Below are 225508 nucleotides of genomic sequence, written 5' to 3'. Positions count from 1 at the left end.
TTATTTTTTAATTTCTGCTTTTTATTTTTCTTTCTTTCCTCTTTTTCTTCTTCTTCCTTTCCTTCTTCTTTCTTTCCCTTAACTTCTCTTTTTCCTTTGTTTTTTCTTTCTCCCTATTTCCTTCTTTTCTTATTTTTTCTTTTCATTTTTAATTCTTTTCGTTTATCTTACATTTTCCTTCTTTCCTTCCGTCTTTCTTACGTATCACGAAGGGGACCAAGTCTTTGATCCAAACAAATTATATTGTGTTGATGACACATAGCATAGGCTCATATATGGTTGACTATTATAGAAAACTGATCACATATAATGATAGAAGATCGAGACACAGGAATGGGTATGTTTGATCTGGCATAATGATGATTCATTAAAATTATGGGATATGCGTACGCGCCTGGTCCACAAAGTATGGAAATAAAATATTTACAAATTAAAAAAAAAAAACGTTTACAAGTGTTTTTGATATAGACGTACATAATAATACTTTGATAAGTATGTTTTAACTTAAATAGGGATGGTATAACAAAATTGTGGGGTCTACGTTCGTGCCTGGCCTCCATGGAATGGAAATAGGGACAAACTTTAATAAAGACTTTTCATATCTATCTGCGTAAGCATACTTTGATAATTGTTTCAGTTTGAAGAAATATGGTATAATAAAATTATGGGGTGTTCGTTCGCGCCTGACCTCCATAGAATGGAAATATGTCAAAGTTTAACAAGGTTTTTAAATATAGATCCACAGAATGTTGTGATAAGTGTTTCAGTGTGAACAGGTATGGTATAATAAATTATGGGGTTTATCTATTTCATTTTTACTTTCATCATATTTTGTTTTGATTTTGATACCCCCAAATTCGAAGCTATCTCTTTATAACCCTTCCTTTTCATAACCTATCATACTTTCATAAATCAGAGTCCATTTTCTGTAGGCTGTTTTTGAACCCAGTCAACGACGGGTACTTTTGCTAGTATATATATATATATATATATATATATATATATATATATATATATAACGGCTAAATACAGACCAAAACGCATAATGAATTTAAAAAATATAAAATGAAAATAAAGGTTAGCTTGTAGCAACCCCCCCTAATGAACTATACTCTCTGGCGGATCAATGCTTCCCTGTAAGTTCTTCGGCCATAGACTGGCCAATCGACAGGCAGGGCGCATTGATCCTGCTGTCCCCAAAAAGAGTGCAGGGGACATCCAACAGTCAGCACAGAGCCGCGTGCAAAGACACACCTTCCTCTCCTCCTCTACCAGCACCGACAGTCCGCCGTGGACCTGACTCAAGAACTTCGAGCTCCACCACTATTATCCCGTGGAATAAAGACTTGCAAAGGTTCAATGTTAAAAGGAGTTTGTCGTTTTTTATCGAGGGTTCTATAAGATAAAAGATTAGCTGGGGTACAACTACCCCACTAAAAATGGTGACCCCGACGTGATTCACCTCGACCACTAGTTCCAATGACTCATCGTAGAGTTGTTTTTGACACCCTACACAATCTGGCCCACCCCGGATGCGAAGCCACAGTGAAGCTGATTACAGCTAGATTTTTCTGGCCAAATATGAGGTGTGATATCACTGCCTGGACACGTTCCTGTGTATCCTGCCAAAAGTCAAAGGTCCACAAGCATATCCGTGCACCCCTAGGAACATTCAGCACCCCAGACGCTTGGTTTAGCCATGTTCACATAGATCTGGTTGGACCATGGCCGGTCAGTCAGGGATTTACTTATCTCCTGACCTGCATAGACCGTTTCACACGGTGGCCCGAGGAGGCCATTCCTCTCACAGACATTTCGGCTGAGTCCGTAGCGCGAGCCCTTATATCAGGCTGGATATGGATATCGCGTTACGGAGTTCCCACCACTGTAACCACGGATCGTGGTGCATAGTTTGAATCCCACCTATTCCAGGAACTTTCCAGAATTCTAGGGATCCAACGTATTCGCACGACAAGCTATCACCCAGCTTCGAACGGGATGATAGAGCGCTTCCATCGCCAATTAAAAGCTGCACTACGTGCTTATCCTGACCAACAGAGATGGAACGAATACGTACCTGTTGTTCTCTTAGGCTGTCGTGCTGCCATTAAAGAGGACCTGGGATACTCTCCAGCCGAACTAGTTTATGGTGCACCTCTATCATTGCCAGGTCAAATGCTGAGCCCGACAGAGTCTGCACAAATGGATTCAGCTCTGTACGTTGACAGACTGCGAGCTTATTTCAATAAGCTCCCACCTATGCATACTAGGGAACAGACCATAAAATCTTTGGTCCCAAAGGACATTTCGTCTTGGACTCACGTTTTCCTTAGGAAGGACTCTGTGAAAGCCCCTCTTACTCCACCTTATACCGGTCCTTATCGCGTGCTTTCACGTACTAACAAACTTTTCACCATAGACATCAGTGGTAAAAAAGAAACTGTCTCTATTGACAGAATAAAAAAAGCCTTTCTGGACACGAAAACGCAAGAGCCACACATTCTCCCTACATACATGCATCATCAACATACACCTGAAGCAAGTACTCCCAATGCAGACAACTACGTTACTACCACGCGTAGTGGTCGTAGAGTGCATTGGCCAAAGAAGTTGTGCAAGACTGTATATATATAAAAAAAAAAAAAAAAAATTTTTTTTTTTCCTCACACAAAAATTTTTTTGCACAAAGACATTTTCTTCTTTTATAAAAAAATAAAATAAAATCCTTTTTCTTCATCCTCAGCATGAAAACCCAGCTTTTCACTGAAAAGCAAGAACATTTTCTCATAAAAAAAAAAACAAACTTTTGTGAACATTTTTTTTTTCTCTCTTAACAACTGCTACATTTCTTCTTTATCGGCTTTCCGCCTAAGCAGGGGGTGATGTAGCAACCCCCCCTAATGAACTATACTCTCTGGTGGATCAATGCTTCCCTGTAAGTTCTTCGGCCATAGACTGGCCAATCGACAGGCAGGGCGCATTGATCCTGCTGTCCCCAAAAAGAGTGCAAGGGACATCCAACAGTCAGCACAGAGCCACGAGCGAAGACACACCTTCCTCTCCTCCTCTCCCAGCACCGACAGTCCGCCGTGGACTTGACTCAAGAACTTCGAGCTCCACCACTATTATCCCATGGAATAAAGACTTGCAAAGGTTTAATGTTAAAAGGAGTTTGTCATTTTTTATCGAGGGTTCTATAAGATAAAAGATTAGCTGGGGTATAACTACCCCACTAAAAGCTAACCAGGTTTCGTTCCTCACTTATCAAAGCTAAATCGAAGAAAATACGTTTAAAACAAACAAAAAAAAGTCATGAATATGGCAGGGGTAGGAACCCCCCCCCCCAGAAATAAACGAGAGAAAAATTACATAGAGACTAAATTAAGTCGTAGAAGATTTTCTTTTTGCTTGCAAAGAGAAGGTCTCAAAGACTTAATAAAAAGAGTCTCTAAAATTTTCAAATGATAAGGAGAGTGCGACTTACTCAAGATCGTAAACATGTCAGCACTGAAATTCGTGGCATACGCATGGTTATTTATAAGATGATCGCAAATCGTAGAACCATACGTATTACTCAGAACATCCAAGGGTGAAAAATTTGCATAACGAATCTTTGAAGACACATGCTGTTTCAAACGAAAATCTAATCTTTGCGATGTTCACCCAACATAGTGCGCACTGCAACAACATTTAAATAAATAAATAATAGAATTATTATGGTGGTGGTGGTGGGGGGGGAGAACATCTTTGCGAATAGACGGCAACATAAGCCTAGTTGAAAAAAACAACACGCGGGTTCGATGCAAAATAACACCGTTGCACAGACAAAGAAATTTGCTTAGCAAATCGGTCACTGATGTTACCTAGCCAAGATAGACGTAGGTACACAGGATATCTATTAGCTGTAATTTCTTTGGGTTTATGAAAATTGGAAACTTTCTTATTGATAGTAGTTTCAACAATATCCAAGAGGTAACCATTATTACAAAGGGTCTCGGTGATAAATTTGAGTTTGTCATCCAAATTAACTTCAGAACAAATCAGCAAGGCCCTATGTGCTAAAGTAACAACGAGACGAATGCGGATGCTTTTTTGTATCCCTTCATCCAGCCCTTAAGTTTACGGTAGACAAGGAAACGAATTCTACTCTTCCGTTTTTGGATGTTTTTGTGTCCAAGACATCTTGTGTTTTCTTATTTCTGTTTATCGTAAACCAACTTTTACGGGTCTCTATACGCGTTGGGACTCTTTTTGCCCTATAAACCAATAATATAATTTAATCAAAACATAGAGCCTTGATTGGTCCCCCATTGCCACATCACCCCCCCCCAAGAGTGAAACCAAATAGCCAAGTAGTCAAGGAGGAAGGGAAGACAGAGGAGTGAGCACTGACCAGACTTCCACAGTATAAGTGCGAAGAGAACTGGGACCTTGGGGAGGCTTATTGCCACTCAAATTCCAGTAAAGACCAATGGCTACTGCCAACAAGAAATCAATGGCAAGCAGCTGTTGCGATAATGCAAATTTATTTGCAAATGGTATCGAAAGAGGTGGAGAGTACTGGAAATCTGGGGAGACTTGTTGTCACTCAGCTTCCAGGAAGCACCACAGGCTGTATTCAATGAGATCTTTGATAACCTGTGTGAAAGTTCCTTGTGAGCCCATAACAAAAGTAATGATGATGATGATGATGATGATGATGGTAAATAATTTTTTATGACTGAAATAAGAATAAATCTTAGTTTATTGCATCAGCATGTTGCAAATTGGTGCAAGAAATGGTTTCTTTCTGTTAAGACTCCTCTATTGTCATATAATTACAAACGTGGATTTTTTTTCTTGAGGAGAAATCAATTCTGAAATATTTTTTGCTTTTCTCGTCAAATTTTTCTTCAAGTCCATCAGATCCATTACTTTTTCGGCATCTCATAAAGTTGGTTCATTGCCGCTCCAAACACTTTTTTTTTTTTTTTTTTTTTACATTGGTGTCACCACTTATCAAGGCCCAGAGGCCACTCAAGTATAAGGGTTAATAGGTATACATTAGTCATTGTGATTTTAGCATAGTAAACAGTGGGAATTTTGTAACTTGGATTACTTAGGGGGACGATTCAATTAGAACTTGTTCACATTGGACTTTTTCTTTTTTTTTTTTTTCATAGGTATCAACACATTATCAAGGCCAAGAGGCCACTCAAGGATAAGGGTTAAAGAGTGTACAGTAGAAATTGGACAATATAATAATCATTAGTAATGAAAATTTGTTAAATTTGATAACTTATATGGAACGGCTCATCAAGAACTTATTTACGTTAGACTTGAAGACAACCATATTGTAGTCAGCCGGAAAGCAGGAAAACGGAAGACAATTTCACAGGCGTGCAGTTCTAATAAAAAATCTTTGTTCATGGAATCTACGTTTAGGTTTAGGCACAGATAAAGAGTGGGGGGAATTATTGATAGTGTTTACAGCTAGACGAGTGTTTCTTGTGAAAGTTTTGCGAGGGGGGACCATAGATTGAAGCTCAGTCGAACACTTTCCATGAAAATAACGATACATCAGAGACAGACTCGCAACATCTCTTCTGTTCTCACGCCTAATGCAATTCTCTATCTCCACAAATCTAGCATCAGACCATGTAGTAAGAATTATTCTCATATTTAGTCTAATGAAGTTGTCCCATTTGAGGGTTTTTGATAAAGTTCAGATGCATATCTGTAATTTGATTAGCTCTTTCTTCTTTATACTCTCTCTCTCTCTCTCTCTCTCTCTCTCACACACACAGACGTAATGTTGTTAGTCTCTGTCTTTTCTGTAAGTACTGTGTTATGTTCTCTTCAGAATAGTTTGATTTATTTCCTGCTTCCTTTGTTCCAGCTTATTAGTCTAGTGGCTGTTAATAATTCACTGTTCCGATAACTCTGTAGCAATCACGATGCCCGACCAGAATAAATGTCCAGCAGGAACATTTCACAGCAATTACTGCTTTGAAACGTCCACACATATGAAAAACGCTTAGGAACATGACAATGTGATGCGACCACTGCACACATAAAAGAAAAGGAACCATGTTAGGCTCCCTTGCGTATGAATACAGTAAACAGGCTGGAACGTTTGAGAAATTCGGTATAAAAAGATATATATAAAGCTTAACCTGCCAAAATTTAAACAGTCCAGGATGCAGTTCCACATGTAACCATCACCGCTGTCTGTAGTTATCACATACGCTGGCGCTGGACTCTGTCTATTTAGGCATAAAACAGCATCGCCAAGAATGCTACAGAACAGTCACAGTTTTCTCTTCAAATTCTCAAGTGCAACACGTGTTGGAAGAAACTCTGTCTGCGGGAGATGTCATGACTTTACGTACGATGCAGACGGACCAATACCCACCATGAAAATTCACCACATTCAGAACTCAAATCTCCTTTTAAACATTCATATTTCAAACCACTGTTCTTACAATATGAATACACACACACGCGCGCGCGCGTCACATTAACTCCAAGTCCTCGTGCGGTACTCTTATCATAAAAATCAATAATTTCAAGCCTCGTGCCATACTCACAAAATCCTCACTTCAGTAATCCTTCATTTATGAACATTCAACACAAGAAAACACTTATGTTGGAACAATTTAAATTAATATTCCTAACACGTAAATAAATGTTTTTTTTTATTTTCTGTTAATGCAGTGATCTCGAGTTTTTAGTTGAGTGTCGTTTTTTATTGAATTTATTATTTTTTTTTTATCGTGGAATATAACTTGGTAACCCTTTCTATAGGTTGACGACCGCGTTTACTTTATCTTTAACGGTCCCGAAAATCGATCCTATAAAATTGGTGACTTCGTCGTGAATTCGAAAGCACATCCTATAGATTGCATCCTATAACTCATCATAATATGTTTCTATTTCAGTAGTTTCTTTCCCAAAACTGCAGGCTTGTGAAATTTTTTTGTCTGCTGTTTTTCTTCAAGACTAAGGTCACTAGCTATCTCCTGTCTTTGCGTTAACCACCTTTCGTACGTTTTAACTAATTTCATCGGGTGACTACCTGCATTGATGGGAACAATTGCCATAAAGAAAAAACATGCAAGGGAAATAACTCAATAAATTTTTCTAAAATGAATAAATTATCTCCCTTACACGAAAGGAAACTCTATTGACCTTCAATCGCTTCAAAGTCACTTATGAAAATGACGTTTTCTTCGATTAAATTAAGTTTAAATATTCAATTATCTTTAAGTTTCTTTACTCCGTGTTGACAAAGACTTTTGTGCGGAACTTTTGGTTGAAAAATGAACTGAGTTTTTTCATTTTTTTTTTTTATCTAATTGTATTTATTAAAATAAGCAAATAAAAAAAAATGGGTTATCAAAAAATATAGTAATAATGAACTCGGTGAGGTCTGAAAAGGACACTTTTAAAACAGGAGTAAAAGAGGCAGTTGCTTGGCACTCGTAGCACCTACCCACCCCGCACGTCCCTGCAAACACACAACCCCATTACATTATCGTCTGTCAATCTACATAAACTTTATTCATTGAAATATTCCCAATCCATTTCACTCAAGTATTGTACTAATATAGCAAAAGAACATTAACTCTTATAAACAACTTTCAACGAATTATAATTTATTGAAATGAGCAGAGAAGTTTTGAATACGATTTTCTTAACCTCTGAAATTTACTTAATCAATCCAGCCTTTTTCTAATGTCTCAGCTAATGAACCTCCTTGTTTTGACATGAACTCTGAAAATATTCATGCACATTCTGAGTTCCTATTGCTGTAAACTTCCATTTTAAACATATATAAAATCTCTATTTTGTGGCTATATTCCTTCTTAACTCATTTTTTTTTCTTTTGTTTACCGTATGACAATGTCTCTCGTTTGGCTCACATTTGAATTTAAAACTTGCCAACCTTTTTCACTGAAACTATTTCTCAGAATCCAGCTCCCCCCCTCCCCCCAATACTTTTCCCATTACAAAACACTCTAAAGTAAAACCGGGCTTGTATTACTGTACACACAGATTCGAAAAAGTTGTCAAACAAAAATATATATATATAACAAATAAATGTTACCAAAGGCAAGATAAGTTACTTTTCTACCTAACTGGATATGGTTTTAGTGTTTTTATTTAATGTAACATGTTTATTCAGCTCGAAAAACATAGTGTTTATCGATGTATTGGAAAATTAAAAATGGCGGCCGACTCTCTCTTTGACACGGTAAGTTTGGGAAAAGGAGTTAAAAATAAAAACTACACAAAATACTGTTAGAAACTTACTCAATATATGTTACTGTGACATAGGCTGACATATATTCGGTGGGTTTCTTTGACAGACATACTGCCTACCATCACTGCCAAGCCTATTAAACTTGCTTTCGTTACTAAAAATCACTTTCGACCAATATGAAGAGTCATGATCTTTATTGCATCTGACGAAGTTCAGACAGCGCTTTTTGTTCTTTACAGAAATCATTGGCTTGCGTCTTACAACAGTCTTGCAAATTAAATTCCTTCCATCTGTTCTTAACTGTAGAAAGAGAACACTTTTTAACAAGATTACACTGTTATTGGATTTGGGGAGCCGTTTCAAATCTGTTTCTGCAGATTTTAACTCTAGGACGACCAGATTAAGATTCATCATGAACACTGCTGGTGCTTTAGTGCTTTTGCACAGTTATTCGTAGTTTTCTCATCACATTTCAATCTCGATCGGATAAACCAGAAAGGTGGAGATTAATGAGCTCCTGGTGATCATTAAGAAAGTGGAGGCATATGGACTAAATGTTACGTTGTATAAATATGTATATGGAACAACAGCAATTACGATTATTGATGCTTTGTTGTTAAAAGGTGAATATTTTAAGCTGGTGTTTAAGCCCATTTGTTGCTGTGAAGTTTCTTTTTGCCTTCTCAATTTGAAGTTAATATTTTAAATTGACGTGAATACTAGGATACTTACATTAAAAATCAAATATGAACAGATAAAATTATAGAGGAATAAAAGGCAAATCGAATGAGGTATAAGTTGTATAAACAGTTACATTAAATTTAGCTTAAATTTGTGGTTTTTGAAAAAATGACAAGTGCGGACTTTCTTTTTGATATCACTGTATATATATATATATATATATATATATATATATGTAAAATACACTATATAAATAAATGTAGCTGGTTATTTATTTATTTTTTTTTTTGTTTAGAGGCTATGTGTGTATGAAGATAATTAAGGTTAAATTGGTGTCAACCAAAATGTGTCCTTTTTGTTTTTCTTGTCGGCTGCAATCTGCTGGGTCCGTAAAATATAGTAGACAAACGGTGAGGTAGTTACCAACTTGAAATAACAGTAAAGTCTTGGGGCAGTTTATTGCGAGCTGCACCAACCAGACACTAGCTGATAATGATAGATTAATTTTACATATTACATTCAGTATTAAAAATAACCTAAGAGTTCAATTGTACCAAGAAAAAAAATAAAAAATAAAATCACTGATTTCCTTGAGCTTTGTAGGTCAACAACCTGACCGCCTTACCCCCACCCCTCACCACTATTATAAATGGATTCAATTTCCTCATTCTTTTTATACTTGTTGAATAACAAAAGTAGTTTTCGCATAATATACACGTTATCTGTTTACAGTTCAGTTTTTGTTGTAGTTAGCAAATGTCAGAAACGTTTCAAATTGAATTCATGACACAATGTAAATAATCCTTTTTCTCCATTTTTCCAGTTTCCTTAATCGCATTGTGAATTCCTGCAAATTGTCTCACTGTTAAATGACTTTTTTTATGCAAATATGATAAATTTCATATGGTTTGTTTCCTTTAATGAATTAACCTGCAAAATTTATTGTATATTTTGCATGCAAACCTCTTCCCTCTGATGAGAAGAATTGCATTCTTCGAAACTCCATGGAATAAGGTTTTTCTTGTTTTATTTGTATTCCTTGTCGAATAATTAAAATTTTGTATACCTTCCTTACAGGTTTATAAAGTTTTTTTTTTTTAAATTTGAATAACCAGATTTTTATTTTTTTTTTTATTACCGTTTTATCTGTTTGGTTACATGTTTCGGATGTTGGATCGAAACATATGTAACCAAACAGATAAAACGGTAATAAAAAAAATAAAACACATATTTGCTCTGTAATAGTATTGAGCACTCTCTTCAGGTTTTTACTAATTACCAGTTTTACCAAATATATATATATATATATATATATATATATATGTACATACACACACACACACACATATATATATATATATATGTATGTATTAGTGCTAGGACGATTCCAATTCCAATATAAATCTCTAAATATTTAACTATAAAATTGGTATTTTACCGTAAAAGCACATGTCAAACGTGCATATATTTTCTCAATCGTAAAAACTCTTTGAGGGAGGGGATCTAAACATTTTAGTTTTACTGGTAGCTTAAAATCAATAAATATTATTTTATTTTATTATTACCACCAGCAGTGGAAGATTTTTCTTAAATCAAAATCAAATAAAAAATAAAAGGAATCAGTTTTGGCATCGAAAATAGGCACACATTTTCCCGATTCCGATACCCCCAAAAGTTCCAAATTTTCGATTTATTTTATTTTATATTTTTTTTAATTCAATTTTCACCCCAAACAAGGCACAGTGCCACTTTGAAGTAGGGAACTACTATCGAGGACATAAGTTGCAGGGGCATTATGAAGGGAGATGAGTAGCAAGATGTTTGTTCACATTACACTTGAACTTCTGCATGTCAGTACAGTTGGGAAAGCAGAAACCCGGAAGGGAGTTTCAAAGTCTAGCAGTTCTGGGGAAGAAACTATTGGAGTAGAAGACCTCCTTACACCTAGGGATCTCTACTGAGAAGAGGTGGGATTTAGCTGCTTGTCAGGGGTGTTCACGTTGAGGGGGTAGTAGTTTGTCAGAGTATTCACCATTAAAGTACTTGTAGAACAGGCAGAGGGATGCAATATTTCGTCAATAGGACAGAGGCTGAAGCCTAGATGACAGTTCAGGACCTATCAGGTTGGCGACTCTTTTGAACACTGTCAAGAAGTGAGACAAGTAGCAGATGCACCAGCCCAGATATGACAACAGTACTCCATACATGGGTGAATGGTGGCCTTATAGAGGTACAGGATACTTTCAGGTGTAAGTAGTTTTCTAGCACGGTAGAAAGAGCCTACCTTCTTTGAAGCAGCCTTGGCAATGCGATCAATGTAATTGTTCCAACTCATGTTTCCTGTGAACGTTAGGCTGAGGAGTTTAAAAGAAGTACTTCCAGATAATGACTCTTTGGCCATTGCTATTGGTGGTAGAAAAGGTTTCTTGTAATTATTGAAGGAAACAAGTTTAGTGTTGGCAGTATTGAATGTGACCATCCATTTTTGTCTCCATTCCACTACAGATTGGAGGTCTTGCTCTAGTGTTTCTGCCATTTCTTTAGTTATGTGTTCATTTGTTTTCCTGTTATGCCTATTATAGAGCGTGGTGTCATCAGCATATATACCCATCTCACAGACAATATTGTCAAGGAGGTCATTTATGAATATTAGGAATAATAAAGGTCCAAAGATAGACCCCTGAAGTACTCCCGCATTTATATCATATTGTTTAGATGTATGACCGTCGAGGACAACCTGGATTTTTCTCTTACTTAAGGATTTAATTACATTATGTATTCTTCCAGTGATACCATATGGTCTAATTTTCCTTAGATCATCGTGCCATACCCTGTCAAAAGCCTTAGATATATCTAGTGCTACCGCTCTACCTTTCCCTGCTTTGTCCAGTGAATGGTATATACATTCAAAGATTACAGTTAGGATATCTACTGTGGAAGGGGCTTGCCTAAATCAATATTGTTGCTTGGTCAGAAGTTTAGCAGCTGTAAACTTGGTTAATTATGGACTCAAATATTTTGGCGAAAAGTGGAAGGCGGCTAATGGGTGATAATTTAATGGGTCAGTTTTTTCACCAGAATTCTTGGAAACTGGTACCACACAAGCAGTTTTCCAGTAGTCAGCAAAGCTAGATTCATTAAGGCATTTGTTGTAAAGTTTGGAGAGAACTGGAGCAATCTCAACAGAGGATTTTTTTTAATAGCACAGCTGGGATGAGATCAGGGCCAACATGCTTTTGAAGTGTCAAGATTTTTTATGATAGCATGCACCTTAGAAGGGTTGACTTTCAGATTGTCTAGTGTGACGTCTGCCCGCAAAGGAAAGTCAGGGAGGGACGGGTCCAGTGTGGAGCTGGAGGAAAAGCGACTGGCAAGCATTTGTGGCGATTAGAGAAGCAAAGTAAATGAATAGAAATTGTAATCTAGATGGTAATGAGATGTCAATCATAAGTGTGTGAATAAAGGTTGCATTGGAAATGTGACTGTGGTTCTTTTGATAATTTCAAGTTTGAGAAGAAATTGAAAATATAAACATTTGTTGGTCAGGTTAGAAAAACAATTTTAAGAATTATGATCATTGATCGAGAGAAAATTGAGCAAAAGTTGAAAATGTTCTGCCGGTTGCCTACAATCTAACTAATATAAATAGGTCTTGAAATTTTAACTAATACTAGACTACCCGTGACCCGTCGGGTCAATATGTTCTATTAGCTTTGGAATTAATGTACAAGCATGACATTTGTGACGTAAAGAAAATAGTTTTTTTGTGACATAACGGAAACATTTCTATGAAAGTATATTAAAATGAAAAAAAGAATATAGATAGATTTCTGAGTCGTTATGTTTATAGTTGTTTATTTTTGAGAAAAAAAAAAAAACCCCAGAAAACTTTCAGCTATTGAATTATAAGTGATTTGCCATACTTATAGGTAAATGTGCACTGAACAGATACCACAATACTTAAAGTTAAATTCAAATTTTGATCTTTTAATTTAAACGCGAAAATATAAAAAAAAACATTTGAGGTTATGTTGGTAGTGTAGAAGAAAATAATAATTTCTAAATAATGTTAATATTTCAGTGCGCAGGTCAAATTCTGTAAAAGTAGCGATTTGTGTTTATTTGTTTATGCTGTTATGGGTTTATGTTTATGTACGCATGCGCAACCGGAAGTTGTAAACTGGATGCGGGTTACAACACCCATTACAAGGTCACTTGAGTTTTATAATTATATAGATAGATAAATAGGTCTTGAAATTTTAACTAACATAAATAGGTCTTGAAATTTTACAGAAGGTTCAAAAACATCAGTACAGTGTTTCAAATCCGATATAAGGAAACCAGTTTATGATCGAAAAATATTGGATTCTCTTCAGCCTCTCTTTTTGTCTCTTGTGTATGCAAGCCTTTAGGCACTTACTACGAACATTTAAGCAGTTCTTACTTGGCTTGTTTATAGTCTTTATAAAATTTCTCCAAATTACGAAGGGAGTACTGCATCAAGACTGAAGAGAATCTAATAGTTTTCAACCATAAACTGGTCCCCTTATATTTGATTTGAAACTGATAGTATTAATGTTTTTCTGACATTCTATATAATCTTAAAGATAAATATTATGCTCTTACATGGAATTTTTTCTTTTTGTGAGAAAGAACCCCAGCAAAGTGCTTGATTATCAAGCACTTTGCTGGGGTTCTTTCTCACAAACACCACACAGAAATATGTGTATATAAGAACAAAGAATTAATAAAGCATGTTAAAACACTTTAAGAAGGATTTTGCTTGCAAAGTATTTAATGAAACTACATTATATATATATATATATATATATATATATATATATAGCCACCTGAGGAGCTGTGAAACAGCACTGTATGTGGATGATATATATATATATATATATGCTGACTGTACAAACAGAATGTCAACATTCTGACAATAAAATTTGAGCCATGAAAGATTTTTTTTTTCTTTTCTTATTTTTCATCTTTGCTAAAGGAAAAGTTTTCTAACAGACTTACATTTTGGCACGAAGAAAGCAACAGGGCATAACGCAACAAGCACAAAAGAAAAGTGACAGACATGTTGAGCGATGTTTCATAGAGTGAAAAATAGTGAAAGTGTTTTTTTTCTTTAAATAGAATCAAAATTCATTTATTTGCAAGTCAAAAATTCAACAACCAAATACAAAAAAATAAAAAGAATCAAATTATAAAATAATTCAAATATTTATTGACCTAAAAACAATTGCTTTTATGCACAGCAGGTAAGATTTCAGTAAACTTTTCTCTACAGAAAAAAGTTAACGGGGAAGGGAAGAAGAGAGAGGGATGCATCGTAAATTAGATGGAAATCATTTCTTTTATTATTTAAACCTAACACGGAAAGAAAAACTAAAAAGTGCAAAGAAAAATTGTTCGAGTTAAGTTTATTTTACTAAGTCTGGTGTACATTGTACAACTGTACAGTTCCTTCCCTAACCCCTTCGGATATCAGATTCCAAGGGAGCAATAATCGACTGCCACAAACAACACCGAGATGGACCAGGGTAGAACGTGAAGATTTAAATAATTTTCATGAACTTGCACAAAAAAAAAAAAAAAAAAAAAAAAAAAAAGAAAAGTCGACGCCTCCATGATAACCTCGAACATGATCAATCGATGTAGACAGAAAAAACTAAATGTTGTAGCAGTTGAAAATTGCCAAGGAAGGAATGCTCTCTTCAAAAATGGCGGCTAAAGGATTAACATCTGCACCGCTGTGCAAACAACAAAAAAAAAAAAAAAAAAAAAAAGAGAGAAAAGAAAAATGGCTGCTACTCTCATGCTGTTAGACCCATCTTCTTTTTCAAGCTTTCAGGCATTTCTGGTGGGGGTGGTCGGGGAAGTCGGAAAACAACTTTCACAGTGTCATAGATGAACCACTGTAGAGCGGTCAGCGTACCAATCATGACAATCCTCGGACCAAGACCTTTCCACAAGCCTACAATAAAAAAAAAAAAAAAAAAAAAAGAAGAAAATCAGAAAAGATTTTTGAAAAGCTTTAGGAAAAAAGTGTTTGTATATGTTCAGGGCCTGTGATGCAGTGGATAGAGGCGTTGAATCTCTACAGTTCCAGATGAGCATTGTCTGGAGATTGTGGTTTCAATCCTACCCAAAGCAGGTCAGAGGACGAGTTGGCTGAAACGTGGTGAGGCAACAACAATTATGAAGATGAGGATAACAGAGTCCACAAATAAATCTTCATTAACATTTTGCCGTTTTTTTTCTTCACATTAGTCATCTTAAGAAAAATGAGGAGTTTGTGAATATGCAAACAATTTTTGCTATTATGGTTCTGAATTTTTTAAATAAGGATTGATTATAATTTGAGATTATTCGGACAACTGTTTTTATCTTGAGTGCTATTTTTATAATGTTTCAGTTGATATAACCTCCAACCTTCAAGTTTATCTTGTTGAACTCGGAACCTACTCCAAATTCTGAACGGAACCCTTTATAAAGTCCACATAGGTTGCCATGCTCTCCATTCAGTGCTGAGTTACACTTTTATGGAGATTGAAGGTTCAATCCTCACTGTGGACTGTGTGTGTGCGTGTATATATATATATATATATATATATATAAGTGAAATTGTCTGTGCGTGTGCACATTTCCCTACCAAATTACTCTGTCAATTTTAAGTCTACAGACTTGGGATTTAACATAAAAGGTATCGAGATTTGGGAAAATCTTTAATTGGTTTTCAACCAAAAATTTGACTGTTAAGATGACACAGTTCAATGATTTGACCTTTGAAAACTCTACCAAAATCCTCAGCCAATTTTGGGTCTAAACACTTGAAGTTTTAGATGTAGGTTACTTGGACATGGATCAAACTTTAATTTGATTGGAGCTCAAAATAGTAAATGTTAAGGGTCAAAGTAAAAAAAGAAAATTGAACTTTGTGGTCTCTACCAAATTACTCAGCCAATTTTTGGTCTAAACATTTGAAATTTTACATAAAGGGTATTCAAACATGCAGCAAGCTTTTTAATCAGTTTTTGGGTGAAAATTTGTCTGCCAAAAAGTCAAAGTTGTAAGAGTTGTTGATCTTTGCAGACTCTACAAAACTCTGTCAATTTTGGGTCTACACATTTGAAATTTTAGATGTAGGTTACCTGGACAGGAGTCAAACTTTTCAATGTATATATATGAAGTTATGAATAGTACATAGGGTCCAAGCTGAACTGCTAGTAATAAGAATAAAATTGTAAATTACTAGCTGGTCATGGCTGACTAAATTAGAGCATGCTACTCCCATGGATTCAGTTTCAAATTCTGTGCAGAGTCACGAATTCAACAAGATACACTTGAAGAAGGTCAGAAATTACATTGGTCGAAACATTGTAAAAATTACACTGAAGATCAAAACAAGAAATCTTTGGTTTTCTTTAATTTATTGCTACTATATATATATATATATATATATATATATATATATATATATATATATATATATAATTACTTTTGGAACGTTAATTTATTGCTACTATATATATATATAATTACTTTTGGAACGTTCTCATATACTTATATATATATATATGAGAACGTTCCAAAAGTAATTCCTCCCTTTTTTTTTTTTATTCAGTCCAAATAAATCAGAAGAGATTACAAATTGCATTGTTATGGCGGCTGAACTTATGCATTCATAACCTGAAAGTTTCATTTCTCTGTTGCAGATCTTGACGTTGCAAGACTCAATCCGTATGAAAGCAGCCAGTCATGGACATGTGTCAGAAGCAGAGACGTGTCATTGAAAATGGTGGTGACTATGTAGAAAAATACATTCTGGAGCAGAAGAGGTTGCTTGTTTTTAAATGTAGCACTCTCATCTTTTTAGCGCTTCAACTTATTGGAGTTAAAAGGGGGGAAAAAAAAAAAAAAAAAAAAAAAGACAACACTTTTGGAATGACTCCTGAACATTCAATGTATCCAGGACTGATTGGCTAACAAATATTTATTCAACTTGGATTTTATTTGGAAATTCAGAACAGATATATCTGTAAAGACATAAATAAATAAAAGGGGGAAGTGGCACTAATACTATGCAGGTTTAACTGGCTTCCTTCAAAGGAGGAAGTTCTCTGGAAGTATGACATTCACAAGTATTTTACTTCTATAGTATCATTATTATTATACTGAAATAAAGATATTCATTGTGCTATCTAATTTTCATATGTGCTTGTGGTGTGTACAGAAGACATATGTAAATTAGATGGTGGTGATAAGAGTCACTTTTTCTCAGAGACATTAAGAAATATTAGCGTGTGAGGTGTAAGAGAAATGTATAGATAATTAAAAGAAAAATGATTTGTTTGGTTGAGAACAAACTTTAATTCATTAGGACAATTAAAACAAATTTATTATCAAACAACTCAACACCAAAACTAAAATATATTTTAGAAAGTATATTGGGGAGGGGATCATTAAGTAATATGCACTGATCAAACTACATTTAACAACGGTAAGTCAATGGTCATCAGTACACCTTGATGGAAGGAGGAAAAACAAAATGGAAAAACCATCAGACGCTGATGAATTGTGTTTGTTTTTTATCAGCCACAGATGGCTGTTTCAATACTATGAAACTGCTGGTTTGTCTTTGGAATATGTATGTATAGTTTTTAAATAAATATTTGTATTTTAGCTCTCACATTTGCGATCGAGCACTTTATTTGATTTCTTTTCATCGTATTCTGACACACACACACCATATATATATATATATATATATATATATATGAGAGAGAGAGAAAGACAGACAGAGAGAGATATTAATGAAGGAATACCAAAAAAAAATTATTTGCATATTTATGGATGTTTCATGTTAGAATTTAGTGTGCGTGTGTGTGTGTGATAACTGAGAAATTATTGGTGCAAAAATGATGTGAAACAATTAGAAGTCAACAAAGCTGATTGCAATCATTTTTAAATATTATCGCACTGTTGCAGCATTTCATACAACGAAAAGTTAAGAAAAAAATAAAAATACGCACCCATGAAACCAAGTTCTTTGACAATATCACCCATTGATTGGCCTTTGGCTTGATTTAATTTAGAGACAAGGGTGTCAGCTGGATGAGAGACAATAGCGCAGAAAACACCGGCTAGAAAGAAAGAAAAAGAACATTAGAGAAAGAAAAACAAAATCTAACAAAAAAAAATCACATTTTTGAAGATATTCAATACTGGATAATTTTGCAATGGACAATTTATGTACTATACTTTTGGGACATTTTAATCAAATTTGTAGTCACTTATTTTAATAAAAATTAATCTAGAAGTTAACTTTGTTCAACTTGAAGGTTTTATCAATGAAACCGACAAGTCTTATAGAAACCAAAACTGCCAAATTTTTTAGAAAAATATAAAACTGTATTATTTGTAGAAATATTATTCAAACGGTTTCAATTAAACCTATCTCCTGCATTCTTTAATATCATGGTTAAACCTAAAGATTTCAACAAATTTGTATTGGTTGCTTTTCTTGGAACATCTGATTTGAATCTTATATTCTGTCAATGTCTTATTTTATCCAAGTGACAAAATATGACACACATGACCAGAAAATTGATGAAAATAAAAACTGAATTACAGATTCTGATGGACTATTCCTGACATCACTTCTGGTAACCAGTTTCTGTTATCAAACTAGTCTAGACCCGAGACTCAGAGTGCGTTCTAACCTTACTTTGTCCTTCCAGCTGAGCAGATTCCCACTCAGCCAATGTTTCTGTATTTTCAATATATATTTCATTTCACCATTTTGAAGCCTTCTTGTTCTTCCTTCAACATTAAAGCACAACAATTACAAGATTTATTAATCCACCAAATATTCAAACAAGAAATCAAAATAAAGAATAATCCATAATCTATTTCTACCAACATCCTGTTTGTTAATTGCTCTATCTAGTATACCATTTTGCTTTGTATCTTGCTTCTAAATTTTATATAAACAAAACAAAATAGAACTGAAACATTTTAAAGAGAAAATCTAAAATATTCAGTTGACAAACATGCAATATTTCTTAATAAAAATCAAAACTTACCAATGTAACCAGCAGCGAATGTGACAACTAATTGTTCGGGTTTGGAACATTCTGATCTTGGTTTTGGTACAACGTGCTTGTACAAGAGTTCTACAGTTCGCTCAAAGCAAGCAAACTTCATCATAGTGTAGGGGATCTGTCGACCCCATAATGGAACAATACCTTTGTAGAATCTGAAAGAAAAAAATTTAGAATTTAAGCAAAATGAAAGCGGATTAAGAAAACAAAAAATACGGATAAATTTTGATAAAAGCAATAAAAGTGTAAGGTTAAATTTTGTACACTTCTATTTGTCATGTTGATTTTTTCTTTACCTCCTGCCAGCACAGTTTTTAATCACACGTGAAGAAATGTCATGGCAGGATTCAAAACTTGCACAAAAGTAGGAGTACATTTTGAAATGAAGAAACTTATGCATATGTTCGTACAAAAATTAACTGTTCTGATCCTAAAAGAAGTTTTAAATTTATTGCAAAAATCTTTTATAATGGACCTAGCAAATCAACACAGTAGGGGGGGGGGCCAATTTTTCAGCAGCCACACATTACATAAGGACATCTGCTACTACTCTTACAAAATGAAAAAGGGAAGTTCCTGTTGTAGTAAGAACAAATCTTGTTAAGCAGATGCATCATTGAGTGTGTGACAGAACTTTGGTAATTGTAGTTTTTTTTTTCAAAATTTAAATAAAATTGGTGTAAAATAGATGATAAATAGATATTTTTAAATATCATGACACTCAGAACATTTTGAAGTTAAAATCAAAGTATTATTACGTAGTCATAAGAAGACGTTGAAATAATTTTGCTGTCTTGTGCAAAAAATTCATGGCAACATCCCATAAGACTATTTTGTGAAAATCATTCTTGTAGCATATTTACATATTTCATGTTTTTCTTCAGATTGCATGCATAATACTAAATAGATTTTAATTTGAAATGGTTCCTCATTGTAATAATAAATTTTATTGCCTATGCACATTGTTTTATCATCGATGTTTTCAATTTCCAAAATTTTGCCAAAACCAGATGCACATCATGGTATCAAGGTGGTTAGCAAAAAGAGCTCTTATAATCTTTCCATATGGCCTTAAAGCTTATAGATGACATGTTCTTGCCAGGCAACACATGCACATCAAAAGGGACTAGATCAAACAGGAAGGTAAAGTAACCATCTGAAAAATATTCATCAACATGTACATTCACAATCAAAAGCATAGTTTGGCTCATCTGAAACCAGCCGACAAAATTTTGTTTCAGATCTCGAAGAATTAGACATAAACAAGAAGTTGTGAGTCATCAATTTACAGCTAGTTAAAGAGAGAGACTATCAAAAAGATGTGCAAGTTCTGAGGGAGTGGATGGAATAGCAACCAGACCATCAAATTTAATTTCTGCAAAATCAGATTTTATTTCACCTCAATTATGTATTTTGTTTTTCTTCCTGATCCACCTTTACCATGGTGCAAAGCATAAACTATAGTCGTCAAAGCATTTGAAGATTTGATCCTCATTGGAAATTTCATTATTTTGGTCACAGAATAGATTAAAGAAAAAAAAAACAAAAAAAAAAAAAACCTGCATTTTATCTTCATTTCATTATTCAGGATTTCATTTATATTTGAAAATCCTGAAACTTTTTTTATTGAATGTATTGATTCAATCTGTGCACAAAGAAATTCATATTTTTTTCACAAGAAATTTCTGGATTTTATAAAACTGCATTGCAAAAGTATTGTTGCATTAAAGCCTTTTCTTTGATTTATCCATCAGTCAAGACCTCTGCCACAAGGATTTGCTCCAAGCTCTATTGATGAGGAATGAACTTACGCATTGAAGCCTTCTTCCTTCATCATTTTGGGAACGCACTCTCTTAAAGTGTTTGCGTAACCGGGTGTTGTTTGGATCTTGACTTTGGCTGCTTCCATCGGACACAAAAGAATATCCGCAAAGAACTCAGCGGATGCACTAGCTGCGAGATAAAGCGAAGTTCGCCACAAATAAGTGTTTTCCTACAAAAGAAAAACAAATTTATGACAATAAAATGTTTATAGCAAAAAAATACTGAAAATCTGGCATCAAATAAAAGAAATTTAAAAAACTGAAATTATAAAAACATTTTCTGAAAAATATTTACAAACAGGGAATATGTCCATTTATTGAATGTTAGGATTTTCAACTAACTTTTTATTTTCCCTCTTGTACCATATTGAGTTTACTTCAGAGAAGTTCAAGGACAAGACATGGTTATGGGAGGTCAATGATGAATGCAAATCTGCAGATGTGAAAAACAGTTTTGATTGGTATTCACGACAAACAGCAACAAATGTGACGAAAGCTCTTCCCCAAATCAATCAATCAAATTGCAAATCAACCAACTCTAGCTTTGGCATGACATTAAGAGAATCTTTTCCAACCAACCTAAATCAAGAATTGAGAACTATTTTTTTTTTTTCATGACTAGCAGATCTCAGTCTACTTCAAGAAAGTTATTTCCAAGCTAACTCTCCCACCTACCAGGGACTTTCAAATCTTGATGGCATCACTTCAACATTCAAAATGGCCATACAATCTTTGTCCATTAGTGGCATCAATGGCCACAAGACCAAGCTGTTCCAGCAAATCTTGCTACCATAGTTCTTTTCGCTTCACATTGCAAATCTGTCTAATCATTACACCCGTCGTTGCATTGTAAGCCTGCTTTGGCCGAAAGCCCTGTCTCATTTGCATGAGACATTGCAATATAAAGACAGAAACTATAAGTACAGTTACACTGAAGAGAATAGTGGTAGCAAGCAGTTTTGACTGTTTAATGATCAATTATTCAGAACGCAGAAACTGAGTGCATGTCCCCTAAATAACAAGAGGAAGCTACTACATACATAAAGAAAAAAAATCTAAAATTATGCTATGACTATATTCATCCGCATTATTTTAAATTTTAAATTAACCAAACAGTTAAAGCAAATATGATGACAATCATTTTCATAGGAGAAAACAATTTAAAGACAATCTCATAAATTCAGCCACTCAGAAGTGTGAGAATGAAAAAAAAAAAAAAAGCGTAACCACTTAAAACAACCATCCTTCTTTAAGTGTTTTTATCATACGCATTAAGCAAAGTAAATCAATTTTGCATAAAAGGTTTAGAACAGATAAGTATTTTGAAATTTAAAATAATATTGCACTTTTTAGACTAATTGATTGTTATATACACAGTATTATATTTGTGCATTACAATTGTATATGAAAAACAAAACACTATCATAATTACACGCCATGTTGAAATTAGTAAAAAAATTTTTTAAATTAAAATAACGATTGAATAAAAAAAATTTATCAAATGCACATTTCTGAATTTTTGAGATGAGGATTGGTTATTCATATTATTTGGATTCATCGGACTACTGTTCTCATCTTGAGTGTCATTTTCAGGTTTTTGGATTGCAGTCCTAAGTAATTCGCAATTGTATTTTTCGGTCGCCTACACTGAGGATTGAACCTTCAACCTTTAGGAGAAGGTCACTTTTTACAATTGATTTTTCCAAGTACTCTAACCACTGCAACATGGGTCCTTGCAGACAATTCTAGTACAAACTTTAGGAGCCATAAACCTATTTTTTACTAATTATTACTATATATTATTATTTAATTTGTATTAGAATTGTCTGCAAGGACCCGTGGTGCAGTGGTTACAGAACTTGGAAAAATCTATTGTAAAAACCGATTCTCCTGAAGGTTAAAGGTTCAATCCTCAGTGTCGGTGACCAAAAATTACAATTGCGAATTACTTAGGACCTCTATCCAGTCATGGCTGATGGAACAGGAGCACGCTACCCCTGTGAAGTAAAAGGGTTTCGCTCAAAATTTCATCCAAATTCCCGAGTTCGACGAGATACACCTAAAGAAGGCTGGAGGTTACATCAACCGAAATGTTGAATCCAAATAATACGAATTATTAAATGAAGTTTTGACTGTTTTGTCTATTGGAACCAATTCTGTATGACAAGCTGACTTATCTCCCTTGTTTTCAATTAACTTTGGTTTCAAATTAGAAAATGACGGATCGAGAATAGTGTTATTGATTTTCTATCATTTTCTTTATAATTGTTGGAATTTTTATTAATTTCAACATGACACACACAAGTTTGTTTTTTTTTTTTTACTTAAAATACATTTAAATTTACTTTGATATCTAATTATAATATACAAGCATGATAGCATTTTAGCAGAGGTAAACCTTTCAGAAGTTGAACGAATTGAGCTACAAACTTCCTCATCTGTCATACTCTCCAGACCTCTTGGCCACTGACGAACAGTTTTTCAAGCATCTTAACAACTTTCTGCATGAGAAATGCTTAAAAAAACTTGAGCGATATCAAAAACATCTTCAGCCACTTCATCACGAGAAGATACACTTGTTTTGCATTGGCAAAATGTATTCATTCTGATGATGCTTATTTCAATCAATAAATTTTTGTTTAACCCTTATTCTTGAGTCGCCTCCGGGCCTTGATAAGTGGGGACTCATTCGTGTAAAAGTTATGTTCATCTGAATTTAAAAATTGCAAGAACTTTGTCAACCTTATATATATATATATATATATATATAAATAAATAATTTTTTTGCAATTATAGTTCACCTTTTATTTATGCCAATCCTTTAATTTATGAAGTTCGATGTAATTACAGAGCATATAAAACAAAAACCAAAAGTCTAATATATTCTAAATTTCAAGATATTGACCGTCTTCCCATTTATTCCTCTAAGTTGACATGCACAATTCTTGACAGCACCGGTTTTGTTGAACAAAAAATTATTACATAAATCAATGAATTTATGTTGCCCTTAACTTAAGAAAAAGCGTTTATTTTATTTTCTTTAAAAATTGATAGGTGCTTTTATTTCTGATAAGTTAAGGGCAAAATTAATTCGTTGATTGATATAATTAAATGAATGATTTTGTGCTATAAAACAGGTGCTGTCAAGAATTGTGCATGTTAATTTAAAGGAATAAATGGTAAGATTTTTTTTTTTTTTTTTTTTTTTTTAAAATAGTCACCACTTATCAAGGCCCGGAAGCCACTTTAGGATAAGGGTTATTGCGTGTTCAGTAATCAATGGGATAGTATTGGAGATTTGATAAAGTGTCTTACTTAAGGGGGCGATTAATCAGGAATTTGTTTATGTTGGACTTGAAGACAACCAAGTTGTAGTCAGGTGGGAAACAGGCAAACAGAAGAGAGTTCCACAGGCATGCAGTTCTAGAAAAGAAGCTTTGTTCATGGAATCTACATTTTGATTTTGGCATAGATAAAGAGTGGGGAAAATTATTGACAGTGGTTTCAGCAAGACGGGTTTTATCGTGAAAGATTGGCGAGGAGGGGGGGACCAGAGATTGGAGCTCAGACGAGCACTTGCCATGGATTGGTTGGTTGTTTTTGCTTTACGGCATATCAACCCTTTTCAGGTTATTTAATGCCAAATCCAGTTATTTTGAAGAAAATTTTTTTAATAAAATATACTTTTTTTTTTTTTTTTTTTTTTAAATTGGTTTCTATTTAACCCATAGTTGGGACCCTAACAGGTACTACCACTCTGGGTCAGAGTGGACCTGGGAGCAATGGCAATTAAGGGGTGACTCCACACACCCCAAAGCAAGCTGGGGCCTCACCATCGGATATAGTTTAAGGACATATCCAGGACCCACTTGCCATGGAAGTAACAATAAAACAAAGACAGGCTTGCAACGTCTCTTCTGTGGGAGAGAGGTTGCAGGGAAGAGAAAAGGGCATCTGCCACTAAGTCTACTTTGTACTCTGTCAAGGCAGGATAGGCTGTTTTTAGCAGCTTCTGCCCAGATGTGGCAGCAGTACTCAATCCTTGGACATACTTGGCTTTTATATAGATAGAGAATTGCATCAGTAGTGAGATATCTTCTGGAGCGGTAGAAGGATCCCACCATATTTCCAGCGACCTTGGCAACAGACTTGATGTACGTGTTCCATTTCAGATCAGAAGTAAAGGTCAAGCCCAGAAGCTTGTCAAAACATGGAGCCTCCCCAAGATGAGAGCCATCCATTTCAATTGATGCCAGATGGGGATCAGAGCGTTGATGATGTAAAGATAAGAGCTTGTTTTTAGATGCATTAAAGGTAACCAGCCACATCTTCCCCGACTGTACCATGCGTTCAAGATCAGAGGAGAGAGAATCAGAGAGAACTTTGTCATTTACGGCCTTTGATGTGTTGCCATAGATGGTCATGTCATCAGCATAGATGTCAACGAATGATTAAAGTATGTGTTTTGGGAGATCATTGATGTAGATCAGGAAGAGAGTTAGGCCCAGAATGGACCCCTGAGAGACTCCAGTATTAATATCGTGGGCTTCTGATTTCTGCCCATCAACCACTACACTTATGCGCCTATCAGAGAAAAATGATTTAATAATTGAGAAAACATTTCCAGTGATACCGTAGCTGGAAATCTTGTGAAGTAGGCTCTTATGCCATCCCTTATCGAAGGCCTTCGATATGTCAAGAGCAATTGCCCTAGAAAGGAAGCCTTTGTCAAGAGATTCACTAATCCTAGGAGATAACCGTTAGCACATCTACTGTAGATCTAGCAGAACGGAAACCATATTGCATGTCACTAAGAAGGTTATTTCTGCTGAGGTGGTGGGCTACTTCTTTATTTAATATGGATTCCAGCAACTTACTCATGTCACACAGGAGACTTATTGATCTGTACTGAGAGGGAGATGACTTATCACCTGAATTCTTAAATACAGGGCATACTTTGATTGAGATTGTTGGACTGACTTCCTCATCTTGGTTGTAAGAGTCACAACGTTTCGGACGTTTTGCCCTCCGGCCTTCATCAGGTGTTTTGTATAAACTGAGGACCCGTTTGTTAGGAGTCTCGAACCCAACCTTTTATTATTATTACGGGGGTACCGTGTTCGGACTCCAGCTAGGCTCTGGGACATAGTTGTTGATTCTGTTTTTTGAATGTTACTTTTTCACTGCCTTCGTTCAGGATTGAACTCAGCACCTTTGGGTAACTGTAAACTTTGATACAACCTCTAGGACCACTTGGCCATATGTCACTATTCTCAGTTGGTTTTTGTTAATGTTAAACCTATGTTGTTATTCAAGGTTTTCTCTCTCTATCAGAGGTGTCCAAATTGCATTCAGCTCTATGCTTGGTTTGCTCAGTAGGTTGTTATTTCCGAGCATGTGAGCTGTTTCTTTAAGTTTTCTCACTTTCCAGTCTGTTTATTATTTTTACTTCATCCCATAGGGGGCGATGGTCCCCCCTCTCCATCCAGACATGGTTGGCTTTACCCGATTTTTCCATCTCCCCTTTAGTTACCGTTTTTCAGTGTTCTTCCACCCTTACTTTAAGGGAGCGGCATGTTTCACCCTTGTAAACCTTTCTGCAACTGCATGGGATGGAGTATATGCAGTTCTTGGTCATGTTCTCCTCCATGCGAGGCTCCACTCGTACCAGGTGTCGTCTGAGTGTTGACTCGCTTTTGAATACCGCCCTGATGTTGTAGGGGGCACATATTCTCTGAATCTTTTCGGAGATGCCTCGTATCTATGGTAGGCAGACCGTTGGAGGTATTTGGGTTTCATTCTCCTCTCTTAACTATTAACACCTCTGGTGGATAGTATGCTATCGGGGTAGTTGTTGCAACGGAGGGTATTCTTCAACCTGACCATTTCTTGGTGGTATGTAATGGTGTCGCTACTTATTGTCTCTGCTCTATGTTGTAAGCAACGTGCGATTCCATGTTTGATACTGTATGGGTGATGGGAGTTGAAGTTAAGGTATTGTCCGGTGAAGGTAGGCTTGCAATATACAGATGTCTTAAACCCATGCTCTGTGCGTGATATGAGTATATCAAGGAAAGCCAGTTGGTTATCTTTTTCTGTCTCCATTGTGAACTGTATCGATGGTCTTATTGAGTTCATATGGTCTAGGAGAGCCTGAATGTCTTCCTGATGGGGCCAGAGTATGAAGGTGTCATCAACGTATCTTAGCCACATGGTTGGCTTTAAGGGAGCTGAACCTAAGGCCATGTCTTCGAAGTATTCCATGTATATGTTCGCCATCACTGGTGATAATGGCAAGCACATAGCTAGCCCCTCCTCTTGTCGATATAGGTCAGTATCCATTCTGAAGTAGGTTGTTTCTATGCAGAATGTCAGCATTTCCATTAAGTATCTTAGCCACATGTCAGCATTTCCATTAAGTATCTTAGCCACATGGTTGGCTTTAAGGGAGCTGAACCTAAGGCCATGTCTTCGAAGTATTCCATGTATATGTTCGCCATCACTGGTGATAATGGCAAGCACATAGCTAGCCCCTCCTCTTGTCGATATAGGTCAGTATCCATTCTGAAGTAGGTTGTTTCTATGCAGAATGTCAGCATTTCCATTAAGTTTGGCAATGGTACACATGTGCACTCTTCTATGGAGAGGTCCGCAGCTAGTTTGTCTTGTCTTGAATTACTGCTAGTGCCTCACTAGTTGGGACTTTAGTGAACAGGCTAACCACATCTAGGCTTACCATTTGGTTTGTACTGATGGGTGCTCCCTTGATCAGTTCCGTGAAGTGGGCAGAATTCTCTACATGTGTTGCTGACTTGCCTGCTAATGGGTTTATTATATCCACAAGGTACCTGCTCAGTGGGTGGCATGCTGAGCCTCGGCAGCTCACTATGGGTCTGAGTGGAATACCGTCTTTGTGTATCTGGGGGGGACCGTACATATGTGGTAGCTTACTGTAATGCTGGACCAGCTGTCTATATCTCATCGGAGCGACGTGTTCCTTGTTTTTGGTAAGGATTTGTAACAGCTTTCTTTTGGTTTTCAAAGTTGGGTCCTTCTTTATTTTACTGTAGCTACCATCTGCGATTAAGCCTGCCATTTTTTCAGAGTACTCAGACATGTCCATCACCACAGTAGCATCGCCTTTGTCTGATGGCAGAATTATTATACTGCTGTCACTCTGTAGGGTTCTTATAGCCAGCCTATCTTCCCGAGAGCATCCACCATTAAAATACTTGTAGAACAGGCAGATGGATGCAACATTTCGCTGATGGGACAGAAGTTGAAGCCTAGATAACAGTTCAAGACCTATCAGATTGGCAATTTTCTAGAGACTAGTAGCAGATGCACCAGCCCAAATGTGACAATACTCTATACATTAGTGAATGGTGGCCTTGTAGAGGTAGAGGATACTTTCAGGTGCAAGTAACTTTCTAGCATGGTAGAGAGAGCCTACCTTCCTCACAGCAGCCCTGGCAATGTTCTCAATGTATCTGTTATCCAACTCATATTCCCTGTGAACGATAAGTCGAGGAGTTTGAAAGAAGTACTTTCAGGTAATGTATATTTAGCCACAGCTATTGGTGGTAGAGAAGGTTTCTTGTAATTATTGAAGGTAACAAGCTTAGTCTTGGCAGCATTGAATGTGACCATCCATTTTTGTCCCCATCTCACTACAGATTGGAGGTTTTCCTTAAGTGTTTCTTCCATTTCCTTAGATATGTGCTCATTCGTTTTCCCCTCGTGCCTCTTATAGAGCATGGGATCATCACCAAACATACCCATCTCAGAGACAATTTATCAGGGAGGTCATTTATGAATATTAGGAATAATAAAGATCCTGGGGTATATCCGCATTTATATTATATTGTTTGGATGTACGATCGTTGAGGACAACCTGGATCCTTCTCTTATGATCTGATTTTCCTGAGAAGACCATCATGCCATACACTGTGAATAGCCTTAGATATATCCTCCCCTGTTTTATGGTATATACGTTCTGAGATTACAGTTAGGATATCTGCTGTGAAATGGGCTTGTAAAAAAAAAAAAAAAAAAAAAAAGAAAAAGGTATCTGCTTACCTCACCGATCATATTACTGTAAGTGGTTTTAAAAACTTCATAAAAACCAAACTTTCCGAGTCCTTGCATAGAATAACCTATAAACGTGGGAGCCCATCCTTTCGCTAAGCCACGAACGCCACCTTCAGCTACGGTAACTTTAAAACCATTAACTATGTTTCCGTATTTGGCAGGGTCAACCTGGATTCTACATTTTACCAAATCAAGAGGGACAACGGCCGTGTGCGTTATGCCACAGCTCAAAATACCACCAAAACCGCACAAAGCATAATATTTGCCAGAACCAAACTCGCAGCTGTATTGTTCTGAAAAGAAAAGAAAAGATTAAAGCATTACTTTTTTAAAAAGTTTTTCAAAAGAGAAATGAACAGAGGCACTACATTATAATACAATGGGGGGAGGGGGGGGGGTTTGAACAATAACACTGTGAAATGTGACCACATGAAGTTAAATCTTCTATATATATATAAAAGTGAAAATGTATGTATGTATGTGTGTATATATGTGTGTGACCATTTCGTGTAGGTCTCGCAAAGGCTTCTTTCGTACACGCTCACGGAGTTGTTATGATCGCTTAGAACTGTTTATATAGCCCCTAGATAATAATATTTAGGATTTGGGAATGCGGGGTCGCCTCTACATTTATTTACGTCGACTTTTATGAGATTTGCGCTATTTCGCTCTGTCCCCTGTTTGTCCTGCTTTTTAGTATAAACTAGCAGGTGTTTGTAGGTGTGTGTGGAAACTCCGGGGGGGGGGGGGGGGGGGGGTAAAAAAAAAAAAAAAAAAGTAAGTATGAGGATCGAACCCGAACCCTTGAGGCAAAGTTTAAATTAAAGTGTGAAAAAAAAAAAAAAAATGCAACGTTAACCGCGAGATGCTAACGGAAACATGTTTGAATTTATTTAATTACTTGGATTTGCCAGGTGCCCGTTTTAATGAGTTAATGAGGTCAAGTTTGACTGCGGGATTTTTATTTTCCCAAGATGTTATACAAAAAAGACTAACTCACATGCGGCGAGCGACAAATGTTGAATATTCATCTTCTCGAAATCGAGCGAATTAAATAGTGAGGCGAGTTTCGTTGTTAACTGCGAGATATTACGATTTATATGTGATATAAAAAGTTGTGAGCCGACCGACCGCTTCTCTGAAAAAAGCCTTTTGTAGACATACAGAAAAAGCGAACACACATACATGCATTTTCGCTTTTATATTTATAGATAAAGTGAAACTAAATTCAAACGGACGTGTTCTCGGCATCGCGCTGGGAAACGTCCAGAAGCAATCACCTTTGATCAATGTGGGGCCAAACTCCTATTCAATCTGGACAATGGGGAGCTGATTTCCCCTTCCCCAACATCTGTTGGGGGAAAAAACCAGTCAAAGTTGGGTAAACAAACCCAAGTTGACTTCTATTTGACCTCATTAATTAGGTCAAATAGAAGCAGCAGAGTTAACTTTTATTGCGGCCACCTGTCAAGACTTAAAATAAATTCAAACGTGTTTCCGTTGTATGTTGCGGTGGCCCAGTGGGTAACGTCACACGTTTTTTTTCTTTTTTTTACACTTTAATTTCCAACTTTGCCTCAAGGGTTCGGGTTCGATCCTCATAGTCACCTACCAAAACTTTTTATTTTATTTAGAGATCATTTTTTTTATTTTCTTGTCTTATATAAAAAAAAACATACGCAACAATTAATTTTTATGATTAAATAAATCAATTTGTTTCCTCCTTTCAAATGTCTAAAAGGCCTTTGAAATAATAGAATAAAATGCGAACAGATATTGTCCAGTTTTCATTGCAGTTTACACCAATAATAACACTGTTAAAATATGGAGCAACCATCTCCCCTCCACCAGGTCAGGTCCTTTATATGGATGATTGTGAATAACCATTAGGCAGTCCCAAACCAACTTGCAGTTTATTCTAGACAGTAGTGTGGGACTCCTAGACAGACATGTCTCATGCTTATTGCATAACAGGGGTTTCCAACCAGTGGGTTATGATCCCTTGGCAGGGGAACATGTAGCCTTGTTAAAAGTAATTTGGGATAACATTAATTTATTTCATCAATTACATTTTTCAAGCTATTACAATTTTTTTTGTTTAGGTGCAAAAAAAAAAAAAAAAAAAAAAAAAAAACTTGGTTCAATGACATTAGGTGATATTATGGGCGCATGTATACTTGCCATGAGAAAATGTGCCTGCACGAATGCGTTTGTCTGAAACTGTATTGCTGCTGAATTACAACACCAGGCATCTCATTAGCTGGATTGGATAGTTTTTCACACCTATATTATATTATTTTAAGAAATAAACACTTTTTATGAATTCAGATTAAATTAGTGTGCTTTAATTTCGTAGTAATTAAATTTTTTTTTTTTTTTTTTTAAAGATGTTTCTTTCCCTGTCACTCACAGAAAATAAAAAAATGAAACTACTGATAAGTCATAAGTAGGGGGTCGAATGGATTTCAAGCTTTCAGGTAAGGGGTCATGAGTGTCAAAAGGTTGGGAACTCCTGTTGTAAAAAGGAAACAACTTGGGTGTGTGTTAGGCAAAGAAAACAAGGCCGATAGCCATTAGTCACGTGCTCTCATGTAATGAATGAATGCGTGAATGTAGGATTGACATGAAATTCTTAAAGATAAACTAAAATGACCGAAAAATGGGCTGAAATGACTTAAATAAATAAAAAGTAAATGACTTAGAATGACTTTAATGAACTTAAGGATGAATTGAATGATCTTAAGAATGACTTGAATGCTTAAAAAATAACTGGAATCCTTCAAAAACAATTTGAATGATATGGAGAGTGACTTGAATGGCTTTGAGACTGACTGGTTGTAAAGTGGGTAATCATTTTACATTAAATTAATACAGAAAAGTGATCCCCCACTTTATATCACAATAAGTACAGCATGTAGTAAGAACAGATACTACACTTCGATCTTGGCCAAAAGGCCAAGAAAAGCTTAAAAAGCTAAGAACAGCATCTATTAATAGACCTTTGATCTTAACCAAAAAGGCCAAGCACAAAAGTGTTACGGACAGACAAAGTGGCTTATAGAGCCGCTTGCACACAACAAAAAACTGACTGGAGTGAACACTTGACTTTTGTTGGTAACAGAAGTCGTATCTGGATATAAAAAAAAATTCTGATTGGTAACAGGTTGGCATTAGGAAAGGCATCAAAAACCATGCTTCAATTCTAACTATGCTTTTCGACACAAAATCAAGGTCATTTTTTTAAAAAAGAATTTCTAGCATCAATGTTATATTGCTTTCAACATAAATATAAAATCTATCACTTGAAAAGCTCTAATATGAATAAAATTAATGAAATATCAACATTTTTGACTAAAAGAGGATTTTCTCTAATAAATTGTTAAATCTATTCAATCGATTTTAATTCATTTCACCAAAAAAGTGCATAGAAATTTCATGATTAAAAAAGCTTGAATTTTATCAATTTACATTTTTGATTACATTTCATTACATCCTCCTCCCCAATGTGCGTAATTTTTCACACTCCTCTCTAAATTACACATAATCCTTAAGTAGGTATGCGCTTATAAACAGACAGGTGGTTGCGACTGAATGCAAAGACAGTTTTATTTTCAATTATATATAATGATGGAAGATATTAACTTTAGTTCTTTTTTCTAGTTCTTATTCACTCTAAAGAAGGCATTGTGTCACAAGCGGCTACTACTTGGGATGATGCCTACAGGGATACTATGTAGGGAGTTGAGCATCAAGATGTCTGTTCACATTACATTTAAATTGCTGCATGTTAGTAGAGCCAGAGAAACAAGAAGGTAATTCCAAAGTCTAGCAGTTTGAAAGAAAAAAAACTTAGTTAACATCTTGTTCATAAAGATAGCAGTACATTTTTCTGTCTAGTTTACATTTCAGCATTTCCTATTTTATATTTGCTGTAAGTTAGTGTTTTTAATATCTTTATTTAAAACCTGTTTTAGTATAAAAAAAATTGTTTGGCAATAATGCAAAACCCATGACAAAATTCTATTTCACCTTGGACAATTTAGTTGACTAAAATAGAAAATAAATCTTTATAAAGTTGAGCCAATTACCACACAAACAGTTAATTTAAAATACAAAATTTATATTCAAAATAGAACTTGTTAAAAACATCCCTCGTGGAATGTGAGGACTAAAGAATAAGCTTAAATTAAAAACATGGTCTCTGAGATGGAAATATCAGCCAAGCAGCGTGGCACCGCCACTCATTTGAACAATTCTACAAACCGTTGCTCCTAGTTCTTCTCGTACTGGATGTGATAGCTGTGGTCACAGCCAACATTTCACATGTGTCGATTGGAAGGATAAAACAGGGATTGGAAAGGTTTCTTATAATTGTTAACTGAAAGGAATTTGGTTTTGGTAGAATTAATTTTTACCAGCTTTTGTCCCCTTTCTATTACCGACTGGTGGTTATTCTTTCAAGGATTCATTAATTGTTTGGGATATGCGTGATTTATTTGTATGTTTAGGATAATGTGCTGCATGATCATAAAATATACACATCTCAGACATGATTGAATCAGGAAAGTCATTTATGAAAATCAGCGATAAAGGTTCAAGAAGCGACCACCACAGTACACCCATATTATTGTGAGGTTTTGATTTATGGGCATCAAGAATCACCTGCATCCTTCTTTAAGCTAACAAAGACTTCATTATTAATCTATATAATATTCTGCTGGCTCCTTTCTTAGTCTGTCAGATTAGGGTTAGAAAAAGGTCAAACTGCTTAAAAAAAAAAGCTAATCTGGCAACCCTAGACAACAACACGAGTGATTTACCTTTGATGTAACCTCATTTTCGAATATCATAATACAAATATGATTGTGGTAATCGTGTGAGAAAACAACTCTCAATTTCGATGTGCAGTGTTTGTTCATTGAAGAAAGAAGACAGCAAAAAGATTCACATAAAATAAAAGAACATTTGAAAGAAACAAGGAAAAAAAAAGACAAAAAAACAAAAAAAAACAAACATTGCCACAGATGTGCTGGACTAAATTAAAGATTGTCTCTTACAATGTAATTTATTTGTATTGAACTATGTAGCACAATATTATTTTCTGAGTATCAGTAACTATTAATTTATCTCATTTGGGCGAGTTCTATATTTAAAATACAATGGATCCTATTTTCATGTATTTTCTGTCCAAAAAACTAACGTTTTGTGCTATCCATAAATATATCAGTTTTCTCAAACCATATTTGTTGATTAAATATTTTTCTCATTCCGTGGAATTTCCAGGGGTCCTGCTAAATATAAAATATTTATCCAGTAATATCATACAAGGTTTCCTGATAATACCTTATGCCAGATCTTTGGATATGTGAAGCACCACCACCTTACCTCACTTGCCTTCTATTTATGGCATATGCATTCAAAGATGACTGCAGTAGAAGAGGATTATCTAAATGGATATTGTTTGTCGGAAAAAAGTTTAACATTTTGGAGGTGGCGGACTATCATAATGTTTAGCGAAGAACAAGTAGACGTTTACAACGCAATAACTTGATGTTAGGTTGTATAAGGTGTTAACTTTGGTCCAAATCGTCTATTCCTTATTTTTCATCCGATTTTTCTAATTACCAATACTTACAGTACATTTGTGTGAAATTTCAATAAAAAAAACCCAAAAAGTTCAGGAGTCCATAGGGAATGAACACACAAAGTTTCTTTATACAATAGTAGATAGATATAGAAAAAAAAAACAAAAAACAAAGTGATCAATTTTAATGTAGAGATAAAAAAAAAAAATGGGGTTGTTTTACAATAGACAGAGGTACAAATAATTGTCAGAAGACAAATATATATAACAAATGTTATCAAAGGCAAAATAAGTTACTCTTCTACCTAGCTGGATAAGTTTAGTGTTTTATTCGGTTCGAAAACCAAAGTGTTGAGTGCTATATGAAAACAAGAAAAAAATAGTCGTGATTTGACGTTTTTTTTCTTTTTTTTTTACACAGTGATCACCACTTATCAAGGCCTGGAAGCCACTCAGGGATAAGGGTTATTGCAAGTACATTACGTTAGTGTGGAGATTTGATGAAGTGTTTAATTAAGGGAGCGGTTCATTAGGAATTTGTTTACATTGGACTTGAAGACATCCAAGTTGTAGTCCGGAGGGAAGCAGGCAGACGGACCAGAGTTCCACAGGCGTGCTGTTCTAAGAAAGAAGCTTTGTTCATGGAATCCGCGTTTTGATTTAGGCACAGATATAGAGTGGGGGAAATTTTTCACAGTGGATTCAGCTAGACGGGTGTTTTTCGTGAAAGATTGGTGAGGGGGGACCAGAAATTGGAGTTCAGACGAGCACCTGCCATGGAAATAACGATAAAACAAGGATAGGCTCGCAACGTCTCTTCTGTGGGAGAGAGGTTGCAGGGTAGAGAAAAGGGCATCCCCCACTAAGCCACGAAGTCTATTTTGTACTCTGTCAAGGCAGGATAGGCTGTTTTTAGCAGCTCCTGTCCAGATATGGCAACAGTATTCCATCCTTGGACGTACTTGGCTTTTATATAGATAGAGAATTGCATCAGTAGTGAGATATCTTTTGGAGCGGTAGAAGGATCCCACCATCTTTCCAGCGACCTTGGCAACAGACTTGATGTACGTGTTCCATTTCAGATCAGGAGTAAAGGTCAAGCCCAGAAGCTTGTCAAAACACGGAGCCTCACCCAGACGAGAGCCATCCATCACAATTGATGCCAGATGGGGATCAGAGCGTTGATGATGTAAGGATAGGAGTTTGGTTTTGAATGCATTAAAGGTAACCAGCCACATCTTCCCCCACTGAACCATGCGCTCGAGATCAGAGGAGAGAGAATCAGAGAGAACTTTGTCATTTACAGCGTTTGATGTGTTGCCGTAGATGGTCGTGTCATCAGCATAGATGTCAACGAATGATTTAAGTATGTGTTTAGGGAGGTCATTGATGTAGATCAGGAAGAGAGTTGGGCCCAGGATTGACCCCTGAGGGGCTCCAGCATTTATATTGCAGGCCTCCGATTTTTGTCCATCTACCACTACTCTTATGAGCCTATCGGAGAGAAATGATTTAATGATTGAGAAAACATTTCCAGTTATACCGTAGCTGGAAATCTTGTGAAGTAGACCCTTATGCCATACCTTGCCGAAGGCCTTTGATATGTCAAGAGCAATTGCCCTAGAAAGGAAGCCTTTGTCAAGAGATTTACTAATTCTGTGGGATATAACCGTTAGCACATCTGTGGTAGATCTTGCAGAGCGGAAACCATATTGTGTGTCACTAAGAAGGTTGTTCCTGCTGAGGTGGTTGACTATTTCTCTATTTAATATGAATTCCAGCAACTTACTCATAACACACAGGAGACTTATTGGTCTGTACTGAGAGGGAGATGACTTATCACTTGAATTCTTAAATACAGGGCAAACTGATGAGGTCTTCCACGGAGTCGGAAAGCACTTCTCCTTAAGGCAGCGCTTAAATAGTTTCATAAGTATGGGAGCAAGTTCTGGTTGAAGCTTTTTTAACACTATAATTAGGATGCCATCAGGGCCAGTTGCTTTACTGGAATCTAGGTTCTTTATTAGCTTGGCGACCTCATGTACGGATATTTGTATGCTACCTAGCTTGTTCTGTGTTATAGGAGGAAATATGGGGAGTTGATGGCCTTCGTCGCATAGGGTACAATTAGCTGCAAAGTTCTTTGCAAATAGTTTGGCCTTGTCTAACGCTGACGAGATGACCTTTGGTCCATTGATAATGGTTGGGATAGAACGCACACTTCTGTTCAGGATCCTATTTGTTATTTGCCAAACTGGTGGGATCCAAGCCGCTGATCAGCTACCTTGGATTTAACAGACTGGGCATATAGCTCTCTTGCATTTTTTATTACTCTTTTACAGTGGTTGCTGGCAGACCTGAAAGCAGCTTTAGTCTCAGTGAATCTATTACGTTGGTAGCTATGGAAAAAGTGATTTCTGTGCGTGATAGCAGCAGCACATTCTGGGGAGAACCATGGCTGGCTGTTAGGTTTTTGTTGGGATTTTTTAGATGGTATGAATTGGTCTATGCCTACAATTAACCATTTGGTCAGATCTGATACTATAGAGGACACTTCCTTTTCAAACATGGAGTGCAGAGGTAAATCAGATATGAATGTACGGAAGCTATCCCAGTCAGCCATAGAGTATCGGTATACAGTACGGTGGAGGGGTACGTCTGGGGGGCTTCTTACATTTCGTTTTTATCTTAACTGATACGACAGAGTGGTCGGAGGATCCTAGAGGAGAATGAACGGAGCAGGGGAAGTTGAGAGAAAAAGGTCTAAGAGGCTTGCATATTGACCGGATGTATCGGGCACACGGGTGGGTTTGCGAACAATCTGAGTGAGGTCATAAGCAATGGCAAAATCATGACAAAACCTCCCCTCATCATCTGTCTTATTTGAATGGGTCAGCCATTCCACGTTATGGACGTTGAAGTCACCACAGATGTGGATGTTAGCCGAGGGATGTGAAGACAGTATGTGGTCTATTTTCTCAGATATGCTCTTAAAGATAGTAACTCCGCTGTTGTGGGGCCTATAGAGGGCAAATATAAATGCAGTGGTGTTAGCAAGTGCAACCCTGAAGCACATATAGGGTAAATTAGGATCTTCTCTAGAGATATCCCTGCCACACAGGAAGCCATCCTTAATCTAGGCACATATTCCATGCCCATGGCGATCTTGAGTGTCAGATTTAGCTGTTAAATTAGAGTATCACGTTTATACTTTTGAAGTCTCAATAATAGGTTAAAAATAACAAATAAAACGATAGTTCTAAAACCCATTCAAATGTTACCGTGACATTTTTTAAAATTATCGAGACTTGAAAAATGAAATATTTCTACCTCTTCCACCCTTTTTATATTGATGTAAAAAAAAAAAAAAAAAAAAAAAAAAAAAATCTGCCCCCCCCCATTGCAGACATTCGAGAAGGGGTGGGGGTACAAATCGATTTTTCTTAAATAATAAACATTAATTATTGCCGACAGAATTTTTTTATTATTATTTTAAACACATGAGAAATAAAAAAAAAAATAAAGTTTTAGTCTTCAATTTTTAAATATTTTTATCCAAAAAGGTTAAAAACTGGAATTTTAAGACAAAAAAAAAGACAAGGTCGTATGAGATAAAATAATTTCCTTTCCATTTGTAAAGTTTATAAAAGAAATCAAAAGACAAATGAGTTAATTGTTTTTGTCTATTGCCTCCCTACGAGGATAAAGTTAGGGAAAACCAACTCACCCTAAAAAAAAAAAAAAAAGAAATGTGGGGGGGGGGGGGGTCAGTTTGGATTGGGACAAAAATAGAAATTGCCTCCTTCTCCTTCATTGAGTGAGGACAGAAAAAAAAAAAAAAAAAAAAATGAATTATCAGAACAGCTTCAACACTTTGATCCTACCCTAAAAGTGATTATTTTTTTGTGAATGAAAGTGTTTTTTTTTTTTGTTGTTGTTTATAAGAAATAAAAACAACCCTTTTCAGTTATGTATGTTTTTAGAGTCCCAAATTTAACTTGTCATTCTTTACGTCTATATTATTTGAGGTGCCTGTTATCGATTTTTGAAATATGCCGCTTTAAGCAAAAGTACTTAATTGTCATGTCGAAAATAGTCATATATCCAAAAATTACGAAAAATCGAGTAGAAAATAGTTAAAATTAAGTTTTACACGAAATTGGGGGAAATAGCTTTTTTCCTTAGATGCTAACACCTTGAAGATCGCGAATACATGAGAATACTCATCTCCATTCTCGACACTTTAATGGTGGACTTTTAAAACCCACGCGATTAACTTTTTTTTTTTTTTTTTTTTACTAAAAACAAACAATTGATGAATTTTCGTAATTTTTGGATATACTATTATTTTCGACATGACATACGTAATATTGTTTTTGTTTAAACCGATGTGTAAAAAAAATCGATCTGGCGACTATTTTAAGAAGCACCCTATTCGATGTGTTGTTTTACGAGTATCATTCAAGATGTGAAAACAATCAGTTAACAGGATTAAATTCTTTAAGAGAACAGGTTTTGCCTATTTACACACACGAATTTAGATATATATATATATATATTAGATATTTAAATTTTATGATTTGAAAAGGTTAACTTTCAAATACAGAACTTTTGTTTGCAAACAAAGAATACAGTTTAAAAAAATATTTACTTAACCCATGAGTTTTCGAGGGGTGTGTGTTTTTAAAAACCCTTATATATATATATATATATATATATATATATATACACACACACACACACATATTAAACGCGCATAAAGTTTGCCTCCCCTCAAAGGCAAAGGTCGAGATTTAGGTGGGGGATCTCCAGCTCCCCCACAAAAAGATGGTAATAAAAAATTTGGGTACTCATGCAGCCATGCACTTATTGATCCGTGCCGAAATAACGTCGTTATTTAAAAGGCCATTCTTAACATGGGGAGGAGGGGAAGATGTTTTGTACCTTCTGTACTTTAACCTTACAATTGAATTAAAAAACCATAAAACTTTAATTAAACTTGGTAATACGATTTAAAAAATAGCGCGGATCAGTAAGTGCATTAGCACCAAAAATTTAAATCCCAGTCAAAAAGGATTTCTTCTTTTGAAAAAAAGTACACTTTGATCTAAGAAAAAAAAAAAAAAAAAAAAGACAAAAGGAACTACACTTTGATCTAAGCCCGAAGGACAGGTTGTGTGTGTGTAAATTTTATACTAAATACAAAAAAAAAAAAAATTATTTTTCAACTGATTTACATTTTTTAGGAATTTAATTTTAAAAATCAAATGAGACTTTTTTGGAAAAAGGAATTTTGGACGCTAAAAGCGTAAATAAGATAATCATTAAAATGAGGGAGGATCATTGTTATCGGTTTGAAAGTTTCGTAGTTTTATTATAAACAGTTTTACTTGGAATTTTAATTCAGCCGGGACTTATCAATATATTTAAATACAAAACTGTCGGTAAATGTGGATTTAACAATATAACAAACAAAATAAATCGATACAGAAGGAAAAGTCGTGGCCTTCATTCGACCTCCACGTGAGAGGACAAAACGAGACTCGAAATTTTTTTTTTTTTAGAATTAGAAAATGAATGAGTTTGAAAAAGAATGAAAGATTAATATGAAATATTTTTATTACCAGCGGCACTGGCTGCAGCGATGGTTCGATTCCCGTTGACGGCAAATCCTTCGTCGCATCTCGCATGGAAAGGATTGTCAAACATTTTGCCGACCATTAGTTTTTGCATCAAGGACTCGTACATGGTTGTTGTTGTAAGGTTCGTTCGACTTCTGCTGCTGAATGGAAGAAAATAAAACAAAGGTTAAGAAACCGGGCGAATACGTTTGAATGATATTCGGGTCAGATAATTCCTCAATCCGTTACGTACTAAAAGACATTCACGGGGATATTCCTAGATATGAGATTTTCAAACGGAAGAGAGAACAAGGAGAGAAGTTTCTCACTCACCTAAGTGGATTCGAGTCAAGATGGCGCTCAAGAGGAGGAGGAGGAACGTTCGGAGTAGGAGGGTGTAGTCATGTGACAGCAGCAAAGATTTTCATTGGTCACTTCCAAATTACATCATCAGTGACTTTGACGACATGAGTTACACAACCTTTGGTCTTTTACCAATTCTACGAGTGTTTTTGAGTGTGTGTGTGTGTGTGTGTGTGTATATATATATATATATATATATATATATATATATATATATATATATATGGTCACTTTTTGTTGGCGGGTGTGTGCGTGTATGTGTGACTTCCTTCCTCATAGGTTCCGAAACGGCTGAGCCTATCTTTTACAAATTTCACACAAAGCTAATTATGTCTGATAGTATTCTTAGATATGTTTTGTACAGAAATTCATCCGATAAGTATCAAAAATCGAAAAAAAATCCAATCTTAAAAACAGCCTTTCTCTCATTAGATAAAAAAGAATAATTTTTACAAGGGAATATTTTACGTTACACTGGTCAAGGGAGATAATAACATTTCAGCAAATCATTTCTTCTTAAAAAAAAATAAATTTATTATAATTTGGAAATATAGCTTAGTGGTAGAGCATTCGACTACAGGTCAAATGATCCCCTGTTCAAGCTCGAGTGTACCTCACCATTTTATTTTCATTTTTTCTTATTAATGAGTTTAATTTATGATAAAAGAAGAGGTACCATTTATAATCGCCGCAAATTATTTCTTTGTTTGCATATTTTAAAACAAAACATTAATCAGAAGTGACTTTTCCAGGGCATTCATCATCAAGCCCAAATATCAGCTGACGTGATATTGTAAACAAACACAGACGGAATTTGATGAATGACATTATCATTATTATTTTTTTGCAAATTAGTCCGCCGGGCAAATTATTCCTCGCAATATATAATAATCAACAGAGGATTGATTCTATAATAATACATATGCAATCTGCATAAATTAAAATATCATGTTTAAGTGCATTGTATGACTGGGCAATGGCAGGCTTTCAGCTAGTATATATATATATATATATATATATATATATATATATATATATATATGGATGTATATATATAGTCTTTGAAGTTTTTAACCTTTAAAACTATACAAGAAAATATATTTTTTATCATTCGTTAGAAAACCATCCAAAGTAATCCAAAAAGCAGAAATCCGTGGAATAATTTACAAATAGATACAAGGAAATGGGAACAAATATACAGCTCGACTGTCAAGGCAAGATAAGAATTTGGATCATCTTCGAATTACGCGGTTCCCTTGGATTTTACTTGTGCGAATGGAAATTTAATTAAATTTCTTGGATTCTGCATCTTTGAATTTTACCGTCATTGGAAATTTTACCCTTCACCAGACTATCCATTCACGTGAAATCACTTTTTTATTCACCCTATTCCCTCTGCTTCACTTTTTGTTATCAAGTAAGATCTAACACTATAAAGTTTACAATAGACCACTCATACAATTCCATTCCATTCTAAGATGTTATACGATACCCCATAAAATCAAAATACTTCCATCTCTCTTTACTAAACCCACTGATAATTATACATTTTTTAATTTCTACAGCAACAACCTGTTAAACCTGAAAAAATCTATTATTTACAGTTCATACACCATATGTCAGGGCTTAAACAAGAATTCATTAATAACCAATATCTCATTAAATACAGCAGACATGCCACACAAAAACTAATAAAATTGATAAAATATGTCTTCTTCAATACAAACCAAAAGAAAAACACAAACAACTGCATCTTCACGGTTTTTCAGCACACCCAACACATGCACAAAGTCACAACTAACCTTAAAAAAAACTTTCAATAACCTACAAACTAATTCTACCATGTAGTCCATCTTTAACCTTCCACCCATTAAGACAATCACACAACCACCCAACCTTGATGCCATTCTCACCCACTCACGAAAACACACAGCAATACAGTAATTACAAATGTAATAGACCACAATACCTTATATGCACACACATAAACACCTCTCTTCAACATACCAGAAACCAATATCCAGCTGAAAAAAAAACTATCAATAAGTTAACAAAATCTCATTATAATTTTTCTTTCAACTCAATAGGGCCTTTTCAAATAAGTAAGCTGTTTGAGGGTTGTCGCCCGACTGAGTAAAATTATTCTATATTTATATATATATATATATATATATATATATATATATATATATATATATATATATATATATATGTATATATATATATATATATATATGTATATTTCAAACGTATATAAGTGTATATATATATATATGGTGATTGTCACTTCTTGACAGAAGAATACCATCTTTCCCTTGCTTTATTGTTGATTATTCAATCATTTATTGTTGATTACTCAATCATTTTCATGTATTTTTGAAAATATTTTTTTTTATAATTACGTACACATATATACACTTATACACACACATATATACACTTATACACACACATATATACACTTATACACACACATATATACATGTGGAGATGTGATCAAGAATGCATCAATTCCTATTTTCTGTGCGAACGAAGGTGGCTCTTCAGACCATCCCTGCTCTTACACAGTCTGTTGCAAAGGTCACACTTAAGCTGAGATTGAGGGATACCAACTGGTGCTACTCTACTGTGGACGCTCATATGACGCTTCAGGCCTCCACTCGATTTACAGACCACAGAGCAAACAGAACATCTGTGCCCTGCAAAGTTTACCCCATCAAAGAAAGATTGATCTCCATGTGAACGCTTGTGGCTAGCCAGGCCAGCTCTGGATAAAGTCATTTTACCACATAAATCACAGGTGTGGTTCTGCATGAAATCCTCCGACAGACCTGATATATCTGACAGATTTTTCTTCCGGATATCACGCTTCATTTTTGCATGTTCATATTTTTTCTTCTCCAAACTATCACAGCGCCACTTTTTACGATCATTGGAAGCACTTTCCCAACTGAACACGTCAATACCAAGAGCTTTAAGATTATCTTTGATGTTATCCTTAAAGCGTTTCCTTGGTTTATGTTGTGGACGCTTTCCTTGTATAATTTCACCATAGAAGAGGCGCTTTGGCAATCTATTGTCATTCATCCTTGTCAGATGTCCAGCCCACCTCATCTGGTTGCGTATAATCAACTTCTCGATACAAGGTACATCAGCCCACATGAGAACATCCACATCAGATATAAAAGTGCTCCACCTGATGCCCAGAATGTGTGTCAGGAATTTCTGGTGCACTCTCTCCATGACTTTTATGTGTCTACCATAAGTTGTCCAGGCCTCAGAAGCGTAAAGCAGAGATGGTAAAATACAAGATTGATAGACACTGATCTTTGTATGAATAGTTATACCCCTGTCAGACCATACTCGCTTCTCTAAGCCACCAAAAGCCTTAGTGGCACGCTGTATCCTATAGTTGACCTTAGCATCCAGGGTTCCATCTCTGGCGAGAGTACTAACCAAATACACAAATGAGTCAACCACGGCAAGTCTCTGGTTGTTGATAAAAATATTTGGTTCCACATACAAACTACCGGGTGGAGGTGTGAACATGACCTTAGTCTTCTTAAGACTAATAGTAAGCCCAAAAGATGCACAGGCCCCCGAAAACAGATCCATGATACACTGCATATCCCTCTCACCATGGGCCACAAGATCGGCATCATCTGCATACAGCAATTCACGAACCAGGTGCTGAAAGGTCCTTGTAGAAGCATGAAAACGATGAAGATCAAAGACCCTACCTGTGGTTCTGAAACGGAAACAAACACCTAGAGAACATTCCCTAAAGGCATACGATAACATAGTTGCAAAATAAATTGAAAAAAGTGTAGGTGCAAGGATATCACCCTGCTTCACACCATTGTCAACCGATATGGGTTCCGAAAGGCATCCGTTGAAGTTCAGTCGAGCCTTCATATTAGTGTGGAGCTCCCTGAGTAATCGTAGAAATTGAGGTGGACATCCCAACTTCCCCAGAATTATCCATAGGGCACTTCTGTTCACCGTATCAAAAGCCTTAGTCAAACCAACAAAAACCTGATAAAGCGGAACGTGGTGTTCAGAACATTTCTCCTACAACTGCCGAGCAGAGAAGATCATGTCCGTGGTTCCTCTGCCCGGACGAAAGCCACTTTGGCTTTCTGGAATGACGGATGGACAAATATACTTTAACAATCTATTGAGTAGAACTCTGGAAAATACTTTGACAACTGCTTCCAACAAACTTATCCCACGATAACTTCCACAGTCGGTCCTGGGCCCCTTTCCCTTGTACAGTGATATAAGAATTGCATCAACCCAATCCTGATGGATGGGAACACCCCTCCAGACATCAGTGATAAGATGAAGAATTTCATGAACAAGTTTATCACCCCCATGTAAGAGGACTTCCACAGGAATACCATCAAGCCCTGGAGCCCTCCCAACGTTTACTTCCTTGATTGCATCTCTAATTTCATTCTCAGATGGGAACACAAACATTTCATGGATAAGCTTCTGTTGTGATAAAAATTCATTGATGACGTCCTCATCAACATTAGAGGGGTTGTCAAAGAGATCAGAATAATGCTCGGTCCAACGAAGGAGAATCTTGTTAGGATCCTTTATAAGGGCAATTCCATCACTTGAGAGTAGGGGAGATGTAGATAGTGTTTGAGGACCAAAAGCTTTTTTAAGCAAATGTTACATGCGTTTGAGGAGGTCTTTACAATCAAAAGCCATCTGGATTTGGTTGGCGAGTTTAGCCCACCACTGATTCTTCATTTGGCAGAGTCGCTTTTGGAGAATACCCTTGTTTGCTTTAAATGTCTGTCGGAGGGACTCTCGACCTCCATGAGAGGCAGACAACATCTTATGGTGCAACTCATTTTTAGCACTTAAGAGTTGAGTAATTTCAGAATCATTATCATCAAACCAATCCTGATGTTTAGATTTGCGGAAGCCAAGAACATCTACACTTATTTCATAGATTGTATTTTTAAAATGCACCCACGAACCATCAAAATCAGCAGAATTAACTACAGATCAAAGCTTTTTACGTACACTTGGATCAGCCAGCCTGGACACATCCACCCGCCTGGGAATCCCAACACCACCCAACCTACACTTCCTCCTTATGCAGACCTTCAACTTCCCGTGTACCAAAAAGTGATCTGTGCTGCATTCAGCTCCACGCATAACACGCACACTACAGACGTCTTGCAAATCTGCCTTCCTGGAAATAATGTAATCGATCAAGTAACCTTGTTTTGAACGAGGATGGGTCCAGGTAAACCTATGGACCTCTTTGTGGCTGAAGAAAGTGTTACAGATAGCAAGGTCAAACTGAGTGCAAAGATTGAGAAGATGCAGATCATTACTGTTGACCCTACCTACACCAAAACGACCGAGTGAGTCCCAGGTGTGATGATCCTTGCCAACCCTTGCATTTAGATCACCCATGAGTAAGATCTTCTCAGATAAAGGAATAGAGGAAATGGTACGACTGAGATCTCAGTAAAACGCTGTGATGGTGTCTTCATCATGACCAATGGTAGGGGCATACATAGATAAAATCGTCATATACCTACTGTGTGCAAGAGGGAAGCGCATCATCATAATTCTGTCACTTACACAGATTGGCTGTTCAATCCTCTTCACCAAATCAGAATGCACCACAAAGCCAATCCCACCCTCTCGTCTCAATCCCAATGGTTTTCCTTTCCAAAAAAAGGTGTATCCCAAGCCCACTTCCACCAACTGATCCTCACCACTCAATCGTGTTTCAGACAATGCCGTAATGTCTATGCTGTACCTATCAAGCTCTCTTCCAACAAAAGCTGTCCTACGCTCAGGTCTTTCACTATCCAGGATATCTAGCAAAGTTCTCACATTCCACATAACAACAGTCATGTTATTCCTCTCCTGATAAAATTTGGATTTTCCTTGTTTATTATTTTTCTTCAACTCTGTCTTGTTTCTCCGGCAAATATAGAGCAGCCGCCGACTGCAGGAAGCCGACCAGCTAATAAAAGAGTAGACAATTTATAGGTCACCTTTTATAGACCCTTCCCAAATTCATGGGTGAGCAGTGTATCCCTAGAAAAGGCTGTAAGGGATTTAGTCGACGATGTTAGATAAAATCACTGGCCGCCTATGTGCAGATTTGCAGCTATGCACTTCCACCTATCGCCATAGGACGTTTTTTTTCTTCGAAAGATATCTGCACATAAGGATCGCGACACAACATGCTTGTGCTACACATATTGTATCCTCTCGCACCCGACCACTGGTTGCACAGTGACAAACTGAAATAGTGAGATGACTGAGCAGTGGCATAGGGTGCATGTTTTATTATCACGGAGTTTTACTTCTCCGGCAGCTGGACATATACACACACATACACATAAGCAAGCAAACATGCATATATATCCTTAGTTCTCACAATATAGTAACCCTCCAGAACTTGAGAGGGAGGCTAACAGGTACTACACCTTGCCCAAGGGTGACCTGAAACTATGCAAGGCAGAGGCGTTCATCTCCCTGAGGTAGTAGGTTACCCACATACCCATATATATATATATATATATATATATATATATATATATATATATATATATATATATATATATACTAGCAAGTAGGAGGGGTGTCCAGCTTTTCCAGGTCATAATATTTTTTATTCATGCAGGTGTTTTATTTATTATTACAGAGCCAGTTCTCTACTGAATATTATATTGTGCCTAATATATAGTCCTGATTTCAAAAGTTTTAAAAACAAAATGACAAGTCAAAGGAGACGTGGCTGGAGTGCTAAATGTTTTGGTTCTGATTCAGCTAGAATCAGAACCAAAACATTTAGCACTCCATCCACGTCGCCTACTGATGAAGCTATCCTGATAATATTGTGTTTAAGAAGGGTATATTTGCTGATGATAAAATGCTCTATAACATGCATGAGGGAAGAACAGATGTACATAAATGTAAGACAATGGCAGATTTGTTAGAAAGTGACCTCCAGACCGTAGTGGAATGGGGCTGTAAATGGATGGTAACATTTAATACTAGTAAGACTAAGTTGTTTTCCTTTAATCCTTTACAAACGTCCTACCATTGAGGAATGGATATACTCAACTCACGTTGCCTGTAATTTATGTGAATACATGTTTCGTTCCTAAAAATCCTGTGTTCCTTCGTTTATTACCATTAAACCCCATAACAACTGGCCGCGAGGATTCGACTTTCACATGTGTTAACTTCACAAAAGAGGGAAAAAAATGAAATTCTAATTGACTTCAAAAGAACGACGGTTTTACAAGTGAAGAAGTCGACTGGCAATTATGTCTTAAAAAACAAACAAAAAAACCCATAACACATACATTATCACATTTCACACATTAATATTTGTAGATATGTTATCGCCTTTCACACACTTTTGTTTGTACTAATTTGCATATTCTTTTTAAAGAAATAAAGAAAGGGTAGAAATCAAAGGAGAGAAGGTGAAAACTAGAAATGGGGATAAAAAGAGTAGATAAGAAATACAGAAATACATATAAAAGCGGGAAAATTTTATATACAATAAGAATTAAAGGGAAAAATTTCTAAAGTATTTTGAAAAAGAAAAATCCAAACTTTATAAAATGTTCATCATGGGTTGTCCATCGGATCTGATGATGACGTTTGTGTTCTGCATCTCATCTCTGCACACGGAGGTGGCTCTGCAGCCCCAGTCTAGAGGCACATAGTCTAGAACATTGGGAGCACTGGAGGTCAGTTGTTGTGATCACCGCTGAAGCTGCTCTGTGGTGTGTAGAGGACCAGTGTATAAATACCCTAAGTCGCTACAAAATAAAATAATGAAACGAATAGAATGATGGAAAAAAAACTCAATTGCTGGATAAAATAAACATGTCGTTTATTTTATGTTGAAAATAAAAATAGTTTAGGTGTAACATGTGTTCATTCAGGCGTTGACGACTACATGTGTGGAAAAGAAAGGGATGAAGTCGAGGATGAGAAATGGCCGTCCCGCACGTAGAAAGGAAAATAGAAAGGAAGTGTTTGCCTCAGCAAAACCGTGCGTTCATGATAGCAGTCATCCACGTGGAAAAGTCTTCAAACCGAGTGTGTGCAAGAAGAAAAAGGGAAAAAATGAAGAAAAAATACATTGTGTGGTCCACAGAAGAAAGAAATTCGACATTGGAGAAAATGGACGTGTAAAGTCGAGGACGAGCATTGGCCATCTGTGGATGTCATGCGGTCAGAGGAAAAAGAAAAGTGTACATCGAGCGAGATTGACGATGGCGTGAGACTTTTAAATCGTGTCGAGATGGGGAAAAAACGCTAATAAAAACTTCTGTTAAAAAAGACAAAAATGCTGACCTGGATTTTTAATCATTTCTTTACTCTTGTTTTAACGGCAACATTACATCGGTCTGTCGGACTGTCAGTCTGTCCCTCAGTCTGTCTTGCTTGAGTTTGATAGGATTTCTCACATTAAACACACAGATGGAATAAAGTCAATGATGTGGAAGTGAAAAATAATATTAGTCGATTCCAGGCATCTCTTTCTCTGTAAAAAGCTTTGTCAATCTGTTTGTCTTAATTCAGAAATAGTATTTTTCTGCCCATCTGTTGATCTGATTAAGAGTATGACCCCCCAAAGACATGGCCGAGAAGATAAGAGTTGAGATTGGCTACAAAATGTGATAAGTGGCAGAATTTTGGTTTCAAGCATGTGACGAAGCTCTCTGGAGTCTGTCTATAAGTCATATCAATCTATCGTGCTTATATTTTAAATAACATTTCCATAACTAAGTGCACAAATTTAATGCAATCAGTGAAGAGGAGGAGGAAGAGGAGATGAAAACTCGTCTAGCTGCAGCTATTGTAAATAATGTTCCTTTCTTTCCCTGTTTGACTAAAACCAAAGTTTCTTCCCAAGAAATATCATCCTATGGAACACCATACCATGAGGATGCTTCCCAGCTGACTACAACTAGATCATTTTCAAGTTCAATTTTAACAAATGCTTATTGAACTGTGTGCTTAAATAATCAAATTTTGTTTAATCTCAACTATTGTTAACAATTCTTCGGACAAGTTCATTAATGCTTATCCTTGAGTGGCCTCTGAGCCTTGATAAGCAGTGACTTATAATTACATAAAGAATAATTAAATAGTTTATAAGATGACACATTTATGCATGTCTATAATTGACTTTGTCATTTCATTCATCTTTTTTTCTTTTGTTTCTGAATTTTTGAGATGAGGATTGATAATTCATATTATATTGCAATTATAAGGAAAAGACGAGTTGACTGGGTTCAAAAACAGCCTACAGAAAATGGACTCTGATTTATGAAAGTATGATAGGTTATGAAAAGGAATGGTTGTAAAGAGATAGCTTCGAATTTGGGGGTATCAAAACCAAAGCAAAATATGATGAAAGTAAAAATAAAATAGATAAACCCCATAATTTATTATACCATACCTGTTCACACTGAAACACTTATCACAATATTCTGTGGATCTATATTAAAAAACCTTGTTAAACTTTGTGACGTATTTCCATTCTATGGAGGTCAGGTGCGAACGAACACCCAATAATTTTATTATACCATATTTCTTCAAACTGAAACATAATTATCAAAGTATACTTACGCAGATAGATATGAAAAGTCTTTATTAAAGTTTGTGCCTATTTCCATTCTATGGAGGCGAGGCGCGAACGTAGACCCACAATTTTATTATACCATCCCTATTTAAGTTAAAACATACTTATCAAAGTATTATTATGTACATCTATATCAAAAACACTTGTAAACGTTTTTTTTTTAATTTTTAAATTTTTTATTTCCATACTTTGTGGACCAGGCGCATACGCAGACCCCACAATTTTAATGAATCATCATTATGCCAGATCAAACATACCCATTCCTGTGTCTCGATGCATCTTCTATCATTATATGTGATCAGTTTTCTATAATAGTCAACCATATAGGAGCCTATTAGTGACCAGACACACACACAGACGTTCAGCTTTATATCTATCTATCTATCTATATATATATAAAAGTGAACGTGTCTGTGTGTGTGTCTGTGTATCTGTGTATCTGTGTGTCTGTGTGTCTGTGCACATTTCCCTATGCAATAACTTTGTCAATTGTTAGTCTAAAGACTCAAAATTTGGTATCCAGGGTAATGAGATTTGGGAAAATAGATGTGATCCATTTTTGGCCAGAAATTTGGCGATTAAGGGGTCAAAGTTCAACGATTTGACCTTTGAGAACTCTACCAAACTCCTCCGACAATTTTCGGTCTACGCACTTGAAATTTTAGATATAGGTTCCTTGGACATGGATTTAACTTAATAACTTGATTTGAGCACAAAACAATGAATTTTAAGGGGTCATAATAGGGGTCAAAGTTTAAAAAAATTGACCTCTGCGGTCTCTTCCAAATTACTTAGACAATTTCTGGTCTAAATATTTGAAATTTTACATAAAGGGTATTCAGAGATAGGGCAAGCTTTTTCATCAGTTTGGGTCGAAAACTTTTAGTTACCAATATATAAATGTATGTATGTATGTCTGTTTGCATGTCTGCCTTAAACTTTCAATAGAGGCGACGGATTTTACCAAGATCAGTATCGTTTTAAAGTTCGACCTTTCATATGACAAATATCGAAAAATTGTCTAAAAACATTAATATCTTCCCCTCCAACTAGGCACTTTTCTATGGGGGGGGGGTCACTTTTTTCGCCGATATTTTTTCAAGTTATCCTCTCCTTTAGATTGTCTAGCCTTAATTTTAAAAAATGTTGCTTCCGGTTTGGCGGTGGTCGTAACAGCATAAACGTTAGGTTTTATCCCGTTCTTTTCCTCCTTTGCAGTATGGGTTCGAGCCTGCCTCCCTACTACCACTTTTTTTTTTTTTGCTCAACATACACATCCAAACACCCGGCCAACGCCGGGCTGAAATGCTAGTATATATATAAAAGTGAAAGTGTGTGTGTGTGTGTGTACATTTCCATACGCAATAACTCTGCCAATTTTAAGTCTACAGACTCGAAATTTGATATACAGGGTACTGAGATTTCGGAAAATCGATGTGATCTGATTTCGGCCAGAAATTTGGCGATTAAGGGGTCAAAGTTTCAGTTCAACGATTTTAATTTTGAGAACTCTACCAAACTCCGTTTGGTCTAAACACTTGAAATTTTAGATATAGGTTCCTTGGACATGGATCTAACTTAATAAGTTGATTTGAGCCCAAAACAATAAATATTAAGGAGTCATAATAGGGTCAAATTAAAAAAATTGACCGTTTTTTTTTTTTTTACTTTTGCTCAGCATACACCTCCAAATACCCGGACAACGCCGGGCCGAAATGCTAGTTATATATATATATATATATATATATATATATATATATATATATATATATATATATATATATATATATATATATTTGTTACCAAGTAAGATCTATGACTTACTTGTAGTTTTATTAAATACGATCCTGCATTTTGCTAAATCCTATCCTCTGAATAGAAGGAAAATATTTCTACAAAACTCTGCAGATTAAGGACTATCCACTTATTTTGTGCTTCCTTTTTAAAATTGAATATGCTTTTAACTCTTTTTCAAAGTGTTTTTTAACATGTTTTATTAACTACGTGTTCTTTATAAAGATTGTTCTTCACTTAATCGGTGTAAATTTCATATTGATTAGATAATTACCTAATTTTTCGTAAATTATTGAAGAGAGACTTTGTTAAAACAAACCTTACAACCCACCTTCATTTTGTCTTTTCCTTTTTTTCTTTTCTTTTTTATGATCCTTGTTATTTCTTAGTGATTTGTGTTATATTAATGTTTACTATTATTTACTTGCAACCTTACATTACAACTACTTAACACTCTTCGACAGAAGAGGATCAAAACTTTAACAAATAGTTTTAATACTTTAGTCTGATAACCAATGACCTATACGTAAGAGAAATACTTAAGAGAAATACTTAAGAGAAATACTTAAGATAAATATACTTCTTTTCCATTTTTTTTATCCTCCTTTTTACGTATGCTTATTTCCTTCTTTACTTTTTATTTTTTATATCATTCCAACACTACCGTGTTGGAATGATATAAAAATAAAAGTCCATATTTATTGATGTGTATTTGTAACTTGTTTTTTCTTCTGTAATATCATTAAAACACTACCGTGTTTAAATATATGGTTAAGTGGCAGCTTTAGTCATTTAGAACTGCTTTAAAGCTTCACTGCTCACCCATTTTTCGACCAAATTTCAAACAATTATTACAATTTATAGATTACCTTCTCAGCTATCTAGCGGTGCAAATAGATGCATGTGATTTGGTTGAAATAGCCCAGGCACAAAAAGGAGATGACGAAATAAAGTCATACACTAATTTAAAAGAATACTGCATGTCACGTGAAATTGGTTCTGTCCTGTGTGATACTTCAACCAAGTACCCCAGGCTGTTTGTCCCAAAAGAGCTTTGTAGGGCTGTCTTTGACAGTTTACATGGTTTAGCGCACCCTGGAACTGGAGCATCTATTAAACTGATTAAGTCTGGCCTAACTTAGATAAGACAGTCAAGCAATTCTGTGTAGAATGTGTTGTATGTCAACAGTCAAAAGTTCACAGACACACAAATTCTGCAGTCCAGGAGTTTGATTTACCATCTGCACGTTTCCAAACGGTATATATTGATATTGTTGGCCCATTACCCCTAACGTGCAATGAGTCAGATCCTTACCTCAGTCCATACAAATATTTGCTGACCTGTATCGATCGTGCAACTCACTGGATCGAAGTACAGCCAATGATCGAAATAACTGTGCAGTCGGTAGCAGAGGCATTTATCAATGCCTGGATATCTCGATTTGGAGTTCCATTGCATGTTGTAACTGACAGAGGTAGCCAATTTGAGAGCGAATTGTTTCAAGAGTTGGCCAAGGTAGCAGGTTTTTACCGATTGAGAACAACTTCGTATCATCCTCAAAGTAATGGGATGATTGAAAGAGCACATCGTACCCTTAAGGCAGCGATAATAGCGTGAAAGCGAAACCAGTGATCATACAAGGTATATGCAGCACCCCTAATGAATCAGGTTTTTCACCTTTTACCACTGTTACTGGAGCACCAATATTGATTCCTCATCAGCTGATACACAAGCAGAGAGTAGAAAAAGAAACTCCAGTTAACAACAAGTATGTTCGTAATTCATGTGAATGGATGACCCAAATCGACGTACTCAACGATGGAAAAGGATTTATCCATGGAAATGCAAAATCTTTTATACCGAAAACCTTACTTTCCTGTGAGAAAGTATGGTTAAGGGTTGATCGAGTTAGGGAACCATTAGAAGCACCGTACTCAGGTCCTTATAAAGTTTTGACTCGATCAGATAAATACTTCCAGATCGATATGAATAACGGTACTCATGCACACGTATCAATCGATAGGTTGAAACCGTTTATAGAGCCAACTAACAGTAATAGAACTAGAGTGACTGAGAAAGCATAGATAGGTACTACTAATGATAAGGATGTCAGAACAGATGATACCGATAAAGTAGAGAGTAAAATTGCTGGTGGCATGTATAAATCTAGATCAGGAAGAAAAGTGACATGGAAAAAGAAAAATGAATATTTTTTTATTTTTAAACAGAAGTAGACATAGTAGTGATTTTAAAGATATTAACTAACTCCGTTACTGGAGGGAGACTCGTGTAGTGAAGCCAAGACTACTATTTTTCCATTATATGTCTCCTTCTCTCTACTCCTCCCTTTCCCCCTTCTTTCCGTCCTTCCTTCCTTCGTCCTTTCCTCAAAAATGTGACTAGAGGTTGTAACCAATCAGGACGGAGAACAGTTCTGGCGAGAAAGACAAAAAGAGAGATACAAAAAGTGTTGGAAGCAGAAAGACGGAGACACAAGTGGTTCCAGAGTTAGGGGACATAAATGAAAATCACGAACTTTCTATAACCCAATACCACTTGTACGCTGAAATGAATATAAAACCGTTTTGTTTGGAAGTTCCTTTGTTTCTTTATTATTATTCCCAGGTCGGTTTCTACTCCCGTCTTATTAATTTCGACGACTCCCCAAAAGGGGGACCCGCCAAAATGGTGACCTACCCAACAAGAATTACATTATGATAACCGCCATAATAACATTATATAATCAGTTCAGGAGACAGACGTGTAAAATGAAGGCGAGAATGGGCTGACTGTGACCAGCGTGCAATCAGAAGAAAGAGAATCACAAGCCAGATAAAATTGACATGTGGCAGCGATAGACTTTTACGCTGGCGTCGAGACGGAAAGAAAAATGGTAATAAACCACTTGTGTTGAAAAAGAAAGAAAATCCGAGTCGGATTTCCTCATTATTTATTTATTTATTTATTTCCTTTGTTTATTTATTTTGTTTGTTTGTAACTGCGATGTTACATGAGTGTGTAAATCTTAAAAATTTGTTTAGTTCTGATGAGATAAAATCTGAACAATACAGGAATATAATTTACACTTGGCAAATCGTTCATGTGAAACAATTGACCCATTTTTAAAATTAGTCATGCATAAGCAAATCTGTCTGCTTTTTGTTTGGGGGTGAAGAGGGTGGTTATATCATTTTTACACATGGTTAAAAATTAGGATTAGGGTTCACTTGGCAGATTTTTATGGCAGATGTGATGATCCTGAACCAGGATCAAACAGTGGAAGTGGCTCTAACTTACCTCATCCCAGCCATAGAAGGGCCTGTTTTTATCTGGTATGCAATTTGAAGATTTGAGAAAGGTTTGTTACTTACTAAGCCTGATAAAGCAAAAAGGTCACGTGGTTACATTAGCCATTCATGCACCGCCAAGTGAATCCGTCGCTCATAATACTTCTTTTTTTTTTTTAAATACATTGTTTAGTTTTCTTGCACTGCAAGAACTTAGACACCATAGTCAGAAAGTGGGATTTAGTAGTCAGCGCCCCCGAGGCGGGGCACTCTAACCTGCAAAAGTGCCTGGATATCCCTGTCAATATTCCCCAGTAAGGGCACCGAAGGCAATTAGCTATAAACTAACCCCCCTCTCAAAGAAAGAAAGAAGGCAAAGCCTGAGAGGGTGGACGACCTAGAACTGCACAGAACTAAACTCCCATCACAAAACCAACAGGGACCGGATCATTACAGGAATGGTTTTATCTCTGTTAATTTTGGGCGCCCAGGATAAAAGTCCCTAGTCACAGCATCTCAAACTGCTTCTGATTAATTTCCATTCGTGGCAAAATGAAAAAACTTTTTTCAGCAACTTTTTTTTTACCATATAATCATTGTTTATCAAGGTTCAGAGGCTACTCAAGGATGAGTTAATAGGTACTGTGATGTGATAGTGGAAATTTAATAAATTCATTTCTTTTAGAAGACAGCTCATCAAGAATCTGTTTATGTTGAACTTGAAAATAACCATGTTATAGTCAATTGGGAAGCAGCTCCGTAGTAATTTGTTCTACAGATGAGTAGTTCTGCTCATAGAATTATCATTTAGTTTAGAATAATCCCCAAATTTATGTAGATTTATTGTGACAGTTTTATTAAAATGATTTATTTTAATGATTTAAATTTTTTGTCCGATTCAAACGAATATATTCGTTCAATTTATTAACTGTCGTTTGCTGTTTTGGCTGAGCGTTTCATCATATTCTTGCAGTTTACATAAGCTGCTCAAATATGCCAACACAACATCCATAAAAAAAATGGGTTATTTTCTGCATAAATATCAAATGTTTAAATTATAGATTGTGAGTCAGGATTTGAACGCTACATCATTGAACACGAATATCGGTGTTAGCAAAGATGATCACGTAATGTGTTTATTTATAAAATATGTAGCATATTGCATAGTTTTTAAAATATTTGTGAGGCATTTGTGTTCTTCATCCAGATATTCCAGACTACAAATTCTGAATCTAAAATGGAATACGTACATCAAATCTGTTGCCAAGTCCGCTGGAAAAATGGTCGGATCCTTCTATCGATCCAGTAGATATCTCACTGCTGATGCAATTCTCTATCTATATAAGAGCCAGATACGTCCAAGGATGGAGTACTGTTGCCACATATGGGCAGGAGCTGCTAGAAAAGACTTGTCCTGCCTTGATAGGGTTCAAAATAGACTTCGTGGCCTGGTGGGAGATGTCCTTTTCTCTTCGCTGCAACCTCTGTCTCACAGAAGAGATGTTGCGAGTTTGTCTCTGCTTTATCGTTATTTTCATGGAAAGTGTTCAACTGAGCTTCAATCTATGGTCCCCCCTCGCCAAACTTTCATAAGAAACACTAGACTAGCTGAAAACATTATCAATAATTTTCCCCACTCTTTATCTGTACCTAAACCTAAATATAGATTCCATGATCAAAGCTTCTTTCCTAGAACTGCACGCCTGTGGAATTGTCTTCCGTTTTCCTGCTTTCCAGCTTTCTATAATATGGTTGTCTTCAAGTCCAACGTGAACAAATTTCTGATGAGCCGTTCCACTTAAGTTAACAAATTTACCGAACTTCCATTACTATCGATTACTATATTGTCCTTTTGACTACTCTACACTCTTTAACCCTTATCCTTGAGTGGCCTATCGGCCTTGATAAGTGGTGACGTTTATGTAAAAAAAAAAAAGGAAAAAAACAATTATCATACCTGTATGTAATCATTTTCGTGTGTAGTTTTGCAGTGAACTTTGAAGGATAGTTTATTATTGGATTTTCTAATAAGTATGTCTAGAAAAGGTAATGAGTGATTGTTTTCTGTTTCATAGGTAAACTTTATGGAGAGTTTGACTTTGAAAACTTTGCGATATCTCACATATTTTTTATTAAATGCAAGTGCAAATATTTTCCAGAATAAATTAAAACAAAATATATATACACCAGACATTTCTCTCTGTTATATTACAAAACTGAGCGTATGGAAGCAAGAAAGTGACAAACGAAAAGGTTGAGTTTAAACGTTTTATTCAAAGTTAAAACGATCGTGAAACGAACTGTTGGTGTGTTAGGATAATTTGGCGGTGGCAGTGACGGCGGCGGTGGCAGCGTCGGCGGTGGTAGGAATGCTGGTCGGGTATTGATATGAACTTGGTGACAATCTAAGTTATTGTCAGGCTGAGGTTAGAGGTGGCAATGGCAGGAATGCGGCTTGTGCATTCTGGTGTCTGGAATATGTGTGCAGCAGCGGCGATGACAGGAGTGTGGCTTAGTGTTCTGGCATCTGGGATGCGGGTGCGGAGTAATCCTAATAGCAGGTGTCGCTGTGGAGAGTTGGTGACAGTGGCTCCTGCTATTGGCAGGCAAACCTCGCTGTCTGGTGTGCAGTGGTGATCTGGCTATGACTGTGGCGGCGGAAGAGGGGTAATCTTCAAGGCTTACTGTCCAGTATCATAAGTGAGATGGTGGCAGTGTGGTGATGGCAGAAGTGACGCAGTAATTTTAGTATCTGTTGTCGCTGATGAGGGGATAACGGCTGTTGGCTGGTGAGCTGTGATGATCTGGTGTCGGTGGTGGCGGAAGAGGGGTAGTCTTCAAGGCCTGCTGTCCAGTATCATGAGTGAGATGGCGATGGTGTGATGGCGGAAGCGGTGGCGTAGTAATTTTGATAGCTGGTGTCGCTGGCGAGGGGTTAACTGCTCCTGGCTGCTAACAGAGTGAGATTCACAACTTCACACACAGGGGCTGATCTGCCTGCTTGTTGAAAACGCTGTCATTTGTATTTTTTTTTTTTACACAGTGATCACCACTTATCAAGGCCCGGAAGACACTCAGGGATAAGGGTTATTGCAAGTACATTAAGTTAGTGAGGAGATTTGCTGAAGTGTTTACTTAAGGGGGCGGTTCATTAGGAATTTGTTAACATTGGACTTGAAGACATTCAGGTTGTAGTCCGGAGGGAAGCAGGCAGACGGAACAGAGTTCCACAGGCGTGCAGTTCTAAGAAAGAAGCTTTGTTCATGGAATCCGCGTTTTGATTTAGGCACAGATATAGAGTGGGGGAAATTTTTCACAGTGGATTCAGCTAGACGGGTGTTTTTCGTGAAAGATTGGCGAGGAGGGACCAGAGATTGGAGTTCAGACGAGCATCTGCCATGGAAATAACGATAAAACAAGGACAGGCTCGCAACGTCTCTTCTGTGGGAGAGAGGTTGCAGGGTAGAGAAAAGATGCAGACGTAGTTGTAGACAAAAGATGGGTTTTATCATTGATCAGTGTTTTTGCTTTTTATTTGTGTTTGATTTTGTGTTTTAATGTATTGTAGGGAGTTGTCTGTTTGGTGTTTGTATATATGTATTATATCAACTTAAAGCTAAGAAAGTTGCGAATGTATTTTAGTGGGTGTTGTACTGCTGCAGTGTTTTTTGAGATAATTATTCATGTTTATATGCTGCCGGAATTGCGTCTGCTGTGATGTTTATGTTTTGTATTTTAGTTTTTCTTTTGATGTACGGCTTCCGTTGGCACTTTTCCTCGTTGGAGTGAGGTGTGAGTTTTTTTTCTTTGTTGAAGTGCGAGTTATTCTGTTGATGTGTATGCATAAAAAAATGGGCTTTGATGTTGTGGTGTATGTTTAGTGTGTTTATTTATGTTGTATCGATGAACGTCTTTGTCTTACCATCACCATTATTATCACTGTCACTGATCCTGCTGGTTTCTGGTTTATTCATGTAAATATGGAGGGATATGCAATATAACATCTCATAAACAGATATCTTCTTTTACCTACACACACCAATCATACAATAATTTGCAACACTCTAAACAAACTAATAATTTAAATAATATAAACCGCATCATAAACTATAAGAAAACATTCAAAACAACAAAAACATCTAAAAAACAAACCAATTTCCAATGCAGGCATATACACTGTTCCGTGCCAAAATTGCCATCATATATATGTTGGTGAAACCCAACATAGATTAGAGAAAAGGCTCAATGAACATAAAAGAGATATGAGAAATAGCAAGTCTCTAAGTGTATTATTCTCTCATTCAGTGCAGCATAATCATACTTTTGACTTCAAACGAGCAAAAATACTGACATTTATTTAAAATAAATTATGACAGAGATTTCTTGAATAATCGCTTATTGCAAATTCAAGCAATTAGACAACATGAAGGTTTCTGTAATTTATCGCCATTAATAAGTAAACTCCTATTAAAAGAACATAATTTAATTTTAAACACAGGTTAAATCTCTCACACCATAGAAAATACCATCTATAATAATTATTATGTATAAGCTGTCAATAAATTGCATAATAAAAATAAACTCATCTCATTTCAGTTTCATATTCACATTTGAATTATAACGGCCATATTTATTCCAAAAAGAATGTCTATATGAGGTTAAAAAATACTACTCTCTTCATAACTCTATACACTTCTTTTGAATTTTCAATGACGTTTTTTGTTCTGAAATAGAAAAAAATCATACTTTTCACAAGAAATATATTTTCAAATTTTATTTTCTTCAATTTAATCATCCAGAAGAAGTCTTACAATGAAGACGAAACGTTGAGGGACATATAATTTGGTTTGTTCCTATTTTAGCTCTCTGTTTCGGCGGAATACTATTTCCTTTGTACTCATATATATATATATATATATATATATATATATTATTATTATTATTATTATTACTATTATTATTATTTACTATAATAATTATTAAATACCTACAGACACTAGTGGTTTCATCCTTTCGGGAATCATCAGTGCAGGGTGTCACGATTAATGCCAGTTGAGATACTCAAACCACGGCAACAGAAGTCATGTCTGGCTTCATTAGCAAGGACCTGAACCACTAGGCTATTACAAGCCGTGAGAGATACAAGTTGAAATTAAACATTTATTCTTATTAAATGCTTTTAGTGTCAGTCAGAGTGATCTTATCATTATATGACGATCTACATATATTAGCTAAGTTGACCAACTTTATTACAACTGAAAGTGCTCAATGATATATATATATATATATATATATATATATATATATATATATATATATATATAAGAGCAAATAGTTAATAAAACATGTTAAAAAACACTTTGAAAAAGAGTTAAAAACATATTTAATTTGAAAAGGAAACACTAAATAAGTGGATAGTCCTTAATCCGCAGAGTTTCGAAGAAATACTTCCCTTCTCATCAGAGGGTAGGATTTAGCAAAATGTGGGATTGGATTTTGCTTGCAAAAGTATTTGATCAAACTACAAGTAAGTCAAAGATCTTACTTGATAAAAAAAAGTGAAGCAGACGGAATAGGGTGAAAAAAAAAGTGATTTCACGTGAATGGATAGTCTGGTGAAAGGTAAAGTATCCAATGACGGTAAAATCCAAAAATGCAAATCCAAGAAAGTTAGTTAAATTTCCATTCACACAAGTAAAATCCAAGGGAATCGCGTAATTGGAAGATGGTCCAAAATAATCCAAAAGGCCGAAATCCACTGAATAATTCACAAATAGGTATAAGGAAAAGGGGAAAGAATTCCAATAATATTATTAAAAGAAAAATAAGATATGCATTAGACTCGGCTGCCAAGGCAAGGCATAATTAAGAAAAATGAGTGAAGAAGAAGAAGAGAGAAAAAATTAGTGAAGAAGAAGAGAAAAAAATTAGTGAAGAAGAAGAGAAAAAAATTGAATGGTGATTGAATTAAATATTAAATAGAAAAGCCAATGTCAAAATGACCCAGACAAGATGACGTTAAAAGGCGCCAAAATATAGAGCAAAAAAGAGGTCAACTGAAATGTAGAAGTTATTACTTAAGAAAATATCAGTAGGAGTTATTAAAAGACACCAAATGAAATAAAAAAAAAAAATTTAAGGGGAGATGATAGCCGGTATCTGCAAATTCCGGATAAAGCAAGCAAGTAAGTATGTAAGTAAAGGCATATAGTAAAATATATTATATATATATATATATATATATATATATATATATATCATTAAAAATGGATAAAATCTGACGATATGAAAATAAAATGGCGGTGGAGAGATCTAGAAGCCCAACGTTTCGCCTGTCTTATATGGGCTTTCTTAAGAGGGATGGTCAATGACTAAAGGGTTAAATGTTTAGGTCTATATATACTAATAGGGGGGAGTCTTTATATAAACATTTATATACATATTCGAAATGCCATGGTCTAACTTATCATAACAAAGTGGAAAAGTTCAATAAGTTCGATTCATTCCCAAACAAGGAAAATAGTTCCAAGATCCCATTTAAGGGAATGACCAGAGAAGTCATGAGTTCTTTAGAATAACCTTCTATAGATGAACAGGTAGGAAATCTTTCCATCAAATTCTCATTAGAGTTGTGACATAACCAAATTGAGACTGGAATTAATGGTTTCCATCAAAAATAAATTTTGTGCCTTGTGCATATAACGCTTACAAAAAAAAACTAAGTCTCTCGTGAGCCTTTTTTAAGATCGTCTGGAAATGCTTCTGGCTAGGCGAATTTCAACATCTCAGCTTTAATGTGAATTTTTAGGTGATATTGTAAAATTTGGATAACGTTGGGAAAGATGAACGTCTCACCTTTGAAGATTATTTTTGGTACTTGTTTATGCTAGTGATCTTTTAAACAAAAACATTTCAGGTATTTACCAAGGTTATGGAGTCAGATGGTAAAAGTCCGACTGACTCTGACTCCTAGAATTCCTTGGATACTGACTCCGACTCTGCCTCCTGACTCTGACTCCAACTCCTTTGATATATTCCACTCTGACTCTGCCTCCTGACTCCGACTCCAACTCCTTTGATATATTCCACTCTGACTCTGCCTCCTGACTCTGACTCCGACTCCTTTGATATATTCCACTCTGACTCTGCCTCCTGACTCCGACTCCAACTCCTTTGATATATTCCACTCTGACTCTGCCTCCTGACTCTGACTCCAACTCCTTTGATATATTCCACTCTGACTCTGCCTCCTGACTCCGACTCCGACTCCTTTGATATATTCCACTCTGACTCTGCCTCCTGACTCTGACTCCAACTCCTTTGATATATTCCACTCTGACTCTGCCTCCTGACTCTGACTCCAACTCCTTTGATATATTCCACTCTGACTCTGCCTCCTGACTCCGACTCCGACTCCTTTGATATATTCCACTCTGACTCTGCCTCCTGACTCCGACTCCAACTCCTTTGATATATTCCACTCTGACTCTGCCTCCTGACTCTGACTCCAACTCCTTTGATATATTCCACTCTGACTCTGCCTCCTGACTCCGACTCCAACTCCTTTGATATATTCCACTCTGACTCTGCCTCCTGACTCCGACTCCAACTCCTTTGATATATTCCACTCTGACTCTGCCTCCTGACTCTGACTCCGACTCCTTTGATATATTCCACTCTGACTCTGCCTCCTGACTCTGACTCCAACTCCTTTGATATATTCCACTCTGACTCTGCCTCCTGACTCCGACTCCAACTCCTTTGATATATTCCACTCTGACTCTGCCTCCTGACTCCGACTCCAACTCCTTTGATATATTCCACTCTGACTCTGCCTCCTGACTCCGACTCCAACTCCTTTGATATATTCCACTCTGACTCTGCCTCCTGACTCTGACTCCAACTCCTTTGATATATTCCACTCTGACTCTGCCTCCTGACTCTGACTCCGACTCCTTTGATATATTCCACTCTGACTCTGCCTCCTGACTCCAACTCCTTTGATATATTCCACTCTGACTCTGCCTCCTGACTCTGACTCCAACTCCTTTGATATATTCCACTCTGACTCTGCCTCCTGACTCTGACTCCAACTCCTTTGATATATTCCACTCTGACTCTGCCTCCTGACTCTGACTCCAACTCCTTTGATATATTCCACTCTGACTCTGCCTCCTGACTCTGACTCCAACTCCTTTGATATATTCCACTCTGACTCTGCCTCCTGACTCTGACTCCAACTCCTTTGATATATTCCACTCTGACTCTGCCTCCTGACTCTGACTCCGACTCCTTTGATATATTCCACTCTGACTCTGCCTCCTGACTCCAACTCCTTTGATATATTCCACTCTGACTCTGCCTCCTGACTCTGACTCCAACTCCTTTGATATATTCCACTCTGACTCTGCCTCCTGACTCTGACTCCAACTCCTTTGATATATTCCACTCTGACTCTGCCTCCTGACTCCGACTCCGACTCCTTTGATATATTCCACTCTGACTCTGCCTCCTGACTCCGACTCCAACTCCTTTGATATATTCCACTCTGACTCTGCCTCCTGACTCTGACTCCGACTCCTTTGATATATTCCACTCTGACTCTGCCTCCTGACTCCAACTCCTTTGATATATTCCACTCTGACTCTGCCTCCTGACTCTGACTCCAACTCCTTTGATATATTCCACTCTGACTCTGCCTCCTGACTCTGACTCCGACTCCTTTGATATATTCCACTCTGACTCTGCCTCCTGACTCCGACTCCAACTCCTTTGATATATTCCACTCTGACTCTGCCTCCTGACTCTGACTCCAACTCCTTTGATATATTCCACTCTGACTCTGCCTCCTGACTCCGACTCCAACTCCTTTGATATATTCCACTCTGACTCTGCCTCCTGACTCTGACTCCGACTCCTTTGATATATTCCACTCTGACTCTGCCTCCTGACTCTGACTCCGACTCCTTTGATATATTCCACTCTGACTCTGCCTCCTGACTCTGACTCCAACTCCTTTGATATATTCCACTCTGACTCTGCCTCCTGACTCTGACTCCGACTCCTTTGATATATTCCACTCTGACTCTGCCTCCTGACTCTGACTCCGACTCCTTTGATATATTCCACTCTGACTCTGCCTCCTGACTCTGACTCCGACTCCTTTGATATATTCCACTCTGACTCTGCCTCCTGACTCCGACTCCAACTCCTTTGATATATTCCACTCTGACTCTGCCTCCTGACTCTGACTCCAACTCCTTTGATATATTCCACTCTGACTCTGCCTCCTGACTCTGACTCCAACTCCTTTGATATATTCCACTCTGACTCTGCCTCCTGACTCTGACTCCGACTCCTTTGATATATTCCACTCTGACTCTGCCTCCTGACTCTGACTCCGACTCCTTTGATATATTCCACTCTGACTCTGCCTCCTGACTCTGACTCCGACTCCTTTGATATATTCCACTCTGACTCTGCCTCCTGACTCCGACTCCAACTCCTTTGATATATTCCACTCTGACTCTGCCTCCTGACTCCGACTCCAACTCCTTTGATATATTCCACTCTGACTCTGCCTCCTGACTCCGACTCCAACTCCTTTGATATATTCCACTCTGACTCTGCCTCCTGACTCTGACTCCGACTCCTTTGATATATTCCACTCTGACTCTGCCTCCTGACTCTGACTCCAACTCCTTTGATATATTTCACTCTGACTCTGCCTCCTGACTCCAACTCCTTTGATATATTCCACTCTGACTCTGCCTCCTGACTCTGACTCCGACTCCTTTGATATATTCCACTCTGACTCTGCCTACTGACTCCGACTCCGACTTGATCCCTGTGTGGAAATCTATTCTGCAGATTTATATACCAGCCTCCCACACCTATTCAGCAAGCATTTTATAAATACTTTTCATGCATATTATTTTTTATGTTTAACATTCACTTGTATGATAAATATACTCACATATACACTCAACCAACTTTATAGAATAAGTTTAGATAACAAAGGGATAAAAAAATTTACAATGAAATTTTATTATGCTATCAGTTCAAAAGAGAATACAATATTTAGGGATAGGGAAACCTCTTTAGGCTATGGCATTTCGAAGCCAAATGCTTCTTATCAGAAGAAGGGGGAGTAAAGACACATATTATACAGAGAAGAAATTTTTTAAAAGATAATATTGCCTTTATGAAAAAAGGATCAAAAGAAAAACAGGAAAAAGCTATAAAGGGCTATAGTAGCATGGCTTTGATTTAGGCCCATTTTTTTGGGGATAGGATTGTAATTCCAGCTTGACCTCAGACTAATCCAAGTGCCAAATTCCATTTGACTCAGGAACTGGATAACTTTCGGATTAAAATCTGATTGTTATTCAATGTAATCCACAGTGATCTCACTCAAAGACAGAATTTTCATTGATCCTGTGTGACATCACAACCAAAACGAAAACAGCTATCCAAACAGGATTTGCAGTGATCCGATGGACCAAAATATCCTAATGAAGTAGAAGCTTTGCAGTACAGTACAAAATATGATATATCTCCAAAAATAAAAACAAAACATACAAAAAAAAACTGCTAAATTGTGCAACTAATAAAGCCAAACAGGAAAACCATGTAAAAAAAATAAATTTATTGAACTTAAAGAGTTGGAGTCGAATAAAAAATTTCAACTTCGATCTGACTCCTAGTTCTCTTAGAAATCCGATTCCAACCCTAGCTAAAACCTCCAACTCCTTTCAACTCTGACTCTGACTCTGCAATCTTGGTATTTACATGTCATCTTGAAATTAGTATAAATTTTAAAAAATGCGAAAAATAATCAAACAGAAAAATAAGGTGCTTGTTAAGATAGAGTCGACAGGTCGATTTTTTTAATACATCGTTTTAAGCAAAAACAATATTACATACTTAATTTTCATGTCGAAAATAGTAATATATTAAAAAATTACGAAAATTCATTGAGTAGAACAACAGCTTTTGTGTTTTTAGTAAAAAACAAAAGTCCATCACTATAGTTTTAAAAAACTCCGCCATTAAAGTGGCGAAAAGGGAGATAAGTATGTTCTCTTTGCAATCTTCAAGGTGTTTACATCTAAGGAAAATACCACTTCCCCAAATTTTCCGTAAAAATTACTTTTAACTATAAATCATTTTCTACGCGATGACTTTTCGTAATTTTTGGATATATTACTATTTTCGACACAAGTAAGTACTGTTGTTTTTGCTTAAAACGAAATATTTTTTTTTTAAATCGATCTGTCGACTCTATTTTAACAAACACAAAAAATAATTACAAGTAAAAATTTAATTTACTGAATCATAGAGTTTTACCGTATGTGGAAGAATTGTGCAACCAATGTGACAAACAGGGGAGATAACCCTTAACTCAAATAAAGATCTGCGATCTTTAAACATACTGTCTAGAAACGTAATTGTGGCTGATTTTTTTTTTTAATTTAAAATACTTCCTGATCAGTTTCGAAAATTTTGGAATTTATACTAATTTCTCTACAACATATAATAATGTTTTCACAATGCGTTGGTTTAAAAGACCACTGTTGTAAACAAAGCAAAGCACCCTACTTTTATACGTGTTAACTCAATTGCTAATACAAACTGTCTTTTCAGATTGGTTGTGGCTCAATTACCCCAAATATGATAAGATATACACGATAAGATGATATTATGTAAGTGTTACGTTTGAAGAAAGTATTTTTATTGGCTTATTTTTATCATCCACGAAACGGAACAAAAACTCAGGCGGGGCATTTTATTTTGTATCACCGCCAAATTGCCATTTAGCGAACAGATTTTTCTTCTCCTAAAACATGAAACTTTTTTTTCTTCATCGACAAAAAATTCCTAAAAATTGTTTTTCTTTCATCAAATCTTTTTCTAGTTTTTCAGATAAATCATCCCAGGTTTGTGGGTCAAAATTTTCTTAACTTTTATTTTTTGTACATTTTTTTTTTAAATCAACTATTTAAAACTTTTCCGGGTTTACTGTACACATAGATTCGAAAAAGTTGTCAAAAAACAAATATATAACAAATAAATGTTATCAAAGGCAAGATAAGTTACTTTTCTACCTAACTGGATATATTTTTTTGTGTTTTTATTCAATGTAACATATTTATTCAGCTCGAAAAACATGCAGTGTTTACCGATGTATTGGACAATTCAAAATAGCGCCCAACACTCTCTTTAACATGGTAAGTTTGGGAAAAGGTGTTATAAATAATAAACTAGACAAAATACTATTTAAAAAACACCGAATATATGTCCACTTATGTCACGGTAACATATAATGAGCGAATTTCTAACAGTATTTTGTCTAGTTTATTATTTATAACATCTTTTCCTGAACTGAACGTGTTAAAGAAAGAGTCGGCCGCCATTTTGAATTTTCCAATACATCGGTAAACACTGTATGCTTTTCGAGCTGAATAAACATGTTACATTGAATAAAAACACGAAAAATATATCCAGTTTGATAGAAAAGTAACTTATCTTGCATTTGATAGCATTTATTTGTTATATATTTGTTTTTTGACAACTTTTTCGAATCTGTGTACAGTAATACAAACCCACTAAACGATTATTTGTCACATTATTTATTTATTTTGAAAAAAAGTTTTACTCTTTATGATTATTAAAAGAAAATAAGTTACTAAACATTTATTAATAATGTCTCACTTTTACAGACATTTGTTTTTAAATTTCTTTTTAAATGACGACTTTTTATCAACTTTTTTTAAATAGCATTTGCGGATGGGTAAAAAACGAAAAAAATAACTAAACCATTTACTGACAATTTCTCAGTATCTTGACTTTGATAACATTTATTTGTTAAAAATATTTGTAAAAGTGAGAAATTATCAGTAAATGGTTTAGTTATTTTTTTCGTTTTTTATCCATCCGCAAATACTATTAAAAAAAAAGTCGATAAAAGTCGTCATTTAAAAAGAAATTTAAAAACAAATGTCTGTAAAAGTGAGACATTATTAATAAATATTTCAAAATGTTTCAAAATAAATAAATAATGTGACAAATAATCGTTTAGTCATTACGACAATGTCAGTAAATAAAAAAATGTTACGTGCGCATGCGCCAGGAAGGGAACGACGCTTGTTTTTTATGCTGGTCGCCATGGAACTCAACGCCCAAGGAGTACCGTTTTTTTTGTCAGGTTAAATTCAAGCTTCACGATATCTTTTTTATTTTGGTTTTTGTTTTATTAAATTGTTAGGTGGAGGCACACTGCAGTACTGCACAGAATAGTTACAAAACACCCCCTCCCCACGTTAAGAATGGCTTTCAAAATAATAACAGTGCACAAATACTATTATTTTTGGTATTTTTTACAACCTGTCCCAGCGTAGTATAACCCCCCCCCAACCAGTCAACCACCACATGTTAATAACAGCTTTTGGAATACCCTCCCTCCCAACCTCCCCATGTTAAGAACGGCTTTCGAGGTGGGGGGTATTCCGAAAGCTGTTCTTAACATTGGGAGAGTGGGGTGTTTATAATACACTGGGGCACGTTGTAAAAATTAACCTCATTTATTTTTAATAGTTATTATTGTAAATTAATGCCCTATGCTAAATCACGTCTGCAAAAAGAAATTCTACTTTTTTAAGTGATTACGTGTAAATACTGACATAAGCAATGAGAAAATTTTCTGAAAGAAATAAAACAAATTATTTTAGAATTTAAAATGGGGAATCAGTCGCAAATTTGAAGTGAAGAAAGATGCCACCCCAGTGTTCAAACCTAAAAGTAATGTACCTTTTTCATCGATGGACGCAATCGAGAAGGAGTTGGAGAGACTTCAACAGTTAGATATCATTGAAAAAGTTGACCATACGGATTGGGCTAGCCCAACTGTATATGTGAAGAAAAAGTCTAATCAAATTGGTCTGTGCTGATTTCTCAATGGGCCTGAATGATTGTTTAAAGGACTACAATTATCCACTTCCGTCGGTAGAAGATCTATTCTGAAAAGTAAATGGAGGAAAATTTTTTTCCAAGATAGACCTCTTGGACGCATACTTGTAAATCAAGGTCAATGATGAATGGGCAAAGTACTTGTGCATTAACACACATAAGGGTATCTTCAAGCTAAAAAGGCTTCCTTTCGGCTTAAAGGTTGCTCTTGCTCTCTTCCAACAGATAATGGATACGATGCTCGCAGGGTTGGAATTTGCAATGGCATACCTTGACGATGTCTTGATAAAGAGCAGTAATTTGCAAGAGCACAAGAAGCACGCCAGAGAAGTACTTAAGAGAATGGAGGTGTTTGGTTTCAGATTGAGTCCGGAGAAATGCGATTTCTTCATGAAAAGGATCAAATACCTGGATCAAATAATTGACGAAGATGGACGAAGGCCAGATTCACAACGGACCAAAGCAATCGAAAAGATGCCTGCCCCAGATTCAGTACCAAAACTACAGTCATTTTTGGGATTGGTTCAATATTATGCGATATACATCCCTAATGTGCATAATTTGAGAACTCCTCTTAACGAGCTACTAAAAAAAGGCAGTAGATGGAATTGGACAAAGGAATGTGAATCTGCTTTCCAGAAAATTAAGAAATGTCTACTGTCAGATCTGGCATTAGCGCATTTCAATCCAGAAAAGGAGATGGTACTAACAACGGACACCAGTGATTACAGAGTTGGTGCTGCATTACTCCATAAGTATGAGAATGGAACAACAAAAGCAATCACTCATGCGTCAAGAACTTTGGTTGCAGCCCAGAAAAACTACAGCTAGATTGAAAAGGAGGCTCTCTCGATAATATTTGGAGTCAAAAAGTTTAACTGTTTTTTTCCATGGACGAAATTTCATATTACAGATGGATCATAAACTGTTAATCACGATATTTGGATCGAAGAAAGGCATCTCTACGCATACCGCAAATCGACTACAGCGATGACCTGTAACTCTCTTAAACTATCAGTTTAAGATGGAGCATGTGTCATCAAAAAAGCTAGGACATGCGGATGCACTGTCAAGGTTGATTCCAAAAAGAAATTAAAGTTTCGAAGAGACGGTAATTGCAGCTCTTAAAGATGAAAGTCAATGCTCAAATTCAATGTGCAATATGATGCGTGAATTCCCATTAATTCTAGAAGAGATTAAAAGAGAAGCTGCAAAAGACGGTTTCATAAAGAAAATGAAAAATCAAGTAGGACGGACGGAAAGAAATAAAAAGGTAGGACAAATTACACCTTTTTCCATTTGCGAAGATGTACTTATGTATGCTGATAGAATAGTAATTCCACAGGTATCACGAAGAAGAATGCTAAAGGAATTTCACACAGGTCATCCTGGCATTTCAAGGATGAACTCCCTAATTAGGGGCTATGTGTATTGGCCTGGTATTGATAAAGAGGTGGAAAACTGTCAAAGCGTGCAAAGGATGTCAGTTAGCAGCTTGAGATCCTCCAGTAAAAATGACCCTTTGGCCGAAGACGGACTTGCCCTGGTCACGTCTGCATATTGATTATGCTGGACCCCTAAATGTTTTTTTTTACTTAATTGTAGTGGACTCTTTCTCCAAATGGCTGGAGATATTCAAGATCAGACATCCAACATCAAGTGCACTTGACAAAATTTTCAGCCAAAGACCATAGTGAGTGACAATGGTACAGCATTCACAGGTTACGAATTTAAAGAATTCTGCAACTCACTGGATATACAACACATCACGACACCTATTTACCATCCTAGGTCGAATGGGTTAGCAGAGAAATTTGTGGACACGTTTAAGCGGGCATTAAAGAAAAACATGAACATTGACACAGATGAGTGAACAATACAAACATTTATAGCGATCTACAAAGTAACCCCAAATCCAAACAATGATGCAAATTCATTCCCTGCAGAACTTATGTTCTCTAGAAAAATTAGATCCATTTTCGATAGATTCCTACCGGATAAAAAGAAAGTTGCTAGAAAGGAAAACTTTAATGTAAAGTGCTAGTTTCCAGGAGATAAAGTTTATTTTAAAAATTTTCAAAATGGGAACAATCATTGGGTGGACGGTATCATTAAGAAAAGAATTGGGAACTATACTATTCAAGGCCCAAGTTTTGTCTGTAAAAGACATATTAATCAAATCCGTTCCAGAATTTCGGAAAAGACAGAGGAAATCCCAATGGAAACGTTGTGTGACACATTTGACATTCCAAAACCGGTGTGTATACATGGACCCATGAATGTTTCCCCTGAGCCTACCATACAGGGTGGACAGAATTCTTTACCGCAGGAAACTCTGACCAAAAGGAAAAGCACATGTAAAAGGAAAGTGGTTTGGCGTTTAAGCCCTAATCCTAAACGGAAGCGGTATTAAAGCTAAAATCGGGAAGATTTCAGCTTCAGGGGAGGTGTTATAAGGGACATAACTACGTATCGAACCGGATATGAAACAGTATATAAAAGAGCTACCATTTTAAGGTAGGGCGTCTTGTCTTCTTTCCAGCCTTGCGTCCTACCAGTCTCGCATCTTACACTCTACAAGTGTACTCTGGTTAACCAAGCTTCCCAGGGACGAGCGTTTAGCTCTCACCCGCTAAGTTCCTTTTTCTTTACCTTCATTCACATTTATCTAACTTTGAAAGCAAGTAGCCATTTTGTATTTGTATTATTGCAAAGTACTAATAAACCTTCTTTTTGTTACGCATTCCACTCTGCATATTTTGTCATATTATTATATACCATTGAACAGGATATAACATCATTGTTAGGTGAAAGTACAGAATACTTAACAAAACACCCTTCCTTCCCCATGTTAAGAATGGGTTTCTAAATGATAACATTATTATTTCAGCATGGTAACATAAATGCACAAGTACCTTTTTTATTTGTTATATATTTGTTTTTGTTTTTTGATCACAAAAACACAATTTTACCTTAAGTACAAGTAAGAAGTTATAAATAACATGATAACAAAAACGCATGTAGTGTGAGAAATTTCCACATTCAACCGCCATCTTTCTTTTAGGCCGCCTACAAGGTTTAGTAGCCGATCTGTCATTGGTTTAAATTTGAATGTGTCAGGTGATTTGACTTGGCGCCTTTTTTGTATCCCTGCGTTTATTTTTCAGTCTGAAAAAGAACACGAAACTGTACAGACTCAAACCAGTGGTTCCCTCACTAGGGAGACAAGACAATTCGTTCATGGGCACCAAATAGTCGGTGAACGAAGCACATATCTCTACAAGCAGAGACAACTTATTTGCTGAACATATTCAGATCCAGGATGACATTCAAGAAACTCTTTTTCATATTATCATCCGATTATTGGATCTTATCTTATTTTATCTTGAGTCCCAAGGGGCTCATATTATGCCTGATTATAGGCACCATCATTCCTGCCGTGTTCTCTATGATTTTCATGGATCCTTCCAAAGGAACAATGAACTAACATTCCAACAATAGGAATTCATACTAAAGGCTTCCTGCCTATGGTAGCAAATCAGGCCACCATTTTGCAAAAAGACTTACCAGAACCAAAGAACTTTCATTGCTGTTACATTGTGAATAAATTTTGAGTTTAAAGGTATGGCTTTTATTTGTGGAATTCCTGTACCTCTATAAGGCCACCATTCGCCCATGTATGGAGTATTGCTGCCACATCTGGGCTGGTGCATCTGCTACTAATCTCTCGCTCCTTGACAAGGTTCAAAAGAGAGTCGCAAACCTGATAGGCCCTGAACTGGCATCTAAGCTTCAGCCTCTGTCCCATCGACGAAATGTTGCATCCCTCTGCCTTTTCTACAAGTATTTTAGTGGTGAATGCTCTGATGAACTGCAATCACTTGTGCCCCCATGACGTGAGCACCCTCGACAAACCCGACAGGCTGCTAAATCCCACCCCCACACTGTAGAGATCCCTAAAAGATCTTTTTACTCCAATAGTTTCTTCCCCAGAACCGCTAGACTCTGGAATTCCATTCCAAGTCCCTGCTTCCCCAACAGTACTGACGTTCAGAAGTTCAAGTGTAACGTGAACCGACATCTTGCTGCTCAAATCCCTAAATAGTACCCCAGTAGTTGTTGCCCCTGATAGTAGCCCCCTACACCAAAGTGGCAATTTGCCTTGTTTGGGGTGAAAATGTAAAAAAAAAAAAAAAAAAAAAAAAAAAAATTCATTTGCTACTGCAGGGAGGAAATTGAGAGTGTAGGAAAGAAATTTCTTACAGTACTTAGTACATTTTGTTGTGTTTACCACTTTTAGTACTTGAAGCGTTAAAAACAACTAAATAATATTGTTTGGAAATTAAATTGGAAAAACTTAAAAATAATTTTTGTTTTAAAAGCAGAAAAAAGTTTATTATTTTTAAGAGAATACAAACAAAACTCGTTAATGCGCTGACTTTAGTCAGTTGAGCACTGGTCAGTGCATTAGCACATAGCGAGCATAAACACACGCACAGGCACTTTGTAAGCATTTTGTAAACACTGTTTTTTAAAAAATAAAAAATAATATTTCTATTATTTTTTAAACAACTTTAATAGTTTCTTTTGGAAGTATATTCCATAAAGAAAATAAACAACCCACTTTAAACTGAGAAATTACGAGTTTTTTATATTTTATTTGCAGTTTTGTGTGAGGGGTATCAAAAATTCTGACACACGTAGTGCATTGCATTAGCACATAGCTAGCCATTTTCCTCGTTAAGCGGATTTGAATTTCTATAAAAGATAACATTTTAAAGAAATTTCCGCACAATTAATAATTATCAAATATTTACATATTATACATGAAAATAATTCTGAAACCATTATCTATATGAAAATGAATGATATATGCCGATTTATCTGATCAATTTTGAAATATTCTTTGTCAACTTTGCTCGGTCGTAACTTTGCCTCCTATGGTCGTAAAAATATAAATCAAAGTCCAGTAGAGATGGACTTCTTTGTTTATATAGCCTGTAAAATTTCAGCCATATCCAATCAAATTTGACCCCATGCATGTGTATCTAAACGTAACGTATGAAATGTAAACATTGAAAAAACAGTTTCCCTTTTTATTGTCGTCATTTTTTTCTGTTTTTCATTTTTAACTTGGAGCATAAAAACATTGAACACATAAAAGAAAAATAAATTAACATTATTGGAATGCTTATTCTATTCTCTTTCCATCAATGTAATTCTTTTAAAAATTGACCTACAAATAAAAAAGATATGACTTGTTGAAGCACATTAGGTATGTAATATTGTTGATGTCCACGAAAATACAGCATATGCTTGTAATGCTAAGTATATTTTTGTGGGGAGAGTGGAGATGAATTAGTATAGGATATCTGGCTACAAATTTATTAAAAACTCGGTTTTTGTCCAGAATTCAACCTATTTAGAATTCAACCTATTTAAAATTCAAGATATTTAAAAGAACAAACACAAAAATATTTATGCTTTTCTTACCCTTCATGAAACAAAAAAATGTCTGGTTTGTTTTACAATTCACAGAGATTCGAAAAAGTGGTCAAAATTGAAATACATAACAAATAAATGTTATCAAAGGCAAGATAAGTTACTCTTCTACCTATCTGGGAAATTTTTAGTGGTTTACGTGAGAGCAAGAAAAATGGCAGCGCTCTTGACTCGTAAAATTCAAAGTTTTAAAAAGTAGTTAAAACTCAAAAAATTGCACAAAACACTATTAGAAACCCATGACATTTTTTTTTTTTTTTTACATAGACATCACCACTTATCAAGACCAAGAGGCCACTCGAGGATAAGGGTTAAAGAGTGTACAGTAGAAATTAAACAATATAGAAATCGTTAGTAATGGAAATTTGGTAAATTTGTTAACTTATATGGAGCGGCTCATCAAAAATTTGTTTACATTAGACTTGAAGACAACCATATTTTAGTCAGCTGGAAAGCAGGAAAACGGAAAACAATTCCATAGGCATGCACTGCAGTTCTAAGAAAGAAGCTTTCCCCATGAAATCGACATATATTGGGTAGGTTTCTAACAGTATTTTGTATAATTCTTTAGTTTGAACTCATTTCAAAACTTTTTACAAGTCAAGTATGCGGTCATTTTTCTTGCTCTCACATAAACGCTAAATACTGTTTTTTGAACCGATTAAACGTTTTAAAGTGAGCAAAACCACTAAAAACTTATCCAGGTAGGTAGAAGAGTAACTTGTCTTTGTTAACATTTATTTGCCATATATTTGAACTTTTTTTACAACTTTTTCAAATCTCTGTGGATTGTAAAACAATCCCAAAAATCATATTCTGAAAATCCCGTAAATGTAAAAAAGAAGATACTTTTTGTGGGTTGCAATCTATTCCACAGAGAAATCAACAACAGATAAAAAGCAAAGAACTGGGACATTGTTCTCTCTTGTTAAAAGCCAAAAAAAAAAAAAAAAAACAACAAAAAAAACAACTTATTATTTTATTTGTGGAAGCGATTGGATGTACTCTCCTTCTCTGCTTTTTGTTTTGTTTTGTTTCGTTTTGTTTTTAACAAGTCAAAAACAAAAACCAACAAATTTTTGCTTTCTTTCTTTTTTTTAATTAATCCTAATTTTCAAGGAAGGTTAAGATGAAGGTCATTTAAGAGGAGGTTATGTGTAAATTAAGTATTATTCAGTTATTGTCACCATATTGAAAATAAATAAATAAAAACGTATTGGATGAATGAATGACCTCATTTTATAGACAATTAGCAAGGCTACCCGGCATTGCCCGGGATTGAATGAGGAATCTTTGGGGAGAGATGCGGTTCAAGGATAGATTTATCAGTGGGTACTTACTTATGCAGAGAAGGTATCGTGCTGAAATAAGGTTATTTTAGAAAGCCATTCTTAGCATGGGGAGGAGAGCGTTTTGTAACTATTCTGTACTTTCACCTAACAATTTAATAAACAAGAGATACCGTAAAACTTAAATTTGACTTGATAATACTATATATAAAAAAAAGCATAGTACCTTCTCTGCATAAATATCAATCAGCGATTAGCTCAGAGGCAGTACAGGATGTTTATCTCCCACATGGTTGGGAGATGTGACACAGGATCGAGAAAGTGGTATTTGAGAAGCCAGCGCCATAGAGGAAGAGCATTCTGACCAGCCAAAAATGGCTGGCCAACCCCATCATCATTACTCAGTAGGGGCGCCTCAGGCGATTATAAACTTATCACTTCTCAAAGGATGAGAAGGCAAAGCCTGGGAGGAGGTGCCTACTAGAACTGAACAGGACACAGGACCATACACTTTGACCAACAGAGTTAATAGAATTAGTCGTCTCAACAATAGCCAAGACTCTGCCACTTTTAGGATCAAGGAATCGCCCACCTCTCTCCATCTGGAAGAGGATGTAAGATGAACGGACATCTCTCAAAATAAGCGAGTAGAAAGTGAATCTTGGATTTACTTGTAACTCTTGCTTCCCTTATTTTGTCCTTTAGTCCTCACATTCCATGTTTTGATTTTTTTTTTTTTTTAGCTCCTTACATCAAGTGGCTTCATGCCTTGTTGAGGGATTTCCATAAAACATACAAACAATAATAATAATTTTCAGTAACTTTATTGTCTTAAACCATCCTAAAGACACTCCCTGTGTTTTCCAGAAATAAATGACTATGCCTATCTTGCTCGAAACCTTGATAGGCATAATACCATTTTTATTCTTATTTTCTAACAAACGAGAGGGTGGGGGTGGGGCAACTGGCCTTGCCCGGTCGTAAAATATGCTTAAATATATTTTAATTCATACAGATTTTCATATTTATTATTAGATAGCTAATTCTCTATTGAATAATATATATATATATATATATATATATATATATATATATATATATATATATATATATATATGAACAAACAGTTAATAAAATATGTTAAAAAACAATTTGAAATGAGTTAAAAGCATTTAATCTGAAAAGGAAACACTAGATAAATGGATAGTCCTTAATCCGCAGAGTTTTGAAGAAATACTTTCCTTCTCTTCAGAGTGTAGGAATTAGCAAAATGCGGCATCTTGGATCATTTTGGTAAATTTAATTGTAATTTTTATTTTATATATATATATATATATATATATATATATATATATATATACATATATATATATATAAGGAGGTATATTTGCTAAAAAACAGGGGAAAGTGCTCAATACATTAGTAGAGCTAAATATCTTTTTATTATTTCAACCTCGGGGATTTTGCTTAAATCATAATCGGTGGGATAATTTTATTGTCTTGTCGATTGAAACAACTTGTAATGATTTAAGCAAAATCCCCGAGGTTGAAATAATAAAAACATACAGGTGCTGCCAAGAACTGTGCATGTCAACGTACTTGAAGAAATAAATTGTAAGATGGTCAACATCTTGAAATTTGGAATATAGACTTTTGTCATTTATTTTTATATACTCTGTAATTACATTGAACTTCATGAATTAAAGGATTGGTATAAATAAAAAGTGAAATATAATCGGAAAAAAAAATCATATCTCCACAAAAATATATATTTATAATACTGCGCTCTACAGATAAATTTATCTTTAGTTAACCTTTGACTAAATATTTTCGTTTACTAGCCATATAGAAAAGTTATTAGCCAAACCCATGTGATTTTTGAAATATGACCTCTTCGTTCCGTAATGAGTATGTACATCCAAGATTTTGCTTTATTTAAAAAAAAAAGAAAAAAAGTGTAATTCTAAATATACACTGAATTTTATTCTGAGACTTGAACGCGTATTTAAATTTCTTCAGATGTTTTCTTTTTAAATAAGTTTCGTTTAAAAAAAGAAAAGTATATCGTTCTATTATTCCAACTGACTACAATATGGTCATCTTCAAGTCCAGCATGAACAAGATCTTGATGAGCCATTCCCTTAAGTAATCCAATTTATCAAATTTCCACTACCAACGATTCCTACAACATTTTCCCATTCACTGCTGTACACTCATTAACCTTTATCCTCGAATGGCCCCCGGGCCTTGATAAGTGGTGACTCCGTTGTAAAAAAATACAAAAAAACAAATCTATTAATTTTGTGTGTGGTGAGTATGTTATCCAAGTGTGGCTGTTCATTGCAAAACATAAATGTATCTTTCTCTAGTAGAACATATGTGCGACAGTGGCAGGTAAATGTAAAAAGCTTAATAGTAGTCAGACGAGTTCAACATAAAGTGCAAGCAATATAAAAGAAAAAATGCAGAAAACGAACAAAAAAAGCAAAAAAACAATACAAAGGTTTTATTTATCTCCCTTTATTAGCAGAAAAATGTGACATAAGGGTTTGGAAGTGATATTGACGAGCCGGCACTCCCAAGGAGAACCACTCTGGCCTGCAAAGTATGCCTGGACAGAATTTCCAGTAGAAATGCTTCTTAGTGAGAGAAGGTAAAGCCTGGGAGAATGAACCGCCTAGAACTGCACAGGACCAGCAAAGGTAACAGGGAAAAGCCTATTTTAGAAATGGTATCGACTCTGTTGGCTTTGGTACTGGGGTGGGGGGACTCCTGTCCTTATTCAAATATGCAAAAATCATATAATTTTGGAAAAACGTTGTTAAATGCATTGCTTTGAAATCTTTACTATGATAACATCTTCAGTTTTAGTGAAATGTGAAATGTAATATGTGAGTGTTTAAAGCTAGACATAAGTCTATCTGACCATAGTGAGACATGTAAGTGTGAAAAGCCAAAAAGTTCAACATGAGCAATGATCAAAAAATAAAAGGAAGAAAGAAGTAAAGTGAGTCACCAGGGTTGGCGTGGAATGTCAAGTTTTGAAGGCAGTTTCAAATCCTACTGGTTTGTTACATTTTGTCAGTTTTTAGAATTTGGGCAAAATCTTGGGCTTGCAAAAAAAAAAAAAAAAACGTAGCTGTGTAAGCAATGCCAGAAACATCGCTCATGGAATGTGAAGATTAAAGGACAAAATAAAAAAAAATGTGAGAAGATCCACTTTCTACTTTTCCAACTGTATGTCTGTGTTAAATATACTTTGTATAATAATACACCTACAAGTCTCTTTAGATAAATTATCTTTAGTTGACCTTTGACAACTAAATATTTTCGTTTACTAGCCAAATAGAAAAGTTATTAGCCAAACCCATATGATTTTTGGAATATGACTTCTGTTACAAGAAAGGGCTGTCCCCTTTCCATGAAAATTAGAAGAATATTAGATAAGTAAAAATTAGATTAGGATAAGCCTAGAATCGAACCCTTGTAGGCAAAGTTAAGAAATGGTATGTTAGAAATTAAGTCTATTGTTCCTATTTACAATGCCTTCTCACGAGACAGAGTTAGACACCAGGGTCAATTTTTAACGTGGAGAAAAGGAGCAAAAATTGTCTCAGTCGTGAAGAATTGCTCCTCCACTGAGAAAGAATAAGAAATTGAAGTGCAGCATCTGAAGAAAAGATACTACACTTTGATCTTGGCCCGAAGGCCAAGAACGTAGGAAAATCTGAATATTAAATATGTCAGTAAAAGAATGAACAATGCAAATTAAATTATATCGTTTAAAAATAGGTTAGTTTAGAATTGAGGATCTTTTGTTGTTAAAAGTGTGTTGGACAAACATATGTAAAGCCACATGAAAATTAGTCACGTTTGAAAAACACACTTCTGATGTCATAGACAAACGAAGATTCTCAATATAGGATCTAAGGGTTAGAGTGAGAAGAGTCGAGTTGAGGAGAAGTCAGTCAGCAAGAGAGCCAGTCAGTTGGTCAGCAATCCCTTGGAAGCTGAGGGAGAACATTTAGACTATGTAGATACAAGTGAATTTCTGATGTTCATCGACTGGTCAATCAGATGAATAAAGAAGTCATCATTATTTGTAACTGTTGTCTTGTGTCATCCTTCGTCACGAAAAAGGTAAATGTGTTTATCATCTTATATAATGAACATTGTGTAAACCCTTCCAAGTATTATGTGTCCTCCCCGCCACCATCATAAGTGGAGTATGTCCTTCTCCTCTAATATGTGTTAAAAGAACTGTAATATAAATGTCTTCTCTCCCTCATCATCACTATCGTTATGTCTGTATTACATGAGTCCGATTATATATGTGCCCCAATATAAACTCCCTGTCATCTCTTTTAAATATAAACCCCTACTACAACACACATCTTCATTCCGTAACGAGTATGTACATCAACAAAGATTTTCCTGTATTTTTTAAAAAAATAAGTGTAATTCTAAATATACACTGAATTTCATGCCGAGACTTGAATGTATAAATATTTAAATTTCTTTAGATGTTTTCTTTTTTAAGTGTCTTCATTTTTTTTTTTTTTTTAAAAGTTTATTGTTCTATTAAATTTTATTGTTTAAATAATTTGACTTTGTTTTATTATAAAAAAAAAAAAAAAATTTTAAAGGCATTTTTTTCACTCGGTAATGAGCTTTGGAAAACTATTGGTGAAAAAAAAACCCCACAATTGCCAAAAGATAAGTCTTTTATCATTTTTAGTCACCTCTTAAAAAAAAAAAAAAATCACTTGCAAATGCGATTGTTTTTAACTTTTTATTTTTATTTTTCTTTAGATCCGATATGGTTTCACTGGAATGGTTGGTCAGTAAGTGAATTTTATTATTTTTTTTTTTTATAGGATAGTAATCTGTTCATAAAGTAACAATTTGGTGGCCATTGTAATTTATAGATCCAAGATGGTGGCCAAATGACGACAGTTAAATAAATTTCTTGAAAAAACTAATCTACATATAAAGTTGTATTGGTTATCCACAAACTTCCCGAAATAGATTGTCATAAAAAATCAGAACTTTTTGAGGTATTGGAATCGGTATTAGAATCTGATTCGAAAAAAGTTGTATATATTTACAATGCCAAAAACGTTTATTTTTACTCATTTTATTTGTTTGTTTTTTGTTTCAAACGTGATTTTCCATGATTTGTATTAATGTTGGAATGATAATTATTAATTGATTTGAAACTACCAAAAGTGGATTTTTACATTTTATGGATTTTATGGCAAGCCCCCCCCCTCCAAAACAAAAACAATTTTCTATTTAGATTTTTAAAAGAATTAGAATCTGTAATTGTATCAAAATTGGGAAGTTAGAACAGGATCTGTAATTACAATTGTAATTGTATTGGAATCAGGAAAAACATTGGAATCGTCCCATCACTAAACCATATATATTCTAAAACTACATGACCCAGAATTTTGATAAAAAAAAACTAAGCTTCATTTCTTTAACAATTATAAGAAACCTTCTCAACCACGGATTGCCATGGGTTAATAACACCCTACCTGAGAGTTCATCATTCAAATTCCTCTAAGGTTTTTCTTGAGCTTATTGATTAACCAAAGTCAAAGGGAGAAAGGTCTGGACTATAAGGATGGTGAGGAACTGTCTTAATGCCCATGTCGTCTTTCTTTCTGATCTTCTCTGAGCATTTTTAGAACAAACTTTGCACAAATCTTCCGCATCTTCAGTTCCTTGCGAATAATTGTGTGTACAGTTCCCACACTGACATCAAACTGTGCACTTATTGTCTCTATAGACACACGACAGTCCTTATTCATGAAATTCTTTATTTGGTCAATCAACTCTGATGTTCTGATTTCCTTACTCCTCCCACTCCTCTCATCGTCCCTCACAGAATCCCTGCCTTCCGTGAATCTCTTATGCCACTCAAAAACTGGTGCTATATTTATGCAAGATGGTCCAAAAGCAGTCTGAAGCATTCCATACGTTTCTATGGCATTTTTTCCAAGTTTAAAATAGAATTTTATTACATATTGACTTCTAAAATGTACTCACGTCCAGATTGCATTTTTGAAATGCACCAGCTATGACACAATTGCTGTTGAACCTGAAATCATAAAAACTGGTCAGTCGTCTCATAAGATGTACAACAACAACTGAATTTTCAATTTTAAATGTATGTACAAAAAAAGCCTGGAAACTTATTTAAGGCACTTTGTATATTGATAAAAATGAAATATTTTATTTATAACATTTGCGACCCGTGGGTGTCACGTGTCGTCTTTGGTCACAATTACTAAAAAAAATGTCTATCCTACTCTTAACTAGAAAGAGTTCACCACAATACGATATTTACTTGAGAGACCATCCTACTTAGTATTTCCCCAAATAGTTGAAAAATTTTATTGTTCATAAATATAGATATATACAATAATTTCAGTGAAAGTTTATTTAGTTTGAAGGTTGAAGCTGATTTCTTAAGCCATCCAACACATGCTAGTATGTAAAAGAGACATTGAACTGGTGGTAGTGGTGTTGGTGGTCATGGTTTTATTGGCATTGGGACATAAATTGCAGGAATATATAGGGAGTTGAGTAGCAAGATTTCTGTTTGCATTACACTTGAACTTCTGCATGTCAGTACAATCAGGGAAGCAGGAATTCGAAATGGAATTCTAAAGTCTAGCAGTTCTGGGGAAGAAACTATTAGAGTAGAAAGCTTTCTGGAATCTGGAGATCTTTACTGTGTAGGGGTGGGATTTTGCTGCTTCTCGGGTTTGTTGAGGTTATTTACATAGAGGGAGTACAAGGGTTTGTAGTACGTCGAAGCACCTACCATTAAAATACTTGTAAAACAGGCAGAAGGATGCAACATTTCATCAATGGTACAGAGGTTGACACCTAGCTGACAGTTCGGAATCTATCAGGTTGGCGATTCTCTTTTGAACCCTGTTTAGAAGTGAGAGACTAGTAGCAGATACACCAGCCCAAGTGTGACACCAATACTCCATACATGGGCAAATGGTGGCCTTGTAGAGGTACAGGATGCTATTAAGAATTCTTTCTAGAAGGATATTGGGTGCTTATGGAAGGGACCACGTGAAGGTTGCCAACATCCCTAAGTGAATATTTTTGAAATTCAATATTTTGATTTTCGAATTTCATTATTATAATGAAGAAGCACCTCAATATTTTTTTTTTGAGACTCCTTAAATTGTAAACATTTTCTAGAAACAAAATCATGTCATGGATTTTGATCAAAATTGGATTAAGGATTCTTGATGTAAGGTTTAGTATCATTATATCTTGATGTTAATCTTTGTATGGGAACATAAAATTGGCATAAAACTGCTCTGTTTGGATAAAATAATTTTACCTGATATCATAGTTTTGTATGAAGTTTTATTAGACGTTAATGTTTTTCTTTTGTCTTTAAAACTTTTTCTTTCATTTCTTGCTTTTGCAAAGGACGCCATTGGTAAGGCTGGAAAAAGTGAGTGAAGAAACACGTAAGTTTTTTGTTTTGTTTTAAGTTTAGGAGAAAAGAAAGTGTTATTTGGCAGAAGAAATTCTTATGCATAATAAAAGAGAATAAAGCTTTTTAATTGTTTCTGAATTTTTGAGATGAGGATTGATAATTTAGATTATTTGGACTACTAATCTCATCTTGAGTATCATTCTCACGCACACACACACACACACACACACATATATATATATATATTTTTTTTTTAAATATTTTATTACATATTCATCCCAAACAAGGCACATTGCCACTTTGTTGTACGGGGCTACTATCGGGGACATAAGCATCAGGGGTACTGTGTAGGAAGTTGGGCAGCAAGATGTCGGTTCATGTTGCACTTGAACTTCTGCATGTCAGTGCAGTCGGGGAAGCAGGGACCCTAGCTGTTCTGAGGAAGAAACTACTGGAGTAGAAGGCTCTCTTGCATCTAGGGATCTCTACTATGAAGGGGTGGGATTTAGCTGCTTGTCGGGTTTGTCGGGGGTATTTACGTCATACGGGCACAAGTGCTTGCAGTTTGTCAGAGCATTCTCTGTTAAAGTACTTGTAGAACAAGTAGAGGGATGCAACATTTTGTCGATGGGACAGAGGCTGAAGTTTAGATGACAGTTCAGGACCTATCAGATTGGCAACTCTCTTTTGAACCTTGTCTAGGAGCGAGAGACTAGTGGTAGATGCACCAGCCCAAATATGACAACAATACTCCATACATGGGCGAATAGTGGCCTTATAGAGGTATAGGATACTTTCAGGCGTTAGTAGCTTTCTAGCATGTTAGAGAGAACCCACCTTCTTCGCAGCGGCCCTGGCAATGTTCTCAATGTAATTGTTCCAACTCATGTTTCCTGTGAACGTTAAGCCAAGGAGTTTAAAAGATGTACTTTCAGATAAAGAGTCATTAGCCATTGTTATTGGCGGTAGGGAAGGGTTCTTGTAATTATTGAAGGAAACAAGTTTAGTCTTGGCAGCACTGAAGGTGACCATCCATTTTTGTCCCCATTCCACTACGGATCGGAGGTCATCCTCTAGTGTTTCTGCCATTTCTTTAGATATGTGTTCATTTGTTTTCCCGTTGTGTCTGTTATAGAGTGTGGTGTCGTCAGCATACATACCCATCTCACAGACAATTTTGTCAGGGAGGTCATTTTAAAGAATATCAGAGGTCCAAGGATAGACCCCTGAGGCACTCCCACATTTATATCATATTGTTTAGATGTACGACTGTCAAAGACAACCTGGATTTTTCTCTTATCCAAGAAGGATCTAATTATTTTATGTATTCTTCCAGTGATGCCGTAGGATCTGATTTTCTTGAGAAGACCCTCATGCCATACCCTGTCAAAAGCCTTAGACCCTCCCTCACTTTGTCCAGTGACTGATATATATGTTCTGAGATTATAGTTAGGATGTCTGCTGTGGAACAGGCTTGTGTAAATCCATATTGTTGGTCAGTCAGAAGTTTAGCATCTGTAAGGTGATGGACTAGAGCTTGGTTAATTATGGTCTCAAATATTTTGGTGAAAAGTGGGAGGAGGCTAATGGGGTGATAATTTACTGGGTCAGTTCTTTCGCCAGAATTCTTGAAAACTGGCACTACAGAAGCAGTTTTCCAACAGACAGGAAAGCAAGATTCATTAAGGCATTTGTTGTAAAGTTTGGAGAGAACTGGAGCTACTTCGGCGGTGCACTTTTTTAATAGCACAGCCGGGATGAGATCAGGTCCACGTGCTTTTGCAGTGTCAAGCTTTCTTATGATAGCATGCATCTGAGCAGGGGTGATTTTCAGATCATCTAGTGTGGCATCTGTCTGCAAAGGAAAGTCAGGGAGAGGGTGGTTAGCAGAGTCCAGTGTGAAGTTGGAAGCAAACCGTCTGGCAAGCAAGTTAGCCTTCTCAGTTGCTGAGCAAACAACCTCATGATTGTTGGATAGTGGGGGAATTTTTGATAGCCCATTATTTACTACACTGCTGTAGATTTTCCAGAAGTCTCGGGTTCCTAATTTCTGTGCTTTGATGCACTTTTGGGTGGTTTCAGTAAATTCCTTCTTAGCTGTCGCTATTTCTTTCTTACAGTTATTTCTGGCTTCTATGTACTTCTATCTGTTTGAACTGGACTTATGTGTGTGTGTGTGTATATATATATATATATATATACACGAAATATTCAGTGTAGCTTAATCGCCATATATATTTTATAAATTACTATATATATATATATATATATATATATATAGATTAAGAATTGAGTATATAAATGAATAAGTTTGAAAGGCTAAAAAGCAATGCATTTTTTATTTTATATAAAAAACTCTATAACAAACCATACAGATATCATATTCACCAATTGGATATATTTCATAAAAGCTGTCTACACTCAATGTGTGGCATTAATCTTCGAGACAAAGTATCCAACGCTGACCTTTTTACAAAGTGCAATATTTCTGGAATTGAGTCATTCTGCTGGTCATGTCCTGAGAATGTCTGATGACAGGATACCAAAATTTCTAATGTTGGATGGAGGGGAAAAGGAATGTGGGGCGATCATTACTGAAGTACAAAGACAAATTAAAGAGCAGTTTGTCTTCAATTGGTATCGTACACAACAGTGTTGAGAGCGACATTTCGGATCACAACGAGTGGAAATCACTTTTGAGGGTCTTTGCTGTTTTCATTTTGACAGTTTAAATCATCTGCAGGAAAAAAGGGAAAAAGCTAAACGGTCAGCAGCCATAGCATCGACCACATTACTAATTCCACACACTTGTACTACGTGTGGACTCGTTTGTAAGTTTCTTGCAGGACTTAAATATCATCTGAGGATGAAGCATAAATGTACTGAAACAATAAGTTGTTGGAACCTCATACGTCAAAAATTCAGGCTTGAGATGTTCAAAAGTAGGTATTAATGAATACAACGAGGTTGTTTGATAGTGCTCGATAACAAGAGCAAAATATTTTTTATTATTTAGTTTTTTCGTTTTTTTCTATAGCGTCGAATGGTTCTGAGTCGCCTAACGACGTCTCATTGATTGAAACAGATGGCTGTTTGTAGTGACCAAATATAACTGTTTACCTTCGAATTCCGTTTTCCTGCTTTCCGGCTGACTACAATATGGTTTTGTTCAAGTCTAAAGTAAATAAGTTCTTGATGAGCCGTTCCATATAAGTTATTAAATTTACCAAATTTTCATTACTAATGATTACTATATTGACCAACTTCTACTGTACACTCTTTAACCCTTATCCTTGAGTGGCCTCTGGGCCTTGATAATGTGGTGATGCCTTTGTAAAAAAAAAAAAAAAAAAAAAAAAAAAATAATAAAAAAAGTATATTAAACAGTGAAAAGACAGATTTTCTTGTTTAAGGAGATCTTGGTTATTAATAACTTGAGAATGAAACATTGTTATGCCTGTGTAGCATAGCTTGTACACGTCCATATAAATCTGATTAATAGTATTGATAGTTATAAGTAGTAAGATTGCACATCTAAAAACAAAAATAAATTTAAGACTTTCAAAATTTAAACTCGAATTGTCTGCAGATAAAGTATTTGGTAAAATTCAATTCTAAGTGGTCCTGGATATGACCTAAAACTATATCCGATGGTGAGGGCCCCAGCTTGCAGGCCTTAGGAAGTGTGGAGCCACCCTTTAATTGCCATTGCTCCCAGGTCCACTCTGACCCGGAGTGGTAGCACCTGTTAGGGTCCCAACTATGGGTTAAATAGATTACGACTTAAAAAACAAATATACTATATTAAAAAAATCGTTCTTCAAAATCACCAGATTCGGCATTAAATAACCTGAAAAGGGTTTATATGCCGTAAAACAAAACAACCAACCAACCAATCAATTCTAAGTGACACTCTTCTAGAGGTTGAAAGTTCAATCCTCATTGTGGGCGATATAAAAAAAATACAATTGTGAATTACTTAAGACTTCAACCAGGCCATGGCTGATGGAACGAGAGCATGCTACCCCTGTGGATTAAATAACAAGTTCCGTTTGAAATGCCATGCAGATTCCAAAGTTTAAGAGAAAGATTTCCGAGTTTGACAAGATATGTGGATTTACATATGCAAATATTTACATGTTCCTTTTCTTTTTTAAACAAAAACAGGATGCAATATTTTAGCCAAGGTTGAATTTTGCAATGGTGGAGGGTCTGTCAAAGACCGTGCTGCCCTCTATCTAATCAAAGATGCAGAAAAGAAAGGTAACTCTTTTTTGTCAATTTATCTTGTAAAATAAAACTCCTCCTCGTCATCATCAGTTTAACACCTGTTCTTTTTTTTAGAAGTTGACTTCCAACTTGACCTATCTCTGTCCAGGTCTTAATTTATCCTTCTTTCTTTCAAATGCATTCTTATCACTTCCATGTTTTTCTTTGTTTTCTCCAGCCAACTGACCTTGTCACCTCAACTATTCGACATCTACGAACCCGATTTCTCTTTTCTGCATGTCTCCCTTTACTATACAGAATTAATCAACTAATGTCATCAAATCTATGCTTGTTTTTAAGACTACATTGCATGTCCATTCTCATTATTTCTTTCCATGCAACGCATGTCCTCAACCCTCACTAGTCTGGTTTCATTTCTATACATCACATTCTATATACATGCTTGATAGACTCTTTGCTTAGTCAACACTGGTAACGCTCTGTTGCTTACTAATGACAAAAGATCCCTGTATTTACTCCATCAACACTTGACTGTTATCAGTTGGGACAGTGAACACTTCATTGTTCGTATCAGCTCCACTACAAAAACGTGGATTGATTGTGAAAATTTTGTGAAAAAATTTGTTTTTTGTAAATTTTTGCCGTTTGAATTTTTCTTAAAAAAATTAAAAAAAAAAAATGATTGTGCATTATTTTTGCTTTTTAGGTTTACTTAAACCGGGTGGAACTGTGGTTGAAGGGACTGCAGGCAACACAGGAATTGGTTTGGCCCATATCTGCCTTTCACTCGGTTACAAATGTGCTTTGTTTTTGCCGAATACTCAGTCACAAGTGAGATTCTTTGAATTTGTAATTTCTTTTTTAATTACAAGATATCGAAAATATATGTTACGAGTACATTTCTCTTAGTATGTCTCTCTCTATTTGTTCAACTTTTTCTTGTAAACTACTGGGCCGAACTAACTGAAATTTTGTGTGGATCTTTATTATGATAAAGTGCAGCAAACTAAGTTTTATGGTATCCGTTCTATACACAGTTAGGGATTTGGAAGGATTATATTTACATTCCACTTTTTATCGGAAACTACTGGGTGGATCTGACTGAAAATTTGTATGCACCTTTGTTATGAAAAGGTGCAGCGAACTGTGTATTATGGTATCTGTTTGTGCACATTTAAGGATTAATAGGGATCCATATTTAATACAAAAATGAGCACAAATTTAAGCATATTCAACAATCAATTTTGTATAATGCATTCGTTCTAAATCAACGGGCTATAACTTTTGCCCATTCTTAACAGTTAAAACGTCTGATTATTGAATGATTTTTTAACTTTAAACTGATTTATTCCATTCCAAATCTGTTTCTTAATTTTTTAGCATTTCTTTATTTTATAGGAAAAATTTGATATGCTGAAACTGATGTATGTTATTTTATAGGAAAAATTTGATATGCTGAAACTAATGTATGTTATTTTATAGGAAAAATTTGATATGCTGAAACTAATGTATGTTATTTTATAGGAAAAATTTGATATGCTGAAACTAATGTATGTTATTTTATAGGAAAAATTTGATATGCTGAAACTTCTTGGAGTTGAACTTTTCCCCGTTCCTGCTGTTGCATTGACTGACCCCAACCATTACAACCAACAAGTAAGTGATGTTGAATACTGTTGTAGTTTTGCTGTGCCCGTTACATACAAACAAGACGAAAGAAACAAATAAATCCAGGTCAGCATTTTTTTTCTCAACAAATGTTAATAAAAAATTATTTTAGCAAAGGTATCTTCCAAAATACACATCATGATTCTGAGGCCATAACTAACATAGCTATATCACATTCCTTGACATAACTTTTCGATATTCCATTCCCTGCCGCAGACAGTAACATTCCCGTCTTTCAGATTGTCAGCATCAGCATCAGCAAGCCACACTATTTCTGACAACAGATTTTTTTTTTTTTTACACAGTGATCACCACTTATCAAGGCCCGGAAGCCACTCAGGGATAAGGGTTATTGCAAGTACATTACGTTAGTGTGGAGATTTGCTGAAGTGTTTACTTAAGGGGGCGGTCCTGAGGATTGTGTAACAAATGCTCATTGCCCACTAGGAAATGCTGATCATGCTGTGATAATGATAGACATCACCCTAAACTCTCAACCCCAAGTTGAAGAGCCATTGCTCAAAACGACAAGGTACTACAATAAGGCTGACTGAGATGCCATTAGAGATCACATTAGAGATGCTCCATGGGTAAATATCTTTTCTCTTCCTGCGAAACAGTGCGCCAATGACATCACTGAATGGTTCAAAGCAGTGATTGAAGCACGTGTTCCCTCATGGAAGTTTTATAGCAAACCCCACTCTCCCCAATGGTTTACTTCTACTTGCGCAGCAGCCATTGCTCAAAGGCAGCATGCATACTGCAGATTTATCAGGCATAAGTCCAGTACAAACAGACAAAAGTTTTTTTTTTTTTTTTTAAATTTTTTTATTACATTTTCACCCCAAACAAGGCGCATTGCCACTTTGGTGTAGGGGGCTACTATCAGGGGCAGCAACTACTGGGGCACTATGTTGGGATTTAGGCAGCAAGATGTCGGTTCACGTTGCACTTGAACTTCTGCATGTCAGTACAGTTGGGGAAGCAGGAACTTGGGATGGAATTCCAGAGTCTAGCGGTTCTGGGGAAGAAACTACTGGAGTAGAAAGATCTTTTACATCTAGGGATCTTTACTGTGTGGGGGTGGGATTTAGCTGCCTGTCGGGTTTGTCGAGGGTGTCTACATCGTGGGGGCACAAGTGTCTGCAGTTTGTCAGAGCATTCACCATTAAAATACTTATAGAATAGGCAGAGGGATGCAACGTTTCGTTGATGGGACAGAAGCTGAAGCTTAGATGCTAGTTCAGGGCCTATCAGATTGGCGACTCTTTTTTTAACCTTGTCTAGGAGTGAGAGACTAGTAGCAGATGCACCTGCCCAAATGTGACAACAATACTCCATACATGGGCGAATGGTGGCCTTATAGAGGTACAGGATACTTTCAGGTGTCAGTAGTTTTCTAGCACGGTAGAGAGAGCCTACCTTTTTCGCAGTGGCCCTGGCAATGTTTTCAATATAATTGTTCCAACCCATGTTTAAAGAAGCTAGAAGTAATTATAACAAAGAAGTAGCGACAGCTGAGAGAGAGTATGTTGAAACCACTAGAAAACGCATTGAAGAACAGAAATTAGGAACTTGTGATTTCTGGAAAATCTACAACAGTCCCCTATATCAAAGTGGCACTGTGCCTTATTATCGGTGAAAATGTAATACCCCCCCCCCTAAAAAAAAAATGCCACAAATTGTTACCCAATAACATGTTTGATGTAAATATATTTATAGTCGATGGGCATGTCTGTTATTCCTGAAATAGTTTTATTTTAGTTGATACTTGGTACAACACTCTGATGTTAACCATTGAATTACGTTCTATGATCTTTTTTCTTCAGATTTTTCCAAACTGTTTCTACTGCTCCTACAATTATCAGATATGTTTGTAGCTTTGAAGGCCGATAATAATAAAAACAACACTGGTAGTGAATTAATAAAACTATGTTACAAAAGTATACATCATGATTCTGGAGCCATCACTGCCATGAATCACTACTCAATAATGTATTAGATATAATTATATTATAGTCCCTGGGTTAGTCCATTATTCCTAAAATAGGTAAGTCAGCTTACCCCCCCCCCCCATTTTTTTAAGCCTTTACTCCAAAAGAAGTCAATGTTTATCTTTTCGACATTCGCATTCTTGTGGAACTAGAGGTTTGATTATTCCAAGACACAAAGTCCATTAATTTTAATTGGTTGAAATTCACATGAGAAATTAAAAAAAATGAGTATTGGAAATATCAGCATTTTTCTTTAATGTGTTGCATTTGTAAATTTAAATAAAAATTGGTTATTTACTATTGCACTTATTTATAACAAAACAAAAACTACAGAAAAATCTTTATGATTTATGTGTCACGGAATGAAGATGTCATATTCCAAAATTGACATAAATTAATCAAGTAGTATTTTTTAATTAAGAAAATTAAATTTTATGATTTTTAGTGTTTTAAAATTTTAAATTATTTTTCATCTAAACAAAATTTCTGTAATCGAATTGAGTTGTCAGCTTGAAATTTAAAACTGTGTGTGTGTGTCCCCACGCCACATCATTTTCTCATAAAATTTGATTTTCTTGATTAAAAAAAAAAACTGCTTGATCAACTTATGTAAGTTTTGGAATATGACAACTTTGTACCATAACAAGTACGTAGATCATTAAGATTTTTCTGTATTTTTGTTTTTTTAAATAAGTTTTATATATTTTGGCCCCACAGGATAGTCGTTTAGGCCTACAGGTTGGATTTCTAGTGTTTCCATGAAACTGCAAGTATCAATGGATGATCGAACTAAAGTACAATGTTACTGAAATAGCAAATATTTTTGGAAACAGAATGTCAAACAAGTTTATGAAAATAAACATTTGAAACAAATATTTAACACAAAAGAAATTACAACAGCAAACGACTATGGAATGTAGATTAAACAAAATAAAATAGTTTTAAACAAAGTAGATTAAACAAAACAAAACAGATTAAACAAAATAGATTAAACAAAATAGTGTTAAAGCTGGTTAGAATAGTTACAGAATAACAAAAAATATTTTGATGGAAAAAGTAACACGAACAGAAACAACAATCCAGATTTTCCCAGATCGGAAAAGCAGTTAATTTAGCGGGGATCCGACTCACAATTGGGACTATTTTTACATCTGTGGAAACTCCAATAGGCACATTTTAGAAGATTTAGAAATCTAGAGATGTTGACAAATTCTGAGAAAAGTGAAAATGAACTTGTATAAAATAGAATCCTAGCATAATGGTGTTTCCTTCCATTATAGAACGTTCAAGCGAATTATCAACTGCTTGAAAAAAAGGAACAGTGGATGAAGGTATGTTTGATTATACATACCCGTTTGATATAGTATCGTTATAATATGGATTGTTAATTGCTACCAGAGACTTGGAGCTCCTCACACAGGGAGTGTAGCGAATCTTGGAGCATAAAAAAACACACATACATGATGTGAAAAAAAGGGTCCATAGAGATAAAAGTTTTACCGTTATTTCCATGGCAGGTGCTCGTCTGAACTCCAATCTCTGGTCCACCCTCGCCAATCTTTCACGAAAAACACCCGTCTAGCTGAATCCACTATGAAAAATTTCCCCCACGCTATATCTGTGCCTAAATCAAAACGCGGATTCCATGAACAAAGCTTCTTTCTTAGAACTGCACGCCTGTGGAACTCTGTTCTGTCTGCCTGCTTCCCACCTGACTACAACTTGGATGTCTTCAAGTCCAATGTTAACAAATTCCTAATGAACCGCCCCCTTAAGTAAACACTTCATCAAATCTCCACACTAACGTAATGTACTTGCAATAACCCTTATCCCTGAGTAGCTTCCAGGCCTTGATAAGTGGTGATCACTGTGTAAAAAAAAAAAAAAAAAAAACTAGTCAAAACACAGAATGTAATAATTAAGGCCCATGAAAAAAAAAGTATATTGTAAACTGATGATTTAATTAAAATAAAAAAATGATATGCCAAAAAAATCTTTGCAAAATGGGAGTCAAAATGCAACACTGAAAAACAAAAATATCTACAAACAGTAAATAATTCTTGAAATAAGAAATCCAATCAATAATAATCTATAAGAACAATAAATGACATATAAAAACTGAGAAAATACTTTGGTGCTTATACAGTATGAGGCACAGGTGAAAATTGCAGTTGTACAGATATGAAAAAAGAATTTAAAATATCATATTCCAAAATTCACGTAAATTAATCAAATAGTTTTATTTTTTAAAAAGAAAATCAAATTTTATAGCTAAACAACAATTTTGTGATGCAGTCTTTAAAACATTCAGAAATGAGAAAGGGAGATAACTAAGTAATTCAAACTTGCACAATTTTAGAAAGTCATTCTTAACATGGGGAGAGGGATACATTGGACAAACTCAAATTTGCTTAAAAATGGTTTTCTTTATAAAAAAACAATTTATGCGATTTTTGATGTACAATATTTTTCTGCCATGGAAATGTACAGATTTTTCTTTATGTTGTTTTTGTTTTTATATGGGAGGAATTTGGAACAATGCCAGATATCCACGTTCAAAATGATGCACCTGAAGAAGGTCGGAAGATACATTGGCTGAAACATCATAAAAATAAAACTCATGATTAGAATGAATTTAAAATCCTATAATTTTGTTAAATTGTAACTTTTTTAACATTCAATAATAATCCAAACTAGCGAGACCTGTGGAAATTCCACAGCGGACTTTTTCATATGTAATATATTGATGTTGGCATTCTGTGGATGTTCAGCAGAAATGGAGATGCCCTGATATTATTGTAGCTCTTTTGTTAAAACTGCAAAAATATTTATCTAAGCTAGCAGGTATGCCTGGCATAGCCCATTTGTCAAATATACACTTAAATATGATATTTTAATTCATGCAGATTTCGTATATATTATTATAGAGTTAATGTTCTATCGATTCTTATATATTTTAAAGTTGTGATTTCAAAAATAAAAAATATATCCATATGATTTGGGTGCATCAGCTTGAATTGAAAGCGAAACCAAAACTTATGAAAATATATATATATAATGTTATATATATAGTGTTATAATGGAATAAATCGGGTATGAGAGCTCAATGTGGTAAACAGAGCAATAACATAAAAATATAACACGGAAATTACATAATTGTCGATGCAATAATTTATTTCAACCTTATGGTATTTTCAAGCATCTAAACTAGACAATTACATTTTTGATACTGAAAGAAAGAAAGAAAAAATCGGGCCTCGACCGTCAAAAAACCAGAGGGAGTGGTAGTAGCAATCCACTTAATACATTTTATAGAGAGGGTGGGAGGGATTTTTTAAAAGAAAACAACAACAACAAAAAAAAAAATAAAAATAATATTATGACACTTATAAACGGCAGCTCGATGTAACCACAGATGCACACACACACACGCAACACACATACACACACCCACAACTTAAGAACAAAACCGAGTTAGCTAAACAATGGTGGTTATTAAAAAATGAGAACTGATTTCATGGTCAATCCTATGTTATTCGGATGTTCCAAACGGCTTTAGGCAGAGATGCAGTTTATGCCTCGAGGAAAAAATAAGAATCCTGAAGTACGAACACAATAATCTCCTAAACAAACAAGATGAACTGATGGCCAGATGTAGACGTAAATGTAAATTTAAAATAACCAATAACTCCAGATCCGACGAACAGATAATTCTATAATGGTAAAGACACCAAATATAACACCACTAGATTATTTACGATAAACCCTCCCACCCCACCCCACTGGCAATTATAGTGCTGTCCGGTATATACTCAATAATAACTACTTGATGATTTGTTGTCCGAAATCTAAGTTGGGTGTACTTTTTCCCGAAGTACCTGTTTTATCCAAATTACTTATAAATAAATGAGATAGCTTTAAGAAAATAATTTTTCTCTGCAGATAATACATTAGTTATTAAACTGAGTTAAGTCAAAAAGATCAAATGCTACCACTAGACATTATTAGATTTAATACAAATCAACACAAAACTGTAAAATATAATTATTTTATTTATTTATTTATGCGTGCATGAAAGTACTTTTGTGTATGGAGTGAATAAAAGTATATATTAACCGAAACTATATACGTCCTATCGAATTGGGGGCGATTAATATTGCAATTTTCTGCTTTAAATACCATAAGGTTGAAATAAATTATTGCATCGACAATTATGTAATTTCTGTGTTATATTTATATATATTTATATATATATATATATATAACTTGAGTTCCTTTAACTATAATCGAAGAAAAAACCAGAACTTATGAAGAATTCTTGGTAAAATTATTTATTACAAAAAATGGAAGGTCATAACAATTAAACAACAGTCACTCAAAATAACACATATAGATGTATTGATGGAAATGATTCTTCCATTTATTAAAAGAAAAAAAAAAAATTTTATTTGGTTCATTGTACAATGCATCGTTGCATTTCTGAAAGACGTTCATCGTTTGATGGGTTGTTTACGTTTGAAATTTAATTTTTGTTGTTAAATTGCATCAATTGTATTGATGCGGCTTCAGTATGGGCCTGTTTCTTTTATAGGCGAGACGTTACGCCGAGTCGCTTGAAAATTCTGTCTGGACTGATCAGTTTGATAATCTCGCCAACAGACTTGCTCATTTGGAAACGACGGGGCCAGAAATCTGGAGAGAAACAAGTGCGTAAAATAAATTGTTGTTGGAATCATCATCATCATCATCACCATCATCATCATCACCACCACCATCACATCATCATCATCATTATCATCATCACCAGCATCATCATCACCATCATCATCATCACCATCACCATCATCACTATCATTACTACTATCATCATCACCACCATCACCATCATCACCATCATCAGTTTAATAGTGTATATTTAGAAATTGACTTCCAAACTGATCTATTTCTTCCCAGGTGTTTATTTATCCTTCTCTCTCAAATCCATGCTTATTACTTCATCCCATATTTTCCTTGGCGTTCCCGTCCAATCAACCCTGCTACCTCGCCTGCTCTACGTCTACTAATCTGACGGACTTTCATCCATTCTTTCAACATGACCAAATCAAAGTTGTTAAAAGAAATATCAAAATGCAACAAACCATGTAAATAACATTTATTCCGCCTGAATGTTTTGTCCGTGATGATTTTAAACACCTAGATACAACATCGTCACCGTCTCCTATGATAGGCCGTTCCACTCGGCAGAAACAGAAACACTTTCTTCTGTTGAGACGAAAGCCCTTATTGTACAGCCGACCCCCATGACGGCCACAACTTTGCACTAGGGTGAAAAATAATTCATCAAAAAGATCAAATGAGAAATGTGTATATGTCGTTTGAATATTTTGTCCAAGGCAATTTTAATCCTGGATATGATGGACATCATCACGGCTTCTGGTGGATTACAAAGCAAAATCACAGACCTAGTATGTCGCCTATTTTCTAAAGAGATAAAAGCAACTATGGTACACCTTTTCCTGCATTCCATCGAAACCATGACTTGCCGCTGGATTTTAAAACTCATTGGAAGGTAGATTTAAGTTCCCTTTGATGATGTTTAAGCGAGAATCACATTATGAGGCAAATCCTGCCATGGCAGGAAATACGCATATAAACAGTTTTGTTGTTCTTACAAAAGTATAAAGTATGTTACACAAAACGAGAAAATTTATTTGGATTATTCAAACTACTGTTCTCATAAGTATATTTTCACGTTTCAGTTAATGTAACATCCAACCTTGCAAATGGACAAAGTACTTGGTCAAATTCAGTTGTAAGTTACACTCTTCTGGAGTTTGAGGGTTTAGTCTCCAGTGTCGGCAACACTCAAAAGTATAATTGTGAATTAATTAAGACTTCTATTCAGTCATGGCTGACAGAATGAGAACATGCCATATCCCGATGTTCTGTGAAAATATTGTCAATCTGTTATTTGTAACAAGAAAAACAGATTCATTGTGAATTTTATTAGAAAATTTACAACTGAGGGTTTTAGTCAGACAAAAGTCGTTAAAATATTTTTGATAAGTATTCAGTTGATCATATAAACAGAATTGAACTGGAACAAATACATTAACTTTATTGCGAAGGCTGTTGCGATGAAGGTGGGTTCCCTCTATCATGCTAGAAGATTACTCTCACCTGAGAATATCCTGGACCTCTACAAAACCACCATTCGCCCATGCATGGAGTATTGTTGTCACATCTGGGCTGGTGCATCTACCACTAGTCTCTCCCTCTTAGATAAGACCCCCCCCCAAGTCTTCAATCTAATATATCCCACTTTGTCAACTCTAACCCCTGTCCCATTGCTGCAATGTTGCATCTCTGCACCTGTTTTACAAATATTTTAGTAGAATGTATTCTGATGAACTCGTTTCACTTGTGCCCCTGGATGGACATACCTTGACAAACGTGTTTAGCAACAAAATCACACCCCCATCACTATAGAGGTCCCTAAATGCCAGAAAGCGTTCTACTTTAATATTTTCTTCCCTCAAAACAGCTAGACTTTGGAATTTTCTTCCTGTTACCTGGCTTTACTGATATGCAGAAGTTTAAATGTAATGTAAACCAACATCTTTCTCATCTCCCTTAAGCATAGTCCCAAATAATAGCCTCTTACGTTCAAGTGGCGATATGCCTTATTTGAAGTGAACATTAAAAAAAAAAAATTTATGAAAAATTGTGTATATGCGCAAAAAAAAAAAATGGTTTCATGTTTTCTTAAATGAGAAACCATTTTGGGTTAAAATCTATTTAAGATTACACATGTAATAATAAAAAAAGACAACTGCAATATGTAAATATGTTAGAATAATTGAGATTTTAACAAAAAAGCAGTGTCATGTTGCTTTTTTTTCATGTTGCCAAAAAACAAGCAAAAAACATTAAAACATTTTTTTCCATTATTGCTACATAATACTAAATTGATTTTAACTCCAAAATGTTCTTAATGTCATAATTAAAAAAAAAAAAAGAAACATATTATCGCCTATGCGCTAATTTTGTTTGAATTTTTGAAGAAATTGTTTACGTCATCAACCTGAACGTTTGCCATATTTTCTCACACATAAACTTTAGTTTTGGCTGAATTGTTTTATCATTTTTTATTTTATTTTATTTTTTTTTTAGATGGCAAAGTTGATGCTGTGACATTTTCCACTGGAACTGGAGGAACATTTTCAGGTGGGAAATTCTTAAATGTTTTCTGTTTTTCTCCTTTTAATTTTAAAATTGTTGGTCAAGTTGAAAATATGCCTAGAATTCCAAAAACATTTCATTGAATTTAATATCTTTTTGCAGCAGAAGCAGCACATATGCTGGGAGACAATCGATTACAAAGTATAACTAGTATAAAATTTAATATGAGAACCGTTAATTATGAATAATACATAATATATACAGTAATAAGTAAAAGCAATAATATGTGCATGTACATATGGTAATACATAGTAATAATAGCTGCCCAAGATCAAGGCTTGATGACCAATGCGTTTAAAAAAATGAGTGGTCTCAGCAAAGACAACAAATGCAGGTTATGCCACACAGAAGTAGAGAGTGTGAGCCACCTGATTTCTAGCTGTAAGGTTCTGCTAGGGGACGGCTATTATACAATGCGACATAATGAAGTATGCAAATATCTCCACTGGACGATCTGCAATAAGTTAAATATCGAATGTAGTAAGAAGTCATGGGAACATATACCCGAAAGAACAGTCGGAAACAAGTCATATACCATCCACTATGACTATGCAATCCCTACAGCCACATACCTAGAAAACGGAGCTATAAAACCCGACATTGTAATATGGGACAAGAAGGAGAAGGAAGCAACCTTGGTGGAAGTTAGTGTCCCGAATGATGCTGGGTTAAACAGAGCTGAGAGGGAAAAGATTACTAAATACCAGGGTCTTATGTATGACATGAAAAGAAACTGGAACCTTAAGAAGATCTCTATCATTCCAGTAATTATAGGAGCAACCGGACTTATGAAAAAGAATTTTACAAACTATCTTACAAATATACCAGGTAAACCAAGTGCAAAGGAGATTCAAACAATTGCACTTAAAGGGACGGTTAGAATCTTAAAAAGATCTCTTGGTTGGAGTGTCTAAAATAGCAGGTGTATGTTTGGCATCTGGTAGGATGCCCCATCCCTGGCTTAAACAAAATGATAAGAAAAATGAAAAAATAAGAATTAGTAATGATATAGAAATAGTGATATTTACAACTAGAAATAAAAAAATAGGTTTAAGACTCCTAAGATTCATGCTAGAACTATCCACAAGGCACAGTGGTTAGAGTATTTGGGAAAAATCAATTGTAAAAGTGATATTCTCCTGAAGGTTGAAGGTTCAATCCTCAGTGTGGGCGACTGAAAAATACAATTGTGAATTACTTAAAGCCTAATTTAACATTGCATTCACATTTTTTATGCAATAAATAAATTTTTAATCATGAAACTCGTGTAACGGAAGTTAGCGTGCAACTGATACACAAACCTCTCATTCTCTTGTTGAACCATGCATAGACCTGTATTTTGAAGACCAGTTGGGCTGACAAACCATAAGAGTAAGAAATATTGTTTTTTTGAAAGACGACTTGAAAGAACAATTTGGCGGTAAAGGCTAAAGTAAAACTGCGCTCACATTGTTGGTTAAAATTGTTGGTTAAAATTGTTGGTTAAGATTGTTGGTTAAAATTGTTGGTTAAAATTGTTGGTTAAGCTGAAAATATGATCAGCATCCCAAAACATTTCTTCTTCATTGAATTTAACATCTTTTTACTTGTCACAAAAAGGAGATGTTTTAAACTTAAAATATTTCTGACAAATTTTCATTTCATGGATAGCTTTTGGGGTTCAAGTTTCCGATCATCTGATTCCTATGTCTTAGATGGACACTCATTCAAGTCTAGCAGAGATCTTTTTATTGTAATACTAGCAGGTCACCTAGCATTGCCCAGTCATAATATATGCATAAATATGATAATAAAATTTCTGCAGAATTAGTGCTTATTCTCTATATATTATTATATTGTACCCTAAATATATAGTGATTTCAAGTTTTTTTTTTTTAAATATGACTTGGGTGCTATCAGCTGGAATCGAAACCAAAACAGTTTTCCAGCGTTATTGTTTATCATCTTAAGTCCATATGTATAGAAGAACTTTAAAAATTAACATAATTAAACATATAAATGTACAGTTGTGCACACCTATGCATGTGCAAATATATATTTAACACGTTTAGTCGACTTACTCCTACCAAGTTCCAATTTTTCAATTTTGACTCCTAGGTAGCTATTTTTACCGGTTAAAAACAAAATTGAATTTCTTCCGCAGATCCGAATCCCTTACATATGAAGTTTCAAGTCTGTAGACCAAAACTTGACAGAGTAGTTTGGTTGAGACCATTCTGCATACAGACATATGGGGGTCACTTTCATATATATATATATATATATATATATATATATATATATATATTAATCATCCACATACAGTATTGTTTCGCTGTTTCACAGCTCATCAGTGCGGCTAGACAAGCAACTACCTCAAGCTTGGATGTTATCTTGTTTTGTCCTGGTCCAAGTTTGTTGTTCGATCTAATGAGTGCTACAACAAAGCAAAACCACAATTTAAAAACAAATAAATTTTTATCTTTTGGAAATTACAAGTGACACTCGTTTACGCTTTTCATGACGGACATGAAGCATAAAACTTTTGCCTGACCAAATCAAAAACACAAAAGTCTCATTAACCCAGTCACTTGTCACTAGAACCTACCGCTCTGATGCTTAATATTTCTTCAAGGGTGAGAGTTCCATTACAGAAGCATTGAGTGCGCTTGAAAGTCAAATTACATCTGGGTTGGAGCATCTACCACTTCTTTGTTCCTCTTAGAGTTCAAGAAAAAAAGGTCTGAAACTTTTTTTTTTTTTTTTTTATTACATTTTCACCCCAAACAAGGCACATTGCCACTTTGGTGTAGGGGGCTACTATCAGGGGCAGCAACTACTGGGGCACTATGTTGGGATTTGGGCAGCAAGATGTCGGTTCACGTTACACTTGAACTTCTGCATGCCAATACAGTTAGGGAAGCAGGAACCTGGAATGGAATTCCAGAGTCTAGCAGTTCTGGGGAAGAAACTACTGGAGTAGAAAGATCTTTTACATCTAGGGATCTCTATTGTGTGGGGGTGGGATTTAGCTGCCTGTCGGGTTTGTCAAGGGTGTTCACGTTGTGGGGGCACAAGTGCTTGCAGTTCGTCAGAGCATTCACCATTAAAATACTTGTAGAACAGGCAGAGGGATGCAACGTTTCATCGATGGGACAGAGGCTGAAGCTATTGGTCAGGCTCCAACCTGTGTCTCATTATTGCAACCCTGTACCTGTTTTATGGAATGTGCTTTGATGAACTCGTAGCACTTGTTATACTTGACGTACATATTCTCGACTAATTCGACAAGCAGCAAAATCCCACCCCATTCACTGTTGAGGCCCCCAGATACTGAAAGCTTTCTACTCTAATAGTGTCATTCGCTTGAACTGCTAGATTTTGGAATTCTCTCCCTGCTTCCTGCTTCCCTGACTGTACTAACATTCAAAAGTTTAAATGTAATATGAACAGACATCTCGCTGCTCAGCTATCCTCACTTGTCTGTACGGCACAATCCTAAATAGTAGCCTTTTACATTTCAAGTGGCAATATGCCTTGTCTGGAGTGAAAATGAGTAAAAAAAAAAAAAATAACATAACATCCAAATATAAGGTGTGAGTAATTGAGCAAGATCTCATCTGATGAGGTACTTATTTTTTTTTTGTCACGCAAAGAAAAAATCCTATGATTTCATTGGACTTCAACCAGAGATATTCTTAGTTCTCTGTGTCATTTTCCTCTTCATTACGGCATGATCACATTGACATGCCGGTTCTCATTAGATTACCAAAGTTAAGCAATGTCGAGCCTGGTCGGTACGAGATGAATGATTTGTGAATATCCAGCATTGTATGTAGGAGGAAGCCAATCCATGCAAGAATTGCAAAAACCCAACGTTATCATCTCCCCCGACTGGGGACATACGTGTAACTGGGGATGCTTGTGAACTTGATATTCCCTAGACACTTCCCTCCTTTGGAGGAAGTCACTTCAACTCGCCTGGCATTAATGTTGCCAGCTGCCTTACTTCTCCCCTTGGCCAAGCATCTATCATCCGCAACGCCTGCCATTCATATGCACCATGTAAACATGCAACACAGCATCGACTTAAAATAAAATTTTTATTTTTTATATTTTTTTTTTTTTTTTTTTGGAAGAGAAAAAAAAACTTTTTTGCGTTCCTTTTTATTTCAGGCGTCTCAATTTACCTCAAAGAACAAAATCCTCAAATTCAGAGTTTTGTAGCAGATCCACCTGTGAGTGAAAATTTCATTTATTTCTAAATTTTGAAGAAGTTTTGTGAATTAAAGAAACCAATTTAAAAATAAACCCAGTTTAAAATTTTTTTTTGTTAATTTCAGGGAAGTGTCGTCTACAATTGGTTTAAACACGGAAAACTTGAACGATCTGAAGGCGAATCGATTACGGAAGGCATCGGGCAAGGTCGCATCACAGGCAATATGCAAGGCGCTCCAGTTGATGATGCATTTCATGTAACGGACAAGGAAACCATGGAAATGGTAAAATGTGAAAAAACGCATTTTTAAAAGAAAAACAAAAAATTTGACTAAAAAAAAACAAAACTGAATTCATGCACTTTCTACAAATTTGTTTTAAAATGAAATATTTGGATATTTTGCAGTACAGACAACAAAACAAAAAAAATCACCAAAAAACAAATCAAAGATAGGTTACTCTTCTACCTACCTGGATAAGTTTTCCATGTTTTAACTTATTTTAAAGCGTTTATTTACTTTGAAATATAAGAAGTGTCAAGTTTTAAGTTAGAACAAAAAAAAAAATGGCTGACATTAGATGTTCATTTGAGGACCTTTGAGAATTGCACAAAAATCGAAAATTAAACAAAATATTGGTAGAAACTAATCCAATAAATGTCATATTGTAATATACCTGCAGGGCGCATTTTGTCACAATCCTGGTTCACGGGACCAAAAATGTATCACAACCCCGGGTTGGGTTTCGTTCTACACACGGGCAAGAAAATGTGCACTAACCCTAAGTCCTGGTGGGTATACCTTTATCTAATGGTGGACCCTTCAAAATGTAACCAGATACTTGTCACTGGAACTACCACTCTGATACTCAGGGTATGGAAAATTCACATGACCCTAAGTCTGTCTGGCAATACCTTTTCTGCACTTTGGCTGGCCATTTGTTGTTAGATGCTGCGGTTTGGAGTTCCCGCAAATGCCCTGGCGAATGGCTGGTCTATCGCTTCTTTTAGTGCAATCCAATGATTCAAAACTTATTTTTTTTTTTTTATAAACAATAATTATTTAAACACACTTTGTGCAAAGGAAAGTTAATTCTTTGGGTCTTCATGATGCAGGATGTTCCAACTTAGGTTTGTTCAGACAGCTTCTTAGTCTGGAGCAAGAGCTTTTCAACTTAGTTCTTCTGAGGCGGTTTCTGGACCCTGGGCAGAAGTCCTAGGCGATGCGTACTCTTCGATGCCAGCCAGCAAATCCTCTCATTTCAAAAAAACACAATGGTTTGTTATTGAACACTAATTCCGACCACCATCTCTTTGAGATTAGCATTTTTTCCTCTGTTTGGAAATTACTCCTTTTCTCTATCTTAAACCATATTTCTCTTTAATTCTTTTTCCCTTAAAGAAACCATTATCAGCTATGCCTTTCCATCTTTCAGTTTAATTCCCGTCACCGACACTTAAAATAAAACATGTGGCTCAATGACAATTTCTTCTTAGATATCAGAGTGGACTTATCATTTCCCACATGAACTTCGCTTTGCTGAAACATTTCTTATCTGTCCACCCTATCAGCAATAAAAACATTCCAGGATCTGAAGAAAATAATGAATTTCTTAAACCTCATGTTAAACACCCCACTTAACCCTTAACCCGTAAGCAGAGTGAATTGGTGCTGCCCGGGCATGCAATATCGTTGCAATAGTGATATTTATTGGGTGGGTTTCTACCAGTATTTTGTTTCATTTTGATTTTTGAGCGATTATCAAGTGCCCTATGTGTAACTTAACTATTTAAATTAATCGAAAAAGATTTCCATGTTGATCAAGATGCAAGTTGGTCAAAAAAAAAAAAAAAAAAAAAAAAAATCGATCATCATCTCAAAAAGTTCCGAAACATTTTCTGATTTATTAAAAAATTTTTTCTAACATTGATGAAAATATTGATCTAACTTTTCAATTTTGTAGGTTTTTCGGCTTTTGGGAGAAGAAGGTTTCTTTGTTGGTGCTTCGTCAGGACTGAATGTGGCTGCTGCTGTGCAAGCTGCTAAAAAGTTGGGACCAGGACATACGATTGTCACTTGCCTCTGTGACACGGGCCAGGTAAGAAATTGGAAGATTTATAAGAAATCATGGAATTTAAACTTAATCAATAAAGTTCAAGCAAATGAGATTCACAATTTGTAGAAAAAAAAAAAAAAAAAAATTTTTTTTTTTTTTTTGTAAATTACACAAAATGATTTCAATTAAAATGTTGTAAAAGTTTTTTTTCTTTTTAGTATTTCAATTAAGAACATTATCTGTGACCTGTTGGGGCAGTATTTGTTATATTAAAAATATAATTTCATGTCCTACTTTTCAAAGTCAAAGGATCTCAGAATACATTGTGATGCCATAAACCCTTCTCTTTAATTTACATCATTTGTCTTTTTCCACTACTTTGTTTGCATTTTATTTTTCTTCTCATCATTGAAAACATTGTTAAAGTTTCAGTAATAAAAATATCTATTAGGTCTATATAAAGTGAGAACGTGTGGAGACACTTCTCAACCTATATACTCAACGAATCTTTGATCTACTGACTTGAAATTTGGTATATAGTATATTCAGACACGTGGAAAACTTTTTAATCCCATTTTCATCTGGAAAAAGGGCTGCTAAGGGGGTCAAAATTGAAAATTTGGTATTTGGAAGTCATTGAATTTTTATTTGTTCGTCAACTGTTTCACGATTGCACATGCATGGTCCTTCACATGACAGCTTTCTTATGTTAAGGATAAGTAGGTTTGAAAGTACTTTTTAAAGATCATGACGAGCTGGTCTAATGATTATCACACTTGACTCACCGTCTTTAAATTTTGGTTCCAATCTCAGCTAAAGTATGTTTTTATATTTGTTGTTTACTTACAAAAATTAACTGTTTAGAAAAGATATACTTGCATGCACGTCTCAGTTTCTTTCACTTTATTTTATTTTTTTTCAAAAGAATTTAACATTACGTATAATACCTATGGTATTTCTGTTTATAAGGATTCTGTATTAATTAAAATAATATTTATACAAGAAGGATGTTGTAGTTTGCTTGAAGCATTGTACAGTGTGAAAAGAGTTGTGTTTGAAGGCTATATCAATGCAGTTTGTAGGAAACAAAGTGGACATAAGTTTGCATATAAAAGAATAACAATATTAGAAGGAATTTTCAATAATTTTCAATTATGATTGACAAACGTAATACAATTGAAAATTCCTTCTAATATTGTTATTCTTTTATATACTAACTGTGTCCATGGTGTTTCCTACAAACTGCATTGATATAGCCTTCAAACACAACTTTCATAATATTTATGGATATATTATGACTGAACGACTTGCTAGTGTGTATATATATATATATATATTACTAAATGTGAATGTTGTTTATAGGATTACAATCTGCATTTAAATGCTTTAAATGATTGTTTTCAATCACTTTTTATATATAATTAATACATTTTGCAATTTGTCTCATCATTTTGAAAACTTGGAGATCTAACTACTTTTAGAAATGGAAAATATTGAATCAATAGTAAATATTGAATCAATAGTAAATAATAAATTCCAAACAATAAAATTAGATAGCATTAATGCAAATCAAAACCCAAGTCTTGAGATCTTCCGTCTGAAGTTTTATCAAACAAACTATTTTGACTTCTAATAAAAGCTGAAAACATTACCATAACAAAATAATTATAGCTTTAGCGTAACATCATAGATTTATGATTTTCAGGTTTCAAAACATTAATTCAAACATAAGCGATAAAAAAATAAATGAATACATAAACATGATCAATAACGTTACAAATTAATTTTTTAGTCCAAAACAACTTGTAGCGGCTATCATCCTGATCAGATTGTCGGTTTCCTCCTGAGTATGAAATACATCGTAAACCATTGCAATCCAGTTTCGATGATCCTGGGCCAAATTGCAGGAAATGGTTAGCCACTCATGATTCCAGCAACTTGCCGACTCTATATTACCACCAGGTCATCCATGGTTGTACCAGTCAGGCAGAGAAAGAACCTTGCGAATGAGCTTTCCCTGTGGTCAACAAACTGCATGTCCAAACCACAGGAGATGTCATTGAAGGATATCATTAGAAGGTGTAGGTTTAATCGTCAATGGAGAGTAGAAACTGGAACACAATCTCTTTGATAGCATTGCAGAATATTACGAAGACAGTTATTGTTGAAGATTTGCAGTTTGTGTAAATCCACTTTTCTCATGGGCCATGTCTCACATTTGCCTGATGTGTCCTCTCATGTCCAAGTGTGTATTTCCTGTTGAGATCCAAGAGATTTGTTGAGACAGAAGAATTCTGACCGTGCTGCTCCTATTCACTGCCTGATCTCATCCGCTGCCTGTCCAGATAATAGAGCCAAGATAGAGAAAGGAATCCACATTATCCAGGTGAATTCCGTCCAGCATAAGCAACTGCCTAGTCAATCATGACCTTTGTTTTGGAGACATTAATCTGCAAGCAACAGTCTACACTTGGTTGAGCACAACTTGCGCCTCCTTGAGAGTCGATCCAAACAGGATATCTGCGTAAATAAGGTCAAACATGTTCACATTTTGCCCAACTGCAATGCCTTTGTGACCTTGAAGGGATCAGTTGCATAGTTGAAAAGAGTCAGGGAGAGGTGTAACGGACGCGTCACGCGCACCACGTTGTAACGAGAACGATGTCCCGGGCCTGCGTCGTCTAGTGGTGGACCCCTCCAGCGTGACCAGACTCGTACTGGTCCCTGGAAAACATACCTCCGCTGCTCAAGGCACGTTAAACGTGCATGACCCCAAGTCCGTGTGGCAACATTGTCCTCTTCGGCCGTCACTCTGGTTTTATGTCTGCGTCTTCGTCGTCTGGCGTCAGGGCATACCTGAAATAAACTGCATCTTCACTTATGCCGGCAATCGAAAAACAAAGAAAAAACTCTGAGGTCATTTTCGGTTAAACCAAATAAAATAATTATTTGCAATCATTCTACATTTGTTTAACGTCGTGTTTTCGTTATCCGCGCTTCGTGATGCAGGTTGTATACGTGAGATTTCAGGTTAATTCTCTAGTTAAGAACAATAACTTTTTAAGTTAGTCCTTACTGAGACTTCTGCCCCTGCCTCTCACCCCAGGCGGGGCGAGAGCCGATGTGTACGCTTCGCTCGCTGACCAAAGACTGCCAAAACCCTTCTAACTCCCTTTTCGAGTAGGCGATCGTTGTTTATATCAAAAGCATCTTCCTTCCTTTTCTCCATTATCTTCTATTCCCCCCTCTTTCTTCTCTTGTGAATTTCTTTTTCTATCCCTCTATTTTCTTATACTTTTCCCTTTCTCTATTGTTTTGTGAACATATCTGTCAAACTAGCTTGGTGGTCTCTGAGTTAAAGACCCACGGGTCCCCGACTCCGAGCAGACATTTTGGAACCCAATTCTCGAGATTGTCCGAATCAATTACGTTAGTTAAAACTCATTCTCACCAGATCCAACTAGAAAAATAATCTCCTTTTTTTTTTCCGCCATTAAAACAGATATCCTGTCTCCCAAAGATCTCATAAACGCCTGTCTTAATCTTTGACACAGTATCAGCACGCCCCCCCCCCCCGGCCATAAGCATTCTTATCTTCACCTAGCTGAACGGGACACCCGGCATCGTCCGGTGTCCCGTCACATCCGCCCTCCCCTTACACCTGTCAATTAGCCATAATTGGCATATACGCGACCTGCATCAGAGGCCGGCTCCGAAATTAGTAATTCTACAGTCTAGGTCAATTAACAGCAACTAACAAAAATTGTCCATTCGGCATGCAAAAATGTTCCTGTATCAATGGTCCGGTTGGTATGCAAAAATGTTCTGCTCTAATGGTTCTGCTTATCCCGGTGTATGAGATTGTATACATGCATATATTTTTTTTTCGATTGTTAAACTCTCATTTTTTTTTTCTCTACTAGTCCTTTTAAGGTGACTAACCCATGTACATGCAAAACAGTTTCTCTTTTCTTTTCATTTTTTTTTTCCAATATTCGGTCCTTCTCTATGCCTTAATCTATGTGCATGCAACTGAGGAAAGCTAACCATGCTCAGTTCACTATCAAAAGAGGGCTCATACACCCTTTAACTACTTGTTCATTTTCTCTTTCTCATAATTCATAAAACAATCAGAAAAATATTTGCACTTTTTATATTTGTTTTTTTTCTTCCATTCTTTTTTTTCTTTTTTTTTTTTTAATAATGGCTTAGGGATTGACTGTGCTGCAACCTTGGGTTTTGTCGATAGTTGCAGCCCATGCACCCTATCCAGGTTTTGGTGGAGGGCACTCATTGGTATCCCTGCCCCGCCCAGGCGCACTGCCGTCAGTGGTTTACGGTCACCTGATTTCTCCCTACACTTAACATTGGGGAGGTCTCTTCATCATTGACCCCCACTCACATCCTTATCCAGCTATCTGCAAATTAAAAAACACTCTCCAGATTTTTTTCTCACACCTCATTGAACAAATCCTATCCACATATCCATTTTTTCTTTTTTCGTCTTCTTTTTTTTCTTTCCTTCTGACACTCCCCTTCCTTTCCCAATCTAGTCCGTCCTCAACTAAACTGTTTCTTTTTTTTCTTTTTTTCCAGAATTTCCCAAATACAATACAATACAGAATTCCCAATACAATTAATTCTTTCTCCTACGAGATCAAAAGTTTCCAGGCACACCAACCAGATACACACACCCACATACGTACATTTCTAGTGCATCGATCCAACCGACGGCAACAAAATCTTTCATCTCAATTTCTTCCCCATGGTCCCAAATATAAAACAACATAGGCGTGCCAGCTGGGGAGGGTGCATATCGTTTCTCCTAAATACCCCGGTGCAAGGAGACTAAGTTTCCTCCACAGCTAATACGTTTTCCAAACCATACTTAAACAATGTTGCACTTTCCTGTACAGCTTTCATTAAGCTCTACGATACCCAAGCTTTTTTTTTTTTATTATCTTCACTTGTCCCATAGGCATTCTCTCACTCGGAACAAGGTACAGCATCTGCCCTAACGCCACACCCAACATGCACTATTCTCATCCAGTGAAGGAGAGATCCTCCCCGACCGAGGCAATCCTGCCCTTCAGTCCCATAATTTGTCCCCGCAGCGCCATTTTGGTCAGAGACCAAGTGCAACAACTGTTTCAACGCTACACTAACAATATTCAATCCCCGTCCCGTGAAGGAGAAATCCTTCTCGACTGAGCATTTCTAAATTTCTCTTTTCCAAAACAGAACAATATCAGCACCGTTAGTTTCTTTAAGATATTCTACTCGACAGTTTAAATGATTTAACACTACCATCAATTAGATTATTACTTCTCTCACTCTCACTGGTAACAACAAACGTTTCTAGGCATCCTGTACTCACCCAGCCGTCAGCGAACAATAACTCCATGCCCCCTTTGTGAAGCATTTTCTTTTCCGCCAGGCTCCTGGTCGGCTGGTATACTGCTTCGAATACCAGGGAGGGTACTCAGCCTCGCCCTCCAACGAGGCAGAAAAAAAAAATAAAATTGACGGAGTAATTACCTTCTCCTAGTATAACACACCTGACAATCAGGTCCTTTTTCGTGTCCCATCACTGGACTTACGCCGTCTTATGCGACCAGTATATTTTCCAATAATCTCACAATATGTTTTCCTTTTCTCGTATTACATCCTCTGATGACTTTACAATTTCTTTCCCCGTTGTACACTCCTCGGTAATATGTTTTCTTGTGTTACCCTACCTGACAATCACAGGTCTCCTTTTCTTTTTTTTTCATCACTGGACTTACGCCGTCCCACGCGACCAGCACACTTTCCAACAACCTCACAATATGTTTTCTCGTGCCACATCCTTTGATCATTTTGCAAACCGTGCACTGGGTTTACATCTTCCAACCACCCGTTCCCTTCGGTACTAGGATGTCTTAAAGCCCATTTTTTTTTTCGTACGAGCAATGGAGTTCGCCGCCGAGCGACCAATAGAAACCCTTAAACACAGGACATCCCTCAATCATTAAGTTGTTTTTTTTTCTTCTTCTTAACTACAATAATAATTATTATTATTATTTTATTTTTATTTATTTATTTATTATTTTTTTTAATGACTAATTTAAGATTTGAATACCTGACTAGGGCAAGAATAGATTTTCAAAAATAAACGATTCAGGATATACATCAATCAATAAAAATAGGGTGCTACAATTCTGTTTTATTCTGTTCGCCTCTCTCCCTTCATCTGGCGCGTGTCTCATAATATATGACTTCCTCTGTTTGCTTGTCTATCTTGTTTTTTTTTTTTTTTTTTTTTTTCTACCCGTTTGATATGTTTCTAATTAGCGTCTCTTCTTTTTTTTATTTTTCCCCTTTTTTTGTTTCTTATCTTCCTTTCTTTTCCTTGACCTCTAACCGTGGCTATTCTCATCTTTGGGGTTGTCTGGTTTTTATTGCTACCCGTTTGATATGCCTCTAAATGGCGTCTCTTCTTTTTTTTTTCTTTCTTTCTTCCTCCCTTTTATTTCTTTATTTATTTATCTATCTAGGTAGCCACACCTATACACCCGTACACACGCACACGCCTGCACATACCTACATACTTGGATCAAATCTACTCCTATACGGCAGTTTAAACACTTAAAACTAAATTTCAATAATGGAATTAATTGTCAACCAATTAAATTTTTTTTCTTTCTCTTTCTTTTCTCTAGTTTTAATAAAATTCTCCCACCCACCGTCTATTTAACGGTCTTAGAATGGCATCGGTACTGCCCGACTGCTGGTTTCTCTCTCTCTCTCTCTCATATCAGTGATATGCGCGACTGTTCTTAATGCCCCAATACAACAACGTATCAACCCGTTTAAACAAATACATATTTCATTTTCACTTTTTTTCTTTGGGGGTGACAAAAAAAAAAAATCAACAATACTTTGCAATATTAAGAAAAAAAAAAAAATCTTTACAGAATACGTAACCAACGAAAAGCACCCTGACAACAGCGCCTAAAAAAAAATCTGGACGAAGCAATTGGAACCAATAAAAATCTGCCCCTACCTTTCTCGTCTGCTTCCTTTCTTTCCATATCTCCACTTCCCTGTCTTGCTGCACATTTTTTTCTGCATTCTGACGGCTATTTATGCCCTCAAAGTTCAATTTCACTCTTTCTTTTCCCTCCGGTACGTTCAATGTCAGTCTTTCTTTTCTCTTCGATAAGTTTTCTTTTCAATCGTTCTTTTTCTCCTATTTTTTTTCTTTTTTTTTCTCTAAACATTTTTCTGTGCTATTTTTCATTTCCTTTATATATTTTTTTTCAAGAGAACTGAGTTCCAAACGCTTCAAACTGTTTTCGTGGCAACTCGTTCGTGCACATTCCAGATGTGATGGTCCTAAGTCATCGGCACCACGTTGTAACGGACGCGTCACGCGCATCACGTTGTAATGGGAACGATGTCCCGGGCCTGCGTCGTCTAGTGGTGGACCCCTCCAGCGTGACCAGACTCGTACTGGTCTCTGGAAAACATACCTCCGCTGCTCAAGGCACGTTAAACGTGCATGACCCCAAGTCCGTGTGGCAACATTGTCCTCTTCGGCCGTCACTCTGGTTTTATGTCTGCGTCTTCGTCGTCTGGCGTCAGGGCATACCTGAAATAAACTGCATCTTCACTTATGCCGGCAATCGAAAAACAAAGAAAAAACTCTGAGGTCATTTTCGGTTAAACCAAATAAAATAATTATTTGCAATCATTCTACATTTGTTTAACGTCGTGTTTTCGTTATCCGCGCTTCGTGATGCAGGTTGTATACGTGAGATTTCAGGTTAATTCTCTAGTTAAGAACAATAACTTTTTAAGTTAGTCCTTACTGAGACTTCTGCCCCTGCCTCTCACCCCAGGCGGGGCGAGAGCCGATGTGTACGCTTCGCTCGCTGACCAAAGACTGCCAAAACCCTTCTAACTCCCTTTTCGAGTAGGCAATCGTTGTTTATATCAAAAGCATCTTCCTTCCTTTTCTCCATTATCTTCTATTCCCCCCTCTTTCTTCTCTTGTGAATTTCTTTTTCTATCCCTCTATTTTCTTATACTTTTCCCTTTCTCTATTGTTTTGTGAACATATCTGTCAAACTAGCTTGGTGGTCTCTGAGTTAAAGACCCACGGGTCCCCGACTCCGAGCAGACATTTTGGAACCCAATTCTCGAGATTGTCCGAATCAATTACGTTAGTTAAAACTCATTCTCACCAGATCCAACTAGAAAAATAATCTCCTTTTTTTTTTCCGCCATTAAAACAGATATCCTGTCTCCCAAAGATCTCATAAACGCCTGTCTTAATCTTTGACACAGTATCAGCACCCCCCCCCCCCCGGGCCATAAGCATTCTTATCTTCACCTAGCTGAACGGGACACCCGGCATCATCCGGTGTCCCGTCACAGAGGGCAGAGCGCTGCTGAACGCCTGAACTCACGTCAAACATGTCTAACACTTAACCGTAGGCCCATACACAGCCCTCATAGACTGATAGTAGCTTTCAACAATTCTCAACAGTTTTTCTGACATGCTTGTATAATTCGCCAGAATGAGCCTCGATGAACGGAGTCAAGTGCAGCTGCAAAGTCAACGAAGCAGAGGATTGTGGGTTGCTGAAATGCCCAACGATTTTCAAGGATGCGACGAAGGCTGAAGTTCTGATCAGCACTACACCTGCCTGTCATGAACATTTTGGAATTTATGCAGCAGGAGGAACCACAAAGGTCTTTGCCACAATATCAATGAGGCTTATTCCTCTGCCGCCCTTTTTTGAAGAATGGGAGAAGCAATGCCTCGCTCCAGTCAGAGGGGAACGTTTCAGCGTGCCAAATTGCTTTGGAAACTCAGAACCCACACAGCAAGCACCGCATTGTAGATTTCTACTACTAACAGCTTATTTGGTTTTAACTACGTGTTGGTATAAAAAATAATTTAACATACTAAAATCATAAATTTAGATTTTTATTCAGACCCATCCTTAGTTATGAGGACAGATGTTCTCTATTTTCAAAAATAAAATTTAATAAAGTAAATCATATTTATTCTGATAAAAAGGCAGATCAAATGAGTTTCACAAATTTTTGTGTTCTGAGGATTTTCATTTAAGGAGTTTGATGTTTTTTATATTACACAATTTTGTTTTTTTTTAAAGGTTTGGAATAAAAAGTTTATCTTGATGCAAAAGAAATTTGAAAGATTATAAATATAAATTTGTTTTTATAATACATTCTTTGGGAAAATTTAAAAGTAAAATTGTTTTTGTTAATTTAAATAGAAAATAGCAAATGAAAACTTTGCCATTTTTCTCTTCTGCAGCGATATTATGCGAAATTATTCAGTGAAGCAGAATTAAAAAAACGAGGTAAGTCAAATTGGTTGTGCGATTTTGAAAACAAAAAGACTTTTTTAATTGTATAACAAAAGACAAAATTAGCATTCGTTTTGATTTGATTTGTTTTTTTTTATAGGTTTATACGAATTTGTGCCTGAACGCTATCGACATTTTCTACATTCAAGAATTTAAAGACATTTTTTCTTTTAAATATTTCTACTTCAAGAGGATTTACATAAAAAAAAAAAAAAAAAAAAAAAAAAAAAAAAAAGGCAAAACTTTATTTTTTCTAAACAAGAATTTTCATGATGAATTTATACGGATTTTATATATTATATATATATATAAAAAAAACCCAAAAAACCTTTTATCAAATTATATAAATAAAAAAAATGAGGAAAAATTAAGTTTGGCATTTTTTTTCGCAAAAGCCAACATCATGTATTTGAAAGATTTAATAAAAACCTCTGAAAGAAAAAAAAAAAAATCCAAACTTCTATTATAAAACTTTCCAACTTTATTTCCAGAGAATTTTTTCGTTTTCAAAATGATTTTAATGAGAGTTTGCAGCAAATAACATTGGCATCCTGCAGCGAACGAGACGGCAATATTTGGATTTGGGTTTTTCAGGTTAAAAATGACCCCCCCCCCCCGACTCTCCTACTTCAGCAATCGAATAACTTCAGAGATGCCATGGGTGATTAGAATTTCACTTTTTTGCTTTTTCACAAAAAGAACCAAATATAAAAAAAAAACAAACAAAAAAGGTGCTGCTGCACTAAAACCTGTCCCTAAACATCAAAATTTTGGCAGAGTTGAATATTTACCCCAAAAAGGTGTTTGTGTGTGTGTGTGTGTGGGGGGGGCTGTTATATCCAATATAACTTCAATACACAAGCTTTAGCAACTCATTCAACTTGGAATGGGTCAAGTTTAGAAAAATGATGTTGAGTTGTAAAAATGACTTTCCTGTCAACCTCAAATATGAATGCACACTTCTTTGCTAAGAAAAGTTAGAACCTGACGGCGAAATGCACAGAAAAAAATTAAAAAAAGCACAAAATTCAATTCTAAAAGTTTTAATTCTATGATCTGAGTTTTCAAATATCCACAAAATGAATCCAAATCGATTTTTTTTTTTTTAGTCATCAATGTTTATATTTACAACTGATCATGAACGACTTTTTAAAAAGAAAAAGAATTTCCTTCACACCCCCCTCCCCTCCCCTTTCACTTGTTTATGATTGTCTCTTGTGAATTTTCTTCAGAGATCTTTCATGACACCCTCATCACCCCGTAATATGGCAATCTCCTCGACAGGAATTTGAATCCGCATCTCCTTCTCCATCATCAGATCAACAACATCCTGCAGTTTGTCATCACCCAGCATCACCACGGCATCCATATAAAGAGACTGCAGAGGAAGAAAAGATTGTGTCAGAATAAATAAATAACAAAAAAATTATCATTAAGAAACTGTTTGGCATGAAAAATGCTTACCTAACCCAATCACAGGGATTTTGGTTTATTTCCAGCCCCATGGACTAAATTGTTTATTTAAGGCTATTACTTACGGAAACATTACTAAGATCACTCAACCTATTTCCAGTCAAATTAAAGATTTTTATGGCAAATTTTCAAAATTTGGAGACGAGGATAATTTCTTTTTTTTTTGCTATTCTCATATCACAGATCACATTTGTACATGTTGATCCATGGCATAACTGTTGAGAACATTAGCTAACAATCTGTCTTAAGTAAAAGTCTTTTAGAAGTTAATAATAAATTCATGTGGCTGATGGAATAAGAACAACTTACCCGATTAACTAAAATTGGTTCAGGTTGAGATTTCATTGAGAATTCAACAACAAGATTCTCAAATTGCAGAATCATCACACTATTTGGTTTAACATCCATTTTATATGCAGACGTGTGTTGAGCGGTTTTTAAAAATTCACCTATCTCTGACCAGGTCTTTATTGGCCCTTTTTCTCAGGTTTTCCTTAGCAGGTGATCCAGTTCACAGGGGAAGACTATCTCAACCGTTCTACACCTAACGCAACAACAACTCGTCCATTCTTTCAACATCAAAGTCTTCTACCTCCCTATATTGTCCAGATTTGTGTGCATCAAAACTAAGCCTCTCTTTAAGACTAACATTACACATCCATCATCATATCATTTCTCTCTATGCAACACATGTCCTCAACCCCCACTGGTTTATCGAATACATCATCATACTCTGTATACAAGACACTCTTTTCTTATTCAACAGTCATAACACAACTGCTCGTTAGTAATAGCAGAAGTTATCTGAATGTTACCCCATCAATATCTATTTCCCTATTAGTGGCCTGGCAAGGTCACAGGGGAGAGACAACCAAAGCAGCAAAACTGAAGCTGCCAGCCAGGACACTATATATATACAAATATAGGCAAATTTGGGCATATTTTATTGGTTTGAAAATATAGGTTCTTTTTTTATCAATTGTCATAAAATTTTAACCATAGAATAGCATTACAATCTTCAAAAAGCCTGCAAATTTTCATGTAGTTTCGTCTCATAGAACCAAAGATATGAGCATTTCATTATTCAATTTGGCTACGAGTGTGTGTGTGTGTGTGTGTGTGTATATATATATATATATATATATATACACACACACACACACCCACCCACACTACTTTTTTTTTTGGCAATTTTATAAGTTCGAAATCTCAGCGACTATTGATAAAAATTTAACAAATGAAGGCTCGTTGGAAAGTGAATGACCGAATTGTGTAGTGGGCTATGTGACATTTGCCCTTAAGGTCACACATTAAAAGGATCATCCGTCATCCAGAGCCTATTTTTGGCACTTTTTTTACAGCCATAAAATATTTTATCATAGTCATTTGTTTTCCTAGTTTTGCATATGAATTACAAAATATCTGATATTTCTCCAAAACCTCTGGCCTTGATGGACGGGAAACTAAAACTTACTGCTATGGTTTCAACTGATCTGAAATAAAAGCAAGGTGGGAATTGATTCCAAATATTTCTCATGTGTTATATCTCCTTTCTTTGGTTTTCATACATAAAGTAAATTTCACAGTGTATAAGGATTATTTGATATTGGAGATATCCATAATTATACCCCATTTTCAAAAGTGGGGAGATATAACATATGAGAAATATTTGGAATCAAGTCTCCCCTTGCTGTCATTTGAAACCATAGCAGCAAGTTTTAGTCTCCCCTCCATCAAGGTCACAGGTTTTAGGGAATTATATATATATATATATATATACACACACACACACACGATCATGTTAACACAGGTCCTAGTTAGATCATCAAAGTCAAGCGATGTTGAGTCTGGTCAGTACCAAATGGGTAACTATTTGGGAATACCAGGTGCTGTAATTGGGAGCATGATGACATTTCCCTGCAAAAACTAACAGGTGCAAAGTTTTCCTTATATTAACAAACAAAAATAAAGAAAAGCCCTTATGATGTACATGCCAGTGACGGAACGAAAATATTGTATTTTAAAGTCACCTAAATTGATCAAGTATAAAAAAGAAAATTTTATGGCTAACCAAAGAGTGACCGTCTTGCGATGCCATTATAAAAACAGTCTAAAAGAAAAAAGAAAAAAAAAACCCCCAAAAAAACAAGTTCAAAGTTGAGAAAGTGTTGTTGTAATGCTTATGAATTCCCATTAATTGCTTAAAATCTATTGTATTTATAAATATAAAACTATTTGATCAATTTACGTGATTTTGGAAATAAAATATGTTCTTTCCATCATAGGTACGTATATCATACAGATTCTTATTTTTGTTTGTTAATATAATTTTGTTCATTTAATCAACTGAAATTCATTTAATCAACTTCCCCTGACTGAGATGTGATTAGAAACTACTTGTGAATTTAAATTTAACAGTAGGTTGCTGATGTGAAGCCTCCTTGGATGAAAATGTGGACAAAAATCTTACCTTGGCCCAAGGACATTGTTGCAAAGATCTGTAATAAATTCCAGTCGCTCTTTCCACATTCCCATTTTTATACTTGAACAAAAAGAAAAAAGGATTATTTTTTCATTTTGATTACAGATGGTTTTGGAGAATTAAAGAAAAATATTTGTAGATAAAAAGTATTAACACGCATGATTTGGTTTTTATGATAAAAAAAATGTATTACTTTTTTTATTTCGACTATTATTATCCTCATCTTCTAGTTGTTTTTCACAACGTTTTGGCCAATTATTCCTCTGGCCTTCATCAGGTTAACCGTGACCGAATGGAAGCGATGGGATAGGAATGTCGAATCCTCCAACGACATCCACAGCAATTGCTGCCTTCAATAGCTGTTGTCATCTCACCACGGTTTGGTCAATTAATCCTCTGACTGGATTTGGGTGGGATAGAAAATGAGGATAGTCCAAATAATTAAATAAAAAATAAAACAATTTACTCATCTCCAAAATAATTCCAAACTATTTCAATAAAATAACAATCGGTATGGACCTGACAATTGGAAGAACAATCGGATTTATAAGACCAAAAAATCCAAGCTTGATTGCCGTTTGGCGCCCGTGATGCAGTGGATAGAGATGGGGAATATCTACGATTCCAGGTGAACATTGTCTAGAGGTAGTGGTTTCGATCCCACCCGAAGCCGGTTAGAGGATTAGTTGACGAAACCATGGTGAGATGATAACATCTATTGAAGGCAGCAATTGCCGTGGATGTAGGTGGAAGATTCGACATTCCTATCCCGTCGCGGTTAACCTGACGAAGGCCAAAATGTCGCAAAAACAACAACTAGAAGATGAGGATGATAGTCCAAATAATTAAATAAAAAATTAGACAATTTACTCGTTTCCAAAATAATTCAATAATAAAAAAAAGTTAGCAATAAAAAGTGAGGTTTTTTTCTGATATTACGCTTACTGTCTGATGTACATTGACAACACTCATGTCTCAATTTTCAGTTCTTGACCAGAGAACTGAAAAAGGCATGACATGCAAGGTGAATTCATGTTTTGATATCAGCTCCACTTTGGCCATGGCTGTGATAATAGCGCCAAGATATTTGAAACTCAATCTCTTCCACAGCATCACTATTGAAGACGATGGGTGTTTTATCGGTTGAGGTGAAGCTAACAGCAAATAATTTTGTCTTTGAGGCATTCATTCTAAAGCTCATTAACATGATATTAACTAATAACTTAATAGGTTGATATTAACTAATAACTTAATAGGTTGATATTAACTAATAACTTAATAGGTTGATATTAACTAATAACTTAATAGGTTGATATTAACTAATAACTTAATAGGTTGATATTAACTAATAACTTAATAGGTTGATATTAACTAATAACTTAATAGGTTGATATTAACTAATAACTTAATAGGTTGATATTAACTAATAACTTAATAGGTTGATATTAACTAATAACTTAATAGGTTGATATTAACTAATAACTTAATAGGTTGATATTAACTAATAACTTAATAGGTTGATATTAACTAATAACTTAATAGGTTGATATTAACTAATAACTTAATAGGTTGATATTAACTAATAACTTAATAGGTTGATATTAACTAATAACTTAATAGGTTGATATTAACTAATAACTTAATAGGTTGATATTAACTAATAACTTAATAGGTTGATATTAACTTGATAAAATTGTGACCAATAATGACTTCAAGAAACTCTTAAGGTATTTGTTGTGATTCAGTCAATAGCGTAATTGAAAAGTATTGTTGAAAGAACACAGTCTTACCGAACGTCAGATCATATTTTGAAGGGTTCTGAAACCTTACAGTACATGCATATGCAGGATTAAACTGAAAAGTTAACCTTCCAGAGAATCTTATAGTCAACAGTCAAATGCATTAATTCAATCAAATGAAACGATCGTCTTTAATGAGAAACACAAATGATATTTCTGAGCGAAGATTTTGTCAGTCCCGCCAAAGTCTGGATGAAAACCATTTTTTTTTTTTTTTAATTGCATTTTCACTCCAAACAAGACATAATGCCACTTTGATGTGGGGGGGGGGGGGCTATAATCAGGGACTTAAATTGCAAGGATACTATGTAGGGAGTTGAACAGCAAGATGTCTGTTCACATTACACTTGAACTTCTGCATGTCAGTAGAGTCAGGAAAACAGGAACCCAGAATGGAATTCCAAAGTCTAGCAGTTCTAGTGAAGAAACTGTTAGAGTCTACTGTGAAGGGGTGGAATTTTTCTGTCTATCAGGTTTGTTGGGGGTATTTACGTCGAGGGGGTACAAGGGTTTGTAGTTCAGAACACCTACCATTAAAATACTTGTAAAACAGGCAGAGGGATGCAACATTTTGTCGATGGGACAGAGATTGAAGCTTAGATGATATGTCGGGCCCTATTGTGTTGGTTTGGCCTCGTTCAGGAGTTGCGTTAAGAAAAATCAAAGTGAAGATTTTAGTGGACACGTCAATCAGGCTGATATCGCGAAAGTTGTTGCAGAAGAATGGTACCAGTGTTGCATCACTCCGATTTCCCACAGTCTGTTGATAGTAGGCCCTAGTCTGTGCTGTGCTCAAGAGTCTATCAAACGCGTGTATGAATGATCTACCTTTATGGGATGGAGTTCTGATGGCAGCACTTCCTCTCAAACAACACTGCCTTGTGTTTCTATTGCAAAATTAACTCCCAACAAATCATCCTCACGAGGCATCTGCACTGGTTGGATCATGCCCTTCGCAGTCAACCAGAAGAGTTCATCTACCCCCTTCCTCCCAGAGGGATGTAAAAAGTAATGTGATGGACAAAACCCAACCTCGGTCCACAAATATCTACAGAGTTGTTGTCAGAACAACAAATGGCAAAAGATCACTTCAAATCATGATGGACGCAAAAATGAATGCAGCAGCAGCAGATGAATGCTGTTTCAAGTATAATTTTCAGTATACTGTAACAATGTAGAGTGGAAGGATACAGTTTCATTCAAACAAACATTCTTTGGTAAATAGTCTTTATATATAAGTACTAGCAGTTTGCCCGGTCATAAAGTACACACAAATATTATATCCATATATTAATAGGATAGCGTGTGTGTTATTTACTTCGTGTGTCACGCTTACATCTGAGTGACTGTCATTTAATTGTTATGGACTTCCATTTCTTGTAATAAATAATTTTACCAAGAATTCTTCATAAGTTTTGGTTTTGGTTTCAATGTCTCCAACAACAAATATCGAAAAATTGGCCCAAAACATTTTTGCACCGTCAACTGGGCCATTTTTTACAAAGAGTGGTCACATTTTTCGTCAACATTTTTGCAAGTCATTCAAACCTCGTGTCAATGATGTTGCATAAAAAACGTTATTTCGACCACTCGTTACGTCACAATCGTAGTGAGTGCATCGATAAGACCATTTGATTTTTTTCACCTCCTTTTCCTCCTGTGTGTTACTACTCCTATTTTTTTTTTTTTTTTTTTGCTCAACCAACCCCCTTACACACACCTTGACCCACCCAGGCAACGCTGGCCACCCATGCTAATAGGAAATAAAAACACAGAATTGTTGGCGTTTTAGCTTTCGCAAGTTGATAAAAATTTGGATGAGCCCATTTCTAGGATTTTTCTTGTTTCCACAAAGAATAAACTTTATATTTGCTTTCCACTATTCTTTCTATCTTGCAACCTGATTTGGCAGGCAATCGAGTCTGACAGTCATCGTAATCTTGTATATAATAAAGCCTGACAGTCATTGTCATTTCTTATGATAATCAGTGCTACTTGATCTCAACTCGGTGAAAAGATTTTGGAATATTTCAATTTTTGTATGAATGTAGCCTGTTTTTTTTTTCCCTGTTGGTGCTTTGGAGAAAGTTGAAAATTATGATTAAATATTAATATTTATAGTTTGGCTATTTAAATTGAATTTTTTTTTTTCATTTCCAAGATTTTCTGTTTTTTTTTTTTAAAAGGGTTTATTTTTCCATCTATTGAATGTGTCAATTTCAGAGAATTTCATTTCTCCCTTAAAAGGAAACTTTGTCCAAAGCAGTTCCATCCTTTAGATATGTTGCTAGTTACGGTCAATATGTGACTCCACAAGGTAGGAGTTGGAGTTTATATCTCAAGCCTAGATAAGAAAAAGAAAAGAAAGAAAAGATGAATGTTTATTCTTACTTCAAGAGCAATGTAGAGTCGCCAAATCAAGGGACAATTTCGGATTCCTGGCAAAGCCAATCCTCTTTCAAACAACGAGCGTAAACGATGGATGCTTGCAGAATTCACAGCCAACTGGTACCCTCCTGTGACAGAGATGAACAAAAAAAATATTACAAAATAATGAATCAAAACATATAAAGATTATAAAAAACCTTACAAAAAAATACAAAAATTAAGAAATCAGAAAAAAAAAAAATTTTTAATATAAAAATTAAAAAAAAAAAATGCGTTTCTGTATAGTAAGGATGCAGAAATAAATTCCATTAAAAAAAAAGAAAAAAAAAAAAAAAGTCTTGATTTGATGTGAAAATGAATTTTGTTTAAAAATAAAAAAAAAACTTAAAAAACAACTTTATAGAACAGTATCGATCAATTTAGAAATTGCACTTGACTAATTTTTTGGGATTGTTAATTTTTTTTATGTGAATAAAATCAGTTTTATTTGGCATCTTTCTCAAAGTCTTAAGGGTTTCAATCTTATTTTTTAGTGCATTTATTAGTGTTGAGAATCATTGGAGTTGAGAGTTATCATGACAAGGTTTTAGTTTTTACAAAATGATAAAAATTTGGTTGAGCCCATTTTTAGGATTTTTCTCATTTCTACAAAGAATAAACTTTATATTTGCTTTTTTCCACTATTCTTTCTGTTTAGCAACCTGATTTGGCAGTCAATTGAGTTCGACAGTCATCGTAATCTTGTATATAATAAACTAGGCGCAATTTCTCCTCTCTGGACGAAACTGTCGTAGGTTAACAACAACAGATGGCACATAGAAAATTATTATATTTACGTCATTAACCATTACACTATATAGCTATGGAACACATTTACATACACATTACTTCATAATATTAAAACATTACTTTTATTCCAAGGAGTGCCATGACCATCATCGTCCTAACCTACAAAGGAAGTAGCTAAAATTTCACCCTCTGTATACAGTTCTCTATGACATCATTCTATACAGAGTGCATTTATACTTTTTCTTACTTTCCTAGATGTTAGCCGTCATTACTGACTACAGATTTCCTACACAAGCGCATACTCTTACCCCTTACATTCGACACAAATAATGATTTCTCCCTTTTTAGATAAGGAGTGACTCTAGAGGGGCAACTCCAGCTTTTCTGTGAATCTGAATGTGACACCTTGTGCCACCAATGGAGGCCAAGTATCTGCTGTAGTTGTCTGATGTGAAATGACTCCAGCAGCCTGATGTGATGGCGAAATGGAACTATACTGGAGGATGGGTATGATGATTTTGTTGTACATAGCAACCTTGTATGGGTCCTGAGATTGCAGTTGGTGAACACTCAGTCATTCAGGCGGCCAAAAGCAGAAGCGGCACTGAACTTCATTGCTTAGGTCGCAGGAAAATGAGAGATTGGAGTCAAGGTATGTGAAGCTGCTAATATTCTTTTGGCAGGATTTCCATCTCGATGTTGATATGGCCAGCTTGGCGGTAGGTGTTGAAGTCTGCTGAAGGTATGGCTAGGGAATGCAGCATCATCGGCATACTGTAAGTCAAAGATGAACTCTTCAGAGGTTTTAGTCTTGGCCCGAAGATGTTTCAGGTTGAAGAGGCTGCCATCAAGACGGTACTGGACAACAACGCCATTAGAAGGTTAAAGGTCACGTTGTGAAACCTAAGTGACGGCAACTAGAAACAGCCTTGTGGTCATGTCACTAGTAAGGGTGCTGGAGGTAAACGTTTCATCTGGGCTGACGTTATCCGCCTGATAGTCAGGGACCCGAACCTTGGATTAACCACTAAAGAGGCTGTCCTATCAGCAGGTGCAAAGTACTGGGGCTGTTATATTGCCATTTGGTGAATGGATTCTGGACCATACAGTAGTTTCTGGTAGGGCCTCTCGATGCCATACTAGTGGGTAATTGTTACGGCTTTACCTTATCATGTGCTCCCAAAAAAAAAAATTCTTGTTTTTTTCTCTTACTTTCCCTCTCTGTCCTGCTCCACAAATCCCAAAACCTCAACATGACAAATCAAGAAAAAAAAAAAAACACAAATAAACCTAGAACCCCATCCTCCAATGTAGACTCCTACTACTAGGTCTCTTTCCCCAACATCAGGGGTCTACATTCCAACCTTCCAGAGGTTGAAACACAATTACAGGAGACAAAACCGGACATATTCTTTGTAAGTGAAACTGGCATAGGGCCAACCACTTCTCTAGACTAGTTCATAATTAAAGGATACTCTAACTTAACATCTAAATCTGACCCCCAAAATCGCCATGGGCATGGAATATGTGCCTACATTAAAGATAGCTTTCCATGTGGTAGGGATATCTCCAGAGAAGACCCTAATTCACCTTATATGTGCTTCCGGGTCGCACTAGCTTACACCACTGCATTTATATTTGCCCTCTATCGGCCCCACAAAAGTGGGGTTACTATCTTTAAGAGCATATATGAGAAAATTGACCACATCTTGTCTGCTCATCCTTCGACTAACATTCACATTTGTGGTGACTTCAATGTCCATAATGTGGAATGGCTGACTCACTCAAATAAAACCGATGACGAGGGGAGGTTCTGTCATGATTTTGCCACTGCCTATGACCTCACTCAGATTGTTCATGAACCCACCCGTGTGCCCGATACTACAGGTCAGTATGCAAGTCTTCTAGACCTTTTCCTCACAACATCCCCTGAGCTATGTTCATGTTCTGTTCTATCTCCTCTAGGATCCTCCGACCATTCCGTTGTAGCAGTTAAGATAAAAATGAAATGTAATAAGTCTTCAGACGTACCTCTCCACCGTACTGTATATCGATACTCTATGGATGACTGGGATAGCTTCCGTACATTCATATCTGATCTACCTCTGCATTCCATGTTTAAAAAGGATGTGTCCTATATAGTATCAGACCCGACCGAATTGTAGGCATAGACCGATTCATACCATCTAAAAAATTCCAACAAAAACCTAACAGCCAGCCATGGTTCTCCCCAGAATGCGCTGCTGCCATCGCGCACCCAAATCACTTTTTCCATAGCTAGCAATGTAATAGATGTACTGAGACTAAAGCTACCTTCAAGACTGCCAGCAACCACTGTAAAAGAGTAATAAAAAATGCAAGAGAGCTATGTGCTCAGTCTGTTAAATCCAAAGTAGCTGAGCAGCAGCTTGGCTCCCACCAGTTTTGGCAAATAACAGGATCCTGAACAGAAGTGTGCGTTCTATCCCAACCATCATCAATGGACCTGAGGTCATCTCGTCAGCATCAGACAAGGCCAAACTATTTGCCAAGAACTTTGCAGCTAATTCTACCCTATGCGACGAAGACCATCAAGTCCCCATATTTCCTCCTATAACAGACAACACGCTATGCAACATATCTGTGCGTGAGGTCGCCAAGCTAATCAAGAAGCTTGATTCCAGTAAAGCAACTGACGGCATTCCCGTTATAGTGCTGAAAAAGCTCCAACCAGAACTTGCCCCCATACTTACAAAACTGTTTAAACGTTGCCTTAAGGAGAAGCGCTTTCCAACACCCTGGAAAACCTCATCAGTATGCCCTGTATTTAAGAATTCAGGTGAAAAGTCATCTCCCTCTCAGTACAGACCAATAAGTCTCCTGTGTGACATGAGTAAGTTGTTGGAATCTATATTAAATAAAGAAATAGTCAACCACCTCAGCAGAAACAACCTTCTTAGTGATATGCAACATGGTTTCCGCTCCACAAGATTTACAGCAGATAACAGCTAACGATTATATCTCATAGGATTAGTGAATCTCTTCACAAAGGCTTCCTTTCCAGGGCAATTGCTCTTGACATATTAAAGACCTTTGATAAGGTATGGCATAAGGGCTTACTTTACAAGATTTCCAGCTACGGTATCATTGGTAATGTTTTCTCAATCATTAAATCATTTCTCTCCGATCGGTTCATAAGAGTAGTGGTTAATAGGCAGAAATCAGAGGCCCACAGTATTAATGCTGGAGTCCCTTAGGGGGTCCATCCTAGGCCCAACTCTCTTCCTGATCTACATCAATGATCTCCCAAAACACATACTTAAATCATTTGTTGACATCTATGCTGATGACACGACCATCTATGGCAACACATCAAAGGCCATAAATGACAAGGTTCTCTCTAATTCTCTCTCTTCTGATCTTGAGCACGTGGTACAGTGGGGGAAGAGGTGGCTGGTTACTTTTAATGCATCTAAAACCAAGCTCTTATCTTTACATCATCAACGCTCTGATCCCCATCTGGCATCAATTGAAATGGATGGCTCTCGTCTTGGGGAGGCTCTATGTTTTGACAAGCTTTTGGGTTTGATCTTTACTCCTGATCTGAAATGGAACACATACATCAGGTCTGTTACCACGGACGCTGGGAAAATGGTGGGATCCTTCTACCGCTCCAGAAGATATCTCACTACTGATGCAATTCTCTATCTATATAAAAGCCAAGTACGTCCAAGGATGGAGTACTGCTGCCACAAACAGCCTATCCTGCCTTGACAGAGTACAAAATAGACTTCGTAGCTTAGTAGGGGATGCCCTTTTCTCTTCCCTGCAGCCTCTCTCCCACAGAAGAGACGTCTTTGTTTTATCGCTATTTCCATGGCAAGTGCTCATCTGAGCTCCAATCTTTCACAAGAAACACCTGTCTGGCTGAAACTACTGTCAATAATTTTCCCCACTCTTTATCTGTGCCTAAATTCAAACGTAGATTCCATGAGCAGAGCTTTTTTCTCAGAAGTGCATCACTGTGGAACTCTCTTCCGCTTGCCTGTTTCCCACCTGACTAAAACTTGGATGCCTTCAAGTCCAACATAAACAAATTCCTGACAAACCACCCTCTTAAGACACTGTATCAAATCTCCAATACTAATGATTACTACAATATTATCTCATTGATTACTGTACACGCAATAACCCTTATCCCCGAGTGGTCTCCGGGCCTTGATAAGTGGTGACCCCCATGTAAAAGACTGAAGCCAAGACGCATCCCTACTTCACACCGACATTCACGGTAAAAGTGTCTGATTCTGCACCTGAGATGGTAACACAAGCACGCATGCCAGTGTGAAACTGCTTGAGGACTGATAAGAAAGTAGGAAGGCGACCAAACTGCCAGAGAATGTTCCATAACAGCTCATGGTTCACAGTATTGAACACCTTGGTTGGATCTAATAGGCCAAATAGAGCTCACGATGCTGTTCATGATATTTCTCCTAGATAAGACAAGCAACGAAAATCATATCAGTGGAAGCCACATTGTGATTCTGGGATGACAAGATTAACAGTCTCGAGAAGTCGGGTGAGCATGATCTTAGTCAATACTTTGTTGGCCAGAGAGGAGAGAGATGCTTCGGCTGTTGCCACAATCAGCGTGGTCACCCTTACGTTTGTAGACGAGGATGATGTTAGCATCCTTCCACTGCTGGGGAAGACACTTTGTTAATAAGCAATCCAGGATGAATTGATGGAGACGCAGGAGGAGGTCAATTCAGCCACACTTGAGGATCTCAGCAAGTATGTTGTCAGGACCAGTTGCCTTGTTGATTTTTAGGCTGTGAATGGCCTCCTTCACTTCTCTGATGGATGGTGGGTTGTCCAGCATGGGAATGAATGGCAGAGTGGGGAGATCATTGGTGGCATTGATCTTATTAAGCAGCTCCTATAGGTGTTCAGTCCATCTTTCTAGGATACCCCTCCTCCTCTTTGATAAGAGCACCATCCTTGCTACGCACATAGCGCGTTGCCTTATGCCATGGATCATCTTTACTGCCTCGTAAAAATTGTGAGTGTTGCTAAGATCCGCACAGCTTCTTCAGCCACCATTCATTTTCCATCCGACGCAATTCTTGCTGCACCATGGCACAGAAGGAGGAGAAATGCTTACGGAATGTAGAAGATTCCGTATTTCTAAGAAAGGCATCATGAATAGTATTTTTCTCACGTATAAGGGAACTGATGTCCCCTGCACAATCCTTGAACCAGACCTTGTGTTGCCTCTCAGAATAGCCAAGGATGCATTCTGAGGCACCATGAAGAGCAGTTGAGATTTCTTGGCATTCTGCCGTGAGGGTAGCAGTGGTCACTGTTGAGACAGCAGCGGGGGCAGGGAGGGACTCTGTAATGACATCACACAATTTGGCTGAGATTGCCGAAGCCTATAGAGAAGGTAGATCGAGTCACCGTTTTGGCTTCTGCTGACAGACAGGGAAACGTATGTTTAGCTAGAAATTTGAGTGAACCAGGCGATGATCAGTGGAGCATTCAGCACCACGCATGGCATGGGTCAAGAGCATGTCATGAAGATCACAGTGTCTAACGATGACGAAATCAAGAAGGTGTCAGTGTTAGGACTTTGGGTACATCCAGGATGTCTTGTACATGTCACGTAGCTGAAAGACGGTGTTGGTAATGATAAGATCCAGCTCTGCACAGAGGGACAAAAGTCGGAGAAAATTTCTGTTTATGTTTCTGATTCCATGTCGTTCAATGACGCCATATCTCATGGTCTCATGATTTTTGCCAACTCTGGTGGTAAAATCGCCCAGCAGAATGAACTTATCACTGCCTGGGGTGTTCCTGATGGTAGCCGTGAGATTGTCATAGAAACGGTCCTTCACGTCCTCCTCTAAGTCAAGTACGGGAGCATAAGCACTGATCAGGGTGGCATGAGAGATCATGAGACATTCATCGATGGCAGTTGGTATCTTGGGTATATGGTGAAGCAGAGATGACCAGATGGCAAAGCCGACACTGCGATGGGCATCCTCCGGGATACCTTTCCAGAAAAAGATGTAGCCCTCGCCAACCTCCTTAAGTGACCCCTCACCAGCGAACCTCGTCTCACTAAGAGCAGTGATGTCAGTGCTGAGCGGGCAAGCTCTATGGCGATTAGGGCCAGTTCTGACCTTCCAGGTAGCAACTGTCAGAGGTCGCTGTTTGCTATTCTTTATGTTTTGACTGCAAATGGGATGGGGTTGTCTACCCAGGAAATGTTGGACAGACAGTTTAAGCCACCTTTTCTAGGCTTCTCCATTTAGAAATGAGTAGTGCGGTTTCTGAATAGGACTGCTCACCATAGTAAGACCGAAGAGATTTGCTGTTCCAATCCCAAACTCTCAGCAACTATCTTGCCAGGGCCGCCTAATGTGCAGGACACAGGCAAGAGGCTTCCAGCTCTATCTGGAGCCTGCTCCCGTCACCTGTTATCCCATCATCGCAGGTCTTGGATGTAAGTGATGAAGATACCTGTGCAAAAAGAAATTATAAGTGTAAGGGGGTTACATAAGCCCCAGTCCACTATCTTGACTGCCCTCAGAGGGTTCCATTGCATGAATGAGAGCCGCAATGACTGGTTAGTTGGTTGGCTGCAGCGTCCTGCCGGAAATCCAGTCTGTCGGAAGTCCGCCTACACAAGGATGCCGCACAGGTTGTTACTATTTAGCCCATAGCTTGGTCAGCATTTCACCATCACCAGAGCATCTCCACACGCTGGTGTGCCATAATCCTGGTACGATGTGCTGCTGATCCTCCAAGGTTTCTGCCATGGATCTTATCCTTAGCCTTTGGCTCAAGAAAAGAACTAAGACTGCAAGGCAGTGGGGTGTCAGTTACTTTCTAGAGTGCTGACCGCTCACCTATAGCCAGAACTCTCATTAGGAAAATTATTTTTAACACGTAATAGTCTGCTGATAACACGTAATAAATGTTGTAAATGGATATTTTTTAAGTCTTTTCAAGTGCAACATGTGGTTCACATGATAAGGTGGCATTTTTTTGTTTCAAATATTGTTATAAATGAATATTAATTTTTTCAAGAAATCCAAACGATATAAGTTTTTTCTTAAAAAAACTAAAAAAAACGTTTGACCTTTTTTATTAAATGCAACTACATATATTTTTGTAATTAGTTTTTAATGTTTTAATATAAATTATGAGCATTTGTCAAATTTTTCAATATTTAGAAATTTCAAATACTTTTGTAATCAAAAAAATTTTTTTTTAAAAATGCAGAGAAAAAAGTTAAACAAACCTGCTTGTGCCAATTCGTCCATTTTAGTTTTGTGTTCCAATTCATTTTGTATCGCAAATAAAATTATCACAGGTGAAGCGAGGTGAGGCACGCGTAAGCAATGGTCAAAATATCTCCGCAGATTTGTCATCAGGTATGAACCCCTTTCTGCTTGGATGAGGACTTTTAGAAAATATGGCTCTGAAGGGTATAGATCCAAGGCCTTCTTCAACAGCTGTTTAAGGGAGCGCAAACTCTGCGGATGATGTTGCATGTGATACAGCGTCAACTTGACAGACATTTTCTCACAATGGATCATGATTTGCTTTTCTGAAACAAAATGAAATAAAAAAAAAATCAAGTGTCAGAGTCGGATAATTAATGAAGACATTTGGAGTCAAACATTAAAAAGAAAACTAATTTTTTTGTCTTGTCCGAAGCAGCCATAACACAAAATTAACAGGATTATAGAGAGTAATGAATTTGAAAACTGATACAGTTTGTCTATAAAACAATAAATTATATGAAAATATAAAAGATTTTTCTTAAAAATAAAAGACAAACAATGAAAATTTTTCATAACTTCACAGCAATATTTGAGTTTATTTCATGGAAAAAGAAAAAAGAAAAGCGAAAAAAGTGAAAAAGAAAAAAAAAATCTAGTTTAACATATGTCAGTATGCAAAATAGACAACAAATAATGAATACAAAATTAGTGATTGAATGATTCCAATACAATTACTGATTCTGTTCTAAATAACCAATTCTAAAAGTGCCCGAAAGAACACAATCACAGCATAAAAGGTAAACACCTGCACAACTATAGACCCACCTATCAGAAGAATTCATTAAATGGCATCGATTTAAAGTAGTTATTTAGAATTTAAAAAATAATTTTTTTTAACATATTTTACTTTCAATTATTGATTTTTGTCAGCATTTTTATTTTCATTTTTAAAGTTTTCAGAAGTAAATCAATTGCATTTTAAAAAAAAAAATGTTACTTTAGTGAATTTTTTTTAAAAAGTTTTTTTATAAACGAATTACATGTTGGTGTTATGACCTATTTTTATCAATAGTATGAGCAATGGAAAATTTAATTTAAAAAAAATAATTTTTGGAATCAGAAATTAAGTTAAAATTTTTCTGATGAGAGAGAGAGAGAGAGAGGGTGAGTGAGAAAGAGAGAGAGAGAGAGAAACAAAATGTTTACGATTTCAAATACCTGCAGGAATTTCCAGGAATGGCAGTGCCTCTTTATGAAAGCCTCCTTTATTCTTATGAAGTTGTTTACTGCATTGATCTTGGATCGACTCGAGCAACGAGAGAGCTATGGTCAATCGACTAAAGCAATATTCAAACAAAGCAAAACATTCAATAAACTCAATCAGGAAATAACTTAATGCTGTCAGGTTTTCAGCGGAAGAGTTTCGGAATTGGTCCCAGATTTGGTCTCGAATCTCGCCTAGTTTCTTTCGGGTTTTTAGCACCATAGTAGGCGAGATGGTCATCAACGCATAGTTTTTGCTGTTCAGCTTTGTGCCTTCAGCAAAGTGGATGAGGGCCCACTGCGATTTGCCCATGTTAGGGGATGGCCTATTTTCGTTACTCATCCACCAGTTGATGGCATTTGCTTCCATCCCAAGCAGAATGTCGATGTACGTGTGGTACAAGGCACAGATTCCTGCTCCTTCCCATGCGTCGTTGACGTGAAGGAGATCACCGGCTTGCATGACAAGTGCAGTTTCAACCACATTCAGAGCTTCCTCTTCCTTGCCAAGTTGCCATTCGAGTCGAGCAAAGGCATTCCAAAGAATCAGGTTGTTTCGGTTGTGACCTTCCTTCAGCAAAGATTTGGCAAATTTGTGTACATCCTTACTGGCACTTTTATCAAGGCTTCCACCTGACAAGCGAACCTCGGACAAATGATGCTGAATCCATAGCACTGTGATGGCCATCGAATCTTCACCAGTAAACACCTGAAATAATGAGTTTACATTTTTACAAATGTAGAGATATATACAAGGGAGCTAAATTTTTTTTTTTCAAAAACCTGCATTAATAAAACTGAAAGACAATCGTTTCTTGCCTCTATGTAACTTAAATTTTTTTTTTATTTATTATAAATCAATTATATATCGCATTCAAAGATTAAAAAAACACGTTTAAAACAAGAAACAGTTATAGCCTGTTGACATAGAATGAGTTCTTTTGCCAAATTGATGGTTGAATACAGTTAAATTGCTGCTAGTTTTTTTTTGATTAAATACTAATCGTTAACTGTATATTGAATGGATACAATAATACTTAGTTTGCTGCACCTTATCATAACAAAGATCCATACAAATTTTCAGTCAGATTAACCTAGTAGTTTCCAAGAAAAAGTTGGGCAAACACATTAAGAGAAATATATAAAATTAAAAAATAAACCTTAAAAAACTCCATTAAAGAAAGTTCCATTACCAAATTAAATCCACCACAATGCATTTCAGTCTATTCATAAAAAAGCGGCCATTTTAATGTCATTAATAGTTGAAGAAGGGGAGGGGGGGGCTTTAAAATTTGAAGTGACCTTGAAAACCTTTAAAATGTTGGACAAAAAGTTATTCAAACTGGCTTTAAAATTCTTTGCAAATCCTCATTTAATTAAAAAATTGAGATTATATTAAAGTGGTTGGCTTCCAAAAATAATTTTATAGAGATTAAAACATGATCTTAAAAAAGTAATTATAATCATACAGTTTGGTTCAAATATTAATCTAATGACTAAACGATAATTAAATAAATTTAACCTAAAAAAAAAAAAGTAAAATAAAAAAGACTCCTCGACAATGCCGAGTCACTACAACAAGTAAACTACACAAATACAAGATTTATTCACATTGTTTTGTTCCACATGAACTTGCTTGAAATTCTGATTTTCATATTAAAAAAAAATGTTATTCGTTGAATTATTCACCAAGTCGGGTTAGATTGAATAAAAAAAAAATGATTTTCTGTTAAAACAAAAAAAAACACTAAATATAAAAATATCGGCGCTTCTACACTATTGGGACGAGATTTTGTAGTCAATAAATGAAGTTTTCAGATAAAAAACAATGGTTTCAACCGATTTCTTTTGTCTGTTGTAACAAATTACAATGGTAGCTTCCAAATTCGAATTACATGAATATTACTGAATTATTTAAAAAAAAAAAAAATACTTTAATTGTGCTAGCAGGTGAAAAATTCCCACCAGCTTGTTTAAATCCAAACAAAAAATTGCCTCCCTTTTGAACTCTGTGTTTTACGATCGTTTTTATCAAATTCTATTTTTTTTATTTTCTTTAATAATTTTCTAGCTTATCAATCTTCATAATTTTTGGATATAATCATCTTAAAAATATGAGGAATACCATTGTTTTATGTGTTTTACGATTTCCAAAATTTTGTCCCAATAATGTAGAAGTACCAAAATATCTTTGATAAAAATGATTTATTAATTTTAGTGCAAGATAATAATGATAATAATTCTGATTTTGTTTATCAACGTCTCTCTGGAAAGGAATGATGTTCATTTCTAGAGGATTTCCCTCAATCCCGGCTCCAAACCAGGAACTTCAAAGATCAAGGGTTTTTCTAAGGATGTTGGTGGTACCTACAATTGCAGAGGTCTGAAGGCCAGCTAAAACGTCCTTCCAGACGACTTGATACTACTCGGATTATTTGTGTTTTATTATTATTAATAATAATAAAAATAATATTAATAATAATAAAAAAAAGCATGATGGTACTGATTGACACACTCCGTAATTTGTATTATTGAATTAAAAAAAACAAGTGAAGCATGCATAGTCCCTCATAATGAACGAGGCATAAAAGAATGACTAAGTTTAGCCCCAAAAGTTCCTGGGGGATGTCAAATCCTGGTGAAAATGAACAAACAGTGCAATTTTAGGCCTTAACATATGGAAATTTGAGTTCTGCGCCATGCAAAAAAGAAATAATCATCCCCCCTCCACTCCACTTAGCCTCAGAAGTCCTTAAAATATTTAATCATCCCCCCCTCCACTCCATTTAGCGTCAGAAGGCCTTAAAATATTTAAATTTGAGTTCAGCACCATGCAAAAAAGAAATAATCATCCCCCCCTCCCCTCCATTTAGCCTCAGAAGTCCCCAAGGCCTTAAAATATTTAAATTTGAGTTCAGCACCATGCAAAACTGCTAATAGATAGACATGCACAGAAAATTTTGAACAAATATGGTAAAATAGTCCCCAAAATGGAGTGTTTTTATTAGCCCTAAAAGAGCCCTTTAACCCTTATCCTCGAGTGACCTTTTGGCCCTGATAAGTGGTGATGCCTATGTAAAAAAAAAAAAAAAAAAAAGCCCCTGGGACACACCCAAGAGTTATTGCGAAGTATAGACAAACAAAATTATATAAAAATCAGTTAGTTACAACTTTTAAGAAAGTTTTATAAAAATCCAAGGCATCAATTTTTTTTTTATAAGCACAAAAGTGTCAATTTTATCTATTTTAACTTGAAAGACACCCTTAGGGGGAACAATCAGAGTTTTCCCGGAAAATCTGTGTTAATTTTTTTTTTTTACTCATATCAGGTTTAATGTTTGTGCAAAATTTCAAAGAATTATTGAATAAAGTGCAGACAGATGAACGAACAAAAGTGAATTTACAGGTCCAACCTCCTTTTGTCAGATAAAAAAAAAAAAAAAAAAGAAAAAAAAAGAAAAAAAAAAAAGATTCTTGTCCAGTAATTTTCTTTTTATAAAGACAATTATTTTAAAGCTATTAATGGGAATTCATAGGCATTACAACATAAATCTGGTAAGTATGAATTATTGAGTTATCTCCCTTTGTTTCTTCAACTATTTTTCAAAATGACATGCGAGACAGTCACTCTTCGAATACTCAAAATTTGATTTTCTTATTTAAAAATAAAACTAATTTGATCAATTTACATGAATTTTGAAATATGATATTTTTGTTTTATCTTGGGTATGCACATCGTACAGATTTTTATTTTTGTTTTTTTAATATGGGGGAATTTTGAACAAGAACAAAATTCTTAAAGAAGAAAATTTACAGATTATTTTTTTATTTTTAATTTAAATTTACCCATTTAATATTTAGATGTGGAATATAGTTAACGTTAATTAGACCGCCCTCGTTCATTTCCATTTTTGTTTTGTAGTCAGTAAAGTTTAAAAAACAAAACAAAAAAACAATGACCCTCCTTTTGTTACCTTGGTGATAGCAAAGAAGCACAGCAGATGTTAGTGTATGCAAGAATTAGGAGTGGATGGAATAAGTTCAGGAAATTTCTGCCATTACTAACCAGCAGAGCATTACTACTGTCGACCAAGGGAAGAGGCTATTAGGTAGATGTACACAATTTGACAATATATGGAGCGAAATTTGTCTAATGAAAGTTTAGGATATACGTTGCATAGGAAGAAATCATACGAGAGAATGTATAATGCGAGTCCTAAAGACAGATCTGAAGACTTCAAACAAAGATTAAAATTTGAACAGTATGGGGGGATGTGTGTAGAACATTATTTAATAATCATTGAAAAGTTTCGTTCGGTCCTAATTTAAAATTATTGAAAATAGTTTGTGTTTTTTTTTTTTTTTTAAAAAGAATTGAAAATGCTTTTTGTGCACTTTTTGTTTTTTTAAAGAATTATTGGAAACATGTTTAAAATCTTTTGAAACTATTTTGGGAATATTATGTATTTGACACGTTTTTTTTATGACATTTGAAATTTTGTTATTTTGCTTTCAATAATTTCATTCTTATATTTCATAAACATAGAAATAAAAAGCTTATTTTTAAAATACCCCCCCCCCCAACTTATCTTGATAATTTCATAAACATATTTCTTATAACATTTCAAATAAAATAACAAAATTTAAAAAATAAGTTTTTATTAAAAGTGCAAATAAAGACTAATTATTATTTTTATCTTTTTATAATTTTGTTAATTTTTATCGTACACTTTTTGATAATACCCTTTTCTTATATTTTATTTCATTAAATCTCTTCACAAAAGAAATACTGAAGAACAATAAAAGTGAAGGAACTGAGTTGCCTTGTCACTGCTTCCGGTAGCAACTGCGACAGAAGTTAGGAAGTATGTTAGCTGACTATAACAGAGTTCTTCCATTTATTAACCAGAAAATGGCCATAAGACATAATTTATGAGAAAATTATACATTGTTTTTAAAATTATATCAAACTTGAAGTTTGAGTGTGTGTAATTCAGAGGGTGTGTGTGTGTGTGTGTCTTATTTTGCTGGTTTATGTTGGTCAAGTAAATATAGAGTTGTGCGTACCTGGAGAGCTTGTTGGAAAATACAATCAATAAATTTCTTGAGCAAGTTGTGAGTTGGCTTGCTTCCACTGAGCGTCTTAATGTCAATGTTGGTAGGTGCGGTGTTGTCATATGAATGGAGGTCGTTAACGAGCGTGAGTGTCGAGAGGCAACATTGGTCGAGAAAGCTGAGCAGCAGGAGGTGTTCTTTATGTTTTTGAACGCCCAGCAAATAAAGCGAATGAATGAGCAGCATTAACGGCAGTTTTTTGTTGCGGAACGTGAATAAAACTGGAGCGATGTCATCAAAAAGCACGAGTCGGTCAAGATCCTCGCAGTCTTCGAGCGTCTCATCAGCATTCGTGTCTGGTCTCCAGGGTAAACAATGCACGGATTCACGCAAATGCTCAATTTCTAACCAAGTTTTCCATTGAGCTTTATTTTCGGAAATGATGGCCTCTTCAATTTGCTCAATTTGAACTGAAAAAAGAAAATTGGACATTAGGAAATTTGAATGACAAAAACAAAAAATCCATTAAGATGCATCCATTCAATATACGAACTTCAAAACTCAAAATTCTAGCTTTGCTATTCAGGTTTACTTGTTAAGTAAAAACATGGATAAATACTACGGAACGTAAAGGTCTGCAATACATATGAAACAAGCTAAGCATGCGAGATCTGCCTCCATGAGTGAAAAATTTACTTTCACCATGACTAAAGTTTGTGCAAAATTAAAAAAAAATCCAACGAGTTGTTATTGAGAAAAGTACAAACGAATGAATGATTTGAGAGCAATTTTACCCCTATAATTCCCGCTATGGGACCAACCAAAGTTATTCTGGAAAATCTGTTCTGGCAAAAATTTACTTTCACCATGACTAATGTTTGTGCAAAATTTTAAAAAAATCAAAGGCGTAGTTATTAAGAAAAGTGCGAACGGGAGTGAATTACTAGGTCCAATCCCTCCTTTGTATAGGGACCAAAAACTGAAATTGCTTAAAATCTCTTAATACCATACGTAGAAAGAATCTAAGAATCTTTTCGTAATTTTTTAAAATCTGATTAAAAAAAATAAGTTATGAACATTTTTGTGCCTCACATGTGATATATTCTCCCCTCATATGCATTTTGTCACATTTTTTACACAAGTTTTTTAAGAAAAATGCTACATTTTTGTTGAAACAAAAAATTAAGCAATGGAATTTGCCATATAAATGTACTTTTGTACAAGGAATCTGAATCTGACACTGAAAATTCCCAGAAATCAATAGTTTCCAAATAATCTGCAGTAAATGTAGATAAATATGCTGCAATACCATAAAAATACCAGGAACGTTACTGTCTGCGTCAGGGAATGGAATATAAAAAAGTTATGTGTAATGCTACCAGCTGTGTAGAACTAGAGAAACCAAGCCAATTACTGGTGGCCATTAAAGTCATCAAATACATGTACTTGGGCACTGGTATCTCGGGAGAGTGCTGCATCAATGCTGTCAGAGGGATGAGTGAGAATGAGTAGAGGAAATATAACACTATGTTGCAGTTTTAGTCTAAAGCACGATTGTCTGATTCTACTTTGGATTCCCTAGTCAAGGGAAAGGTGTTACGAATCTAGACACCCCATGCATGTATCTGTCTGAGTCCTTGCGGCAAAGTGGGAGATAACCAGACATGTTAAGGTAGATGGAGGAGTGTAGGTTAGTTTTAGTTAGCACTAAGATATTAAGGGGAGTTTTCTATGAGAAATGATTCTACATCATCTAAATTAGTTCTAAGACCACAGATATTTGTGAATGCAAACTTCAAGAGAGGCAAATTCATGTATGAGTGTGCATCTGGTTTGATCATTCTTTTTAGATTGAGCTGTCATTTCATTTAATAGTTTCAGTTTTAAGGTGAGAGGTGCTGGACAAAGTGGATGTGCATAGCTCCAAAAATGCAATATAAGTACACAATGTGACCTCAGGAAAGCCCATTGGAGAGGAGTGCAGGGTCCTTTTTCATGTAGGACATGGCACTACAATCATCCCAATATTATACAACTGATGATAGAGCAGCCACTCTAAGTGCTACCAAAAAGTTAATGCTCCTGTACTGTCAATCTGAATGCAGCAGCCAGACAAATTGTCAAACTGGTACCCTCACAGACAAGAGTAGCCCAGTCCAATCATACATGGCAACAAGTACTCCCAAGATGCCCAATTTTAAGGGAAGGGAATGAGGCGTAAGTGGGGGACAGCATTCATTGCCCTAGTCAGAAAACAAGGTCAAGCACTGGGTGTCTCTAACAAGTCCTTGTGATCGAACCTCTGTACCTGGCTAATAAACAAAGAGGAGGCACGAAAGCTGAGTGATAACCAGAACCTATCTACTCCTTAAGTTTAGTTTTACAAACCGATAGTTTGGGTTACTAGCTTTAGGATAAATTTAATGAAAAATAATTCACCATCTCTGTTCATTCTAGCATTTTAGGGCAGTTCATTTATTCTTCTATAGGAGATAAATCCTGTGTTTTTTTTTTAGATAATTATGTGTGGTTTCAAGGTCTGTACAAAGGGGGCATGCCACTCAGTAGTAAAATTAGAGAAAGGTTTTTATTTTGGAGGGAGGTGCAAGATTTAGAATGAGTGGTAGGATTAAAGGAGGCTTTTTTCCAGAGTAGAGGCATGTCACTCAGATTTAGGGTTAATGGTATGACATGTTCAAGAAAAGGAATTTTTAGGAGGTAGGCTTGTCACTCGAATCTAGATTTTGTGGTAGGATGATATTTTTTTATATAGTAACTTTTAAGCTTAAAAAAATATCAAAAGAATTTGCTATCTGCTCTAAAAAGGCAAGAATGGCAAAGAAATCATTTAATGCTAAAATTATGTGAAATTGATCCCCCACTCTAAATTATTTTCTTTGTTTTTGTTTTTTATACTAAGATTCAAACCGGTATCCTCACACCTGTCAGACAAGAGTAGCCCAGTCCAATCATACATGACAAAAAGCACTCCCAAGATGCCCAGTTTTAATGTAATGTCTCAAAAAAGTAGAATCTTATTCATTTCTAATTGGCAGCAGGAAAGTCATGATTAAAATTCAAAAGTTGAGCATATTTAAAAACCAGTATTTCTCAAAAGAGCCTCTATTTAAAAAAAACAATTTTAAGCTAAAGAAATATTTTTTTTGTTCAAAATAAATCTGTAAAAATAGTTTGCAAAAACTTCTTTTTTCTAAACAGCTGCTGCTGGCTAATAACATTGTGAGTGATAATAGAGTCAAGCAGTCTAATTGTTTAATTTGTTCAAAGGGGCCCAATATTTTTGAAGATAGGGTAATTAAAAACCTCTACAAAAAGAGAAAGAATTATATTTTTGATGTATAAAAAAGAGTAAAATGATTAACTTACTAGTTGGAATATTAAAAACATTTTTAAAAATTCAATACTTGTCATGTCAAACAAAGAATTTCTATTAAAAAATTCTTTTTGAATAAAAATAATTTTTTTGCATAAAACAGAAGAACAAGAATTGCAAACCTGAAGTACAAGAAGTGTCGAGAGTGCCTTGTTTATTCTGCACCCAGTGCTTCCATCCTTGGGCCCCAGGTTCCCCAAAACGGCCAACACCACTATCCCAAAAACTTTCAAACACGGCTATACAATCAGCGTGGCTGGCTTTCTCCAAAGAAGGTGGAAAGAACAGATTGAACTCCAACAAAGCCTGGAAAGATGCCACCGTCTTTTCGGTGAATCCAGCTTGCAGCAAGAAATGGCAATACTGAACAAATATGTCTGGAAAGAAAAAAAGATTTATTTGAATTAAAACAAAGACAGAACAAGTTTCCTGGCATTACCTGAGAAGAAGATACTATAAGAAAAAAAGAAAAAGCATACTTTTTTGAATAAAGAATGAATATATGTATTCCTTTTTATGAAGTGGTTAGTAGGGACCTCCATTGCTCGCCATAGAATCAATGATGTCATAATTTTGTATGTACTTTATAAAGCTGTTTACAGGCATTGTTTATTAACGGATAAATCAAAAGCATAAAATATGAATAATGGAAGTAATGTCTAATGATTAGAAAACAAATAGGAAGAATTTACTCAAAATTTTATGATTAAAACTGAACATTTCAGAAGAAATAAATTTAAATCATTTTAATAGTTGAAAAAGTTTTTTTTTATGCAATTCAACATATTACCTGTACATATTAGAAAAGTGAACTTTTCCATGTGTGTATGTGAGTGGAGCAGTCTTTACCAAAACTGTCAATTTTTAGTTTACAGACTTGAAACTTGATACATGGGGGATTCGGACTTGTGGAACAAATTCGATTTGGTTTTTAGTCAGTAAAAATAGCTGCTAACAGGTCAAAATTGCATAAGTTGACAAAATGTATATCCTCTACACATGTGCAAATATACATTTATACGTTTGTGTTGATTTTTAACGTTTTGTTAGGTCATATGGTAAATTGCAAAATATTTTGGTTTCTATTCTAGCTGATGGCACCACAGTATTTTGCTTTTACTTCTGAAATCACTACTATATATAGAGTACAATATAATAATCAATAGAGTATTGGCTCTATAATAATAAATACAAAGTCTGTATAAATTAAAACATCATATTTAAACATATTTTATGACCGGGCAACGCCAAACAACTAGCTAGTAATACATATTAAATGAGAATTTTTACAAATAAAATATTAGTGTTATCAGGTACAAAAAAATATTTGACGGAAATTTTTTTTTGAAAATTGTCTTTTACATATAAACTAGCATGGGTGCCTGGCATTGCCCAGGGTGTTTGGAGGTGTGTGTTGAGAAAAAAAAAAAATGTTAGTAGGCAAGCAGGCTCAAACCCGTGACACGAAGGCAGGAAAGAAAGTGAAAGAACCTGAACTCTTACCGCTACGCTATGACGCCACAGGAATTGAAAAGTTGTCAACTCAATGATAATTAAGTTGAGAATCAGGAGGAGTCGGTGTGGAAATGAAAGTGGCTTTTAAACCTGGCCTGGGGCCAGTCAAGCTTTCCACTTTCTCTCGTGATATCTATTTACTTCCCCAGGAGGTCGTTCCCCCGAAAAAGGGGGAACTCTAGCAGTGGCAAAATGAATAGCAATCGTCTGATACGAAGGGTTTTCCCAACATAATTGCTTTCAAGACATCCCGGCACGAAAGATTCACCTTTTTTTTAAGTAAAAGACGAACGAACATGCAAAAGGACGGAATAATGTGAATTTTATAAAAGTCGACGTAAATAAATGTAGATACCACATCCGTTCAAAATAGTAGATATTGTAATCTAGGAAGTATATAAAAAGTTGTAAAAAATAATAACGTAATACATTTATTGGTGGTTTATCGAACATCTATTTGATTTGAAAAAATTGGAGGAGGATTTGAAACAACAAATCTTATTTGCATTTCACATTAACAAAACTTTTACAACTGTAACAGAATGGATAGATTAAAAACAACCAAAAAGGATTTCAGGATACATTGTGATGTCATAATAAACCGCCTCTATTTCATCCTCTATTTTAATTATTTACAGCATTCTATTTTTTCCACCAATTCTCTTAATTTACTCTTCCTCCCAAATATTCACATATGGATATAAAGTGTGCAAGGTGTCAAGTTTCCGTAGTATATAATTTTTTTTTTTTTTTTTTACATGGTAATGATTCACCACTTGTAAAATGATGAATAAAGTGGAAAAAAAAATATTAACCCTTTATGACGTGAATTATGATGTAGGTGATTAAAAATATTTGTTAATTTTATGAAAAATATTTATCGTTAATTTTATGACCTGAATTATGATGTAGGCAATTAAAAAAATTTGTTAATTTTACAAATAAATTACAAAAGTCTGTATTCCACATTTGATGTTGACCATCTTACAATTTATTCCTTTAAGTACGTTGACATGCATAATTCTTGGCAGCACCTATTTCATAGCGCAAAATCATTCATTTAATTATTATATCAGTCAATGATTATATTCTGCTCTTAACTTCTCGCCAATCTTTCATCATAAACACCTGTCTAGCTGAAACCACTGTCAGTAATTTTCCCCACTCTTTATCTGTGCCAAAATCAAAATATAGATTCCATGAACAAAGCTTCTTTCTTAGAAGTGCACGCCTGTGGAATTCTCTTCTGTGTCCCACCTGACTACAACTTGCAGGTCTTCAAGTCCAACAAATTCCTGATGAACCGCCCCCTTAAGTAAGACACTTTATCAAATCTCCAATACTAACGATTACTACGATACTATCCCATTGATTACTGTACACGCAATAACCCTTATCCCCAAGTGACTTCCAGGCCTTGATAAGTAGTGATCTCCATGTAAAAAAAAAAAAAAAAAAAAAAAAAGAAATAGCAACTATCAATCTATTAAAGGAGAATAAAATTTAGTTGGGTATGATTACAAAATCCAAAAATTGGAAGAGAAGTTGCAATTACTTTTTATTTTTTTTTTACGCCATGTTTAATGGATTGATAGGTGCTATTTTTTCTGAGGAGTTAAGGGTAGAATAGATTCATTGATTGATATAATAATTAAATGACTAATTTTGCGCTACAAAACAGGTGCTGTCAAAAATTAATCATGTCAACGTACTTAAAGGAATAAATTGTCAGATGGTCAACATCTTGAAATTTGGAAAATAGACTTTTGTCATTTGTTATATGCTCTGTAATTATATTGAGCTTCATAAATTAAAGGATTAGTATAAATAAAAGGTGAAATATAATAGAAAAAAAAACCCCAAAAAACAAAAACAAAAAATCATATTTCCACAGGAATATATATATATATTCCTGTGGAAATATTTTTTGTTTTTTTTTGGTTTTTTTTTTCTATTATATATATATATATATATATATATATATATATATATATATATATATATATATATATAATTTTAGTTAGTTTAAAGGGTAATGATACTATAATTGTCTTCAAACTGAAAAAATTATGAAGTTCAATCGTTAAACGACAACTGATAATTTTTGCATTTTATACCCTTACCTTGATTATTATCCATAGTACTTGAAAAAAGTGTGTTTATGACAACAAACAAAAATCTCCACTCTCTGAGACAGATGACGTCATACTGAATGTAAGCAATGGACAGTTGCAATCTGGAGATATCTGACATCTACTCAGATACTGAACTAATATGTACAAGGCGTGTTTGAATCAATTCCTACTTTTTTTATGCTGTTATATTCATTTATTTACGACTGAACAAATTAGTTCAACAACAACATAAAAGGTTAATCGGATCTTTGATACTTATCAGAGGTATTCCGATACACAACCAAAGAATATCTCCAGAGTTAAAGTAAATCTGTGTCAAATTTCTAAAAAAAAAAAAAAAAAAAAAAAAAAATCGGCCCATAGGTAACAAACTCTCTTTCTCTCTCTCTCTCACACACAAACACAAACACACACACACACAAAGTAGAAACGAAAGCATGGTAGCGGCTCAGAGAACACTGTGGTTGTGTGAATGAATATCTTACAACTGACAAGCAGACAACTATGATGAAACTGTGTCTCGACAAAATACCCGTCCCCTTAGAGGGGATTGGTGTTTAGAAGGGCATCCAACCATAAAATTTTGCTTCAATCTTATATGTCATGTCAAACAAAGCAAAACTTCTAACCCTCGAACATAAGGAAGAAAAGGAAAACCGATCAGAAAGATGGATAAAAAAATTAGACTTTGCTATTTTTTTTTTTACTGATCCCCCATTTCATGCTCTAATAAGAAGAAACTGAAATTTAAAAAAAACTCTAAATTTCATTAAAATCAGATTTAAAATTTTAAGAGTGTTCTGTCTCCATAACATTTTTAGATTAGGCATATTTTTAGGGGTATAAACAGATTTGTGACCACTTCCATTGTCTTCCCAGAGAATTTTACACATACGATTTAAATTTAATCCAAAGGATATATTTGAGGTTTTAATAGGATTTCTAGAAAGTTATTTTTAATATTTATGCCACTGGCTTTTTGTTATTAAATTAAAAAAAAAAAAAAAAAATCTATATAATGATTAAGTCACGTAGAGGCGAGAAACACACGAATACACAAAGATAAGTTGTCAGAGAATGTTATTAATACAGAGATTATTAAAGATACGGATTCTCCACTCTCTGAAACAGATGGCGGCATACTGAATATAAGCAATGAACAGTTGCAATCTGGAGATATCTAGTATCTACCCAGATACTGAGCAAGGTGTGTGTGAATCAATTCTCACTTTATTTATGCCATTATATTCATTTATTTACGACTGAACAAATTAGTTCAAGCAGGTCATAAAGGGTAAAAAGGACAACTGATTAATAGAAAAAAAAAAAAGAGAAAATTAATATGGTTGTACTTACCTAACAAATGTTTATCCAAATTATTAGCGAGAGTTGAAGATGATGTCATGTTTCTTGTTTCATGGAGACACTTGAAGCACTTGTGGTAGAGTTTTGTCACTTTAGAAACGCTGAACAATGGAAGGGAACCCTGAAGGTATAACAGATAATTTTTCCAGAGGGTGAAATTAGAACTATGAGCTGACACAAGCCGTTCCCAAGACTCGAGAATACGCTGTGGCTCCCACAAGTCCTGGCACAGTTTTAATCGAGCCACTTTTAAATCAATCGAGGCTGGATTTGCATCAATCGCTTTTTCTAAAATTAAAACTTTCTTTTCTAAAACACTCTTGGCTGATTGACTTAAATTCTCTTTTTGTCCGGGAATGGTAGAATTTTCAAGAAAATTCTCCTGGAATGAAACAAACTCCAACCAGAGAGCAATGTTGTGCGGGTGAGCACGGAGTTCTGCATTATAGTAAGCCACTTTTTCTAATAATGGATGCTTAGTTTCCTCACTCGAATTGGCTGGAGGGGGAGTAGAGTTTGCAGTGCGACCCTGGAGGTAAGCCACTGTTGATTGGTCCATTATTGAATGGGGATCAATTTCACTTTGTACTGTTGGTTTTTCATTCTCATTTTGAAAATGTAAAATGTTTTTGTTAAAAAGATCCTTATTCTTTTCGGGTGGGTCACTTGACTCTATAGCTTTCACATCCTCAGCATTAACGGAAATCAATTTAAGATTCTCTTTACTGAAATATCGTTTACGAAAGTTTTTTACCACCTCCGCAGTTGAAGTTTGATTATTTAATAGGCATCGAGCATTGTCATCCGAGAGACCAAGACAAAACCGACAACACCGCGTGTATTTGGCAACGTGAAGCTTATAAAGGGAACCATATGTCCAGATGTTGGAGTCGGATTTACGGTCAATCCTAAAGGCATCTTTGATATGGAGTCCCTCAATGTCTTCAAGGAAGATTTTACCAGGAATTTCCTTCTTGTAATTAACCAAATTCCTGCAAAAAAAAAGTTTCATCATTTGAAATTAAGCAAATCAAATATCACAAATCTAATTCCTATTTTTCACATTATATATGCGGGTGTGGATTTAATACACACTCAAGGAGAAATATTTACGGCACTGATTCGTAGCCTGATGGTTAGAGCTGTCGACTGTCAACACGATGGTTGTAGGTTCGATCCACGGCTGGGGAAAGGTGTTTGTCTAGCCGCACTGATGATTTGTGATGCAACGAAACAGTACTCTATGTGGATGACAAATTAAAGCCCCCCCCCCACCCCCTCTTTGGGTTGAGCACTTTGTAAATATATTTTCACCTGACGCGTATTTAAGCAATTAAGCGAAGCCCACTGTTTGTTTGTTGAGCACTTTCTGCGACGGGCGGGCGTGGATTTAATACACACTTGAGGAGAAATATTTACGGCACTAATTCGTAGTCCGATGGTTAGAGCTGTCGACTGTCAATGCGACGTTTGTAGGTTCGATCCACGGCTCGGGAAAGGTGTTTGTCTAGCCGCACTGATGAGTTGTGATACAACGAAACAGTACTGTATGTGGATGACATATATATATATATATATATATATATATATTAGGGGTGTATGGATTAATCAGCAGGTAATTGGTAATAATCAGCCACTTTGCTGATTATTTGACAATTACTTTTCTCTTTCCTATTAAATTTAAATTATGTTATCACTACTAAGTGACTCATCAGATAGCTTTGACACATTAAAATAGTAACTGCTAATTTAACTTAACATTTAATTAAGTGTTTGGCCACGATTAGGCATTTTTGCTTTTATTAAATAAAATTACAAAAGTACAATTTCCAATTCTTAAATGAATATAAACAATTAGATAAGAAAAAAAGAAATTACAAACCAACTACAAAGTACAAATTGTAATTCTTTAAGTGAATAACTACAAGTTGAAGTTCTGCACATGCTGCTGCTGCTGCTCTATTTCCTTTTTCTGTTCTTGCTGCCTGCCTCTTCTGCTCTCATAGTTTCCCCAGTATTTAAAGTTGAATACTTTTAAGTTGTAATGTAGAAACAGTTTCTCTATTCTCATGACACAGCATGTTCCTCATAGGTTCATACACATTACCACATGTACTAAAGAGCCTCTCGCTCTCCACAGACGAAGATGGTATGCTTAAATATTTTGAAGTCAGTTTACTCAGCAGTGGTAAATTCTCCTATATCTTCTTCCACCACTGAAATGGATCATCACCTCTTGTGAGTAGTTGTAAAGCTACATAATGATCAAGTTCTTTTGTGCACTTAGGCATAATGGATTTACTTTTTTGGAGTTTAGATTGTAATTCTTGTAATTCTGTTGTAGTTGCAGTTTCCAGGTTTAACCCAGTTTCTATTTGCTCCAAGTTTTGATTTGTTACTGTCGGCTTATTTGAAGCTAATTCATCAAACAGGCTCAAAAGAGATAGTTTTACTTTGATCTTCTTGACCCTCAACAGAGCTTGAAGAAGTGTATCCTGCTGATTCTACATCATTAACATCAGTAAAAAAAGATGTAGAATCCAATTCTTAAGTGTTTTATGTCATTCTTTTGAAATTTAAAATTAAGGAAAGTAGACACACAAGATTTTATCATTTAGATCGGATGAAAATCTTGTTTCCACTGATTCATTGAATTGTTCAACAATGATAAGGATTCCACTAAAGTCAGAAATATTGTAATTAGATGAATAGCTTCTTACAGAAATAACCTCAGAGCTAAATTTGTAAGTATTATCATTGATATGGTTGAAGTTCTGTGACTTGCTTCTTTGGTGATTTCTTCAAATGGACCCAGGAACAGAATATTTTTTCAAACAAAACCCCATTGGTAAGTTGTTAAGGTAGGAATCTTATCAACAGCACATATTACAAAGGCTTTTTAATGTTATTTTCTGTATATAATATGTTGAATTCTACCATGTGGTCACATCTTGAATGAGTTTGTTTTTCCAAATTAAACTGACCTTGTATTTCAATTGATTTGCTAATAAAAACCGATTAAAGTGAGAGACTGTATTTCTGTTAGATGTAATGGTTGCCTTCACAGCCTGAGTTACAATGTATAATAGTTATTGTAATTCACATTTCCCAACACCAGCTACCATATTTGTTCCTGAATCCCACAACTTTATTGAAGACTAGTGGGGGTACCTGGCATTGCCTGGGTGTGGAGAGGTGGTGTAGTAAGGACCCCCAGTAGACAGCCTGGATGGAGAGAAATGTTAAAAAAAAATTTAAATGGGCAGACAGACTGGAACCCATAACGCGAAGAAGGAAAAGAAAGTGACCCCCCCCCCCAAAAAAAACCCTACTCTCTTAGCCATGAATGAAACAAAGTCGTGAGTGTTGAAATTAAGAGACGACGACTTGTGAAAATGTCAACGAAAAAAAAGTGACCCCTCCTTGTGAAAAACGGCAGGGTTGAGGATGAAGGAATTAATGTTTTTGGCCAATTTTTCAATATTTCTTGTCTGAGAGACTGAGCTTTGAAATGATACTGATTTTGTCATGTTGTGAGGCATCTGTCGGAAGTTTTTGCGAGACATACAAACACAAACACATTAGATTTTATACTCATTCAGAACATTGTGCAATTCTTCACTTATTCTTGCACCTGTGTGTGCACCAGGAAATGGAACAATATTAGGCACAGCTCTGAACTGTTGAAAGTCATTTGAAAGCTAATGACCTGTCAAACTCAAAAAAGGAGCATTATCTGTTGTAGCTGTCCAAATGTCTGTAGTTCATGAAATGCTAATTTCAGCGAGAGACAGTTGAATTTTTGTTTTGTAAATATACAAAAAATTATTTTGCAGTGTGTTGGAGATGCCCCTCCAGAGGATTAATGGACTATCTCATGATTCTACTTCCTCTAGTGATGTCACTTTCGGTATTGAGTACCCAGCAGTCTGAGATTGGTAAGCGACGAAGCCAGTTGTGTGCAAACGCCTCTGTTGAGGAATGGTATTCCCAACCGGACTTTGCCTGTAATTTATGTGAATACATGTTCGTTTCTAAAAATCCTGTGTTCCTTTCGTTTATTACCATTTAACCTCATAACACAGTGAAGTACTTTTTTGATGAAATGCTGTAAGTTTTGCAATAAGCCTATTTTTTTTTTTTTTTTACAGTGATCATCACTTATCAAGGCCCAGAAGCCACTCAGGGATAAGGGTTATTGCAAGTACATTACGTTAGTGTGGAGATTTGATGAAGTGTTTAATTAAGGGGGCGGTCCACCAGAAATTTGTTAACATTGGACTTGAACACATCCAAGTTGTAGTCCGGAGGGAAGCAGGCAGACGGAACAGAGTTCCACAGGCGTGCAGTTCTAAGAAAGAAGCTTTGTTCATGGAATCCGCGTTTTGATTTAGGCACAGATATAGAGTGGGGGAAATTTTTCACAGTGGATTCAGCTAGACGGGTGTTTTTCGTGAAAGATTGGCGAGGAGGGACCAGAGATTGGAGTTCAGACGAGCACCTGCCATGGAAATAACGATAAAACAAGGATAGGCTCGCAACGTCTCTTCTGTGGGAGAGAGGTTGCAGGGTAGAGAAAAGGGCATCCCCCACTAAGCCACGAAGTCTATTTTGTACTCTGTCAAGGCAGGATAGGCTGTTTTTAGCAACTCCTGCCCAGATATGGCAACAGTATTCCATCCTTGGACGTACTTGGCTTTTATATAGATAGAGAATTGCATCAGTAGTAAGATATCTTCTGGAGCGGTAGAAGGATCCCACCATCTTTCCAGCGACCTTGGCAACAGACTTGATGTACGTGTTCCATTTCAGATCAGGAGTAAAGGTCAAACCCAGAAGCTTGTCAAAACACGGGGCCTCACCCAGACGAGAGCCATCCATCACAATTGATGCCAGCTGGGGATCAGAGTGTTGATGATGTAAAGATAGGAGTTTGGTTTTGGATGCATTAAAGGTAACCAGCCACATCTTCCCCCACTGAACCACCCGCTCGATATCAGAGGAGAGTGAATAAGAGACAACTTTTTCATTTACAGCCTTTGATGTATTGCTGTAGATGGTCGTGTCATCAGCATAGATGTCAACGAATGATTTAAGTATGTGTTTAGGGAGGTCATTGATGTAGATCAGGAAGAGAGTTGGGCCCAGGATTGACCCCTAAGGGGATCCAACATTTATATTGCAGGCCTCCGATTTTTGTTCATCTACCACTACTCTTATGAGCCTATCGGAGAGAAATGATTTAATGATTGAGAAAACATTTCCAGTTATACCATAGCTGGAAATCTTGTGAAGTAGACCCTTATGCCATACCTTGTCGAAGGCCTTTGATATGTCAAGAGCAATTGCCCTAGAAAGGAAGCCTTTGTCAAGAGATTCACTAATCCTGTGGGATATAACCGTCAGCACATCTGCGGTAGATCTTGCAGAGCGGAAACCATATTGTGTGTCACTAAGAAGGTTGTTCCTGCTGAGGTGGTTGACTATTTCTCTATTTAATATGGATTCCAGCAACTTACTCATAACACACAGGAGACTTATTGGTCTGTACTGAGAGGGAGATGACTTATCATCTGAATTCTTAAATACAGGGCAAACTGATGAGGTCTTCCAGGGAGTCGGAAATCACTTCTCCTTAAGGCAGCGCTTAAATAGTTTCATAAGTATGGGAGCAAGTTCTGGTTGAAGCTTTTTTAACACTATAATTGGGATGCCATCAGGGCCAGTTGCTTTACTGGAATCTAGGTTCTTTATTAGCTTGGCGACCTCATGCACGGATATTTGTATGTTACCTAGCTTGTTCTGTGTTATAGGAGGAAATATAGGGAGTTGATGGCCTTCGTCGCATAGGGTAGAATTAGCTGCAAAGTTCTTTGCAAATAGTTTGGCCTTGTCTGACGCTGACGAGATGACCTCTAGTCCATTGATAATGGTTGGGATAGAACGCACACTTCTGTTCAGGATCCTATTTGTTATTTGCCAAAACTGGTGGGATCCAAACCGCTGATCAGCTACCTTGGATTTAACAGACTGGGCATATAGCTCTCTTGCATTTTTTATTACTCTTTTACAGTGGTTGCTGGCAGACCTGAAAGCAGCTTTAGTCTCAGTGCATCTATTACGTTGGTAGCTATGGAAAAAGTGATTTCTGTGCGCGATAGCAGCAGCACATTCTGGGGAGAACCATGGCTGGCTGTTAGGTTTTTCTTGGAATTTTTTAGATGGTATGAATTGGTCTATGCCTACAATTAACCATTCGGTCAGATCTGATACTATAGAGGACACTTCCTTTTTAAACATGGAGTGCAGAGGTAAATCAGATATGAATGTACGGAAGCTATCCCAGTCAGCCATAGAGTATCGGTATACAGTACGGTGGAGGGGTACGTCTGGGGGGGGCTTCTTACATTTCATTTTTATCTTAACTGATACGACGGAGTGGTCGGACGATCCTAGAGGAGAATGAACGGAGCATGAACATAGCTCAGGGGAAGTTGAGAGAAAAAGGTCTAAGAGGCTTGCATATTGACCGGGTGTATCGGGCACACGGGTGGGTTCGCGAACAATCTGAGTGAGGTCATAAGCAATGGCAAAACCATGACAAAACCTCCCCTCATCATCTGTCTTATTTGAATGGGTCAGCCATTCCACGTTATGGACGTTGAAGTCACCACAGATGTGGATGTTAGCCGAGGGATGTGAAGACAGTATGTGGTCTATTTTCTCATATATGCTCTTAAAGATAGTAACTCCGCTGTTGTGGGGCCTATAGAGGGCAAATATAAATGCAGTGGTGTTAGCAAGTGCAACCCTGAAGCACATATAGGGTAAATTAGGATCTTCTCTAGAGATATCCCTGCCACACGGGAAGCCATCCTTAATGTAGGCACATATTCCATGCCCATGGCGATCTTGGGTGTCAGATTTAGCTGTTAAATTAGAGTATCCGTTAATTATGAACTCATCTAGGGAAGTGGTCGGGCCTATTCCAGTTTCACTTAGAAATAATATGTCCGGTTTCGTCTCCTGTAATTGGGTTTCAACCTCTGGAAGATTGGAATGAAGACTCCTGATGTTGGAGAAGGAGACCTGGTAGTAGGGGTCTACGTTGGAAGATGGGGTTCTAGGTTTAATCAAGTTTTTATTCTGGAGATATTTCATGTTGAGGTTTTGGGATTTGTGGAATAGGTCGGCATACTTGGTTAGAGCAGTACAGAGAGGGAAAGTAAGAGAGAAAAAGACAGGAAATTTTTTTTTGTAGCACACGAAAAGGTAAAGCCATAACAATTACCCACTAGTATGGCATCGAGAGGCCCTACCAGAGACTACTGCATGGTCCAGATCCACTCACCAAATGGCAATACAGCAGTCCCAGTACTTTGCGCCTGCTGATAGGACAGCCTCCTTAGTGGTTAATCCAAGGTTCGGGTCTCTGACTATCAGGCAGATAACGTCAGCCCAGACAAAACGTTTACCTCCAGCACCCTTACTAGTGACATGGCCACAAGGACAGACAGAGACAGAAAAATTTCCGACATCTCAGACTACTGGTCACCAAGTACTACTGAACTTTAAGCAGCTTTTTCTTCACCCTTTGTCAGAAAAATCACTCATTGAATGAGGACTGAATGACAAAATAGGAGAATTTAATTTAATCCAATATCAGATGTTACAGAATATGGTTGAATATTAAAAGCAATCATTTCTCTTATCAGATAATGGATCTCTTGTGATCTATGGTCATTAATATCCCAAGCTTTTTTTTTAGCCAATACTGATTCTATAGTAGTTTGGTATTTTTCTGGAGACTTGGAATTGCTGCCACTTGTTCCTGGAATGTCTGTCTCTGAATATTCATTATGCTTCTTTTTCTTATCTGCAACTTTTGCTTCTTTGGAATGAACCTTTCTAAGATGGTTTAATATATCAACTGTAGTAAAAGTTTTTGCTGATTTGCCACCATTTGATGTGATGGTTTAACATAAATTGCAGACAGCTGTATTCTTATTCTAGGGGTTCCAAATACTATCCAAATATTTCCAGCAGAAACTGGTTTCCATAATGGTTTAATTCATTTTTTTAATGTATATTATGTATATGTCTGATATCTAATTAGTAATGTATTTCAATAAAATATACATTATCTAAACCAGAAAAATAAATATATATACATAATAGTAGCAAGAGTCCAAAAATGAGGAACAGAGAATGCTTTATTTTCGGTTCGCACATCGTTGCAATTTTCTGTACAATTCCTTGACATGAAAAATGAAAGATGAAGTAATAATTTTCTTTGACAAATGATTTAAAGTAAAAAAAAATGTTAATTCGATAAGAAAACTTTTCATATGCTTACATCTATTTACCTCAAATTCAATGCAGTTATAAAAGTCTACATGTTAACAGCGTGTTAAGCCTGTTATTTGATATTATGGTGTAGATGATGCATGTCGCTTTGATAAATTTTCACTGGCAAGCAAAAGAGAGAGTTAACTTGTCTTCGTTTACAATATAATTTAATTAATATTAATATCATTTATGACAACAAAATTTGCAATAAATCGGCATTAGAAAACCTATTAATCGTTAAATTTACTAAATTGGTACATGCGTTATATATATATATACACACACACACAGTTCATACATATTTTCAATGTGTATTTTCAAGGACTTTTTGAAGTTTTTCAAGGTCTTCTGCAGACAAAATTCAAGTTTTTCAAAACAAAATTTGAAGTTTGTTTCACAATCCACAGCAATTCAAAAAAGTGGTTAAAAAATCAAATATACAACAAATAAATGTTACCATAGCCAATAACAGTTACTTTGCAACTCACCTGCATCATATTTTGGCATTTTGAAGTAGTTTTTAATGCTTTTTATTTTATCTCATTAACTCTTTACGGCTTTTAATTTCCAACTAAACCATTTTTTTTATGCAATTTCAAAACAATGTATTACGATTTTATTTTCAATATTTAAAACGTTTTATCAATACTTAAAAAAATAATTTAATAGTATTTTAATATTTTGACACAAATTTTTATTGGACATAAAAAATATGATTTTCAAGGCATTTTCCATATTTTCAAGTATTTTTCAAAGTAATAATAGAAATAAAGCCTTTTCAAGGCTGTGTGACCGATGATATATGTCTTTGTAATTATGCTAATAGGAGTTAATCTTATAAACCAACTGTGTTTATATAATAGTGCTCACTAATAAATAGAGCTGTATGTTAGTATAAATTTAACATTTTGACTACATACGTGCAGATATATTTTGACTGTAGCCTTTTTAAAGGCAGAAACCTCGTTAGGACAATCTAACAGTGATCAATTACTTGGTTTTTAAGCTAAAAAAAAGTGTAGTACCTGTTCTGAGGCTGTACTTGGTTTATTCTGTCCTCAATCAGTGAAGAAGTCTTTCTAAACAGAGGGAATTTTTATTTTGTTTCAATCCAGAATGCCCATTATTAGAGAGCTGAATGTTCCCCACATTAAAAACTGACCTATATTTAACTTTGTGGGGAATCAAGTAAATTGAAAGAGTGAAGACGTGGCAAAAAACATTTGCAGAAAATTTTTGCCTTTAGTAAACACTTCCGTTGAATAACTGTTGTGTGTGTAGAGCTCTGAAAAAAACTTAAAAAAAATAAAAAGCAAACTGACTTACTTTGATGCATTTCCATCTCTATTTTCTATTGATTTTGAATGTTTTTTGTGTTTCTTGTGATGCTTATGCTTCTTTGATTTGTGTTTCTTCTTTACTGAATGGTTCTCCTCCTTTGTCAGCTTCCCTCCATCACCTGTAGAGAAGAACAAGTCAAGCAGTCACCCAACTTTGCTTAGAAGGGAAAAAAATAAAATAACATCCTCAAATAGAAAAAAAAAACCCCAGAAAACAAATAAAAAAAGCAAGTCTTATTCTGAGGTAAAGCTGAGGCATGGACCATTAATGTCTTTTCTCTCATCCTGTACCAATTAGCCATACTTTCTTTGCCTGTGAAAAACTTAAAGACCTTCTAGGTCAGAAAAAAGAATTCCAGCAGAGTGCTCTATTATAAGAAAAAAAAATTCTGAAAATAATAGCATATTATTTATATTTTTATTTACAGAAAGTTTACATGAGATAAGTCATCAGTACTGTCAGTTTCAAACCTGATAATAGGGGATTGTTTTAGATACCCATAGATGGAAAGTTCTTTTTCTTAGAGGGAGTAGGGGTCATTTAGGTAGTTTTGTGATAATGGGATCTAATTCAATTACTAAGTTAATTTTGGGAAAAGCATTACATTTCACATCAACATAGAAAAGGATAAATGACCTAAATATGGAGACAATTATGCAAGTAAGGTAGACCCTACCGTTTTTTTTTAAGGTAAAACATGGGTTAAAAAATCAAATCCTGAAGACCCATTTTATGTTGTGGTGGGATCATATGACAGCGTAGTCTGTGATCTAGTTGGACTTTTCTTACTAGACACCCTGAAAACAAATTCCCAGACCATTCTTTCGGGTTGTATAGAGATGATGGATTATGCCTAACACAAGACTATAATGGATGCACATTAGACAAACTTAGGAAAGATTTAGTTAAGTTTTTCAAGGAGCTAGGTTTTAAGATAATAACAAATTTATATAAAGTAGACTTCTTAGATGCAACACTAAATCTCGAGAAAAAATACATAAACCCTTCCATAAACCAAATGAAAAACTCGTATACATAAACAAAGATTCATGCCATCCATCCACAGTGTTCAAAAATATGGTAGATAGGTTAGCAAAAGAATATGAAGACTTTCTTTGAATACCAAAATGTTTGAACAGATAACAGCACATAACGATGCAGTCCATGAAAGTGGATTCAGTGAGAACATAACATTCCAACAAACTCATGATAAAAAAAAAAAAGAAAAAATAGGAGGTAAAATACAATTTGGTTCTTACTTTGGGTTAATGATAGAGCTAAGGAAAATTATGTGTGAACACCTTAAAGACTTGATATAAACAAAACAAAAACAATTTTAGAATTTAGAGTGGGGGTTAGTTTCACATAAATTTAATGTAAAATAATTCACTATTTCGAGACCATTCTAGCATTTTAGGACAGTTGACCAATTTATTTTTTTATGGGTGATAAATGATGCACTTTTTTTTTAAAAGGTAGGATTATTTTTTTTAGACACTTATATGTAGCTTACCAAGGAACTTTGTTTGGTGAAGAGCTTGTCATTAGACTTAGCGTTATTGTTAGGGCTAAAGAAGGTTTAAGAGGAGGAGGAGGAGGCTTGCCACTCATACCTAGGGTTAGAGGTAGGACTAAGGGATTTTTTTTTATAAAGAAGGCGTTTGACCCCTATATTTACGGTTATGGAGGGGGGTCATTACAAAATCTTACTGAAAACGCTGTTTTATAACATTTTTAGCACTTTATTTGCTTAAAACTCTTAAAATATATAACATACATATATAACATACATATATAACATACATATATAACATACATTATTATTTATTAATTTATTTGAAAGCACATTCATTTTCAAACAAAACGGTGGTATTTTAAGGTAATTTTGGTTTTTAAAATATAATGATTTTAGCAGAACCCCCTTGAAATTTGTAATTACCCAAAGCGTTTTATTGTCCATGTGTATTGCTACATGTTCTACAGTTAATTCATAACCCAAGAAAAAGCTGTTTAAAAGTATGGAGCGGATGCCTGAAATGTATATATAGAAGGAGAGCACTCTCTATAAACTGGGACGGTAAAAAAGACAAAACCTAAATCCGAAAAATTTTTATTTTTTAATTTTTATATTTTATTTTAAATTATTATATTGAATAGATAAAAAAAAAATTAATAATTATAAGGTTTTAGTATAGTGTACCATTCCCTTAGACTAGATAAGCACCCCCCCCCAAAAAAAAAAACAAAGACTACATCTAAATTTTTAAATAAAAATTTAATTTTGATATTGGAATTGATTTAAAATTTTTAATTGGAAGTCAATATTTATTTTAAATTTGGAGTTAATATTAAATTTAATTAATTTTAAATCAAATAAATTTGTTCAGTCTGATAGAATAGTTTTTTTTAGAATAAAATTAAAATTTATATTTGATAGGTTTCTTCAGGCTATTTAAATGAAATTTAAAATCCATCTTAAATAAGGTGGGTGAATGAAAATATAAACATATCATATAGCATATATAGAAGAATAAAATTAAATAAAAATAATAAAAATAATTATTATCAATTTGAATTAGCCTTTAGGCCTTTACAAAGATGTCTCCCTTAAACTAGCTAGAAATGGAGTTGGGATAATAACATTTCCATTTAAGACTGGAAAATTTTTAAATTAATAGATTTAAAAAAACATTTTTTCACAAGTGAGGTGGTAAATAGTTACAATATATTAGAATAAATTATAACAGATATTATAAATGAATTTTAAGGTTGTTTAAAAAAATTGAGATTTGCACAAGATCTTGTAATGTACGTGTATGTTTCCAATTCCAGTTATAAAACAGATGAGTATTGGCTGAAGAGAGCTTGATAGAGGTATCTAAAACAGTCCCCTATTATCAGGTTTGAAATCGATGGTACCGATGACTCATCTAAACTTTCTGTAAATAAAATTTTATATATAATCTGAGGTTATTGTTTTCCAAAGGTTAAGAGTGATCAATACCGAAGTAAAGCAAGGTATACTCTTTATTTGTTTTTACATAAGCAGTAATATGTTGAAGAGGTCTAGTTACTGGTAACTAGCTGACCGAAACATGCTCATGAATGTGTAGCAACATATTACTGCTTATGTAAAAACAAATAACGTGTGTGTGTGTGTGTGTGTGTATATATATATATATATATATATATATATATATATATAGCATTATATTCATTATTGTACACTAAATTCTAGGCTGGTTTGTGATAACTATCACAAGCATTTTCTTGATTTCAACTAAAATAAAGCACAAAAATAATATTTTACATAATTTGATAAATGATGAAACAAGAATGATTAAAATTTCTGAAGAATTCAGAGCCAATATTTATCCCTCTCCTATGGTGAGATAATGTGAGCTGAGCGTAATTAAAAAACAAAAAACATGGCACATCACTGAGGACTTACTCCAATTCTCCAAACATTCCAGCATAAATATTGAAATATGAACAAGATGTTATTAAAAAAAAAAAAAAAAAAAAAAAAAAAAAGATGCACTTACCTGTTTTCTGATGTTCTGTGGGTTCGACTATTTTTGATTTCTTCTCTGATGGTCCATCATCGTCATCTTCAAAACAATCTTCATCTTCACTAGAATTACTGCTACTGTCATCTTCACTTGAATCAACAGTAATGGGAACAGACACTACATTCTCACCAGGGTAGCTCCGATTTGACAACCAGCCAAGCTTCAAATCTGAAACAATGAGGGAAAGTTTTATCGAAAATCATTATAAGAAACGGAAACAAAACTTAAAAATAAAAGGATACTGATTAAATTCACAATATCGACTTTCTGAATCGTTTTGAAATGAAGATTGATAATTCGTATTATTCAGACTACTGTTCTCATCTTGAGCGATATTTGTGTAATGTTTTGGCTGATGTAACCATCTTTCAGCATCGTTTAACGCAGCTCTGGAGATGGTTTTTGTAGAACACTCCAAATTGGTCCTCCAAGCATGACGTGACTTTGGAAATCAAAGCTGCATCATCCGGCAAACTCTTTCCTTTCAAAAACAACTTCATGGATGGGAAGAAAGGGAAGTCAGAAGGTGCAAGGTCAAGAGAGTAGGGAAAATGAGAGGGAATTTCATCGCAACATGTATATTGTTGATGAAGCGTTATTTGGAGGATACCGTTGCTAATTTTATCCAGACTCTCAATTTTGATAATTTCTCTTAATTTCATCAAAAGTGAAGCATATTAGCCTTCAGTAATTGTGGTATCTTTTGCTTTTTGCCAAGAAATCTGTCACCACTTCTCTGTCCCGGTTTCAGAAGAAATAGCAACTCGATTGACAGAGCCTAATCAATGGCAGAAGGAAAATGACCAGGTCGGAGAGCCGTTTCCAAATTTTTAGATATGTTTGAATTCACAATGTCAGTATTTTACAAAGTCATTACCATAGGTTTCTTTTATTTCATCAAGTCTTCTGTGATGTACATCCATTTAAATACAAGAACCAGATCACTGCGAAACACTTAACAAGTTCCTTGTATTTGGATACATCGAACTACTGTGCTCATCTTGAGTGTGATTTTCACGTTTCGGTTGATGTAACCTTCGACCTTCTTCAGGTGTATCTTGTTGAACTCGGGATTTTTTATTCCTAGTTTTAAATATTGGGAATCGAGCGGAACTCTTTATTTACTTCATGGGGGTAGCATGCTCTTGTTCTTTCAGCCATGGATAGACGTCCTAAGTAATTTGCAATTGTATTTTTAAATCGTCCACACTGAGGATTGAATGTTCAGGAGAATATCACTTTTTTACAATTGATATTTTCCAAGTACTCTAACCACTGCGCCACGGATCCTTGCAGACAATTTTAGGAGCCTTAAACCTATTTTTATTTCTAGTTGTTAATATCACTATTTGTAACTAATTATTACTAATTATAACTAATTATTACTATATATTAATGTATATCTATCTTAAATCCTCAGTGTGAGTGACCAAAAAATACATTTGCAAATTACTTGAGACCTTTATCCACTCATGGCTGACGGAACAAGAGCATGCTATGCCCGTGAAGTAAATAAAAGGTTCCGCTCAAAATTCTGTCTAAATTCCTGAGTTCAACAGAAACATTCATGAGTTTGACATGATACACTTGAAGAAGGTTAAAGATTACATCAACTAAAACATTGTGAAAAATCGCACTCAGGATGAGAACAGTAGTCCGATGAATCCAAATAATACGAATAACCAATCCTCATCTCAAAAAATTCAGAAATGTCCTAACAAGTTCCATTTCACACTTGACTCAGTTCAAACGCTTGTAAATCAGAAACCACAGTTAGTTCAGAGCTGCAGTTTGCCACATAACCCATAGAGATTGCACATGAAAATTTTCAGTTAGATCACACAATTGGAAGTGCTTCAGGGACAGTACTTATTGAATGCACCTTGTATTAATAAGAGTACATTGTGATGTTATAATATACTCTCTCTTCCTGTTCTCTATTTGTGTTTCCAGTCTTTATTTCTCACTTCTTCCTTTTAATTACTTACATCATTCCATTTCTCTCAGTTGCCCTTTACTTTATTTGCCTATTCTTCCACCATTTAAAACATTTATGTAGCATAATAAACATTCTTAGTTTTAGTATATATATATATATATATATATATATATATATATATATATATATATATATATATATATATATGCACACACGTTTTATTTTTTATTATCGTATCTTTCTGTTAAGTTACATATTTTTTGGCCGTTTGTAGTTTCCTCAGACTTTTACAGAAAGACATTTCTGTAAAAGTCTGAGGAAGCTACAGACGGCCAAAAAACTGCCAAGTAGCTGAAACAATAATGTAACTTAACAGAAAGATACGGTAATAAAAAATAAAACGCATATTTGCTCTACAACAGTATTGAGCACTTTCTACAGTTTTTATTAATTACCATTTCCACTATATATATATATATATATATATATATATATATTAGACTATTTTTTTTTACAAAATATTAAAATTTGTTAGCTAAACAGTTTATTTCAGTCAATTCAACTTTCGACTTGAAAGAAAGAACAGAACCATTAAAAAAAAGCAGCAAAGTACAAGAAATACAAATAATATGCACACACACACACACACGCAAAAAAGGTGGTTGATAGATTGGGATCAACTCATTTAAAAAAAAAAACAAAAAAAAACACATGGTAGGATGTAAAACAGACGTGATGATTATTTCGACTGAAGTTCTCAGTAAAAAAAGAGAAATTACAATAAGGCATATAAATACAACATTGCAAATCAAAATCGTGAATTTAGTAAAGAATTGGTAACTGTATTGGAATCAGGAAAAATATTGGAATTATCCCATCACTAAAAGAAACAATTTCCTTCATAAGATGACTTCACTTCAACTAATAATGCTATGGAAACTCATTGTGGTAATCATCAAGAGATACAACTTAACTATGCAGTTTTTATTAATAGATAATATCAATTAGTTCAGAGACTTTATAAAACATGGCAGATTTACGGGACCCATCACTGAAACTGCGAATTAGTTTGCACTCATAATGGAAGCAGCCTTGGATCGACGTGCCTGGTCAGCCAGTGTTCGAGACGTGTTTTACTTGTTGGAAAGAACCGGCCTAACCAACCCAGTGTGGATGCTGCAACTATGACCATTATACAATTTTATTTGTAAATATTAAATATAATTTTGAAATATTATTGCTAAATTTTTAGCAATTTTAAATAAATTCAATAAAAATTATTTAAAGTTCTTTGTTGTGATATATATATATATATATATATATATATTTTTGCATTTTCACCCCAAACAATGCACATTGCCACTTTGTTGTAGGGGGCTACTATCAGGAACATAAGCATCAGGGATACTGTGTAGGAAGTTGGACAGCAAGATGTCGGTTCATGTTACACTTGAACTTCTGCATGTCAGTACAGTCGGGGAAGCAGGGACCCGGAAGGGAATTCCAAAGTCTAGCTGTTCTGGGGAAGAAATTACTGGAGTAGAAGGCTCTCTTGCATCTAGGGATCTCTACTGTGAAGGGGTGGGATTTAGCTGCTTGTCGGGTTTGTCGGGGGTATTTACGTCGAGGGGGCACAAGTGCTTGCAGTTCGTAAGAGCATTCACCATTAAAGTACTTGTAGAACAGGCAGAGAGATGCAACATTTCGTTGATGTGACAGAGGCTGAAGTTTAGCTGACAGTTCAGGACCTATCAGATTGGCTACTCTTTTGAACCTTGTCTAGGAGCGAGAGACTAGTGGCAGATGCACCAGCCCAAATATGACAACAATACTCCATACATGAGTGAATGGTGGTCTTATAGAGGTATAGGATACTTTCAGGCGTTAATAGCTTTCTAGCACGATAGAGAGAACCTACCTTCTTTGTAGCGGTCCTTGCGATGCTCTCAATGTAATTGTTCCAACTCATGTTTCCTGTGAACGTTAGGCCAAGGAGTTTAAAAGATGTACTTTCAGATAAAGAGTCATTGGTCATTGCTATTGGCGGTAGGCAAGGTTTGTAATTATTGAAGGAAACAAGTTTAGTCTTGGCAGCATTGAATGTGACCATCCATTTTTGTCCCCATTCCACTATGGATTGGAGGCCATTCTGTAGTGTTTCTGCCATTTCTTTAGATATGTGTTCATTTGTTTTCCTGTCGTATCTGTTATAGAGTGTGGTGTCGTCAGCATACATACCCATCTCACAGACAATTTTGTCAGGGAGGTCATTTATGAATATTAGGAATAACAGAGGTCCAAGGATAGACCCCAGAGGCACTCCCGCATTTATATCATATTGTTTAGATGTACGATTGTCAAGGGCAACCTGGATTTTTCTCTTATCTAAGAAGGATCTAATTATGTTATGCATTTTTCCAGTGATACCGTATGATCTGATTTTCCTAAGAAGAACTTCATGCCATACTCTGTCAAAAGCCTTAGATATATCTAGAGCTACCGCTCTACCCTCCCCCGCTTTGTCCAGTTAATGGTATATACGTTCTGAGATTACAGTTAGGATGTCTACTGTGGAACGGGCTTGCTTAAATCCATATTGTTGGTCATTCAGAAGTTTAGCATCTGTAAGGTGATGGACTAGAGCTTGGTTAATTATGGTCTCAAATATTTTGGCGAAAAGTGGGAGGAGGCTAATGGGGCAATAATTTACTGGGTCAGTTCTTTCGCCAGAATTCTTGAAAATTGGCACTACAGACGCAGTTTTCCAGCAGGCAGGAAAGCAAGATTCATTAAGGCATTTGTTGTAAAGTTTGGAGAGAACTGGAGATACTTCGGCGGCGCACTTTTTTAATAGCACAACCGAGATGAGATCAGGTCCACATGCTTTTGCAGTGTCAAGCTTTCTTACGATAGCATGCACCTGAGAAGGGTTGATTTTCAGATCGTCTAGTGTGGCGTCTGTCTGCAAAGGAAAGTCAGGGAGGGGGTGGTTAGCAGAGTCCAGTGTGGACTTGGAGGCAAACTGTCTGGCAAGCATGTTAGCCTTCTCAGTTGCAGAGCAAACAACCTTATGATTGTTGGATAGTGGGGGAATTGTTGATTGCCCATTATTTACTACACTGTTGTAGATTTTCGAGAAGTCTCAGGTTCCTAATTTCTGTGCTTTGATGCGCTTTTGGGTAGTTTCAGTTAATTCTCTCTTAGCTGTCGCTATTTCTTTCTTACAGTTATTTCTGGCTTCTATGTACTTCTGTCTGTTTGAACTGGACTTATGTTGGTTAAATTTGCGGTACGCATGGTACCTTTGCGCTATGGCAGCTGCCCAAGTAGAAGTGAACCATTGGGGAGAGTGGGGTTTGCTATAGAATTTGTGCGTGGAACATGTGCTTCAATTGCCGCTTTGAACCATTCAGTGGTCTCATTTGCGCAATGTTCAGCAGGAAGTGAAAAGATATTTTGCCATGGAGCGTCCTTGATGAGATCCCTGATGGCTTCCCAGTCAGCCTTTTTATAATATCTCGTTGTTTTGAGCAGTGGCTCTTGTTTTGGCTCTAGAGTTTAGGGTGATTTCAACCATTACCACTGCATGATTGGCATTCCCAAGAGGGCTGTGGGCATTCGTTACAGTCATAGGGAACTGTGGTCAGGAACAGATCTAGAAGTAATGCAGGTTTATTCTTGCTGGTCTGGGAAACGGGTTGGAAATATAACCATCTGCGATAGGGAATGAGATATAGAGAAGTTACGTGTTGTGGTACCAGCTGTGTCTGTGTAAGTAGAAAATCCAAGCCAGTTGCTGTAGTGGACATTGAAGTCACCAAATACATGCACTTGTGCGCTAGTGTCAAAGGAAAGTATCTATGCTGTGAGAGACTGTTTATTAGGGTACAGTTCTGAGTTGAGAGAGAGCGGTAGAGAAAATAAAAGTAGCTAATGTTATGTTGCATGTAAGTCTAAAGCACATAAAGGCTTGATCGTCGGATTCTAGTTTAGTTTCTCTAGTCAAGGGGAGGGTGTTTCGAATGTAGACTCCAAGCCCATGCATATGTCTGTCAGAGTCCTTACGGCAGAGTAGGAGGTATCCAGGCATGTTAAAGTAGTTAGAGGGCATGGAGTGTAGGTTAGTCTCACTTAGTGCTAAGATATCCGGGGTGTTTGTTAGGAGAAATACTTCAACATCATTTAAATTAATTCTAAGCCCACGGATGTTCGTAAATGCAAGCCTATTTTGTTACTTTATTGAACTTGTTTTCAATTATCATAAAAATTTAATTAGAAAACAATCATTAATTTAGGATTGTTTCCCATTTTTGCTAATGTAACTCTTTCAAAATGAAAACAAACATAAAAAATACTTCTGACGAGTTCAAGTGCACTCATGGCAAAATTAATTTGATATTAGAATTAAGGTAAATTAAGTCAATCCTGTAGAAAATCTAAGATATTTCTTGAGTAAAATTGTTCAATAAAATTAGCTGAAATTTACTTATAAAATTAAATCTACCAGAATTCATTTCAGTTACTTGTAACATTGCTTGAAAATTCAATAATTTTTCTTTGAACTAAAGAAAAAGATGTCTTCTGAATTGAGTTTATTATTTCCATCCATTTTTGGATAAAATATTCTATTAAGCAAACATTAATTTTAGATTGTCTCCCCTTAATGCTAGTATAACTCTTCCGAAATTGAAAACAAAAATACAACAATAATATAATGGGGAATGGGGGTGGGGGGGGAGTCTATGTTCATGTCAGATATACATAATCTTTTTAGAAATCAAACAACAGAAATGATAATATTGAGTTGCGAGTTTGGAGAGGAGGCCTTATTCCTTCCTATGAATCACCAAGTGTGACTTAAGGATTTTTAAAACCATAAATTTACAGATAACAATTTTAATAAATGTCTCGCAACTGATACTCATTGTCAACAAATTGACGCTGAATACATCCTTGACTTCATAGGTTTCCTCAATCTGCAACAACAGAGTTTAATGCTCTATTTTGTATTGAGCACTTTTAAAACAAATACTGGAAAATCTATATAATAATAATAATAATAAAAAAAATAATAAAATAACTAAATAATAAAAAATTAAGGCATTTCATGTTACCCTCTTCCTCCATTCTTTTTTTTATTTTTAAAATGAGATGCCTGATGAACAAAGATGTAATCAAAAAAAAAAAGTATTTTTAAAAATTTAATCTGATATGTCGACCATGAAATTCAAACAAAATACATTTTGTTGGTTTTCGAGCTAAGATCAAAATGTAATATCTGTTGTCCAAAAATTGTACAATAATATTATGAGGTCTGTGTTTGAACCAAACATTCATAGAATATCAAACTCCTATGAGAGTTTTAACGATATACTCCATAATCCGATTCTGAAACTACATTAGCTGGCATACTCAGCTAAATACGTTTCAGTTTGAACAAAAGTGATAAAATAATCTTGTAAGGATTTACATTCATCCTGGTCACCTGTAGATTAGAAATATTGGTACTTATGAAGTATAAGGATCAAGTTATTGTTGGAATTATCTGGGCAGTTTATGGAAAGTGCCGAACGAAAGTTTGTGATTATTTTGTTGCCCAATTTTCAGTGAAAAACATTTATGTCAGTATGAAGCTAATTCGATGAAAAATTAATTGAAAAACAAAAACAATTTTAATGAAATATCTAGTTTAAAAATATGTCTGTGTCTGTCTTCGTATTTTCAATCTCTCTTTCAAAACTAAAAGTCGCAGAGCAGCGTTAGGGGTCTCAAATAATTGGATTTTTTTTATACTATTCTTTTATGGGTCTTTAGCCAGTTAAAATAGTTTTTAAGGGGGGTCAAAAATGAAAATATAGTTATACATTTTGTACATTCATCTTAGTTTATTTTTAATCGGTTCACATGTGTGTCACGTTAGTACAGTGGTAATGTCACCAGCTTTGAATACAAGTTTTGCTTTTGGTGGTGATTCTGGCTGATGGCACCGAAATACTTTTTTTTTTAACTTTTGAAATCACGACTATAATATACGAAATATAATATACAAAATCTAGGCAAATTAAAATATATTTAAGTGTATTTTACAACCAGGCATAGCCCTTCTCCCCTCTAGTTAATTAAAAACTGAAAACAATTTTAATGAAAAATTAATTAAAAACTGAAAACAATTACAATGAAAATGAAAAATTAATTGAGAATCAAAATATTCTTGAATAATTACTGGATTATTTTTTATGAAACTTTTAGAATATTAAAATTCAACTCATGAAAAAAATTAAAAAAGAAAACATTCATTGTAAGTAAAGTTTAATGAATATCTTTTTTTAAATAAACAACTGATAAACAATTTTTTTTTATTTTCCTTATGAGTTTTTAATGATTTTTTTGTTGTTCGAATCAAGATAGATATTCGGATTTTTTATGATAAAGCAATGATAGCAAATACATGTTTTCTTTATGATCTTTGTGTTACGGTTAAGGTGCTCAGCATTTCCACACCTTCCAAATTATTTTGTAAATTGCCCAGATGATTCTGACGCTAGCATGGTTCTTATACTGCATAAATATAATATAATCTCTTAATAGTGTTATATAGTAAATTGCAAGAAGCCAAAAAAAAAAAAAAAAAAAATGGAGCTCCTAAAGATGAAGCAGTGATAAATGCAGACTTATTTTCTCTCTTGGAGAAATGTCCCCGTTATACAATTTTTGTATACATTGATTTCATCTGATTTATGTGCGTTTAGTTTTAATATCCATTATGATTGTTTTTATTTGTGTGCATATATCGATAGGAATTTCATGTCAATCAGCATTCATTTGATCTTATCTAATGTCTGTCCAATTAAAATGTTGCGAATTTATAATTTTTTTATGAATTTTTTTTGTTTAAATCAAAATAAATATTTAGGTTCTTTTTGATAGCAAACAAATGTTTTCTTTATGACTTTTTTGTATTAGGATTTAAATGCTCAGCGTTTCAACACCTTCCGGCGTTTTCTGTAAACCGCTTGGACAATTCTGACACAGTAATTATACTGCATAAGTACCAAAATATTTAAAAGCATGATAGCAATACATAACAGAAGATACAAAACGTTTAAATGTCCATGCCCCCCCCCTCTTGTATATCAATAATGTTTTAAACATTTCATGGTGGAATAGATTGGTATGCAAGATGAATTGATAAGCGCAGCAATAAAAGCAGTTGTTGGCTTGAATTCGAATAATGGCTACAAAGCACTGAATTTGTCATCTCAGTTGCACCTGCTGATGCAGCCAACAAGGAAGTGGGTGTGTGTGGGGGGGTGCTGTATAACAGCAGACACACACACACACAATTATTATGCATTAAATCTTGGCTTGCTTTTAATATGCATGGCAGAAGAGAGTTAGACTTGAGTTTGAGTCAATGAACGGAATGGTAAGAGGAGGAGGAGGAGGAGGAGGAGGAGGAGGGGGTTAAGAAAATCTGACATTATCGAAACGAGGTTGTTTGAAGAGAAGGAAGAGAGATGATCATTAAAAACAATGCGTGTTTATTACATATATTAATGCATCATCTTCATCCAAAGGCATTTGTTATCAGATGCAATAAGTACCTACCAATTTCACTATCATATTTCTGAATTTTTGAGATGAGGATTGGTTATTCGTATTATTTGGATTCATCGGACTACTGTTCTCATCTTGAGAGTGATTTTCACAACGTTTTGGTCGATGTAGCCTCCGACCTTCTTCGAGTGTATCTTGTTGAACGCCGGAATTTGGATTGGATTTTGAACAGAACTCTTTATTTACTTCATGCTCTTGTTCCATCAGCCATGACTGGATAGAGGTCTGAAGTAATTAGCAATTGTATTTTTTTTTTTTTTTTTTTTTTTTTTTTTTACATTGACCGAAACGTGAAAATCATACTGAAGATGAGAACAGTAGTCTGATAAATCCAAATCCAAATATCTCACTATCAAGAAAAATATTTTAAATGTTTGCACACATAAAAAGCATTTTAGGATTTTTTAAAATGTATTTGATTCATCGGTACGATAGTGGTACCATCGGAAAATACTGTTTTTCATAAGTTTACAAGAACACACAAACCAAAAATCGACTTTGGTCGATCAACTTTCATTTTAAGAAAAAAAAAAAAAAAAAAAAAAAAAAATCATTGAACATAATTTTTTATCCATAAATGAAAATAAAAACAATAAAAATAAAATAGGTCTCAACATTTGAAAATGATTTTAAAGCCTTTAAATTGACACATATCAATTGCTGGCTAGAATTTAATTTTATAGGTAAATTTTGTGAGAATTTTTTTTTTTTTTTTTTAATAAAAAAGGTGCCTAGCAAAAAAAAAAAAAAAAAAAAAAAAAAAAAAAAAAAAAAAAAAATCAACTGACCATTTTTTTTCTTCCATAATTGAAAAAAAAAATGTCTAGAAATATTATCAACATTTGAAAATGATTTTAAAACCTTTAAATTGACCCATATCAATTGCTGTCTGGAATTTAATTTTCTAGGTAGATTTTGTGAGAAATATTTTTTCAATACACCCTATAAACATTTTTTTAATAAAAAAGAAGGTGGCTCTTATACTTATTTACATTCCTATAAAAAGAGGTAACAATAAAATGTATAACTTTAGCATTGTTGACTGGCCACAAAAGGACATAAACATACTAAACACTAAAACAAGGAAAACGTTGACGCCGTAAAGAAACCTGTATCTGCACAGAGGAGCAGGCGTTATGAGTCTCTCAGAAATTGAGCATCAACATCATGTCACTATTCTGAGCACCGGGCAATATCTGATGAGCTCCCAAAATCCCAACCTGGAAGACTGTATATCAACATCACGAAACAAAAACCATCAAACAGTAACTTTTCCCTATGATTAGTATAGCATGAACTCGTACTTAGTCCTTTTCAACACAAACACGTTGGGTCCCTTTTTCTGTAACTCTCTAAACTTATGCACAAATGTTAGCATAAGCCATGTAGGCATCAATAGGCTCATTCGGTTTGCCGAGTCCAATACTAGGAACACCTTGGAATATTTATGTTGGACGACTAGCCCCATGCAATCAAGCCTTTTTAGAGGTTACATTTCACTTTAGAATAAGGAATTTGATTCGCCCCATACTTTCTTCTTCATTGCAACCTCTCTCTCACAGACATGATGTTGCTAATCTCAGTCTTTTCTAAAAATACTATTATGGCATGTATTCTTCAGAATTGTCTAATCTATTCCTTGCTTTGCTTCCTTTGTTCCAGCTTTCTTGACTTATTGGTCTAGAGGTCTCCATCAATTTGTTGTAATACAACTGCCTATTTCAATAGATTCTTTCCAGAATTGCAAGGTTGTAGAACTCTTTCTGTTCACCGTTTTCTTTCTACATACAACCTTGGTCTTTTCAAGACTAAGGCCAATAGGCATCTCTTGTCTTTGCAATAATCAGCTTTCATTCTTGTCAGCTCTTTACATAAAATAGATTTATGCTTTGTCTCGAGCGATTTCCATAAAAAAATAATAGCTATCCATTATTCAGCCACACCTGGATGTAAATTGACATTATATGTGGAAACCCTATTTGTCAACTCGCAAGGAGGGTTGATCGTAGGATCATCTTCACGAGGGCATTCATACTTTGGTCATGCCATGCTAAGCTGCACTGAAATCTGGTTCTATTTTGATTGCAGTGCAGACGTGATGATTCATCCGTGAGAATATAAATTCGCCAAAATCATTAATTCGAACTCCATTCACCATTTTGATTTAATCCACATCAATACGTATGTTGAAGCACAGCAACTGACTGTCCATGATTAGGACATCAACTTCCATGAAGTCCACATTATATCTATTGCCAGTGTGATGGTTCCGATACTATGGCTTGGCAACATTCACCCAGGATAGGTTGAGCTGGCACCTCCCATAGAGCATACAGCATCTCAAATGAACCCAGACCACACGCAACAGTCTATAGCTAGTTATAGAAAATCAGTCAAGAGACCACCCACAAACACTATAGACCTGTAGACCAGAGATAGGTTCGACATCAGCTTTGATAGTGTGTAACCATGCCTTCAGCTGGTCTCTTGGGCATCTTCACTAATCTTGAAATCGTTCTAGAGCTATTGCTTTATTGATGACCTCTCCTGTGTCGGGATACACAATATGACTGAACCATGGATATTATGACAATGGACGATTTTGCTGTCATTATTTCACATCATCTGCAAATTCGGAGGACAACACACAGATTCAATACCGCTGAACCTTGAATATTTAGAATCCACCAGTGCGAGACATTTACTCCCAGACGAACAACCATAGCGATTGTGTTCATGCAGTCTTCTATCACCTCCAGAGATGATCATAACGTTGACAAGATTAAACTCAACAAAAGCACAATACTGTTGTATGACTGCAACAGTCCCTGCGTAAAGATATGAACATTTATTGCCTACACGGTATCTGCCCGTCTGTATTCCAAATGGCACAATCTGTGCAAGATGCAGCATAGCCAGTATCGCAGAGACGTTTCTGGAAAGGAGATTTTTCTGGTTTTTAAATACATTCTTTGACAACAAGAGAAGGAATTCATTGACAAGCTGGCAATTCCAAATGCACCCACTGGCTGGAACAAGTGCCGAAGCGATCAGCAGTGAAGCTGATAATTGATCCCCACATTTTTCGTATTGATCATTGGAACATGGCTTACTGAGAACTTGACTAGCAATTGACATGATTCGGCCGCCTTGACACGGTGAGCTCACTTAAAGCCAGTTTAACCTACCTCAGATAAATACTGTTAAAAGTACAAGTAGAACATTGCTTTTAAAGAATCTGTGAAGAGACTAACGTTAATATCTTACTACATTCCCTTGGACACGATATAGCTCAATTTTTGTATACAGCATAATCACATTGATACACTGGTTCCTACTAAATCACAAAAGTTAAGCAATATTAAGTTTGATCAGTATCAGATGGGTGACCAATTTAGGAATACTAGGCACTGTATGTAGGGGGGGGGCATAGACACCTCCCTGCAAAGGTTGCTAAAATCTAGCAATCATCTTTCTTAACGTGGATATAGATAAAACTGGAGATCGCTTATGAATTTCATACTCCCATGACACTTCCTGCTTCGGAGAAAGCCAGTTAAACCCACATTAAAGTATCGCAATTTCATTCATTTATTTTCATTCCATCTTTTGGCAACTAAGCAATATATCTTTATAGGGGTTTACTGCTTCCTATGTTGATATTGGCAGTCGCTTTCTTTATAACTATGTGGTGACAATTGTTTTTTGTTGTTGATTTGGGTTTAGCAATCCAAACAATGTTTCCCAAAAATCAATAACTGAAAGATTTTCTTGAAAAGTAAATCATTTTACAAATGAAAATATTTAAATCATACAATCTATGCATTCACACTACTACAGTTCTCATATTTGCACAACATTTTGATTGATGCAACCTCCAACCTTCTTCAGGTATATCCTAACTCTTACATAATATAGGATATGTGTAGTAGTAAATAGTAAGATAGCACATCTAAAAACAAAAATAGGTTTAAGGCTCCCAAACTCCAGACTAGAATTGTCTGCAAGGATCAGTGGTGTAATGGATAAAGTACTTGGTAAGATTCAGTTACAAATTATGCTCTTCTTGAGGTTGAAGTTTTAATCCTGAGTGTGAGTGCCACACAAAAAATATGAAACAAGCATACTATTCTTATAGATTAAATAAAGGATTCCATTTGAAATTTTGTGCAGACTCTCAAATTCGACAATATACACCTGAAGGTCAGCGGTTACATCTGGTGAAACCATACAAAGACAAATTGTTACTGCTTAAATATTAGAGAAAAGATAATTCTGTTAAGGATAGAAAAATAAAAATAAAAAATCTTTAAATTAACAATTCTATCATTTTATATTAAGTACTCCCCTCTCCCCCGTTAAAAATTGAATACTTAACTTTATTTTGTTTCATTTTACTTCAAAGTTTCTAGAATCAAGGAACCCCTTCCTGGGGCCAATACTTGATATCTATATGAAATCCACAGATATTCAAATGTTCCATCATAGTTCTCGTTTACCAAGAAATTGAGAACATAAGTTTCCTCTGCCCAATTGAGCATTTTCATTTTTTTTACATATGGATCACCACTTATCAAGGCCTGGAGGCCACTTGGGGATAAGGTTTATTGAGTGTATAGTAGACAATGGGATAATATCATAATCGTTAGTAGTGGAAATTTGGTAAATTGGATTACTTAAGGAGGATGATTCACGAAGAATTTGTTTATGTTGGACTTGAAGATTACCAAACTGTAGTCAGCTGGAAAACAGGCAAATGGAAGAGAGTTTCACAGGCATGCAGTTCTAAGAAAGAAACTTTGTTCATGGAATTTACGTTTAGGTAGGTTATATCTTTCTTGTGATCTCTTGGTCTTACTGGATTCCAAGACAAGAATTCATTTAGTCTGGTGAAGTATCCAGCTTCGTGCTGTTACTTAAAGTAACATCACTTGGAGAAGGTGCACCATTCCTCGTAAGAGACAATGTGGGTTAGCCATATCGAGGAGATCTTATTTGGTCTGCGAATACAAAATGTGATTTTAAATATTTAGTCAGGATTTATTTCTAGGGAAAAGTATCCTCATGTCAGGTTGTTCTGACAAACCCTTTTGTACTGAGAGAACTGAGACACTCAAGGATTGTGTCTAGTAGGCATTCAAATGCATCACTATGTAAACAAAAAAGCAGCCATTTTGAAAAATGGCCTCTCATGGTCAGTTAAACAGTGAGAGTAATGTTTATTAAAATATGTTACACATAATTTTTGGTCAAAGAAAATCTTTAAATGAAATGGTTTTAGACAATGTAATGTTTTGAAATACTGACGAGCACCATCATTCGGTTTAATGTTAGATTTACATTGCGCCAGCATTTTAGAAATTGACTTCCAAACTATCCTATCTCTGCCCCAGGTGTTTATTTACCTGTCTCTCAAATTAATTTGTATCACTTCAAGGAAAACAAACATGGAAAGAAAAAAGGGACATCGCTTAACCATTCCTTTTTTTATTTTGTTCTTGTCCAGAATTCACCTTACATTTAAAAAAAAAATAAAACAAACAAAAATTAAAAAAAAATCTATATGATGTACATACCAGTGACAAAACGAAAATATCATATTCCAAAAATCATATTATTAAGTAGTTTTATTTTTAAATAAAAAAAAAGCAAAAATTTTATGAGTAGTCAAGGAGTGACTGCCTCGACCGTCATTTTGAACCCCCCCCCCAAAAAAAAACATAAAACAAAGGGAGATAACTCAATATTTCATACTAAATTTATGTTGTAATACCTACGAATATCTATTAATGACTTAAAAATGATTTTCTTTATAAAAATAAAACTACTTGATCAATTTATATGATTTTTGGAATATGATATTTTTGTTTCATTCTGAGTATATACACCATACATCCAATTTTTGATGTAAATTCTCCAGTTTAAAACAGTTTTATAGCTGTGCAGTTCGATTGTGTGCATTTGGATTCTTAATCCGGCAGAGGGATGTGATGTGTCTAGTGTGTTAGGTATAAGTTAGTGTTAAGTTCATGCTTGCATGCCTTCTCGTTTCCAGCTAACACCACTGGCTACCCTTGTGGTGAAAAGGGAGCCGCTATGCACAAGTCTTCCCTGCCAGTACATAGCTTCTCCATCATAAAGACTCCTACAGTGCCTTCATATTGGCCACACATGGTAACTGGGAGTCTTGCGGGCCTCAGGTTAAACTTGTAGATCTCGGAGTAGTAACCCACTGATGTGTGGACATGCCCTGGCATGTTACCAACCTCTACCCCACTGTCTTGTAGGTGCCTTTGCTTGGGCGAAGACTAGAGGAACCAACCCCAAAATCAAACACCACTGCCTTGTGGGCCTTATCACAGCAAAAGACTAAGATAGGGTGACTGTTTACCTCACGGAGATTCATTTTGGCCAGAAGCAATGGCTTCCTCTGTTGCCAGTCGTTGTGGGTTCGCTCCACTGGACATGAGCATTGGAGGTTCAGAGGGTGTCTATCTGATGAGCAACAGATACTGCACCTAAACTGCGCAAGCAAGTTTGGAGCCAAGGTGGGAAGTCCTGTGGTGATGAAGTGAAACCACGCCAACATCGAGGGATAAAGCACTGAGGCCCCAACTAGTCATCGTCAAGACTGACGGACTGCATGATGATGATGATGATGATGCAGTTTGATTACAATTAGTTTGGTAAAATTGCAGATTAGTTAACAGTTGAGAAATTAGATCCAAAATATAAAAACAATAATTTAGAGCGAACAAAGTAGAATTAATTATCTACTATCTATACATGTAATGTGTCAAAACTAGTTATAATTTATTTTCATCCAGATTTTTCTTTCTGTAATTATGTGTCTTATCGATACACAAAAAACATGGCAACTGAAGTAATGTTAATATTTCACTAAACTTAAGTGATTTTATGTTTTTTTTTTTTTTAAAGTCATGAGGGCTTGCACTTGGACTTAGGGTTAGAGTAAGTCATTTTAAAAAACTACTTACTATCGTTTCACCATAAATTAATAAAAGTAGGGGGTTCATCTAGCCATTTTGGTTTTGGTGTGACATGAAGCACATAAACATTGAAAACAAATTGTGAAATAAAAATATAAAAACAAAAGTTTCAACATGTCATAAGTATGCAGGTCGGTATATAGTTAAATTTATTGCATTTGATAGAAGCTTTTTTTATTTTTTTAAAATACTTTTTCTCTACTTCACTATGCTACAATTTGACCATTAATTATTATGATATGACACTACCAGGTGTTGCCTGGGTCTCTTTACTTTTAATTTTGTTTCACCCTTTTTTTCTTTAGTTAAATAAATTTTTTTAAATAGGATTTTGAATGTTAATTTTTTACAATGTTATTTGATCACTGGAATAAATTGATAGACATTTTAATAAAACTAATTTTTTTTTTTTTAATATTTTCATTACTACTTATGGGGTAGAACAATAAAATTGTTACCCTAGAAAAGACAACATGATTCCATTTCTGTTTGATGAAAACCCGATTTTCTTTTTTTGTTGCAAACCATCTACTAGTTGGCCAGCTGTGTACAAATCCCAAGAGCGATGAGCATTCTATCATGTCTGAAAGTGACACAATGTTCAACGAGCAAGATTGGAGATGTGCTGCTGTACAACTCATGCTGTATAGAGATCCAAGTTATGACAACAGGACCATTGCCAGCACCCTCAAAATGCATCGCTGGATTGCCACAGATAACAGGGACGTGCTCAGGGTGATGAAAATAAAGTTTCTGGCCACGATTATGGTCTTTGGTGTGGTTTCAAATGAAATGAGGGCTACACCATGTCACATCACATCTTTGAAGTTGGCTTGAAAGTTAACACCAAAGTGTACCTGGATATGCTTAAGTGTATGGTGATCCTCTGGTGCAATCAGGTGGCTGCTGGTAAACCCTGGGTGTGGCAGCAGGACTTGGCGCCATCCCACAAGTCCAAAAACCCAGGCTTGGCTTCAGAAGGAGCGTTACGACTTTGTACCCTTTTCTCACTGCCACCCCTCCTCCCCTGACCTGAATCCACTGGACTACTTTGTTTGGTCATGCATTGAGAACATCACTAACAGGATCTTCAACAACACCAAAGCCAACCTGATCACTGCTATCCACTGAATATATACTGAGCATATGCCAGCACTTGTGGAAAAGGCATGCTCCCAGTTCCAGATCTGCACTGAATTGTTATTCAGTTATTGAAGCTGAAGGCGGCTACATTGAATAGATGTCAGCTCTACTATATAATCAAGTTACCTGAATTGATTTTTTTTATAAGAGTTTAAAATAAAGCTGTAGTGTTTTTTTCTTTAGGACAACAACTTATCGTTCCACCCTGTATTTGTTTGGATTTAAAAAGCTTCCATGCATTCAATAAAATAAAATTTTTACTAAGAATTACAAAGCCAGAATGACTTAAAACTTTTCAGCTTTAAGGTGGTTGCCATTGAAACAATTTTATCTTTATCAATTTAGGCATTTTCCAAAATAGCTTAAAAAAAAAAAAAAAAGGTGGAAAAAAGTATATATATAACAAATAAATGGAAGGTACCTTTCTACCTATTTTGATAAGTTTTTTGTGTTTTAACTTTTTTTTTTTTTTTTACTTAAAAGTAACGTAAAGCTTGCCGCATTAGAACAAAAAACAAAATAGTCTCATTAACACCATATTTGAGCCTAAATAATTGCTCAAAAATCGAAAATTAAACAAAACATACTGATAGAAATACATCCAATAAATGTAATCATGCAAAAATATTAAATTTTTGAGCAATTATCGAGGCTCGACCATGGCTTTAATGAGAACACAATCTTGATTTTCATACGAACTTGACAGGCTTTACACTGCCTTTATTTCTAAGTAAATAAACGCTTTAAACAAAAATCTTATTCCCGTAAGTAGAAGTGTAACTTAACTTTACAAACATTTAATTGATGTATATTTATTTTTGGTTCGATCCTTTTGTTTTGTTAGCTATTCTGGAAAATGTCCTCCAATCTAATAAATTATGTGATAATATAAACTAATCATTACAGTACTGTCGAAAGTTTTTAGCGGACACACACACACACATTTTCGCTTATATATATATATATAGATAGATAGATAGATTGGATGCAGTATGTAGTAATAATTGAAAAAGTTAAAAAAAAAAAAAAAAAAAAAAAAAAAGACTCGTGCGCCACCACCGAGAATCAAAACCAAAACGTTCAGCTTATGATTTATTTTTGCCTCTGCTGCCAATGACTGGGCTATGAAGACATATGTGCTGCAAGGCTAAAAATTAAAACATGAACCAATAGCTACTACGTTATGAGTTCGTAATGCTGACGTTCGACCTTCACCTGGCAAATTTCATTTTTTTTCTAATTTTCACCGATTTTTCCAGGCTAAAACCCAAATATAAAGTTTCGCATGGATTCAAATACCTTATATATGAAGTTTCATGTCTGTAGACCAAAAACTCTAGGAGGAGTTTGGTAGGCAAAATTTGTTAAACAAAAATATATACGTATACATATATATATGGAAACAATTGTTTACTATAAACTTTTTACGCAAATATTATGCAAGTATAAATCATGTAGAATATCTGCATGAATATAATTACACGTAGTAGTTAAGTAAAGATGATCATCCCATAAGAAAACTGAAGAAACTAATAGACAATTAATTAAAATGAATGTTTAAAAGAATATGCAAATTAGCTAGATCTTTTGCTAGTGAATGCAATCCCATGACCCATATAAGAAAATTGTATTTTCTTTTTAAATAAATAGAGAAGGGAATTTTAATCTGAATCTCAATACACATGAAAAAAAAAAAAAAAACGAATTTATAGGAGTATAGATTATACTGGACCCAATAAAGAGTAATAATTTTAAATGTTAAAAAAAAAAACCGAACTAACAGAAAAAAAACTTGTGAACCAATGCCAAGAATCCAAACTAAGACGTTTAGCTTACGATTTACTTTTTCCTTTGACATTAATGCCTGAGCTTTGAAGACATGTTTGCTGCAAGGCTAAAAATTAAAACATGAACCAACAGCTATTACGTTATGCATGCATATTTGTAATGCCATTGTTCGACCATCACCTGGCAAATTCTATTTCTTTAATTTTAACACTTTTTTTTTTTTTTTTTTTTTTTTACACAGTGATCACCACTTATCAAGGCCCGGAAGCCACTCGGGGATAAGGGTTATTGCAAGTACATCACGTTAGTGTGGAGATTTGATGAAGTGTTTACTTAAGGGGGCGGTTCATTAGGAATTTGTTAACGTTGGACTTGAACACATCCAAGTTGTAGTCCGGTGGGAAGCAGGCAGACGGAACAGAGTTCCACAGGCGTGCAGTTCTAAGAAAGAAGCTTTGTTCATGGAATCCGCGTTTTGCACTGATTTTCCCCGGCTGAAACCCAAATATAAAAGTTTACATGAGTTCGAATACCCTATATTCGAAGTTTCATGTCTGTAGACCAAAAACTGACAGAGGAGTTTGGTAAGCAAAATTTTTAAAACAAAAATATATAAGCATACATAAATATACATAGAAAGAGGTTTGTTTTTGCTATAACCGTTTTACGCAATTATTAAGCAAGTATAAATGATGTAGAATATCTGCATGAATATAATTACACGTAATTGTTAAGTAAAGATGATCATCTCATAAGAAAACGGAAAAAACTAATAGGGAATTAATTAAAATGAATATTTGAAACGAATATGCAAAATAGCTAGATCTTTTGCTAGTGAATGCAATTCTAGACACTCATACATAACAAAGTTGTATTTTTTTAAATAAAAAGAAAAATGGGTTTTTAATATAAATATCAATACACAAAAAACAAAAACAAATTTATAGTATAGATTGTTTGACTATTAAATTATAAATTGAACAAAATTGTTATAAAGACTTATTTGGTTATAGTAATGTTTAAAGCTATGAAGTTCAAAATAACCCAAACTTTTTACCTGACACTTTACAGATTTTTAAATTACGACAGGTTATGATGTAATTTATTCATTTATTTCTTTTAATTATTAACAAAAGATGAGGTGCTTGTGCAATATAATCCAATTAAAAAAAATGCATGTTAGGTAAAAACACTATTATATACTTCCTTGTCATGTCAAAATTAGTAGATTTAATTTTTTTTTAATTACGAAAAATGATCAAGTAGAAAAATAATTACAGATAAAAGTAAAATTTATCGAATTATAAAGTTCGGAGTGGTAGAAGGATCCTACCATTTTTCCAGCGACCTTGGCAACTGACTTTATGTATGTGTTCCATTTCAGGTCAGGAGTAAAGGTCAAGCCCAGAAGCTTATCAAAACATGGAGCTTCCTCTAGACAAGAGCCATCCATTTCAATTGATGCCAGATGGGGATCAGAGTGTTGATGATGTAAAGATAGAAGCTAGGTTTTAGATGCATTAAAAGTAACCAGCCACCTCTTCCCCCACTGTACCATGCGCTCTAGATCAGAGGAGAGAGAATCGGAGAGAACTTTGTCATTTACGGCCTTTGATGTGGTGCCATATATAGATGATTGTGTCATCAGCATAGATGTCAACAAATGATTTAAGTATGTGTTTTGGGAGATCATTGATGTAAATCAGGAAGAGTTGGGCCAAGGATTGACCCCTGAGGGACTGCAGCATTTATATTGCAGGCCTCTGATTTTTGTCCATCGACCACTACTCTTATGAGCCTATCGGAGAGAAATGATTTAATGATTGAGAAAACATTTCCAGTTATACTGTAGCTGGAAATCTTGTGAAGTAGGCCTTTATGCCATACCTTATCAAGGCCTTTGATATGTCAAGAGCAATTGCCCTAGAAAGGAAGCCTTTGTTGAGAGATTCACTAATCCTATGAGATATAACTGTTAGCACATCTGCTGTAGATCTGACAGAATGGAAATCATATTGCATGTTACTAAGAAGGTTATTTCTGCTGAGGTGGTTGACTACTTCTCTATTTAATATGGATTCCAGCAACTTACTCATGACACATAGGAGATTTATTGGTCTGTACTGAGAGGGAGAGGACTTAACACCTAAATTCTTAAATACAAGGCATACTGATGAGGTTTTCCAGGGTGTTGGGAAGCACTTCTCCTTAAGGCAACGCTTAAACAGTTTTGTAAGTATGGGGGCAAGTTCTGGTTGAAGCTTTTTCAGCACTATAATTGGGATGCAGTGAAGGCCAGTTGTTTTACTGGAATCAAGGTTCTTGATTAGCTTGGCGACCTCATGCACAGATATTTGTATGTTGCATAGCATGTTGTTTGTTATAGGAGGAAATACGGGGAGTTGATGGCCTTGGTCGCATAGGGTAGAATTAGCTGCAAAGTTCTTGGCAAATAGTTTGGCCTTGTCTGATGCTGACGAGATGACCTCAGGTCCATTGATTTCGACAAAATATTAAAATCTACCATTTCAAAATAGAAAATGGCAGAACGCTAAAATCTGCATTTTTTTCTTATGTAAAAAAATAGCTCTAGCAGTTCATAATTTTTACATCACAAGTAAGTATGTAATAATGCTTTTTTAAAAAAAAAAAAATTTTTTTTACACTTAAAATACATTTTTTGAAATCTCATTCTTGTTGGAATTCATATTGTCTGACTCCCAAGTAAAAAAAACAAAAAAAAAACAAACTTATCTTTGAATGGGCTTCAGGCCTTGCTAAGTAGTGACCCCCTCCCCCATCCTCCAAAAAAAAAAAAAAACACTTCACTATTGCATTTCGGGAGTTACCTTAAGAGTTTTTCCTTTTTTATATGTATGCTGGGCACGCATGGTTTCATTTTCGAAAAAGCACGCCAAAATCAGTTTTCAGTTATGCTTCAACGTGAAAGGACATGTTACATTTGTCTCTAATTCAAGGGAGCTTTTCCTGCCTTCTTCCTGGAGAAAGAATTCTTGGAAACTTGTGCTTTCTGTGGATGACCCCCCCCCCCATTATGGGGAGTTTAAATTAATTGAAAACTTGTACAAAAAATTACAGGCTTGACTCAATACTATCATGGTCCTTATAACAACTTTTCAACCAATACGATAAGAATAATCGCTATTCTCCTAAATTCTTGATTACCTCAGTCAAGAAGGATAGATTACTTGGAGAAGGCTTCTATTAGTCTTGATTACATGCTAGGCACATTACTTATGCAACTATAAATTAAATCAAGAAATCCATTCAAAGGTAAGTGTTCTGGCTTGCAAATTCTGTGTCTTCAATGAGTCTTTCATCTCTCTGAATTTTTTTCAAACTGTACAAGCACCAAAGATAAAAATGGCTGACTTGTTAGGCATTTTTTTTTATAACTATAAACGACAAAATGAAAAAGTGGTCCAAAAAACAAATAAATGTTATCAAAGACAAGTTTCTAGTGTTTTAACTTATTTTAAAGCGTTTATTCAGGTAGAGTATTATGTGAGAACAAGAAAAAGAAATGGCCGACATAAAAGAGTCATTAGTAGAAATTCACCCAATAAATGTCATGGTAACATTTATTGAGTGAATTTCTACCAGTATTTCGTTTTACTTTATATTTTTAAGCGATTATAGAGATTTCACAGATGTGAATAAAAGATTTAAAATAAGTTAAACACTAAAAACTTATCCAACAAGGAACAGGAGTAACTTGCCTTTGGTAACATTTGCTAAATACTTCAGCCTCTGTCCCATCGACGAAATGTTGCATTCCCTCTGCCCGTTCTAATGGTGAATGCTTTGACGAACTACAAGCGCTTGTACTCCCTCGACATAAATACTCCCCCCCCCCGACAAATCTGACAAGCAGCTAAATCCCACCCCTACACAGCAGAGATCCTTAGGTGTAAGAAGGCCTTCTACTCTAGAACTGCTAGACTTTGGGGTTATCCTTTACGGAGATGGTCCCGACGTCCGCCTCGTTCTGAGTTTGGGGAGAGGCCGTCTGACGTAGGCGGTGTCGAGGCAGAAAATTACCTTAACCCTAAAATATGCGATATGTCACAGACATGCTTTTACAAATATTGTGAAACAAATCACAGAATTTTACAGGGTTAACTAACTACGTGGAACTATTCTAATCATGTGGACTGCTTTTTGTTTTTAAATTCTAATTATTTGAACTGTTTATTTTGTAAAATTCCAATTATTTGAACTGTTGAATTATCAAAAATTTGAAGTGTTTATTTTGTAAAATTGTAATTATTTGAAGTGTTTATTTTGTAAAATTGTAATTATTTGAAGTTTTTATTTTGTAAAATTGTAATTATTTGAACTGTTTATTTTTTTAAATTGTAATTATTTGAACTGTTTATTTTTTTAAATTGTAATTATTTGAACTGTTTATTTTTTTAAATTGTAATTATTTGAACTGTTTATTTTTTTAAATTGTAATTATTTGAACTGTTTATTTTTTTAAATTGTAATTATTTGAACTGTTTAAGAGAAAAATCCAGGTTGTCCTCGACGGTCGTACATCTAAACAATATGATATAAATGCGGGGGTGCCCCAGGGTTCTATCCTTGGACCTCTATTGTTCCTGATATTCATAAATGACCTCCCCGACAACATTGCCTCTGAGATGGGTATATATGCTGATGACACTACACTCTATGGCAGGCACGACAGGAAGACGAATGAACACATTTCTAAAGAAATGGCAGAAACACTAGAGGAAGACCTCCAATCTGTAGTGGAATGGGGACAAAAGTGGTTGGTCGCGTTCAATGCTGCCAAGACTAAACTAGTTTCATTCAATAATTAGAAGAAACCCTCTCTACCACCAATAGCAATGGCCAACGACTCTTTATCTGAGAGTCCATCTTTCAAACTCCTTGGCCTAACGTTCACAGGAAACATGAGTTGGAACAATTACATTGAAGGCATTGCCAGGGTCGCTGCAAGAAAGGTGGGCTCTCTCTACCGTGCTAGAAAACTACTAACACCTGAAAGTATCCTGTACCTCTATAAGGCCACCATTCGCCCATGTATGGAGTATTGCTGCCACATCTGGGCTGGTGCATCTGCTACTAGTCTCTCGCTCCTTGACAAGGTTCAAAAGAGAGTCGCAAACCTGATAGGCCCTGAACTGGCATCTAAGCTTCAGCCTCTGTCCCATCGACGAAATGTTGCATCCCTCTGCCTTTTCTACAAGTATTTTAGTGGTGAATGCTCTGACGAACTGCAATCACTTGTGCCCCCACGACGTGTGCACCCTCGACAAACCCGACAGGCTGCTAAATCCCATCCCCACACTGTAGAGATCCCTAGATGTAAAAGATCTTTTTACTCCAATAGTTTCTTCCCCAGAACCGCTAGACTCTGGAATTCCATCCCAGGTCCCTGCTTCCCCAACAGTACTGACGTGCAGAAGTGTAACGTGAACCGACACCTTGCTGCCCAAATCCCTACATAGTACCCCAGTAGTTGTTGCCCCTGATAGTAGCCCCCTACACCAAAGTGGCAATATCAGTTCTTGTAGTATCTGTTCTCACAGTTACTAAACTTTCCGCCACCGGGCTTTCGGGCTAGGTTAAGGTGTTTTCATACTAACCTTTGGTTAGCAAGGACCGACCCCCTCCTTTGGGGAGTCAGGACCTAAAGGACCGACTCCACATTTGTGGGAGCTTGGACCCGGAAACCGATCCCCTTTTTTGGGAGACTGGAATCTCGGGACCAACACCACTAGCTGGTAGTTGAGACCTGCTTTTGTTGTTTTTTTGCATGCGTTTTTTCTTCGTTCCGGTCTCTTCCCTCTAGAGACAGGGGATGGTCTAATTTCTCCACACTTAATTGCCTGAGCAGCACTCTGACCTGCCAGGCCCAAACTTTGTCTATCTTCGCTGCTCTCCCAGTGGATCGAGCAGACAGGGTTCTCTTTCTCGCTTCCGTTGGGGTAAGTTAGTGGGTAGGGTGACGTGGGGTAGGGCGGGTGCTTCGTTTCTGCTCCCCTCTGTGGGCAGGGATGCCTATCCCCTCTCTCTCTTAATTGCGACGCGGCACTCTGACCCGCTAGCACCCACTGCGTCTTTCTTCTCTGCTCTCCCCCCTCGCGGGGGGATCTGAGCTGCTAACCCGACATCCCCGTGAGGGGAAGTCAAAAACTCTAATTTCTTCAAAGTCCGCTCCTCCCCCTCCATTCCCCTGGGTTTTCTTTTCCCCCACTACACTTTGGTCCGCGCCAGCGGCCAGTGCAACCGCCACGATGCCAGGCAGGAGGGGTACGTCACCCCAAATGCGCAGCATCTCAACTGCGAACGACTCCCTATGTGAGGGAGCTGATGCATCTCCCGGCGAGACGGCGCCAGGAAACAAGGTAGGGCCCCGGCGCGCGGCGACCTTGGAAGAAAGCGGGAGGGTAGGGCTGCAGCCCGCGGCGACCCCCCGAAAAGCACCTGCAACCGCTCCCCACGAGGGCAACCCAGCGGAAAAAGCTGCCGTTAAGTCACTAGCTGGGGAAAGTGCAGAACCCAGCCAACCAGCTGCACCCCAGGACGGCAGAACCAAGGGAGGAAGACCGGGGAACCCATCCCCCGCTCCCCCAAAGGGCGACTCCCCAACAGAAAAGGAGGAAATCAGCACCGCGGACCAAACCGAGGCGCTGGAGGAAGACGTAATAGCCTCCATCTGCTCACTATTCGGCGGGGAAGACAGTGATTGGCCCCCCAACACTCCCCAAGAGGACCAAATACGGAAAAGGGGTGACTCTCCGGCCAGTGGTAACAAAAGCAAGCTGGAAGGAGAGACACCCTTGACAGTACCCACCAAGGCTCCAGCTGGGAACACGGCACCAGAAGGGGAGACACCTCCATCCCCCAAGGGGACAGCCACCCAGCAAAGGAAGAAAATAAGAAAGGGGAGCGGCCCGGAGAGCAAACCAAGCCAGGACGAAACAACGCCAAAGACACAATGGCCTACTTTGCCTGGTAACGGCCCCGTTCCGAAACCAAAAATGCCCATAACAATGGAGAGCCCCACAACACCAGCTACGCCCCCCAACCCGAGTCCAGCTGACACCCACCAGGATGGAGGACCGGCATGGGGCCCCAAAGAGCAGCAAGGGAAGTTGACGCCCGAAGACTACAGAGCACTCTTCGACTCCACTTACAAGGAGTATACCCAGGGGAACAACATCCAACCCCTCCCGGGTCAAGTGGAAGTTCTGGAGAAAAGAGTGCTCTCGCTGATAACTTCAGACACCAAGACAAGGGGTCTGACGGGCGTCAACAAGGACACCATGATGAACGTGTTGCTGGAGCAGAACATTCCCGCCAACTACATCTGTAGAAGGAGTTACGCACAGTGGGATGTTCTGCTCCCCACCTCCGAAGACGCAGTCAGGCTGTCCAGGACCTGCCATCAGAGCAGGAACATAAAGCTCCAACCCATCTATATGAACAAGAGGAGAGCAAATGTTTCTGCTCTAAACGTCCTCTGCTATATGGAGGCCAAACAACTGGGGGCTATCCTAAGCCAGTATGGGGATGTAGAGGAAGTCACCCTGGTCCGCGGATTAAGAAACATCATGACCGGGGACTACAAAGTACAGATGGTTCTGGACAAGGCTGGATTCTACGCCATCCCAGCCACACTCAAGTTCGGAGAGTGGACACTCTCCCTTATAGTGGAAGGGAGGAGGCCTCATTGCTGGCTGTGCACACAACAAGGGCATATGGCGAAGAACTGTCCAAAGAGGAATGGAGGGAAGAAGCCCACAAAAGCGGCGGGAACAAGCGTGACAATAAATCAAGCCGCTGCTCCCGCGCCGGCCGCAAATCCTCCAGAGGCACTGACAGGCTGGGTGACGGTCGCAAAGAAAGGCAAGATCAACAAACAGCCATCCTTGCAGACAGTCACCCAAGACCAAGAACAACCGAAGAGCGAGACGGAGAAAATGGACACACAGACACCCTCCTCCTCAAACAAGAGGAAACTACCAGAATCTGAGGAGGAGGCCGCGTCAGAGGCAGAGGAAGAGACAACAACAGTCTCTATGGCCCTGAGCGCAACAGAGATCAGGAGGGGCAGGAGGAGGAAAAGCCGCAAGACACGCGCAAACCCTCCTACCCCCACTGAGACTGAGAAGGACTCCCTCGCAACAACAACACAGGATGAGCCCCCTGTGATCCCAACACCCCAGCAACCTGAACAACCTTCCCCCTCTCCTATAAAGGCCCCAAGAAACTCTTCCCGCCCCTCATCCCGTGACAGGAGCCAAAAAGAAGAAAACGAGCAGGCTACCCCCTCCCCAAGCGCTCAGCCTCCCCATCAATCAAAAGAGGTCCCCTCCCTCACTCCCAAAGTCCGCACTGAACGGACCAAAAAGCTCCCCTTCCTGCCAGGAAGCAGGATTTGTGAAACAGACCCTCTCCAACCGGCTCCGGACCTTAAAGGACAACAGAAGGTCCGGTACAATAAACTTAAAAACTTTGAAAAAGTCGGTGGAGACCTAGTAACAGACCCCACTAAATTCAAGGACGCTCCCTTGTTGACCACTTTCGTTAGGGTCGACAAGGACGCTAGGACTGGAGGAATGTGGGCAATGATTAAGGCAGCGAAGAATGCGATCCCAGGCCAGCAGCTGGTGGATAGGGACCATCCTTCACTGACCAACATTTTCTTTAAATGTGAGGGTAGAATCCCCATGTATGTACACCCATCGCTATACAGGGCACTCAAACTAACCTTCCCCCTGGACGTGGGGGGCGTGGCCAAGGATGGATCACCTTCATCGGATTTACTTACCGGCAGCCTTGGCCAGGCCTGCCATGTCCTCACTGCCCAGGATTTCAGACCCGTCTGTGACAGTGCTTGAGGTAAGTGATCATGTCTTTGAACTTGGCTACATTGAATGTGAGGGGCATCAGGTGTCGAAGCAAGGCCTCGCGCGTTGTGAGAGAGTTGTCCCTCAAGGTAGATATCGCCGCTATCCAGGAGACCCACTTTGTTTGTGACGGGGATTGTCAGGTGCTGGTAAACGATTACGATGTCTACTCAGCATATGGCAATACCTATAGTCGTGGAATCTCCTTGCTAGTGAGTCGCACCCTGTCAGCGTCGGTGAATGTTGTTCACGCAGGCGAGGACGGGCGGGCGCTTGTTGTTGATGTTGCTGTTAATTGTAGTGTTTTTCGGATTGTTGCTGTTTATGCTCCCAATGCTGCTGTAGAGAGGGCAACCTTTTTTCGACGGTTGGAGGGCTTCTTAGTGGATCCGGAACGGTTAGTTTTAATGGGGGATTGGAATGCAATCCTTGATCCCAAAATAGATAAGGTCGGGGGGACTAGCGGGTCGGCGTGGTGTGACAGCAGTCTGTCTGACCTGATGGCCTCGTGCGATCTCGTCGACAGATTTCGTCTGGATCATCCGGGGCGGGAGATGTGGACGTGGCATCCTGTAGTGCCTTCCCATCCAAGCACTTACTTGGATCGGATGTTAGTTAGAAGAGGCGATGTAGACTTCCTATCTTGCCCCACGTTCCACTTGCTAAGACACTCGGACCATAAACTTGTTATGGCCCGTTTGAGCTTAAGTGTTAGGCCTAAACTGGCCGGATACTGGAAGTTCAACAGCACCTTGTTGGAGCTGGAGGACTACCGGTTGAAGGTCACTGAGCTAATTCAGCGGGCTTTAGTGGGGGCGGTTACAGGGAGTAAGTGGTGGGTTAGTCTCAAGGCCAAAATTAGGCGCTTCTCTGTCCAGTATAGCCAACGCCTCGCGATAGATAAGGCTAAGGCAAAGAAGCGTTTAGAGGATAAGCTGACCCGGGCGGTGGAGGGGGGGGACCCCCTAGAGTTAGCACTAGCTAAACAAGATCTCAACCGCTTGGCTAGCGAGCGGTATGAATGTCAAGTAGTTAGGGCTAGGTTAAACAAAGTTTCTAACGAGGCTGTGAATGTTGACGCTGTTGAGCGTAAGGCTGCTTTAAGGCGCGGTTCGGATGGGTACATTCGTAAAGTACATAACCTGGAAGGACACCCCTTAGTATTGACTCGGGAGATCTGCGAGGGGTTTCGGGAGCATCTATCGGTGCGCTTCACCCAACTACCCGGACTCAGGGTTGATGAGTTTGGCAGCTATTTGGCTGACTCGCCCCGCCTCACGGCGGCTCGGGCGGCTAGTTGTGATGGTCTTATTACTGAACATGAGGTCATTACTGCGTTGAAGCAGGTCGGCTATAACAAATCCCCGGGGCTTGATGGTTTACCCTACGAGTTTTACTTGAGGTTGTCGCCCATGTTGGTCCCTATTCTGAAGGATATGTTCAACCATTGGTTTGCCCAGGGTTCCATCCCTGGACAGGTGACCAAGGGTGTGATCACATTGCTGAGGAAAGGTCAACGGCATGGTGGGAGGGAAAACTTTGATGATTTTAGGCCCTTGACTCTGCTAAACACGAGTTAAAGATTTTGGCAAAGATTCTTGCGAATCGCTTGCAGGTTGTCATCACTGACTTGATCGAACCGGACCAGACTTATGCTGTGAAGGGGAGATTGATTCAAGACAATTTGCACTTGATACGCTCGATCATAGAGGGGACAGAAGACGACGCCGAAGCCGCGCTGATCAGTTTGGATCAGTCCAAGGCATTCGATAGGGTCGACCATCGGTTCCTAGGATCTGTGCTAGAGGCCGCCGGATTTAATCCGGACTTCCGCAAGTGGATCTTTGTTCTGTATCACAGGCCGACGGTAGCGGTGCAGATCAACGGTAAGCTGTCGGAGTCATTCGCTGTCTCTCGGTTGGTGCGACAGGGTTGTCCGCTGTCGCCTCTGTTGTATGTCCTGGCGTTGGAACCCCTCCTTCGCAAGTTAAGGGACGAGGCGGCTACACCAGTCCTGCGCGGAATAGCTCTCCCTGGAGGCACACGAGCCAGGGTTTCCGCGTTCGCCGATGACGTCACCGTGTTCGTGTCTTGCCTCACGGACGTTCAAGCGGTGGTCGAGGCGCTCGCTCGATACGAAGAAGTAACAGGGGCCATCTTCAACCGTAGCAAGTCTGTTGGCCTGCAGTTGGGGGCCTGGACCGGGGTAAACTCGCTTCCAGGTATTTTCAGCTGGACCGATGGACCGGTCCGCATTCTCGGTGTCTGGTTTGGACCGGGACTTCAGCTGGAAAAGAATTGGTCGGAAGTACAGTCTAAGGTCAAATCGTCAGTAAAGACTTGGATTGGAAGGAAATTGTCCTTGAAGGGTCGGGCGGAGGCGTGTGCTGCATACGTCTTTCCGCTCATCCTTTACCGTTTGTCTGTACTTCCTCTCCCTGCAGAACGACTAACCCGCTTACAAGGGCGCCTCGATTCACTTTTGTGGAACGAGGGTAAGCATTATGTCTGCAGAGAGGTCTGTGTTCAAAATCCGAGCGAGGGAGGCCTGGGTCAGCCCAGTCTCTTGTGTCATAGAAACGCCGAGAGATTGGCTTTCCTGGGTCGTTCGCTTGAAGGAGACGCTCCTTGGGTCCCTGTGGTTGAGAACTCGTTTCCCAACCTCAAACCCAACCCTTCGGTAGAAGGTCGTCGTAGACCGAAGGGGGAGTCCAAGTTCTTCTCCGAATGCCGAACCGCTCTTAGAGCTTTGCCGGGGACCAATGTCCTCGATCAGCCAAGGAAGAAACTGTATCGGGATTTAGTGGAGGGGACCGCGAAGGATCCACTTTGTAGGCGGATGGGATGGTCGATGGAGGTTGTCCGTTCTCAATGGCGTTGGGCGCCGGGACGGGAGATTCTGAATAACTCGGAATTCTCCCTGACTTGGCGACTGGTCCGAAATGCGCTGCCCCTCTTCGACGTACTTTTCCGGTATAAAGAACATACCAGCCGCTTCTGTCCGTGCTGTGACGAGCGCGAGCCCGAAACAATCGAGCACGCGTTTTTTAGTTGCAGCCGGATACAGCCCCTATTAAGGTACGTCGAGGGGGTAACAGCTCGCATCGATGCCGAGTGTCTGCTCGATCTCGACGTAGGAACTTTTGTGTACAACATGGAGCCGCCGTTCCCCAGGGAGGAAAGTTTGGTTTTCCTGGCGATCCTAGCAGTAGCGCGCATGACCATTTGGATCGCGCGCCTCAAGTTGGTCCACGAAGGGACATCTGTTCCTGATCGGGATCTGATCGTTTACTTTAAACATTTGCTTAAAGTAAAGATCAGATGCGATTGGAAGAGGTTGCCTAGAGTGGAATTTGACAAGAGGTGGGTGCACAGCACTAGTTTGTGCATCCGTCGAGGAGCCAAGTTTCAATACGTGTTCCCTCCTTAGGCATGGCATGGGCGGTGCTGGGTCCTACGGAACCCATCCCGCCTAGGTTAGCATTATAAGTTCAGTAAAGTAACTCTTGACTGGTGGTACAAATGAGATCCTGTTCCTGATTTTATTTTTTGGTATTAGAGAACCTCTGAGTCTGCCCAACCCCCCTGCTCCTCATCTTTATTTTCTGATGCCCCCGGTCATCCCCCTACTCAGAGGTCACCTTCCTACCCCCTCCATCCGTTGCTTTATTTTCTCCCACCTCCATTAAGGCGACTTCCCCAAACCCCATTAGGGATGCTCTGCTTGTTTTCGGTTCCCCGGAAAACAGTGGGGGATCTAGCCACATAGAATAGTACAGGGGGGGGGTCTTACTAACAACACATTAGTAGTTTTTTCCTTATTTTTGAAATGAACATTTTCATTAGTTTTTTCCCACTCCACGAACATTTTATGCCAATTAATTCAAGAACTCTTTCTAATGAAATCGAACTTTATTTTCTCACACACACACACACAAAAAAAAAAAAAAAAAAAAAAAATGCACACACAACATACAGAAATGAATATACAAATTGTACATAGTTAAATTTTACATTGAACGCTGGGGTTATTAGTTAGATTAGGATCCACAGAGTGATTGAGGTATTTTGGTAAATGTTGCCAGTCAAGAGTAAGACTTCAAAGTCTCATCTGTTACATAGTCAAAAAGACCCTGTACCCTCCCCCTCCCAATTTCTTGTAGGGCCTTGTGCCTAATTTTGTTGAATTGAATTTTTTGTACGTTTTTTATGTTCAATTTTTTCTTTCTCAATAAAATATATAAACAAGATCAAAGTGTAGTATCTGTTCTTCAGATGCTGCACTTCCATTTTTTGTTCTCTTTCGGTGGAGGAGAAATCCTTCACGACTGAGACAATTTTTATTTTTGTACCTTTTCTCCACGTTAAAAAACGACCCTGGTGTCTAACTCTGTCCCGTGGGGAGGCATAGTAAATAGGTACACCAAAGTGGCAATTTGCCTTGTTTGGGGTGAAAATGTAATAAAAAAATAAAAATTCTAATTATTGGAACGGGTTTTTTTCTCCTTAAGTTAACAACTGGGCACTTTATTGAAGGGGTAATTTTCTGCCTCGACACCGCCTACGTCAGACGGCCTCTCCCTGAGCTCAGAACGAGGCGGACGTTGGGACCATCTCCGTAAAGGTTATCCGACTTTGGAACTCCCTTCCGGAATCCTGCTTCCCCAACTGTACTGACATGCAGAAGTTCAAATGTAATGTAAATAAATAGACATCTTGCTGCTCATCTCCCTTCATAATATCCCTACAACTTATGTCCCCGATAGTAGCCCCCTACTTCAAAGTAGCACTGTGCCTTGTTTGGGTAAAAATTAAATAAAATAAATATATGTACTTGTTTTTGGCCACTTTTTTGTATTGTTAGAGTAAAAATGCCCGGCTTGTTTAACAATCAACTGAAATGCATTCTGGTGGATTTCGTAATTAAATAATTTTTAAATAGGATTTTAAAAAACTTATTTTACCCACTACTGCATTTTTGGTACTTATGCAGAGAAGGTACCATGCTGACATAATGATGCTATTATTTAAAAAGCCATTCATAACATGGGGAGGGTGTTTTGTAACTATTCTGTACTTTCATCTAAACAAAAAATATCGCAAAACTTGAATTTAATTTTAAAATACTATAAAAAAAGATAGCACGATAATTTCTTTACATAAGTACCCATTTTTGATTGCAATCAATAATCGATTTATATTAAATTAAAAAATAAAAAAATGAAGCAAAGGTTACGTAGAGGCGCGAAACACAGACATACGAGACGTGGTGGTCATGTAATTTTACTCAGACAGATTTACGGGTGTCGCCATGTTTAAACTATGGTAGCACAACACGCGCAACATTTTAATGACTGTGCACCGTCTGCACCGAGTGAACTAAACGTTTTCTAAGTTTTGTGCACCTTAACGTCACAAGAGATGACCGTTTTGGGCCACCGTAGATTTGATAGAGAAACTAACAACATGGCGACAATCGTAGTGTTATCATTTAAAAAATATATTTTAACATTTTACTTAATAATTACGGATTTAATGATAAAATGCACAGAGAAGAGTTTAGAATTCAATCGTTGATATGGGTTATCTTGCAATAATAGTATAAATAACAATAAATATAATATAAATAAATAAAAAATAAGTTTTTTTTTTATAATATGGCGATATGATCAGAAAAGAATTCTCATGTTTTAATTAATGTTAATAAAAATAAAAAACAATAGTAAGTAAATAAAATATTAATCAAATAAATAGTTTTTAATTTTTTGTTGGGGGATTTAAAAAAAATTTTCAACTTAAATAATAATAATAATCTATCAATAAAACTATCAGACACGATATGTGTTTGTATTTCTCGTCTCGCCGCGACTTTGATAAATGTAATTCGAATTATTATTTATCAAGTGAATATTTATTGAAATCAAAAATAAAGGAAAATTAAAACGAATATTTGTAAATTCTTAAAAAAAAAAAAAAAAAAAAAAATGTAATAATTTAAAAATGTTTTTATCTAGGTTGTTACTCCGAATGACGCCGGATTTCTTTTTTTTTTTTTTTTTTTTTTTTTACAGTGGTCACCACTTATCAAGGCCCGGAAGCCACTCAGGGATAAGGGTTATTGCAAGTACATTACTTTAGTGTGGAGATTTGATGAAGTGTTTACTTAAGGATAAATACAATAAATAAATAAATATAATAAATAATAACAGGATAAATACAATAAATAGATAATAACAGCTAAACTTGAACCAATTTTTGTTAGTATTTTTTATTTTTTTAAACAATTTTTTGTTTTTGATAAAAAATTGTTTAAAAAAAAAAAAAAAGAAAAAAAAACAAAGGTCCACGATTTTTTTTTTGTAGATTTCTTTTGTTTTTGATGAAGTTGCTTTTATTTAAAAATATATTTTTTATTATTGTATACTGACCATTCTTGGTGACATCTTTAACAGCTGTTGTTGGGATGGGTTTATTATCGTTTGATGAAGAAGAATCGGTTGTTGTCGTGGATTTTGTCGGATTCCCAAAAGTCGTGTTATTATTTGTATGAAGGGAAGATGGAGAGTCCGACTTGTTGGAATACGCAGGGAACAATGGCGACCGATTTTCAAGTAATTCTGGCTTTGGTTTGCTTCTTTTGATCGGAAACGGTACGACAGTCGGTCTTCTAATACTATTATTACTGACTATTGGCTGGCGATCTGTTGGTTGATTATTTGTAGCCGTGTGACTGGCCCTATTAGTTGTACTATAGTCGGTTGGTCGTCGCTCCGTGTCCGCCATGTTAGACACTGACAACAATCACGACGACTACGATGACAGCAAGGGACGTAACTCTTCCTCCCTCCACCTTCGTCGTTTCATCTTCCTCCTCCTCCCACAAGTAGATTTGACAAATCATCCCTTATAATAGTTACGAATGGCCTGAATGATATTATTCATTATTTATTTTATTTTTTTTATAAACTCATATTCACCCCAACCAAGGCACATTGCCACGGAGACGTAAGGGGCGAATAGGGACAATGCCTACAGGGACACTCTAAGTAGGGATTCGAGTAACGAGATATCTGTTTAAAATTTTTTTTTTTTTACCTTTTCACCACAAACAAGGCACTGCCACTTTGATGTAGAGCGCGAGAAGAAAAGGGGTCTATTTGTGTCTGCTACAGGGCTACTCTCAATGACATAATCTACAGGGGTACTATGTGGGGAGTTGGGCAGCAAGATGTCGGTTCACGTTAGACTTGAACTTCTGCATGTCAGTACAGTTGGGGAAGCAGGAACTCGGAAGGGAATTCCAAAGTCTAGCGGTTCTGGGGAAGAAACTACTGGAGTAGAAGACTCACTCGCATCTAGGGATCTCTACTTTGAAGGGGGTGGGATTTAGCTGCTTGTCGGGTTTGTCGAGGGTATTTACGTCGAGGGGGTATGAGTGTTTAGGGAATTTCCCTAATAAAATAAAATAACACAATTCTATGAACAAACGACAAATAACTTCTTCAACTTAACAAGGGAAAGGTTTATTCGCAAAGCGTACTTTAGAAAGAAAGGAAGGAAGAAAGTAGAGTCGGGTCTCCACTGCCTTACGAGGTAGTTACAGCCAGTGGCTGTCGTCAATACCTTTAGTAGGGGCAGCGAAGCGAACAGACGTCTAGCACCATCCAAGGCTGGTAGCGTAAGCGTGAGAGTTTTCTTCTGGGACCGGAAGCTGTCTGGTCCCTAGGGGTTAATTCGTATTCATGTGCAAGTCCTCAGATTGGACAGTTTAAGGCCGCATCACTCACTCAGAGGAAGCGAATGCACGAGAAGAAAAGTGGTCTATTTGTGTCTGCTACATAACCCCCTGCTTAGGCTGAAAGCCGGCAGAGAGAAAGGTAGCATAACAAATAGCAGAAAGAAAAATACAATAAGAAATGTCCGTTTCTTTAGGTTATTTTCTTGCAGAAAAAAAATGTTCTTACTTTTCTGTGAAAAGTTGGAATATTTGCACAAAACGTTCTGTTCTAAAAAGGAGAGAAGAAAAAATGTTCTTTTTTTTTTTTTTTTTTTGAAAGGAGAGAAGAAAAAATGTTCTTTTTTAACAGAAATACACTGTTTTGCATAGTCTCTTCGGCCAATGTACCCGTCGACCACTACGTGTAGTGGTCACATAATTGTTCTCACGTGGAACATTTACCTCAGGTGTATGATTATGCTGTGTGTATGTTGGAGGAATGTGTGGCTCAGGTGTTAATGTGTCCAGAAAGGCTCTTTTTACCCTATCTACCGATACTGTCTCTTTTTTACCACTAATGTCTAGGATAAAAGTTTTATCAGTGCATGAAAGCATGCAATAAGGGCCAGTGTAAGGTGGAGTTAGGGGGGCTTTTACTGCGTCCTTTCTAAGGAACACGTGAGCCCATGTCGCTATGTCCTTCGGAACAAAAGATTTAATGGTCTGTTCCCTAGGATGCATCAGCGGTAGCTTACTGAGATAAGCTCGTAGTCTGTTGACATACAGAGCTGTGTCAGTTGATATATCCTCTATCGGGGTCAGCATCTGACCTGGCAACGATAGAGGTGCTCCATAGACCAGTTCGGCTGCGGAATATCCCAGGTTCCCCTTGATTGATGCCCAACAGCCAAGAAGGATGACCGGTGTGTACTCGCTCCATCGCTGTTGGTCGGGGTAAGCATGTAATGCAGCTTTCAATTGGCGATGGAAGCGTTCTATCATCCCATTCGAAGCAGGGTGATAGCTTGTTGTCCGAATGCGAGTGATCCCGAGGATCTTGGACAGTTCCCGGAATAGGTGGGATTCGAATTGTGCACCACGATCAGTGGTGATCGTAGTGGGAACTCCGTAACGCGATATCCAGCCTGATATAAGTGCTCGCGCTACAGATTCAGCCGAAATGTCACTAAGTGGGATGGCTTCTGGCCACCGTGTGAAACGGTCTATGCAGGTCAGGAGATAAGTGAATCCCTGACTGACCGGCCATGGTCCAACCAAGTCAATGTGAACATGGCTAAACCGAGCGTCTGGGGTGCTGAATGTTCCAAGGGGTGCGCGGATATGCTCGTGCACCTTTGACTTTTGGCAGGATACACAGGAACGTGACCAAGCAGTGATGTCACGCCTCATGTTAGGCCAGAAAAATCTAGCTGTAATCAGCTTTACTGTGGCTTTGCGTCCGGGGTGTGCCATGTTGTGTAGAGTGTCGAAAACAACTCTACGGTGGATCGTTGGAACGAATGGTCGAGGTGAATCCGTTGAGGTGTCACAGATGATCTGCATGTCAGAAGTAGGCACGGGCAGATATGCGAATTTGCAAGTTGCGAATTCAGGTGATGATGGATCCAACGTGTCCAGACTTGGCTGGTCTAAGGCCATCTGTTGCAAATCGATATCCGATGGTGAGGACAGAGAATTAATGGGCAGGCGAGACAATGCGTTTGCTGCTGCGTTCTGCTCAACCGCGATATGTCGGATATCGCTAGTAAACTGCGAAACAAAGTCCAAATGACGTGTTTCGCGGGGGGAATATTTTCCGGCTTAGCACACAGTGCATATGTAAGCGGACGGTGATCAGTATAGATCACAAATTGTCGGCCCTCGAGTGAATGTTGGAAGTGTTTCACTGCGAGGTACATTGCCAGTAGTTCGCGGCCAAACGTGCTGTAACGTTGTTCGGCCGGTTTCAGCTGTTGCAAAAAGTATGCAAGAGGTTGTAACTATTGTTGGTGCTGCTATTGCAGCACTGCACCTACAGCTGTGCCCGATGCATCAACGACCAGTGAAAACTGGGCATCGGGTACAGGATGTGCCAGCAAAGATATCGTCGCTAGTTTATTTTTCACTTCAGCAAATGCTCTAAGTTGGATCTCATTAAGTGAGATCTGCTCGTTTTTCTTCTTCCTGTTACATAACAGGTCGGAAAGAGGAGCTAAGAGATCCGCACAGTGCGGGATAAAGCGTCTGTAGTAATTCAACAGACCAAGGAAGTGCCTAAGTTGGCGAAGTGAAGTGGGCGGTTGAAGGTTTTGTAGAGCCTTCACCTTTTCCGGCAACGGAGATATACCGTCTGGGCTGATAATGTGGCCCAGGAAAACTAGTGACGTAACTCCGAAAACGCATTTACCAGGGTTAATCCTCACTTCGTATTGCTGAAACCATTCAAAAAGTAGGCGGAGGTGAGTGACGTGTTCCTCAGGTGAGGCACTAGCCTCGAGAATGTCATCTATATAGTTATAGACGAAATCTAAATCACGCACTACTTCATCCATAAAGCGCTGAAAAGTACTGGCAGCGTTACGTAGGCCGAAAGGCATAGTAAGAAATTCAAACGCTCCAAATGGAGTTGTAACCGCAGTTTTGGGTATGTCGGCCGGATTCACTGGGATCTGATGGTAAGCCTTAACCAGATCTAGCTTAGAGAAGGTCTTACAACCATGCAGAGAGAAAGCAAAGTCCTGAATATGCGGGATTGGGTAACGATCAGGTACCGTCATGGCATTGAGTCGTCTATAGTCCCCAGTCGGACGCCAATCTCCATCTCGTTTTGGGACCATATGCAGAGGGGAAGCCCAAGGACTGGACAAGGGGCGTATAATTCCCAACTGTAGCATATGATTAAATTCTGCCTTCGCTGCTTTTAGTTTATCCACAGGAAGGCGACGAGGGCGTGAGAACACAGGAGCACCTGTGGTCTCAATGTGATGTTTTGTGGTGTGCGTGGGTTTGCTCACCACAAAATTTAAATTGGTTAACTCCGGGTAGGAGTGTAGCACCTCGTGGTATGGGTCATTCGCAGCGGCAATGAAAAATACCGGGCTGATAGATGGGGCATTAGATAACGAGCCAGGGACGGAAAGTTCCGTGCTAGCGTCTATCAGCCAGCGTCTGCGCATGTCGACCATTAAATTAAAATTATGCAAGAAATCCGCGCCTAGTATGGGGTACGGTAGATCTGCTACGGTGAAAACCCACGTAAAGTCTCTCCGTAAATTCAAGTCCAGAGAATGTGAAATTTGACCGTACGTGGGGATAGGCGAATGGTTCACCGCTTGCAGTGTTATTATTGACACTGGTGGCCTTTCTTTAAGTAGCCTAAGTGGCCATATGCTACAAGCAGCGCCAGTGTCTACCAAGCAACGTGCTTGAGATTTTACGTCAGTGACGAAATAGGCATGGTTATTTGCATTTTGTGGAAAGTTTGCCGTGCTCGTCTTTCCACAATTTAGTTTCCCTGGTTGTTAAAAGTGCAGGGCATTTTACAGTTCCGTGCTTCAGTGCCATAGCGACTATGATAAAAACATAGTCCCGGCATGTTTGCACGGCGACGGTGGTGCGGGGAAGATGAGCGGCTTTTGTAGCGGCGTCTGGGTGAGTGTGACCTGCCCATATTGAGCTTGATCACCTCTCTAGTGAGGCGTTCGATGGCCGTTAGTATAGCCACCGATGTAGCATCCTGTCTCAAATTTGCGGTGCCCGCGGGTACCTCAGCAGGCTGTTGTGGAATCGCCGCGGTGATAGGCCCCCTCACAAAGTCCATGACCTCGTCCGCCGATGCTGCTACTACATCGACGGTGTGTTTTTCTAACATTGGCGCAAGTATGGCCTTTACCTGCGCCGGCAACCTTGAGAAAAAGAGCTGCTTAATTAAGGCACTGTCAGGAGGGACGTCCTCTGCCAGTTCCCTCATTCTATGGAGTAGTTCCGTCAGCCTGAGGTCACCTAAGTGCTCGTCATGGACCAGCGTTTGAAAACGCTTTTCCGCCGACACGGACGTCCGTAGTAGCACCTCCCGTCTTATGCTATCATAAGTGGAGTTTAACGGGGTGTCCGTTATTAAGTCCTTGACCGCAGGAGTCAATGACGCGGGGAAGGCACTGAATAAAATGTGCAGCTTCGTCTGCTCTGACACGTTGTTCGCCACAAAATAAGACTCGAGTTGAGCAAACCAAACCCGAACGTCACCGGCGAAGGCAGGCAACGTTGTCATCGTCACTACCGAAAGTAGATACAAAATATTTAAAAAATATATATATAATCTATCCGAAATCTGAAAGGACGCCGAATATGGACCACGTGGAGAAGAAAGGAGAAATATGGAGAAAATCTTTAAACAGAGACAATACAAAAAAAAAAAAAAAAAATTTAACAGGCTAACGGGGGAGGAGATGAAAGATACAAAATTACCATGAAATAAAGCTAAAAAAAGAAACTATGTAAGGAAGAGCCGTGAAAAAAAAATGTGGATAATATGGGTTTTTCTTTTTTTTTTTTTTGTAAATGTGTGTGAACCTGGAGATAAATGAACTCTTTAAGTACTTACATTTTGGCCGAAGAGTGCTAATGTGGAAAAACTTTGTGAAAGTTCTTTTTTTTTTTTTTTTATTTGTGTTGAGTTTTTTCTTATGCGCGGTGCGCGTTAACACGGCAGAAATGTTCAAGGTAGAAAAAAGATAGCATTAGAATCAGTTCAAGCTTGGTATAAGAATTTTTCGAACACCAAGAAAGTGTCACCTCTTTTTGTAGGTTGGCGTTTTTTTATGTGTAGCCGTTGTGAAAGAAAAAGGTGTTTTTTCTTTGTTTTGTTTTGTTTCAAGGAAACATATCCGGTTGAAACGTTTTATCATTATCCGTGAAAATGTGGGATGTATTTGAAATGAAATGCATTTCCTTTAAAATCTTTTCAGCTTTTTTTTTGTGCGACACGTGTCTTTGAAAATGTTTCGGCTTTAGTTTTCGTTTACCGTGTTTGACGAGGATGTTCAGTCTTTCTTTTCAGCGAAAAGACTGTCCAGAGTTAGAACAGTGTTCTAGAAAATTCTCAAGTGATGAGTAAGCGACATTTAAAGGCTGTTTTCACTCGTCAGTGTAAAATGGCATTTTTTTTTTTTTGTATGCTCCTTAGTTTATAATATATATATATATATATATATATATATATATATATATATATATATATTTATAACGGAAAAAAAACCCCAATAAGGAAGAGAAGGAAATAACGTCTTTTTTTTGTTGTTTTTTTTTAAAAGTTTTAAACGTGCTCTCCCGAATCCGTTGTCTATTTATGTGGGTGGTCGGAAACCATGTGCTGGTTTTTAAAATGCGCGCCTTACCCTGTTAAAACGCGAAAGAAGTGTCTGTTCGGAAATGTGTTATCACGACGGAGTCACCATTTTAGGGAATTTCCCTAATAAAATAAAATAACACAATTCTATGAACAAATGACAAACAACTTCTTCAACTTAACAAGGGAAAGGTTTATTCACAAAGCGTACTTTAGAAAGAAAGGAAGGAAGAAAGTAGAGTCGGGTCTCCACTGCCTTACGAGGTAGTTACAGCCAGTGGCTGTCGTCAATACCTTTAGTAGGGGCAGCGAAGCGAACAGACGTCTAGCACCGTCCAAGGCTGAGCGTAAGCGCAAGAGTTTTCTTCTGGGACCGGAAGCTGTCTGGTCCCTAGGGGTTAATTCGTATTCATGTGCAAGTCCTCAGATTGGACAGTTTAAGGCCGCATCACTCACTCAGAGGAAGCGAATGCGCGAGAAGAAAAGGGGTCTATTTGTGTCTGCTACAAGTGCTTACAGTTCGTCGAAGCATTCACCATTCACCATACTTGTAGAACAGGCAGAAGAATGCTACATTTCGTTGATGTGACAGAGGCTGAAGCTTAGATGACAGTTCAGGACCTATCAGGTTGGCGTCTCTCTTTTGAACATTGTCTAGTAGCAGATGAACCAGCCCAAATATGACAACAATACTTTATACATGGGTGAATGGTGGCCTTATAGAGGTACAGGATACTTTTGGACATTAGTAGCTTTCTAGCATGGTAGAGAGAACCTACCTTTTTCGCAGCGGTCCTGGTAATGCTCTCAATGTAATTGCTCCAACTCATGTTTCCTGTGAACGCTAGGCCAAAGAGTTTAAAAGATCTACTTTCAGATAAAGAATCTTTGGTCATTGCTATTGGTGGTAGAGAAGGTTTCTTGCAATTATTGAAGGAAACAAGTTTAGTCTTGGCAGCATTGAAGGTGATCATCCATTTTTGTCCCCATTCCACTACAGATTGGAGGTCATCCTCTAGTGTTTATGCCATTTCTTTAGATATGTGTTCATTTGTTTTCCTGTTGTGTCTGTTATAGAGCATGGTGTCATCAGCATATATACCCATCTCACAGACAATTTTGTCAGGGAGGTCATTTATGAATATTATGAATAATAGAGGTCCAAGGATACACCCTTGAGGCACTTCCACATTTATATTATAGTGTTTAGATGTACGATTGTCAAGGACAACCTGGATTTTTCTCTTATCTAAGAAGGATCTAATTATGTTAAGTATTCTTCTAGTGATACCGTATGATCTGATTTTCCTAAGAAGACCTTCATGCCATACCCTGTCAAAAGCCTTAGATATATCTAGAGCTACCGCTCTACCCTCCCCTGCTTTGTGTAGTGAATGGTATATACGCTCAGAGATTACAGTTAGGATGTCTGCTGTGGAATGGGCTTGCCTAAATCGGTATTGTTGGTCATTCAGAAGTTTAGCATCTGTAAGGTGATGGACTAGAGCTTGGTTAATTATGGTCTCAAATATTTTGGCGAAAAGTGGGAGGAGACTAATGGGGTGATAATGTACTGGGGCAGTTCTTTCGCCAGAATTCTTGAAAACTGGTACCACAGAAGTAGTTTTCCAACAGTCCAGAAAGCAAGATTCATTAAGGCATTTGTTGTAAAGTTTGGAGAGAACTGGAGCTACTTCGGCGGCGCACTTTTTTAATAGCACCGTCGGGATGAGATCAGGTCCACATGCTTTTGAAGTGTCAAGATTTTTTATGATAGCATGCACCTGAGAATTTTCAGATCGTCTAGTGTGGCGTCTGTCCATAACGGAAAGTCTGGGATGGGGTGGTTAGCAGGGTCCTGTGTGGAGTTGGAGGCCAACTGATTGGCAAGCATGTTAGCCTTCTCGATTGCTGAGCAAACAACCTCATGATTGTTTGATAGTGGGGGAATTGTTGATTATTTACTACACTGTTGTAGATTTTCCAGAAGTCACGAGTTCCTAATTTCTGTGCTTCGATGTGTTTTTTGGTGGTTTCAGTAAATTCTTTCTTAGTTGTCTCTATTTCTTTCTTACAGTTACTTCTGGCTTCTATATACTTCTGTCTGTTTGAGCTGGACTTATGTTGGTTAAGTCTGCAATACGCATGGTGCCTTTCCGCAATGGGAACTGTACAAAGTAGAAGTAAACCATTGGGGAGAGTGGAGCTTGTTATAAAATTTCCACATGGGAACATGTGCTTCAATTGCCGTTTTGAACCATTTAGTGGTCTCATTTGTGCACCGTTCGGCAGGAAGTGAAACGATACTTTGCCATGGGGCGTCTCTGATGAGATCCCTTACAGATAAGATGAAAACTAAGTGAACACATACTTTTATTTATAAGGCACCATTACATGAATAACAATCAGTACTAAGAGCAATAACTCTTCTCCACTTCAGAGTTATAACAAGGGGACATAACTATCAAAACATCTCTCTTCTTCAATTGTGAGTGAACTCCTCGAATTACTTTTAAAAAAATTTACTTTTATTTATTTATTTACTTTTTGTTAATGGGAGAATATATCTAGTCTTTGTGGAATATTCTTGGCTCAGAGCTAGGCCTGTAGGATCCACTGGTGTGTGATTCCATGATTAGCTGGGTTTTTTTTTCCATGTAGGTTATGCAGGGTTCTCAGGCTTGATGGATGCTGGCAAAGGGTTTGGTGATGATCTGTTCTGAAGTGTGTGTGATGTTGGAGCATTGTTGATGTGCAGCTCCTTTTGTATTGCTATTTCTTCAGATATGTGTGAATGGTCAGCTCTACCTTCAAGTATCATGTTTCTTGTAGCTCCTCCCTAACCTGAAATTAAATATAAACCTAATGAAATGACAACCTGAACAAATATCACGATCAAACCAGATAACACCCCAACAAAACCAATTCGCCTCTTCCATTGAGGTTCACATTCACAAATATCTGTGGGCTTAGAAGTAATCTAGATGATATAGTCTTACCTCTTTGTAAACTCCCCTTATATCTTAGCATTAAGTGAAAAAAACTTACACTCCTCAATCCCCTCTAATTACTTTAACATAATAAGATATCTCTGCCATAGGGACTTGGATAGATATATGCGCAATATTGCTATCTATAACCCTTTCCTGATCATGGTGGAGGGCTTCCCTTTTGAACCAGTCCAAGGAATCTTCTTTGTCTATGTATTCCTGAGAGAGCCCCCCCCCCAAATACTTTGCACGCTGATGTTGCTCCCATTCATTAAGGTTCATCCTTTGGAAGGTCTCGATATATTTCTGCCGACTTTTTCTTGCTATTTCTGTGGCAAACTTGTTTGGTGCTTCATCCTCATCTGAGAGACAGCCCTGACCAAAATGCTTGGCCAGCTGGGTGACTGATGTTGTTTTGCTGGCTCTTGTCTCTTGATGTTCGTATACTACTGAGAGGGTGTGGTTCTGGGAGCTTCTTAGATACTGACCGGTGCTCACAATAGTTGCCCTGTGTTGATGATTTATCTCTGAGAGTCCCAACCTCCTTCTCCCCTGGGCAAATACAGTCTTGGTAGACACTGATTTCTATATATTATTTTATGAAGCATTAGTAGCTTCCATGTCTTTACATCTAGCCGGTTGATGTATTTTTGTGGCCAGTCAATGATACCAAAGCTGTATGTTATTACTGGCATAGCAAGCTGGTTGATGGCAGTAATTTTTCCCTGATATCAGACACCATATGATTCATGAAGCATGTCTCAAAGAAAGACAATGCTGTTAGAGATATTTCAGATACTTTTTGTATGAAATACAGTCAGATAAAAATGGCTTCCCACAATATCGCTATCTATTGTAAGTAGAGGCTTTGAGACTACAGTTACCCTACCTGGCAGAACAGTATTTTCTCCTTCATTATTTAATATGCACATCAATGTTAAATATTGTAACTGTGTGAAATCAGTTTGCTTAAATTACATTCATTTTTACAAAGGAGTTATCACTTATCAAGGCTTGAAGGCCACTCGAGGATATCGATTAATGAGTGTACAATGGTCACCGGGACAACAGCATTGAAATAGTAATAGTAATAGTAAGCGGTGAAAATAGAATAGAAATGGATTATTTAAGGGGCCGGCTCAACAAGAATTTGTTTACATTAAACTTGAAGACGAACATATTGTTGTCAGCTGGAAAGCAGGCAAGTGGAACAATATCACTATCTACTGTAGTTGGAGTTACTCTATCCAGAAACGCAACAATTTCTGTAGACAATTGATGGATTGTACTATGTAATAAACTCTAATAAAGATTTTCAACGCACAGCAATAATGAGACAAATCTTCTGCTTCGTGTGGATTGTGGACCCACATGACTTATTTACACCATTCCTTCTGATCCAAGGCAAGTTGGGTGATGGATGCCCAACTGTTGAGAGATGTCCAATCAAAAATATTTTCTCTCCAGCTTCTTGTTGGCTTTCCTCTGCCTCTTTTGTCTTCTAACATACCATCAAAGCATAACTTGGACAGGTCAGTGGTTGATCGTTTGACATGACCAAAAAGTTTAAGGATTTTATTTTTGATTTTATTAAATAGAGGGGGTAGGGAAGTCATTTGATGGAGAGTCAATGAACACATCAATGTTCAATATTGTAACAACGTGGAATCAATCACGTACATTTGTGAATCTGTAACTAAATCCAATGATCAAGCAATCTTGATAAGTGAAAGTCATGTTCATGATGAAGTTAAGAGATATGAAACAGCTGTTATCTTTCAACCAATGAAAGAATTTTGAGAATACTTAACTTCCTCATATGTACACATTATCATACATTTATTCACTTGCCTGTTCATCTATAATGAATCAGAAAAGTCTGACGAGTCGCACGATGATGTTCATTCTTTGGGTTACTGTAAATTTTGATACAACGTCTACGACCACTCGGCCATATGTCACTAAGGTGCTGAGTTCAATCCTGAACGAAGGCAGTAAAAAGTAACATTCAAAACAGAGAATCAGCAACTATGTCCTAGAGCCTAGCTGGAGTCCGAACACGGTACCCCCGTAATGATAATAAAGGGTTGGGTTCGAGACTCCTAACAAACGGTTCCCAAGTTCGATACAAAACACCTGATGAAGGCTGGAGGGCAAAACGGCTGAAACGTTGTGATGATAACAACCAAGATGAGGAAGTCAGTCTGACAATCTCAATCAATGAAAACACCTCATTTAAAAAATACAGACAATTACTAGATTGGAGGAAATTAACATGAACAAATGCAAAGAAATAAACACAAAAAAAAAGTAAATATTATATATTAACAAAGAAAGAATATTATAGCCACAAAGCATAATAAAAATCACAGGAAATTAAGCACAGTTATCCCCGTTACACATGAATACAAATAAAATAGAAAATAAAAACATAAATAGAAAGAAATATATTTATAACAAGTTAGGAAAAAAAAAGATAAAAGAAATAAAGTTATCTACCTTACACGATATGTTACCCGGATTTTACTGCGATACTATAAAAGAAAAAAAGAAAAAATCTTAGCTGCATCGCTAGTTTGAAACAACAACAACAACAACAACAACAACAACAATAATAATAATAATAATAATAATAATAATGATAGTTTGAAACAATAATAATAATAATAAATAAAAACAAATAAATAAACAAAATACATTAACATAATAACAAATTTAACAATAAGAATACTTCCTAATAGAAAAAAAATAATAATAATAACAAATTAAACAGGGTTAAAAAAATATAGTCAATAAATAATAATAACAAAAAAAATTATCCCCAGTTACCTACAGATTTAACTAGTCACATCTTACTGCTACTATAACCTCTATCTGCTAGTCTCTTTTGCCATCTTGAATATACTCTTGTTTTCTTTTTAAAAAGTAGAGGTATTTTTATGTATGTGTGTGTGTATATATATATATATATATACACCCGTCTGGAGTGTAGTAGCATACTATTTCATATATGAAGGGGTTACCACGCTACTGAAGTAAAGAAAAATGCCATTATTTGTCTCTGTATGTCTGTATGTGTGTATGTATATATGCGCGGGTGTAGCAAAGTGTAGGCGTTTATAAGTATATTGATATATTAATATGTATATGTACATGTGGGGTTTAGATAACTTTCGTGTTTTATGTTTATTCATATTTTGTTTGTTTATTTGGTTTTTATTTTTATTTTTATTTGTATTTATTTTTATTTATTTTTTGTTTTGTTTTATTTACCTTATTTTAATTTTAACTTTATTCCTGCGTAGTTTAGAGTTATTGCCTAGTTTCAGTACGTGTGTTGTGGGTAAAATAAAAGCGAACAGCATAGATTCGCTTTTGAATATATGTATTAACGTGAGTGTGTGTGTGTGGCGGTGTCTGTGTATGTGTGTGTTATGTGTGTGTGTGGCATGTATGTGTGGATGGATGTAGATTGAAAGGCACCGGTCAGTACTTGGTGACCATAGCTAATGTTCTTAATTTACAGACTCCAAGACAAAAAAACTAAATTCTCAAGTACCTTATGCCATAAAAACCAAAAGATAGGTTGGATGGGGGGAAAGGGAAATGAAAAAGATGTTTATTATCTTCAAAGACCTCACTTGTCCTCTCACTGCTTTTATGACTCCCACCCAGGTTACATTCTAACTTGATAAACGAAATAGGAAAATGTATTTGGTTGAAATATCACTTTCGACAGTAATTCTTGGCCTGAAGACGTAATCCCCCAACGTGGATGATTACAGAAACATGTATGCACATATGTAGCCATTAATGTTTGTATAAATAAAATTAATATACCTGCTCTGTTCACTCATTGAGCACTATTTTGGTAGACACATGTTGTTTCATTGGATGTACTTCTAGGAAACTAAACTCTACTGGCTATATATATATATATATATATATATATATATATATATATATATATATATATATATATATATTGAAAATTGTCCTGGGCAAAACATTAAACTGCACCCATTTTGTTTCTATTAACACTTTAACATACTTACGCATAACTAATACTTTTACTAAAAAAAATAGAAAAAAAATCACTTTTTGAAAACATTTCTTTGTATGTATTTTTTCTTTTTACAAATACTTTCTGCATGCTTATTTTAAGGCGTGCATAAATCACAATTTATTTTTTTTACTTTTATTTTATGCACAATAGTTTCTTTCTAACTAACAAAAAATAAATTCTTTTTTTTATGGATACATATTAAATGTATATTTATTTATATGTATATATATGCATATATGCGTTTTTGAAAGGAGAATGCATAATCAAAATTAAGAAAGGGCCTTCCTTTTCACATGCTTGTCTTTTTAAGGTAAAAATAGAAATAAATTTCTTTTTTCTCTTTTTTACAGACATATCTTTTTTGACATTTGAACAAAATTAAAAATGGCTTTTTTTTTATATGATCAAATTTTAAGATACAAATGATTTCTGTTTTTATTTTATACTAGCGGGGGGTACCCGGCGTTGCTTGGGTGTTTGGAGGTGTAAAAGAAAAAAGTTTTGGTTGGAAGGTTGGATTGGACCCCGAAGCCTTGACGCGAAGGTGGAAACGAAAGGGAAGAAAAGTCAGTCACCTAACCATCTGTGCCACGATGGAGAGGAACTGATAAGGGCGTTATATGAAGGTTTATGAAGTGAAATGAACAGGTGCGAGGAAGCATTTGCGGACATACACAAGAAGAAGCGAACACCCCCCCACACACACACATTTTCGATTTTAAATAAATGCCCCCCCCCCTGATTTAGCTAATATATGACGGGAGTAAATTTTCTGTAAATGCAAACAGCGGACTTTATTTTGTAAATAAAATAGACCCGTAAATATTTATGTTGAATTTGTTCTGTTAGTGTCCAATCTGGCGAAGAAATGAAACTGTATTTGCCCCCCCCCGCCTGGTAAGCAAAAGGACCCAAATAATAATAAAAATATAATGTTATTTTTGTGTTTTATGCACGTAAAATTGAAAGAATTAATGGCAAAAACTGTGAAAAAAAAATGCAAAAGAGGGTGTTAAGAAATCATTTGTAGGTGTTTAGGGCCCAAGAGGAAGTGAAAAAAAAAAAGGTAGTCCTGCATAACTTTACCCTAATTCTCGTGAATTCCCATCAAGCATTGATCGGGCGAGACTGGCAGTCATCGGTGTCAGGCGCAGAGTACAGGAAAAAACAAACAAACAAACAAACAAACAAACAAACAAAATGAACTGAAATGAATACAACTGGAAAAAAAAACCTCCCAGAAAACTGACCGTGCATAACGAATAAATGTTTAATAGATTTTAGTCATAATTTTTTTTTTTTTACTGTTAGTTTGTTTTATGCAAAAAAAGTATTTTTTAACCATATAATTGTTAGGTGTAAGTATAACAGTTTGTTATGTGTTTTGTTTTCTTTTTTGTATTGTTTTCTTTGTTGTCACTTTTTACCAATTGGAATGTCGTCTGGTTCCATATCAATAGTGTAATAGTAATTGGGCTTATGAAACTACCAGAAATTCAATGTATAGAAATAAATAATGAATGAGTAACTAATTCGAAAATAAGAAGTCACTTCTCCCCTCTAGTATCACTTATAAAATCACAGAAAACATAATAAAAAGAAAAATACAGTAAATAAAATATATAATTCGAGTAATCGTTTGAATATTTGAAGAACATTAGCGGCTGACTGTTATACTTTGTTGTAAAACCTTGAATCCAAGGTTAGTTCGTTTCGTTTAAGTAACCCTTCGAATCGCAGACACTCCCCAAAAAGGGGAAAAAATAAAAAATGAAAAAAAAGGAAAAAAAAAAGAATAAATAAAAGAAATGGTATAAGTAACCCATGTAATAGATGTAACCGAAAGTTGCGTTTCACCCAACGATAAAATGCTGTTCCATTTTTTTAAGCAACTAAGAACTCAAACCTGTGTTTCCTCCCAAATTCCCCAGTGGACGTATCCGCAACGGTGTTAAGTGGTCGCGGGGGAGTATGAATGTAATAGAGAGAAAAGATTTTACCACTTTCATTAATTCTTACAGGTTTTGGCAGTGAACTCTCACCAGAAAAAATATAGGAATGTACGGTTATTGAGGAAGTGTAAGGGTAATAGGCCTATAGCACACCTCAGATAATGTGCTGCAGTTTGTGCACATTGCATCTGCATGAAATATCTTGAGTTTTAATCCTATTAAGGTCAAACTCAGAGGGAAAAATGAGTTCATTTTATTTATATAGATAGAATAGAGAAGAGATAATTGAATATAAAAATATATATTTACTTTTGAACAGAATTAAAAATGAACCAAAAGGACTTCCCCATTATATAAAAAATAAGGGGGGGGTTGCAATATTTTTTACTCATAATGGGGATAGATATTTGACGCTATCAACCACAACAATGTGCGACACAAGGTTGGAAAGTGGGATACAGGCAAGCTCCCCTAAAGAGGGCATTCTTGCCTCGACAAAAATTGCCTGAGTACGCCACCAGTATTCCCCAGTTGAGGTGCCTCTGGCGACAAGCAGTAAACTTTCCCCACCCGAAAGCTGGGTGACAAGGCTTGGGAGGGTCAACCTCCTGGGTGATACCCAAGTGGCATACCTCAGTTCCACAGGTTCCCAGTCCCGCACCTGTTGGGCTGGGTGTCAAGAACAGATTCTTGAGAAGTACTTTCTACCCAGTCTCCGGGCCACCGAAGCCGCAAGGAGACTTATCCCCACCACAAATAATGGGGGTATGTTCCCTCAGAGTTAGAGATTCTATTTATAAACGCTGCTGCTAGGAACTGACAAATCAAATTAATTCATGTTCTCCAATCAGAAACCAGAATTGCTCCATAAAAATTAAACTTGCGCATATTTTTTTCATGTCAACACAAGAAAGATCTTTTGCTCTTTGGCTGCAAAATTATAAAGTCTGGAACCTGTACAGAACAGCTGTCCACTGAGAATTTGTCATCTCCAGGACATGTATAGAATAACTACCCATTGGAAACTCTTCTGAAACTAAACAACTCAAGAATCAGTCGCAACACTTTTCTCAAATCACCTCCTTTCCATTGGCACTGGTTCAATAACATTGATCTTCAATTGCACAAATTACCATTTTGACTTGATTGCTTAGATTTTCCCAGATATTGCTCAAAATTTCCACAATGTTGGATGACTTTGTGGAAGAGCAATCTTGGCCCTTAGAAATGATGCTGTTGATATGAACAATTATAATCTTTTGCAAGAGTTGCCTGGGTTAAAGCAATTTATGAATCCATTGATTGTATTATTGATGAAGATCAGGCAGTAGAATTTTCTGTAGAATTGCTAAATTCACTACAACCGTTTGGAATGCCATTTTATATTGAAGGAAAGAACTCCAATTATATTATTAAAAAAAGTTGTTCCACCTAAACTGTGTAACTGTACACGGTTAACAATAAAATCTTTGAAAACTAATGTTCTGGGAGCCATTATAGTGAATGAAAATTTTAAAGGTGAAACCATGTTAATTCCTCGGATTTCCCTTATTCCTTCTGACATGCCATTTCAGTTTAAGCGTTTATAATTCCTAATAAAAATTAATTTTGCTATGTCTATAAATAAAGCTCAAGGACAAAACCTCAAAGTTGTTGGACTTAATCTTCAGACACCTGGCTTTTTTCATGTCCAGTTATATGTTAGAAGTCTTGAACATTTACACATTTACACATCTGTTAGAAGTCACACCCAAAATGTTGTTTGTGTAGAATCTACAGGTACATTTATCAGTGTTTAGATATGCACTGCTGGAAACTAAATTTTAATTATTTCATTAACAGAATAGATTACTGATGTAATGGAATAAGCTAACATCTCTTCATAGATGAAATGAACTATACCCTCTCACGTGACTGAGAGAGAAGGAAAAAAGACAGGAAGAGAATAAGACAAGATGTCGAGTAGCTCTTATGTCACCTATATTTCCTTGCAAATAAACCCCTTTGTCTTTCACCCATAACCCTGTGTTTCTGCTGTATTCTTAATTAAAGCAAGGATATAGCAAATGGCGACAGGATTCGAACTCACAGAAAGGGAACTTTAAGCCAAGCGTATTGGAAAACGAAGAGAAGAAAATACTGCATGGGAAAAATTCAACTATCAAAAAAAAAAAAAAAAAACAAAGCTAAGACACACAAAAAGTAAGTTATATATATTTTTTAATTCAGTCTGTTACAGTCCTACTGAAAAAAAGGAGAAATTGACATTTCATGAAGCATTGAAAGGAAGAATTCTTTTGTTTCATAAGAAGAAAAAAAAATACGGTGGAAAAAAAAACATGTGTAGGCTGTGTTTCAGTGTCAATTTCGTGAGTTTTGCAAAAACGTTGTCTACAAAAGAATGTTTTTTTTGTGGTTTAAAAAAAACTATTCAGTGAATTTATTTAATGCTTTGTGCAGGTACTGTTAACCATTTGTTTTATTACTTTGTTTAAAAAAAAATTCTTCAACAAGGAACAATTAGCGGAGTTTACAAAAAACGATACAATTAGCACTGGCAGCTCAACAAAGTCAGATAAAATTTTTACAAAAAGAACAGTTAAAACAAAATGACGCATTAAAAACAATATTAATGAAACAAGAAGGAAAAAGGATTGTCGGTTCACTCCGGAAACTAATGGCTTAACGTTTCCAGCATATTATCGTAGATACGAAAATATTTTTTTCAAATGATGTCAGGCCTGGTCGGATGAAGAAAAAATTATTTTACTGTTGCAAAAACTGGGTTCTCATGAAAATACCAAGTATACCAATTTTATACTCCCAAGGAAACCCGAAGATATTTCTTTTAAAGAGACTATAGAAATTTTATTGAACATTTTTGGGGAACGGGATAGCTTATTTTATACTCGTTATAGGTGTTTAAATATTTTTAAACAAGATGATGAAGACTTTATCGCCTATGCTGGGAGAGTAAATGGCCAATGCGAGTTATTTAAGTTGAAAGACCTAAAAGAGGACATGTTTAAATGCTTGATATTTGTGCAAGGGTTAACATCCTCGAAGGATAAAGAGATTCGTTCTAGGATATTATCCATTATGAACCAAGACATAGAAATAACCTTACAGAAAGTTACTGAGGAATGCCAGAAACTGTTAAATTTAAAACAGGATAATACTAGTATCGAAGAGAAAAATGTTGACAAAATGCAAAGGGTAAAGCAAGGTGATCACTATGTAAAAAAATACTGTAAGATGTGTGGAGAAAAGAATCACTTCACAAAAGAGTGCTACTTCAAAAGCAAAATATACTATAAGTGTGGGCATAAAGGACACAAGTCAACAGTATGCAAAAAAGGATAAATATTGTAAGCCTGTAATAAAGACCATTGATTCTAAAAAAGAGTCCATGTATGGTAAAAAACGGAAATATATTGAAGTTAGAATCAATGGCCGGAAAGTAAACTGTCTTTTGGATACTGGAAGTGACATATCCTTAATTGATGAAACAACATGGAAGAAAATTGGTTCTCCAAAGCTGCAAAACACAAAGAAAAGTGCCAGAGGAATGTCTGGAAATAAATTAAAAAATTAAAATTAAAAGACGTTAAAAAATAAAATGTATGTGATACCTGGAAAAAATTCTAATCTATTTGGTATAGATTTGATGATACTTTTCAATTTATGGGAGAAACCAATAATGGTTGGTTGGTTGTTTTTGTTTTACGGCATATCAACCCTTTTTGGGTTATTTAATGCCGAATCCAAAGATTTTGAAGAAAATGTTTTTAATAGAATATATTTGTTTTCAAGTCGGTTTCTATTTAACCCATAATTGGGACCCTAACAGGTACAACCACTCCATGTCAGAGTGGACCTGGGAGCAATGGTAATTAAAGGGTGGCTCCACATTTCCCAAATCCCACAAGCTGAGGCCTCACCACTGGATATAGTTTAAGGTCATATCCAGGACCAGAGAAACCAATAAACTTATTTTGCAAAAGAGTAAATGTGACAGGATCTGAAAGACCCAAACTGCGAGGAAGATTTGTTGGGGATTTGAAGAAGGATTTTAAAAATGTATTTTCTGAAGGTCTGGGTTGCTGCACTAAAACGGAAGTGAAATTTAAACTGAAAGATGAAGCGAAACCGGTGTTTAAACCCAGAAGGAAGATTCCGTATTCGGCATTAGAAACAATCGAGAAAGAATTAAATAGACTCAAAAAAATCAGAGTAATAAAAAAAGTGGACTACTGTGAATGGGCATCACCCACAGTTTATGTGAAAAAGAAAAATAAAAAAATTAGGGCATGTGGAGATTTTTCAATGGGACTGAATGAGTTGTTAAAGGATCATAACTATCCACTCCCTACCCCTGAGGAAATATTTTCTAAGATAAATGGAGGAAAATTTTTTCAAATATTGACTTGTCAGAAGCATATTTGCAGGTCAAAGTCTATGAAGATTGTTCTAAATACCTGACAATGAATACTCATAAAGGATTATTTTCCCTAAAATGATTGCCGTTTGGGTTGAAAGTAGCACCAAATTTATTCCAACAAATTATGGATACCATGCTAGCAGGTCTGGATTTTGCAATGGCTGATTTAGACGACATTTTGATAAGAAGTAAAAATGTTGAAGAACATAAAAACCATATTCGGAAGGTATTCGAGAAAATAGAAGACTACGGATTTAAAGTGGCTCTCGAAAAATGTAATTTTGGTATGGACAAGATTGAATATTTGGGACAAATAATTGATGGGAAAGGTAGAAGACCTAACCCAAATAGGACAGAAGCAATTAGAGACATGCCTAGACCAGAGAATGTAATGAAGTTACAGTCATTTTTGGGTCTAGCAAATTACTATAATTCTTATATCCCAAATATGCATGAACTAAGAGCACCATTAAATAAATTATTGATGAAGAATAAAAAATGGCTCTGGACAAAAGAATGTGAGGAAGCATTCCAAAAAATTAAAAGATGTTTGTTATCGGATCTAGCGTTAGCACATTACGATCTGAAAAAGGATCTAGTTGTAGTGGCAGATGCGAGCGAATACGGTTTAGGAGCGGTGCTTCTACACAGAATGGAAGATGGATCTACTAAACCAATTTCTCACGCATCGAGGGGTTTATTACCTGCTGAAAGAAAGTATAGTCAGATTGAAAAAGAGGGTTTGGCAATTATGTATGCCATGAGAAAGTTTCATAGATTCATTCATGGAAGATCTTTCGTTTTGGAAACGGATCATAAACCATTACTATCGATTTTTGGTTCGAAAAAAGGGATTCCTAATCATACAGCAAATAGATTACAGAGATGGAGTATTATTTTGCTCAATTACGATTTCAAAATGAGACCCCTAGCATCTAGTAAAATTGCACATGCAGATGGTTTGTCGAGATTGATCCCCAGTAAAACTGAATTTGAAGAAACTGTTATAGCAGCACTAAAAGAAGAAAATGAACTAACAGATATATTAATAAATACTGTTAGGGAACTTCTTGTTACACTTGAGGAAATAAAGAAAGCAGCGAAAACAGATAAATATATTAACAAGATAAAAAAACAAGTGGGACAAGACAAAAAGAATAGAAAAGGATTAAAAGTGTTTCCATTTTCTATGTGTGATGAAACTCTGATGTACGCAGACAGAGTGGTAATACCACAAGTATTACAAAAGAAAATCCTAAAGGAATTCCACATGTGACATCCTGGAATCTTCAGAATGAAGGCCCTAATGAGAGGATTCACATACTGGCCTGGAATGGATCAGGACATTGAGGAAATGGTGAAATTATGTAAAGGTTGGCAACTAGCTGCAAGATCTCCCCCCATATGGACACAACCTTGGCCTAAAACAAATGTACCCTGGACACGCATCCATATCGATTATGCAGGACCTCTGAAGGGATATTATTACCTAGTAATCGTAGATAGTATGTCAAAATGGCCAGAAATATTTAAATACAAACACCCTACAGCGGCAAACACAATAAAAGCGCTGGACGAGGTATTTAGTCGGTTCGGATTTCCGAAAATAATTGTTAGTGATAATAGCACTATGTTCACAGGTCAAGAGTTCAAGCACTACTGTGAGGCACTGACTATTGAACACATTAAAACACCAACTTTTAACCCTCGATCAAACGGACAAGCGGAAAGATTTGTTGATACTTTTAAACGAGATTTAAAAAAGAATAATAACATCGACACAGAAGAAAAAAAGCATTAAAAAATTCTTGGCAATATATAGGATAACACCAAATCCAAATACAAATACTAAATTATCCCCAGCTGAAATTATGTTTGCCAGGAAGGTACGTTCGGTGTTCGACCGGTTACTCCCAAAAGAAAAAGTAAAAACAAGTATCAAGGATAATGTAAGGTACAAGACTTACAATGACGGGGATAAAGTTTTCTTGAAAAATTATTGGGCAGAGGAGAGTTTTTGGGAAGAAGGCATAATCTCAAGAAGAATTTCCATATACAACCTCCAAACAAGGAAGTACCAGTAACTCAGAAATCCAGTCACTCTCCAAAAGTAAAAAAATCGGCAAACACAAACGGTGAGGAGAAATGAAAGGAAAAGGCAAAGGGCCGAATTTTTTGGACAAAGTCTAAAAAGGAAAAAATGGTAGAAGCAAAATTCTATGGAACAATTTAACGTGGGAGGAAGGTGATGTAATGGAATAACCTAACATCCCTTCATAGATGAAATAAACTATAGATATATTGACCCTCGCACGTGACTGAGAAAGAAGGAAAAAGACAGGAAGAGAATAAGACAAGATGTTGAGTAACTCTTATGTCACTGTACTCCCTTCTAAATAAACCCCTTTGTTTTTCACCCATAACCCCGTGTTTCTTGCTGTATTCTTATTTAAAGTAAGGATATAACAATTACTAATGTCATCTTTATATATATATTGTACATTAAATAGTTAAAAGAAAAGAAGATTTAAGTTTTCAGATATGCACTAAGATATGAAATAATAAGTGTAATTCTTACATCATATTTTGAAAGAAGAAGAACTAAAAGATAAAAGATTAAACTAGGACAGAGGATCTCTATAAAATAAAACGCACCTACTGCTCCTACCTCATGGGAGATCTGGAAAAAGGAGCCATTATGAATTTATGTTTCGTTTAATCAATTTAATAATAAAAAAATTAAAAAAAAAAAAAAAAAAAAAAAATGAACCGCCCCCTTAAGTAAACACTTCAGCAAATCTCCTCACTAACTTAATGTACTTGCAATAACCCTTATCCCTGAGTGGCTTCCGGGCCTTGATAAGTGGTGATCACTGTGTAAAAAAAAAAAAAAAATATCTTATTATTATTTAGGGCATCTTTTCTTCTCAAATTCTATTTGTATTTTGTTCAGTTAAATGCCCTCATGCAAAACTAAAATGCATGGCTGAACATTGTTATTTCGGGCATATTTTATTCCCCCCAAATTCTATTCATATTTTGTTCGATTGTATGATAACAAATGCCCTCATTCAAAACTGAAATGCATGGTTATGTTGGTGATTTTCTCGACGTATGACCAAACAAAGTAGTCCAACAGGTTCAGGAGGAGAGCGTCAATGAGAGAAGGGTACAAAGTAGTAGCACACCTTCTGATACCAAGCCTGAGTCTCTTTGGACTTGGGCCAACACCAAGTACTGCTATCACACCCAGAATCTGTCTACGGCCACCTGATTGCTCCAGGGGATCACCACACTTTTCAACACATCCAGGTACACTTTATTGAGCTATTCGCTCAAGTATTCATTTTGAGGGTGCTGGCAATGGTCCTGTTGTCATAACTTGGATCCATAAAGAGCATGAGTTGAAAAGTGGCGTATCTCCGATCTCGCTTATTGAACATTATGTCACTTTCAGACATGATAGAAGGCTCATATCACTCTTGGGATTTGTACACAAGTGGCTAACTAGTAAATCGTTTGTAACAAAAAAAAGAAAAGCGGCTTTCATCAAACGGAAATGGAATCATGACGTCTTTTTTATGGCGACAATTTTATTGTTCCATCCTGTATATTTGTTTTTTGACAGTTTTTCCGTATCTCTGTGGATTGTAAAACAAACACACTTTTTAAAATATCGGAATTCAAAAGATTTCTCACCTGTCTTAACCCTCGAATGGCCTTTGGGCCTTGATAATGGCGACTCATTATTATATAAAAAATCGTACAAGTGATGAAAACTTAGTGGTTTAAGATTTTTTACACATGCAGCGTATATATACAGGGTGACCCCAAAAAACCGGCCCCAACTCTAATTAATAAAGTGTACACAGTGCCCGTTTATTTGGGTCACCCTGTATATATATATATATATGTTTTTGTTTTTACCTTGATTGTTATGAAAATCATTCAGCATTTTCATTTCAATATAAAACTTGAAGCATTTTTACTCATTAATCAATTATATTTAATTAAAAGAAAAGAAAAGTCGTTTATTCGTCAATCATAGGCCCCGTGTTTTGACAAGCTTCTGGGTTTGACCTTTACTCCTGATCTGAAATGGAACACGTACATCAAGTCTGTTGCCAAGGTCGCTGGAAAGATGGTGGGATCCTTCTACCGCTTCAGAAGATATCTCACTACTGATGCAATTGTCTTTCTATATAAAAGCCAAGTAGGTTCAAGGATGGAATACTGTTGCCATATCTGGGCAGGAACGGCCAAAAACAGCCTATCATGCCTTGACAGAGTACAAAATAGACTTCGTGGCTTAGTGGGGGATGCCCTTTTCTCTACCCTGCAACCTCTCTCCCATAGAAGAGACGTTGCGAGCCTATCCTTGTTTTATCGTTATTTCCATGGCAGGTGCTCGTCTGAACTCCAATCTCTGGTCCCCCCTCGCCAATCTTTAACGAAAAACACCCGTCTAGCTGAATCCACTGTGAAAAATTTCCCCCACTCTATATCTGTGCCTAAATCAAAATGCGGATTTCATGAACAAAGCTTCTTTCTTAGAACTGCACGCCTGTGGAACTCTGTTCCGTCTGCCTGCTCCCCTCCAGACTACAACTTGGATGTCTTCAAGTCCAATGTTAACAAATTCCTAATGAACCGCCCCCTTAATTAAACACTTCATCAAATCTCCACACTAACGTAATGTACTTGCAATAACCCTTATCCCTGAGTGGCTTCCGGGCCTTGATAAGTGGTGATCACTGTGTAAAAAAAAAAAAAATATCTTATTATTATTTAGGGCATCTTTTCTTCTCAAATTCTATTTGTATTTTGTTCAGTTAAATGCCCTCATGCAAAACTAAAATGCATGGCTGAACATTGTTATTTCGGGCATATTTTATTCCCCCCAAATTCTATTCATATTTTGTTCGATTGTATGATAACAAATGCCCTCATTCAAAACTGAAATGCATGGCTCAATATTGTTTTGAAAATACCTTTTCGTTGCTGTTATTTTTTATTTACTTATAACCATTTTGTTTAATAGTATAAAACCAAGGGCATACCTATAATAAGTAAATTTCGAAAATGATTTCTCACCATCAAATATATTTTGAATGAAAAAAAGTAGAAAACTATTGAATAAAAAGCTGTATTGAATTAACAAATTTGTCAGTATGAAAAGAAACCCTTAAATCCATGAAACTTTTAAAAATAACTAACAAGTATGAAAAGAAACCCTTAAATCCATGAAACTTTTAAAAATAACTAACAAGTATGAAAAGAAACCCTTAAATCCATGAAACTTTTAAAAATAACTAACAAGTATGAAAAGAAACCCTTAAATCCATGAAACTTTTAAAAATAACTAACAAGTATGAAAAGAAACCCTTAAATCCATGAAACTTTTAAAAATAACTAACAAGTATGAAAAGAAACCCTTAAATCCATGAAACTTTTAAAAATAACTAACAAGTATGAAAAGAAACCCTTAAATCCATGAAACTTTTAAAAATAACTAACAAGTATGAAAAGAAACCCTTAAATCCATGAAACTTTTAAAAATAACTAACAAGTATGAAAAGAAACCCTTAAATCCAGCAAATTTGGATTAAATTAAAACAATATGAACTACTTTTTTTTTTTTTTTTTTTTTATTACATTTTCACCCCAAACAAGGCAAATTGCCACTTTGGTGTAGGGGGCTACTATCAGGGGCAACAACTACTGGGGTACTATGTAGGGATTTGGGCAGCAAGGTGTCGGTTCACGTTACACTTGAACTTCTGCACGTCAGTACTGTTGGGGAAGCAGGGACCTGGAATGGAATTCCAGAGTCTTGCGGTTCTGGGGAAGAAACTATTGGAGTAAAAAGATCTTTTACATCTAGGGACCTCTACAGTGTGGGGGTGGGATCTAGTAGCCTGTCGGGTTTGTCGAGGGTGCTCGCGTCGTGGGGGCACAAGTGATTGCAGTTCGTCAGAGCATTCACCACTAAAATACTTGTAGAAAAGGCAGAGGGATGCAACATTTCGTCGATGGGACAGAGGCTGAAGCTTAGATGCTTTTAAAAATTTTTCACATTCATGGGGAACCTTTCTTAATAGGGATGATTTTTGTGAAATAGCCGTAATTACTTCACATTTTCCTTCTTATTATTGTCTACATACTACACAAGCATTTAAATATAAATAATGAACGCTCCTTTATCAGGTCTTCTATTGGATATCAAGTATACAAAGCATTATTCATAGTTAACACATCGTATTGGCTATTTATGTTTTTTTTCTATGTTCGTGAATATCTAAATATTTAATAAAAATAATAATAACAAAAATATTTAGGTGACTATCCTAGGAAATAACACTATTGTCGTATATCTTAATCGCACTTAATGACTCTGAATAATCACCAACAAAAAAATTACATCCACTTACCTTACTATATATACGACTGTCGTGCGAAAATTAATCAGAAGAGCGAGAAGAGTTGAGTCGAACAGAGTTCAGATCAAAGTAGAGAAGAGACGTGACCCCTCCCCACCTCATCCATCCGTCGGTCGCTGTCTGTGAAGAGAGTTGAGACTTTGAAAAGAACTTACAAAATCTGAATGAGAATTGTAAAAACATTTGTACATAATTTTATGAGAATTAAGCTTTTGTAGATAAACTACAATCGTTGTCTTTCTTCCTGCCTGCCGCTTCGATATTCACTTTGAGCATACCAGATTATGTAACAACCTCCGAGGAGCTTAGACGACCACGTGCTGAGATCCAGTGAAATAAGAGTCCTAGCCACCTCCTAGGAAATAACACTATTGTCGTATATCTTAATCGCACTTAATGACTCTGAATAATCAACAACAAAAAAAATTGGAGATACAAATAAAATGAAAAACTGACTTTAAATTTTATTGTCTTTTATTATTGTGTAGTCTTATGTTTGCTTATCAATATTATTTTGTTCCATTGGTTATTTTTATTGTTTTTTTTTATTTACTGCAATTTTAGTTCATATTTTCATTTATAAACAAAAACTTTTCAAACTAAAAATCTTCAAATTTTAATGGTATATTTAATGAAATTTTTTAATGGTATATTTAATGGAGATTAAATTATTTTTCCCCTTTTCTTTCTATCACTTTTATAAGAAATCATTACATCATTGCACTTTTGCATTGCAAAACATCTTGCAAATAATAATTGAAATAAATATTAACATTTCATTTTTTTAGAAACAAATCAAGATGGTTGCCATTTCTATGACTGGAGATGACATTGACAAAAAAATTGTGAAGCTATCCATCAAGCACGGAAATAATATTTGGGAGAAAATCGGTTAGAAAAGGGGAATGCGAAAGTCTCTAATATTTGCATAAATACTATTATTAATAATAAGTAACAACTGAAAAATTCTATCATATGAAAATACGATTTGAAGATATTGAAAATTCTGGGGATCTGTTTTAGGGCCGACTATCCATAAATATCAAAGCTTTTTTTTTTTTAAATTTGATAATATATGTTTACACAAAATTAAAAATAAAAATATTTATAAAGGATTCAGTGTGAAGTTTCTAGTTTGATAGAGGGAGTTACTCGACCTTGTCACAAGTTTGCTTGCTGGTGGCAGGCGGCACAGTGGTTCTTTGTGATGGACTTGCTTCTCCTGCTATCACAAGAATATTTATATAGAATTTAGTGGGGAAGACACAAAGTTGTTCTTTACTTTTCTAGACTGATATAGGGAGTTTACCTCGCTTGCCACAAGTTTGCATTTTACTTTTCTCTTCGCTGTTTTACATTAACATTGTGGCGTCTGTGATAGCACTGGACAATCACAAGCACAAATAATTCAAGTTCGCCCCATTAGCCTCCTCCCACTTTTCACCAAAATATTTGAGTCCTTAGTTAATCAAGCCCTAGTCCAGCACCTAACAGCTGCTAAACTCCTGACTGACAAACAATATGGATTCAAGCAAGCCCGTTCAACATCAGATATCTTAACTGTAGTTTCTGAACATATATACCGTTCATTGGACAAAACAAGGGAGGGTAGAGCGGTGGCCTTTGATATATCTAAGGATTTTGACAGGGTATGGCACGATGGTCTTCTAAGGAAAATTAGATCGTATGGAATCACTGGAAGAATTCATAATGTAATTAAATCCTTCTTAAGTAATAGAAAAATCAAAGTTGTCCTCGACGGTCGTACATCTAAACAATATGACATAAATGCGGGAGTACCTCAGGGGTCTATCCTTGGACCTCTATTATTCCTGATATTCATAAATGACCTCCCTGATAAAATTGTTTCGGAGATGGATATATTTGCCGATGACACCACTCTCTATAACAGATATGAAGGGAAAACAAATGAACACATATCCAAGGAAATGGCAGAAACACTAGAGGATGACCTCAAATCTGTAGTGGAATGGGGACAAAAATGGTTGGTCACATTCAATGCTGCTAAGACTAAGCTTGTTTTCTTCAATAACTACGATAAACCTTCTCTACCACCAATAGCAATGGCCAAGAACACATTGCCTGAAAGTACTTATTTTAAACTCCTCGGCCTAATGTTTACAGAGAATATGAACTGGAATAGATACATTGAGAGCACTGCTAAGGCTGCTGCAAGAAAGGTTGGCTCCCTCTACCGTGCTAGAAAACTACTTATGCCTGACAGTATCCTATACCTCTATAAGGCCACCATTCGCCCATGAATGGAGTACTGTTGTCATATCTGGGCTGGTGCATCTGCTGCTTGTCTCTTGCTCCTGGACAGGGTTCAAAAGAGAGTCGCCAACCTGATAGGTCCTGAACTGTCATCTAGGCTTCAGCCTCTGTCCCATCGACGAGATGTTGCATCCCTCTGCCTGTTCTACAAATACTTGAATGGTGAATGCTCTGACGAACTGCAAACACTTGTACCTCCCCGACGTAACTACTCCAGACAAACCCGACAAGCTACTAAGTCTCATCCCTTTACAGTAGAGATCCCTAGGTGCAAGAAAGCCTTTTACTCCAATAGTTTCTTCCCCAGAACTGCGGGTCTTTGGAACTCCCTTCCGGGATTCTGCTTTCCCAACTGCAATGATATGCAGAAGTTCAAGTGTAATGTTAACAAACATCTTTCTACTCATCTCCCTTCATAATGACCCCGCTAATTAAGTCCCTAATAGTAGCCCCCTGCTTCAAAGTGGCACTGTGCCTTGTTTGGGGTGAAAATTGAATAAAAAAAAAATTAAAAAAAAAAATGACCATTGGAATTTCTTGAGTTAATCTACTTTCCTGGGCAACGTCTGCACACAGTTCAGCTAGTTTATAATATAATTCAGAACCTCAGCTGAAATTAATTTGATTGATTAGAATTTCCTTTCAGACTTTTCTCTAAACAATGAGTGAAGTGTTAGCAGTTAAAAAGATAATCTGCTGACCGGAAATGTATTGTGAACTAAGTCAATGTTGAGAGGCATGTGAATCTTTCTCCTGGTGCACCATGATGGGTCCCCAACTAGAACAGGCAATCAATCGATTGGCGATTTCATCGATTTCGATGGCAATAAAAGTATTGGAAGTGTGAACATTTGTTAATTCTCATTCATGCTCCTAATCGCAGTAGACCCTTACGTCCACACTTGATTCATGTGAATAAAAATAAAAAATAAGTTTTTATCATTACCAAAAACTGTAAATTTTATTGAAAAAAAAAAACCCAAAAAACAAAACAAAAACAAACAAACAAAACAAAAACAAAAACAAAAATACTGTGAATGTTCAAATCACATTGCTCTTTCACCCAGATGCGACACACACACACACACACACACACACACACACACACACACACACACACACACACACACACACACACACACACACACACACACACACAGAACCTGGAATTGTCCAGGTGCAAATTAGGTCGAAAGATTTTTTATAAGGGCAATCATGCTCTAGTAGTAGGAACAAACTTATAAATTAAAAACCTTGAAGCTTTAATGGCATATTAAATGAAATTTTAATGGCGTATTTAATGGAGATTTTTAATCAATCATTACATCATTGTATATTTGCATTCCAAAGTATTTTGCAAATAATAATTGAAATAAATATTATCATTTCATTTCTTTTGATTTTAGAAATAAAACAAGATGGTTGCCATTTCTATTGTTGGAGATGACATTGACAAAAATGTCCACATCAAGCAAGGTGAGAATAAAACTCTTAATAATCTAAATATAAAATATATTGGGTCAAAATCTTCGGTGACAAAAAAACATCCGTCTGCATTGTCACGACTTGTTAAAAAGAAAGTTTTATTTTTAGTTACGGTTTTAAACGATTCTGAACTCTACAACCGACTTGTTCGGAGGAATTTATTTATTTTTTATTTGTTGCGGCAGTAACAGGTGTCGGTATTTAGTCCTGCAAATTCAAAAAAATAACAATAAAAATCAAGTGTAAAATGGAGTTGAACAATCAAGAAAAGATGACTGAGACGAATGGATAAATTAAATACAAAATTTATTTAAAAAAAAAATGTAAATGAATGAAACAAATATCTGTGATTCCAGTAAAGCAACTGGCACTGATGGCATTCCAATCATTGTGCTGAAAAAGCTTCAACCAGAACTTGCCCCCATACTTACTAAACTGTTTAAGCGTTGCCTTCAGAAGTGCTTTCCAACACCCTGGAAAACCTCATCAGTATGCCCTGTATTTAAGATTCAGGTGAAAAGTCATCTCCTTCTCAGTACAGACCAATAAGTCTCCTGTGTGTCATGAGTAAGTTGTTGGAATCCATATTAAATAAAGAAGTAGTAACCACCTCAACAGAAACAACCTTCTTAGTGACATGCAATATGGTTTCCGCTCTGCAATATCTACAGCAGATTTGCTAACGGTTATATCACATAGGATTAGTGAATCTCTTGACAAAGGTTTCCTTTCCAAGACAATTGCTCTTGACATATCAAAGGCCTTTGATAAGGTATGGCATAAGGGCCTACTTCACAAGATTTCCAGCTACGGTATTACTGGAAATGTTTTCTCAATCATTAAATCATTTCTCTCTGATAGGTTCATAAGAGTAGTGGTTTATGGGCAGAAATTAGAGGCCCACAGTATTAATGCTGGAGTCCCCCAGGGTCCATCCTGGGCCCAACTCTCTTCCTGATCTACATCAATGATCTCCCAAAACACATACTTAAATCATTCGTTGACATCTGATGACACGACCATCTATGTCAACACATCAAATGCCATAAATGACATAAAAGTTCTCTCTAATTCTCTCTCCTTTGATCTTGAGCGCGTGGTACAATGGGGGAAGAGGTGGTTGGTCACTTTTAATGTATCCAAAATCAAGCTTCTATCTTTACATCATCAACACTCTGATCCCCATCTGCATCAATTGAAATGGGTGGCTCTCGTCTAGGAGAAGCTCCATATTTTGATAAGCTTCTAGGCTTGACCTTTACTCCTGACCTGAAATGGAACACGTACATCAAGTGTGAGGTAATTGAATTTTTTTATGAAATGAAATAACCAAGAAAAGTCCAGCGACTGAAGTAATTGAATGTTTTTTTTTATGCATTGAAATAGTCAAGAAAAATCCTTCGACTGGGGGAATTGAATGTTTTGAAGGAGAAAAGTAAAAGTTTTGGTTAGAAATAACCAGTCTTTTTTTTTTTAGGAAGAAATAACAATATAAAAGTCCATCACTTACTTTAGCAAAGAGATAGAAAAGGGTAAAAATCCACTGAGATAAAAAGTCTACTTCCACGTCGAGAATCAAATGATGGTGTGGTACACACGAGATTAACGTCTGCGGTGACGGACTCAAACAGCTTGCATACAGTGTGTTGTGTGTGCTGGTATTGACTCCTCGTTTGGGCGCAAAAATGCCCTTTTTGTATATTTCCGACCATCTCCACGAAGACCTCCAGAAAAAAACATTTAAAAAATTTGTTTTCCTTGTCATCCGATTGGATGAAAAGAATAACATTCTTATAACATAAGATGCTTCTTACGACGTCCGCGTGAACAAGTGAAGTTTCGCTTATAAGTCCACCGAATTTGCGTGGGTGGAGAAAAGGAAACGTACGCGCAGCTAAAACGATGTTTATACATCC

General features: G+C 36.3%; 3 protein-coding genes and 1 pseudogene across 5 annotated transcripts; 1 reads left to right on the top strand and 3 right to left on the bottom strand.

The window, feature by feature from the left end:
* Positions 1–14136: 14136 nt before the first annotated feature.
* Positions 14137–40478, bottom strand: LOC145293685 (solute carrier family 25 member 3-like). Its single transcript, XM_080140085.1, has 7 exons — positions 40411–40478; positions 40161–40315; positions 28941–29245; positions 20850–21031; positions 19021–19193; positions 17968–18078; positions 14137–14909 (listed from the first exon to the last, which is right to left on the bottom strand). The coding sequence occupies exons 2-7, from the start codon at positions 40282–40284 to the stop codon at positions 14749–14751; spliced, it is 1056 nt and encodes a 351-aa protein (XP_079996211.1). The 5' UTR covers positions 40285–40315; positions 40411–40478; the 3' UTR covers positions 14137–14748.
* LOC145294344 (U2 spliceosomal RNA) lies at positions 31794–31919 on the bottom strand (annotated as a pseudogene).
* Positions 40479–66856: 26378 nt separating the features above from the next.
* LOC145293684 (uncharacterized) lies at positions 66857–114713 on the top strand. Of its 3 annotated transcripts, none has more exons than XM_080140083.1 (13): positions 66857–66962; positions 80829–80860; positions 83484–83508; positions 87661–87756; positions 88430–88554; positions 89290–89379; positions 95977–96091; positions 98559–98612; positions 102783–102844; positions 102950–103108; positions 104787–104921; positions 114211–114256; positions 114363–114713. In XM_080140083.1, the coding sequence occupies exons 1-13, from the start codon at positions 66953–66955 to the stop codon at positions 114416–114418; spliced, it is 1005 nt and encodes a 334-aa protein (XP_079996209.1). In that variant the 5' UTR covers positions 66857–66952; the 3' UTR covers positions 114419–114713. The 3 variants fall into 3 exon arrangements, with proteins under 3 accessions (XP_079996209.1, XP_079996210.1, XP_079996208.1); XM_080140084.1 differs by having other exon boundaries at positions 66882–66962; positions 83484–83524; XM_080140082.1 differs by lacking the exon at positions 66857–66962 and adding an exon at positions 67040–67196 and having other exon boundaries at positions 83484–83524.
* A 576-nt stretch (positions 114714–115289) lies between these two features.
* On the bottom strand, positions 115290–193734 carry LOC145293683 (nuclear exosome regulator NRDE2-like). The gene is made up of 11 exons (XM_080140081.1): positions 193288–193734; positions 158427–158621; positions 154867–154999; positions 145183–146183; positions 140299–140553; positions 136795–137252; positions 131683–132436; positions 130479–130787; positions 122408–122532; positions 118206–118277; positions 115290–115640 (listed from the first exon to the last, which is right to left on the bottom strand). Exons 1-11 carry the CDS (start codon positions 193640–193642, stop codon positions 115491–115493), a joined length of 3807 nt encoding a protein of 1268 aa, XP_079996207.1. The 5' UTR covers positions 193643–193734; the 3' UTR covers positions 115290–115490.
* Positions 193735–225508: the final 31774 nt, after the last annotated feature.

This window comes from Euprymna scolopes, chromosome 15 (genome assembly GCF_053919585.1).
Source record: "Euprymna scolopes isolate OS-2025 chromosome 15, ASM5391958v1, whole genome shotgun sequence".
Taxonomy (NCBI): Eukaryota; Metazoa; Mollusca; class Cephalopoda; order Sepiida; family Sepiolidae; genus Euprymna; species Euprymna scolopes.
This window is presented reverse-complemented; position numbering and strand designations above follow the sequence as displayed.

What these genes read in the sequence shown, in the direction of transcription:
- LOC145293685 (XM_080140085.1), bottom strand. Translation starts at nt 40,284, where the DNA reads ATGTACGAGTCCTTGATGCAAAAACTAATGGTCGGCAAAATGTTTGAC. An exon ending in CGCTGCAGCCAGTGCCGCTG is followed by an intron (nt 29,246 to 40,160) that starts GTAATAAAAATA and finishes TTTTCTTTTCAG; the next exon opens with AACAATACAGCTGCGAGTTT. An exon ending in AAGGAAGAAGGCTTCAATGC is followed by an intron (nt 19,194 to 20,849) that starts GTAAGTTCATTC and finishes TTTTTCTTTCAG; the next exon opens with ATTCTACAAAGGTATTGTTC.
- LOC145293684 (XM_080140082.1), top strand. Translation starts at nt 67,104, where the DNA reads ATGAAACTTTTTTTTCTTCATCGACAAAAAATTCCTAAAAATTGTTTT. An exon ending in TTTCAGATAAATCATCCCAG is followed by an intron (nt 67,197 to 80,828) that starts GTTTGTGGGTCA and finishes ATTTTTCTTTAG; the next exon opens with ATCCGATATGGTTTCACTGG. An exon ending in GCCTCTGTGACACGGGCCAG is followed by an intron (nt 104,922 to 114,210) that starts GTAAGAAATTGG and finishes TCTCTTCTGCAG; the next exon opens with CGATATTATGCGAAATTATT.
- LOC145293683 (XM_080140081.1), bottom strand. Translation starts at nt 193,642, where the DNA reads ATGGCGGACACGGAGCGACGACCAACCGACTATAGTACAACTAATAGG. An exon ending in CACAGAACATCAGAAAACAG is followed by an intron (nt 155,000 to 158,426) that starts GTAAGTGCATCT and finishes TCTTCTCTACAG; the next exon opens with GTGATGGAGGGAAGCTGACA. An exon ending in CGACACTTCTTGTACTTCAG is followed by an intron (nt 137,253 to 140,298) that starts GTTTGCAATTCT and finishes TTCTTTTTTCAG; the next exon opens with TTCAAATTGAGCAAATTGAA.